Source organism: Schistocerca cancellata, chromosome 4 (assembly GCF_023864275.1).
Source record: "Schistocerca cancellata isolate TAMUIC-IGC-003103 chromosome 4, iqSchCanc2.1, whole genome shotgun sequence".
Classification (NCBI taxonomy): domain Eukaryota; kingdom Metazoa; phylum Arthropoda; class Insecta; order Orthoptera; family Acrididae; genus Schistocerca; species Schistocerca cancellata.
Window position 1 is genome coordinate 739810381 of NC_064629.1, and position 288358 is coordinate 740098738.

General features: G+C 42.5%; 2 protein-coding genes and 1 non-coding gene across 5 annotated transcripts; all 3 read right to left on the reverse strand.

The window, feature by feature from the left end:
* Positions 1 to 5091: 5091 nt before the first annotated feature.
* Positions 5092 to 221220, reverse strand: LOC126183880 (mothers against decapentaplegic homolog 3-like). 3 transcript variants are annotated; one of them, XM_049926184.1, is made up of 7 exons: positions 220491 to 221220; positions 97503 to 97696; positions 66705 to 66908; positions 60302 to 60460; positions 49207 to 49431; positions 43929 to 44073; positions 5092 to 8094 (listed from the first exon to the last, which is right to left on the reverse strand). In XM_049926184.1, exons 1-7 carry the CDS (start codon positions 220685 to 220687, stop codon positions 7971 to 7973), a joined length of 1248 nt encoding a protein of 415 aa, XP_049782141.1. In that variant the 5' UTR covers positions 220688 to 221220; the 3' UTR covers positions 5092 to 7970. The 3 variants fall into 3 exon arrangements, with proteins under 3 accessions (XP_049782141.1, XP_049782140.1, XP_049782142.1); XM_049926183.1 differs by having other exon boundaries at positions 66705 to 66965; positions 220491 to 221216; XM_049926185.1 differs by lacking the exon at positions 220491 to 221220 and adding an exon at positions 219780 to 219936 and having other exon boundaries at positions 66705 to 66965.
* On the reverse strand, positions 181425 to 182634 carry LOC126183881 (uncharacterized). Its single transcript, XM_049926186.1, has 2 exons — positions 182540 to 182634; positions 181425 to 182418 (listed from the first exon to the last, which is right to left on the reverse strand). The coding sequence occupies exons 1-2, from the start codon at positions 182598 to 182600 to the stop codon at positions 182057 to 182059; spliced, it is 423 nt and encodes a 140-aa protein (XP_049782143.1). The 5' UTR covers positions 182601 to 182634; the 3' UTR covers positions 181425 to 182056.
* Trnaa-cgc (transfer RNA alanine (anticodon CGC)) lies at positions 206198 to 206270 on the reverse strand. The gene has a single exon. It is a non-coding gene; the product is annotated as a tRNA-Ala (tRNA).
* Positions 221221 to 288358: the final 67138 nt, after the last annotated feature.

The following is a 288358-nucleotide window of genomic DNA, read 5'->3' on the forward strand; positions in this document are numbered from 1 at the left end:
CTCGCTGAATCAAGTTTTGCGGCAGCTAGCGCCGTTGCAGGAACCCTCGTCCTTGTCGTTTGACGCATTGTGTTCATTGCTGTCTTCATATTATCGCCGCCACACGCATGTTGTGGCGGCTAGGGTCGAGTTCTATCAATGCAAGAAAGAGCCCCATCAGTCTTACCAGGCGTGGGCCGCTACCCTGCACGGTCTTAGTCGCAAGTGTCATTTTGTCACGGAGCAGTCGCGGGAGTCGTATGCCCATGTTATGGTCCGCGACGTCATTGTTCGTTCGGCCCCTGATCGGGAGGTCCGGCAACGGGCCCTGCAGTTAGAAGACCCTTCCCTCGAGGAAGTCCTGTCCATTGCTCAATCGTATGAAGTCTCTCACGCAGCAGGTCAACAGCTAGAGGCGTGGTGCGACGTCGCGGAGGTTCAGGGCGGCGCGGCCGTGTCCACTGTGTCCGGGGTGGACGACGTACGAGCGGTACAATCCGGCCGTTACGGCCGCTCCCGCGCGGCGCGTAAACAGAATTCCGGCCACCGGCCCCTGTTGCCGTCCTGTGCGTCGTGCTATATACATCACGATCGGTCAAAGTGCCCCCAGAGTTGGGCCGTTTGTCGCAAATGTCATAAAAACGGTCACATTGCTAAAGTTTGCCGCTCAGCCTCAAAGGAATCGAAGGAAGCAAGTACAGAGGACATGGACGTTGACATTCAGGAAGTTTCATCGGGCCAGGCTCCCGACGCATCGGCACGCAAACTCTTTATCGAGGTGTCGGTTCGGTCGGGCCGGTTACAACTGCAGGTAGATACGGGCGCGACAGTTTCGTTGTTGAATGCACAAACGTATTCCGACCTTGGATCGCCCCCGTTGGTGCCAGTTTACCGGCGTCTACGCGGTTATGGTAAACAGTTCATTCCCCTCCTGGGTCAATTCACTACCGACGTGACTTACAAATCAGTCACTCGGCCTATTACTTTTATTGTTGTCAGTGATGCGAGCTCCGCTAACCTTTTTGGCCTCGATGCCTTTCAAGCTTTTGGTTTTTCTATCGCTGACACCATACAGTTGGTCTCCGAAGACGTTCCCTATCACTCATTGGAATCTTTGATCTCAGACTTTCCAGATATTTTTGAGGAGGGCCTGGGGCGTGTTTCAGATTTTGAAGCTCACTTCACGTTGAAGGCGTCTGCTCGCCCGCGTTTTCTACGCGCAAGGCAGATCCCCTTGGTTCTCCGCCCTCAGGTAAAGGAAGAGCTCGACCGGCTGACAGCCCTAGGGGTCGTTCTTCCCATTTCTTCCAGTGAGTGGGCTTCGCCCCTCGTTATCGTCAAGAAGCCCTCGGGAAAATTACGCCTTTGTGGCGATTTTAAGGCCACCATTAATTCCCAATTGGTGGTGGACACCTATCCTTTGCCTCGTGCTGATGAATTGTTCTCCGCCGTGGCGGGAGGCCACTATTTTTCGAAAATCGATCTGTCAGAGGCTTATCATCAGATACCACTTGATGAGGACTCCAAACGGCTGGCAGTCGTCAACACCCCGTTTGGCCTTTACCAATACCAGCGGTTGGCTTTTGGGATATCCAGTGCCCCGGCGATATTCCAGCGTTATCTTGAGCATGTCACGTCGACAATCCCTCATTGTATTAATTACCTGGATGACATCATTGTCACGGACCACAGCACGACGGACCACTTGCACAACCTTCGCACCCTCTTTCTCAAATTCAGGTCTGTGGGCTTGCGTTGCAACCTGCATAAGTCAACCTTCTTCCAACCGTCCATTGAGTATGTGGGCTACACCATATCTCGGCACGGCATCCAGCCACTAGGAAGTTTGGTCCACGGTATCGTCAACCTTCCTCGGCCCACTTCGCTGAAGGAGTTACAAGCTTTTTTAGGCAAGATAGCCTATTACCACCGGTTCATTCCCAGGGCTTCCACTATAGCCCACCCCCTGTACTGCCTTCTGCACAAGGGTGTTCCTTTTGGTTGGTCGCCTGCATGCGAGCGAGCTTTCACCTTGTTGAAGGGCCTCCTCACGTCAGCCCCTTGTTTGGCTACTTTTGATCCCCATAAGCCGTTGGTCCTGGCTACGGATGCTTCGCAGTATGGGGTGGGGGCGGTCCTGGCCCATCGCAATGCAGATGGTTCCGAGCAACCACTGGCGTTTGCGTCGAAAACGCTTAGTCCCGCGCAGGCCCATTACTCCCAGGTGGAAAAAGAGGCTTTGGCCATTGTCTACGCTGTTACCAAGTTTCACCCTTTCTTGTATGGCACGAAGTTTCAGTTAATCACTGACCATAAGCCGTTAATATCGTTATTTGGCCCCGCCTCTCAGATTCCGGATAGGGCAGCCCACAGACTACAGCGCTGGGCCTTGTTCCTCTCTAAGTACCATTATGACATTCATTTTCGCCCTACAGGCCAGCATGCCAACGCCGACGCTCTTTCCCGTCTTCCGGTGGGCCCGGACCCTACATTTGATCGAGAGGAGATTATGTGTTTTCATTTGGATGTGGCGTCCCGCCAAGCGGTTGATGGCTTCCCGATCACTAGTTCTCGAGTCGCCAGGGAAACGGCGGCTGACCCGGTTCTCCGGCAAGTAGTTCGCCTCATTCAGCAGGGGTGGTCGTCCTACCCTCCGGGCCGGGCCTCGGACCCTCTTCGTAATTATTTTCTTCTACGAGACCGTCTCTCGGTCTTGGAAGGAGTTCTCCTTCTGGCTACCGATGATACAGCTCCTCGCATGGTTGTTCCTGCAAGTTTACGAAGGGAGGTCCTGAAGTTATTACATGCGGGGCACTGGGGTGTTTCCCGTACTAAAACCTTGGCTCGCAGACATGTGTACTGGCCCGGTATTGACAGAGAAATTGAGCACTTGGTGGCCGCCTGTTCCCAGTGTGCGAGCCAACAAGCATCTCCCAGGGCAGCGTTCTCTTCATGGCCGCCGGCAACCCAGGCGTGGGAACGTGTTCACATCGATTTTGCGGGCCCGTTTCTCAATGGCTTTTGGCTCATTGTCATTGATGCTTATTCCCGATTCCCATATGTGGTTCGCTGCTCCTCAACCACTTCAGAAGTTGCAATCCAGGCACTAGCAAAAATCTTTTCTGTGGAAGGTCTGCCAATCACCCTGGTCTCGGACAATGGACCGCAGTTTCTTTCGCAGACCTTCCAGGATTTTTGTAGGTGCTTCGGTATTCGGCACGTTTGCTCTCCCCCCTTCCATCCACAATCGAATGGGGAAGCTGAGCGCATGGTGCGCACCTTTAAGACGCAGATGAAAAAGTATGTGCACGAATTTCCTGCAGAGGAAGCATTGAAGTTTTTCTTGACGGCATACCGGACGACACCAATGGGAGACCGCAGCCCCGCAGAGCTCCTCCATGGGCGTCAACCTAGGACTCTGCTGCACCTCCTCCAGCCTGGTCCTCGCCAGTCTTCACAAAACGGAGTACCTGGCTTTCCACTGGGTATGTCAGTCTGGGCCCGTGGGTTTGGTCGCAATCCACATTGGATACCGGTGGTGGTCCTGCACCGCCATGGCCGCCGGCTCTTTACCTTGCAGGCGGGGGACCGGGTGGTACGTCGTCACCAAAATCAGCTCCGTCCACGTTCGGGCACCCACCCTCCGACCTCTCGGACACCGGCTTCCCCATTGCCGGCACCTGTATTGGTTTCACAGGGGACGTTACCTCCTCTCCCCGCTGTGACTCTGCCACACTGCGATGGTTCTCAGCCTTGGCAGCCTCCAGTGGCTCCAGCACCGGCATCGCCGTCATTCGCGATGCCCCAGCGAGAGCCGGCCCCCCTAGCCGGCCCGGTTTTGCAGGGGGCTAGTTCCCCTGTGGTCATCCCTTCCCCTTCGTCCCCGCCACTGGGTCTTGCCCCTCCTGAGGTGGAACAGGATCCAGACTTCGACAGCTTGTCGCCTGTGCTGTCCCGGGCTCCGATTGTGGGACGACGGGGGCCTCTTCGTGTGGGACACTTCCAGCCATATTCGAAGGTTCCAGCTCGAGGGTTAGCAGATCCACTCGACTCCGGCCATCCAATGGATGTGGAGGTCATCACTTCTGCCCGACGCTCCACCTTCCGACGCAGTGGATCACAGTGGCTTCACCCCCCGAAGGAGGAGGAGTGTAGTAGCCACCAGAAAGATCGCGGGAGGCGCACATTGGCACGGCGCGTCACGGACGGTAGTTGCCGCCAGTAGAGTCCCGTCCACCAGAGGGCACGCGAGAATTCGGACGCGACCTCTGCCAGCGTAACAACAAGAACAACAACAACAACTCCGGCAGGACAGGCCGTGCGCAGTCAGTCAACATCGGGCATGCCTAGGACACAGTCCCGGTCTACGCTAAGTGAAGTGCGACGTAACGTGAACAGTGTTACTACAATACCAGAACACTACATTAACATGTCTTTCAACTGAGAATTTGCTGGAGCAAAAAGCAAAGATACTGAAGAAATTTGCAAACAACACAATTTTTGGGTCCACTTTTTGAGTGTAATATCACTTATTGATCTTTTCAGTTCTGATATCCTTCTCTGCTGGTTACATAACTTATCTTTAATGTGTACCACATGTGGAAAGATCTCTAGGAAATTGAGTTAGTAGCTAGGGAGTACTCAAGAAACTCTTCAAATGCCACAGATGAAAATTGTTAACAAAGTAAATATCTTATAGGTGCAAAAGCATGACCCTTTCCATAATGTATTTAGATTGCATAAACTTAAATTTTTGTTAAATTTCATATAAAAATGATTATGAAGACTACACATAACAAATAAATGAAACTGATACTGGGATAGTTACAAGATGTGTCAAATATGGCCGGCCTGTGTGGCCGTGCGGTTCTAGGCGCTTCAGTCTGGAACCGTGTGACCGCTACGGTCGCAAGTTCGAATCCTGCCTCGGGCATGGATGTGTGTGATGTCCTTAGGTTAGTTAGGTTTAAGTAATTCTAAGTTTTAGGGGACTGATGACCACAGACGTTAAGTCCCATAGTGCTCAGAGCCATTTGAACCATTTTTGTCAAATATGTTGATCTACAATATAGAATTTCTGAAATGAGAGCTAACAAAGTGGATACATGAAACTTAGTCAATGCAAAATGGTTGTTTATTTTGCATACCTTATACAACAATTTTAGCCAAATATGGTATACACTTGACAGTCTTATTTGATCAATGCAACTTCTGCTTCATACAAGGACTACACTCAAGATTCAAATTATACATGCAGAATGCAATGAATGAACTGCTACATGTACCTTAAGGGATTTTTAAATATAGTCATGGAAAAAAAGGGGTCATATAACAACACAGTATTGAGTCCAGTTCTCTGAGCAGAATACATTCAACTGCAAAATACTTTTTTGTAATATTTCATAATTAGATTCTTTCCCCTACGCCTTAGCTACCATGTCATATTTTAATACCCATTCCAGTGGGAAAGCATTCCAAGGATGGAGGCAGAAATCAGCAAATGGGTACAACATAGCAATGCATTTTACTAGTGTATGTGGGGCTTGGTCTGGGGAAGAGAGATGCCCATGAAGCGTAAGGAAGTGCTGTACAAGACATAATTTACACCCACACTGACATATACACTGAAGTCCTGGACAAGGACAAGAAGAGAAAAGAGTTGAAGTAGAATCCACGACACAGGAATGAAATTCCTAGCAATTATGTTAGGGAAAAATGAAGGGGCAGAGAGATTGAGAACTGCAGATGTTAGGAATGAAATGAAGTGCACAAGCCGAATATTAGAATAGAGAAGAGTAGGTTAAAATGGTTCAGACAGGTAAAGGGAATGGAAGGTGGAAGAATATCAAAAATGAATGCTGGAGGCCAGGAGCAAGATGAATCGACTCAATTGAGACCCAGTTTAAGAAGAAGGAACCTGGATTGGAACAACACTTATACAAGAAGAATGGTGGAAAACCAAGTGAGAGTGGAGAAGTACCATAAATGTGGCAACTCAACTTGATGCTGGATACAAGGGAAATGAAGATGAGAGTCTAGTGTAAAAGTTATGCAATCTTTTCAGCACATCTCCAATAGAGCTGTTTAGGGCATATGCCATTTTTCCAATCAATTAATAATACTGACTTGAGAAATTATAAATGATGACCGCAAATGACTCTGAAAATATTGGTTTTGGCAAACTGAGAACTCAAATGTAATTTAAGTGGCAGAAGGGGACTTGTATGTACATCTTACCTCAATGCATAATAGTGTGACTGTTGTTGGTACTTGATACTGTACTAAAAGGGCCACACTTAAACAGTAATGGAAGACAGTATACAACAGACCAGCCATATTTCAGTGAGTTTTGTTCAACTCACAGCAGACTGAAGTTACTTTCAAAATAAGAATTCTACCTGAATCAACAAAAATGGGAGGATAGAAAGGAAATTAAAGTGCTCCACTATTATGTGAATTAAACAGTTGAAATTTAGTGAACAATAGAAAGAAGAAAAAATTGGAGATGGTGAGTAATGAAGAATATGAAACTAAATTTCAGAGCAGAGCACTCAAAAATAATTATGTCCATTTTGTCATTTTTCTTAATGGTAAAGGATGTTGAGAAGTACTGGTTCATCTGTAAGAAGAATAAGAAAAGAAGAAGAAGAAGAAAGTTTTCAATTAAATTGAGAAGGAAAACAGAAAAATAAACATAAAGAAATACAATGAAGTACACACACATGCATAAGAAAACTGACAGGATTAACTCCATTTGCCATGAGTAATATTCCCTGGCCCTATTAAAAACACATAAAAGTAGGGACGAGATCATCATCTTTGAGTCTTTGAGAATGTAACTAGCTTCTGCTGACTACCTGTCCAGCATCTTTCCAAAACTTGTCACACAATGAGGAAATATCAGCAGAGACGATGTATAAACAACTCTGTAGGAAGCTGCATAGTTTTTGTTTACATTTAATTACAGAATACCATTCCATATGACATGCTTCACAATATTTCACAGCAGAAAAACATACTCTTCTCCAAAAATACAGCACCAGTTAGATGTTGAGTACATTCAGAAAAAGCTTATCTGTATTAAAAGTTACACACTTCTTTAAGTATACACTGTACTTGTTTTTCCATTAGGCAGAAGCATACTTGAAATTATTCATACAGTCTCTCAAATTATTCCTAATATACTTATGTCAAATAAATAGCAAAAATGCAGTAAATAAAATTGTGCAATACAGCACAGAACACTTGCTGAGAACAGTGTGTTCAAGGTATGCAATAAACACATGAAGCAATACATTCAGTACTTATCCCTCCAAGAGTTCTATCAAATACTGATAACAAAGTTAGTTACCTTTAATGTCCATATGTATTAAGCTACTTTTACAGCTTCCTGGACAGCTAATGAGTACTTGTAGTATTTGGTATAAATAGGAAGAAGTAGTACAGTCAACCAACATGAGACACTCAAATATAAAAAATAATTATAACAAAACACAGTGATCTCAAACTCTTAACTCTAAACAAGTAATAATTCCTGAAACAAGCTACATTAAGACACAGCAAAACTTTGCCACTATGAAAAATCAGTCTATCTTTCTATTCTGTTCCATTAACAGTTACACAAGAGTAATGTTTACTATACATGTGCACGAAAGGATAGTATATCTTTGCAGGCTTTAATATAAAATGCCGCACACAAAGATACAAAACAGAGAAATATATATTTACATATTTGCAAAAGCTGAGCACAAAACAGTAAAAACAAAAACAAATTGTTATCTGCATATTTCCTGAAGCAATCATCACTGACAGATAAATTTGACAACAGAATTGGTTTAGCACCTGATGAGAAACAAAACACTTGAGCCTCAAGTACTAAGGAACACAGACAAGTGAAAAGCACAAACAACTACACAGCTCATATGGTAGGATGCAGCACAGATGCTTAAATCTCAGGCTGTCAATGGGCAGACAGTAGCATCTGTTCCTTTTCAGGACATTGAACTGCACGGTAATCGTGGTGACCCCATCTGTGTCAGCACCCTGTCAAGCCATTGCAGTGGTCCATTCAAATGGAGTTCAATCCAGCACGGTGTTGATGTCACTGTTTGGCGTCTGTCAAAATAGTAATTTTATTCTTAAATATGATGTGTGACGATATTGTTAGCATTTCTATGTTTTAAATGTTCTATATATTCTTTACAATGACTCACAATAAATAGTTGCAACAAATGCGAATAGATGCTGAAAAATGTGATGTTCAGCAAGTTTAAGAACAATATTACTGTTTATGAACAACTATGACAAAACACACTAATAAAACACTGAAACTTCAATCATAATTAAACTTAGAAGAAATACAGGGAAAAAAGTCATTGCTTTTTCATTGACAACTCATGTGCAATAGATCCTATCATGAAATATAATCTTCTAAAATGGTTAACATGCCTCGGATTCAAAACGGGATAAAGATTGACAAATTTCATCACTGGGTAATATATCAGTACTGTTCAAAATCAAAATTTTTATTATGGTCCATCATTTGATTAAAAACACAATTATGTATCAGTTTTTAGTTTCCATTACAATAATTTTGAAAATAATTAATGTAGTGCATATTATTTTCAGTATCTTCCATTTTTATAGCCACCTCAACATCTACATCTACACCTTACGATGTGTGGCAGGGGTACTTTTTTACCACAGGCATTTCCTCCACATTCTGTTCCAGTCATCAACAATGTGCAGGAAGAAAGACTGTTGATAAACCTGTGTGTGGTCTCGAATCTCTTTAATTTTGGCTTCTTTCTAAGAGATATACATAGGAGGAGCAATATAATGAATGACTCTTATTGGAACACGCATTCTTGGAATTTTAACAGTCAACCACAGCATGAGGCACAGTGCCCTTCTTGTAGCCTCTGCCACTGTGGTGTTTTTGCATTTATTAAATGAACCTATGATGAAACATGCTATCTTATTTGGATCTTCTCTATTTCCTCTATCAATCCCAATTGATAAGAGTCTCAGACAGATGAGTAATGCTCAAGTATTGGTCAAACAAGGGTCTTGTAAGTCATCTTTGTGCGTGGACAACTTTTCCTGAGGATCCTTCAAATGAATCACAATTTGTCACCCCCTTTCCTACAATTTGTTTTACGCTGTTGTTCCACTTTCAATTGCTCCATAAACATGCTCCCAGATATTTAATGCATGTGACTCCTTCCAGTGATTGTTCAACAATTTTCTAATGATATTATAATGGATCTTTCCACTATTTATGGACAACTTTATTTTATTCAACTTCTTTTTTATTCAACACAATCACTGTAATATTGTCACATACCCATGTACTGCATCATTGCATCAATTGTTCAACAATACCAATAATAATAATAATAATAATAATAACACATACATACATATAGCAACTGTGAAGATATGGGCTGGCAAGAAACTCCCAAACTCCAAGATGGCTGGTCCTATCTGTTACCCCCAAGTCACAAAAAAGGTAACAAAACAGACCCGGGTAACTACAGGGAATATCGCTCCTGATTTTGTGGATAGAACCACTCTCGCTGGAATATTAACAGAATTAAGACTCAACTAAAAACTCAGTAGGTTGGTGCAGGGCACCCAGTACAACACCAAATCCAACATAAAAGTTTAGAGAACAACACTCAGATAGCCTGAAACGTGGCAATTAGCTACAATTTGTTTTATGCTGCTGTTCCACTTCCAACTGCTCCATAAACATATTCCCAGATATTTAATGAAAGTGACTGCTGCCCGTGATTGTTCAGTAATTTTGTAATCATATTATAATGGATCTTTCCACTATTTATGAACAATTTTATTTTATTCTTCTAGTTTTTTATTCAACAGAATCACTGTAATATTGTCACACACCAACATACTGAGTCATTACATCAAGTGTTCAACAAAACCAATAATAATAATAATAATAATAACACACACATACAGACATACATATAGCAACTGTGGAGATATGGTCTGGCAAGAAACTCCCAGATGGCTGGCCTTCCCCCAAGTCACAAAAAAGAAAGCAAAACAGACCCAGGTAACTACAGGGAATATTGCTCCTGGTTTTGTGGATAGAACCACTCTCGCTGGAATATTAAGAGAACTACGACTCAATTAAAGACTCAATTAAAAACTCAATAGGTTGGTGCAGGGCACTCAGTACAACACCAAATCCAAGATAAAAGTTTAGAGAACAATTCTCAGAGAGCTTGAAACATGGCAATGTGCTGTGCACCAATGACCACGCTTCAGATAAGCAATAGTTTTAAGAACTTAATTCAATAGCTAAGAATATGAGGTGGCTTCAGAAAGAAAACTGGTTGTTTTACGGGCAATGAAGCTAAAGTTCTAGCCTTTTTTAACTAAGTGAGTGCCAATTAGAAGGCAGTGGGATGGAACACAGATGGATGGCCACAGCAGAGGTAGTGTGCCGAATGGTTATGATAAGTGCCGAGTCAGGCGCTGTAGGCCAACACAGTGCCTTGCAAGAATGTGAAGGCGGAATGACACAAAAAAGCCATGGGTCACTTAGAAATACGACACAGCATTCACAGGTGGACACCCCTTGGCGATGGAGAAGGTGGACTGTTCCAGCCAGAGGCTGCCGAACGGTAAAAAAAAAAAAAAAAAAAAAAAGTTCATTTGAAAAAACTTTAAATTAGTGCAGAGGGCCAGAGTAAAATTTGCAGAAGAATGTAAGTCAAAAGTGCGTATGCGCAGAAAGCAACAGGGAAAGTATATGGTAAAATGTGTCTGTTTTCAGGGAAGAGATGGTGGCTGATGTCACAAGCAGTTTAGTGGGGGAGAAGGGCACACAACACGCCACTGTTGAGGCCTAGTTGTTCGACCAGGGAGCAATACGGATGGCTGGCAGTTGTGCTCCTGCAAGATTACCAACTGAGCTTTGCTTTTTGGCTAAATCTGAATAAGACCATGACAAAGTAACACTCACATAGGTGGTGAAGTTATTTTGACTGTGAATGAATGTTTATCTTAATATGTGACAATTACTGAGGCATAGATGCAAATAGTTAATAGAGCAAAGCTTACTGCATGCAACAACACAACAGTCATTGAACACGGTAAGTCAGCTGCTGTGCACACTCCTGCTGTTGCAATTCTGTTTTTGTTTTCTGCCGATGACCGTTAGGACCAATTGGTTATGATTATGCTTATTTTTATGTGAGGTATCAAGTGTAAGTAAAGACTGAATTCTGTGCCATCCGGTAACACAAGATCCTGGCCTTGTGCATTAAAAGACCCATGTGGCAGTTGAGTAAATTATATTAACACGACCACAATTAGGATTAGACTGATTGAGATGACAACCAAATGCAATTGGTATCCACAGTAGTCTTAAACCCACTTAGAGAGGCACATCCGCCTGACTGCTATCTGGCTGGATTCTGGTGTGCAAACTATGAATTTGCAATTGGTTTGTAATAAATTGTATCAAAGGACTTTGAGGCCAACTTGTTTCTAGAATATAACTGTTTTTATCAGAGCTGCATTGCATTATTTAGTATCACCAGAATTCCTCCCCAAAACCTTAATTCTACGTATTTGCTAAGTCCAGAATCTGCAGGGTGCCGAATAATGTACGAGTGGCTGAAATGCAGATAAGGGCAGGTGAAATTACAAGTCGAGAAAGTGCGGAGGCTGACTGCTGCCACCGGACAGGTAAGTCACAGAGAGAACCTGCCACGCAACCCTGTAAATCTACTGCTCACCATACCAGACAGTGCAAAGGGTCCAGTGCATTATAAGTTAGTGTTTGTCATTCCGCAGAGGGGATGTTACAAAGTGGTACATAGGCCTAGGGAATGTTACAAGCTTCTCAATCAACAGAGACATAAGGCAAGGAAACGGTATTTCATTTAACTGTCGCCTGGAAAAAACTGTGACAGAATGGACCAGATCTATTAACAAATACCAGATCATGGTTGGAATCAAAGCAGACTACCTAAGGATTCAGTGGCCGACTTTTGCTGATGAACTGGTCTTACTGCCAAACAACATGCAAGAGCCTTTTATGCAAATCCAAGCACTGCATTTAATAGCAGGGAAAACCAGTATCTTGATCAACACTGGAGAGAATGAATTCATTACCAGTATTAAAGACACTCCTAGAAATATCACAGTCAGTGCTGCCAAGCATAGTGAAGGAGATTAAACCATAAAGTACCTTGGGCACTGGATTTCAGTGATATGGTAGCTCTTGAACACACGAAAATAAAGCTTCATAAGGCATGCTATGCTTGCAGAAAAATGTATGACTCGGAACATCTTATGGTGACCAGATTCTGACAAGACTGGGAACAACTCAAGAACCAGTGAAAACTGACTGACTGGCCGAGGGAATCAACAGAGATTTGTCGAGTGTACACAAGACGGCACAACAAAAGAAAGGCACACAATGGAGATGGTACAGTGGAATATCACGTCCAATGAGTACACCAAGATTGAAAACCCAAGATGTAGCGAAATTCAGAACCAAGAACGATGTGCAGCGAGATCAATACAAGAGCGTGGTGAAATAATGACACCAACTTGACTGCTGCGCTGCTGGCTTAATAGAGCAGCCACAAGTGGTGACAAACCGGCAAGACAGGCATGGCTCTGTAGCCAGTGCTGCAATGGGTGCACCAGCATTCTCAGGTTGTAACAGTGCAGTCTCGTGGCTGTCATCGAGGTCTGTGCTTTCTGGCAGGCTCTCGGACTATCTGGGCTGGTATACCAGACATCTACTGAAGAATATAAAAATAAGACACTAAAACATAACAGTCACACCATCAGTTGTCTATGCAGCACAGTGTCTATCTGTAAGCAAGAAGACCTCCAATAAGATTCCTTGAATTACAGGAAAGGAAATTTCTGTGAAAGATAGTGGAATCAAGGATATTACAAGATGGGAAATGATGATGCAAACCAATCATGAACTCTACTAATACCAAGAAAACATCACTGTTGCCATCAGAAGAAGATGACTAGCTTTCCATGGCCACCTGTACAGAATGGACCCCCACTGGCTGTCTTGACAGATCTTCACAGTAAACAACAACGGTAAAGCCACTGGATCCCTGTGGATCAAGCAAATAGAGAAAAATGTTGCAGAACTTCATATCAGGCAAGGCACAGTAACTAACTGAGGTGACTATCATGTAGCTGTTGAGAACCTTCATAACATCCCTTAGACAAGTTAATTGGAATGGAACCAGGACATGGTACATGGAATGCAAGACAGAACTCAGTATGAAAACGAAGGAATACAGGAGCAACAGAAAAACTGAAGGTACTGACCAGGAAACAGCTGCTAAACTGCTAAACTTAACCAAGAACACTTGTCAAGTAGCAGATGACAACAGTACAGCAAAAACACAATCACCATAGTCCACAGGTGGCCCAACCACCAGAGTTTACAATTTTACATTGATACCTGTATGAATAGCAATCTCTGACCAATTTGCATAACTTCTTCAAGGTGCATAATTTTCGTTTATTTGTCTTAGAGTGTATATTAGTTTTTTCGATGTGTACCTTCCAGAAACATCTTGTATGTGGTAAGTCTTTTTAAGTGCAAGTGTCCATGTCATGAATAAATAGTTATAAATTTGTTGTAAAATCATAAGAGTGGTATATAAATGATGCAGCATCATACAGAGTTTACTGTATGATGCTGCAGCCCAACTTCACCATGCAGCTGCCAAGGATAGTAAATAGGGGACATGTTGATAACAGGGTGTAAAGTCTTTCAGAATTTTATTCCCTGTACTCAGATGGACAGTAATTATGCCTCACAGACAGGCACATGAAGTATATGTGCAGGTGTCAGCATTTGAGAGAGGATTTGTGGTTGAGCTCAAAGAAGCCGGTTGGAGGAGTTGGAGAATCGCTCAACATTTGAATAGGAGCAATGCCATTATTCAACGATGTTGGTGGGAATGCGTGAACTGTGGCCAAACACAGTGTCAAGAAGGAAGCAGTTGACCTAGAGAGACGGCAGACTGTGAGGAATCATCAGAGAGGCACTTGGAGCCCTAAATTCACCATTGTCATTGATCTGACATGCAAAAGGTGCTTCAGTGACTACAATGAATATTATTAGGCCACTCACAGAAAGGGGACCAAGCTCACAGCGTCCCTTACACCAACTACCATTGACCTCAGTACACAAACAAACTTGTCTGCAGTGGTGTCTGACACATCGGGCCTGGACCCTCACTGACCGAATTAAAATTTTCTTCAGTGATGTATCCTGCGTAGAACTGAACCCCAATGACCAGCGAAGACATGTCTGGAGATGCCCCAGATAGCAGTCACTTGCCATACAGCCTGAAAACCAGGAGTTATGGCCTGGAGAGCCATTTCATTTCATAGTAGGACCCTTCTGGTTGTCGTCTGCAGCCCTTACAGCACAGTGGTATGTTGACTATATTCTAGGCCCATTTTGTTGACCTTCAAGGCAAGCCATCCTCTGCTTACATTTCAGCAAGATAATGCCTGCTCACCCACAGCGAGAGTTTCTACTGCTTGCCCTCATGCTTGCCAAACCCTACCTTGGCCAACAACTTTGTTGGATCTCTTCCCAACAGAGAGATTTTGGAGCATTATGGGCAGGGCCCTCCAACCAGCTCAGTATTCTGATGATCCAATGTGACAATTACCGAGCGGGGTGGCGCAGTGGTTAGACACTGGACTCGCATTCGGGAGGACGACGGTTCAATCCCGCGTCCGGCCATCCTGATTTAGGTTTTCCGTGACTTCCCTAAATCACTCCAGGCAAATGCCGGGATGGTTCCTCTGAAAGGGCACGGCCGACTTCCTTCCCAATCCTTCCCTAATCCGATGAGACCGATGACCACGCTGTCTGGTCTCCTTCCCCAAACCAACCAACCAACCAACCAATGTGACAATTAAACAGAATTTGGAATTCGGCACGATATCCCTCAGGAGAACATCCAACAACTCTATCAGTCAATGCCAATCTTAATAACTGTTTGCAAAAGGTCCGCAGGTGGACCAACGCATTATGGACTTGCTCAATTTGTGAAGCTCTTTCTCTTGAATAAATCATCCAATTTTTCTGAAATTGTAATCATTTGTTTGTCTGCACTTGTACATCACGTCTACTAATTTATGTCCAATTCAGGTAACTCCTCCTTAGCACATCTTTTTTTTGTCTTTGACTGTATTTATAAAACAGACTTTTTTTCCTGTCTTTCACGTGGAAATTGATACATTAGATAGATGAGTGGAAGGATGACAATAATAACTAGTTGTAAATCAGCATCTTAGCAGCAGATGTTGTTAGTGAATGCTTACTGTACATTTTCAGCATTCTTTATCATAAAAACACACAGAAATAATGTTAAATATAGTTAATTTGCTTAATAATCATTTGAATTTTGTGGAATTTTATAGCACTAGCAATACGGTGTTTTGATTTTTCCCCATTCTACTGACATGGTGAAATGTTGACAACATCCCTGGATGCAGTATTAACTTCACTGAGCTAAGGTGGAGCAGGGAATCAACTATGTTCATGATTGAGGAGACCATCCTAAAGTGTTTGAACAGTAGAATTGAAAATATGTTGCTTCCAAACACGTCCAGCACTTGATCGCTATGCAACTTTCCTCAGCATGAAAGGCGTTAGCTCCCCAAGTTTCTATAGTGAGTATAGCTATCAGATGAAGCCCAGCACTCTCAATTTGAGACCATACTATCATCCCAGCTGACTACTGAATGAGGTGGCACTAAGGTTAACAAACTGGACTTGAATTAAGATGATGCAAAGTTTACAGAAATGTGGCAGCAGCATCTGATTCTGCAACAAGAACGGCATATTCAGAGATAGTTTGAGACACTACAGAAACAGCAGATGGATCAGCTGAAGTGTGTAGCAGAACAGAACAATGTTCCACCAACAGCACTAACACTGTTCATACTTATGTTGTCAGCATCAGTGTTTCCAGAGTTTGATGATATGAAATTATTATTAAGCAAATTAACTATATTTAACATTATTTCTGTGTGTTTTTATGATAAAGAATGCTGAAAATGTACAGTAAGCATTCACTAACAACATCTGCTGCTAAGATGCTGATTTACAACTAGTTATTATTGTCATCCTTCCACTCATCTATCTACTGGGAGATGAAGAAGATTGCACAGGATAGAGTAGCATGGAGAGCTGCATCAAACCAGTCTCAGGACTGATGACCACAACAACAACAACAACATGAGAGTTTCAGTTATTCATTACTGTTAATGCTGTTTCCATAAAAACTAAATACACCACTATAAACTTCATGTGAATAATGAATTTGCATGATACACTACATATGTATGATGCGTTGGTTCAATTAATATATGTGAACTCAAATAGGAGGAAAGATGATGTTCTTTTTGTAGTAAACAACTGCAAAAATTTAGAGAACCAACATTTGAAACTGGCTGCAGAATGATTCTACTGCCGCCAACGTATATAGGACCACAAAGATCAGATAAGATAAATTAGGGTCATATGGAGGCGTGTAAACAGTTGTTTTTCCTGCTTTCTTTGTGAATGGAACAGGAATGGAAGTGATATTGTTGTAGTAGTAGTAGTAGTAGTAGTAGTAGTAGTAGTAGTAGTAGTACAAGATACCCTCTGCCATGCACCATGCTGTGGCTTATGGAGTCTGTACTTAGCTGTAGATGTATAACTAGACTCAAAATGAAAATTGAGGTAAAACATTAATTATTAATAAGAGTGCAACAATTGTAGGTGGGATAGTTCTAGTTTGTTCTGTTTCAGCTTGCCAAAAGCATTAGCTCCAAACCTTCTGCTCAGGAACTAGATGCGCAACTGTATTGCAAATTAAAGATTGCAGAAATTTCCACTGTCAGCTAATATCCTGTTGGTTGGCCAAACGGAATTTATACAACCAGTCCACATTCTTACAACACTGGTTGAAATTTAGTGTAATAGCAACTTCATGAATTTGCATCTCGAAATGAGTGAACAAACAATCTAACAAGATGTCAAATGACAAGCTAAAAAGTTCTACTAGTGCGCATAATTCGTGAACCAACTCAGAAATGGAACGACTAGAAGACAGTAACAAAGCAGATTGTACATGAGTATCAGAAATGCTATTATCCTTGCAATACACCATAAATTAGTGGAGCCACAAAGTTTTTATTTCTTCTCCCTGGATTTTAATACCTACTCCAAATTTTTCTTTGGTTTCCTTTACTGCTTGCTCAATATACAGATTGAATAACATCGGGGAGAGCCTACAAACAACCCTGTCTCACTCCCTTCCCAACCACTGCTTCACTTTCATGCCCCTCGACTCTTATAACTGCCATCTGGTTTCTGTACAAATTGTAAATAGCTTTTCGCTCCCTGTATTTTACCACTGCCACCTTCAGAATTTGAAAGAGAGTATTCCAGCCAACATTGTCAAAAGCTTCCTCTAAGTCTACAAATTCTAGAAAAGTAGGTTTGCCTTTCCTTAATCTAGCTTCTAAGATAAGTTGTAGGGTCAGTATTGCCTCACGTGTTCCCATATTTCTACGGAATCCAAACTGATCTTCCCCGAGGTCGGCTTCTACTAGTTTTTCCATTCGTCTGTAAAGAATTCGCATTAGTATTTTGCAGCTATGACTTATTAAACTGATAGTTCAGTAATTTTCACATCTGTCAACACCTGCTTTCTTTGGGATAGGAATTATTATATTCTTCTTGAAGTCTGAGGGTATTTAGCCTGTCTCATACATCTTGCTCACCGGATGGTAGAGTTTTGTCAGGACTGGCTCTCCCAAGGCTGTCAGTAGTTCTAATGGAGTGTTGTCTACTCCCGGGGCCTTGTTGTGACTTAGGTCTTTCAGTGCTCTGTCAAACTCTTCATGCAGTATCATATCTCCCATTTCATCTTCATCTACATCCTCTTCCATTTCCATAATATTGTCCACAAGTACATCGCCCTTGTATAGACCCTCTATATACTCCTTCCACCTTTCTGCTTTCCCTTCTTTGGTTAGAACTGGGTTTCCACCTGAGCTCTTCATATTCATACAAGTAGTTCTCTTTCCTCCAAAGGTCTCTTTTATTTTCCTGTAGGCAGTATCTTTAATGGCTTTTAATGGTAGATTTTCACTGAGCTAATTAGCATTTTTGAGATTATTGGCACTTATCATTTATCATTAGGCAGCCAGGAATCCAGACTTCACAGTGATACATTTTAATTTTCAGGAAACTAACTAGTTTAAAAGATTATTAGAATTAAAGTTTAGACACTCCTAAAATTACTATTGTCTTGTGTGCCATTATATCCATTTAATTCCCAAGTTTATCATTATACTTTTGTTGCCTTTGTTAATAAATTAAGCCACTAATTAAAAATTTGCATAATTTATCATAATTTCAAATATGGAAACCAAACTTGTAAACAGGTAATTTCTAGTATAGACATACAAAATATTTCCATAACCTTTTGTATTTTTCTAACTACTCATTACGTGAATCAAATTATTGTAGTAAAGTTCATGCTAGAATATGACCATACTAACATCTTTGGGTTGGTATCCACAATTGTGTAGTAAATTTGGTGCCTAGAAAGTGCTCATTTAACCTTTCAATGCATGTTTGTGCTCTATCAGATCAAGGTAAGTAGTGAAAGATATAAAAGTCCATCTGCCATCATATATGGAACAATTAACATTTATGTGTTGTTTAGCTTGTTAATGAAGTGGCTGTGTGAAACTACTGCACCTACAATTTGGTTGTTGCGAGTATGACCAGACTCAAATTCGTAAGTGTTTTGATTTGTGTCACACAGGATATACACTGAAGCACCAAAGAAACTAGTATAGGCATGCTTATTCGATGGGACAAGCATTTCCAAGGTAGTGATGAAGTGCAGATTTTCCTGTATGACCATTTCACAAGTGTACCGTGAATATCAGGAATCTGGTAAAACATCAAATCTCTGACATTGCTGCGGCTGGAAAAAGATCCTGCAAGAATGAGACCAATGACGACTGAAAAGAATCGTTCAGCATGACAGAAGTGCAACCCTTCCACAAATTGCTGCAGATTTCAATGCTGGACCATCAACAACTGTCGGGTGTGAATCAGTCAATGAAACATCATCGATATGGGCTTTTGAAGCCGAAGGCCCAGTCATGTGCCCTTGATGACTGCACGAAACAAAGCTTTACACCTCGTCTGGGCCCGTCAACACCGACACATGACTGTTGATGAGTGGAAGCATGTTGTGTGATCGGACAAGTCTCGTTTCAAATTGTATCAAGTGGATGGACGTGTACGGGTATTTAAGCAACCTCACGAATCCATGGACCCTACATGTCAGCTGGAGTTTGTTCTAGCTGGTGGAGGCTCTGTAGTGGTATGGGGCATGTGCAGCTAGAATGATATGGGACACTTGATATATCTAGATACGACTGACAGGTGACACCTGTCTGATCACCTGCATACATTCATGTCCATCGTGCATTCTGGGGGACTTTGGCAATTCCAGCAGGGCAATGCAACACGAAACACGTCCTGAATTGCTACAGGGTGGGTCCAGGAACACTATTTTGAGTTTAGACACTTCTGCTTGAATCCAAACTCCCCAGACATGAACATAAACAAGCATATCTGGGATGCCTTGAACGTCCTGTTCACAAGAGATCTTACGGATTTATGGACAGCCCTGCAGCATTCATGGTGTCAATTCCCTCCAGCACTACCTCGGACATTAGCAGAGTCCATGCCACGTTGTGTTGCGGCACTTCTGTGTGCTTGCTCGCGGGGGCCCTACACTATATTAGGCAGAGGTACCAGTTTCTTTGGCTCTTCAGTATAACTACTGACTAAAACTGAATGGTGCTGAACTGTCTGTCCTTCTGTAAACTGTGATTTTATGAAAGGAGGAAGTTCATGACAAGAGTCACTGAATGTGTGGGCTAGCCTGATTTTTGTGCTATGTTAACACCACAATTAGGAAGCAGGTCACTGTGCAACTGATGAGTTTAAAGTTAATACATGCATGACCATGTGAAACTAAAAACAGTGATGTTGCATCTGTTATAATTTTAAAAACACATACAAAGTTTTCATCGTGAAGATGACAAATTAGAGGCACTACCAAGAAGATGAGGCTCAATGATATTAATACTAATCACAAAGTCCGATCTTAATTTAAGCTAGGTTCTTCACATAGATAAGTCATTTGAAATTACTTTTGTGACACGTGAATTCAACACTGACTCATCAGTAGCTCAATGTGCACCCAACAGACTTATATATGGCAAATGTGTGTCCTACACACTGTTAAATGACCCTTGGGTAGGCATCCGTGGAGTGTGCGATGAGATGTCAAGGTGACAGTAGATCTGTTCAATCAATTTCTTTATTCCAGACCTCACCCGTAGGACATCAGGAACAGTTTGGTGGAGGTGTCCAGTTGCCTCTCATGCAAAACAGGGGACATGTGGCACTGCTGACAGCGCAAAAACCATTGATGAGCATGGCATCATTAGAATGCTGCTGTCAGTGACATCTGCGACTGTCATGACACCGTGGTGGTGCAGCTGACGATGGCTGTGAATTCCTCCAACAAGCAGGCGGCCCCCTTGTGACTCAGGGGAGGCTTCCCTGTCTTGTGGTCAAATAGTGGACCCCGTGCTGCATCCTGGGATGTCATTCCAGTGTCACATGGTGTATAGGCCATTATACTAAGACAAGACATGAATTATCTAGAACATGAATGGCTGGGTACATATACTCTCCAGACTACATTTGTTTAGGGCTTAATGCACATACTCTTGAACACTTCCATAGCGGTGGCACGTGAGGAAAGGCTTTCTGTCCTTCCACTAGCATACTGCAGCACTGACTGTTGCTATACTGCGCCAAGCTGGCTCTGCTTTGCAATGCCAATCAGCCATGTTTTGCTTTGCAACACAAAACACTCTCACCTGCCTGTGACTGTCTCCATTGCAACTCACTTCCACTCTGATGTCATGGTGTAATGTTTTGGATTATAAACGAAATGTGAAACTTTTGTTTTTCTGTGTATAGAATTAGCTGCAAGCCATCCAACGAACTTTCAGATGACGTGATGTACACTGAGGAAAACGGCAACAGAAAAGGCACAGAAAATATGCTGCAAAGAGCAACAACAATGCTAAAAAACATGCCATATCATTTAAAGAACCCACTGATGATGACGGTATTTGTCACTGAAACTAGTTTGGGGAATAAATAAGTAAACAAATAAAAAAGTGTTTTGCATCAAGGCCAACTCACAATTCCCATATTATTGTTTTTCTATGCAAACACAGACCAAATGGAAGAATTCCAACAATAAAGTTATTGAATCTGTTAATGATGCATCAACTTCATGTTAGTCTCTAAGTTCATGACAGCTCCCTCCTTTGGTGTCCCTTGAGGTTAGTTAAAGCTAAATGGAAGATAACTGAGGGCAGCCAACCCAAGTTAAGTAACTTATATGACTGGTAGCAGAAAGTCTATTAATTTCCTATAGGTTTTTCCCCATACTTTATGTGAGGTGTAAACCATGTTGGAAATAATGTTCTCTTGGGGAAGTTAACGATGTTGCATAGGTTATTAGGGTATCCCCCTTCTGTAGTTGATTAGGTTAAAGGTTTGAACAAGGTATTCAAGTTAATATTGATGTATCTCTTCTGTTTACATCTGTTATCATTCTATAAGCCTAGAAATCCTTACGCGATATGAACTAGAGCCCCTGTGTCTGTTTATTGTGAAAGGTTATATGGGTATTGCTTCCATAATTGTGGTTATGCTATTGCTGCATCCGCCCCTTCAAGTGCTAATACCACTATAGTTCCCACAAGAACTGGCAGAGATTGCCTGTACATAAACTTCCATCCAACCAGTGAACATGTATGTTAATATTACCTTGTGAACTACGTGTGAAAAGTGAGATGGTACCTTGCTCTTTTGCGTTTGAAAGATTATTATATTTGTTCCATAGAGAAAATACCACCCTAGCTCTTTAACCTGATAACCGGCCAGCTAGTGAGTGTTGAGAAGTTTGTTCTTGCCCATGGTAAACCCAGAGATACAGGAACAGTTTTGCAATGACACACTACTGATGAGGCACAATGTACATTCACCTAGTCTGAGAGTGCAACCATGGTGGGTGTTTGTAATTGCATGCCACTACAGTCAATTTTTAAGGCCTCCCCTTTTATTCCTTAGCCTACCACTGTATCTTTTGCTTCTATTCTATTTTTCCTTTTCTGTCACAGAGCAAACAATTGACAACATCATTCCGACAGTACCAGTTCTATCTCTCTATCCTAGTCTACACAATGAGGTATCACTTCTCCCTTGCCACAGCATTCACCTAACTATTCTCCGAGGACCTATGAGATCAGTAGGTATGAACATCATCTTAAACAACTAGCTAGATAGGTGGTCAGTGTTACATTGCATAACTTTAGAGAGAAAACCTCTACGTTCCAGTCCACACTAAGGTTTGCCACGAACTAATCTAAACATCATGACTCACAGCTGTTTCTATCGGTCACTGTCACTGACCGCCCTCCCAGTCAAGTATGTGAAGGTCACTCTGATATGTTACTCCTTGAAAACTGTGACCACATACCATTTTCACTTTTACCGTCAACTCTCCTCCAGAGTGTGCACCTAGCACAATGTGAATAGCGACCACAGAGACCCCTCAGTTGTTCGGGGCATTTATTTGATTTTCATCTTCGTGCCCTGAGCTGTCGCAGTACTTTTCCTCTATATACAGGTACACACACATCTCACATGCACTACTGCCTCAATCGGATGCCATGGCTCCATACACAACAATGCAAACACCTATGTTAACAACGCAGTAAATGTTCTCTTGGTTCTGCACCTTTTTCTGCCCCAATAACAAGTGCTCGTTGTTCTATCTACATCTACATTTATACCCCGCAAGCCACCCAACGGTGTGTGGCGGAGGGCACTTTACGTGCCACTGTCATTACCTCCCTTTCCTGTTCCACTTGCGTATGGTTCACGGGAAGAACGACTGCTGGAAAGCCTCCGTGCGCGCTCGAATCTCTCTAATTTTACATTTGTGATCTCCTCGGGAGGAGTAAGTAGGGGGAAGCAATATATTCGATGCCTCATCCAGAAATGCACCCTCTCGAAACCTGGACACCAAGCTACACCGCGATGCAGAGCGCCTCTCTTGCAGAGTCTGCCACTTGAGTTTGCAAAACATCTCCGTAACGCTATCACGCTTACCAAATAACCCTGTGACAAAACGCGCTGCTCTTCTTTGGATCTTCTCTATCTCCTCTGTCAACCCAACCTGGTACGGATCCCACACTGATGAGCAATACTCAAGTGTAGGTCGAACGAGTGTTTTGTAAGCCACCTCTTTTGTTGATGGACTACATTTTCTAAGGACTCTCCCAATGAATCTCAACCTGGTACCCGCCTTACCAACAATTAATTTTATATGCTCATTCCACTTCAAATTGTTCCGCACGCCTACTCCTAGGTCATTACTGTCAAAGCTATACTGGTTGTTAGTGTGGAAACCTCTCCCTACTGTTTATCAATCACACTTCCTCCACCAACATATTCTCTCACCATATACTTATTTGTCCTTGCCCTACTGAGTACTCGACTGTTTCATGTTATCCTGCACAACAGGATGAACATCATTGTTTCCACATCTTCTGTAATATAAAGCCACAGTGCTTGGCTGAGTTAATATCCACTTGTACCCAACACTGGGTCAAAACTCCAGTCTCTTTGATAACACCACTTTTCCAGTCACTTTGATAACTGCCACTTTTCCAGTCACTGCCTTCCTCTTCCTGTAAGCTCATTATTTTACTGCTGCCTAGCACATGCAATAATGCTCTGCCTGTCTCTGCTCCTATGCCCCGGGCAACACTCACTTAATTGTTGGCTATAACCACTATTACTCTACATTATACAATCTATGTATCGCATGTTGTGAACACAATCATTTTTACACCAGTATCACACTACACCTGTTACAAGTCTACATCGGGCACTGTCCTTTATTGTCAGTTTGCACTGTGTTCTTCACCTCGTGCAAGGGTCGACCCCTACCCCTCGACACGTGACTCTAGAACTTCTTCAGCTTGATTGCTACTTGGGCTGTTGGCAAGACTGACGTGATCATGTCACTTTATACAAGTTACACAAGGCTACCCACTTGCATATGACTTAACAAATACCAACGTAATGTTTCCTGCCATCACTACGTACAGTTTTACCCCTCTTGCAAATTGTGAAAATTATCTACAATACTGCCTTTGTGTCCCTGGATTTGTTACATTACATTAAAACCATCAAGCCTAGGTAGATACTCCCTGGAATGCCTGGTGCTCTACCTCACATGTTAGTGGACACAATGACAAATGCAGGAAAGTAATATGGGAAGGACCTCCTACAATGGCCCATGATCTACTTCATGGTCAAAATGTACTACTGTCACTATCTGAAGTACCCTTCCACAAATTCTCTGTTCAGGCAGTTTCACTGTCGCCATCTCCATACAATTACGTGAGAAATCGTTTATTTTTTTAGAATTTTCAGGCACTTACAAACCATATTTTCGTAAGTTACCAGTTCAAGTATTTTGGAGACATAACTTATTCCATAGGAAATCAGTGTTTGTGGTTCACTGGTCTGCCAAAGAATACATCACTCCTGAATTTCAAGGTATATCAACGCAAATAAATGTGCATTTTTGAGAATTATCAGAAGCTACCATTGACCTTTTCATAATCTACAAGCAATTAGTAGGCAATAGGAGCTTGTGATTTGGTTACTGTAGCAGATATTCAAACTAACATATTGTGTTACATCTAGTTTTCCCTTAAAGAGGAGTAGCCCTATATATTATCTGAATTTATTGTAAATCAACTAAGTTTTCGAGTTCGCTAAGAACTCTAATTAACCTCAAAACATTTTAGGAAACTAGTAATTTTTACCACAGGTTTTTGTGTTGCTTTAATAGATATCTCGTTTTGTGTATTTGCTTCAATTCTTACAGGAAATTAGCAAATTTTTTTCTCAACAGATAATCAGCAGGCTTAATTTAAAGGTATTTGTTCACTGCCTTGTAATAGATTGCACCAGCCAAAATGCAGCCCCACTGTGAATGGCGTTCTTGAACAAAGGACAAGTTGGTTGATGTTCATAAGCAGCTGGAAATATCCCTAGCTACTGTCAAAGAATTGGCAACTGCTGTGAATCGGTGTGTTGCACGAGCTCCCGAGAGTCATGTACCTGTGATACTGGTACCACAGGTACCTCAAGTACTATTCTCTCCTGTGGATCCTGTCTCCACTGCAGGGAGTACAGGATCTGTCATCATTCGTCCACTTCACCGTAAGTGGTGTTTCAATGGTAGATCTGGGCATCCTGTACAGGGTGGACGGGGACCAGGAAGGACTCGGGGTGATCTACCTATCCCCTTAACCAATAAATGTGAGGTGCTGTCTTTCACTGAAACTGGAACTGAGCCAGTGGGACTCACTTCATCTGTTTTGCGGAAACTTGTTTCGTGCAGGAGGCAAACGCAAAATGGTTGGGGTCTAATAATTGTCGGCAGTTCAAACATATGCCGAATGAAGGTACCCCTTAGGGAAGTTGTGGCAAGGAACAGGAAAGGACATCAGCTGCACTCAAATGTGTATGTCTGGGGACCTCATTCAACATAATGGAGAGGCTATTCCAGCAACCCTTAGGAACCAACTGCAGATTTTGCTGCATGTTGGAACGAATGATGTCTGTTATCTGGATTCTGAGGTCATACTTGGGTCATTCCAGAGACTGGCAGAGAAGGTTGGGAAGACCAGCCTGCAGTTTCAACAAAGCTCACAAATTTGTATCATTGTCCCCAGAACTGATTGTGGCCCTTTGGTTCTGAGTCGAGTAGAAAGACTGAACCAGAGACCTTGAAGGTTCTGTGACAACCTAGGCTACAACTTCCTAGAACTGCGCCCTAGGGTTGAGAACTGTAGAGCCTCCATAAATGAATCGGGTGTGCACTACACATCAGAGTACACATAGGGCTTTTAGATTAGGTGACTCTCCATCCAATCCAGATTATGATAGCTGTAGGAAACTCAAAAGTATCAGTGTAAGATTGAAAGAAATGCCTCCCACATGTGAGAGTATTAAAATCCTATTGCTAAAATGCTGAAGCATTTGCAACAAAGTGCCAGAGTTTGAAACTTCATGAAAAACAGTGAAGCTCACATAATACTGCGTACAAAAAGCTGGTTGATACCTGAAATTGACAGCAGTGAGATTTTTGGAAGAATTTAAGCGCACATCAGGACAGGCAAACGGGAAATGGAGGTGGTGTATCTGTAGCAGTAGACAAGAAACTCAAATCCCCTGAGATAGAAATTGAAGCTGCACGTGAGATTGTTTGGGCAAGACTCAGTATGAAGTGCGGGCATAAAATGGTAACTGAATCCTTCTATCGCCCACCAGACTCATCTCCTGATGTAATTGAAAACCTTAGAGAAAACCTAAATTTGCTTGTACATAAGTTCCACAATCATACCGTAATCATCATTGGAGACTCTAAACATCCAACAATTAATTGAGAAAATTAGTTTTGTTAATGGTGGGAGTGACAAGACATCCCGTTTAACTTTACTAACTGCCTTCTCTGGAAAGTACCTACAACAATTAGTTAGGAACCTCACTCCTGATGGAAATATATTGGATTTAATGGGAACAAATAGACCTGACCTCTCTGAGGATGTCAACATTGAAACTAGAATCAGTGACCTTGATCTGACTGAGGCAACAATGATTATCAAAGTACAAAGGACAAATAAAACAAGCATAAAGATATATATGTTTAGTAAACTAGATAACAAATCAGTGGTGTCATATCTCGATGAGAAACTCTAAACATTCAGCACAGGGCAGGAGCACATAGAGGAACTATGGCTCAAGTTCAAAAGAATAGTTGACCATGCACTGGACAGATATGTACCCAGTAGAACAGTTGATAATGAGAGGGAACATCCATGATATAGTCGCTGTTACAAAATTTCTAAAGAAACAGATTATGGCATAATAAGTGTAAAAGGAAGTGTAGAGCCATTCTCGTTGTAGGTAAAGACGGTTAGTGGCACCTAAGTTAGTGTTCAGCCCCCAGTGAATGAGACAAAAACTGAAATGCTTAACTCCATTTCTCAAATGTTCCTTTACATAAGAAAACCCAAGAGAATTGCCCCAATTTAATCCAGTTGTACCACTGAAAACATGAACGAAGTAATTATTAGTGTCAGTGGTCTTGAGCAACAGCTGAAAACATCAAAACTGAACAAAGCTCCAGAACCTGATGGAATACCCATCAGATTCCATACTGAATTTGTGGCTGAGTTAACCCCTCTTCTAACTACAATCTATCATAGATCCCTCGAACAAAAAACTGTGCTCGGTTCTTGGAAAAAAGCACAGACTTATCTACAAGAAGGGCAGTAGAAGTGATCCACAAAATTACCATCCAATATACCTGACATCAATTTATTGTAGAATCTTAGAACATATTCTGAGCTCAAACATAATGACTTATCTCGAACAGAATGACCTCCTCAATGCCAACCAGTGTGGATTCCGAAAACATCAGTCATGTGAAACCCAATTCACACTTTTCTCAGTTTATGTACTGAAAGCTCTGAATGAAGGCAGTCAGGCAGATGCAGTATTTCTTGATTTCTGAACAGCATTTGACTCAGTACCACAACCACACTAACTGTCAACAGTATGATCATATGGGATATCAAGTGAAATTTGTGGCTTGATTGAAGACATTTTGGTAGGGAGGACGCAGTGTGTTACCTCGGATGAAGAGTCATGGTCAGATATGGAAGTAATTTCAGGTGTGCCCCAGAAAGTGTGTTGGGACCCTTGCTATTCATGGTGTATGGGGTGGGGCAAATAAAAGTGGCCTGGACAACAGGTTTCCAGGGTACAAAGAAACACAGGCATCGGGCTCATTTGCTAGGACTCAGAAGCATTTTCTGGTGAACTGCAGCTACATTTTCTGGTGTGTGGGCATGTTTCGGAATGTTTTCCGACTTCTTCAAAATAGAGCCTGTGTGACACCATTTTTGAACTAAGCATTGCATGGTTCTCTTTGCTGCCACTTTCAAACCATTAAATTTGTCAGCAAACAATTTACCACACCATTTCTATTACTTTGCTGTCACATAACTTTCCAAAATGAGCACCTGTTGCTCAACCGTGAGAACTATCATCCCCTTTGCATTGCTCTAATACTGACACAGCCCGTAGTATGGATCACTTGGCTGGCATACATGTGGTGTGCATGTCACTGGGGTGTGGTTATATGCATGCATACATTCACGTCCAATTTTATCCACTCATCTGGGCCACTTGTATTTGTCTCACCCTGTATCTTAATGACCTCGCAGACAATATTAATAGTAACCTCAGACTTTTTGCAGATGATGTAGTTGTCTATAATGAAGAACTATCTGAAAGAAGGTGCATAAATATTCAGTCATATCTTGATAAGTTTTCAAAGTGGTGCAAAGATTGGCAACTTGCTTTAAATGTTCAGAAATGTAAAACTGTGCACTTCACAAAATCAAAAAACGCAGTATCTTATGACTATAATATCAATGAGTCACCACTGGTGGTATAGGTCAACTCATGAAATGGAATGATCACAGTCATGGGTAAAGCAGGGGGTAGACTTACTTCCTACTAAGGAGATTTTTTACAAATCACTCATGCGACTGGTTCTAGAATACTGCTCAAGTGTGTGCAACCTGTACCAAATAGGACTAACAGGGGATATTCAACGTATACAGAGAAGGGCAGCACAAATAGTCACAGGTTTGTTTGATCTGTGGGAGAGGGTCACAGAGATAGAGAAGGAATTGAACTGAAAGACTCTTGAAGACAGGTGTAAACTATCCCGAGAAAGTCGATTAACAGTTTCAAGAACCGGTTTTGAATGATGACTCTCAGAATATATTACAATCCCCTATGTATTGCTCATATAGGGCTCGTGAGGACATGATTAGAACAATTACTGCATGCATAGAGGCATTCAAACAATATTCTTCCCATGCTCCATATGTGAATGAAACTGGAAGAAACCCTAATAACTGGTAAAATAGAATGTACCCTCCGTCTTACAGCTCAAGGTGGTTTGCAGAGTATAGATGTAGATGTAGATATTATGCTACAGTTCTCATGTCACCTCACAGTGCCAGAGTAGAGTCAAGCTTAACAGGATCTTCTTTCTCCACTAATTTTTCCAAGACCACATTCCTATCAATGTTGTGCCACAACAGTGAATAGGAACTGCATGAATCTTGTTAATTCATTAGTGTGTGTCACTCAATAGATGATGATGTACTGCCGCTACAGGCCCCCACACTTTGGCCCCTTCTGGCGCGAGAATATTAACCCTATTGATTTCTGTGGTAACCTGTTTACAGAAACATTACTTTTTACATGTACAACACACTACACACTCTTCTCCAGTGAATTAAAAGCACACTGGAAGCCAAACTTCTTCTGCTATTCTCCTGCCACATCATAATCTCCTTGTAAATGCTATTTTTTATATTTCTGTGCCTATCATTGTACTAATACCTTTTCAATACTGTGTTCTCTCAGAGGTTCTCTTCACCCGATTTAGACAGTGCTGAAGAGATCAGCTTCCACATCATTTTCTGTTGTGAATATCTGTTTCCAGTTTGTCATGTGATGGATAACATGATGGGGTGCGCAATACGTGGGCTGACTCGGCTGAGGTGAAGTAAGCTCAAGCAGGTTATCAAGACTGTTACCTTGGTGTGCCTTCAGATACTCATAATTTCAACTTTCAATTTGTTCGTCATGTTCATAAAGTATTATACTCAGTTATGTCCCCTTACACCAACATTAACACACACATTTTTGTCAATGTATGTGAATTACAAATGATAGAGCTCAGCAATCAGTCATCTTTTTTGCAGGTTTTATTTGGCAAATCTAGATTTCGGCTAGTGCCTAGCCATTATCGATGCTAACAAATACAAGTAGTACATGGTCAGCCATTACTAAAAAAGTTACAACTTGTGGTATAACCTATACAGCCTATACATTAGATTACACACCACTATTTCATAGTATCAATGAATAAGTTCCCAGTTGTTCAGGCATCTGTCACAGTTCTTTCAAGACTACTGTATAATGAAGGTAAACTTTGCAGAGAACACATTGATTGGCTGTATGGGGCCCTCTATAAGAACTATGTAATATATAACGCTCACAGGAAAGCAGTTATGCTCTCTAGTAAAAAAAAATCAAATTTGCATGGGAATAACATAAAATAAAATAAAAGTAAAATCATTTACGTTGCTGTCCGCCTTATTTCCAATTTTAACAGTAAACATACAAAATACAAAAAAATACCAGATTCACTCCTTGTGAGTCAATTGTTTTGTTATTCTTTAAATCACATATGTAATGTCAGATTGCTTAAACGTTTTTAAAAAATACTTACAAGGCACAAGAAGACACATACTATATGCTGCAACAATTAGAATTGATTTAATTTAAATATTTATATCTTTTGCGCTATTTTTCTCTTTATTTAATCATCATGACAGGTATTTTGTTCCTCTTATTTACTGAATAGTTCATAGATGGCACCAAATGTCAGCATGACAGATAGTTGGTGTGATTTGGCACTCTGTTACAGATGAAGAGAGTACATGTCTCTGTGTCACTTCAAACAGATTTTAATTATAGATACAATAAAACCAATGTACTGAATTGCTGTTATTAACATTGTACATGCATCTAAACTAATGTACCATGGAGAAAGTTATGTAAGTTCAATGTTATAACCATTGTACTTGTACACTATTATGTTAATGGCTGCTACATATTTACAAGATGGCAGGAGCTAATTCATCCCCCCTGGGTCAAACCCTTCACCCTTTTCCAGCAACAAGGTTTCAAACAGTTCCAAGAACTGCATGTTTTTCATAATGACCTGATCATTATTCAGGCTGCAGTTGACATTTTTGTGATGACGAAAGAACTCCAGCTCTTCGAGGAGGTCGAGGAACCTGCCTTTCTCACACTTATGCAGGAAACTCACATTAGATGTCAAAGCTGGCAACTCATGTTTCATTGTAAGTAAATGCGCAGCTATACTCAGTTTCTCTGTGGTAACTTTCTGCCCAAAGTGACATGTTCCGCAAACCTCATTTCCAGCCTTCTTTCTGTTTGGCCAACTGAATAGGCCACACAGTTCACACAATCAATTTTATAAACTCCAGATGCATGAAATAGGCCACACAGTCCACACAATCAATTTTATAAACTCCAGAAGCATGAAATACGTTCTTTGTAACTACAGTGTGTTACAGAATACATCCTAAGTTGTTTTTGGTTCCAAAAGACACTGTCACATTGTACTTTCTAAAGACAGTTGCTATCCTTGTACTCATTTTTCCACAGTATGATAAACTAACAAACTTAGTATTTTCTTTAGAGGCCATATTATAGTAAAGTTCATCTTATTTTTGTATTTATTAGCTAAGTTCTTATACATACTACCTACAAAGTCATGTGGATAGTTATTCACTTTTGCCATGTGCCTTATTGTTGCCATATCATCATCGTGTTTGTCTTTCAACAATGGAATTTTCAACAATGGTCAGTGATAGCTTATATGGGTTATATTTTGAACTTGCCAATGTACTTACGATTTTAACCTTCGACACAGTGCTGCATGGTGTTAGGAACACAGTTGATAATATGGTGCATAAAGTACAGGAGGACATCATAATAACATTTTGAGTTTGGAAAATAGGGCAACAGTGATTAATGATGATCGTGTATCAGAGTTTGACTTCTTCTCAAGAGTGTTGAATTTGACTAACACTGGTTTTGATCAGAGTGAAATGAAAACACTTAGTAAGGGTATGAAGTATAATATAAATAAGAAAATGAATCGCAGAGCTATAAAAAGTGATGGTGGTTCATACCAAGTATGCTAGTGACTCACTGAGAGTGCCCAAACTTGATCAGAATAAGATTTGTTTAGTGATTAATAATATCATTACAAACAAGGTACATAATCCTGTCCCCAATACTATAAAGGACAAGAGGGCAGTGGAAGTATCAATTCTAAGCTTTCTGAAAGTGATGCTATAGTAACTAGGGTGGACAAAGGAGGAACAATTGTGATCATTGCAAAAGATGTCTATATTGCTAATACTCTAAAATTCTTTGAAGATAATATTATTAACAAAATTGATAAGTATGTAACATCAAAAGCTCAGAAGAAATTGCTTGATCAGTTAAAAACCTGCAGTGATATAATATTACCAAGGGAAGTACAGAGGCTAAAGTTTATGTACACTCTGGCACCCACACTTACGGCACAAATGAAGGTACCCAAAGATACGCCCGGTGGTGGATGGTAGGAGCAGTCAGTTCTACAAAGTAGCTGGTTTCTTAAAGCTCATTACAAATTCTATAATCAATTTTTCAGTAAAAATATTTTCGACCTTATCAGTAAAATTACAAATACACCAATAACTGAGGAAATGAAATTTGTTTCTCTTTAAATTGTCAACTTATACACAAACATACCTATTGACAAAACTGTGCAGGTAATCCAGTGTAATTTAATGGAACAAAACAAGCTTTATATGATGGAAGTAGACGAATTCATTGGGCTACTTACCATAATTTTAAAATTTAACTATTTTCAATTTAATGGAGACACTTATTCTCAACAAGACAGTCTAAGTATGGGGAGCTCAATATCTGGAATGCTTGCTGATATATTTATCAATTATTTACAAAACAGATTCTTTTCTGAAAATCTTTCATTGGCAGACAAAATTGTATACTATTCCAGCTACGTAGATGACATGCTGCTGTTAATAAAGGGTAACAATGATGTCATCAACATTGTAGTAGGCACATTTGATAATTTGCACCAAATGATTAAATTTACATGTCAGGTTGAAACAAATAGATCTATCACTTTTCTAGATTTATCAATTCGGAATGAAAATGGCAGCACATGCACATATTTGGCGCCTTTCACAAAGAGACTTGTACTGATGGTATTGTGGATTTTGCTTCAAACCCCCCCCCCCCCCCCCCCCCAGTTCAACATAAAAAGGCATTTTTCAATTTTGCTATCGATCAGTTGTTCAAAATTCCATTGTCGAAAGATGAACATGATGATGAAATGGCAACAATAAGGCATATGGCAAAAGTAAATAACTATCCACATGACTTTGTAGGTAGTATATATGACATAGCTAATAAACACAAAATAAGATGACACTTTACAATAATATGGCTTCTAAAGAAAATAATAAATTTGTCAGTTTATCTTACTATGGAAAAATGAGTACAAGGATAGCAACTGTCTTTAGAAAGTACAATGTGACAGTGTCTTTCGGAACCAAAAATAACTTACGCTGTATTTTGCAATATGCTGTAGATACAAAGAACCTATTTCATGCTTCTGGGGTTTATAAAATTGATTACACGGGTTGTGTGGCCTGTTAAGTTGGTCAAACAGAAAGGAGGCTTGAAACTTGGTTTGGGGAACATGTCACATTGGGGAGAAAAGATACCACGGAGAAATTGAGGATGGTTGTTCATTTACTTACAACGAAACAAAAGTTGCCAACTTTGGCGTCTAATGCGAGTTTGTTGCATAAGTGTGAAAAGGGCAGGTTCCTTGGCATTCTAGAAGAGCTGGAGACTTTCGTTATCATAAAAAGTCAACTGCAACATGATTAATGATCAGGTCATTGTGAAAACTACACAGTTTTCAGAATCGTTTGAAAACTTGTTGCTGGGAATCAGGGGGAATGAATTAGCTCCTGCCGTCTTGACAATAGGTGGCAGACATTAACATAATAGTGCACAAGAACGATGGTTATAACATTGAACATACATAACTTTCTCCACAGTATGTTAGTTTAGATGCATGTACATTGTTAATAACAGCAATTCAGAACATTGGTTTTATTGTATCTATAATTAAAATCTGTTTGAAGTGACTCTCTACATCTGTAACAGAATGCCAAATCACACCAACTATCCATCTTGCTGACATTTGGCGCCATCTATGAACTATTCAGTAAATAACAGGAACAACATACCCATCACAATCATTAAATAAAGAGAAAAATAGTACAAAAGATACAAACATTTAAATCAAATCAATTCTAATAGTTGCAGCATATAGCACGTGCCTCCTTGTGCCTTGTAAATATTTTTTAAAAAAGTTTTACCAATCTAAAATCACATGCATGTTTTAAAGCATAACAAAACAACTGACTGGAATTTTTTTATATTTTCTATGTTTACTGTTAAAATTGGAAATAAGTCTGGCAGCAATGTAAATAATTTTACTTGTACTTTATTTTATGTTATTCCCATGCAAATTTGAATTTTTGCTAGAGACCATAACTGCTTCCCTTTGAGTGCTATATATTACACAATTCATATCGAGGGCACCATACAGCCAATCAACGTATTCTCCACAAAGTGTACCTTCATTATACAGTAGTCTTGAAAGAACTGTGACAGATGCCTGAACTACAGGGAACTGACATGCACTGACACTATGAAATAGTGGTATGTAATTTAATGTATATGCTGTACAGGTTATACCACGAGTTTTAACTTTTATAGTATCACTTGACCATGTACTTCTTGTATTTTTTAACACTGAGAGGCATTAGCCGGAATCCAGATTTGCCAAACAAAACCTGCAAAAAAAAGGATGACGTTCCTAATGGAAGGTAACCTAATTTACATGAAACGTGAACAAGTTCCATGAACCCACATGAACCACCTTCTACGTGCATAATTTTGAAACCCCTCCACGATACCAGTAATTCTGGTGGTCTGTTTCCAAAGTCAAGACCTAACTGGATTACAGTATCCTGTTGCAATACCAATGCGCAATTGCTGACTCTTACAGACCAAATGCCTATCCGGTGTGACAATGCTCCCCCCGTCCGCCGCTCGTGGTCTCGCGGTAGCGTTCTCGCTTCCCGAGCACGGGGTCCCGGGTTCGATTCCCGGCGGGGTCAGGGATTTTCACCTGCCTCGAGATGACTGGGTGTTTGTGTTGTCCTCATCATTTCATCATCATCCAGGAAAGTGGCGAAATTGGACTGAGCTAAGATTGGGTAATTGTACGGGCGCTGATAACCACGCAGTTGAGCGCCCCACAAACCAAACATCATCATCATCATCATCGACAATGCTCCCTCCGCTATGCTGACTTGTTTCTTCTCCTATAAAGTCTTTGTGATGTTGTGCCAACCTGCTGTGTTACGTGCATTCTGTTTACTACTGGAGGATCATTGTTAAAGAGTACTTGGTACCCCAGATCAGGCAGATGCCAATTGGTGGAATGAGGCCTCATCTACTATCTAAAACTGTGACACCCTCATCTGTCAATGTGAGGGACTTACACACAGAGGACAACTTCCTTGCTACCACTAAGAAAGTCTGCAGTGTAGCCTCTGAGTTTGCACAACAATAAGAGAAGGCTAGGAACCCTCTGAGCTAGCACAATAAGAGAAGATTAGGAACCTAGTTCAACATGATTTACTGGTCAATTGTAAACAAAGAACTAACTTGACTGCTACTTTAGAAATAATAATGACATTGCAAATTTTATCGTATAGCATCTATGCAACGCAATTACACGTCAGTATGCTACATGCCATAGTACAACCGGGGTCTGCATATATATAGATTTGAGCTCATGTTACTTGCAATCAATATGTTCCTTTCTACTGTGGTTTTGGCCACTTATGCAGTGTAAATTTTTGTTTCCACATGGTATGGGGCTTACGGCAGAGATCAGCCTAATGTGTGCCAGGCTACAACACAAAATATAATTTGACTTGAGATGCAGCAGGTTTCCTTTCATATTTTTAAATAACATGTTTCACTTAATGTCTGGCATGGATTGCGTGATTCTTTCATATTTCATAGTGAAGGCAAAAATATTACATGTTGCTTGACTACAGAAGTAAATAGAGGCTGCCACAAACATTCTTGCTAAAATTGGAATCCCTCAAAGGAAATGGGAAGAATGAATGCAAATTTGGAAGATATGTCCAATAATGTATCGGCAGTAAGTGATTCAGATTGCAGAGAGATGGTGTCCTCACTTGGGTTAGCGGTCAGATTAGCTTCACACAAATCTCATTCAGTGAAGAGCCATTAAATGAAGTGGAAATATAAACACACGAACCAATGACTCATTTACATCACAACCTTATCGCCTACTGCTTCGCACGCATAGACTGTATGGCTTACAAACATTTTTTTGGTTTTCTTTAATGGAATTTTAATGTTGTTTGCAAATTGCCTCACCTTCTAAACTTTTCACGCTAATTAAGGCCATAGAAGCATGATCTTTTCCCAATGTACTTCTGGCCAAAAAGTGATTCTGGTAGCTGGAGTCCAAGGTTTACTTTAATCATGTCTTTTGTATTCTTGCAGTGATTTTTCCATGCCAACTTTCATTCCCTAGCACATATTTCTTTATATGGAGCCAAGAAATGAAATGTAAATTTTCACAGATTTAGCTCTGAAAATGCTTCACAGGGAAATAATTTCATAAAAGTTTTCATTCCCTATTTCTCTCCCTTAGGGTGTTGAATTTCTAAAAACACTGACACACACATCTATTTTTATTTCTAAGTGAGGTGTCAAACACCAATTTTGATAGTGCTATCTTTAAAAATGTTTTAGTAGTTCTTTCAAAAACACTTTTACCTACTATTTCACCCTATTAGTGGTCGAATTTTGTTTCGTTTTGTGATAACTACCAACTGGCAACACTCAGGTGAATTCTGACCACTCAGTTGTTTTTTTTTTTGTGAGGGATCCGCAATCAAAATCAGTCTAAATGTTCCAATCATGAGTCACCATGGAATGAAACTAACCACTCTGCCACAGAATTTATCAGGGAAAAATTTGCCTGAGAAGTAACAAAACAAATAGGAACTTTTTTCACACATTTCATAAGTATTTGTATGATTTCTATGCCGTAATAAGACAGCAGTAAAACTTTCATAGCTGTAAAAGTAGCAATTGTTGCAAAAGGGAACATTTTGTTGAGAAAGGGAACATTTTAGTCAGAAAAACAGAACCTTTTAGTTCTGTTTACAAAACGGTAAAACATTCATCTCCTATGGTATTAGAGCTGCAACAGTGAAATTTCAATTGAAAACCCGTAATTAGGATGTCTAATAACATCATGTAAAACACTGACCGAAATGCTGTTACTTTAGGGGCACATGCATATTCAACGAAATTTAGGCCTGTCCTTAAATTTTCTGCAACTGCCCCAAATGCAAAGAAGTGGAAACTACTTGCAGATGAAAGTACTATACTGAAAATCAACAAATTGACTTATTGTTTTTCATGTTCAACTGTATCAAGGAAAACCTAGTGGTCACACAGAATCTATTTATTTGGTTTCGTTAAGACATTTGATCCTGTTCCAAGCACCCTTTCTCTTCTTCTTCTCTGACATGTGTCCTTAACGTTTTTTCAAATGTTCTTCAAAATATCACTTAAAATGCCATGCAATATAAGTGTGTTAAAAATCATACTATTTAATGATATTTTTTCAGGTTTTTACCAACAGGAGAATCTTACCCACCCGTAGTATTTTCCTTCTGAATCTCTACACAATACGTCAGACGATCCGCGGAAGAAGTACTGTCAGCCAAATGGTAGTTTTCCAACTGTGACAGTGCTAGAAGAGAACACCCTTGTACTTGTGATGCCTTAAATCTAAAGACATTGATGTTGAGAGATTAACTCAGAGAATATTACTTTCTGTGAGTGTCTCATTGCAGTTTTCTTTGGTTAGACATCATGCAGCACACTAGGTAGAGCACCTCAGTCACATGGCTTCCGCCACAGCACTGTACTGTTGACCAGTGCTGCGACGGCGTCCACACCATCTCAAACTCAAAAAGCGCACAGGTGAGCAGGCAGCTCATTTTGCTGGGGGGGGTGGGGGGGGGGGGGGGGTGTTCTCTCACTGCCATAAGCCACTTTCACACCCTGGATGACACACCTTTAGGGGTTGAATGTCCAACAACACTGAAAAACATATTCCTTCATTTACAACAAAGAAGTCAAAAACCAATTTTCATAGATGTAGCTTTCAAAAACTTTAGTAGTTTTTTAACAATGATTTACACTCCTGGAAATGGAAAAAAGAACACATTGACACCGGTGTGTCAGACCCACCATACTTGCTCCGGACACTGCGAGAGGGCTGTACAAGCAATGATCACACGCACGGCACAGCGGACACACCAGGAACCGCGGTGTTGGCCGTCGAATGGCGCTATCTGCACAGCATTTGTGCACCGCCGCCGTCAGTGTCAGCCAGTTTGCCGTGGCATACGGAGCTCCATCGCAGTCTTTAACACTGGTAGCATGCCACGACAGCGTGGACGTGAACCGTATGTGCAGTTGACGGACTTTGAGCGAGGGCGTATAGTGGGCATGCGGGAAGCCGGGTGGACGTACCGCCGAATTGCTCAACACGTGGGGCGTGAGGTCTCCACAGTACATCGATGTTGTCGCCAGTGGTCGGCAGAAGGTGCACGTGCCCGTCGACCTGGGACCGGACCGCAGCGACGCACGGATGCACGCCAAGACCGTAGGATCCTACGCAGTGCCGTAGGGGACCGCACCGCCACTTCCCAGCAAATTAGGGACACTGTTGCTCCTGGGGTATCGGCGAGGACCATTCGCAACCGTCTCCATGAAGCTGGGCTACGGTCCCGCACACCGTTAGGCCGTCTTCCGCTCACGCCCCAACATCGTGCAGCCCGCCTCCAGTGGTGTCGCGACAGGCGTGAATGGAGGGACGAATGGAGACGTGTCGTCTTCAGCGATGAGAGTCGCTTCTGCCTTGGTGCCAATGATGGTCGTATGCGTGTTTGGCGCCGTGCAGGTGAGCGCCACAATCAGGACTGCATACTACCGAGGCACACAGGGCCAACACCCGGCATCATGGTGTGGGCAGTGATCTCCTACACTGGCCGTACACCACTGGTGATCGTCAAGGGGACACTGAATAGTGCACGGTACATCCAAACCGTCATCGAACCCATCGTTCTACCATTCCTAGACCGGCAAGGGAACTTGCTGTTCCAACAGGACAATGCACGTCCGCATGTATCCCGTGCCACCCAACGTGCTCTAGAAGGTGTAAGTCAACTACCCTGGCCAGCAAGATCTCCGGATCTGTCCCCCATTGAGCATGTTTGGGACTGGATGAAGCGTCGTCTCACGCGGTCTGCACGTCCAGCACGAACGCTGGTCCAACTGAGGCGCCAGGTGGAAATGGCATGGCAAGCCGTTCCACAGGACTACATCCAGCATCTCTACGATCGTCTCCATGGGAGAATAGCAGCCTGCATTGCTGCGAAAGGTGGATATACACTGTACTAGTGGCGACATTGTGCATGCTCTGTTGCCTGTGTCTATGTGCCTGTGGTTCTGTCAGTGTGATCATGTGATGTATCTGACCCCAGGAATGTGTCAATAAAGTTTCCCCTTCCTGGGACAATGAATTCACGGTGTTCTTATTTCAATTTCCAGGAGTGTATATTAAAAAAAACTTTTTACCCACTATTTCATCCTCATAGGGGTTAAATTGCCAAAAACACAAAAACACTTGTTTCTTTATTTCTGACCAAGGAACCAAGTACCAATTTTTGTAGGCCTAGCTTCAAAACTGCCTTAACAGCAACACAGTTTCAAAAAAACCTTTCACCTCCATTTCACCCCCACCCCCCCTGCCCCGGGTGGAATTTCAAGATCATCCCATCTGGGAATTTCACATTTATATCCTCAGTGGTTTGGACTAGATGATTACGAGTCAGTCAATCAGGACATTGCCTTTTATATATAGAGATAATACAAAGCATCAATTGAGTAAATCTGAATGTTACCAGTAACACAACAACTGTCAAAAGGTTGGTGATAAAATACTGTTCTATAGAAGAGTTTTTTGACTATATCACTCATCTATGAAAGAGGCTGTTTATAAAATTCTTGTTTGATGAATTCCTGAATAATACTGGACTGTTCCTGAACAGGTGTGACAAAAGTGACAGAAATGATTTAAACCTGATCTGTAGGATTCTTCACAGGTTTGTTTAGTCAGCATATGAGTAAAAGATCATTAGGACCACTAAAAACTGAGCATTATGACAGCTGGATAAAAATGCGAGTGAATCAACAGCAGATTTGTTGAAGGAAATATCCCAGCATTTGTATTATGGTCATTGTTTTAAAGGGAGAGGAATTCAGGATCATATAGGGGCACACGGGCAGACTTCTGTGCCACGCACTATTTATACGTATAATGAATAGGAGGGGAGGTAATCACACTGATATCGTACATACATTTCTACAACTGCTGGAAGAGTTAGGATATAAATACAGAAAGTTTTGTGACAAGTGTTCAGCCAGTGCTCACATTCAATTCAACATAAACTTTCTCTTTTTATCATTTTTGTTTTTATGTCAGTTTGTTGAGGGTGTTGAACCTGGATAACTTAAGTTATTTTTCAAATTTGTTTAGAAAGTAAGTATTTCTACATTCAGTTCACATTTATCTCATATTTAAACAATGACAGGAGAGAACAGACACTCTGTCACCTACAAGATCTAAACTACACACTTTGCTGATTAAGTGACAATTTAAAATATCACTTCTGTGACCTGAACTGCAGCACTGACCTACATTTTAGTCATGTACCAAAAATTTGAAACAAGTAACTCCTGCAATTGATGGTTTTAACAGCTTTTCCCATGTAAAAATTAGCCCTTGAAAACTATGAGTGGTGATAACTTAGAAACTATTACATGATAGAAATCTATTAAATGTATCTTTAATAAGGTCTTGGCCTTTCAAAGTGGAACATGTTTGGTTTAAAACAAAATAAAAATTCCGTTGTAAATGATGGATAACATTTGTTTTTATCTACTTGCCAAATATAAATGAAGAAGTAGCTGAACAAGAATGGCTGCAAATATTACCAATATCAAAACTATAGTATTAATATGGCACACATTGATTGATTAATTCATTTATTTATTTATTTATTTGTATATAATGCAAGTACCTACATAATAAATGGAATGATGACATGTTGTCAGTAAGATATGTGATTGGCTTTCATTCCTTAGAAAGGCACTGGAAACAGATTGGCTATTTTCCCTTTTCCTTGGTGTCTCAAACATGAAATGCAATCAAAAACAACTGTGATTCTGGACATCAGGTTAAAAGTATATTCATAAAGCCACTACTGGAACAATACTCTTACAAGAAATGTAAACATTCATATGAACTGTTTCCCTTCAGCCTGAAGACAGGCTTACATTTTCTCCTGATATATGGACACACTCAAGGGAATGGCTCATTTATATCCTGTGCAAACAGATTTTCTATGTCTCCAAAAAGGTAATCAAATGGGTTTGGATCTTGGTATCTAATAACACTCATCTATGTCAGTACAAGTATTAACATGGGAGACATGAACCACATTTTCATCCAAATATAAAAAAAATCATCTAATGATTCTGGTAACTTCTGCTGCAGGAATATTACATGATTTGCATGGCCATGCAGGACAAGTTCCATTTAAATTGTTAGCAATAATTGCACACCAAATAGTTGTTAGAAGTTGTATGTGATGGTTCTGTTGTTCTGTGAAATTAAGATTTTCTATTAATCAAGTACAAAGCTATACATAGGATGAATTTCGAGGAATAAATTATCAACTAACAGTGGAAGTTGGAACCATCCACTTGTCCTTACCATTCTTGACAGTAATATATATTTTGTTAATTTGATTTAGTTGTATGAATATCTCATGCATTGCACAACTGTTACACAAATTAGCTACTTCCTAATTGAAGCAAGAGACTCTTAATGTTTTATTATTCGCAGTGTAATTTACCAATAATTACTGATGCTTATAGCCTAACTGATTTACCTAGAAATGATTTTTATGAGTAAATCTCCATAATTTGAGAACTTTTACAAACATGTGGAAATGGAATTTGCAGTGAATTGACAGGCTGTTCAGACTAAAATAATATGCCTCATCTGAAAGCCGCGTTCATATTTTCCACATGCTACTCAAGAGTGAAACGACTGAGAAATAGTCTTAACATGGTTCGATGGACACTCCGCCAAACACTTTGAGTGCGAATTGTACAGTAGTCATGTAACTGTAGATGTAGATGTACAACAGTGTTGTTCCTTTATGCAAAAATTTCAAAGCCATATTTTACTTTTAAAGCTTAAACAATGACAAGTCATTACAGTAAATACTTAAGCTGGTAAAAATTGTTAAAAATAGCTTAATTGCAGATTAACTACTGGAAAGCACAGTACAAAACAAAAAGAAAAGGAAAAATAGTCATTCCTCTGGAATGGTGTCACAGAAATAACATTACCCATATATTGCGAAATATATAAACCGTGATGAAATGTTAAATTTCCACCATCCTGAGTCCTTAATGCCTACAGCAGACTCGCACACATTACCCAAGAGTAATTTTGGATATACTGATTTATTTTTAATGTCTCTGGATTGTTAACTGGTCCAGTCATCTTGATTTAGTTTTTTTTCAAATCTCTCTAACATAATGATAAGTGATTTCTGGCAACAGCCCAAGGCCATCATCTGCCCCATTCCATGCCCATTGTTTGTCATTTGAAATTCAGAAGTTACTGTTTTTGTCAATGTTCTTATTGCCGGAATCTTCCTCAGTCCAAAGACTGGTTTGATGCAGTTCTCCACACTTGCAGGTACCAAATTGACAATTCCTTGACGGCTAAGCTCCCTTATTCTCGGCAAGCTGTGACCCAAATTTCTTTTTTTTCCTATTTGATCCAGTAGCTTCTCATTAGTTATTCAATCTACCCCTGTATTCACATCTTACTTACTTTCCTTGTGTTGATTTACTCGATTTAAATATATTTCATTAATGTAATTTCATGCTTCCCAATTGCGTGATTAATTTACAGCACTCCTATGGAACAACAATGTAAAATAAACTTTAAAAAAGAAACTATTTATGCAGCAAAGTAGCTCAACTGTGTGTAGACATTGAGGCTGAATCCAGGATTTTAGACACTGGTATCCCACTAAAAAATTCGAAAGCAGAAGTTACACCAGAAATGCACCTACCAACAGATTCAGTTTATGCTAATACACAAGTCAGGAATAAAAAGCTCCCATTTCCTGGAATAACAATGCCTTCCAACTACAAAATGTGAGCTCGTGGGATGAGGGCATAATTCTTGCTGACATATCCCATAACACCAGCAAAGTCTCACACATATAACAGAGTTCACAAATAAACAACATATAACACTGGCATTTCTATTGCGTGACTAGGCAAGATATTCACAATACATATAAAACTTAAAGGTTTTACTTTACAAACATTATTAGCAAATTATCTTCTTTGCTGGGGCTTTCTCAGTCTTAGATGACTTCACAACTTGCAATATTAACTATCAAAATCTAAGAGAATAATGGAGTTGCACTTCCTACAGTGGAAGGTCTGCAAATTAAATGCGACAGATTTAAGGATTTGCTAATCATTTCTTTTATCAATGAGTGATGCAATATATTATCAAAATAAAGTTGCCTTATCACTGACTTCTGCAAGCAACTGTCACGGCTATTATATCACCACCATTTCTACACATATCCCAGAATTATGAACAACTTAACGTAGATCTGTGAAAAGAACAAACCTGTATTCTGCTCCCCATCCTTTGACAAAACTCATGCGTATAGTGCACATTCGAGTCAGTTGGTAAACTGCCTCAAAGCCCTGGCTCACTGACTGGGAAAGAAGTGCCGCAAATTCTTGATTATTGAAGATCTTCAAGTTGCAACCTAAAAAACACACACATCATTTGTAACTTATTTCATATTGAGAAATATGAATAGTTCAAGTTCAACCATACAAACTGCTCTCTCTATTCACAATCGCCAAATAAGAGCCATGTCACTTATGGGGATAGTCAAAGTTTCAATTATCACCTCAAAAATATAAAGGCAGACAGTTAATTTTTTATTTGCTTGCAGGGACATATCAAAATGCCTGTGTCACAGCAGCGTAGTTGCTGACAGCGGATAAGGTGGAGACTGACAGCACCATTTTGTTTAGCTACAGTACTGTGGCATACGGATTTCAATGCAGATATGTACCAGCAAACTAATCAGTAGCATTACTTTCTTGACAAACAATAAACAAAAATCTCTAAATAGCATCTTTCATTAGGAAATTACTCTATACAATAAATTGCCCAAAAAGAGAACTAAAACAAACTCATTTAAACAGGCAGTTAAAGCATAGCTCTTAAATAATACATACTAGGCAGTGAGGCATTTTGTAGATTACAAGATGTAGGGATCAGTCAATACAGAATGTTTCACGTACGACACAAACACATGCCTGCAGTTCATATACCTCAGCTCTCATGCTATCACCATCAGATGAGGTGGCTCTCAGATTGGCAGCAGCCAGAGTCTATGAATTGCTCCTAGTTCTGTTTATACGTAAGCACAATCTAATCTTGCATCCAATTCATCTACTTCTTTGTCCTCAAAAGAAATGAGTTCATATATGGAAAACCTCGATCTGGCACCGAATGATCATCTGGTGGTGACTCATAGGACATATGCAGACCTGGAGCTGTTTTGCAAGGCTAATGACTGCACGGCTAACCTTGTACTTGTAATGAATAAGTACAAGGTGCTGTTTCCTGCTGATAAGTAGACAGAGCCTGTGACGTCGCCTCTCCTGCTTGTGCAGTGGTTGCCTCTGTCACAATCAGGGTACATATGGAAGGGACAGAAGGTGGTGTCAGTAGTAGGCAGTTTGAATCCTAGGTGATTTGTGGCCTTCTTAGGGAAATAATGTCAGAAGAGGAAACAAATCGAATATACACCCACTGGGTATCCTGGGAGAAACTGAAAATACGACTGCCTCAAATGAAAAATCCAATAATCCATATGCGAAAGCAATAGTCTAGGCCGTCTAGTTAAAAACTGCCTATCTTTTTGAGAGAGCCACCAATGGGAGGATTACTGACACTGATGTTATTACTGGAACAATGGTCACCAAAGGCTAAAAGTCTTCGTTGATCCATTATGGGGTGGGGGTGAGGGGGGGGGGGGGGGGGAGGGGGAATTGGCAAAAAGGTCACTGACAAAGTTAGGAGGGTATTTGTATTTGATCAAACCGATAAGAGTCTTACTGTCAACTTACCTAAAAGACGAGCTGAGACCATTTAGTTTAGAACTGGAAAATGTTGAAAAATTGTGATTAAAGTTGAAAGACGTTATAAACTGCAGTCTGGATGGGTGTGTCAAAGTAAAGTAATAGAAGACAGCAAAGACCCATCTGGGCTTAATGGTATCATTCACAGACTGTTGCTAAAACAGAAATTACTAGACTACCGCTCTAAGGGAGATTGCAGGACTGCTGGCAGAGAAAAATTAATAGCAACTCATGCACCTGTAAGAAGGGTTATACCTGAAGCATAAAAAATTTTCAGTCAGATCCTGGCAAAAAATTTATCAGGAAAAACTAGGAAGTTCTGGTCATTTCCATTCAGTCTTTTATGGTTCCATCTGATGTCGGAAATTGAAAACAGCAGACAGGAACTAGGAATTTTAAATTATATGTTTATAAATGTATTCACTCAAGAGGATACCACTGTACCCATGTCTGATCACCACCGAACCCTCACATGAGCAATATTGATATCAGCACCACAGGTACTGAAAAACAATTGAAACTATTCAAGCACACAAAGCAACAGGTGCTGAAAGAATTTCAGCTACATTTTACATTGAAGACACAATGGAATTAGCTCATTTCCTAGCTCATATTTATCAAGGATCACTCGCACGGCGAATAGGTCCATGTGATTGGAAACCTACACAGGTTATTCTTGTTTGCAGAAGGGCTAATAAATCAAATACACAGAATTATACACCAAGACTTCTAATATCTATCTGTTACAGGATCCTGGAGCATATTCTAAGCTCACACATTATGATGTTCTTGGAGGAAAATAAGCTTCTTTCAAACACTCAGCACAAATTCAGAAAAAACGTCAATAATGTGAAAAAATCTTGCTTTATTCACACACATCTTGCAAACAAGAGACACAGAAGAACAGGTAGACTGCATCTTCCCAGATTTCTGTTGTTCATCAACAATGAACTACATCATCAACTACTAATTGAGATACGAGTGCACAGAACATCTTCACAAACATGTGACCGCCTGGAGGAACTCAGTTCATTATACTGGACAGTGAATTTTCACCAGAAACAGAAGTAATATAGGGTGTGCCCAGAGAAAGCATAATAGGACCTGTATTATTCTCAATACACATACATAATATATAACATAGCATTATGAGTGGTGTAAGAGCCTTCACTGACAATGCTTTTGGTTACAGGAAAGTACCATCGTTGGATGACTGCAAAGAATTGTAAAAAGACATTGGTCAAAATTTTTGCTTGGTGTAATAAATGGCAGCTGTTCTAACTAATGCCTGTAACAAAGTGAATGAACAGTACAGTATCTGAATACAAGATTAATGGTGACAGCCTTGAGCACGTCACATTGTATAAATATTTAGGGCAATACTAAAAAGCAATATGAAATGGGACAATCATGTAAAATCAATATTAAGGCATCCGAATGGAAGACTTAGATTTGTTGGAAGGGTTCTGGGCAAGTGCAGTGCATCTGTAATGGAAATCATATAGAAGATGACAGTGTGACTAATTCTAGAATATCATTCCAGTGTTTGGGGTCCTTATCAAATAGGCACAACATCCAATACTGAATGAACTCTGGGACTTGTTGCTACAAACGTAACAGCTCAGAATACCCCATACAAATGTGTAACAGAAATGGTCAGAGAAAAATGGGGATGCTTTCAAGTAAGACTATGTAGTTCTAACAAAATGTTGGTTGGTAAATTTAGAGAACCTGTATTCAAATATGACTGTGGGACTCATTTACTGCCACCAACATACATCTCACCTAGGGATCATGAGAAATAGATAATAGAGACTATGGTGTGTACAGAGACATTTAGACATTCATTTTTTCCTCATTCAATATGTGAATGGAATAGGAAAGAAAACTGATAATATGGGTATGATGTACCCACTGCCATGCTCTGTTCAGTGGCTTGCAGAGCATTTATGTTGATGTAAATGTGCAAAAATGTTTTGTTACTGTAGTCTGGTATGCTGCATTAAAAACTGAAATATTATGCAACACTGTATGAACATTTACCGAGTTCAAATAACAATACACAATATGCATTTTGATATTGTTCATGGAGGCAAAATAACTTCTTACACAAGAAATAAGTCTTTAAAACATCATAATGCCTTTCTGTCTTGTTTACTTAAGATGCACTTCATTCAAGTGTTGTTTATAAGGATGGTGACATTACTCTAACATCTTATCAAGGAAACAGTGAGAAAAATTTGCTTATTCTTAGTTTTATGCACTCCAGTGTAACGATGAAGCTACAGAAATGAATACTCCAGAAACAGGTGATTTTTATAACACCACCAAATTTGGCATACATGAATTATATCAAATGCCATGCAAATATGGTGCAAGAGCCATGATGAGGCACTGGTCAGTACTTACTCCTATAACATTCTGCATCTGGCTACAATCAATGCTCACCCACTGTACAAAACTGATCTATCAGCAGTACTAAATATTTCACCTCCTGTAACACAGTACTTTTACTTCTAAGAGGTGTAAATCCAACTTGGTATCTGCTGTGGTCTGCCCGTGACATAGTAGCTACTGTATTAGTCCAAGCTTGACTTACGTTAAGAAAATCTTAAATACTAGATCCTGCTCTTCACACTTCAATGCTCGACACTATTAAAACCTGTGTATGACATCACAAAAATAATTACGCTCCATGTTCACAATCACATTTCCGACCCATAGGATAACGGTTTAACTAGCAATCTTCAGCACATGATTCTTCCTGTGTGTGTTTCTTTGAAGTTCTTAGTGAGCAAATAATATTCTTGATTGGCTTCAACTAAGTTTCTATCTGAGCAGAGAGACCATGACACTATTTCAAATAACAATTTTACAATGACGGCAAGCACCCCTCCAACCAATCCCACTTCTTTACATAACACACAATTCTATGTGGCTGGTTTTGCATTCGTGTTCAGTTGTTCTGCTTCCCATGATTGACTTTATCACTGATGATGTTATGGCATGAAATTCCATCTTCAAATCCTTAAAGAGAAATTTAGATGGATTTATCATATCAAATGTTGAGGAAAATACAAAATTTTTTAACTCTCAAATACACAAAATTATATATAACACTAAAAATATATATTACTAGCCTCTTACATTCCATGGTTACAAAGAGGCAAGATAATTTTAGTGCAAACAAAGATCACTTTAGTATGACAGAAAGATAGTGAAAATAATACTGCCAATGTAAATCACCACCACCACCACCACCACCACCACCACCACCAAAATCACAATATTGCTACATTAATATAAAATTTACATATTTGCTACCAACAAAACTTCCAGATATATACCGGTACTATACACACAACATAGTTTGCTATGGAGTAGAGATATTGGTAGAAGACCAGTATCAACTAGTTTCTTCTCAGTGCCAGACTTAGCCAACAATACTGTTTGCAACAGCACTTTATAACAAGATTTCACTTTCACCTATACAGAATCATTTCAATAACATTTACCTCTATGTGTCACCTCTGTTTTCATAGAAATGATGATTCACTTAGTTTCATATGCTACTGCCCTGTGAGAGGCAGACATCATTTACACCCACCTCCGGTGTCTAATGTCTCATGTGCCACATTACACTGTGTGTACAGTAACACATACAAAGACAATAATAATAGTTTTAACATTTCTGTGAATACAGCTATAATTACTTTAGTATAAATATGCTTTACAATTCATACCTGGTGGGATTTTGCATACAGTAGCTGGGTGCCAACCATAGCGCTGATTGCAATTTGGGGACTGCACGAAGATTGAAGAATCACTCAGACATTCAGCAAATACCTCTCCTCCAATGTAATAAAGTCGCACACCCTTGCCAATGTGGCGACGTGTCTGCTCCACCACAGTGTTCCGATTCACATTTGAAAGCAGACCAAGGCAAAATCGCTCCGAATTGCTAGGATCTGCGAAAAAAAAAAAAAAAAAAAACAGAATGTACAACACATACAGCAAAAACCAAATTTTCACACATAAAATTAAATCAAATTAACTTCCATTAGGAATGTGGAATGCACTCAATGACTGTGATATGACTTTCAAATGATGGAGAGCAGAAATCAGTCGTCCTTTCCTTCTAGGCTTTATTAAAGCACATCTGGATTTCAGCTAGTAACTAGCCACTATAAATACAATCTTTCAAAGTTTGAATATGTGCACTAGTACATCAATCCCCTGTTGATTGACGTACTAGGGCATGTATTAAAACTTTCAAAGACTGCATTGCTAATGGCTAGTTACTAGCCAAAATCTAGATGTGCTTTAACAAAACCTGAAAGGAAAGGATGACTGATTACTGTACTCCATCATTTTGAAAAAAAAAAATTAAAGTTAAAAAGAAATTATTTAGTTTACATTTTCATACAATTTGGGGTTAACTTTCTGGTCTAAAACAGATTCTATGCAACTTTTTCCTGCCATAACTGGTTTTTAAGTTTGTTCACAAATTGATCAAAAATTAAAATAAGTTTGTCAGTTTTTCCATAGCCACATAAAAGCTCAAGCATCTATATCTGTAATGAGTGAGTCACTATAAAGGCACATTTCACAAGGTGTAATCCTTGTCTGTGACTACAATGGGCCAATCTGACACGTGCCATCTGTCCGCATGTACACAGTTTGAGTTTGGACTGTAACACAGTTGATGCAGCTCCTGTCACAGCAGCATACCAACAAGCAGTGCCACAATGGTGCAATTCAGATTCTGAATGTAGTGTTGCCATGAGAAGTGTAGCCACAAGAAATAAGAAGGAGTGACAATGAGTCACTTGTCGTATGTAACGCTTTGTGAGTTACTCTTGCATCAACAGTGCCTTTATTATGACTTAAGTTATCCAAATTTAGCTTTAATGCAGTTCAGGAAAATTGGAATCCGATGTTGCCAACAACTGACCATGGCAAATTAGCGGTCGACCACTGAAGAGATGTTGCATGCTCAAGCAGCATCTTTGGGTGTCAATCACGAAGAAGCAATAAGCCACGTCTCCCATAATTAAGAGGTGCCGCTGTTTCCACATCACACTCTTCAAATATCACCGCATGGGACATGGGTGGCCAGTTCTGTTATGTCTACAACTCGTGCCTACAGTTTGTTCCTGATGGCAGTCACGTGTCAGCATTCTACTTCCACTTCTAGAGGTCATGGGTGGCCAGTTCTGTTTTGTCTACAGCTTCTGCCTACGGTTTGGTCCTGAGGGCAGTCACGTGTCAGCATTCTGCTTCCACTTCTAGAGGGCAGTGTCATCATACTTTTACTCAGTCGAGTCTAGTTCAGCATTAAAATGTATGATGTATTGAGTGAGTTCAATGGACACATTCATTGTAGCAATAGTAAACATTGCAGACTTTTAGTTTAACACAGCTGTCTCTTGTGTACCTGAATAGCAAGTCATTTAATAGGATAATTAATTCCACTAGTTTTCACACAGGCAAAGCAGTGCAGAGCTAAAGGTAGGTGTATTCTTTGTGTCAATAAAGTGTTATGTGATTTGACTGTTCATTACCTAACTGTTTCATTTGTTCACTTATATGTGTATTCAAAGCAGAACACAACAGGAATGAGTTATACTGGCAAAAAATACAGTAAACTTAAAGAAAGATAACACACACATCCTATTTTTGAGCTGGTGAGCCTCAAGCAGTTGCAGGTGTAGACAGGGCACAACAAACTTTCAGCAGCAAATTGAAAAGTAAGAATGTAGGGAAATCAGCAAAGAGAAAGAAAGTGGTGTTGTTAGGTAGTTCACACGGAAGAGGTGTTGGCCAACTTTTGCACGATGAATTAGGATCAGAATACCAGGTCACCAACTTTTTTTTTAAACCTAGTGCTGGTCTGGAGCAAGTGGCAGAGGATTTAGGATCACTTTGCAAAGATTTCAGTAAGGAAGACACAGTGGTTATAGTGAGTGGGCCATATAATACTATTGACAGAGATCCTGGGTACAGTATAGTGTGACCTGGCAAAGATTGCATCAGCATCAAAGCATACTAGTGTTGACTTTGTATCTGTTCTTGGGCACCATGGCTGACCTCATTTGAACTCTTCTGTCAAGAGAGTTAATTTGGAGTTAGAACAGCTGCTTATGTCAGGTGCAGGGTGATGTGGTTCCTGCTGATTCTCTCAATAGGTGGGATTATACTAGGCATGGCCTTCACCTCAACAGGAAATGGAAGGTTAAACTGGCAGGGAAAATAGCAGGAAAGTTAAAGGTGGGAGGCACTGTCATGAGTGATAAAATACCAGTGGTTATAGGGTTCAGAAAAGACACTTTTTTAGGGTAAGGAGGACAGAAATAAACCAAATTTTAAGAGAGGTTAGGACTGAGACAAACATTCAGTTTGAGAAAGAAACCAAAAAAACATAATTCTAGCTTATTACATCAGCATAAACAGCTATTGGTTAATAATTTTCAACAGTCAGCAGGTATTTCAACTCTACCTAATTTTAACTCAGTCAATGTGAAATGTCAGCTATGTTTACTGTATCAAAATATTCAAGGACTGAGAAATAAAATTAATGAATTAATTATCTGCATAGATGAATTAGAGTCTTCAAACCCAGCTGACATAATCTGCCTCTCTGAACATCATGTGACCACTGGTATAGAACTTTTAAGTGTTACAGGGTTTAGGTTAACATCTCACTTTTGTCGAGCAGAAATGGAGAAAGGAGGAGTTGCCACATTCATCAGGAACTGTCGTAAATTTAAGAACACAGACATTCATAAATTTTGCTTAGAACAGCATATGGAAGCATGTTCAACAGAAGTAGAATTTCACAAAAAATCCTGCATAATATTAAGCGTATATCGAGCACCTGCAGGTAACTTTAATCTGTTCATAAACCACCTTGAGGCTGTACTGGCCCATTTAACAACCAAAAACAAAGAAAAAGTGGTTGCTGGTGATCCAATGTAGATTTCCTTAAAGACTCTCGCAATAAGAACTTACTTGAGTTAGTAACACTATCATTCAACTTAATTCCCAGTGTAAGGTTCCCCACTAGGGTAGCTAATTGCTCACAAACAGCCATTGATAATATTTTTATAGAAAAGTCCAATGAACAAAATTATATTAAAAAACCAATAGTCAGTGGCCTCTCCGACAATGACATGCCGTTACTTCTGTTAAATGTTAATACTGAACAGGATATAAAATCTGTTAAATCTGAGATGAAGAGAGTAATTAATAAGCCAAAAATTGATTATTTTAGGACACTCCTCAGAGACATTCACTGGACTGATGTTTACAGTGCTCATGGCATGAATGAAAAATATAATACTTTTGGTAATAAAGTGCTTACCTTATTTGAACACTGTTTTCCCCCAAAACTAACCAAGGTTAGAGCAAAGTCTACAAAGGAGCCATGGATTACTCAAGGAATGGAGGTATCTTGTAAAACAAAAAGAATACTGCATCTGTCAATCCAAAACAGTTCTGATGTTGATGCTATAGCACATTACAAGAAATACTGCAAAATATTAAAGACTGTAATACGAGCATCAAAGCAAATATATTACAAGGAAAAGATAGTCATATCAGATAACAAAATAAAGAAATACGGGATATAGTGAAGGAGGAGACCGGTAGAAACAGACATGAAGAGGGACAAATAGCATTGAGAGTAAATGATACATTGATGACGTGTGTATAGTGTTGCAGAACTTTTCAACAAACATTTTATAACTGTTACTGAAAAGATGGGGTTGTCAGGTGCTGTAGATGCTGCTACAGAATACCTCAGACCAGACATTTCAAGTAACTTCCATAATATGAATTTGACCCCCACTACCCCAGCAGAAATAATGTCCATCATAAAATCTTTAAAATCAAAAACATCTAGTGGATATGATGAAATATCAACAAAGTTAATTAAAGAACGTGGTTCTGAGTTACGTAACATATTAAGCTATCTGTGTAACCAGTCGTTTATCAGTGGAATATTTCCTGAATGGTTGAAATATGCTGAAGTTCAGCCACTGTTTCAGAAGGGGGATAAAGAAATAGCATCAAATTTCTGTCCAATTTCACTTTTGCCAGCATTCTCAAAAATTTTAGAAACAGTAATGTACAATCGGCTTTATAACCACCTTATCTGAAATAACATACTGTCACAGTCGCAGTTCAGATTTGTAAAGGGTTCCGATATTGAGAAGGCTATCTACACTTACAGTGAAAATGTGCTTAATTCATTAGACAAAAAATTGCAGGCAACTGGTATATTTTGCGATCTGTCAAAGGCATTTGACTGTGTAAATCACAATATCCTTTTAAGTAAATTAGAATATTATGGTGCAACAGGAAATACTGCAAAATGGTTCAAATCTTGTATCTCTGGCAGGAAACAAAGAGTGTTATTAGGAAACAGACATGTATTAAGCTATCAGGCATCATCCAACTAGGAACTAATTACACTTGGGGTCTCACAAGGTTCCATTTTAGGGCCCTTACTTTTTCTTGTGTGTATCAATGACCTTTCATCAGTAACATTATCAGATGCCAAGTTCGTTTTGTTTGCCGATGATACAAACATTGCAATAAATAGCAAATCAAGTGTAGTCTTAGAAAGATCGGCTAGTAAAATATTTGTGGACATTAATCACTGGTTCCTAGACAATTTTCTGTCACTAAACTTAGAAAAAACACACTCCATGCAGTTCAGAACTTGTAAGGGGTGTCCCACGAGTATATGCCTAACATACAATGACAAGCAGATAGAAGAAGCGGGCAGTGTTAAATTCTTCGGATTACAGCTTAATAATAAATTCAACTGGGAGGAGCACACCACAGAACTGCTGAAGCGTCTTAACAAATCTCTATTTGCAATGCGAATTGTGTCAGACAAAGGGGATATAAAAATGAAAAAGCTGGCATACTATGCTTACTTTCATTCCATAATGTCATGTGGGATTATTTTTTGGGGTAATTCATCAAGCCAAGCTAAAGTTTTCCGGGTACAAAAATGTGCAGTAAGAGTTATAAATAGTGTGAACTCAAGAACATCCTGCAGAAGCCTGCTTAGGGAACTAGGGATATTAACTACTGCTTCCCAATATATTTCTCCTTAATGAAATTTGCCATTAAATATATATCACTTTTTCAAACCAACAGCTCAATTCATGGAATCAATACAATAAATAAGAATAATCTTCACAAGGATTTAAAGTCACTTAATCTTGTACAAAAAGGTGTGCATCATTCAGGAAAACACATTTTCAATAACTTGCCAGCAGCCATAAAAAGCTTAACAACCAATGAAATTCAGTTTAAGAGAAGCCTAAAGGATTTATTGGTGGTCAACTCCTCCTACTCCATTGATGAATTTCTCAGTAGGATCAATAGTTTGTGTGTGTGTGTGTGTGTGTGTGTGTGTGTGTGTGTGTGTCTGTGTGTAAGTACACTATAACTTCTGCACCATTTCAGTGCAGTAATGTGTTCATTGTAAGTAAGTATTGTAGCAGTTCTATTACATGTTTATTACCTCAAAAAAACGTTTTTTATTTTAAATTCAGTGCATCAGTGTTTGTAAAATGATTCTTTTATGTACTGTTCATATAAAAAAAAATGATGATCATTCCACTTGGACCTGTGGAAGGTACATTAGCTTATTTGTTTCAGTTGTAAATATTTGTCATGTATTATTGTTTTTCTGACATGTTCCACAACCTGGAGGGCCTCCTCACTATGGGTGAATTGGAATGAAAGTAAATCTAATCTAATCTAATCTATTTCACAGTATTGTTTTGTTTGTGGCAGTATAAAATGGAAAAGACAAGTATTTTATGAAATTAACTTGCTAAGTAAAACAAGATAGTTAAACTTTCAAATTTGAATAACTGTTTTCAATTATCATAGATAGTACTTGTTTATGTTTAAACTACTTCAAGGTTCCTATGTCTATTACTGTGAAGCTGTCAATGGTGTCAGGGTTAATGGGTTATAGGATTCCATTGAAATTGCAGCAGAAGTGTCAACTTCTTGACCTCAGACTTCTTACCTTTTCTGTTTTCTACACAGTAGAAACAGAGATGAATTTTGAGAAACACCTACATCCTCTTTTGGTTATTTTACCAAAATATAACACAGTTTGTGCAACTTTACCTTACTGACATGCTATTACAGTTGCAATTCCAATGGAATACTGAAAAAGAGTGTTTATTAAAACAGCTCATTGTTGGTATGAAATTCCACATGAACTTTATTCATTTATGTTGTTGCATACCAACACAAATTCTCTTTTCACCAGCTGTTGATTGCCCTTAACATTACATTACTCAAGTGAAAAAACTACAGTTACTTCTGTATTGCTGTAGATTACGAAGGTTTGCACATCAACCATAATGCAAAATACGTGCCACTTTGTATGTTGTTATTTGCCAAAAACTTCCTTCGATATCTTGAACTACTTATGAAATACAATGGATGTTATGGATAGTTCATTCCTGCTATATTGTGGTGAGTGTACATGGGACTGGGTGCATTATTTGCAAATGCATTGTCTCAAGACTGGAGATATATATCTGTCTCCTATCAAGATAATAACAATATGTTGGATATGTTTCATACATAGCAATGTATGACAAGCATGCACCAAACATAAACTCATGGTGATTCCTATTTACCATTGTAAACTAATTCTATTTTGCACTGTGTGTTTCTGTCATGTGGGGCTATAAAATGCAAAAGAATAAATTAAAACAAATGGAAAAAAACATTGTTTGAGGAAATTTGCAAAGCAAGTACCATGTGCACACTGCCGTTCTCCCTATGTAGTAATATGGACACAGTGTAGTAATTCGGAGACATTGGTACTGCCTTGGTAGTGTGGCTCACGTCACAGCACAGCTGAGGGACAGCTGCCAGGCAGATATCACCACAGTTGCAGGTCACAGCCACACCTTGGGAAATGCACATTGAAGTGCATGGTAGAGTCCTTTTTATTGCACCATACGTTTCTTCACAGTAAGAGTAACTGCTTATATGGCTCTATGAAAAATATTTTTAAACTAAATTCATCTTCATCACTTCTACAGAAACAATACCTGAAGAACATTCATATATATTCAGGAGATATTAGGAGTCATTCTTGAAATTTCTGCCAGATACGATTTTTCAGCTTTTCTGTTACATACTCTCACCAGTCATGTCTACTGTTCGTTTGCACTCATATACATCCTAGCTACTTGGAGTATTACAATAGTCAGGCATTTTCAACCATGGTACACTAATAATGTAATCTGTCCTATGTGTGGTGACGTTGCAATTGCCAACTCAGCTATTTATTATAGCACGTTATATGTTTGTTTACATTTCACAGTCTTTCAAACATACTTAAAGACACGTCAAACTTGTAATTTTGTGTCATCATCAATGAATTACAAATAATTCATTTCTGATGCACAATGCACGTCTACAAATGACTTTCGGTGCACAAAATGTGTGCCTACTATGTTTATGAATACTTAGACAAAAGAAATCATTATTGTCATTACGGACCCTAATTGGCAATTATGAGTAGTGTAGTTGTTCCTTGACAACAATATCAGAAAGTTGTACTTAGTAAATCAACCAATGTAGTTTGGAGACATTGTTCTGACTAGGGAGAAATCACATATGGGGTTCCTGAAGGTTCAGTCTTAGGTCCACTATTGTTCTTCATATACACTCCTGGAAATTGAAATAAGAACACCGTGAATTCATTGTCCCAGGAAGGGAAAACTTTATTGACACATTCCTGGGGTCAGATACATCACATGATCACACTGACAGAACCACAGGCACATAGACACAGGCAACAGAGCATGCACAATGTCGCCACTAGTACAGTGTATATCCACCTTTCGCAGCAATGCAGGCTGCTATTCTCCCATGGAGACGATCGTAGAGATGCTGGATGTAATCCTGTGGAACGGCTTGCCATGCCATTTCCACCTGGCGCCTCAGTTGGACCAGCGTTCATGCTGGACGTGAAGACCGCGTGAGACGACGCTTCATCCAGTCCCAAACATGCTCAATGGAGGACAGATCCGGAGATCTTGCTGGCCAGGGTAGTTGACTTACACCTTTTAGAGCACGTTGGGTGGCACGGGATACATGCGGACGTGCATTGTCCTGTTGGAACAGCAAGTTCCCTTGCCGGTCTAGGAATGGTAGAACGATGGGTTCGATGACGGTTTGGATGTACCGTGCACTATTCAGTGTCCCCTCGACGATCACCAGTGGTGTACGGCCAGTGTAGGAGATCGCACCCCACACCATGATGCCGGGTGTTGGCCCTGTGTGCCTCGGTCGTATGCAGTCCTGATTGTGGCGCTCACCTGCACGGCGCCAAACACGCATACAACCATCATTGGCACCAAGGCAGAAGCGACTCTCATCGCTGAAGACGACACGTCTCCATTCGTCCCTCCATTCACGCCTGTCGCGACACCACTGGAGGCGGGCTGCACGATGTTGGGGCGTGAGCGGAAGACGGCCTAACGGTGTGCGGGACCGTAGCCCAGCTTCATGGAGACGGTTGCGAATGGTCCTCGCCGATACCCCAGGAGCAACAGTGTCCCTAATTTGCTGGGAAGTGGCGATGCGGTCCCCTACGGCACTGCGTAGGATCCTACGGTCTTGGCGTGCATCTGTGCGTCGCTGCGGTCCGGTCCCAGGTCGACGGGCACATGCACCTTCCGCCGACCACTGGCGACAACATCGATGTACTGAGGAGACCTCACGCCCCACGTGTTGAGCAATTCGGCGGTACGTCCACCCGGCCTCCCGCATGCCCACTATACGCCCTCGCTCAAAGTCCGTCAACTGCACATACGGTTCACGTCCACACTGTCGCGGCATGCTACCAGTGTTAAAGACTGCGATGGAGCTCCATATGCCACGGCAAACTGGCTGACACTGACGGCGGCGGTGCACAAATGCTGTGCAGCTAGCGCCATTCGACGGCCAACACCGCGGTTCCTGGTGTGTCCGCTGTGCCGTGCGTGTGATCATTGCTTGTACAGCCCTCTCGCAGTGTCCGGAGCACGTATGGTGGGTCTGACACACCGGTGTCAATGTGTTCTTTTTTCCATTTCCAGGAGTGTATGTAAACAATCTTCTGTCTAACATACAACAAGCACAATTAATTCTTTTTGCAGATGAAATTGGAATTGTAATCAATCCAAGCATACATACAGAAACACAAGAAATAGTAAACAATGTTCTCAAAAATATCATTGACTGGTTTTCTGAAAATGGTCTCACCCTCCATTTTAAAAAGAGATAACATTCAGTTCTGCACATCTAGAGGCACTACATCAATGGTAAGTGTAACACACGGTGAGGAAATAATAAATAGGCTGGAAACTTCAAAATTCTTAAGTGTTCCTATTGATGAGGATTTAAACTGGAGAAGGCACATTTTGGAACTCCTAAAACAACTTAGTTCAGCCAAATTTGCACTAAGAACCACTGCAAATCTTGGCAAATGACAAATCAGTAAGTTGACATGTTTTACATATTTCCAGTTAATAATGTCATATGGAATAATGTTCTGGGGTAACACATCTTTAAGAGAGTTTTCATTGCTCAAAAATGTGCTGTTAGAGTAATATGTGGTGCACACCCATGATTATTTTGTAGACACCTGTTTAACCAGTTGGGAATTCTAACTACTACTTCCTTCACAGTATATTTATTCCCTCATGAAGTTTGATGCAAATAATCCACTGCAGAAAAAAAAAGATGTACATAATTACAATACCAGAAGGAAAAATTACATTTATTATGCCACATTAAGGCTGCTTTTAGCATAAAAAGGGTTGCACAATGCTGCAACAAAAATTTTTGATACCTTACCCAGTGATATAAAATGTCTGACAGATACCAAAGTAAAATTTTAGAAAAGCTAAAAATGTTTCTCCTTGCAACTCCTCCTATTCTGTAGAATAATTTTTATTGCTGTAATGTGTAAAAGGTGATGGGTAGAAATGAGAGAGAGAGAGAGAGAGAGAGAGAGAGAGAGTGTTAATAATTCCTACCCCTCTATAAATGTTCAGCATGTAGTCATATTTAAAAATGAAATGTTTGTAAAATGATTCATTCCAAATCATTACAACTCATCATGCAACTGATCAATGGAATATAAAATTAACTATCCAAAGGATAGGCTTGATCTTGTGCATTGGTCATGTTGCACTGATAATAGGCACTCTTTTTACATGACAACATTTCTGAGAGAACCTTCTTCTGTAGGTAGGCATATGACAAACTACAGTCCTTCAGACTCTTTAGTATTTTCTATTACTTGTTTATTGTCATTAAATATTACGTTGCCTGATACATGCAACTCAGAGCAGAAAAGTAACGTTTATATAGACTACAAATCATAAATAATTCTCAGAACTTAACATAATTACACATTTTGCCAAAAGTAAAAGAAGCAATAAATGGAAGAAAAAACTGCAGAAGAAACTGAAGATTTAACCCTAAAGCTTTGGATTTGTAGTCTTGATACTTGGACACACTTAGTCATGGAGTTATTGTTGAAGTGAAAATCTGAGTCACAATAAATTATCTCTGCAATAAGCAGGGGTTAAAATTATATTTCTGCCATGATTACTACATTTGAACTTCTGCAAAAGATACACACAAACAGCTGAAAAACTGAGTCTGTAAAATTAATGTACTGATCATTCAAAACATATCATTTAACAAATTTCCATGTAGGCAGTCACAAGCAAAGTGTTCAGCTATAGACTCACACATTTTCATCTGAGAAAAAGTTTTCACACTCACCTGTGAAACCATCAACTGTAATGGATGGCTGAGATGCATGGAAAGTCTCACCAACACGAGTGTTCAATTCATAGTAACTTATGGAGCACCAGAATGCTGGCTCGCAATACATTACAGGCTGTGCATCAACAGGAGGGGTGGGCGAGAGACGTGGTAAACCTAAAAACATTAATTTCCATAGGGGCTACTAAGCTTAAAAATTAAATGTCTCTAACAAAGTAATGAGAGTGAACACAAAAGATACAGAAATCACAAAAGAACATACTTCACATGAATTAAAGGAAGCCACTCAACAAAAGGTAATGAGATGTCAATAGGTGCACATAAAAGAAAGAAAACATGCTAGCTTTGCAGATATCCTTCGATGAGCTAGAGTAAAAAGTCCTGTCAGAGGCTTATTCTACCCGACCAGGGGCCGGGCCACCTGTGAAAGCAGCCATGTCATATAGCAACTCTGTTGCAAAGGCCACACAGCTTTTTATGTTGGGATGACCACCAACCAGCTCTCCAACAAGATGAATGGCCACCATCAAACTATTGTCAAGAACAAAATTGATCACCTAGTGGCACAACATTCAGCTGAGAACAACATGCTCAATTTCAGTGGCTGCTTCATAACCCAAGCCATCTAAATCCTTCTCCACACCATCAGCTTCCCCGAACTATGCAGATTGGAGTTATACTTACAACACATTCTCTGCTCCCGTAATTGTCCTGGCCTGTCTAAATTAAGCCACCGTTCCAGTACCCTCAACCCAACAGTTTCCTCTTCCTCCATCCGGTCATTTCCTCCCAATTCACATACCCATGTTGTCTTCAGCATGCACCGATTCCCTCTGGCCTCTACAAATGTGCCAGCCCATATACCAGCTGCACCACCTCCTGCTTTCCCCTCCGAGCTGCTAGTGACCCATCCCCACCTACCTCCCTCTTCCTATACCAACCTCACACAACACTACCCACCCCACCTGACACTTCTAACCCCCCCCCCCCCCCCCCCCCAACAATCAGTGCACCTGCTGAAAAACAGCATTGGCAGTTTTAGTCCAGTTGGCATCATGAAGAAGGGACATAGGTGTGTGTGTGTGTTTTTTTTTTTTACTCTAGCTCATCAGAGGATAATACAGCCAGGAGAGCGGTGTGCTGAGCACATGCCCCTACATATCCGCATCCAGTGATGCATATGGGCTGAGGATGATGTGGCAGCTGGTCAGTACTGTTGGGCCTTCATGGCCTGTTCGGACACAGTTTAGTTTAGTTCATCATCATGGGATAACTCTGAAAGCTAGCAAGTTTTCTTTCTTTTGTGTTTGTCTATCAACAAATCAATGCTACTGATTTTTGGTGAGTGGTCTCCTTTAATCTAAAACTATTTACATTTTACAAAAACATTCCTACAACATTCACAGTTCACATGAGTGTTTTATGACTAATCTTGGTGAGGCTACATATTGACATCCATTCCTTCCCTTTTTCATAGTAAATTATCTGTGATTTTTCTTTGTTCTCTAATTGAAAGACACATGTATAGTGTAAATAGTAGCTTTGTAATTAACAATATGAAAAATATTACTAAAAAACAAAAAGAATGGAGAAACGCAGAAGAATTGCTAACATGAACAGTGATTTTAACTTCACATTTTAGTACAGTTTCCAATTATGTAAAAAACTGTTGCAAATGAAGTATACTGAAGTCATGTAATGATAAATATATCAAATGAAGAACATTGAAATCACATAATATCATGAAAAAACTTTTTATAGCCAAAATTGTATTAATTAATTTTTATTATCGATGACTGGTTCTCATATGAGAAACTTCAATCACATAATATCCATTTTTACCAGAAGAATTAATTAAATGATTTATTTATTTTCTCAGTTCCCATGGAACTATCTGAAACAAAGTTACTTAGTTTTGGAATGAGACACTTTATACATAATCCATGGAATAATATGAAGCAAAAGGATCCAAGGAGCTGCAGTGAATCACTGTACAGAATATAACGCATGTACCACAAGGAAGCATTGCAATATGATTTTTTAACTGGGTTTTATCACTCCTGTATTTCAGTTCTACTGGCAGCTTAATGAAAATGGAACATGTAGAATAGTATACTGCTTTCAGTGTAATGGTTAATGGAGTGTCATCAAACTGCAAACTGTGTTTATACCTATTATCCACTCAGTGAGTCTTGTAGTTCCTTTTGAATGGTTCCATACAATAAACCACAAATATCATTTGAGGATGTATGTACAGGATGGCAGAATAAGAATTTTAAAACATGCAAACGATAGACTTTGCAATGTTTTTAAACTATGTTACAGATCATTCTGATTGCCCTTTCCTGGGCTACAAATAAATGTTTTCTATCCAAAATGTGGTCGAAAACTTATTATATGACATAATAGAGTAAAAATAAACAACGATACAGTATTTGGCATACTACTCTCTAGTAAGTAATATGATTACATAATCAGTACAATAAAAGATTAGATTAGATTCACTTTCCATTCTATAGACACAAAAAATGAGATGATTTTTTTCAAATTATCTCAGTTGAGGAGAGATAAAAAGCTTTCTTACAAGTATCACATTTAGAATATTGTACAGACAATTATTCACTATGAGAATAATCTTTGTAACCAGTGACACAGAAATCCAGAAGCTTGCTTACTTTGTAAATATTTTTGCAAGCAGCCATCCAAAGCTCTTACTTATTTAAAAAATGACACCCTGGAAGATAAAAATGCCCCTGTATAGATAATATTCTTTGCTGGTAACTATTTCCAATCATTGGAATCATCATTTAGTCAATATAGTTATTTCTTAAAAGTAAAGTTGCTTGAAGTTAGATACACACACAGACGGTTAGTTTCCCTCACAATTAAGTACGATGTATCAGTTTAAGTCTGCTGTATCCAATATGAGCTCACATGATTGATGTCTGCAGTTAATTTGAATGTAGAACAACCTGAGTTTATGTTATTATATGAACTTTTTGCTGGATATTCATATGCTAACAAATCCACCATGCTCAAGTAATGCAAAATTAGATTCTAGATATGTACCTGACATCAAAGAACTTACTTTTAAGCAATGATGATATTGATAATATTATAACAGGCATATGATGGTCCTAATGAACAAAATTAATTTTCAGTGAATAATATTATCTACATAACAGATTTGAGATGGTTAACGACGGAATTTTTAAAACATATTAAAGAGTTGTACTGCTGTCACGTGACAATATTATTTCTGTAAACAGTACACTGATGCGCAGAATAATAGAGTGAGCATCAATTGTGCAGCAAAGGACAATCGTGATCAACAATTGGGCCCATATCATCACATTACACACAGAAGGTTTGTTAACCAGGGAAGTTGCTGGACATGTACACAGGAGTCAAAGTAATGAGGTGCAGATCTGGAACTGGTTCCAATTGACAGGTAGTGCCGAGGACTTACACCACACAGGCTGTCCACATTTGACAGGTGCACAGGATGACTTACTCAAAGGAACCCTGTGCTGAATGTTCCAGAACTGAATTCTGGCATTTGAAAAGACTACAAGACATCTCATATTGCGTCAAATTGTTAGGAGATGATTGTGTCACAGGAATCTCCACCACCGACAACAGTGGCAACCACCACACCATACACTACAACAACATGGGCTCTGTTACAGATAGGCAAGAAATTGTGCATAATGGACACCCTAGGACTGGCATCGGGCATTGTTACGGATGAACCTCCAATATGTCTTTACTGCGATAATTACAGACGACATACTGGAAACAACTCAGTAATATCAACCACCTCCGACAATGCATCTCACATGTGCAAGATGGTGGTTGTGGACTGATGTTCTGGCACGGCATACATGGGGCCACCGTACACCTCTTGTGTTGCTGAGGGCTGTCTACCTGCTCTATGGTACAAGGATGCGATCTTGCAACCAATAGTGAGACCATATAGCCAACATTTTGGAGACTGTTTGATCTTTATGGACTCAGGTGCTCATTGTGTTGGTCTCGTGAACATGTTCCTTCAGCACGCTAGGATCACCAGACTGGAGTGGCTTGTCAGGTCCACAGATATGAACCAAATTGAACATGTATGGGATTGGCTGAAACAAGATGTTTTGGGACCACTGAAGAGCGGGACAATTCGGATCAGGGCTGAGAGCTGTGCATTCCCCCATTCACACACATCCATGCCCGAGGCAGGATTCGAACCTGCGACCATAGCGGTCACTCGGCTCCAGACTGTAGCGCCTAGAACCGCACGGCCACTCCGGCTGGCGTCACAACTGCAAGAAACTTCTTTTTTATGAGGTTACCAGTTTCAGCCTGTTAAGACCATCTTCAGACTTACAACCACGATGGTAGATGGTGACCACCATCAGGGTCTGTAGATGGTCTAAAAGAGAGCAAAACCGGTGACTTCATAAAAAAAAGAAGTTTCTTGCAGTTGTGACTCTCCATGTTCATTTTTATGTAATAAGAAAACCACTGTACTCCAAGCAATATGTTCTAAAAAATGATTAAATGTCATATCATTTGTGAAAGAGTGAAGTTATAACAGCTAGCACAGTCTCTCAACGCAGTGTGTTACGTCAGAGCGAGTGTGCAGCACAACTACTGCAGAGTGAGACACGAGGGTGAGTGGACATGTGAGCAGTACATATTGTGGAAAATTAGGCCTACGCAAGGCCACGTTGTTAATTGTGAGGCACAAAGGCATAACAAGTGGGGGTCGATTCATGAGGGTCTATGAACATAAAGATCCTGCCCCATAATTGGTCGTAGTTGATCAAAGTGCGCCCGTATTATATGGAGCAACACGAGTACAGTCAAGACAGTGCCTCAATGTAATTATAAGTTCATTTTAGTTTCATTCACATTTTAAACATTGTGAGGCATTACGCAGTGACTATGAGTGAACTTTTAGTTCAATAATATGTGATAATTGTCAAAACTTTAGATTCTCAATCTATTTATTATCCCATGACATTGTCACCTTAATAGGGTCCAAATCCTTTCCTATTATCAATTATTCTAGAGTAATTGTTTAAAGCTAAAGGGACATTTGTAAGAAAGAACAATAACACCAGTTTGTTTCTTGTTGAAAGTATTACTGAGATTAATTATTATAGATGCTGAGCAATTATTAAATACGCCTTAATAAGTTAATTCTTCTGTTCAATAATAATTAGAGGCAAAGTTAATTCTTGCAATCCACATTAGGAGTGAAATAAATTAAATTAACTTCAATTAAAGTGGTCCAGAGCAATTAAAGATTCAAGTAAAGGGGTATATTCATTTTGTACACTTCATTTTGTATTGACTGTCAAACTATTATTTTGTGTTGATTTGATTTGTATTCTGCTGTTGCAATTGTGTTGAAGCTTAACTGTGATTTATACATGAAAGTGAATTCTAAATTAGGTGAGATAGGAAACCCAAAATGAAATTCTTGTGCAAATTTTATGAGTTCTGTGCATGTGAGTAGATGCTATTGTGAGTTTACATAATTATTACAAAAACAAAAATGGGATTCACTACTCAGTACTTTTCAGTACTGAGTGTTCATTACTTATGCCAATTTATCACTTTAGATTTTACTGGCAATTGAAAACCACTGTTTGCATTTCCCATTATTACTTGGCACCATTTTGCGCTGTTGGAACTGTGTTTGTATCTTCTGTTGACACATGCTTGGCTAAATAGATACATAATCACTGTTGTTCTAATTGTCATTTAGGTGGTGAACAGATTGTCCAGTAGAACTGGCAGTTGTTTAATTACTTCTAAATTATTTCATTTAAGTTTTGTTGTGTAATATTCAAATTTCACGATACTCCTTTTTGTTTTGTACTTTAGTGTATGTGACTTGCATTTTTTAAGTATATTAATCACATTTCAAGTAAGCAGGAAGAAAGTGAAGTAACTTGCTTGTAAGGGTAACTTGTTGTCCACTTCTCCCCCAACTGGTAACTGTCTTTGGAAATAATTGCTTTATAAGAATTTCTTGTTACTATTACTCTCATGTGAACACTGTTGATAAATTTACATTAACTGATTAGTAAGAGGGAGATTAAAAGTATCTTAAATCAGAACTTCGTATCCACCCGAAAGCGAACAGAACTCTACTTTTTTTCTTTTTTTTGTGTGTGTGTGGGGGGGGGGGGGGGAGGTGGATGGGGGGGGGCTTTTTTGCACTGTGAAAAAGTATGCATGTTCATAAGCTGTGTTACCAAATTTATGTTATTTTTTATGTGTATTAACAGCTCAATGCTCCCACTGTACTGTGAGATGTTATGTTTGCTCATTTAATTGTTTGTGAGCAATATAACAGATAAGACATATGAAAAAACACGTATTTGTAAATACTCACTCATATTATCACTTCGGTCAATATTGTCACCATCCTCGGACATGTAGCCAGGTGGTGGTGTTTCAGTTGCTGGTAGAGTTGGTGTAGCAGGCAGACCAGGATGTGACGGTGGAGGTGATGGTGTGAACGATGTATTCTCGGGTACTGATGAACACATCTCACCGTGGTCATTTTCTGGACTAGTTACCGACAGTGGTGTAGAAACTGAAAATAATTCATCTGGTGGTGTCGGATGACGTGGTACCAAGATAGCTGGTAGTGCTAAAAAGAGATAATTAGTAATGATTTACTCACAATGCTACTTTAAAAAGATTATTATTGTTATGTGATGATTCTACAATGAACTGTGTAGTGCTGCAAGAAAATTAGTCTTAAACAACTGTTCTTCATGTCTTAGTTATTGTCTTTTTGTTCTTAACATAACACAATAATAATTTACATCATAATATGTTTTATTTCAACCAAAACTATGGTAATATTCATAGAGTATGTGTTACAGCTGAACTGTACTTGTTTTCAGCATGGTAACTGACTTTCTACATAGTGTCATAAGTTTTTTTTCACGTGTAACAACCAGTCACAGTGATGAACAATACACCGTTACCTCAAGATATAAAGGGTTTGAGTGCCTGTAGAAAGTAAAGTCATATGCACACAATAAATCAAAGTTATTCCACTCCCTTCCAAAGAAATCTTAGCTATCATAGGAAGGCTAAAGAAATGTAGCAAGGCAAATTTTAATCATGAATGGCCAATTCTATTGTTTCTCTCTTTTTCTAAGCCACTGGAGGCCTAAGAATCTCCTAACAGAGGTAAGGTGACTGGATCAAATGGAATATCTGTACAATTCTACATTCTAAATACATATTCTGCAAGTCACTATATGGTACATGGCAGAGGGTACCTTATACCATTAATGGTCATTACTGTTGTGACAGTGCCACGACATTTAACAGTGCCGCCACGAGAGTACGCGCAAACGGCGATAGAGGCGCTCTGCAACTCGGCTGAGCGCGGGAGCGCCACCTAGCTACGAACGGCGCCGGCCGCATGTCACGGCACGGTAGTCGAATAAGAGATACTGAGTTGTTATCATGTAACCAGCTATTGTTTCTAAGTGAGTGTGTTTGAATATCCACGCAATTATTGGTGATTAAAGGTTATAACCCCCCCATGAACCATGGACCTTGCCGTTGGTGGGGAGGCTTGCGTGCCTCAGCGATACAGATGGCCGTACCGTAGGTGCAACCACAACGGAGGGGTATCTGTTGAGAGGCCAGACAAACATGTGGTTCCTGAAGAGGGGCAGCAGCCTTTTCAGTAGTTGCAGGGGCAACAGTCTGGATGATTGACTGATCTGGCCTTGTAACATTAACCAAAACGGCCTTGCTGTGCTGGTACTGCGAACGGCTGAAAGCAAGGGGAAACTACAGCCGTAATTTTTCCCGAGGACATGCAGCTCTACTGTATGATTAAATGATGATGGCGTCCTCTTGGGTAAAATATTCCGGAGGTAAAATAGTCCCCCATTCGGATCTCCGGGCGGGGACTACTCAAGAGGACGTCGTTATCAGGAGAAAGAAAACTGGCGTTCTACGGATCGGAGCGTGGAATGTCAGATCACTTAATCGGGCAGGTAGGTTAGAAAATTTAAAAAGGGAGATGGATAGGTTAAAGTTAGATATAGTGGGAATTAGTGAAGTTCGGTGGCAGGAGGAACAAGACTTTTGGTCAGGTGATTACAGGGTTATAAATACAAAATCAAATAGGGGTAATGCAGGAGTAGGTTTAATAATGAATAAAAAATAGGAGTGCGGGTTAGCTACTACAAACAGCATAGTGAACGCATTATTGTGGCCAAGATAGACACAAAGCCCATGCCTACTACAGTAGTACAAGTTTATATGCCAACTAGCTCTGCAGATGATGAAGAAATAGATGAAATGTATGACGAGATAAAAGAAATTATTCAGGTAGTGAAGGGAGACGAAAATTTAATAGTCATGGGTGACTGGAATTCGTCAGTAGGAAAAGGGAGAGAAGGAAACATAGTAGGTGAATATGGATTGGGGGGAAGGAATGAAAGAGGAAGCCGCCTTGTAGAATTTTGCACAGAGCATAACTTAATTATAGCTAACACTTGGTTCAAGAATCATGAAAGGAGGCTGTATACATGGAAGAAGCCTGGAGATACTGACAGGTTTCAGATAGATTACATAATGGTAAGACAGAGATTTAGGAACCAGGTATTAAATTGTAAGACATTTCCTGGGGCAGATGTAGATTCTGACCACAATCTATTGGTTATGAACTGCAGATTGAAACTGAAGAAACTGCAAAAAGGCGGGAATTTAAGGAGATGGGACCTGGATAAACTGAAAGAACCAGAGGTTGTAGAGTGTTTCAGGGAGAGCATTAGGGAAAAATTGTCAGGAATGGGGGAAAGAAATACAGTAGAAGAAGAATGGGTAGCTCTGAGGGATGAAGTGGTGAAGGCAGCAGACGATCAAGTAGGTAAAAAGACGCGGGCTAATAGAAATCCTTGGGTAACAGAAGAAATATTGAATTTAATTGATGAAAGGAGAAAATATAAAAATGCAGTAAATGAAGCAGGCAAAAAGGAATATAAACGTCTCAAAAATGAAATCGACAGGAAGTGCAAAATGGCTAAGCAGGGATGGCTAGAGGACAAATGTAAGGATGTAGAGGCTTGTCTCACTAGGGGTAAGATAGATACTGCCTACAGGAAAATTAAAGAGACCTTTGGAGAAAAGAGAACCACTTGCATGAATATCAAGAGCTCAGATGGCAACCCAGTTCTAAGCAAAGAAGGGAAAGCAGAAAGGTGGAAGGAGTATATAGAGGGTTTATACAAGGGCGATGTACTTGAGAACAATATTATGGAAATGGAAGAGGATGTAGATGAAGATGAAATGGGAGATAAGATACTGCGTGAAGAGTTTGACAGAGCACTGAAAGACCTGAGTCAAAACAAGGCCCCGGGAGTAGACAACATTCCATTAGAACTACTGATGGCCTCAGGAGAGCCAGTCATGACAAAACTCTACCATCTGGTGAGCACGATGTATGAGACAGGCGAAATACCCTCAGACTTTAAGAAGAATATAATAATTCCAATCCCAAAGAAAGCAGGTGTTGACAGATGTGAAAGTTACCGAACTATCAGTTTAATAAGTCACAGCTGCAAAATACTAACGCGAATTCTTTACAGACGAATGGAAAAACTGGTAGAAGCCGACCTCGGGGAAGATCAGTTTGGATTCCGTAGAAATGTTGGAACACGTGAGGCAATACTGACCTTACGACTTATATTGGAAGAAAGATTAAGAAAAGGCAAACCTACATTTCTAGCATTTGTAGACTTAGAGAAAGCTTTTGACAATGTTGACTGGAATACTCTCTTTCAAATTCTGAAGGTGGCAGGGGTAAAATACAGGGAGCGAAAAGCTATTTACAATTTGTACAGAAACCAGATGGCAGTTATAAGAGTCGAGGGGCATGAAAGGGAAGCAGTGGTTGGGAAAGGAGTGAGACAGGGTTGTAGCCTCTCCCCGATGTTATTCAATCTGTATATTGAGCAAGCAGTAAAGGAAACAAAAGAAAAATTCGGAGTAGGTATTAAAATTCATGGGGAAGAAGTAAAAACTTTGAGGTTCGCCGATGACATTGTAATTCTGTCAGAGACAGCAAAGGACTTGGAAGAGCAGTTGAACGGAATGGACAGTGTCTTGAAAGGAGGGTATAAGATGAACATCAACAAAAGCAAAACGAGGATAATGGAATGTAGTCAAATTAGGTCGGGTGATGCTGAGGGAATTAGATTAGGAAATGAGACACTTAAAGTAGTAAAGGAGTTTTGCTATTTAGGGAGTAAAATAACCGATGATGGTCGAAGTAGAGAGGATATAAAATGTAGACTGGCAATGGCAAGGAAAGCGTTTCTCAAGAAGAGAAATTTGTTAACATCGAATATAGATTTAGGTGTCAGGAAGTCGTTTCTGAAAGTATTTGTATGGAGTGTAGCCATGTATGGAAGTGAGACATGGACGATAACTAGTTTGGACAAGAAGAGAATAGAAGCTTTCGAAATGTGGTGCTACAGAAGAATGCTGAAGATAAGGTGGGTAGATCACGTAACTAATGAGGAGGTATTGAATAGGATTGGGGAGAAGAGAAGTTTGTGGCACAACTTGACTAGAAGAAGGGATCGGTTGGTAGGACATGTTCTGAGGCATCGAGGGATCACAAATTTAGCATTGGAGGGCAGCGTGGAGGGTAAAAATCGTAGAGGGAGACCAAGAGATCAATACACTAAGCAGATTCAGAAGGATGTAGGTTGCAGTAGGTACTGGGAGATGAAGAAGCTTGCACAGGATAGAGTAGCATGGAGAGCTGCATCAAACCAGTCTCAGGACTGAAGACCACAACAACAACAACAAAGGTTATAACACTTTTTGACGACGAGGATGGGGCATTTTCACTGCGTTGTGGATTTGTGTGTTCGTGACGGGGCAGGCATGGAACAGCTTATGCAAGCGCTCACTGAACAACAAACACAGTTGACTGCTGCTATTCAGGCGTTGTCGATGTCGCTTACTCATCGTCTGGCTTCCTCTTCTCCACCTCCATTCCCTCCTTACGACGAGGCCGCTGAAGACTGGGAGGATTATGAGAAGCGTTTGCGGCAACACTTCTTGGCTTTCGGCGTTGTCGACGCTCCTATGTGTAAGTCGTTATTTCTATCTTGGATTTCCCCACGGATCTATCAGCTGCTATCTCAGTTAGCCCATCTGCGGGAACCTGCCCCTCTGTCCTTCCAAGAAATGTGACTTATTGTCTAACTATTACCGCAAAAACACCCACGTCGTAACCGCCCGCGTGGCGTTCTACCGGTGTCGTAAACAGCCCCATCAATCTTACCGGACTTGGGCGGCAGAACTACACGGTCTGAGTAGGAAATGTCAGTTTGTCACGGACACTCATCATGAGTATTATGCTGATTCAATGGTTAGGGATGCTATTCTAGGGCTTGCTCCTGATAACGAAGTTCCGCAACGTGCCCTACAACTGCCAAACCCGTCGTTGTCGGAAGTTCTAAGCATCGCTCAATCCTTTGAAGTGTCTCACGCTGCTGGCGCGCAAATAGACGCGTGGTGTGATGTAGGCGCTGTACAGTCAACTTTCGACACGGACAATTTGCCTGTTTCACAGGAGAACGAAGATGTGGCGGCGGTTCACTCGCGTAAACAACGTCGCGTTGGGCCGCAACGCTCGCAGCGACAACAGCAACCACAGAAGCAGGTTTGTTCCGCACTTCCTTCTTGTCCACGTTGTTTCGTACAGCATGACAGGGCCGCGTGTCCAAAACGTTGGGCCTCGTGTAATTCATGTAGGAAAAAAAGGCCACATTGCTTCTGTGTGTCAGTCCCCTAAAGTTCCTGTCGACGAGGAAGAGGCATCGGACATGGATGTTAACTGTGTGCTTTCTCAAACAAATAAGTTGTTTGTTACTGTTCGTGTTCTGGATAAAGACATTCGCATGCAAGTGGACACTGGCTCTGCAGTAACTCTCATTAATTCTCGCACGTATTTGGAGTTGGGCTCCCCTCCCTTGTCTCCAGTTACGCGAAATCTGAGAACTTATAATAAACAGAAAATTCCTATCATTGGCCAGTTTGATGCTTCCACTGCCTAAAAGTCTGTTGTTAGGCCCCTCACGTTTTATGTGGTGGATCATGCGGGCACTGAAAACCTGTTCGGTTATGATGCTTCCCAGGTGTTCGGGTTCTCCGTTGATGTGCACCTCATATCTGAGGATATTCCGTATCAACAGCTGGATGTATTGTTCTGAATTTTCGTCCGTGTTCTCTGCTGGTCTGGGTCGTGCCAAGGATTTTGAAGCCAACATTACTCTTAAACCTACAGCTCGCCCTAAGTTTTTCCGGGCACGCCCTATTCCGGTAGCGTTACGTGCACCTGTCAAGGCTGAGATAGACGGGTTAACAGCTTCAGTGATTCTCCTTCCTGTTACCTCCAGCGAATGGGCATCGCCAATCGTGGTGGTTTCTAAACCAAACGGGAGTCTGCGATTGTGTGGTGATTTTAAAGCCACTGTCAACGCTCAGAGCCTCATTGACACCTATCCTCTTCCCCGTCCTGAGGAGTTATTTACCAAGCTCGTTGGGGGCCAGTTCTTTTCCAAACGTGACTTATTGGAGGCGTACCATCAGTTGCCGTTGGATGCTTCTTCCAAGTAATTTCTCGTCATCAACACTCCTTGTGGGTTGTATCGGTACCAGCGGTTACCATTTGGCGTCGCTAGCGCGCCGGCCATTTTTCAGCTGTTTTTTGAACAGCTCACGGCTTCCGTTACCGGCTGCATAAACTATCTGGATGACATTGTTGTCACGGGGGCCTCCACTGAGGAGCACCTTCGCAATTTGCGTTCACTATTTCGGGTTTTGCATTCAGCTGGGTTGAGGTGCAATCTGGACAAGTCAGTTCTTCCAACCCTCCATTGTGTATCTTGGTTCCACTTGTCCCGTGAGGGTATACGTCCTGTACGTCAGTACGTTGCGGCCATTAACGCTCTACCCCGGCCGTCTACGGTCAAAGAACTTCAGGCGTTTCTAGGCAAGATTGCTTATTATCAAATTCATTCCATCCGCGGCGGCGGTAGCTCATCCTCTGCATCAGCTGTTACAGAAAAAACGTCCCTTTCTGTTGGTCCGACAAGTGTGAGCAGGCTTTTGTCCGCCTGAAGGCTCATTTGCAGTCGGCGCCCTGTCTTGCCACATTCCGTCCGGGTCAGCGCTTGGTTCTGGCGATTGACGCGTCACAGTATGGCCTAGGGGCTGTTCTCGCCCATCGGTATGAGGATGGGTCGGAACGACCCATCGCCTATGCTTCCAAGACCCTCAACGATGCGCAACGGCGTTACTCTCAAATCGAAAAGGAGGCGCTCGCTATCATTTATGCTCTAAAAAAGTTCAGCGTTTTTTGTATGGTTCTAAGTTTCACCTCATCACCGACCACAAGCCGCTGGTCTCTGTTCAGCTCATCGGCGTCGCTTCCGGATAAAGGCAGCTCACCGCCTGCTAACGTTGGGCCTTATACTTGTCTCGTTTTCACTGTGAGATTCACTATCGCCCCACGGCCCAGCATGCCAACGCTGACGCATTGTCGCGATTGCCCCGACCCGGTTTTCGATCGTGATGACCTACTGTTTCCACATTGATGAGGAAGAACGTCGTGCGGTCGAGGGTTTTCCACTTACAGGTTCGCAGGTCGCGTCTGCTACTGCGCGGGACCCGGTCCTGCGTCAGGTGATCGGTTTTGTTCAACGGGGTTGGCCGGACAGGACCCAGGGCCGGGCATCGGATCCCCTTCGCAACTACCATGCCTTGCGCCTTCGTCTGTCTGTTCGTGATGGTGTTGTTCTTCTGGCCACGGATGGCGCATCTCCACGGGTCGCGGTACCAGCCTCTTTGCAAAGATGTTCTCAAACTGTTGCATGGAGGCCATTGGGGTATTTCTCGGACTAAGTCCCTGGCCCGCAGGCACGTTTATTGGCCCAGTATTGATTCGGACATCGCTCACATGGTTGCTGTGTGGTCAGTGTGCTCAACAACTGGCTCCACCTCGTAAAATGCCCTCTCCGTGGCCTGATCCGGCGCAGCCATGGGAACGGGTGCACGCTGACTTTGCCGGCCCCTTCCTCGGTACTTATTGACGCCTTCTCGAAGTTTCCATTTGTTCGATGTCCGTCGCCCACCACCACCACCACTGCGGCGACGACGCTGGCTTTGTCCAAAATCTTTGTGCTAGAAGGTATTCCATCCACGATCGTCACGGACAATGGCCCTCAGTTCTGTTCGCAGGCCTTCCGTCCGCAATCGAATGGGAAGGTCGAGCGCCTTGTCCGCACTTTCAAAAGCCAGATGAAAAAATTCGTTAGTGATTTTTCCACAGATGACGCTCTGCTGCAATTCGAGTTCTTATCGCTTCACGCCTCTGGGTGATCGCAGCCCTGCTGAACTCTTGCATGGCCGCCAACCGCGCACTCTACTGCACCTGCTTCACCCTGTGAGGCCTTGTGCCGTGTCCCCTAGTGCTGAAAAATACTCGGTGGGCGCCGACGTGTGGGCAAAAGGGTATGGATCTCGCCCTAAACGGATTCCAGGGGTGGTCAAAGCTCTTCGCGGCCGCCGGCTTTGTGAAATACGTACGGACGATGGCACGGTTGTTCGCCATTACGACCAGATGCGCCCACGAGTGGTGGCCACGCCGGTGCCACCGCCCCTTCCTTCGCCTCCACCAGCCCGAGAAGCCAGTCCTGTCGCTGCTGCCGATCTACCGTACGTGTTGATGCAGCCGCCGTCGCTACCGTTTCCGAGTACGCCGGAACCGGCCCCCAGTCGCGACGCCGCCTTCTCCGGGACCCATCTCGCTGGAGCACACCCCCAGGTCCACGACATCTACGGATGCTGCTCCGGAGTTTTCACCCATCTCGTCCAGGAGGCACGTTCCACGCACGAGCTTCCGTCCTGGACATTTTCGACCATACTCTCGTCTCTCCGCGGGATCTCCTCGGGGCCTCACAAGAGGCCATGGACGTCTCCGCACTGTCCATGTCTCCAAGGAAGTGAGTGTTTTTTTTTTTTTTTCTTCAAGGGGGGAAAAGTGTTGACAGTGCCAAGACATTTAACAGTGCCGCCACGAGAGTACGCGCAAACGGCGATAGAGGCGCTCCGCAACTCGGCTGAGCGCGGGAGCGCCACCTAGCTACGAACGGCGCCGGCCGCATGTCACGGCACGGCAGTCTAATAAGAGATACTGAGTTGTTGTTATGTAACCAGCTATTGTTGGTGATGAAAGGTTATAACAATTACCTTTCCTGTTCCACTCGCAAATGGAGCAAGGGAAAAATAACTCTATATGCTTCCGTATGAAACCTAATTACTTTAGTCTTCCCTACGTGGTCCCTACACAAGATGTATATTGGTGGCAGTAGAAACGTTTTGCCATCGCTTGTAAATGCTGGTTCTTAAACTTTTCTCAACATCAATGACTGAAAACTGCCCTTTGATTTGTATTTTTATCAGAATATAGTAATGTCATTCTTAGATAGGACTTCTTGCACGCATTACAAGCAGTCATACACAGTGAAAGACCAGACTAAGCTATTTCAACAAGTACACATAATACAGATTGCTCTGGGTGGTTGCTTGTTGTTGAAGACAGTTACTCTGCCATCATCAGTGAGGCGAGTTCCTGTCATCAATCCGGGTGCTCAGTTTAACTATGATGCATTTGTCAATGCCCAAAAGCTACTTAGGCTCAAAAAAGATTGGGGTGATCAAAGAGAACTCTGGATCATTGTCATGAACAGACAACTCATACCCTAAAGGTATGAGTGTAGAACCAGCTGAACCACACTAGGACAGTCAGCTAAATGCCATCGATGTATAATCATGTTCTGGTACCACTATACACAATGCAGTGAAGGAAGCTACTATCGAACTGCCAATAGCATCTGGCCTGACTGAGGAAGAACTGAAGCAAGTGTTAGCCATTCTGCGCCCATTTTCGAATGCTTTCAAATCCAGAGTGGAGAAAACACACAAGTGACCCAGTGTACGAAACCATATCAGTAATGGATACTCTACTGATTAGCCAGTGTTCACACAGTGTTGCTGGATGAACTACAGATAATCTTTTATAAAGTAGAGATGATGCTGCAAGATGACATTATTGAACCTTCTAAGAGTCCTCGGTCCTCTGCTGGGATCCTCGTGAAGGATAAGAATGGCACATGACACTTCTGTTTAAACTGCTGACGACTGAACAAAATCATGAAAGATATATACTGCTAGCCGTACAGCAATGGCATCTTAGACTGCTCGAAAGGAGTAAAGTATTTCTCAGCTACGGACTTATGTTTGCAGTTATGCTATTTAGACGACGGACAACCTGCTCAGACACCTTAAATGGATGATGTCTTTGCTCTCTGGATGATAGTCACTTTTTTCCAGACATTTCAAGATGATCTAAGCTCCTAGACAATCGTGTCGATGTGCATTCAAGACTGCAGGTCTCGACCTCAATCCAAAGGTTTATGCCGCTATATGCCAGCAAGCAGTTAGGATTGGTAGCAATCCCCGTGCCATAAATCAGTCACTTAGCACATGAATGTAGATGCAAGCAGGAGCCATACTGTACCAGACTAGACACAGAATACAGTGATTCATGTTGTGAAGCTCGGCGGAAAACGCACAACTTCGTTTATTAATATTAACTGTTTAAATGTTAGTATAAGACTCCAACTAGACAGTCGACATTATCCACACTAACAGCTTCTTAATCACGATTTCAGTAACTTCGAGATAAAACTCACTTTTTAATTAGAATTTTATTTCATAGAATCGCTGTGAAGGTGGTACAAAACACTAAAGCTAGCTTAGTAGACAATTTAGAATGACCTTTTAAGATGTTTACATAGACAGTCTTTGACTAGTATTCGGGCTGCCAAAATGTAGCATCTCTGTGAGGTAATATTTTATATTTTTCAAATCAAGTCAGCATCAGGAAACGTTTAACTGGCAGTCTCTGTAGTTTTCGGGGCCGGAGGGGACACGGACCTAGACGACAGCCGCTAGGTAAACGGTCGGCAACTGGCAGACAGCGGTGCAGAAAATTGGACAGCCAACAATATTTTTAAAGTGTATTCAAGAAAATTATTTAAAAAATTAATTTTTTGTAGATAACAATACGTTTGAGTGCCACCCTTACCACTTTTAATAGCACTTTACAAGTGAATCATTTCGTTTGAGTTGTTAATGGTTAGCAGGTATATTAAATACAGTCGCTATGCTGTGTAGCACAGGAGGGTGCCCTGGAAAGCACGCTGGCCGGCCGGCCGGCCGTCAGTCTGTTGCGTTGATTCACACAAGTTCTGCACACCCGATGGCAATACAAGAATTTTATTTACTGAAATATGAAATTTTATAAATCGATTTAAGACTCTGGCAACCTCAAAAGCCTCTTTTAATTGAAGCAGGGCCGGCCGCGGTGGTCTAGTGGTTCTAGGCGCGCAGTCTGGAACTGCGGGACTGCTACGGTCGCAGGTTCGAATCCTGCCTCGGGCATGGATGTGTGTGATGTCCTTAGGTTAGTTAGGTTTAAGTAGTTCTAAGTTCTAGGGGACTGATGACCACAGAAGTTAAGTCCCATAGTGCTCAGAGCCATTTGAACCATAGCAGGCATTTTCATTTTAACACAACTTGAACGAAAGCTCAATGCTGCTTCACAAAACTTTAATGTGAAATGATAAATCTTTCGGGCAGGTGTACAGGGCGGCAGCGACCTGCGACATGGAAGTGGCTTCTTTCTGGTGCACAGGTAAGTGCTTTGTGCTGGGTGTCGGTATCTTTATGAAGAACAAATATAAATAAAATAGACAAATGTTGTCGCTACTCCGTCAAGAATTGTTGCAAGCATGTATGGAGCTGTAATTTGTCTTGTAATAACAAGACGTTTATAATTTTTCTTTACATCGATTTCTTTTTTCTTTCTACATTACGTGATACGCCTGGAGTTGTTCAAAGTTTGCCTCATAAGCAATGAAACTGCTGCTTGTGTTAGACGCGTCAATTTAAAGCAACATTAGCCAACCTCTCATCAATTCTATAATTTTCCTCTGGGTAGGGAAGCTCATCAAAAAAATCTCTAGGCACATATGCCTTCTCACAAAAAGAGCACGACCTTACAAAATTGATCTATTGGCGGGCAAGCACGTGTTAGGCGCTTAATAAGCAGCAGAAGCCATTTTATGACACTGCGATAGAAAAAAAGGTTGGAAGTGGCTCCGGCACTTTTCGAAGACAAAAAAAAGGACGTTGTTGACACAAGAATCCACACTGCATGTATATAAAAGTCTAGTCTCAATCAGCTTTGCAAGAATTTTCCTTACTATGCTGGCACCAGCACACCATGCGGCACAGAGATTACGAGAGTATCAATAGAGGCCAACAAGTCTCGCTGGAAATGTGCCACCAACGCCCTCTCAGCCACCAGTATTTAGGATCGCCGCTATGGCCCGGAGGGTCGGTTAGTATAGCCAGTTAGAGCCTGTTACGCCAGTTAGTCTGTACACTGTGGAGTACCAGCATGTCAGAGATGGAGCTGCAGACTTAGCCTCTAGCACAGACACAGTACATGGCGACCTTACAGGGAACATAGTGGACTTCTACTTAAACAGCATTAAGGCTATGTGGACTATGCAGAATAGAGCTTGTACCACAGCACATGGAAACCTAAGTAGCTCTTTCTTTATGAATAAAGAACCAGTTATGTGCAGTTTGTGTTATAGAACGAGGATACCAGCCACCAACATCCTCTCCTTGCTTCCCATGGTGCAGCTCTACAGAAACAAGGTGACATAAAAGTGGCTAAAGAGAATACAACACATACAGTTAACACGTGAGAGTTAGGAAGAAGTCTATACAGAAATAGAAATGAATAGGAAATTCTCCATTTCATGTCTGAGTTTAAACTAAAATTTGAAGAAACATTCCCCAAAGCATTAATTCCTATTGGAACACCCACCAAAAAAATGGTTCAAATGGCTCTGAGCACTATGGGACTTAACATCTGTGGTCATCAGTCCCCTAGAACTTAGAACTACTTAAACCTAACTAACCTAAGGACATCACACACATCCATGCCCGAGGCAGGATTCGAACCTGCGACTGTAGCAGTTAGGCGGTTCCAGACTGAAGCACCTAGAGCCACTTGGCTACACTGGCTGGCTACACCCACCAAAATAAATGGGTTAGTAAAGGAATTAAAAATCTGCTCAAACTTGTAAATACATAAACTCCATTAAAAAGGACAATAGTGATCCAGATTTTTTGCACAACTACAAAAGAATGTACAGGAAGGTACTCAATACTGCAAAAAAAAAAAAAAATAAATAAATAAATCAGCCAATAATTGGTTGATAAATTTCCCAATAATGAAAGTAAAGCTACATGGGCTGTAGTGAAACAGGAACTGTGAAGCAGAGGTGTACAAACACACAAATCAAGAACAAGAAAACTGAGCAAGTAACCCAAAACAACTAGCAAATGATGTGAATACCTACTTTAGCAGCATTGCAACAAAGAGAAAAATTTTGCAAAAGTGTTAATCAACCAACACAGTAGCATATAGCTAACGTGATGGTATTGCTTCCAGTTACTGACGAGGAAGAATGGAATGTTGTAAGGCAATTAAAGAACCAAACCTCTGCAGGTTTACATGAAATTCCAGTGCATGTGCTGAAAAAAAATGCATAAAAGGTACAAACCTCCACGAACAGATATCATCAATGAATCCTTAAAAACTGGTTGCTTACCTGACTATCTGAAGCATGCAAAATTTTTTACAGTTCACAAGAAAGGTGGTGTAGAAAACATTGAGAACTACAGACCATCAGCCCTATTGTCATCCTTTTCCAAAGTGATAGACAATGAAAAACAGGCTTATGAGCTACTTAAGCAAATTCAAATTCCTTTGTAATGACCAGTATGGTTTCAGGCCTCGCAAAGGCACAGAATCCGCAATAGCACAATTCACAAATACATTTTTAGAAGCACTAGATGAGAAGTTACGTAACTGGCCTTTTCCAAGACCTATCTTAGGCATTTGATACAGTTGACCATTATAAAATGTTGCACAAGTTAGAGGTAGTGTTAATCAAACATTGATAGTTGACACATCCTATTATCGACAGTATTTTTAAAAGTTATTGATGTATTAACTATTGATTGTTTTGGGCAGGTATTTCAAATGAAAAATAGCTTTCTAACAATTTTATTGCTTAAAATACAATACTACTAGATATGCATATTTTGTTGTATAAAAAGTACAGTATTTAAAGTCTTGTCCTTTAGTCTGTTGTTTAAAATACAACTGTTGGTTGGGGAAGGAGACCAGACAGCGTGGTCATCGGTCTCATCGGATTAGGGAAGGATGGGGAAGGAAGTTGGCCGTGCCCTTTCAGAGGAACCATGCTGGCATTTGCCTGGAGTGATTTAGGGAAATCACGGAAAACCTAAATCAGGATGGCCGGACGCGGGATTGAACCGTCGTCCTCCCGAATGTGAGTCCAGTGTCTAACCACTGCGCCACCTCGCTCGGTCAACTATGTAAGATACACGTAAGGTGTTTAAATTCTTCTACTTTAGTCTATTGCGTTTTTAAGTAATTGTTTATCTTGCCTTGGAGAAAACCCTCTCTGCAGGAAATGAAGTCGCTGGACACCACAAAAATTTACAGGCCATTACACGGAACATATTAGATTTTGCACAATATTCTAATACACAAGCATGCTTGTCTGTTACAGGTTTTTCAAAATATTGACGTAGGTCCATTATGGAATCACTGACTGGTGTAATGATATCATTATGCTGTTGCTAATTTGGAGGGGGACTATGAACACCCGATTTTAAACTGTTAGATTATCAGCAGACGTATTAGCATTGCTCATGGATGTTTCTGTCTCGGGTATTGGTCTTGGTGTTGTGACGATAGCAGCATACTCTTTCTGAAGTAATTGTGCAGTGAGGTCTGCCTCTTGAAACGTCCTGAAACGAAGTTTTTTTAAACCTAGGATCTAATAATGTCACAATTATATTAAGTCAATGTGTTAAATGGTTTAACTCTTTCATTGCCTGTTTTAATGAAGGAATCCACAAGACTTCCTCCTTCATTAGTTGTTAAGGTGCTTGTGTTAAGAGGTATAATGACCCCCCCCCTGAGATTGTTGCTACGTCAAAAGGTTCCCGAAGATCTATTATCTGTGAGGGTAGGCAGTGCATTTGAACTTTCATTGATCATAATCTCAAGCTCTTCTTTTGAATGTGCAGCATGAGCTGTTCCATAGAGTCGGCGCCTCTTGTATCAGTCTCAGTTACTGACTGACTGCTGTTTTTCGAATACTGCGCAGTTTGTCACTGGCTAGTGTAAAGTTATGAAAGAAAGTCACAGTAGCTTTTGTTCTCAATAAAATTTTGGAAAATGTTTCTGCTTTGAAACAGTCTTGTACTGTTAAGTTGATGCAGTGGGCAAAAAAGGGTGAATGTCGAATCCTTAATATTTAGGCAGCGTTGTCTGCAACCACTACCACTGTCTTATCACGGATATTATATTCTAGTAAGATTTGATTGATGACCTGAAAAAAATGTAATGTTAAAGTAACCTGCCAGTATGTCTGAAATTTTGCATAATGTCAAAATTTTCTTTTTTTTTTTTTTTTTTTTCAATGTCTTGTTATATGAAAAATTACTTTCCTACATAAAAATGTAATCCGCATAAAAACTGGGTCAATATATTACTTGTTGATGTTATGTTGAGCTTCAGTGTCTTAGAATCAAGGGGAAGGCGGGAAGAGGGTCATCATAAGGAATATCGATGCAAGAAGGGAATTGTTTACTGGTCTGCCATGAAATGCTGTTACCTTAGGTGTGCATACTTGCTGACTAACTGCAGTAGATATGGTATAAACTGCACAGGGGAATAAGATTGAAACTGTGTTGAAGAGATGAAGGGTGGCTTCTTCACTCATGTTTTTTTTTTCTCAGTTGACACTAAGTACAAAACGAAAGGGCCATCACTCTACTGCAGTGCTACAGCTGCTACATCGCTGAGATCGGCAGCACTTATTTTACTGCACTCAACAGTGTGTAGCTTGTAGTACTGTTGGGTGTTTTGCCTTTCACTGGGGGAAGCACATGGAGCAGTATAAAGAGCACAATACGGTATCAACGAAGGACAAGGAAAGGTGCGGCAAGAGACAGCAGTGCTGGCACCTTCGCCCGTCATACTGATTCCTATAATATACCCGCGCCGCTCAAAGTTTGCACTTGTCAGAACCTGATAGTGTTTAGTCGGCTTCACTGTAGCAGTGATACAAAAGTTTCCATTACCACAGGAAAGTTCTGATTCAGTTAGTAAGGCCTATATTTACAACTTGCTGTGGTTAGTCCTTTTTGGCAAATATATGCATTAATACCGACGCTGTTTTATAAGTACCGAAAGTTTTAATTCTGTTCTGATTTGCTAACACAATTGAAGAAGTCCATATAAATCACCACAAAAGCAAGTTGTTTATATACTCTGAAGACAGCAAGATAGTAACTGTAATGCCAATGCCAGCTGATTTTGCTATGTTGCATTAAGTGTGGTTCAAGTGCTGTTGGGATTTGTGTTAGTTTCTCACATATTAGTATGCTATCGCACAAACTATCAAGTGAAAACTTCGGGTGCGGAAGATCCAATGTTTTGAGAAAGCACATTAGAGACATCTATGTTCAAATGTGTTGCTTATTTGTAGTAATGAATAAGAAACTATATTAAGCCAGTTGTAACGCAATTATTCACTGATTTGTTACGGTTGGCAGTGTCCATAAACAGAACACAAATGGCACGATGGCTTCAGATTTCTATCGACAAGAGGGCTGAGGGGGAATGGGGGTGGAGAGGGGAGTGGTGAAACTGCCAAGAATTGACTAACACCGACATGTACTGATCACAAGAATGAAACGAAACTCAGCATGGCATTGACGAGCTAAAGAAAGAAACATTTTAAAAATGTTAGTTACATGTGCATAGATTCTGCATTGTGATAACCTGCAGTTTGTTACTTTTAATATGGGTGAAACTAATTTTTCGCCTATAATAAAGTGGCAAGTCTATGTCGGCATGCTTTCATTCACGTTGCTTTTCCACATGTCCGTTGTAAAAGTAAAAAAAAATTACATTTTCTGAGTGCTTTCTCTAATTTATTTTCTCTCTTCCTATAGTTTTGAGATCAGTAAATATTTAAATGTGGTTTTATCTGGCAACTCATATCTGCTGTCTAAGGCATACAGTTTTTTTCAAAATTTGATGGTCGGAAGTTACGTACAGTAGCATACCGATAGCAATCGTTTTTTAATAGACATTCTTTTTTACTTTTGAACTGGCATCATGCAACTGTGTTCTGTTAAAATAGTTTTTTATGGAGCTTCTCGATTCTTTTGGTTGCACCTTTTGCACTTGATCTAGCTCACAAGTTGATCCCTCACCTTTCAATTCTATTACTAATTCGTGGTTCCTAGTTTTTCACCATGCTTTCTTTTTCGTGGTCTCTTAAATTATTGCTATTACCTGATAATGTTCATAACCTTTAATGCAGAAATAATGCCTTACAACCTGACTATTATCCCACTTTCTTGAAAAAATTCCACACAGATGTTTGATTTTTATGGTTCATTTTCAAAATAACAACAAAAACTTATTTATGCAGGTCTTACACGAACGAAATAATCTTGGAAGGGCGGAATTCCTCAGCCAATAGAGACTATCAGTGGTGTGCAGAAAGTACTGATCACTTTGTCAGCACCATTCTGAACACTTCTTCGCCACTGTGCTGTTTGTTTCACAGCTGCTAGTGACAGCAATACAACAGTTGTGGCACTAGTGTTGTGTGATGAATAATCCTGTTGTGTGGCGCTTAAATATTGAAATAAAGTGACAAAGAAGCCATTGTTGGTACACTGAGGTCACATCCTATGATACCTATGGAGCCAGAAGCTTTAGAGTTAGAATTACTCCTCGTGAGGCTAAAAAAATTACTAACCAGGTTGCAGAATGATGTAAACTCGAAAAAATGAAAAAGAAAAGAATAATGGTGAGCTTATTCACCCGCTGCACAAGTTTCAAGCAAGAGGTTACAGCATTAATGGGCAAGAGCTTAAGAAAGATCTACAGGAGTTGAAGCTTTGCAAAAACATTCCTGGACATTCACAGTCAACTCTTGGCAAGAAGAGATTAGGTTTCTCACACATCCACTGAAACATTCACATTCCTCCCGAATTACTTATGAATATACACTCCAATGCTGTGAAAGCAGACAGCATGTAAATAAAACTGTATATTTTAATGATTATGTCCAGCAACCATACAAATAAAATACTTGACACTCAATGGGTTGTGCTTTTACTTTATTCAGTTTTGCGGGAACTGGTATATTCTTGAAGGAACATGCACCGCTAATCGACCATAACATATGCAACCAACATATGAATGATATTTGTGCTTCTGCAAAAGCAGAAGTGACGGAGGGGCATTAGGACTGCAGTGTTTGGTGTTTTCGAATCACTCTACACATCAACAATGTACAACTGAAAACACTTGTAAGCACAATGAGGACTCAGAAACAGAATGTGTGATTAATTAATAATGACAATAAATGTATTTATTTTAAAATGCGCTATACAGTACAATCAGAAACACTTAACAAATCTTTAAAATGTCATTTTTTTCGCTATTACAAATAAGCAAGCTCACACATTTGACGATGAAAATCAGTAATGTACATTCACAAATCTGTTATTTAAGTGTGTCCTTTTTACCATGATCATCTGATCAGTATGAGATACACACAACCATGAGTTGTCATGACTGAAAGACACACAAGAAAATTCCTTCTTTCACCACCCCTCCCCCACAGTGACTAATCTATTAACCACTTAGTTTATAAACAACTTAGACTGGCTAAGGTGCCAGCATATTTGTTGTTGATTAAATACCTTCACACAATCTGCTTTGTCAGCACTCCATGGAGATAATAGCAAACAAAAATTTTTCAGGCGTCAGTTCAAAAAGAATTACATTGTAAATGATATGAATATCAAAAGTTAAACCGGATTACTGATAGTAACGATAGTGCAGATACTATAGATTGATCAACAGTTTATCAATGATTAAGTAACACTAGTTAGAGGCACTAAGAGTAAGACGAGTGGTTAGCAAATAGTTTCATTTATATCTAGAAAACAGAGTACAGTCAGTAGAGATCACACATCTCCAGTGGATCAAAGTACACTCAGAAACACATTGGATCCACAACACATCAGTATTGGGGTCCCTCAAGGATGTCCACTGGGCCCAGTATTGTTTCTGGTATATATATAAATGATTTCCCACAACACATCAGCCATGGAGAGAAGATAGTTTGCTGATGACAGCAACATATTAATCACCAGGAAGACACCAGCACAAATGCTGGAAAATTCTACTGACGTGCTGAGGAATGTCTACAAATGGTTGAAGGAAAACAAAGTAACCCTCAAGATAAAGAAAACAAATACAATATGCTTTAGAATTCATATGAAACAGAGTCCCTTAAACATAAAACTAGATAACTTCTCCATAGATGATGCTCCTACAACAAAATTCTTTGGGTTGCACACTGACAACCAAATGAAAGTGCTATGAAACTCTCGAAAAAGATATCCACAACATGTTACCCACTTATAGTCCTTGCATCCGCATGCACTGATGACTGACTGAGAACTGTATACTTTAGTTATGTTCATTCAGTAATCAGTAATGATATAATTTTGTGGGGAAACAGTGCTCAGAGTTTACAAACAGAATTTAAAATGCAAAAGAGAGCAGTAAGTGGGCCCACTGCAGAGAAATCTTCAAAATGTTAGAAATTCTAACTGTACCTTGTGAATTTATATTCCAAACCATAGTGTATATTAAGAAAAATATGGTAAATTATAGTACAAATAGCAGTTTTCATAACTATAGTACAATAACAAGTCACTGTCTTCACCTAGACAGAAAAAAATCCACATAACTCAAAATAGTTTCTTGTATGAAGGTATAAAAGAGTATAATAAACTACTGCAGAAAATAAAATAAACAGATAACATGTACTGCTTTAGGAAAAATCTTAAATTGTATTTGCAGGAACACTGTTTTTACACTATAAATCAATTCCTTACTAAAAATGAGTGTAAATAACTTTTGTCTCATAGTGTTTAAGAACATGTAACAAAAAACTGTTCAAATATGACTGTACACAAACTGACAATGTCCATACATTTTAAAATGTCTATGTTGTTGTTGTGGTCTTCAGTCCTGAGACTGGTTTGATGCAGCTCTCCATGCTACCTTATCCTGTGCAAGTTGCCTCATCTCCCAGTACTTACTGCAACCTACATCCTTCTGAATCTGCTTAGTGTATTCATCTCTTGGTCTCACTAACCAAAACAGCCTTGCTGTGATGGTACTGCGAATGGCTGAAAGCAAGGGGAAACTACGGCCGTAATTTTTCCCGAGAGCATGCAGCTTTACTGTATGGTTAAATGATGATGGCATCCTAAAATGTCTAAGGATGGCTAAATAAATAAATTGAATGCAAGATTCTAACTGTGGCTTTCCTGAAAGACATTCTGAAATGTTGAAATTCACTGAAGTACCAAGCTACACAGAAATGGGAAATTAATATGTGATCTGATACAAAGCATGTCTTCTTCCCGTCACAAGCTGAATATCTTTGAAAAAGAAATGTAATTCAAGAGTATTTTCACTTTCCAACAATTCTTGAATATAAAAATTTTTTCTGAAACAGACATTTCAGCATTTTCAAATTTTACGTCTGATCTTAGGAAGGAATTTGCAGCAAGATTCCAAGACTTCGCTGAGATAGAGAAGTTATCGCGATTCTTAAAATCGCCTTTTGAAGTTTGTCCAATGGCAGAATGGACTGATGTGGCTGTGAAATTGTTCTGCCAATCAAAGCCTTTCCTCCAAATGGACACAATGGACTTGAAGGAAGACATCTCCTTCAAACATGTCAAACTGTGTCCATCGAAGAATTTAGGAGGAAACATTTTCCAGAAAAATAAGGAAATAGCAAAAAATTTACCTGCTATTGTGTTTGTCTCCACATATGCCTGTGAACTTTGTGTTCTCCAGTGTCTGTTGTACATTGTCTATTTACTGTTGAACTAGCCATAGTGCTGCCTTGATCACCAACCTGCTCCCCCCCCATGTGAACCTAACTTGAAAAAAGTGCCACAAGACTGCAAATGAATTTTCTCCCATTGATTTCTGAATACAGTTATGCCTACCTATAGTTATTCTCTGAGTGAAAATTAAAATAATATTAGTAAGGAACATGAGGTTTGTTTTTTTTTTTTACCTCTATACAAATTTTCAAATGTACCCGGACCCCATCCACGACAGCACAGAGGCCCGAACCTCAGTTGTGTTCCAACCGCTCACTTTGCAATATTGCTACATCTAGGCGCTCTATTTGGTTCAATCTCCAGGCTTGTCATTCTGTCGTGTCATCTTCGTCATTCATTCATCACTTTTGTTGCCTTTCTCTAATTTTCGGTGACTCACTATCAACACCCTTGGTCAGTTGGCCAGTGTATCCCAGTCATATCCAGTTACTATAATTTCTGCTGCCTTTTTAAACTCTTCCACACTCAGTTGATGCAAGTGGCTACGGAACAGCAGCAGAATTGCTTTGAATGGAAACGGAATGAGATGAAGAGGCACACAAAATGATAGTGTCTGTGAGTCATTTGCTACAACCTGCAGACTGTAATTATGGTATTTCAGAATTAGAGGCTTTAGCCATAGTACTCGGTATGCAGAAGCTCGAACTTTACTTGCTAGGTCACAAAGTGATAATATAAAGTGACAGTCTTAAAAACTTGAAAATTAAGGCACGTGAGACTCACAAGGTGCCGAGAAGTGTTGAATTGAGCAAAGAATCGGGAATTCCTTTAATGGAGAAGGATGAAGTACATACTTTCAACATAGCAGTGCGTCAGCAATCGTTGGTTAATATATTAAAAAAACGAGAAACCTGCCTCGATTGCGAAAAAAAGCACCTAGTGTTAACCTACGTTTCGGCGTAGATAACTACACCTTCTTCAGAACAATAAAACCCGCAAGTGCCTAAGAAGACCTTTGTCAATGATTAAAAGAACACCATAGCTATATAATCATAAACGAAAAAAAGGGAAACACAAACAGTACATATGTAAAAAGTCAAAACCACTACTTAACTTAATGGTGTACGCTCCACCTCACACCGGCCTATGTTCAATGGGCCATGACCCGCCAAAAACTGCCAAAAACTGCCAAAAACTGCCAAAAACTGCCAAAATTTATGGCGGGTCATGGCCCATCGAATACAGGCCGGTGTGAAGTGGAGCGTACACCATTAAGTTAAGTAGTGGTTTTGACTTTGTACATATGTACTGTTTGTGTTTTCCTTTTTTTCATTTATAAATGTATAGCTATGGTGTTCTTTTAATCATTGACAAAGGTCTTCTTAGGCACTTGTGGGTTTTATTGTTCTGAAGAAGGTGTAGTTATCTACAGCGAAACCTAGGTTAACACTAGGTGCTTTTTTCGCAATCGAGGTGGGTTTCTAGTTTTTTAATATGAAGCACATACCTTTGCTATGCGTGAAGTCGAACAGGAAACTGCCTCGAAGAAAGTCTTTGAGAACTTAAGGAGAGAGCAAAATGACGACGATAAACTGAAGCTAATGAAAACTCATTTAGGGGATCCCAGTTATCCTAAGGCAGCCCAGTACTATTGCCTGCACAATGGAATTTTTTTTTTCTACAGAAAAAAGTTCAATTCAGCAGAATGGAAGCTATGTCTCCTTCACATAGCACGTTTCCTATTGCTGTGCCAATGAAGTCAACGATGTCACGTAGCACGATTCAGGTGTTGTCATCGATTTTTATGCCTAGAAGGTTTAAATGAAGTAATAATGTCAGATAACGGCCCTCAGTTCACATCCCATGAGTTTGAAACATTTTGTGAATACAATGGCATACTGCATCCAACTAGTGCACCATTCCATCCACAGTCAAACGGTGAAGCAGAATGTTTTGTCAGAACATTCAAGCAGCAGATGGCCAAACTTCGCTCTGACAACACCAGGGATCAAGCCTTGCAACTGTTTCTTGCCTTGTATCACTCGCACCCACAAGATGGAACATCGCCAGCGGAATTGCTTCACAGCCACCACCATCACACATTGCTCCACCCCCCTCAGCATCCAGCATGACATGAAGGCCGCAAGTATCATGTCGTGCCACACGATATTGTCGTCTACAGGGTTTTTAGTGGCAGCAGACAATGGGCGTGAGGAGAGATCATCCATCGACTTGGTGCTTGCATGTATCTTATTTCAGATTCCGATGGTTTGCAGTGCCACCATCAAAATCAACTTCGCCTGTGTCATGTACACGATGATCTTTCAGTCTCTCTTCCCCCCCCGCTAGATTCATGGGTCCAGAGGAGTGTGGCCACAGCAGCTGCCAGACGGTGTTATCACAACATCGCAGGACAACCCCATGGAGACGGGGCCTCTGCCTCCACTCGCCCTACCGATGGAGCTGGAGCCGCCCACACCGCAGCAGTCGCCAACCTCTTCATCAGATTCATGGCAGCAAGAGGTGGATGTGTGCCCCCCCTGCTCATTTTCTGGGGGACATTTTCGCCAGAGTGCAGGCTGGATGGCGGGGTACAGCCAGAAGCTGGACGTCCTCTGCAACCACAACTTCTGGTCCATCAGTGTCCATGCTCCTGCATCCCCCGCCACAGTCACACTCCATACATGATCATGCTCCGTCGCTTTGGAGGGGGGGGAGTAATGTTCTGGCGTGACCACAAGCGCCGGAATGATGATGCAGAATGCAAGAGCAGAGAAGGCGGTGAGGAAACGGCGGCCAATGGTGCGCGGAATTGGACTGCACCGCGCCAAGAGTGACACCTGGAAGAAGGGAATATAAACGACACTACTGCTAGCTTCGGCTGCTCAGATCAGCACTGGATTGCGGACATTAGTTATCAGTGACGTGTGTCAACTTGCCTGAACATTTCACATATCAAGGACTCTAAATTATATTGCATGTCGCCCCTCGTTTGCAATTACTACTTGTAAATCTTCAAAGTTAAGTATTGTCAATTTCTTTATAGACATAAAACTACTAATGTTATTTGTTTGAATTGTTGTATAGCATTCCAAGACTGCAACACCCCGTAGGCACCCTATTAGGGATGAGTGGGCAAGACCCCACGTATAAAGTTTGGCTGAAATCGGTCCTGTGGTTTGGAGGAGATGTGTATTATACATATGTACATCAGTTTTTAGAATATCTGTGGATATCTTGATGTTCTTTACATAGGAGATTTTGCACTGTTATTTGCAACAGGCAGAAGATGTGTTTTGTTGGTGTTGCACATTTACTCGATTTTGACCTAGATAAACTCATGCTGCAGTGTTCATCTTCGGCAAGCAAGTGTAGAAGTTGGCACGGAAACAGTCAAGTAAAAAATCCATGAAACTGACAAGTTTATTTAAAGCCGACTTTGGAATTTGCCATTGTGTGTGATGAGGTATGCAAGATTCATAAGCTGATTCAAAATTCTAGATTCACATAGTTTACTGTTTGCATCGCTTCTGCATAATCTTTCACAGACTGTATTGTGATATATAGTGAAATTTAAAAAATTTGTGAGTGACGCAATAAACCCGTACTGTTTGTTATCATCAACTGTAGAATTAATCTTGTTTGTGTTCTTTTAAAATTTTTGAGAGTAGTGTGTTTATCCTCATTCAAAACAATCATTCTCTAATTTCATAACATAATTACATGAGAAATAGGTTATTTTTTAGAATTTTCAGATGTTTACAAAACTACTTTTTCATAAGTTATCCGTACGAGTGTTTTGGATAACTCATATCGTAGCACGTCAGCATTTGTGGTTCACAGTTACTGCCAAAGAATAGATCTCAAATTTCACTGTATATTAACACAAATAAATGTGCATTTTTGAGAAGTTTCGGAAGTTACTGTTGGCCTGTGCAAAACCTAATTTTTAGTAAATCAGCATTTGTGATTTATTCACTGTAGCAGATATTGTAACAAACATATTGTGTTACATCTAGTTTTCTCTTAAAGAGGAGAACATATTATCTACATTTATTGCAAATCAACTCTATTTTTAACTTTGCTAACAATTAAAGTAAACCTCAGAAAATTTTATGAAACTAGTAACTTTTACCAAAGGTTTTTCTCTTACCTTAATAGAAATCTGATTTTGTGTATTTGCTTCAAGTCTTATGGTGAATTATTAATTTTTAATCAGCAAGCTTAGTTTAAAGTTATTTGTTCACTGTTATGTAATACATTGCACCTGCCAAAATCCAGCCCCACTGTGTACACTGTTCTCGGACTTGGTACGAGTTGGTTGACATTTGTAAGTAGCTGGAAATCACAATGACTACTGTCAAAACATTGTTGGCTGCTGAGAATTGATGTGTTGGAAGAGTTCACGAGAATCGTATATCTGTGGTATGGTACCCAAGGTACCTCAAGTACTATCCTCTGCTGTGGATTCTGCTCCTCTGCAGGAACTACGGAACCTATCATTACTCGCCCACTTGACTGCGAGTGGTGTTTCAATGGTAGATCTAAGTGTCCTGTACAGTGTGGACAGAGACCACGGAGGACTCAGTGTTATTATGATCCCCCCAATGAACACCAATGACCAAGTTGGAGGTGCTGTCTTTCACTGAAACTGAGCCAGTGGGACTCACTTCCACCTGTTTTGGGAAACCTAATTTGTCCAGCGTCAAGAGGTGGCAAACGCAAAAGGGTAGGGATCTATTAATCATCAGCAGTTCAAATGTATGGCAAATGATGGCACCCTTTAGGGAAATGGCAGCAAGAGACAGGAAAGGGCACCACTTGCATTCAGTGTGGATGCCTGGGAGCCTCATTCAACATGTTGAAGAGGCTATTCCAGCAACAATTGAGGAAATATGGTGCAACCAACTGCAGATTGTGGTGCACATCAGAACAAATTATGCCTGTCGTGTGGGCTCCAAGGTCATGCTTGGGTCATTCCAGTGACTGACAGGGAAGGTTGAGAAGGCCAGCCTCACACTTGGAGTTTCAATGAGGCTCACAATTTGCAGCACTGTCCCCAGAACTGATTGTGGCCCCTTGGTTCTGAGTTAACTGGAAGGACAATCAGACACTTTGAAGGTTCTGTGACAAGTTAAGCTGTGACTTCCTGGACTTGCACCATAGGGTTGAGAATTGTAGGGTCCCCATAAATAGATCAAATGTGCTCTACAGATCAGAGGCTGCTACTCAGGTTGCTGACTTCATGCGGGGTACGCACAGGGCTTTTGTATTAGGTGACTCTCCATCTAATCCAGATTATGATAGCTGTAGGAAACCCAGAAGTATCAGTGTATGATCGAAAGAAATGCCTCCCACAGCTTAGAGTATTAAGATCCTAGTGGTCAACTATTGAAGTATTCACAACAAAGTCCCAAAGTTCAAAGTGCTCCTGAAAAGCAGTGAAGCTCACATTATACTTGGTACAGAAAGCTGGTTGAAACCTAAAACTGATAGCAGTGAGAATTTTGGGGACAATTTTAAGTGTATATTGAAGGGATATGCAAATGGGAAATGGAGATGGTGTATTTGTCACAGCAGACAAGAAACCCAAATCCAACATGATAGAAATTGAAGTTACATGTGAGATTGTTCGGATAAGACTCAGTATGAAGTGTGGGCATAAAATGGTTACTGAATATTTCTACTGTCCACCAGAATCATCTTCTGACGTAACCGGAAACTTTAGAGAAAACTTCAGTTCACTTGTAGGTAAGTTCCCCAATCATACTGTAATCATCATTGGAGACTTTATCATCCATCAATCACATGGAGAAATTACAGTTTTGTTAGTGGTGGATGTGATAAGACATCCGTGAAACATTACTAAATGCCCTCTCTGAAAGCAACCTAGAACAGATAGTTCAAAACCCCACTCATGATGGAAATATATTAAATCTAATGACAACAAACAGACCTGACCTCTTTGAGGGTGGGCATATCGAAGCTGGTATCAGTGACCACGAACAGTCTTAGTACAAAGGACAACTAAAATGAGGATAAAGATTTATATGTTTGGTAAACTAGATAAAGAAGCAGTAATATCATATCTCAATGAGAAATTTGAAACTTTTAGCTCAGAACAGAAGCAAGTAGCGGAATTATACATAAAATTTAAAAGAACAGTTGACCATTCACTTGATAGTTATGGACCCTACATGGTATAGAGTCACTTACACAAACTCCCAAAGAAATAGACTACTCAATAATAGATGCAAGGTAAGGTAAAGAGCAGTATATACAGACATGATGAATGAAAAGCATTTGTTTATCAAGAGAGCAATGCATGAGGTTTTCAGTGATGACCACAGCTGAATATTGTCTAATAATCTTTCACAAAACCCAAAGAAATTCTGGTTGTATGCAAAGGCAGTTAGTGGCAACAAAATTAACATTGAGTCACTAAACAGGTGAGACAGGGACTAAAATTGAGGGCAGCAAAGCAAAAGCAGAAATGAAGAACTCGGTTTTCAAATGTTCCTTTACCAAGAAAAACCTACAAGTTTTACCTAAATTTAATTCTTGTACCACTAAAAAGCTGAGTGAAATAGACATTAATGTCAAAGGTGTTGAGAAATAGCAAAATTGTTAAAATTGAACAAAGCCCCAGTGCCTGATGGAATCCTTATCAGATTTTACACTGAATTTGCAACAGAGACAGCCCCTCTTTTAAGTATAATCTATTATAGCTCTCTTGAGCAAAAAACCATGCCCAGGGATTAGAAGAGAGCACAGATCACACTTGTCTACAAAAAGGGTAGCAGAAGCGATCACAAAACTACTGTCCAATATTGGGTTGACACCAATTTGTTGTAGAATCTTAGAACATATTCAGATCTCAAACATAATGAAGTATCTTTAACAGAAAGACTTCCTCCATTTCAAACAGCATTGATTTCAAAAACATTGATATTGTGAAGCCCAACTCACACTTTTCTCACATGACATATTGAAAGCTTTGGATCCAAGCTGACAGGTAGATGCAGTATTTTTTGATTTCCAAAAAGCATCTGATCCAGTACCATACCTAGCTTATTGTCAAAAGTATGGTCTTATGGGGTATCAAATGAAATTAGTGGCTGGATTGAGGACTATTTTGTAGGGAGGACACAGAGTGTTATCTTGGGTAGTCATCGTCAGGTGTAGAAGTAACTGCAGGTGTGCCCCAGGAAAGTGTTTTGGGACGCTAGCTGTACATGTTGTATACCACTGACCTCGCGGACAATATTTATAGTAAGCTCAGAATTTTTGCAGATGATGGAGTTGTCTATTATGAAATACTGTCTGAAAGAAACTGCATAAATATTCAGTCAGATCTTGATAAGATTTCAGAATTGTGTAAAGAGTGGCAATTTGCTTTAAATGTTCAGAAATGTAAAATTGTGCACTTAAAAAAAATGAATAAAAAATAAGTTAATCTGTGATTATAATATCGATGAATCACAGTTGGAACTGCCCAACTCATACAAGTACCTGGGTGTAACAAACACTGTGTACAGATATGAAATGGAATGATCACAAGCCTAAAGCAAGTGGTACACTTTGGGTTATTGGTGCAATGAGTCTAAAACGAAGATAGCTTACAAATCACTCGTGCAACCCAAACTACAATATTGTTCAAGTGTGTGGAACCTGTAACCAAATAGGACTAACAGGGGATACTGAACATATAGAGAGACGGTCAGCAAGAATGGTCAAAGGTTTGTTTGACCTGTGTGAGAGTGTCACAGATATGCTGAAGAAATTGAACTCACAGACTCTTGAAGATAGATGTAGGCCATACCGAGGAAGTCAACTAACGAAGTTTCACGAGTCAGCTTTGAATGATGAATCTAGGAATATACAACGACCCACTACATATTGCTCACATAGTGATGGTGATGACAAGATTAGAGTAATTACAGCATGTACTGAGGCATTTAAACAAGCATTCTTTTAATGCTCCATATGTGAATGAAATGGAAAGAAACCCTAGTAACTGGTACAATGGGATGTGCTCTGTGCCATGCACTTCACAGTGGTTTGCAGAGTATGCATGTAGATGTTGATAGTTGTACTACAAGCATAATACAACAGCATGAAGATGATCTGTATAATACACTTAATTGAAATTGTATGTTATATGTGCATGGTATGTGTTTATGCTACATTTTTATGTTTCATACTAGTTAGAAATATGTTTGACAAAATATTTGTGTGTGTAACTGCACTGGCTTTCATTTATCTTTTTGCTTACACTGTTGCTAATATATTTATGAGGCACTTGATAATAAGAGGAGGTCCTAAAATAGGCCATGGAATTAAATAAATATGTACATGATGCGGCTGAGATGGTTTCAATGAAACTTTGATCTCCTTGTAGATATAACAGCCATAGAACTCTAGAATTAACATGCACAAACGTATGCAAAAAATCTGCATCTACATCTATATGGATACTCTGTAAATCACACTTAAGTGCCTTGCAGAGAGTTCATCGAACCACCTTCACAATAAGTCTCTATTATTTCACTCTTGAACAGTGTGCGGAAAAAATGAACACCTATATCTTTCCATGTGAGCTCTTATTTTCCTTATTTTATTATGAGCCTGATCAGTGTTTCCTTAGTGAAAGGCCTTTTAATATTGCAAACAATATTTTGTGACAAGTTTGTGAAGTTATGAAAACAGGCCAGTACACAGAAGTGAAGCTGTGGTGATGGGTCATGAGACATTCATGGATGGCTCAGCCACTTAGAACACTGCCCGTGATGTCAAGGTTCTGGCTTCAAGTCCTGTTTTTAACTTCATTATCAAGGGAGTGATTTATCAACTTACAAGTGTACAAGGAGGTACCTAAAAAAAGCTGTAATAAGATTGCCATGGGTGGAGCTTGTGTAGTACACATTTCTGCCACTAGGCGTATACAGCACAACTCATTGCCAGTTCAGTGCCACCTCGGTTGTCAACCTGGCTTTTTCTGTTTGTCTGCAGTGATTGTTTTTGCTAGCACTATTTTGTTGTTGTTTCATTCTTTATGATTTCAAGTTTAAGTGAACAACATGCATCTGTAAAATTTTGTTTTCTACTCAACAAAAATGCTGCTGAAACTGTTTTAATGTTGGAAACAGTTTAACAAGATGATCCTAAATACTCTCAAGCATACAAGTGGTTCGCTTGATTTAGAAAAGGTAAAGTGTCGACTTATGAAAAACCTTGTTCTGGATGTCCAACAAGAGCGTAATCATTCAGAGTTTGTTCCCCCAGGTCAGATCATGATTCAAACCTTTTATTCGTGAGTTTTAAGAAGATTGCGCAACAGTGTTCATCAAAAAAGACCCCATTAGTGGTAGACAGTAGAGTGGTTCTTCCACCACGACAACGCACCTGCACACACAGCCATCTCTGTTTGACAGTTTTTGGCTAAAAATGGCATGGCTCCACTGCCCCACACACCTTACTTACCTGACCTGACTCCATTTGATTTTTTTCTTATTTACACACATGAAAAGGGACATGAAAGGACATCGATTTGATAACATTGAAGTAGTAACGAAAAAAATGAGGGAGGAGCTGTCAGCCATATGACGACAGAAAATGTTTCCAACAGTGGAAGCACCGGTGGGACAAATATATTAGTTGTAAAGGAGAATATTTTGAAGGGGATAGGGTTGTTTTGTAAACATTTTGAAAATAGATAGCTTTTCAAAAACAATTCCTGTTTTTTGAGTAGCCCCCTCATATAAAGAAATACCCTTAACATATTTTTGTAAGGGAAAGTTCAGTTTTATTTGACTTTGTAACACAGAACGGAATATGAATGGTATCTGATCACTGAGTTTCAGTTTGTTACCAACTTCTAGAGAATGTTGATAGAACTACCTGTAACAAATCTATCTTTGTGTACATTAATCCATTAGACTAACATGTTTAAAAATTCTTTTACAGTGTTAAAATAAGTTGATATTACCTGGTGTCTCCACTCGCTGATAGTGATAAGGATTAACACAGACCTCATCACGTTTCAAGTTGAAGGCATATTCACACGATTCAATTGCTCTGAGCTCATGATGCGACTGTAACTCCGGCCAGCGCCACAGTCGGCAATAGATAACGTGAGGTAAACCTTTTCTATGTGATACTTGCAGTCTTCCATCCAATGACCTACAACAGTTTCAAAATTACGATATCAATCACTGCATTCCATCAATAAATGAGTATAAATGCAAATTTGCAGAAAAAAATACTATAGAACTTTATCTTCACAGTTTACTATAACGGCATCACATCTGGAACAGTGTATGAATGGCAGGTAACTATTTACCACAGCTAAGTTCTCAAGTTTATCTACATTCTAGGTTCTCATGAAGGTAACTGAAATTGAAAACTTAATAGGAGTTTCATATCATAGCATCTTCTAAGTTTTGAACCTAAATTTGAAGACTGAAGCAACTGCCACTAATTGTTACATATATAATGCAGAATGTAGTAGTTGGGCACCTGGATGTGTATTTCACAGGGGGAGAATATAATGCACATATCTTTTTTTATCATTTTATTTCGTGGATGACTACTACTCATTAACTTTTACAATTGCCAGTTTTTGTTGTGTTCTACCACCATCTTCAAGTCTATAAATAAGAAAACAAAATCAACTACATATAATAATGTAGGAGGAAAATATTAAAAGTGCCCTACCAACATTGCAACAAAAGAAGCATTGTAACACAGAGGCACATGCATTGTCATAAGCCTCTTCTCCATACATTACAATCTTCAATTTTTCGCATCCAAGTTGGTCCAGTTTGTTTCGCTGTTATCGGCCCATCTTCAGTTGGGTTGTCCTCTAGCTGTTTTCTTATTTCAAGAAGTCCACCATGCAATCATTTTGTCCATTTCCATTGTTCCGTCTCACTGAATGCCCTGCCCACCTCAATTTGTGTTTCGTAATGATCACTATCATGTTCTCAACTTCTGTATTTTCTTTTATCCATTTTAAACCCTCTTCTTGTTATGCCCAACATGTATCTATCCATTGCTTGTTGGGAAACACCCAAATTTTTGAACTTTCTGTGCATTTAATGTTGTGTTTCATTTCTGGCAGTATACACTTTCAGTTCAAACTACATTTGTAATTTACTTGTAAATACCACATTCAGTTTCACAAATTAACTTCGAGTCATTTTTACCTTCATGCTTACTCCTTCAAATGTCCATTCGTTTGTTGTTTTCCTAAGCACTGAAATTTGTCAATTGTTTCTATAGTTTTATTATTAGCTCACACTGTTTTCCTATGAGCATACTGATCTTACATTATTTTAGTCATAGTGTAATTAATCGTCAGGCCTAGTGTTCTGCCTGCTCTGCTCTGTTCCACAACCCTTTGCTCAAGTACTTCTGGATACACAGAAAGCAAAACACTGTCATCTGGGAACTGGTGGTGGTTCAAATAACATTTGTTTATGCATGTTCCTTCTTCATCCCAGTTTAATGATTTGAGGATCCCTTCCGAGGTTTCAGAGAATAGCCTTGTTTAACTCCTTTCTTATTTCCAAAATTTTCACTTTCTTGATGTAATCAGATGGAATGTGAAGCCTTGTTATACATATTCTTCAGCACACTGATGAAGCTAGATTTTATTCCTTTGTACTATAGGGTTTCCAGAAGAGACTAACACCGTCATACAGTCTCACAGTACATAACACCGCTTCTTTCTGCAACTCCTTTGACAACCTGCAACCAGTAGACAGTCCATCACATTACATACACTTCCAAAGCCAGCTTCTCCTTGTGCCTGGTTAAAGTTCAAAGTTAATACTATAAGGATTTTTGTAAAAGTCTTGTATACTGCTAACAAAAGATGAAAGGGCATGTAGTTCTTCACATCTTCCATGTTGCCATTTTGCAGATTAGAAAAATTATAGGATTGTTTCATCTATCTGGTATCATTATCTTATACTAACATTCTGTGAATAATTGTGGGAGTTCTGCTTCCATTCTGGAGCTAGTAAGTTTGTTCCTCACTGCATCAGTAACAAGTAGAACACTCACTGTAATACTAGCATATGTCAAAGACTATGCCCAATCTTATCATATACTACACTTCTAAGTCATAGTGAGGTATTTCCTACAGTTGACAATCTTGTGCAAAGATTTTTAATTTTTATATCTTATTTTATTAAACATTCATTTAATATATCCTGGCTCACAGGCATTTGTGTTCCAATCTGATTTAAAATTTGAAGCTCTTCCTGAATTTCTAAATGTTGTGACAGAAGATGCACGAGTCTATGCAGCACTAAGTAGAAGTAAATGTAGCTCAATGGATGACTGGACCTTGCAATTACAACAACATTCTTGCATGTGTGTTTCCGCAAGTCTTGGACACACATTTCCCACCCTTCCTGAAATCATAAGCTCCAGGAAGATAACTGTTTTTTTCTACTAGAGTAATGCGGTGAATAATATTTTTGAGTAGGATGTATTCATTTTCTGCACTAGTGAAATAACACCTCAGTCTCCTTGAAGCAATATGATGAACTCGTCTATATATCACTTATAATACATTAATTTTCCCTTACTTCTTCAAAGAATCTTGTTTCTAATCAATTGATACAATTTTTGCCATCATAACTAATAATTTGCCTCCTGCAATAGATGTGAAGTAATTATACACCAACAGGAAATCGAGCATAACCATATGTTGACGAGCTTTGCAAGTTGTATTCACCTAGGAATTACATTTTTTTTATTGCCTTGATAGCCTCCTTTAGTGAATACTAGTGTACATGGTATTGGTTTACTATGTTTAGTGAGATTAAGATGGCATTGTTTGGGATTTCAATGTTTTTATTTTTATATGCAAAGCTGTCAATATTTTTAATGATTAAATATATTAGATGTGTGAAGCATTCAACCAGTTTTTCCATCCTTAAATTCAGTGCCTAATTTTATGCTGTTCACAACTGCTCTGATGAATTTATCATCCTTGTGCACTTTTACTTGTGCCCACAAATTTCTCTCTGTTGGGAATACAGAAAGTTGGAATTACCCATTTTCTTCTTTGACTCACTGTGGAATTATCTGTAGTCCTTTTTAAACTTTACAAAACATTTTTAAATAATTGTTTTGCAAATATGTTCCTCCTCATAAATAACTAAAACTGCAGTACCATCCTTAACAGCTTTGTTTAAAAAGGAGTTACTCCACATTTTAGTTTAGCCACTGGTTATAAAGTTTTGCTTTCCTATACAGGGTGTTACAAAAAGGTACAGACAAATTTTCAGGAAACATTCCTCACACACAAAGAAAGAAAATATGTTATGTGGACATGTGTCCGGAAACGCTTACTTTCCATGTTAGGGCTCATTTTATTACTTCTCTTCAAATCACATTAATCATGGAATGGAAAAACACAGCAACAGAACGTACCAGCGTGACTTCAAACACTTTGTTACAGGAAATGTTCAAAATGTCCACCATTAGCGAGGGTACATGCATCCACCATCCGTCACATGCAATCCCTGATGCGCTGATGCAGCCCTGGAGAATGGCGTATTGTATCACAGCCATCCACAATATGAGCACGAAGAGTCTCTACATTTGGTACGGTGGTTGCGTAGACAAGAGCTTTCAAATGCCCCCATAAATGAAAGTCAAGAGGGTTGAGGTCAGGAGAGCGTGGAGGCCATGGAATTGGTCCGCCTCTATCAATCCATCAGTCACAGAATCTGTTGTTGAGAAGCGTACGAACACTTCGACTGAAATGTGCAGGCGCTCCATCGTGCATGAACCATATGTTGAGTCGTACTTGTAAAGGCACATGTTCTAGCAGCACAGGTAGAGTATCCCGTATGAAATCATGATAACATGCTCCATTGAGCGTAGGTGGAAGAACATGGGGCCCAATCAAGACATCACCAACCATTCCTGCCCAATCGTTCACAGAAAATCTGTGTTGATGATGTGATTGCACAATTGCGTGCGGATTCTCGTCAGCCCACACATGTTTATTGTGAAAATTTACAATTTGATCACGTTGGAATGAAGCCGCATCCGTAAAGAGAACATTTGCACTGAAATGAGGATTGACGCACTGTTGGATCAAACATTTGCAGAAGTGTACCCGTGGAGGCCAATCAACTGCTGATACTGCCTGCACACACTGTACATGGTACGGAAACAACTGGTTCTCCCGTAGCACTCTCCATACAGTGACGTGGTCAATGTTACCTTGTACAGCAGCAACGCTGACATTAGGGTTATCGTCAACTGCATGAAGAATTGCCTCGCCCATTGCAGGTGTCCTCGTCGTTCTAGGTCTTCTGCAGTCGCGAGTCATAGGCTGGAATGTTCCGTGCTCCCAAAGATGCCGATCAATTGCTTCGAACGTCTTCCTGTCGGGACACCTTTGTTCTGGAAATCTGTCTCAATACAAACGTACCGCGCCACGGCTATTGCCCCGTGCTAATCCATACATCAAATGGGTATCTGCCAACTCCGCATTTGTAAACATTGCACTGACTGCAAAACCACGTTCGTGATGAACACTAACCTGTTGATGCTACGTACTGATGTGCTTGATGCTAGTAGTGTAGAGCAATGAATCGCATGTCAACACAAGCACCGAAGTCAACATTACCTTCCTCCAATTGGGCCAACTGGCGGTGAATCGAGGAAGTACAGTACATACTGACTAAACTAAAATGAGCTCTAACATGGAAATTAAGCGTTTCTGGACACATGTCCACATAATATCTTTTCTTTATTTGTGTGTGAGGAATGTTTCCTGAAAGTTTGGCCGTACCTTTTTGTAACACCCTGTATAAGGTAGTAACTACTTTGACAACCCACACACAATGAAAATATTTTAGAACCTGTAGCCACAGACAGGCTGGATCTTTTCAACAGTGTCAGAACAGAGACAGTGATTAGTAATCGTGATCTCATCATAGTGACAATGGTTACTAAAGTTAATAAATTCATCAAGAAGGGCAGGAGAGTTTTTATGCTGGAAACAGCAGATAAGCAGTTGTTAGCACCCTACTTAGACAATGAATGGACATCATTTGGTTCCAATATGATGGACACAGAAGAATTATGAGCAAAGTTTAAACTGAATGAAAATTGCGATCTGCAGAAGCATGTGCCAAGTAAGTGGATTATGACAGAAAAGAGCCACCATGGTTTAATAACCACATTTCGAAAACACTGAGAAAACAGTGATTGTTGCACTACCCGGTTAAAAAAACAATACATGAATATCGACAGATAAGAGTCAGAAGATATTTGTTTGCATACAAAAAAGACTGACGGCTGGAGCACACAACTTCCACCATCATATGTCAATGAAAGATCTTGCCACAAACCTTAGAGAATTAAGATTGTATGTAAATTTGCTAAGTGGGTCAAGGGCTTCTATTTAGTCACTTGCCACCTATGCTGGTGAGACAGTAGATGACAGCAAAAGGGAAGCTGAAATTTTAAATTTTGTGTTTAAAAAAATCATTCACACAGGAGGATTGTACAGACATCAAATCATTGACTGTTGCACAGACTCCTGTATGGAAGCCATAGTAGTGGGAAGCCCTGAAGAGTTGAAAACAAATTCCTTCTCAGGTCCAGATGGAATCTAAATTAGCTTTTACAAAGAGTACTCACTGCCACTGGCCCCTTACTTAGCTTACATTTATCATGAATCTTTCACTCAGCGCAAGTCCCAAGTGACTGGAAAAAAGCACAGGCGACTTCCATAAATAAGAAGAGTAAAAGAAAAAAATTGTAAAATTACAGACCAATATAACGCTGGTGTGCTGCAGAATTACTGAGCATATTTCAAGTTCAAATATAATAAATTTCCTTGAGACAGGAAAACATCTGTAGACAAATCAACATGAATTTAGAAAGCATCACTCAGGTAAAACCCAGTTTGCCCTTTTCTGACACGACATCCTGGGAATGGTGGATGAAAGGCAACAGGCAGGCTCCATATTCCTACATTTCCAGAAAGTGTTCGACACTGTGCCCAATGACAGACTGTTAACACAGGTCCCAGCATATGGAATAGGTTCTCGATATGCGAGTGGTTTGAAGACTTCTTGAGTAATAGAACCCAGTTCATTGTGTCAGATGGCGAATGTTCATTAACAGACAAGGTTGGTTGGTTGGTTTTAAAGGGACCAAATTACGAGGTCATCCTACATGTATTGAACAAGGAATAATCCTTAGAGGAAGGATACAAACACCAACGGAAGCCAGACTGTAACCAAGATACAATAAAACAGAGAGAAAATCAAGGAGAAGTAAGAAGGGAGTGAGAGGGGCAGGTAAGGTGGGTGAGCCGCTCTGCCCAGAATGCATATGGAGGCAAGACAAATCATTAAAAATGGGAAACATAAAAGAATAAGGAAAACAAAAAGATGGAAAGGGTAGGGGCAAGGCCAGATCACTGAGCAAGGGCTTGCATGAGACACCTGGGTCAGAGCACGCAAGGAGTGCCCCTCCAACCCTTCAGGTGGTCAATGAGGTCACAGTGGTTTACAGAGACAAGTAAAAACCATTTTTTGTGGTTGAAATGTAAAATCCAGTCAGCTGCATTGGCGTTGTCTGCTAGCAGCAGAGATACACGACAGGAAGGTTGAACTATCATCGCAACACAGCCAAGTTTGGGCAGCCTAGTAGGATGTGGGTCACCGTCAGATGGGCACCAATTGGCAGGTTAGGTGGACCATCGTGTCAGAGAATGTGGCCATGGGTCAGCAAAGAGGGGCCAATGCGTAGCTGACAAACAACAGTGGGTTCACTGCGAGAAGCGCAAAGGGGAGACTGCCACGTGGTCGTGGTCGCCTTTACTGCCATCAGTTTGTTTGACAGTCCACAATGGATCATTGTGAGTTCCATACCTACAACAATTGATGGTGTAGAGTCAAGCAAAGGTCCAGTTCCGAGACCCCTATTTCCAAAATCATCACTGTGGTAGTCAACTTTGCCAAGTGGTTGGCATGTTCATTCCCTGAGATCCCAACATGTCCAGGATTCCAAACAAACACAACTGGCCAGCCATCTTGATGGAGGTCAGAAAGAAGATCCTGGGTAGTCGTGACTAATGGGTGACAAGGGTAGCACTGGTCTATAGCCTGAAGGGCGCTCTGGGAGTTGCAGCAGACTAGAAGCAGGTTGCCAGCGAAAGAACAAGCATGGCTGAGGGCTCATTTGATGGCCACCAATTCAGCTGCATCCATCTGGCAGGGAGCGTACTTCATAGCACCTTGTCTGTATGTATGCAAAACCGGTATATCCATTGACTGTTGAACCGTCAGTATATACCACTGCCGAAACTAGAAATGCATCAAGGACAGCCAGGAACAGGTGGCAAAACGCCATGGGGTCAACTGAATCATTCAGTTCAAAGGATAAACTGAGACAGAACTGAGGTCAGGGTACATGCCGTAGGGTCATAAGGCATTGCTACCTGACAACAGGCAACAGTGGGGGAAGTTCAAGTTCAGAGCACAGACACTAGTCCAACCGCACCTGTGACCCCAGTTCTGGGTCTCTGTTGTGGGAGGTGGATCTCCCTAATAGGAAAAAGGATGTGGTCGTTTGGATGCTTTGGGGAGCTGCAAACTTGTGCAGCATAACTGAGTAGCTGTTGTTGGCACCTGATCCTTAGTGGAGGCTATTCACAGGACTAGTCTGAAAGGCTCCTGTTGCAAGTCGGACCCCACAGTGATGTATCGGGTCCAGTGACCATAGTGCTAAGGGCTATGCCAAACCATATGCCAGACTTCCATAATCAAGGGGGGGAGGGGGATAGGATCAGGGCTTTGTAAAGGAACGTAAGGGTAGTGTGGTCTGCACCCCAGCTGGTGTTACTGAGGCTGTGTAGCCCACACCTTTGCTGAAGTTGGTGAAGATGGGGAAGGCATGTCAGGTGGGCATCGAAGACCAGTCCCAAAAAGCAATAAGTGTCCACCACACTGAGTAACTGACCATCAAGGTAAAGTTCTGGTTGTGGATGAACAGTACAACAGCAACAGAAGTGTATGACATGAGTCTTGGCAGCTGAAAACGGAAAGAAGTGGGTGAGGGCCCATGACTGAGCCTTTCGAATGGCACCCTGTGGTTGGCGTTCAGCAACACCCTCACTAGAGGAGCAATAGTGAAAGCAAAAATCGTTGGCATACAAGGAGGGTGATACTGAATACCCCACAGCTGCTAGACTGTTGAAGGCCACTAGAAAGAGCAGGGACACTCAATATACAGCCGTGTGGGACCCCATTCTCTTGCATATGGGGGTACTTTGGGAAACACCAACTTGAACCTGAAAAGTATGGTGCAACAAGACGCTCTGGACAAAAGTCGGAATCTGGCCTCTGAGATCCCACTCATATAAGGTAGTTAGATGTGGTGTCGCTATGTGATGATGTTAGTCTTTTGCAAGTTGACGAAGATAGCAATAAGGTGTTGATGTCGGTCAAAAGCTGTCCGGATAGCAGATTCCAGGAAAATCAAATTAACAGCAGTGGAACAGCTTTGGCGAAAACTTCCCTGGGATGGATCCAGAAAACCCTGAGACGGAAGGAGCCAACACAGCTGCCAGCTCACCATGCACTGAAGCAACTTCCAGAGAACATTTGTAAGGCTGTATAAAATATTCTCGGTATTCTTGCCGCGTCAGTTCTAGATAAAATCTCGAGCTTTCGACGATTACCTCCATCGTCATCGTCAGGAGCTGACTGTCTCCACTGCTGCTATGGTAGCCTCTATATAGCCCGAAGACGGCTTCTGATTGGTCGGCTTCTGATTGGTTGGCGATTACGTGCTGCTGTCGCAGACGGTGTCACTGTGTGCGCCGGTGGCGCCACCGCTTCCGTTTGAACGTAAACCTTGGAAGGAACGTCTCTGCTGCTTCTCTGCATCAAGCGCTCGTTTCCACGCACAGCTCAGATGGTATCCGCTATCGCGGTTAAAGTTCTTTTGGCTCATTCTGATTTCAACAGCCTCCTTAATAACCGAATCCCAGTACGTGGAGGCATGGGACAGAATTTTAGTTTCATCGAACAATATTTTGTGTTTGTTCGTGAGGCTGTGCTCCGCAATTGCCGATTTCTCAAGCTCTCTATTTTTAATGTGGCGTTGGTGTTCTGCGCAGCGTTCGGAAACGGTACGAATAGTCTGACCTATATAATTGCTTCCACACTCACAGGGTATATTATAAACACCGGGGACCCTGAGGTCGAGATTGTCCTTAACAGGGCGCATCATCTCCTTAATTCTCTTAGGAGGACGAAAAATCGGTCTAATGCCACGTCTACGCAGGACTCTTCCTATTTTGCTGGAAATTGCGCCACAAAAAGGAAGAACCGCAATTGGTGTATCATCCTGTGAGGTTGCAGCATTATCACGTTTCCTTCTTTTGGAGAACGCTGCCTTTATATCGCGTGCACTATAGCCGTTCTTTCGGAACACGTTCTTTAGGTGATTAATCTCGAACCTTAAGTGGTCCTCGTCAGAAACAGTTTTGGCTCTATATACCAACGTGTTCAAAACGGCTCTCTTCTGAGCAGGGTGATGGAAACTCTGTGCGTTCAGGTATAAATCGGTATGCGTCGGCTTACGGTATACAGAGTGGCCAAGACGTCCGTCCGTCTGTCGTTGTACTAAAACGTCTAAGAAAGGCAGTCTCCCTTCCTTCTCCATCTCGACAGTGAACTGGATGTTCGAATGGATTCTGTTCATGTGTTCAATGAATTCTTTAAGAGCTTCTTCGCCGTGTGGCCAGATCATAAATGTATCGTCAACGTAACGATAATATCAGGTCTAATATCAGTAGAGAGGAGAGGGAGGGGCTCCGTTTACTTCAGAAGGATGAAGATCTTGTCATATTACCAGCTGACAAAGGAAATGCCACCGTGGTCCTTAATACTACCGAATATCATAGAAAAATGACTTCACTGTTGGAGGACAGTACGTATAAGTGTCTTAAACGGGACCCAACTTTGACGTACAGCAGAAAAACCATGAAGTTACTGAAAAATTCTGGGCTTCCAGACGATATTACAAAAAATCTCAGAGTCCGAGCTCCTCGACCGCCCAGGTTGTACGGACTACCGAAGCTCCATAAGGAGAATGTTCCCATGAGACCTATTGTCAGTGCAATTGGTTCTCCTACTTATAAGCTGGCCAAATACTTAACAAAGTTGATGACTCCTATAGTTGGCCGGTGTGAACATCACATCAAAAACTCCCAGATGTTCATTGAGAAAATCAAAGATATTAGAGTTGGTCCAAATGACATTTTAGTCAGCCTGGATGTGGTGTCGCTGTTCACAAAAGTTCCTGTGGAGGACACTTTGAAAATGCTGGCGGATCTTTTTCCTCCTGAAACTATAAAATTGTTCCGGCACGTGATGACGACCACCTACTTCTTGTATGGTAATAAATTTTATGAAATGACAGACGGTATGGCAATGGGCTCTCCGTTGTCTCCATCACTGGCTAACTTTTTTATGGAGAATTTTGAAGAACGTGCACTAAATTCGGCTCCCCTCCGTCCGTCCTTATTTTATCGTTACGTTGACGATACATTTATGATCTGGCCACACGGCGAAGAAGCTCTTAAAGAATTCATTGAACACATGAACAGAATCCATTCGAACATCCAGTTCACTGTCGAGATGGAGAAGGAAGGGAGACTGCCTTTCTTAGACGTTTTAGTACAACGACAGACGGACGGACGTCTTGGCCACTCTGTATACCGTAAGCCGACGCATACCGATTTATACCTGAACGCACAGAGTTTCCATCACCCTGCTCAGAAGAGAGCCGTTTTGAACACGTTGGTATATAGAGCCAAAACTGTTTCTGACGAGGACCACTTAAGGTTCGAGATTAATCACCTAAAGAACGTGTTCCGAAAGAACGGCTATAGTGCACGCGATATAAAGGCAGCGTTCTCCAAAAGAAGGAAACGTGATAATGCTGCAACCTCACAGGATGATACACCAATTGCGGTTCTTCCTTTTTGTGGCGCAATTTCCAGCAACATAGGAAGAGTAGACGTGGCATTAGACCGATTTTTCGTCCTCCTAAGAGAATTAAGGAGATGATGCGCCCTGTTAAGGACAATCTCGACCTCAGGGTCCCCGGTGTTTATAATATACCCTGTGAGTGTGGAAGCAATTATATAGGTCAGACTATTCGTACCGTTTCCGAACGCTGCGCAGAACACCAACGCCACATTAAAAATAGAGAGCTTGAGAAATCGGCAATTGCGGAGCACAGCCTCACAAACAAACACAAAATATTGTTCGATGAAACTAAAATTCTGTCCCATGCCTCCACGTACTGGGATTCGGTTATTAAGGAGGCTGTTGAAATCAGAATGAGCCAAAAGAACTTTAACCGCGATAGCGGATACCATCTGAGCTGTGCGTGGAAACGAGCGCTTGATGCAGAGAAGCAGCAGAGACGTTCCTTCCAAGGTTTACGTTCAAACGGAAGCGGTGGCGCCACCGGCGCACACAGTGACACCGTCTGCGACAGCAGCACGTAATCGCCAACCAATCAGAAGCCGACCAATCAGAAGCCGTCTTCGGGCTATATAGAGGCTACCATAGCAGCAGTGGAGACAGTCAGCTCCTGACGATGACGATGGAGGTAATCGTCAAAAGCTCGAGATTTTATCTAGAACTGACGCGGCAAGAATACCGAGAATATTTTATACATAAGTGCCGCCGCGAAAAACTTCGTTCTCATTTGTAAGGCTAACTGGCCGATAGCTGTCCATCTCTAGGGGATGCTTACCTGGTTTCAGTACCAGGACAATAATAATGTTCTCGCCACTGAGATGGGAACACGCCCTTGCTCCTGATATGGTTGAAGATGGTAATGAGATGATGCTGACAATCCACTGACAGATGTTTGAGCATTTGGTTATGGATACAGTCTGGCCCTGGGGCTGTATCAGGTCAAAGGGCTAGGGCACTGAAGAATTTCCACTCACTGAATGGAGCATTATAGGGCTCCATGTGGCAAGTAGTCAAAGATAAGTGCAACTGCTCCAACTGCTGTTTAAGGACATGAAAGGTAGGATGATAGTTCTCAGATGCAGAGGCTAGAGCATAATGCAGATCGAAAAGTTCCGTTATGGCGTCTGGGTCAGCGAAAACAGCACCTTTCAAGGAAATACCAAGTACACCTGCTGAGGACAGATATCCACAGAGGCATGTGATCTTCACCCAAACCTGCAAAGGCTGTGTACATGGTCCAATGGTTAAAACATACCGTTCCCAGCATTCTTACTTCCATCGTTTTATTAAGTGACACAATTGAGCATGAAGCCGTTTCAAGGCAATAAGGCACTTGACGGATGGATGCCACCTATGGTGTTGAAGAGCTCACCAGAGATCTCTAATGGCCTCAGCAATTTCCGAGGTCCACCCCAGTACTATCCTGATGGGAAGATCCCGAAGAATAGAGGATCGGTATGTTGGCTCCTGATAGAATGGTTGCTGTTGCAATCTGGACAGCCATGTCAATGCCTCAATGTAGTGGGGAGCTAAGAATGACAATGGAGGTGAAAGCATCCCAGTCAGCATTGTGGAAAGCCCATCTGGGTGTGTGCCCAGGGGAGTGAAACTGAAGAGGGGACTGTAAGATCGTGAAGTGGTCACTACCACACAGGTCATTGTGGACCCTCCAGTGGATGGATGGGAGAAGACCAGGGCTGCAAATGGAAAGATCAATAGCCGAGTAAGTTACACGTGCCACAATAAAGTGTGTGGAGGCACCAGTATTCGAGAGACAAAGGTCAAAATCTGCCAGTAAGTTCTGATGTTATCGCAGCCAGTGATCATGGTTCCACCCCACAAAGGGTTATGACCATTGAAGTCGCCCAGGAAAGATGGAGGGAGCTGAGAATCACTGCAGACAATGCATTGAGACACTCCTCCATCAGGAGGGACGGTAAGATCATGAAATGCCCTAGCCAGAGCAGCCACAGCCTCCAAAGTTGTATGAAGAGGCACAAGTTCGCTATATACAGAGTTCAGAACACAGGTGCAAACTCCACCTGACACCCTATCACAATAGGCACAATTCTTAAAATATGAATATTGTGAATATTCTCACACCCGTACCTGAGATTCTGGACATCTACACTGCACAGACGTCTGCTAGGGTCATCATACTGTAACAGCTGCAGTGGCAGATCGTACAGCTACCACAGCACAGACAAGAGGGCTCCACAGCACAGACAAGAGGGCTTGTGAGTCCAGATGTGTCAACACGAACTGTTGTAAAATGGTTATTAGCAGTGGGACTATGGGCATGCACATCTTTAGCCCGTCTTCCAGTCACCCCACAGACTCGACGTGCACAGCTCGACGGGGGATGTCAGAGGATCACTTGGAAGATGGAAAGGCATGCTGTGGTCCCAACATACTTATTGTAGTCATGACACACTGTCAACTATTTCACGATAATACAAAATGAGCTGCCCTTATTTGGACTTTTTAGATATCCTCCATCAATCCTGTCTGGTAAGGCTCACACGGCACAGCAGTACTCTAGCAGAGAACAGACAAGCGTAGTGCAAGCACTCTTTTTAGTAGGCCTGTTGCATCTTTTAAGCGTTTTGCCAATGTAACGCAGTCTTCTGTATGCTTTTCCCGCAACGCTATCTATGTGACCGTTCCATTTAAGTTGCTTGTAATTGTAATTCCTATGTATTTAGTTTAGATTTGTGTGTTTTATCGTGTATCCAAAATTTAAAGTATTCCTTTTAGTATTCATGTGGATGGCCTCACACTTTTTATCATTTAAGGTCAACTGGCACTTTTCGCACAATACGGATATCTTGTCTAAATCATTTTGTAATTGGTTTTGATCTTCTGATGACTTTACAGAAGGTAAATGACAGCATTATCTGCAAACAATCTAAGAGGGCTGCTCAGATTGCTGTTCCTAATCTTTATAAATGATGTGGGAGACAGAGTGCTTATAACAGTTCCTTGGGGAACGCCAAATATTAATTCTATTTTACTCAATGACTTCCTGTCAATTACTATGGACTGTGGCCTTTCTGACAGGAAATTACGAATCCAGTCGCACAACTGAGACGATATTCCATAGGCACGTAATCCGATTAGAAGTCTCTTGTGAGGAATGGTATCGAAAGCCTCTTGAAAATCTAGAAATATAGAATCAATTTGTGATCCTCTGTCGACAGCACTCATTACTTCGTGAGAATAAGGAACTATTTGTGTTTCATAAGAACAATATTTTCTGAATTCGTACTGACTGTGTGACAACGGATCGTTTTCATCGTGGTAATTCATAATGTTCGAACAACGTGTATGTTCCAAGATCCAACAGCAAATCGACGTCAGTGATATGGATCTGTCATTCATCGGATTACTCCTATTTGCTTTCTTGAATATTGGTGTGACCTGTGCAACTTTTAAGTCCTTAGGTACAGACCTTTCGTTGAACGAGCGTTTGCATATGTTGTTGAAGTAATTGGTATACGATCTGGACCGGAGGACCTGCCTTTATTAAGCGATTTAAGCAGCTTTGCTAAGAATATCTACTTTAAGTTGTCATGTTGACAGGAGTTCTTGACTTGAATTCTAGAATATTTACTTCGTCATCTTTGGAGACAGAATTTCGGAAAACCGTATTTAGTAACTACGCTGTCACTGGTAACATTACGACCGCTGTTGCGCATTGAGAGTATTTACACTGCAGAGCCAAAGAAACTGGTACAACCGCCTAAAATCGTGTAGGGCTCCCGCGGGCACGCAGAAGTGCCGCAACACGACGTGGCATGGACTCGACTAATGTCTGAAGTAGTGCAGGCGGGAATTGACACTATGAATCATAAAGGGCTATCCATAAATCCGTAAGAGTACGAGGGGGTGGAGATCTCTTCTGAACAGCACGTTGCAGGGCATTCCGGTTATGGTCAATAATGTGCATATCTGGCGAGTTTGGTGGCCAGCGGAAGTGTTTAAACACAGAAGAGTGTTCCTGGAGCCACTCTGTAGCAATTCTGGACGTGTGGAGTGTCACACTGCCCTGTTGGAATTGCCGAAGTACGTCGGAATGCACAATGAACAGTAGCTGATCAGACAGGATACTTCCGTACGTGTCACCGGTCAGAGTCGTATCTAGACGTATCAGGAGTCCCATATCACACCAATAACACACGCCCCACACAATTACAGAGCCTCCACCAGCTTGAACAGCCCCCTGCTGACATGCAGGGTCCACGGATTCATGAGCTTGTCTCCATACCCGTACACGTCCATCTGCTCGATAAATTTGAAACGAGACTCGTCTGACAGGCAACATGTTTCCAGTCATCAACAGTCCAATATCGGTGTTGAATGGCTCCAAAAGCACACATCGATGATGTTTTTATTTATTTCTTTTACTTACACGTCAAGTTCCGTAGGACCAAACTGAGGAGCAAATCCCTAAGGACATGGAACGTCTCAGTACATGAAATTACAACATAAAAGAAATAACAGATAAAAATAAAATGATTACGAACCCGAAAAAAACGCAATCAACAATACAACAACAATCAGCTTACTTTTTTCAAGGATCTCCTCGACAGAATAGGAGGAGTGACCTATGAGGAAACTTCAGTTTCGATTAAAAGCGCGTGGATTACTGCTAAGATTTTTGAATTCGAGTGGTAGCTTATTGAAAATGGATGCAGCACTATACTACACACCTTTTTGCACAAGAGTTAAGGAAGTCCAATCCAAATGCAGGTTTGATTTCTGCCGAGTATTAACTGAGTGAAAGCTGCTTATTCTTGGGAATAAGCTAATATGGCTAACAAGAAATGACAGTAAGGAATATGAATATATATATATATATATATATATATATATATATATATTGAGAGGCCAATGTCAAAATACCCAGACTCGTGAACTGGGATCGACCAGGGGTTCGTAAACTTACAACACTTATTGCCCGAACCGCAAGTTTCTGAGCCAAAAATATCCTTTTAGAATGGGATGAGTTACCCCAAAACATAATACCATACGACATAAGCGAATGAAAATAAGCAAAGTAGACTAATTTTCTTGTCTAACGATCACCATCACCCACTTCAGATAACGTTCGAAGAATAAAAATTGCAGCATTAAGTCTTTGAACAAGATCCTGAACGTGGGCTTTCCACGACAGTTTACTATCTATCTGAACACCTAGAAATTTGAACTGTTCAGTTTCCCTAATCATATCCCCATTCTGTGAAATTAAAACGTCAGGTTTTGTTGCACTGTCTGTTAGAAACTGTAAAAACGGAGTCTTACTGTGATTTAGCGTTAGTTTATTTTCTACAAGGCATGGACTTAAGTCATGTACTGCACTATTTCCATCCGAGCCAATGTCTTACACAACATCCTTTACTACCAAGCTAATACTGTCATCAGCAAACAGACATATTTTAGAGTTACCCGTAATACTAAGAGGACATATCATTTATACAAATAAGGAAAAGGCGTGGCCCCAACACTGATCCCTGGGGCACCCCCCCCCCCCCCACTTGACTGTACCCCACTCAGACCTCACATCACAGCCATTCTCTACATCGTTAATAATGACCTTTTGTTGTCTGTTGCTAAAGTAAGAGGTGAACCAATTGTTAGCTACTCCCCTTATTCTGTAATGGTCCAACTTCTGGAGCAATATTTTGTGATCAACACAATCAAACGCCTTAGTTAAATAAATAAAAAATACGCCTATCTTTCGAAACCTTTTGTTTAACCCAACCAGTACCTCACAAAGAAAAAGAGGATATAGCATTTTCAGTTGTTAAGCAACTTCTAAAGCCGAACTGTACTTTTGGTAGCAAAGCGTGTGATATAAAAGGATCAATTATCCTTACATACACAGCCATTTCAATAACTTTAGCAAACACTGATGGCATTGAAATAGGTCTAAAATTGTCTACATTATCCATTTCTCCCTTTTTATAAAGCGGCTTTACTATTGAGTACTTTAATAATCATTCCGGAAACTGACCATTCCTAAAGGAAAAATTACAAATATGGGTAAATACAGGGCTAACATGTGCAGCACAGTACTTTAATATTCTGCTAGGCACTCCATCATATCCATAAGAGTCCTTAGTCTTCAGTGATTTAATTATTGACTCAATCTCCCCTTCGTCTGTATCACAGAGGGTATTTCAGACATCAATCTCGGAAAGGCATTTGCCAAGAAAGTTATATGATTCCCTGTTGCAAATAAATTTTTATTTAATTCACCAGCAATGCTCAGAAAAAGATTGTTAAATACTGTACATATATCTGATTTATCAGCAACAAAAACATTTTTACTATGAATTGATTTTATATCGCCGACCTTGTGCTGCTGACCAGACACTTCCTTCACAACTGACCATATGCTTTTAATTTTATCCTGTGAATTAGCAATTCTACTTTGCATACCACATACTCTTTGCCTTCCTAATGACATTTTTAAGCGCCTTGCAATACTATTTGTAATGGGCTACTGCAGCTTGATTGTGACTACTTCTAACATTTTGATATAATTCCTGCTTTGTTCTACATGATACCCTTATCCCACAAGTAAGGCACCCGAGCTGCCTAAACTACAAGCCACATTTGTTTGAGTACAAAAGTGTTAAAATTTGTGCGTCATGGTCTGAAAGGCCATTTATCCTTTTACTAACAGAATGGCCATTTAGTAATGAAGAATGAATAAAAATACTGCCTATGGCTGGGCTACTGTTCCCCTGCACCCTAGCTGTAAAAAACACAATCTATATCAAATCATATGAATTTAGGAGATCTACCAAAATTCTTTTTCTTGCACCATCGTACACAAAATATACAGGGTGATTCAAAAAGAATACCACAACTTTAGGAATTTAAAACTCTGCAACGACAAAAGGCAGAGCTAAGCACTATCTGTCGGCGAATTAAGGGAGCTATAAAGTTTCATTTAGTTGTACATTTGTTCGCTTGAGGCGCTGTTGACTAGGCGTCAGCGTCAGTTGATGCTAAGATGGCGACCGCTCAACAGAAAGCTTTTTGTGTTATTGAGTACGGCAGAAGTGAATCGACGAGAATCCGCGGGAAACAACTCAGTATGAACGTGACTCGCCTAAGGTGAACGTTTTCTGTGCCATTTCACCCAATAAAGTTTTTGGTCCCTTTTTCTTCGAAGGTGCTACTGTAACTGGACTACAGTATCTGGAGATGTTAGAGAATTGGCTGTTCCCTCAGCTCGAACAAGAAGCACAACAATTCATATTTCAGCAGGATGGAGCGCCACCACATTGGCACTTATCTGTCCGTAACTACCTGAACGTCAACTACCCGAGGCGATGGATCGGCCGCCAGGCAGCCCGTGACAGAGCACTTCATCACTGGCCTCCAAGAAGCCCTGATCTTACCCCCTGCGATTTTTTCTTATGGGGGTATGTTAAGGATATGGTGTTTCGGTCACCTCTTCCAGCCACCATTGATGATTTGAAACAAGAAATAACAGCAGCTATCCAAACTGTTATGCCTGATATGCTACAGAGAGTGTGGAACGAGTTGGAGTATCGGGTTGATATTGCTCGAGTGTCTGGAGGGGGCCATATTGAACATCTCTGAACTTGTTTTTGAGTGAAAAAAAACTTTTTTAAATACTCTTTGTAATGATGTATAACAGAAGGTTATATTATGTTTCTTTCATTAAATACACATTTTTAAAGTTGTGGTATTCTTTTTGAATCACCCTGTATATTGAAGTCACCACATATAACTAATTTCTGGTACTTTCTACAAAGTTTATCAGGAGCCCTCTCTAGCTTGAGCAGAAATGCTCTGAAGTCAGAGTTACAGGACCTATAAACAATAACAATTAGAAGTTAAGTTTCAGTAATTTCAACTGCCCCTGCACAACATTCAAATATCTTCTGAAATTTTCCCGGCGTATTTCTTCTTCTAATAATTTCCGGGTATGCAGCCGGATCCCGTCGACTTTCTGCCACGATATTTCGGCCCAGAGACGTCCGGCCATCATCAGGTGAGTAGTTGTGTACTCACCTGATGATGGCCGGACGTCTCTGGGCCGAAATATCGTGGCAGAATGTCGACGGGATCCGGCTGCATACCCGGAAATTATTAGAAGATTCAAATATCTGTTCAGTGCAGCGCCGTGATACGTCTTTGGACTCAAATGGAATATTGTTTTTACATACATAGCCACTCCCCCACCCCACAATGAACTCCTTGAAAAACAGCCAGCTAATATGCATACTGGTAAAGGAAGCCTCTGAATAGTCAATTTATTTAAGTGGTGCTCCGACATACCAATAATTTCAGAGTCAAAATGTATAAGCAGTTCACTAACTTTATCTCTAATGCCTCTTATATTTTGATGAAATATACTAACTCCTTCTCTACTTGGAATCATGGCGTCCTCTGAAGGCGAGCCCTTAGTCAGAAGGATTTCCTTTGAGCAGATGTACCTATCAGCTGACTTCAGTCTAAAAAAGGTGCAGCTCTAACACCAACTACTACAGGAATTTTTCCATGAGTGATCCCACAACCACCCACTACACTGTCACCTATAAGCTTTGCCAGCTCCCCCTTCCCATACCTATTGTGGTGCAGGCCATGACTAGTGAAACCTAATCTACTTATAGACCCAACTGGGACCACTGAAATGTGACCCATTCCCTCTGCCATCAGTGCCCTCCCTAGCCCCAAGTTAACGGGCCTAGCAGCCGTATTAAGATGACGCCGATCATGATGCTGAAACAGTTGCACGAAATACACATTAGTGCCACCAGTTTGAGTAGCTATCTGTACCAGGTAACCGCCTACATCATATTCCCTGTCCCTATCAAGACTGTTCCCTGCTCCAACCACTATCAGTACCTGAACCTCCTTTGTAAAATTCCTGCATCTCCCCTATGCTGTCAGTCATCTGATCCAACCCTGCACTAGGCTCCACAATGCTGGTGACCTGGTACTTACTCCTCAACACTTCCTGCAACTGCTAGCCCACATTTCCACCATGCGAACAGCCTAGCAGCGGAACCTTCTTTTTGTTTGACTTTGTAACTATCCTAGGCCTCCTAACAGCTGTGGTCTGCTTCATGTTCCCTACATCTGCAACTAGAAAATGCTCCTCTCCACTCAACTGCCCTCCACTAGTTCCGCGCTGAACTGTCACAAGTTGCAACTAATTTTAAACGCACTATAGTTCGGCAGAAACGGAGGCTGTCCCTTAAGAAGGTGTCACGAAAATTTTTTCTGCTTTTTTTTCTAGACATATGTCTTGCTTTTATTTTTGATGAGTTTGTATGTTATGGTATTCAGTCTCGCTGCAACGACCTTTTAGTCACTAATTCCTGCATCCGTCACAATGCTCCTAATTTTCTCGGGATTATTTATTGCTACGAGGTAGAGTATGTTTTTGCAACCACTTACAATTCGTGTGGGCTCCTGAACTAACTGTTCAAAATAATTTTCGGAAAACCATTAAGTACGATTTTGGACGTAGTTTTATGCTTACCACCGACTTGAAATATATATTTTCACCAACATATCGAGGGTACATTGAAGTCACTACGAGGTATGCATGCGACAGCACGGTTACTAATACACTCCTGGAAATTGAAATAAGAACACCGTGAATTCATTGTCCCAGGAAGGGGAAACTTTATTGACACATTCCTGGGGTCAGATACATCACATGATCACACTGACAGAACCACAGGCACATAGACACAGGCAACAGAGCATGCACAATGTCGGCACTAGTACAGTGTATATCCACCTTTCGCAGCAATGCAGGCTGCTATTCTCCCATGGAGACGATCGTAGAGATGCTGGATGTAGTCCTGTGGAACGGCTTGCCATGCCATTTCCACCTGGCGCCTCAGTTGGACCAGCGTTCGTGCTGGACGTGCAGACCGCGTGAGACGACGCTTCATCCAGTCCCAAACACGCTCAATGGGGGACAGATCCGGAGATCTTGCTGGCCAGGGTAGTTGACTTACACCTTCTAGAGCACGTTGAGTGGCACGGGATACATGCGGACGTGCATTGTCCTGTTGGAACAGCAAGTTCCCTTGCCGGTCTAGGAATGGTAGAATGATGGGTTCGATGACGGTTTGGATGTACCGTGCACTATTCAGTGTCCCCTCGACGATCACCAGTGGTGTACGGCCAGTGTATGAGATCGCTCCCCACACCATGATGCCGGGTGTTGGCCCTGTGTGCCTCGGTCGTATGCAGTCCTGATTGTGGCGCTCACCTGCACGGCGCCAAACACGCATACGACCATCATTGGCACCAAGGCAGAAGCGACTCTCATCGCTGAAGACGACACGTCTCCATTCGTCCCTCCATTCACGCCTGTCGCGACACCACTGGAGGCGGGCTGCACGATGTTGGGGCGTGAGCGGAAGACGGCCTAACGGTGTGCGGGACCGTAGCCCAGCTTCATGGAGACGGTTGCGAATGGTCCTCGCCGATACCCCAGGAGCAACAGTGTCCCTAATTTGCTGGGAAGTGGCGGTGCGGTCCCCTACGGCACTGCGTAGGATCCTACGGTCTTGGCGTGCATCCGTGCGTCGCTGCGGTCCGGTCCCAGGTCGACGGGCACGTGCACCTTCCGCCGACCACTGGCGACAACATCGATGTACTGTGGAGACCTCACGCCCCACGTGTTGAGCAATTCGGCGGTACGTCCACCCGGCCTCCCGCATGCCCACTATACGCCCTCGCTCAAAGTCCGTCAACTGCACATACGGTTCACGTCCACGCTGTCGCGGCATGCTACCAGTGTTAAAGACTGCGATGGAGCTCCGTATGCCACGGCAAACTGGCTGACACTGACGGCGGCGGTGCACAAATGCTGCGCAGCTAGCGCCATTCGACGGCCAACACCGCGGTTCCTGGTGAGTCCGCTGTGCCGTGCGTGTGATCATTGCTTGTACAGCCCTCTCGCAGTGTCCGGAGCAAGTATGGTGGGTCTGACACACCGGTGTCAATGTGTTCTTTTTTCCATTTCCTGGAGTGTATGATGTAAAACTAATCACAAAAATAAACTGGAGATTTGTGATACGTTTACTGCAGAAACTGAAGCGCAATTCTGTAGTCTCGTTGTCTACTTTGACAGAAAAAATAATGGAGAGTTAATGAAACTACTGTATATCGACACAGATGTGCGTTTCATTGTTCTTCATTTTTTTTTCCTTTTCTTTTTTTCCCCTTCCTTGGCAGGCTGCGCTGCACTGTCAAGGTAATCCCCACTCTTTGGCTAAATGGCTGCCGGAGGCCAAATAAATAAATTTAAAAAAATCCCTACCCTTCGACAGCTGACAAGCAGGTCAGTAGAAAACGCAGCTGCAGTCAACAGTTGCTCGCCTTTAGCTAGTCTGTGCTGTCTTGTAGAACAATGTCTTCACCCTTTTATAGGTATTGTTTTGACTCTGCAGTAACTCGTCGAGTTTTGAAATACAGATGAACTAGGAGGTTATGGATTCATCCCATAAATAGCGACAGACATTTAGGAGAGTTTTTTTCTTTACATGAAGAACTTAAAAACTCCCGAAAAATTTTATTCATATTACAGAATGAATCATAATACATTTCAGTATGTGCTGCAGAACATTCAAGACAAAATTTCGAAACAGAACATAAATTTTCGCAGAAGTATAACAGCAGAAGAAACATTGTGTATAACGATAAGGTAAGATTCGTTAGTACACACTTTTTGGTTTGCAGTAGAACTTCGTACAGCATTCACTACCCCAATTAATTGTATTCATGCTTTTGTATTTTAAATTTCACAAACGCTACCTCTGAGGGGAAGATAGTTTATGGGACTCCTGATAATCATTAGGAAGTAATTAGCTTCGTCATTTTGGGTAATGTCTTGCTGTGCCTTCAACGAAGAATCGCGGAAATACTCCTTCAGAATTTTCCAACTTTTTTCTTCATGATGCAGCGCTTGGCAGTGGTGATGGTCCATCATGTGGAGCTACTGATGACCTCACAAAATTCTTTTCATTACCTTGTAAGATAGACAGATTGATAGCCGAAGAGTTTTGAGATAATGCCCTTTGGCTCAGTGGTTCTATTTCCACTGATAAGGAACAGTGCATAGCTCTTGGAACTTAGCAAAATCATATGACAGAACAAAGCCCGAGTGGAATTGCATTTTAATATGCTATTCCCTGGATCACATGACCTTATTTTGCCAAGTTACACAAGTTATTCTCTGTAACTGTTTCTCAGGTCTTTGCATTTCGATTTCATTACTTTAATTGAAAGAATATAGAAGGGTGCAAGAAAATGTCTCTTTAATTATTTATTGTTGTATAATTGTGAAATGACATGGACTAAGTAAATATCTACTGTGCAAACAAAACTGTAAAAACTTCGCCCAACACCACACTTGAGTAACACATTTTACGATTTTTTTTCCCTCAGGTATCTGTCCACTGGCATCTCCTTTCATGCACTAGCATCGTCATTCCGATTAGGAGTGTCCACCGTATTAGTGGTGGTGAAAGACGTTTGTATGGCCATATGGGAGTCACTGGCTCCCATTCATTTACCAACGCCAACTGTTTCTCGATTTAAAGAAACTGCCAGTGAAATGCATACGAGGTGGGGATTTCCAAACTGTGTTGGATGTATAGACGGGAATCACATACGTGTCCAGTGTCCTAAACTTTCTGGCAGCATGTTTTACAATTACAAACAGTATTATTCGATTGTACTCCAAGCAGTTGCTGATGCAAATTACAAATTTATAGCTGTAGATGTTGGTGCCTACGGTAAACAGTCTGATGCAGGCGTGTTTAAAGAAAGTATGTTATATAAGAAACTTAATGTTGGTGCCTACGGTAAACAGTCTGATGCAGGCGTGTTTAAAGAAAGTATGTTATATAAGAAACTTACAAATGGGGAGCTGTTATTACCGCCACCAACAAGACTTGAAGGAATGTGTCAGGAACTACCGTACGTCATTTTGGGAGATGAAGCTTACCCCTTATTAGAGAATTTGATGACACCTTTTCCTCGCAGAAATTTGGACAACGAGAAGATTCTATACAATGATATGCATTCCGGAGCAAGAAAAGTTGTTGAATGTGCATTTGGTATAATGACCAATAAATGGAGACTACTGAGGTAGGAAACTGAAACATCCATTTACGTAGCTGATCACATAGTCGACTGCATTTGTCTGCTTCATAATATTGTCATTGACAGAGAAGGATGCAATGTTGAAGCTGAAAAATTTTGTAGCAATGCTTATATGCAGACAGCTGGTGCCACATTCAACAGAAATTCCACATTACTTTCGAAAACTGTCAGCAACACTTTTGTTGAACATTTCGTTAAAAATGCAACTTAAAATAATTAAAAAACCTTTCAAAAATAAATTTTGGAATTGGAAGTACTTAGCTATTTACTGTATTTTTGTGTATCATTTCATTGTAAATAAAACAAATAAAATTATAAAGGAAAATAATTTATATTTGTGTGTACTGTCTGAAACACACTCCTTGGTTACTTCGTTCCATAATCTGGAAACTGCATCATTACTGTCATACAGCCGAATTTCTGATACCAAATTGATGGACACAAGTTAATGTCATGTATATGTTATTCTGTATTCATTAAAGTAAGAACATCGCAAAAAGATGTCACAGACAACAGCTTACAGTAACGTGCCATAGCGTGACTTTACAATGCATTATCATCTGGTAGGGACACATTTCCGTCCCTCAGTGACACTCGTATCTGTCTCCGTTTACAAGTAAACGCGAACTATTCAGTGGAGGCAATACCGCGATCGTTGGCAAGCTATTGTTGTAAATGCATGTAAATACGGTAGATTAAATAAAAGAAATAAAAGTAATTTCGCGTGTATCATTATAATAAACGTAATTTTTCCTCACTGATTGTGAAATGTGAGGTAACATCTTAAAATAAAAGACGTGTGCAGTCACACTTGTGATGAAAGCAGAAGGGAGACGTGTGATGCGCGTACTGTAGAAGCTGTAGTGCTGCTCCACAGGCTCGCGCCTGCGGTCGGCTCGCGCCGGCAATATTAAACACTCGGGATGTCGCCGGCTCGGCTGCGGGAGGCTCACGCCGTGTCGGCGCGGCCCGGCCGCCGGTGTGAACACCGCAATTCAAAACCATGTGTTTGATATCAAAGCGGGCGGCGGCTCGGCCCGGCCCGGCCTGCAGTGTGAACGCAGCCTAACACTACCGCCTCCGAATTTTACTGTTGGCACTACACACGATGGCAGATGACGCTGACCGGGCATTCGCCATACCCACACCCTGCCATCGGATCGCCACATTGTGTACCGTGATTCATCACTCCACACGACGTTTTTCCACTGTTCAATCGTCCAATGTTTACGCTCCTTACATCAAGCGAGGCGTCGTTTGGCATTTACCCGTGTGATTTGTGGCTTATGAGCAGATGCTCGACCATGAAATCCAAGTTTTCTCACGTCTCGCCTAACTGTCATAGTACTCGCAGTGGATCCTGAAGCAGTTTGGAATTCCTGTGTGATGGTCTGGATAGATGTCTGCCTATTACACATTATGACCCTCTTCAAAGGTCGGCGGTCTCTGTCAGTCAACAGACGAGGTCCGCCTGTATGCTTTTGTGCTGTATGTGTCCCTTCACGTTTCCACTTCACTATCACATCGGAAACAGTGGACCTAGTGATGTTTAGGAGTGTGGAAATCTCGCGTACAGATGTATGACACAAGTGACACCCAATCACCTGTCCACGTTCGAAGTCTGTGAGTTCCGTGGAGCGCACCCTGGCAGTAGGTGGCAGCACAATGCACCTAATATGAAAAAAGTATGTTTTTGGGGGTGTCCGGATAATTTTGATCACATAGTGTAACTATTTGCGCTTCAGTGCTTTCTATTAGCACCTGGAGCTTGGTTATTTCACAACACAGCTACAAAAATTTACTACTATAGTAACTATGGTTCTTAGGTCAACCCTATTAAGCAGGACCCGATACTCCTCCATCCTATGGCGCAAGTCGAGGAATCTGCAGCCTAGACGGTCGCAGACGCGTGTGAGTCAGGCACTCCACTCACAGCTGGCTGTGTACCCTTTGCTCTTTATGGCATCTGGAAGAATTCGTTGCACAACTCTGGTGACTCCCCCTGATATGCACACAGAGCGCACACTGTACTTCTTCGCCTCCTTGGTAGCCATATGCCTAAAGAGCCTCATTACACGCATAATGTTGGAGCTCCCAACTACCAATCATCCCACCCTCTGTGACTGCAGTCTAAGAGGCTTCCTCTAAAACGGGAAAAGCAACTTCATTTGGGTCAGGATCTTTAATCTTTATCAGCCACAGATAATGTCTTAAAGAGAGTTAGAGAGATGAGGGGGTGGGGGTGGGGGGGAGGGGGTGCACTACTGGCGGTAGCGTTGCTGATTGGCTGAGAGCTCGCGAGAACGGAAACGACACAGAGTTTTGCACTATCCCCATCACGTCGGTCCCAGTTCTAATCAAGCGACCAATGAAAAGGTCAGAACGGGAAAGCGCTATGTTTCAACAGCGTACATGCAAACTCCAGATTGGAAATAGCTCATTTTTGTTGACCATCTAAAGCACTGCTGCTTCTTTGAAAATTTGCCTACTTATGTACGAAAAATGTTTTCTCTGAAAGTTCAGTGTCTTTTTCGTATTGTTTTATACAGTGAAATCAGATGAACCTGAGCGCGTAGGGAGTGAAATTTGCAGCTTCTAGAATGGTTTCTACCAGAAATGTTTGGTTTACTTTACACTGCACTGGTAGAAACAAGCCCAATATCGTGATTGCTAATCAAATGGACACCAAGTAAACAACATGAAGTGCAGCTATTTCCTACAGGGTGTAAATGCATGTCAGCCTTTTTTTTGTGGTTTTACGGAGCACAACTACAGTGGTCATTAGCGCCAGACTAAATTATGAATGCACTGCGAGGGACAATGTTAAAACACCAATTAAAAAGGACAACACTATAAAAGGCACATTAACAGGCAAGGGATTAAAAGAAAACAGCAAAATCAAATGTCCTTAGACAGGTTTGTCAAGTGGATAAACGAAGAACGCGAGCAGCTGCTCCTGGGTCATCCGCTAAAATTTCATCCAGAGTACATGGCAGGCAAAGATCAATGTGCAGCGTATTAAAATTCGGACGGGACGTTAAAATGTGGCGTACCGTCAGCAATTGCCTTCATGGGCAGAACGGCGCCGGCGCAGCCGTCAGCAGATGGCGGTGGATGAACCGGCAGTGTCTAATCCGTAACCAGGCCAAAACGATCTCCTCCCGCCGAAAAGGGCGTGAAGAGGTCGTCCAAGCCGTGGGGAGAGGTTTCAAGGCCCAAAGCTTGTTTTCAGTAAGTGTAGACCAATCGGCATGCCACAGCGATAAAATGCGCTGCCAAATGACCCTGCTAAAATCAGATGAAGGCACACAACAAGAAGCTGTCCGAGGCTGGAGGACCGCAACCTTGGCCGCGGCATCTACAGCTTCGTTCCCAGGGATACCGACATGGCCAGGAACCCACATAAAGGTAACCGGAGAACCGTCGTCCGCCGGCTGCTGAAGAGAGCGTTGGATCCGGTGCACGAAAGGGCGATCCGGATATGGATCACTGAGGCTCTGGATGGCGCTCAGGGAATCAGAGCAGATGACATAAGCAGAATGTCGGTGGCGGCGGATGTAAAGAACAGCCTGATAGAAGGCAAATAGCTCAGCTGTGAAGACCGAACAATGGCCATGGAGCCGGTATTTGAAACTGTGTGCCCCGAAAATAAAAGAACACCCGACACCGTCATTGGTCTTAGAGCCATCTATATAAATGAAGATCGTATTAATGAACTTCGAACGAAGTTCGACAAACCGCGAGCGGTATACCGAAGCTGGGGTAACCTCCTTTGGGAGCGAGCTGAGGTCAAGGTGAACGCGAGCCTGAGCCTGGAGCCAAGGTGGCGTTTGACTCTCGCCCCCTCTAAAGGTTGCAGGGATTGGAAAATCAAGTTGCTGAAGGAGGCGACGAAAGCGAACTCCAGGGGGTAGCAGGGCAGATACATACAACCCGTATTGACGGTCGAGAGAGTCGTCAAAAAAGGAACGATAGGACGGGTGGTCGGGCATTGATAATAGCCGACAGGCATACCGACAAAGCAGTATATTGCGCCGGTAGGTAAGTGGCAATTCACCGCTTCAGCATGAAGACTGTCGACGGGACTAGCATAGAACGCTCCCATCGCAAGACGTAACCCCCGATGTTATATAGAGTTGAGGCGGCGTAAGATGGACGGCCGTGCAGAGGAGTATACAAAGTTCCCATAATCCAGCTTTGAGCGGACGATCGACCGATATAGGCGAAGTAGGACGGTTCGATCAGCTCCCCACGACGTACCGCCGAGAACACGGAGGACATTTAGGGAACGGGTACAACGGGCATTTGACACATGTGGAGACCAGTTAAGTTTCCTGTCAAATGTAAGACCCAAAAATTTTGTTGCCTCCACGAATCGGAGAGCAACGGGACCGAGATGTAAGGACGTTGGGAGAAACTCTTTGTAGCGCCGGAAGTTAATACAGACCGTCTTCTCGGCAGAAAAACGGAAGCCATTGGCGACACTTCAGGAGTAAAGACGGTCAAGACAACGCTGAAGACAACGCTCCTGGAAACATGTACGCTGCGCGCTGCAGTAGATGGTAAAATCGTCCACGAAAAGGGAGCCTGATACATTAGCGGGGAGGCAATCCATTACTGGATTGATCGCTATGGCGAAGAGGGCGACGCTCAAAACTGATCCCTGTGGCACCCCATTCTCCAGGCGAAAGGCGTCGGACAGGACAGAACCCACACGTATCCTGAACTTTCGATAAATTAAAAATGCACGAATAAAAAAGAGGGAGGCGACCGCGAAGGCCCCATGTATGCATGGTGCGGAGAATGCCCGCCCTCCAACAGGTGTCGTAAGCCTTCTCCATATCAAAGAACACAGCCACTGTCTGGCGCTTCCGCAAAAAGTTATTCATAATGAAGGTCGACAAGGTAACCAGATGATCAACAGCAGAGCGGCGCCTACGAAATCCACATTGTACATTGGTAAGTAGGCATCGAGATTCGAGCAGCCAAACCAAACGAGAGTTAACCATTCGTTCCATCACCTTACAGACACAGCTGGTAAGGGAAATGGGTCGATAACTGGAAGGCAAGTGCTTGTCCTTCCCCGGCTTAGGAATCGAGACAGCAATAGATTCGCGCCAGCATGTGGGAACATGACCCTCAATCCAGATGCGATTATAAGTACGAAGAAGAAAACCTTTACCCGCAGGAGAAAGGTTCTTCAGCATCTGAATATGAATAGAATCAGGCCCCAGAACGAAGGACCGTGACCAGGCAAGTGCACTTTCGAGTTCCCGTATGGTGAATGAGGTATTATAACTTTCATGATTCGAGGGGCAGAAGTTAGGTGGTCTTGCCTCCTCTGCCTGTTTTCGGGAGAGGAAGACAGGGTGTTAATGAGCGGAGCTCGAAACCTCTGCGAAAAATCGGCCGAAGGCATTGGAGACGTCCTCAGGGGCCACAAGGACGTCATTCGCGACTGTCAAGCCAGAAACTGGTGAGTGGACCTTAGTGCCAGATAGCCAGCGCAGGCTACCCCACACAACACAAGAAAAAAAATGGCTCTGAGCACTATGGGACTTAACAGCTGTGGTCATCAGTCACTTAGAACTACTTAAACCTAACTAACCTAAGGACATCACACACATCCATACCCGAGGCAGGATTCGAACCTGCGACCGTAGCAGTCGCGCGGTTCCGGACTGCGCGCCTAGAACCGCGAGACCACCGCGGCCGGCACACAACAGAAGGAGGAGTAAAACTGTTGAAGGAGCTTGTGAAAGCAGCCCATCTGGCTTTCTTGCTGTCTTCAATAACACGACGACACTGCGCACGTAATCGTTTATAATTAACACAATTCGCCATCGTAGGGTGGCGTGACTATCGCAGCTTGCGAAGTTTTTATCCTGAAATGTCGCCCTGGTATAGAAGAGCCCGCAGTCTACTTTGGAGATGTTCCAACTACACTCCTGGAAATTGAAATAAGAACACCGTGAATTCACTGTCCCAGGAAGGGGAAACTTTATTGACACATTCCTGGGGTCAGATACATCACATGATCACACTGACAGAACCACAGGCACATAGACACAGGCAACAGAGCATGCACAATGTCGGCACTAGTACAGTGTATATCCACCTTTCGCAGCAACGCAGGCTGCTATTCTCCCATGGAGACGATCGTAGAGATGCTGGATGTAGTCCTGTGGAACGGCTTGCCATGCCATTTCCACCTGGCGCCTCAGTTGGACCAGCGTTCGTGCTGGACGTGCAGACCGCGTGAGACGACGCTTCATCCAGTCCCAAACATGCTCAATGGGGGACAGATCCGGAGATCTTGCTGGCCAGGGTAGTTGACTTACACCTTCTAGAGCACGTTGGGTGGCACGGGATACATGCGGACGTGCATTGTCCTGTTGGAACAGCAAGTTCCCTTGCCGGTCTAGGAATGGTAGAACGATGGGTTCGATGACGGTTTGGATGTACCGTGCACTATTCAGTGTCCCCTCGACGATCACCAGTGGTGTACGGCCAGTGTATGAGATCGCTCCCCACACCATGATGCCGGGTGTTGGCCCTGTGTGCCTCGGTCGTATGCAGTCCTGATTGTGGCGCTCACCTGCACGGCGCCAAACACGCATACGACCATCATTGGCACCAAGGCAGAAGCGACTCTCATCGCTGAAGACGACACGTCTCCATTCGTCCCTCCATTCACGCCTGTCGCGACACCACTGGAGGCGGGCTGCACGATGTTGGGGCGTGAGCGGAAGACGGCCTAACGGTGTGCGGGACCGTAGCCCAGCTTCATGGAGACGGTTGCGAATGGTCCTCGCCGATACCCCAGGAGCAACAGTGTCCCTAATTTGCTGGGAAGTGGCGGTGCGGTCCCCTACGGCACTGCGTAGGATCCTACGGTCTTGGCGTGCATCCGTGCGTCGCTGCGGTCCGGTCCCAGGTCGACGGGCACGTGCACCTTCCGCCGACCACTGGCGACAACATCGATGTACTGTGGAGACCTCACGCCCCACGTGTTGAGCAATTCGGCGGTACGTCCACCCGGCCTCCCGCTAGCCCACTATACGCCCTCGTTCAAAGTCCGTCAACTGCACATACGGTTCACGTCCACGCTGTCGCGGCATGCTACCAGTGTTAAAGACTGCGATGGAGCTCCGTATGCCACGGCAAACTGGCTGACACTGACGGCGGCGGTGTACAAATGCTGCGCAGCTAGCGCCATTCGACGGCCAACACCGCGGTTCCAGGTGTGTCCGCTGTGCCGTGCGTGTGATCATTGCTTGTACAGCCCTCTCGCAGTGTCCGGAGCAAGTATGGTGGGTCTGACACACCGGTGTCAATGTGTTCTTTTTTCCATTTCCGGGAGTGTAGTTGAGCATGGAGATGGGGTATGATGCAGGAGATGGATAACACAAGGGAAGTGGTCGCTCGAATACGTATCAGAAAGAGCGTACCGCTCAAATCGACGTGCAAGTTGGGTAGTACATATAGAGAGGTCTAAATGGGAATAGGTGTGAGTTGTGTCCGAAAGAAAAGTAGGGGCGCCAGTATTGAGGCAGACAAGATTGTGGTGGATGAAAAGGGCTGCTAACAGGGAGTCTCTCGGGCAGGATGCTGGAGAGCCCCAAAGGGTATGGTGGGCATTGAAGTCTACAGTCAACAAAAATGGTGCAGGTAGCTGAGCAATAATTTGCATCCTGTCTGCCCTAGTAACGGCAGACGACGATGGAGTGTAAACAGTACAAATGGAAAATGTGAACGTGGGGAGAGTAATTCGGACGGCAACTGCCTGCAGATCGGTGTGCAATGTGATGGGATGGTAGTAGTTATCATCCCGGACCAGCAACATAACCCCTCCATGGGCCGGAATACCTGCCACAGGGGGTGGGTCAAAACGCACAGAGGTATAGTGTGCCAAGTCAATACGATCGCATGGGCGTAGCTTCGTTTCCTGGAGAGCTACTGCGAGCGGACAGTGCAAGCGTAGCAGCAGCTTTAAGTCCTCTCGGTTGGAGCGACTGCCGCGAATATTCCAATGAAGAAGTGCCATCGTGAGAAGAAAAAGAAAAAGGAGAAGCAAGAAGGGATCACCTCGAAGGCCGCTGAGGGCCTGGTTTCGAGCAAGCACTGCTGCCGCTATCAATACGCGGAGAGTTATCGTCCATTTTTTCAATAGGTTCGTCGGCCACCATGTTAAGATGGTCGGGAGGGAGAGCGTCCTCCGCCGGTGAACGGCCAGATGTTCGGCTACTAGCGGTGCGGCAAGGCGAAACGGATGACGGCCTGGGGCGGCAACCGCTGGGTGGCGCAGGAGAAGAAACGCGCCGTGGCGGAGGAGGAGAACTTTTCTTCCTATGAGCCTTCTTGTAAGATCGTTTAGTCGAAGTACTGGTCGATGGCTGGGAGGTCGGGGTACGTAAGAAGTCTTCACGGAATGGTTCCCTCTTGAAGGTCACTGCATCTGACTTCTGGGTCTCAGTCTTGGCAGAAGCTGATGAAGCTGTCTTAGGGGTGACGGGAGGAAGAGGAGACGTTGACCGGGCGATCTTAGCACTGGCCGAACGGACGACCGTAGCGCTAAAGGTCAGATCGCATGTCTGCGTCGATACCTCCCTGGTAGGCCGAGGAGAGGCGAGGACGGTACTGTATTTCCCTGCTGGGAGCAGCGTGGGCTTCCTACTAGTAAAAAGCTTGCGAGCAGCCGAGGTGGACACTTTCTCTTTGACCCGAATTTCCTGTATACAGCGTTCATCCTTGTAGATGGGACAGTCGCGAGAGGACGCTGCATGGTCACCCTGACAGTTCACGCGACGAGGAGACGGAAGTGGACAGTCACCCTCATGGGCGTCCCTGCCACAGGTGACGCATTTAGCCGCATTAGAACAAGTCTGGCGGGTGTGGCTAAAACGCTGACACTGGTAGCATCGCGTAGGTGTCGGGACATAGGGGCGAACAGAAATAACCTCATAGCCCGCTTTGATGCGCGACGGCAGCTGAACACTATCAAAGTCAAGAAAAGTGTCCCGGGCGGTACACGGTTATTGTCGACCTTTTTCATGACCCTATGGACAGCCGTTACGCCCTGCTCAGCAAGGAAAGACTGAATCTTCTCGTCAGTCAATCCGTCGAGTGATCTAGTAGATACCACACCACGCGACGAATTCAAAGTGCGGTGAGCCTCCACCCGGACAGGGAACGTGTACAGGAGTGTCGCCCGAATGAGTTTTTGTGCCTGAAAGGCGCTCTCTGTTTCCAACAACAAGGCACCGTTACGCATCCTGGTACAAGACTTGACAGGTCCGGCTATGGCATCTACGCCCTTCTGAATGACGAAAGGGTTGACGGATGAAAAATCCTTTCCGTCCTCAGATCTAGAAACTACGACGAACTTTGGGGCAGGCGGTAGTACTTTTGTCACTGGTGGCTGGTCAAGTTTCCGTTTTTGGGCAGAAGTCGAGAGAGAGAAGAAGAAGAGAAATCCATTGCTTATGAATCCCCTATGATTGACAGCGTCTCCGATGGCGGGCTCCGTCCTTGTGGGGACCCTCTCAGAGGGCGCTCCCGCCTTAGGCAAACGTTTACACCTCAGGTCACACCTCCCGAGAAACGGACGGAGGGCCCAATCGGCATGGTCGGAAGGTGTCAGCTCGGGCAATCACCCCTCCCCGGGCCTGGTCTTTACTAGGGGGTACGCACGGGCCCGGGCGGGGAATTACGCTTTACCCGTCACCGGCTACGCGTGCGAACGTGTGGGACGGCCTTCAGGCACGCACATGGAGGAAAGAAGAATAGGAAAAAAAGGGAGAGAGGGAGAGAAAGGTCAGACTGTCTCAAACGCCGAGGCGGAGACCATAGGGTGTCCAACAACGCAAGGTAAAAAGTAAGGAACACAGTGAGAGAGGGAGAAGGACACAGAAAGGAAACAAACATAGGAAGGAAGGAAGAAACCAGAATAAGCGAAAAACCAAAATGACCACAAATGTAAGTCGCTGAACCGCCCGTCTCCGGACGCAGGCGCAAAGTACCCCCTTGAGGGGGAGGGACTCGCTTTTAGTCGCCTCTTACGACAGGCAGGAATACCTCGGGCCTATTCTTACCTCGGACCCGCAGGGGGAGCCGGCCGTGGTGGACGAGCGGTTCTAGGCGCTACAATCTGGAACCGCGCGATCGCTACGGTCGCAGGTTCGAATCCTGCCTCGGGCATGGATGTGTGTGATGTCCTTAGGTTAGTTAGGTTTAAGTAGTTCTAAGTTCTAGGGGACTGATGACCTCAGAAGTGCTCAGAGCCATTTGATTTTTTTGTAAATGCATAGCACTATATGGAAAACTTGTACTTTCGTCTTCATGTTTGATACAATATTCACACATGGTGTATCTGTCGTACGTCGACGCATTTGTTATATCAAACCTTTCCACATTTTGATTTAGATGTCTGGTTAAAAAATTATTCTGTTATCAAATGCAGGCTTTAGTCACGTAAACTGGACCTCCTAAAGTTTCTTGAACTGAAACCCTTTTTTTACGTTTAAACTGCCTCTGTATTACTACACACATTTATTCTCTTGCAGATTCCAAAAGGGTAACAGTAAGCTTTGATCAAAGAAAGTGGAGTCTGCCTAAAATGACTACAGCTATTGATGTAGTTCAAAAGAGCTGAGTTGGAAGAAGGCTAGTGAGCAGTTTAACGTTGCAAAAACAACTCATATGAGGGTGTCCTACAAGAAGTACAGTACACCTGAAGAAGCAGAAAAAACAAAAGAGCCAGACCAACACTTTTGGGTAAAGATCTTGAAGAGGAGCTGATTTAGTACAGTACTGTCTGGCTATGGAAGCATCTTCCTTCACGCTTACTCGCAATGACTTGTGAAGTACGGCTAGAGAGAAATAACACTGAACACCCTTTCAAAGACGAAATTGTTGGTGAAATGTGGGTAGTTCTTGAACGGCATTAAGACAAACTGCCAGAAATAAATTCTGCAGGAATATCCTATAGTGGGACTCTTTGGTTAAGCAAAGAAAACACACAGCAATTCCTGGTGGATGTTATATTATACCTACTTTGCAACTAGATGATGTTTCTTTCGATTTAATAGGTCTTCAAATTTTGCTTGGTGCTATTCTGATTTAAGCAGCTATTTTTGGAATTAGCTAATTGCAAAATTTTTCAAAATGTTTTTCACAGTAACTTTTCGTTTATCTCCTACTACAAAAATGTAAATGGTGTGTAACATTATAAAGTAAACATTACATGCTTTTGAAATATAATTTTTTGCTCTTTCTAACTGTCAAGTAAAAACGAAATAGATGTCCGCTTTTAGGCACTTTCCTCTCAAAATGTCATTGCTGCTTGTTTATTCACAGCTATTTAAGATGTAGTCTTAGGTTCCTCCCTAACCACACCCACGAAAATCGCGACATAATCGAAAGACAGTCAAATATTTGTGACAAGTAAGAATACAAATACCATTGCTAGTTTCAGAATCCGTTACAAACGCAGAGATGGGAAAAAACTAATAAGTTGGATACAATGAGCCTTTGACCATTCACACACTAAAAAGTTATTGTTCATGTTGGAGTCTCCTGATGACTTACTGTACATGCATCGTTAACTGACATTTAATTATATGAAATCCTACCAACGGTAATATGTTTGTGATAAATCTCCAATGTGCCAAAAACTACTTTTGGTAAGAAAACGAAAATAAACCTGCACACGAGCAAAGTGTATACACGGACAAGGAAAAAAATTTCCGGATTTCCCGGTTAAAAATACCGTTTCTCCCGGGTGAAAACACACTTTTCCATGTTAAATGACAGTAGATTTTCCCTCCGAATTGTAAAATTTATCAATCCCTTGAATGGTTATGTTTTAATACACGGGCATAGACTTTCCCAGCACTTTAAAAAGCGAAACTCAGGGGAAAAAACATGTTTCGGAAAGATCTTTGATGGGCAGCAACATGTACACTGCATATTTTCGTATTACGAAAGTATAAATTCGAATTCCACCAAACACCGCATGTTACCATTGAAATCGAGATTGCGATGCGCTTTTGTACGCCAGTCATAGCTCATGTCACGTGATCTCGCCAGCCGATGACAGCGGATATTCAGACTACAAGACACGTGATGTACTCAGCCAATAGCAACATCATTGTTAAGTAGCACGAATACACAAACAGGAAAAGATAATGTTTTAAATTAATATGCGTAGTGTTGCTTTCACATACTGCAAGAGAAGCTAAGCTTTCATACATAATGTTGATCTTTTTTGTGTGTGTTACACTTTAGGATATATCACACAAATGTGCCAGCAAAACTTTTAGCTGAGTCCAGTAACTTTTCCTCGAAGTTTTCCACAAATAAATTAGTTGCCAGAGAGGAGAGAGGGCATCCCATAGTACTACATTAATTTGTTCATAATAACGACACAGATGTCTGATCTTCTGGGTTCGAAATTCCTCTAAATGGCTCGTCACCAAAGAGTTGATTTTTAATTGAGAGTCAAACGCTCTGAGATTTAAGAAGTTCATTTTACATTCTCGCACATAGTTCAACTTGTGTAAAAGGAAATTTACTCTTAAAGTAACGCTTTTCAAACCACCATTCGCAATATTTTCCCGCGACATGTTAGAAAAGGGTTCGTTCCAGTAGTTGTCAGAGAGTGCCAGATAACTGGCGCCACCGCGCTTGCACAGCTACGATGACGTAGGAAGCCCGTTATGTTCGTACGTGTAAAACATTAAAAGATCTTAAATGATGTCATAAAAGAAACAAGACCACAGAAGATATTCCAAAAGCATCGGAATTTCGTGAACCATACTAAAATGTTCACATTTAAATTACATACTAAAAGTGCACATTCGTATGTCCAGATTCCCAATGAAGTAGGCCTCGACCTGATATTAAGCTTTTCAGTGTGGTTTTCGGGATGTAAATTTTCTTGGAGTAACGGTACTGTATTGTCTAATGTTTGGTTCTTTATTATGGCATAATGCCATACGTGCTAGAAGATGAAAACGTGCACTTTAAATGTAGCGAACAGTTGAAACTAGCCAATAGTGTGGAATGTTTCAAATGCATTGACTGCTTCAGCGGGAAAGATTAATAAAAGCCAAATTTCTTTAGCAAACCGACAAAAATAACCTCATTGTTCTGCAAGGCGATTAATGCTTGACTGTCAGAAAGGTGCTTCAGTCTGGAGCCGCGCGACCGCTACGGTCGCAGGTTCGAATCCTGCCTCGGGCAGGGATGTTTTTGATGTCCTTAGATTAGTTAGGTTTAAGTAGTTCTGAGTTCTAGGGGACTGATGACCTCAGATGTTAAGTCCCATAGTGCTCAGAGCCATATTTTTTTTTGTCAGAAATGTGTAAATAAAATAAAATCTGAAACTAATAACTTATTTTAGCCTTCTGTAATTATGTGAGTGTATTTTAATTCACTCAATAGCTCCCGCCCACAGAAATCCGCTTTGTTTTCATTTGACAAGACAGCAGTAAACGAAGAGGAAACAACAAAATCACTAAATATAAACACTGGTCACGTGGAAACTACACACTTCCCCACTATAACTCACTCTGCTCTGCGCATCAGCTCCGTATCTACGATATTTCCGCACCTGGGCAACCTCCCTCCCCTCCCCCCCCCCCCCCGCCCTCCTCCATCGAGCGTTTGAAATAGGATGCCAAAAATTAAAAAAAAATCAAATACTCAAACACATGTTCATTTGTAGCGCACATAGCTAGAGAATTTGATACATAAAACATATGTGCTCGAGGAAATGTAAGGCTTGTTATTTGGTCTTAAGTATGTCGAAGTGCAGTGCCACGCCTTTTCACACAGCATTCTTCTATCGCACGTCACTGTATTTCGCTCTGTGGAATTGGATGCCATCAAACTATATTCAGGACGGTGGAAATTAAAACGTCCTGTGGTGCCTCTCCCGCTCCCACTCGGCCGGTTTGAAATCCTGCACCTCTTAAAAAACTCGCAATTAATAGTTGATGGGATTATTTTTAATCGGTAGAACAAGAGCTCAGAAAATTTGCGCTTTTTATTGACTATTAGACAATAACTTTCTCTTTTGCTTGATATAAAACTAAACACAAGATACATAAAACCAGTAAACACAGGAGACAAGCAAGACAGAACACATTTCTTCAATCCTTATCTCCTAGCATTTTTTGTCTCTAATCTTGCTTCAGCTTTACATGGTGTGTTTTCCTTTCTGAGAAAGAATCTATTACCTCAACAAAGTTCGTCAAACGTTTTGCTACAAGAAAAATCGAATTGTCGTTGTCTAATAATGCAAAAGCTGTTAATACAAATAGTACTGAAGACTGGTGTGGTTTCTCAAACTGATTACGTCTATTTTGTCACTGTCTGCTAATAAAACAAAATAGGCTTTCTAATATTGCAGCAATTGTAACACACATCAAATAAACCAGGCTGTTTTGGCACAAATGGTCATTTTTATAACACGACAGAATATAATTCACGAAGTACCAATATCAAATGCCTATTAGGCCTACTACAAGGAAAAAGCTTTATGTTAGTTTCACATTTCATTTCATTCATACGCTCCAGTTTCTCAAGCATGAGATCGAAACCTAGTAGTACGAAATTTTTATATAAATTTGGAATCGTCTTATCTTCCATAATTTGTGTGATGTCCCTGTTCCTTCTCCTTCCTCATTCTAACAAACAATCTCGTCATCACTATTTCTGGAACTATTCCTGCCACTGTCAAAACTTATTTGCCGGTTAACTTCACTAACCCTGTCAGATCACCGGTTTAGTTATCGCACGATTATTCTCCGGTTAGGCGTTTTTACATATTTGTACAACGCGTCTTCCGCGCTACTTCCAGAATAGAACTTAAGCGACTGTTAACCGGGGACTGTGCAACTGGCCCTTATTACTGTAGCGATCTGACTAAAAATTTTCTGTCAAAATATCATTTTCTAGAATACACCAAGGAGACAATACGTGATCTTTCTTACCTGTTATTGCTGTTAGTTGTTTATTTCCACTCTTCGCAAACCCAATCAACCACATAATCAGACAGCGATTGGCATTCAACCGTTCGGCTTTACTCGGCTCAGCTCGTATAGCCCCATCCCCTTTTACCAGCGGGAAAGTTTATTTCTAGACACGACGAGGATTCCTCTGACACAGACATCACGCACACTATGCACGCATTCAAAAATCGACTTATGATTCATTCAGAAATCAGCTTAGAATGAGTTCAAAAACCAACAGGGATACGTTTCAAAAAATATGAGTAATCTATAGTCCAACGTGCGCTGGATGCTAGGCGCTTTGTGAAACAAAGTTTTTTCCCTCAAGAATATCTTCTGCCGCCAGAAAGAGCCACTGGCTCCAAAAGCTTGCGTAAGTATAACCTCATTTTATGTGTGTGTTCTCCTGCCGCTGCTTGTTGAACAGTTTTTTTATCTGTCCAATTACATTATATTGTACTAAACTGATTATTTTTGTTGTTATATTAGCCCATGGGGCTATAAGTTTCTTTTGACTGGACGAATTACTAATGACTTCCTCGAAATTTTGTTTTCTTGGATTAGGGGTCTTCAGAGGGTGCCTACTGCACTACAATTTAGAAACAACCTTAAGTTATTGTGTGTGGCACAGAACTTAACAGACGTATCCAAATCTAGTTATGAAAAAGAGTGAAGGATTTTATCTGACACACTTTTACCTTGGTCCATGGGCCAAGATACAACATGACATTTTAAACATTTTTGTTTATTTCATTTGTAGGAAAATGCCGAGAAGTAAACCACGGATAAAGTAGATAGCACTCTCTGAAGCTGTAATGGCTGTTAAATCCAATAAAACTATGGTTGGATCTGCAGCAAAGCAATATGGACTTTCAAGAACTACCTTGACTAGACTTTTATTAAGTATGAAAGGTAATGAAGAAGACATTTGTAGACGTATCCAGTAACGATGTAAAAGGAGTGTTTTCGGACAAACAAGGAATGGAACATATTTCATGCAAGCAACAGGAGTGAAACAGTGACTGACAAAAGGGAAGGCATTGGAATTGCTTATGAATATGCTGTAGTCAATGATCTAAGTGTTCCAGATGCATGGGATAAAAACAAATCCGTAGGTTTAATGTGATTTAGAGGTTTGTGAAAGCGTTTTCCTTCCCTTTTGTTACGAAAACCGGAAGCAACAAGCTTGTCCCGAGCTACGGCCTTTAATTTTGCAAATGTTTTTTAATTTTATAAGCTTTTGGAAACTTATGTCTAGGTCTCATTATCCATGAAGCAAAATTTATAATCTTCGTGACACTGAAAAGTCAACTGTCCATATTGTATCAAAAGTTATGTGTGAGACAGGCACCAAGCAGATTGGTAGCATCACTTCTGGAGAAACAGGGGAGTGGATATTACGATGACAGTTGCTGTAAATGCGATAGGAAATCATGTTGCACCGATACTAATATTCCCACGTGTGCACTTTACGGACCACATGTCATTCGAAGCCCCAGCTGGAACTACCGACGAGAAAATCCATCAGGGAGGTCAAATGAAGAACTCTCTCTAGATTTTTTAAACCATTTCATATCGTGTGAGAAGCCAACTGCCACAGAACCAGTTTTACTGATCCTGGACAAACACGAGACTCGCATTTCTTTGAAGAAAATTGATATATGCAAGGTCAGTGCGGTAGTTTCATTAACACTACAACCATTTGACTGCACAGTGTTTGCACCATATAAACCTTTCTATAATACTGCCATAAATGAGTGGAGGTTGACTAATCTTGGAAACCAGCATCAATTTGAGATATCTCAGGCATTGTTGGAAAGGCATTTAGGAAAGTGTTCACCAAGGAAAATATTGAAAAGAGCTTTAAGGTTGCTATAATTTATCCAACAGACGAGAATATTTTTGGTGCCTTTGAATTCTTACCTGCAAGTATTACCAAGAGACTTTATGATTCTGATGAACCAAAGAAAAACGAAGAAGCTGCCCACACTGCAGTCTCTCAGATAACATCAGAAGATAATAATTTATCTCCCGAAATATTGCTTCCATATCCCAAAGCACAGGGCCACGGAAGAAAACTGGCAGACGAAGAGCTGGAAAATTGTAGAATCCTAACGGATACACCAGAGCGAAATCAAATTGAAAACAAGAAGTCGTCTGGAATTTCCAGACCTATCCTCAGAAGAAGAAAACTGTGAAATAAATTTGAATGATACAAGTGATGGTCTGGAAACTGTAACAACACAATCCTTCGAAATAGAAATTGATTATGATGATTTTGAAAATGGAACAGAACTGAAAGGAGATTATGCTGTGACCTATCTTTCTGTAAAAAAGAACATTTCATGCTGTGTCTCGAGACTCTTAAGTCAATGGTGATGACTATGAAGTTCAGTACCTAAATAAAATTGGGAAAACCAATAAATTCTCTACGCCAGGTACGGAAACCTACAGTCTACCTATGGAAGATGATGTACTGAAGTCTCCACTGTTGGAACATCTCGGAGGCAAAGATCATGGTTGTATTTCCCTATTGATTTCAACACTATGTACGATGTAAAGTGACGCATAAAAGAGTGGTATAATGTATTCCACTACATACTAATTAAATGTATGGTGTTGATCTAACGAAAGACCGTATTTTTTGTATTTTATTGGGCCAAGGTACAACCCATAGTTGTACCTCGGGCCATTTTGCAGGCTGCTTGTGAGAGTGTTGTATCGACTTACAAACTTATAATAAATCTGTTTTCAGAACATTATCTTATTCAGACGGAAGCATATATTAATCTCCAATATTGACCAAGTCCAATAATTGAACCCATTAGGTTATAGAAAAAATAATAAAAATTTGGTTCGACGTAAAACAACTTCTCCTAAATCTTGTTTCCTTCTGTATGTAAGTAACAAAAGTTCAACAACACTGAAATGACACCAGTGAACCCCACATTCCATGGCTGACAGATAATATCCAATTAATGAAACAGCAAAACTGGATATTAATACATTGTTTACAATTTTGCTTCCCATGTAATCCTGAAGTTATTTGGATTAAGCAGTTCTGTTAAGCTCTGGCATGTTGTGGGGGTCTGTAGCTGATGATTCTCTGATGCCATCTGAAGGAGTGGGGTCTGAAGCTATTGTCAAACTCAGTAGGTACTGCCGTACAAAGAGTGGATTAAAAGCGTGATTTGCAATATGTTCACTTGGCGATGTGCATTTGGAACTTAATTTGTAAAGTAAGTTGTAGCCTATGGGGCGATAAGTTGTATTATATGGATACAGTATGAAGGCAGGCAGGACCACTTCATCATATACCTGTTGACAGATACAAACAGGTTATGCAAGTATGCGTTCTCCATCGGTTAATTACTATTTGTAAAGCATGTATGTTGTTGTACAGCAAATTTGCAGAGATCAGAATGTTTTTGTGTAGTTTGCAATTGGTACCGTAACTTTTTAGCATTCTGTAGTAATTACAAGGAACTCTTCCAGTCTTGACATGTCCGTATATCACATGCATTTTACTCACTGGTTGCAACTGTTAGAAAGCTCAGGTTGTCTTCATTATAGATATTTACAGTGCTTACAACGGAAAAAACACGGAAACATCTTCACTACGATAAAAGTAAATGAATACAGCTATACATAAGAGGTGACAGAGTCTAGAGGGGGAGTACCAACTTCGTGATCCGAGGGTCGCGAGTTTAAATCCGGTGGACTACAACTAATTTTTCTTTCTTTTTGATAATTATTTTCCAGATTTTTAATAGTTCACGATTTTGGTTTGTGACAAATCATGCTATATTATATGATTTAGCATGTCTACGGAACCCTAAGTCTCCGCACAGCAGACTGCGAGTCGCATTTGGCTGTATATTGTTGGCTATCACACACCGATAAATCGTTACCGTATGTAACATGAAAAAAAGGGGGACTGGGTTCTCGACTCGTTATCTTGTTTGTCTATATAATGTGGATATTCAGTTACCTGTTTTGAATTACTTTCTGCTGTTTCAGTAGAGAAAGTATTGACATTTTCCCGGTTTTCTGTGGTACAGCTTTCTTGAAAGTACGTACAGAATTACGTTTTTGGCAGTTCTCAGGGTAAGAAAATGTTATATCTACATCTGCATGATTACTGTGCAATTCAAATTAAGTGCGAGGTAGAGGGTTCATGGAACCACCTTCAAGCTATTTCTCTACGGTTCCACTCTCTAACAGCGCGCGAGAAAAACGAACACATATCTTTCTGCGCTAGCTATGTATGGGGGAGCCAACAGAATATTTTCGCATTCGGAGGAGAAAATTAGTGATTGAAATTTCACGACAAGATTGTGCGGCAACGAAAAACGCCTTTGCTTTAACGACTGACACCCTAATTCACGCATCATGTCCATTGCACTGTCTCCTCTATTTCGCGATAATACAAAACGAGATGCTCCTCGTTGAAGTTTTTCGATGTCATCCGTCAGTCCCACCTGAAGTGGATCCCACACCGCACAGCAATACTCAAGAAGAGGGCGCACAAGTATGGTGTACACAGTCTTTAGTCGATCTGTTGCATTTTATAAGTGTTCTACCAATAAATCGCAGCCTTTGGTTTGCTTTACCCACAACATTATCTATGTGATTGTTCCAATTTAAATTATTCGTAACTGTAATCTCTCTTAAGTTGAATTCTGAGCCTTCAGATTTGTTGATTTATTGTGTGACCGAAATTTAGCGAGTTTCTTTTAGTTCTCAAGCGGATAACTTCACACTTTTCATTATTTAGAGTCAATTGCCACTTCTTGCACCATACAGATGTCTTGTCTAAGTCATTTTGTAGTTAGTTTTGATCATCTGCAAACAATCTAAGAGGGCTTCTCAGATTGTTTCCTACGTCGTTTTGTAGATCAGGAACAGAGGAGGGCCTACAACAATCCCTTGGGGAACACCAGATATTACTTCTGTTTTTCTCGATGACTTTCGGTCGATTACTACGAAGTGCGACCTACCTCACAGGAACTCACGAATCCAGTCATCCAGTCGCACAGTTGAGGCGATACTCTATAGACACGCAATTTGATTAGAAGACGCTTGTGAGGAACGGTGTGGAAAGCCTTCTGGAAATCTAAATATACGGAATTAATTTGACAACCCCTGTCGATAGCACTCATTATTTCGTAAGAACGGGGTGCTAGTTGTGTTTCACAAGAACGATTTTTCCTGAATCCGTGCTATTAGTCAATAAATCGTTTGCTTCGGGATAATTCATTATTATATTTTGACTAAAGTTCAGTCTTGATCACACCATTTATGTTTCAATGACATAGGTAACCGGTTTCGGTTATTTTTACGTAACCATCATCAGACCTGTGGATTAATTTTAGGAAATACTAGAAACCAATCTTTAAATAAAATGAAAGTGTCTAATGACGTCAAAATTTAACAAGATAAAATAAAATTAATTATACCCATGGCTCCCTTAGGATGGTAGGCGGAGCTCTCCTCAGCTGCTACGAGTGCTGAGCACGAGCTTAAATATGCACAGGCTCCGCCTACTTCCTGTCACACTACTTCACAACTGCCAATCAGCGTTCATAATATGACGCCATCGTCAAAGTATAAAAATAGGAAATACACTAATAACATAAAATTGATTCATTTAAAATTTCTGATTAACAGATAGTATGTGTTCAGCTTATTTATATTTTAGATAAAAACGGTAAACTACGATGTGTAATAGTTGTGCCCTCTATGGGCAACCTTAATACTATTACAGTGTCAGTTACATCAAAGATGTCAAAGTCCTTGGAGTTGTGGTATATATCGATTATACCGAGTCGCCTACATCACAACTGCATCTTTGTTGGATGTTGCAGAATCGTCTTTAACTGTAGTTTTCATAGCAATATTCTTTATAGCAGTAGGGTAGCAGCCAAGGGTACGTTCCGCATTATGTATGTCTGAATTCATTATGTTCGAACACAGAATATGTTCCGAAACCCTACATTCGAATTCTAGAATATTTACTTCGTCCTCTTTGATGGACGAGTTTTGGAAAACCATGTTTAGTAACTCTGCTTTAGTGGTACTGTAATCAGCGACATAACCATTGTTATCGAGCAGTGAAGGTAGTGATCGCGTCTTGCCGTGACCAGAATCCCTTTGAATTTTCTGCCAGATTTCGAGATACAGTATCGTTTTGGAAACTCGTAAAAGCATCTCGCATTGAAGATCGAGCTAAATTTCGAGTTTCTGTACAATTTCGTGAATCTTGTGGATTTTGCGTTCTTTTAAGTCTGGCATGATTTTTTCGTTGCTTCTGCAAGTGTTCTGACCAGTTTAGTGTACCAGAGGCGATCAGTATCATCGCTTACTACTTTACGTGGTACATATATATATATATATATATATATATATATATATATATATATATATATATATATATATATATATATATATATATATATCTCTTAACTGTGACCGACACAATTTTTCTGAATTCAAACCACACCTGGTCTATGCTCACATAGATCGAAAGGAGTCGAAACTGTCTCTTAAGTAGGTGTATAGCGTATTTTTAACTTTTTTTTTTCAAACAGACGTACTTTGCGTTTATTTTTTGTCGTTTTGGATGTTAACGTGTCGCGCGGGATTAGCAGAGCGGTCTAGGGCGCTGCAGTCATGGACTGTGCGTTCTCGGCGGAGGTTCGAGTCCGCCCTCGGGCATGGGTGTATGTGTGTGTGTGTGTGTGTGTGTGTGTGTGTCCTTAGGATAATTTAGGTTACGTACTGTGTAAGCTTAGGGACTGATGACCTTAGCAGTTAAGTCCCATAAGATTTCACACACATATGAACTTTTTTTTATGTTAACGTATTCAGTCTCGCTTCAACTGTCTTGGGGTCACCAACCCCCGTATCGGTAATGATGCTCTCTATCTGTTCAGAATTATTTGTTCCTAATACGTCAAGTATGTTTTCGCAACCATTTGCACTTCGAGTCGCCTCCTGAACTACCTGTTCGAAATAATTTTCTGAGAAAGCATTCAGTACAAGTTCAGACGACATTTTATGCCTACCGCCGACTTTAAACGTGTATTTTTCCCAGCAGATTGACGTCACCACCAACCAAAATTATATGACCGGGGTACATACACTCCTGGAAATTGAAATAAGAACACCGTGAATTCATTGTCCCAGGAAGGGGAAACTTTATTGACACATTCCTGGGGTCAGATACATCACATGATCACACTGACAGAACCACAGGCACATAGACACAGGCAACAGAGCATGCACAATGTCGGCACTAGTACAGTGTATATCCACCTTTCGCAGCAATGCAGGCTGCTATTCTCCCATGGAGACGATCGTAGAGATGCTGGATGTAGTCCTGTGGAACGGCTTGCCATGCCATTTCCACCTGGCGCCTCAGTTGGACCAGCGTTCGTGCTGGACGTGCAGACCGCGTGAGACGACGCTTCATCCAGTCCCAAACATGCTCAATGGGGGACAGATCCGGAGATCTTGCTGGCCAGGGTAGTTGACTTACACCTTCTAGAGCACGTTGGGTGGCACGGGATACATGCGGACGTGCATTGTCCTGTTGGAACAGCAAGTTCCCCTGCCGGTCTAGGAATGGTAGAACGATGGGTTCGATGACGGTTTGGATGTACCGTGCACTATTCAGTGTCCCCTCGACGATCACCAGTGGTGTACGGCCAGTGTAGGAGATCGCTCCACACACCATGATGCCGGGTGTTGGCCCTGTGTGCCTCGGTCGTATGCAGTCCTGATTGTGGCGCTCACCTGCACGGCGCCAAACACGCATACGACCATCATTGGCACCAAGGCAGAAGCGACTCTCATCGCTGAAGACGACACGTCTCCATTCGTCCCTCCATTCACGCCTGTCGCGACACCACTGGAGGCGGGCTGCACGATGTTGGAGCGTGAGCGGAAGACGGCCTAACGGTGTGCGGGACCGTAGCCCAGCTTCATGGAGACGGTTGCGAATGGTCCTCGCCGATACCCCAGGAGCAACAGTGTCCCTAATTTGCTGGGAAGTGGCGGTGCGGTCCCCTACGGCACTGCGTAGGATCCTACGGTCTTGGCGTGCATCCGTGCGTCGCTGCGGTCCGGTCCCAGGTCGACGGGCACGTGCACCTTCCGCCGACCACTGGCGACAACATCGATGTACTGTGGAGACCTCACGCCCCACGTGTTGAGCAATTCGGCGGTACGTCCACCCGGCCTCCCGCATGCCCACTATACGCCCTCGCTCAAAGTCCGTCAACTGCACATACGGTTCACGTCCACGCTGTCGCGGCATGCTACCAGTGTTAAAGACTGCGATGGAGCTCCGTATGCCACGGCAAACTGGCTGACACTGACGGCGGCGGTGCACAAATGCTGCGCAGCTAGCGCCATTCGACGGCCAACACCGCGGTTCCTGGTGTGTCCGCTGTGCCGTGCGTGTGATCATTGCTTGTACAGCCCTCTCGCAGTGTCCGGAGCAAGTATGGTGGGTCTGACACACCGGTGTCAATGTGTTCTTTTTTCCATTTCCAGGAGTGTATTTGAAATGAGACTCAAATTTTCTTTGAACTGTTCAGCAACTGCTTCATCTGAGTCAGAGGATCGGTAAAACGAACCAATTCTTAATTTATTCTGGTTGTAAAGTATAACATCTATCGATATTAACTGACAGAAACTATCTACTTCAATTTCACTACAAGGTAAACTACTTCTCACAGCAATAAACACTCCACCACAGACTGTATTTAATCTGTCCTTTCTGAACACGATTAGGTCCTTTCGGTCGAACTTACATCCGGCTTTAGCCAGCTTTCTGTACTTATAACAATATGAGCTTCAGTGCTTCCCCACCACAGCTACGACAATTTACAACAATTTCAATTTTTGGTATCTCTACCTTATGGTGTTTATCCTGCGCCCTTTTAGAGTGACATCCTTTCTATAGCTTCCCGAGACACTCTGCGTAAAAAAACGCCTAGTCCCTTACACGCAGTTTCCCACTACCCGTGTAGCCACTTCATGTGTGTAGTGGACTCCTGGGACCCTATTCTACATCGTTCATACCGATCAGTGCAGTAAGTTAGTCTTGATAGTGACATCATTTTAGGTTCTTTATCCGAATATCCTATTCAGTAAGCTTCTGAGACTTGTTACCGAACGGTCCTCCCGCCAATTTTTCGATAACTGTACCGAGAGGTTTTGGATTTCGGTATGACCCTGCCTATCAGTTTGCTGTGGTTTACTTACACCTATAAGTTGTTATTTTAAACATATTGAGCGGTTTTAGCTTTGGATTTAACGATATGAATGATTACAAGTTCAAAAAAAAAGTTTTCGGTCAATCTTCTCTCAAAATACCGGTTATTTTTATGCAATTAAGAGTTTAAAGACCATTAAATATCAAGATACCGGCTCTGCTTACGTATATTACATGAGTGTTAGCTGAAATAACTAGTGACTTTGAGTACACTTTTCCGCAAATAGTTTACGTCTTAATTATCGAAACGCGTTTAAAACTTTTAAGTAGCAATCCAAAGGAATTTTGTGAAGTCTGATAGAGGAAACTTCCAAAATTTCGTACATTTACGGCATACGCCCGTATCATTCGGCAACGAAGTCAGCCTGCGTCTCTCTCGAATGGAATTATACGAAATAAAGCAGCGACAGCATGCGAGTTCCACTAGCGCAGTTGGTAAGGCGACGAACTGCTACGGCAAAGGGCGTAGGTTCGTATACCGCTAGATGCGAAATTCCCCCCCCCCCCCCTCTCGTGTTTGCAACACATTCTGAGACTTCGTTTATCGTCAAAGATAAGCATTTTTCTGAAATATTCGTTGTAATTTGCACGTAAGAGCGCGCTTTCTCAGTAACGAGTATCTCCGATTTGGTGACTTCCACATGTTTAAGAAATTAAAGATGAAATTACTGCGCGTGAAACAACTGACAGTGGCATTTAAACCGCTTCTTGTCACAAATAATTCACCATATTTATTGATTTGTTTTTTTTCGGAATACGTAGCGATTTCCGAGAGTGTGGTCAGACAGGAATCTTAGAGCACAACGTAAATTACTGCGAATGAAACTAGCAGCAATCTTCTTTAGCTTTTCACAAGTGTTTTTCTGCGATCGAACCCTTAACAACAGTAGAGAGAGATGAAAGGTTCCACCGCAATATTTTCAGACTACCACCACATATGAAACATTTTGATTCATCAGATGCATGTTATAAACTGTAACGAACTTCTATAGCTGCATTCGCCACATCTTATCGAAAATGCGATTTTTTTTAAATTTTGTTTTTATGAACCAAATCTTTAATGCATCATATAAGGAAGTAGGCTACTTCATCATTTGGATCTCTAGGAGCGAGCCACAACCACATTATATGCATCTTCTTATTCTTTGACACTCTCTTAAACAATTTTTCGGGTTCGTAGAGATGTATTCTGTCTATGCAACTAATTGAAGGTAGTTTATTCACATACGAGTTTCGCTTCTTTTATTTGTTAAGCATCATCATGGATAAAGGAAGAGAAACGCGTATGGCAATAAACAAACTGGCTTCAATTAGTTGCATAGACGGAACGTACCTCCATGAATTTTGTAGCAACTAAGAAATGGCGGAAAATAGAATAAAATGACGAATTTTTCGGGTGTTTCTATAGATGTATTTATACAATGTGATAGTACACTCCATTCCTAACTGATATTCCGAAACGTAAAATCCAAAACAAGACGTCGACGTGAATGAGAATAAAATGACATAGTGTGACATTTACGACAGTTTCCAGAACGCAGTCAGTACTCTATCGTTATCACACATTCATGGAAGCCTGTGGTCAGCGAAATTTGAACAGTATTACGTACTCTAACCACACTTTTCGGTACAGTGAGGAATAGTAATGCCCGTGTCGGCTGCTAGCCGCTTCGAGTACGTGCCGCTATGGCGCTTGCTTGGCGCGAGGAGAACTGATAACAGCGTTTCGGTTCGCTAGGACCGTTCGGTATCGCTTTCGAAATGCTTACTGAATAATGTTGGGACTCTGTTTCGAAAACAAGACCGTTCGGTGCGCTCGCGTACCGAAACGATCGGCAAAATGGCGGAAAGATACAGAATAGGGTCCCTGGTCTACGAAGTGGAAACCGGAAATCCGCCATCCAATCGAACAAACCGAGAAATCTGCGGCCTACACGGTCGCCGAACCGCCTGTGTCTCTGATTCAGACCCTCCACTCGGCTCTGCACCAAAGGACCACAGTCGGTCCTTTTGACGATGCTGCAGATGGTGAGCTCTGCCTTCATCTCCCAAGCAAGACTGGCAGTTACTACCAATTCAGCTAGCCCGCCGAAACCACATAGAATCTCTTCTGATCCATAACGACCCACATCGTTGGTACCGACACAAGCCACCACCCACAGCTGGCTGCACCATGTGCTCTTAGTGGCGTCTGGAAGGACTCTTTCCATATCTGGAATGACTCCACGTGGTATAAGATCGTCACTCACTCAAAATGCTTTATGTGGTGATGGAAAGAGATAAGAGTTTACTAACTTCAGTGATGAATATCCAGGCACAAAAATCTGAAATAGCATCAAATAAAATTTCTTATTCTTATTCAGCAATTGTCGATGTTTCCAGATCATCGTTAAATACATCTGACATTCGGCAGATCTACACACTGCTTCACGACACCCATTTGCTCACAAATCTATTTAGCCTGCGTAAACACAGACAAATGGCATTTATTTTAAGCAAGTACTGAATACTTAGCTAGAGGATCTTTTGGTCACACACGTCAAACATATACCTCATTTTACTCGTTAGGTGGTTGCATGTCTGTTTACGCCGTTACCTAATTGCATGTCCCGCGCGATGGCTGATGACAGAAACATGCGGCCACTGGCCACTCTCTCTCTCTCTCTAGCTCTCTAGTTTGTCAGATGAACCGGGGAGTAGAGATCAGAAATGCAGGGAGTATGAGTCTAATGTTCGGCTTCCAAGCTTCACAAATCAAGGCGCCGCTGTTTCATCACTGCTGACAGGCTTCATTCCTGCTGTAGTTCGGCGAGTATGATAGGTCTGAGAATTGTGGCACTGCGGTCGCCTCATACTCGTCGACCCGTTGCCTTTTACTGAAGCGTGCAGCGGTGTAAGGCTAGTGGTGCCTTCTTGTTAGTATGGAAGAGGAGTGCACGATCTTGCTGTTTGAAGTAACACAGCTAAGGTGAAATGACCGACTGTCGTTATCAGATGGCCTTTAACGAAGCAGTGTTCTGTGAGACCGTGGACGGTGGAAAATGGATCTGAGCACTATGGGACTCAACTGCTGAGGTCATTAGTCCCCTAGAACTTAGAACTAGTTAAACCTAACTAACCTAAGGACATCACAAACATCCATGCCCGAGGCAGGATTCGAACCTGCGACCGTAGCGGTCTTGCGGTTCCAGACTGCAGCGCCTTTAACCGCACGGCCACTTCGGCCGGCCATCCCGTGGACGGTGCAAGACGAAAATTAATTAATGCGAAGTCCACAATTGCAAATGTGTTCCATTAGAGAAGGAGCGCTATCTGGAGTAAGTTTCATGCTTTAGGCCATGCTTCGGACGAAAAACATACAAAGTTCGTCCAGTGCAAACAAAATGGTTGTATTCTTGTTTATTCCACCTTCACCGAGAGAAAACATGTGCTGCGTAAAATGAAAACTGGGCACAGAACAACTTCACGGTTATACCCCTGCGATAAAAAAGTGCACTAATTCTGCGTTCATTTTTTCGTGGTAGCTTCTGCTAATGGGCTAATAGCGAGTTGTGTGGCTTATCATTCACTTCTGTAATTTGCTTTAATAATTAATCACCATTTGGAGACTGCACTTCATCCTCATGTAATGTTTTCTGGTACTGCCGTTACAGACTCTAAAGGCCTGGAAAGTGTGTGTATATGTTAATGTAATTGTTAGACATTCTCTGAACAGATATTAAATATTAAAATAAATTTACAGGAGTCTTCGAAAAAGTTTTATTTACAAAAATGTGTATACAAAGAGAGTCCGCAGTTATACTTGCGAACTCTCCTTCCCGACCACCTGTACCGCGAAACGTGGCGAGCGTTTGGAAATTGTTTTCTTTATTTTTAGAAGAAGCGTTGTAGCTACTGTTGCGTTCTTTACGTCTGAAAAATACAGAATTCGTTTTGCGGGAGTCGAGACTGATGAGATGCACTTTTATTGTTTTCGCTAACCGCGAAAATGGAGGCGCGTCCCAATTTGTTGTAACATTGGAAAAATATTCTTCGGTGTTTAACAGCGATAATTAATTTTCCTGGGTCATCCTTTGAGAGGAAGTACATATACACTCTTTCAGTGTGACAACGGAAACTTCTCGAAACTCGCTGAATTATACCGAAAGTTCGACGCACCTGTACAGAACAAGGCAAGGGGGAGATGTTCAGAAATGTTCAAATGTGTGTGAAATCTTATGGGACTTAACTGCTAAGGTCATCAGTCCCTAAGCTTACACACTACTTAACCGAAATTACCCTAAGGACAAACACGCACACACCCATGCCCGAGGGAGGACTCGAACCTCCGCCGGGACCAGACGCACAATCCACGACTGCAGCGCCCGAGACCGCTCGGCTAATCCCGCGCGGCAAGGGGTAGAACAAGGGTTATCATTATCTCGGAAATGACACACAGAACGAAATACTTCATCTTACTGGGTAATCTACAACCGACTACATTTTATTAATGATGAAATCTGAAAGGTATTAAAGTATCATTCTGGACTACACTCCAGATATTTCAGAAGCTGAGCAGACAACTATGGTACGCTCTGCACGACTCGAAGGGATATACGATTCCGAATTCGCGAGAATTTCCTGGGATTTCTTCAAATGTCCCATTCTTGAAGCTCTAATTTGACACACGTCGCACTGAAGTTGTTGGAAGATAAAACAAAAAAACGTCGTTTACTGTGAAAGGTCAAGGGTACGACAGTAGGGTGAACATAAATGGAAAGCTTTCTGATATCCATAAAACAATTTTATTTTAGATTTCAACATGAGTGCAACCAACAGGGGGATAGGCAAAATATTGTGAACAGTGGCAGTAAAGGGATGGTTGTAAACGGGTGACTAGGGCCTCCCGTCGGGTAGACCGTTCGCCGGGTGCAAGTCTTTCGATTTGACGCCACTTCAGCGACTTGCGCGTCGATGTAGATGAAATGATGATGATTAGGACAACACAACACCCAGTCCCTGAGCGGAGAAAATCTCCGACCCAGCCGGGAATCGAAGCCGGGCCCTTAGGATTAACAAATTGTCGCGCAGACCACTCAGCTACCGGGGGCGGACATAGGATGGTTGTATTTGATGGTCAACGACGCAGGTAAGGCACGTGTCGCGCTGCACTGTGCGTGTTCAGTACGGACTAGGCATCAGAGCAGGTTATTTGAGTAGTGTACACTTCGTATTTGTATTCAGAAGCTGAGGTCAACGCAATGAAAGACCTAACAGAATTCCAAAGAGGGCAGATTGTGGGGGCCTGATTAGCTGGAGCAATAGTAATCAACACAGCCAACTTACTGAATGTTTCAAGAGCAACTGTTTCAACAGTCATGGCAACCTACACAAAACATGGAAAGACATCATCGTGTCAACGTAATAGTGGGCGGAAATCAAAAATAAATGAAAGAGATCGTCGTACGCTAACACGAATTGAGTAAAAACAACACAAAACTACGGCGGCTAAAGTGACTGCAGAGATTAATAGCCATCTTCAAGATCCCATGTCTCGACATTGTCCGCCGAGAACTCCATAAAGCGAATGTTCATGGACGAGCTGCTATACCGAAATAATTAGTGACGACAACCAAGGCAAAGAAGCGTAAAACATGGTGTCAGGGACATAAATACTGGACGGCTGATCAGTGGAAAAACACATATGGTCCGACGAGTCATCGTTTTCGTTTTCCAACATCGGGACGGGATTACGTGTGGAGAACGCCAAAAGAAGCATACAATCCGGATTGCTTGATTCTAACGATTAAGCATGGAGGTGGAAGTGAGATGGTGTTGGTAGCCATATCATGGTGTTCTGCTGGTCCCATCATTACTCTCAAAGACTGTGTTATAGCCAACGATTATGTGAACATTTTAGGTGATCAGGAGCACCCTATGATTCAAATGTTGTTCCCCAACAATGATGCCATAGTTCAGGACGATAATGCACCCATTCAAACAGCCAGGACAGTAGAATCGTGGTATGAGGAGCATGCAACTGAACTGCAGCGTCTTCATTGGCCAGTACAGATCGAACCCTTGCGGACGGTATTGGAGCACAGACTCCGGAGCAGACTTTCGCCTCCCTCGTCACTACAGGAGTCAGAAGAGGTTCTCATCGAAGAGTAGCATAACAATCTACTGAAGATTATACAATCATTATACGCAAGTATTCCAAGAAGAATCGCAGCTGTATTACGGGCAAATGGGGGTCCAACCCCTTACTAATAAACCATTCCCACGTAAGTACAGGTGTTCACATTAGTTTCCCACCCCCTGGCACGTGCCGTGTAGCAGTAACTTACTGAATCTTGCTGTAAAAGATTCCGCTATGTCTTCCCAATATGCTGTTTCCATGTTTTTGACATGAAGAGCTTCTACGATTTCTTTTCGTCCTCAGTTCGACGTTGGGATGTCTGTACCAATTATCTGCCTCTCCTGACTCTGAAGTAGCTGAGCGATACAAGGTGGGAAAGCACCATCGATGCACTTACTCCCCTGCGGTTTCAAACTGAAGGAGTTTACGTTCACGTATCAGAAGAATTCTATGGCACAACGCTCACGAAGCCACAGCACTTGCGAATCACATAAGGAATTACCCCCTACTTACTTCTTTCATAATCTGGTACGACGCACAGCTTTACATCAGTGTAAGTCCTCCAAAGCTCTGACGTAAATGTTTCTGAGGCCATGGAAATGCTTGAAAGTACGAATGCATATTTTGACAACTGTAGAAGAAAAGTTTGTGTCTTTCTTGACGGATTCCAAAGAAATGGCAAGAGAATTAGAGCTAGAAGATCTAACGTTACTGCAGATAAGTGTTTCCCGGCAGCAAAGCAAGAAATCACGATACTTTACCTACTAAGGAAGGGATGAAACAATAGAGGATCCAATGAAACGCTACGAGACTGAATCCTGCCATTATCTTTTAGACGTACTCACCACATTTTTGGACAAGAGATTCTCTCAGTTGATATTTCATTGCGACCATTTTAATTTTCTGTAAGACATCGGCAGCTGAGGAATACGCCTTCTGATAGCCTGGACAAAAAGTTTAGAAACCTCGCAGCGGTTTTGCAAGACAACGAGTCAAGTGACGCTGATGCGCTGGGGTTGAGGGATGAACTTAAAAATGCTTTCAACGTTGGAGAAACCAGGAATAAGTTCAACAGTAACTTCGAAATTTATAGGAAGACATAATTTTTGCCTCAATGTTAAGATTGCTCTAAGAGTTCTCTGAACACTCCTGGTGACAGCTGCTAGTGGAGAGGGGTTTCCCAAAGCTGAAATAGATAAAAACATTTATCGCATCAACGATGAGCCAAACTCGTTTAAGTGAAGTTGCAACGATGTCTATTGACCACGAGCTTGCAGAGGACTTAAAAATACGCGGATCGAGAGAGAGAGAGAGAGAGAGAGAGAGAGAGAGAGAGAGAGAGAGAGAGAGTTGGCACAAGCGGAAGCCAGGAAGGCTCGATTTCTCTAGTTTTATTTTAAAATGTAGAATTACTTATTTACAGTATTTTTTATTTTGTTTAACGCAAAATAAATTGTTATTGTACACATTCTGTTCAAAGAAAATTAACACGTGATTTTAAATTGTGCTATAATTACAATTTGTTTTCCGCAGAATACATTATCGGTACACAACCGTAAAAAACATTCAATTATGTTAACCGTAAATTCGCATGGTTTATTAAAACTATTTTTAAGAACTAGATTTGTTTAAATCATATGACTTAACTTTTCAAGTCAAGTTTCTACACATATCAAAAGATGGGCAGATTCTAACATTACACAAACTTAAAAAAAGAAAAAAAAAAAAAAAAAAGAAAACAGGAGGGGCGGCAGTTAGGTCTGCAACACGTATCTGCTTCAAATGGAAGTGATGTAAGAAGCACCTCACCTTGCGCCTGCTCAAACTGCTCTCCCCCCTCCTCTTCTCAAACAACTAATGGACAAAAATAATAATTAATGTAGAGTAATGAAATTTTGGGAATACATCTGTCTAGGTAACATATTTAAGTCATTAACATTGCAAGATCACTGGTTAGTGTAAGCGCGAGACAAGCCATTGCGAATTTGAAATGCTGGTACGTTAATAACCGGTGTAACCACCTGACTGTTGAATGCAATCGTGCAAACGTGCATGCATTGTGTTGTACATATGCCGGATGTCAGTTTGGAGTTCCATGACTGTTGCAACTGGTCGGTCAAACAGGGACGTTGAATGCTGTTTGTGGATGACGTCGGAGTTGTCCAATGATGTCCCATATGCGCTCGATTGCATCCTGTTAGAGCAGGCCAAGGCAGCATGTCGACACTCTGAAGAGCATGTTGGGTTACAACAGCGGTATGTGGGCGAGCGTTATCCTGTTGGAAAAATCCTCTGGAATGCCATTCATTCACGAATGGCAGCAGTCGAATCATCAGACTGACAATTTTGCAGTCAGGGTGCGTGCGATAATCACGTGAGTGCTCCTGCTGTCATACGAATTCGCACCCCAAACCCTAACTCGAGGTGTAGGTCCAGTGTGTCTAGCATGCAGACAGGTTGATTGCAGGTCCTAAACTGGCCTCCTCCTAACCAACACACGGCCATCACTGGCACAGCGGTAGAACCAGTTTTCTTCAGAGAACACAATAGACCTACACCCGGCCATCCAATGAAATTTCGCTTGACACAACTTCAAGTCGGAAATGGCGGTAGTTTGGGGTCGGTGGAATGCACGCTAAAGGGCGTCTGGATCGGATCTGTCCTTTAAGTAAACAATTTGTTAACAGTTCGTTGTGTCACTGTGGCACCAACAGCTATTCAAACTGCTGCTGCAAATGCGGTTCGATGCGATGGAGCCATACGCCGAACACGATGGTCTTCCCTCTCGGTAGTGCCACATGAGCGTCCAGAGCCCGGTCTTTTGCAATTGTACACTACTGGCCATTAAAATTGCCACACCAAGAAGAAATGCAGACGATAAACGGGTATTCATTGGACAAATATATTATACTAGATCTGACATGTGATTACATTTTCACTCAATTTCGGTGCATAGATCCTGAGAAATCAGTACCCAGAACAACCACCTCTGACCGTAACAACGGCCTTGATAAACCTGGGCATTGAGTTAAACAGAGCTTGGATGGCGTGTACAGGTACAGCTGCCCATGCAGCTTCAACACGATACCACAGTTCATCAAGAGTTGTGACTGGCGTATTGTGACAAGCCAGTTGCTCGGCCACCATTGACCAGACGTTTTCAGTTGGTGAGAGATCTGGAGAATGTGCTGGCCAGGGCAGCAGTCGAACATTTTCTGTATCCAGAAAGGACCGTACAGGACCTGCAACATGCGGTCGTGCATTATCCTGCTGAAATATAGGTTTTCGCAGGGATCGAATGATGCGTAGAGTCACGGGTCGTAACACATCTGAAATGTAACGTCCACTGTTCAAAGTGCCGTCAATGTGAATAAGAGGTGACAGAGACGTGTAACCAATGGCACCCCATACCATCACGCCGGGTGATACGCCAATATGGCGATGACGAATACACGCTTCCAATGTGCGTTCGCCGCGATGTCGCCAAACACTGATGCGACCAGCATGATGCTGTAAATTGAACCTGGATTCACCCGAAATCATGACGTTTTGCCATTCGTGCATCCAGGTTCGTCGTTGAGTACACCATCGCAGGCGCTCCTTTCTGTGATGCAGCGTCAAGGGTAACCGCAGCCATGGTCTCCGAGCTGATAGTCCATGTTGCTGCAAACGTCGTCGATCTGTTCGTGCAGATGGTTGTCGTCTTGCGAACGTCCCCATCTGTTGACTCAGGGATCGAGACGTGGCTGCACAATCCGTTACAGCCATGCGGATAAGATGTCTGTCATCTCGACTGCAAGTGATACGAGGCCGTTGGGATCCAGCACGGCGTTCCGTATTACCCTCCTGAACCCACCGATTCCATATTCTGCTAACAGTCATTGGATCTCGACCAACGTGAGCAGCAATGTCGCGATACGATAAACCGCAATAGCGATAGGCTACAATCCGACCTTTATCAAAGTCGGAAACGTGATGGTACGCATTTGTCCTCCTTACGCGAGGCATCACAACAACGTTTCACCAGGCAACGCCGGTCAACTGCTGTTTGTGTATGAGAAATTGCTTGGAAACTTTCCTCATGACAGCACGTTGTAGGTGCCGCCACCGGCGCCAACCTTGTGTCAATGCTCTGGAAAGCTAATCATTTGCATATCACAGCATCTTCTTCCTGTCGGTTAAATTTCGCGTCTGTAGCACGTCATCTTCGTGGTGCAGCAATTTTAATGGCCAGTAATGTACATTCCCGTGACCACCGCTGCCACCAATCATGTACCATGGCTCAAAGGCATTCCTGACTAACAACAACTAGCCACGACCAGTCTCAAAGGTAACTATCGCTCACGACGGTTACAGTGTGTATTTAAAGCAAACCTGATTTGCATACTCATAGTGGCACTACTAGCACCATTCTTACGCGATTCGTGCGAAATTTGAATAGACATCTTTCATATGTAGAAACAGGCCTACCGATTTTCGTTTTGTCGCACAAATCCTTCCTGGAGTTGCGATTTTTTTAAAGTGTATTTGTGACTGCGATGAAATAAACAGCCAAATATTTATTTCATTCTTCGTTTTATAATCGATTTCGGGTTTTTATCGTGGGTATCATAGTGCTTCTCTAAGGCTTATATCGCTGATGCCTCATTAACTGATATTTAATGATAAGAGTGACGTGTTTGAGATAAATGCGCAAGACGCTATTATCTTCAAACGGCATACCACAAGTTATAATGAAAAAGCAGCTAAATATGTGAAAATAAATAGCGCGTCGGCCACATCGAGCCACTTCCGTTTGGAGCAGATGCGTGTTATATGCTTAACGTCTTCAGTTTATAGCGAGTATACAGAGCTCATTTCTGGTCTCTACCAGGGAGGTCTTTCGATTTCCCCCGTTTGGGACAATCTCCCACTCGACAACTGGCGAGGAGTCAACCTCAGTGCAGGCAGTAACCGGGTCATCGACAGTAGTGGAACGATCGGGGGATACGTGGGACGTGCTGGACGTCCCTCGGAATCGGATCCCCAAGTCTGGTTTCCCTCAGTGTTGCCCATGGTAACGGCTCAAGCTGCGTGGCCTGGAGATGTGAGCAAAGCGTCACCAACTCAGTCTGCATCCTAACACTGCAATCACAATCTTTATCCGAGATGGCGGAAATCTACACTATAGTTATTAAAACGCTGGACTGTGCGTAGTCAGCACACGAACACGCAAGGAATTAATAAATAAAACTAGTAATCACACAGGTAATTGAAAATATGTCGCTCCTGTTTGGAGCTCGTAAAAATAATTCACAAACGAACGCTGTACTCGACTGTCCTGCTGCAGAAACGGAGGAAACCACCTTACTGTCTAACCGATAATAGTTGGCCTTTCAATTACACTTACATTTTTGCAAACATTATTTATCTGTTATTGCAAATGAAACACGCTTATGTTTATGCTAAAACGAAAAATATCAGCTAAAATTTAAACACATCTGTACTGTCATTCTAATTCCCCTTCTGGTGAAACATGTAATCTGTAAATTAATTTCGCACTTCCTTGGCTTTGGTGGCCAATGGCACATTTGTTTAGGCCCACCTGTCTTTGCGCCATTCTCCTTCTGGACACTTGACATTTTCATGTCGGCATTGAACACACAAAACTGCTATTTCGAGAGAAACGACCAGGAACTTGCAAGTTCGACAAGTACTTACAGCAGGAGGCAAAAAACCGTTTCCACTATCTTGCGGAAGTCGACTTGCTGGGTATGTTTCCACGTCAACAACTTGTGGAAGTACCTTCTGCAAGCGACTCGTCGAAGTTTACTTGCTAGTGGACACACACCTTTAAAATTACTCCATTACGGGCACTGGCGAATGTCACGGATGAAAGCCCAATATCCTTACTGGCGAGGCTTCAACAATGACATAGAGGCCACTGCGTGCAATTGTTCAGCTTGCGCCCGGCAGCAGGTAACGCCACCCCAATATCTCGCCTCCTGGCCCAATCCTTGTTGCCCTTGGGACTGCATTCATTTGGACTTTGTGGAGCCTATTTCTGGGCTCAACGTGGCTAACAGTCATGGACGCCTACTCTAAATATCCTTATGTGGTAAGCATTGCGTCCATCACAACATAAATAACATTAAACACGCCAGTACAATCTAACGGCTTCCTAGAACTATAGTATTAGAGAATAGGCCCCAATTCACGGCTACGGCTTTCGAACAATTCTGCACACCTGATGGTAGAAAATACCTTTCCAGTCCGCCACTTCACCCATCCTCCAACGGCAAAGTGGAATGTATGGTGCGGATGCTGAAGCATCAGGTAATACTAAGTACAGAAAGCTGGTTAAAACAAAAACTGATGGCAGTAAGATTTCTGGGGAAAATTCAAGCATAAATCGAAAAGAAATGCTGATGGTAAATGAGGAAGTATATTTGCGCAATAGATAAGAAACTCAAATGCATCGATGTAGAATGCGAGATTGTCTGGAAAAAAACCAATATCAAGGATAGATTTATAATCAAATCCTATCGATCACCAGACTCCCTACCACATGTAACCAAAAATTTTATAGAAAACGTAAGTTCATTAGTATGGAAGTTCCCTAATATTACTGTCATCACTGGAGGAGACTTTAATCATCCATCACTCAATCGGGAAAATTATAGTTCTGTAGGTAGTGGGCGTGGCAAGACGTCTTGCGAAACATTACTACATGTGTTCCCTGAGAACACCTAAAAGAGATTGTTCGAAAGCCCACTCATGATAGAAATATGACATTCTGCTGCCTAGTCACCTACCATCGGAGTTTAAGAAGGCGAAGATAATTTCTATTTTGAAACCTACAGGAAGAAAGCTACTGCCCATAGCCCTTCTTAGCTGCAGTTACAAGTTATCTGAAAGATTTGAAAGGCATGCCTATAAAATAATAAATAATACTATCCTACAACATATTACCAGGGCATACCTACTGCGAGCAAGTGCTGTCTCTTACAACCTTCATAGAAGCAGAATTGTAAATGAAGCGCAAAACATCAGCATAATTTTCTGATCTCACTGCTGGCTTCGACAGTACGAGGCGGGAAGATGTAATCTATTAACTTTAAATTATACCCTGCACAATCGTGGCGTGACTTGTTAGCAGTATCTTAACTGATCGGAAGTTTCCTGGTAATAACTGGAGGCAACATAAGCAAGGAGAGGAAGCTCAACAATGGATTGACCAAAGAATCAGTTCGCTAACCATTACTGTTTAACTCGTACATATCTGACCTTCCCGAAACTTCATCGAAAATTTCTGCTATACCAACAACTTGGTCCCTGCCATGCAACATAAAGAACTGGAGCAGATGTAAGATATGCTGATCAAAGACTTGTCTATGCTGGCAACTAGTTCAAATTCTGGAGACTCCAACTCAGTGTGAACAAAACATTTTCTTCCATTTATATAAGCATATGGGAAAGTGAAACTGAAAATAAGTTTCAGAGACGGAGTTCATCATCATAATTGGCACCCAAAATATCTAGCCATCATTTTGAACCAAATACTGTTCTCCAAGCAACATCTTCTGAACCTAGCTCAGAAATTGCAGACTCTTAACAGTATCCTCCATAAGTTATGTGGATCTACCTGGAGATCCTCAGCAACCACCCTGTGTTCTTCAGCGTTGGGTTTGGTACACTCAAGTGTTGAATATGGTGCACCTGTCTGGATGAAAAACCATCATACCAAGCTATGTACAGGGTGGTCCACTGATTGCCGGCCGGAGTGGCCGTGCGGTTCTAGGCGCTACAGTCTGGAACCGAGCTACCGCTACGGTCGCAGGTTCGAATCCTGCCTCGGGCATGGATGTGTGTGATGTCCTTAGGTTAGTTAGGTTTAATTAGTTCTAAGTTCTAGGCGACTGATGACCTCAGAAGTTAAGTCACATAGTGCTCAGAGCCATTTGAACCATTTGGTCCACTGATCGTGACCGGGCCAAAAATCTCACGATATAACGGTCAAACGAAAAAACTATAAAGAACGAAACTTGTCTAGCTTGAAGGGGTAAACCAGATGGCGCTATGGTTGGCCCGCTAGATGGCGCTGCCATAGGTCAAACGGATATAAACTACTTTTTTTAAAATAGGAAGCCCGATTTTTTATTACATATTCGTGTAGTACGTAAAGAAATATGAATGTTTCAGTTGGACCACTTTTTTCGCTTTGTGATAGATGGCACTGTAATAGTCACAAACATATGGCTCACGATTTTAGACGAACAGTTGGTAACAGGTAGGTTTTTTAAATTTAAATACAGAACGTAGGTAGGTTCGAACATTTTATTTCGGTTGTTCCAATGTGATCCACGTACCTTTGTGAGCTTATCATTTCTGAGAACGCATACTGTTACAGCGTGATTACTGGTAAATACCACATTAATGCAATAAATGCTCAAAATGATGTCCGTCAACCTCAATGCATTTGGCAATACTTGTAACGACATTCCTCTCAACAGCGAGTAGTTCGCCTTCCGTAATGATCGCACATGCGTTGTCGGTGGATCACGACAGCAAATATCCTTCAACTTTCCCCACAGAAAGAAATCCAGGGACGTCAGATCCGGTGAACACGCGGGACATGGTACGGTGCTTCGACGACCAATCCACCTGTCATGAAATATGCTATTCAATACCGCTTCAACCGCACGCGAGCTATGTGGCGAACATCCATCATGTTGGAAGTACATCGCCATTCTGTCATGCAGTGAAACATCTTGTAGTAACATCGGTAGAACATTACGTAGGAAATCAGCATGCATTGCAACATTTAGATTGTCATCGATAAAATGGGGGCCAATTATTCTTCCTTCCATAATGCCGCACCATACATTAACCCGCCAAGGTCGCTGATGTTCCACTTGTCGCAGCCATCGTGGATTTTCCGTTACCCAATAGTGCATATTATGCCGGTTTACGTTACCGCGGTTGGTGAATGACGCTTCGTCGCTAAATAGAACGCGTGCAAAATATCTGTCATCGTCCCGTAATTTCTCTTGTTCCCAGTGGCAGAACTGTACACGACGTTCAAAGTCGTCGCCGTGCAATTCCTGGTGCACAGAAATATGGCACGGGTGCAATCGATGTTGATGTAGCATTCTCAACACCGACGTTTTTCAGATTCCCGATTCTCGCGCAGTTTGTCTGCTACTGATGTGCGGATTAGCGGCGACAGCAGCTAAAACACCTACTTGGGCATCATCATTTGTTGCAGGTCGTGGTTGACGTTTCACATGTGGCTGAACACTTCCTGTTTCCTTAAATAACGTAACTATCCGGCGAACGGTCCTGACACTTGGATGTCGTCGTCCAGGTTACCGAGCAGCATACATAGCACACGCCCGTTGGGCATTTTGATCACAATAGCCATACATCAACACGATATCGACCTTTTCCGAAATTGGTAAACGGTCAATTTTAACACGGGTATTGTATCACGAAGCAAATACCGTACGCACTGGTGGAATGTTACGTGATACCACGTACTTATACATTTGTGACAATTACAGCGCCATCTATCACAAAGCGAAAAAAGTGGTCCAACTAAAACATTCATATTTCTTTACAAACTGCAAGAATATGTAATAAAAATGGGGGTTCCTATTTAAAAAAAAAAACGCAGTTGATATCCGTTTGACCTATGGCAGCGCCATCTAGCGGGCCAACCATAGCGCCATCTGGTTTCGCCCTTCGAGCTAGACGAGTTTCGTTCTTTGTAGTTTTTTCGTTTGATGTTTATTTCGTGAGATATTTGGCCCGGTCACTATCAATGGACCATACTGTATATAAAGATAGTAACTGTTCTTGAAAGCCGGTCGAAGTGGCCGAGCGGTTCTAGGCGCTACAGTCTGGAACCGCGCGACCGCTAAGGTCGCAGATTCGAATCCTGCCTCGGGCATGGATGTGTGTGATGTCCTTAGGTTAGTTAGGTCTAAGTAGTTCTAAGTTCTAGGGGACTGATGACCTCAGATGTTAAGTCCCATAGTGCTCAGAGCCATTTGAACCATTTTTTTCTTTTTTTTTTTTGTTCTCGGAAGAACAGGTACCATTGATGACCGTGCAGCTTCCCTAGAATAAATTATAACTAATTGAAATCCTCAGCTGCCGACAGGTGTTTTTTATATACACTCCTGGAAATTGAAATAAGAACACCGTGAATTCATTGTCCCAGGAAGGGGAAACTTTATTGACACATTCCTGGGGTCAGATACATCACATGATCACACTGACAGAACCACAGGCACATAGACACAGGCAACAGAGCATGCACAATGTCGCCACTAGTACAGTGTATATCCACCTTTCGCAGCAATGCAGGCTGCTATTCTCCCATGGAGACGATCGTAGAGATGCTGGATGTAGTCCTGTGGAACGGCTTGCCATGCCATTTCCACCTGGCGCCTCAGTTGGACCAGCGTTCGTACTGGACGTGCAGACCGCGTGAGACGACGCTTCATCCAGTCCCAAACATGCTCAATGGGGGACAGATCCGGAGATCTTGCTGGCCAGGGTAGTTGACTTACACCTTCTAGAGCACGTTGGGTGGCACAGGATACATGCGGACGTGCATTGTCCTGTTGGAACAGCAAGTTCCCTTGCCGGTCTAGGAATGGTAGAACGATGGGTTCGATGACGGTTTGGATGTACCGTGCACTATTCAGTGTCCCCTCGACGATCACCAGTGGTGTACGGCTAGTGTAGGAGATCGCTCCCCACACCATGATGCCGGGTGTTGGCCCTGTGTGCCTCAGTCGTATGCAGTCCTGATTGTGGCGCTCACCTGCACGGCGCCAAACACGCATACGACCATTATTGGCACCAAGGCAGAAGCGACTCTCATCGCTGAAGACGACACGTCTCCATTCGTCCCTCCATTCACGCCTGTCGCGACACCACTGGAGGCGGGCTGCACGATGTTGGGGCGTGAGCGGAAGACGGCCTAACGGTGTGCGGGACCGTAGCCCAGCTTCATGGAGACGGTTGCGAATGGTCCTCGCCGATACCCCAGGAGCAACAGTGTCCCTAATTTGCTGGGAAGTGGCGGTGCGGTCCCCTACGGCACTGCGTATGATCCTACGGTCTTGGCGTGCATCCGTGCGTCGCTGCGGTCCGGTCCCAGGTCGACGGGCACGTGCACCTTCCGCCGACCACTGGCGACAACATCGATGTACTGTGGAGACCTCACGCCCCACGTGTTGAGCAATTCGGCGGTACGTCCACCCAGCCTCCCGCATGCCCACTATACGCCCTCGCTCAAAGTCCGTCAACTGCACATACGGTTCACGTCCACGCTGTCGCGGCATGCTACCAGTGTTAAAGACTGCGATGGAGCTCCGTATGCCACGGCAAACTGGCTGACACTGACGGCGGCGGTGCACAAATGCTGCGCAGCTAGCGCCATTCGACGGCCAACACCGCGGTTCCTGGTGTGTCCGCTGTGCCGTGCGTGTGATCATTGCTTGTACAGCCCTCTCACAGTGTCCAGAGCAAGTATGGTGGGTCTGACACACCGGTGTCAATGTGTTCTTTTTTCCATTTCCAGGAGTGTACTTCGATGGGGACAACTGAAAATGTGTGACCCGACCGGGACTCGAACCTGGGATCTCCTGCTTACATGCCAGACGCTCTATCCATCTGAGCTACCGAGGACACAGATGAATAGCGCGAGTGCAGGGACTTATCCCTTGCACGCTTCCCGTGAGGCCCACATTCCCAACTGTCCACAATCCACATACGTAACGTACCTAATAGATATTTGCCCATCCACTCATTACTCGCGCACACTAAGGTGACGATCCCCATAAGAGTTCGGACAACCTGTGCGCATTCGCACAGACGAAGCCCAATGGCTGGGTAGCCTTGAACTATATATATGAAGATAGTAACTATTCTCGGAAGAACAGGTACCATTGATGACCGTGTAGCTTCTCTAGAAGCTGCGTGATGCTTTTGACACGCTTACCAGAGCTTTTAAACCTTTTGAAGAATGGAAAGGTCGGCGAGAAACCGTAACAAATGTGCACCCGCACAATATATTCACACGTGCTAAGCTCCCATGTGGATCTCACCTATCACGTAAGACTTGGGACTGCCCACATCGCATCCGAACGGGCAATGACATGTGCAAAGAAGCAGTTCACAAGTGGAACATGCTGTCAAATGCAGACTGTGACTGTGGAACCCCATGCCAGACTGTACATCACATCGTCAGTGACTGCTGGATTCAAGCATATCACGATAGTGAAGATTTCCTGCTAGCAACATCAGAGTCTATGGAGTGAAGAACTGGACATTCAGTTGTGAAACACACACAACATCATCAAGAGCGCTCTCTCTCTCTCTCTCTCTCTCTCTCTCTCTCTCTCTCTCTCTCTCTCTCTCTGTGTGTGTGTGTGTGTGTGTGTGTGTGTGTGTGTGTGTGTGTGTGTGTGTGTGTGTGGTAGTAGTAGTACAACACCCTTCGTATGGCCCCACTCTCCATTGTTGCCAAATTTATTCAATATGGCGGACCCAAGATTGTGGCGATAGGTATGGCAACGTTGCAATGTAGTCATGGCGGGAAGTTCTAATTTTGGTGGGAAGATAGATCGATTGGGCTACCTCCACTAACCTAACCCCTCCCCTCTCCTAGAAAATGGCGGGAAGTTCAAAATTTGTTGGGGAAAAAGGTCAATTGGGCTACCTCCAAAAACCTAAGTCATCCGACCGCCAATTCCTAGGAATTGGTGGGAAAAGGACTCGGCCTGTGCTGGATAGGATGTGCATAAGTCTTTATTCTGCAGGCAGTCTTTATTTAAAGAAAGAGGCAGTACCTTCATCCAGTGTGATCACCACGAGGTCCAGAGTCCAACTGACCTAGTACACAGTACCGGCACCAGAGGGCACAGTAGCGTGACCAGAGGGCACCATCGTCCCTCCCATGATGTAAACCAAGATGGCGGTCGGGGGGGGAGGGGGTGGACTGGCAGGCCTGTGTTGGGCTGCTGGAGAGAGGAACAAGTGTACTTTATTTATTTAGAGACGAACTTCACGTAGTTTATTACACAGTAAATAGTCTTCAGACCGGCAAACTACTCGTAAACTGTCGAAATAATGCAGTACACTGATGTACAGACACGCAAACTAATCGTAAATCGCCGAAATAATGCAGTACACTGATGTACAGACACGTAAACAACTCGCAAATTGTCGAAAATAATGCATGTATAACGCTCTGCAAACATGCTTGCTAATTGTAAACTGTCGAAATAATGCATTGCACAGCCTACAGACATGCAAACAACTAGTAAATTGCGGTCTAAGGCGCTGCAGTCATGGACTGTGCGGCAGGTCCCGGCGGAGGTTCGAGTCCTCCCTCGGGCATGGGTGTGTGTGTTTGTTCTTACGATACTTTAGGTTAAGTACTGTGTAAGCTTAGGGACTGATGACCTTAGCAGTTAAGTCCCATAAGATCTCACACATTTTGAACTAGTAAATTGTCAAAATAATCCATGTAAAACGCTCTGCAGACAAGCTCACAACGCATAAGCAGCCGAAAATAATGCAGTGCACAAACATTCAGTGCGCGTAAGAAACGCAAAATACCAGCGAACTGTTCCAATGCGTGCACATGCTTTGCAGGACCAGCCGGACGTAAGCCAGCGCCGGAGCGCGAGCCATCGCTCTCACACCGCTGCCGACGGCAGGTGAAAGTCGCGTCTACATTGTGAGTTCTTCGAGTGTTACACTGACATCGTATGTCTATGAAAATAGGCGCCAAGTCACCCTCTGGGCTGCGTGTGCATGTTTACTGTTGTTGGCGCGAAACCTCTCTACCTGTGGATACTGACGTCATAGGTCACGCTATAGAAATATGTTCCAATGCTTCCCAGAATAACATCGACTACTTCTCCCTCGCGATCCTAACGGGACACCCCGTCCATTACTTATCAGTCCCTTCTCGGAATTGGTAAAGTGTCATAGAAATAGTTAACCGTCGCTTTTGTTGTAGCTTTTGTGACATCTCGGGTAGTCTGAATGCAAATTCTTGTCCTAACAGGACCCCTTAACGAAAACAGCCCAGAATAACATCAACTGCTTTCTCCCTTGCGATCCTAACAGTACAGCCTGTCCATTACTTATCAACCCCTCCTAAGAATTGGTAAACTTTCACAGAAATAGTTAACCCTCGTTTTTGTTGTAGCTTTCGTGACGCCTCAGCTTATCTGAAAGGAAATTCCTGTCCTAACAGGAACTGTTAACGAAAATAGCCCAAAATAGCACCGATTGCATTCTTCCTGATGGTCCTAACGAGGCATCATGTGTTACCCTTTCCGGAAATCGTAATATCAAGCTTTCAACATACGTCTCAGAAACAGTAAACAGAGAGAGAGAGCGAGAGCGAGAGAGAGAGAGAGAGAGAGGAGGAGGAGGAGGATATTAGTGTTTAACGTCCCGTCGACAACGAGGTCATTAGAGACGGAGCGCAAGCTCGGGTGAGGGAAGGATGGGGAAGGAAATCGGCCGTGCCCTTTCAAAGGAACCATCCCGGGAGAGAGAGAGAGAGAGAGAGAGAGAGAGAGAGAGAGAGAGGGCGTTTCCAGAAATAGTGATGTTCGATAATAGCTTCTGATTGGCTGAACATTCAAATGAAGCTCTCTCATTGGTCACCTTGGTCTATATGTAAACCCACAACCAACCTCCATTGTCCTCGGTCCACTGCTGACCGCCTTGGTGTGCGTTCCATCGTCTCTGTGTGTGTACTTGTTCTTTTCTCTCCGCAAGATGAAGAGAGGTAGCTGCAGCAACGCTTTAGAGTGTAGCAGCAAGAGGCATAGAGTTCTGGAGACATGATTACCAAGTGATTTCTATTCTGAGTATAAATTTGTGTGTGTGTATGTTAAATTCGCCTTATTAATTCCGTCTTCTTGTTATAGTACAACTCCAGGATTTTGTCTTGGAGTGTGAGGAGAAACAGGAGGGGGCTGGACCGTGGCAGACACTCTTAGTCCAGCCTCCTGTGTTGGGTTCACAGTCAGAATTGGCGTGTGAGTATAATTTTCATTGTAATTTGTTCTTGTATAGCAGAGATTCAAAATTTTCTTATTTAATACTTTTCTTTTGTTCCTCTAGCTCACTTGAAGCAAACTGAGCTGGAGGCAGAGTTGGGGGCTGAAAACATCTATCTACTGCAGCAGCAGCAACGCTACATGGAACAGCCTCCAGCTGTGGATAACCAGCCACAACACTCACGTAATTATAGGAAAAAATATACATGTGTGATCTTTGTGTGTAATTCGACAAGTAAAATAACTAAAATTACGTCTCGTCCTGTTTCAGGAACAGCTCTAGAGGAGTTAAGATTTGTTGGACAGGCCGCTGGAGGCTGCTCAACAGCAGATGCAGGAACAGCCTCCAGTAAATAATGAGATGCCCAAGCAGGATACTTGTAAGCTTAAAAAAAGATTACGTTTGTACGTGTCTCTGGTAGTAGTGTAGAAAGTTTTTTCTGTAACAAATCGGTTTATATATCTTGTTTGTTGATGACTTTTTTGAGGGTGCAGTGGAGTTGGCTGATTAAGTGTTAATGCCCTGGAGCCAGAGCGCAAAAGGGTAATTACTCACTCTGCTTATAACCATGTGATCGTCAGAGTTATTTCTTTCACCGTGCCAGCAGCAGTAAGCAATGTACCTAACTATTATTTAGTTTATCTCTTCTTCTACAGCAGCCGCGTCTCAGCAACCTCAACACGGTGTGACGCGCCCTGTAAGGCGCGCCTCGCCTATAAGGGCACTGCTACTCGCTGCGCGGGAAGCTGCTGCCCCGGTACCCCCGCTTTGGCGTCCGTGGGCCGAGCAACGAACCACCACCACCCCTCAAGTTACCGTGTCAGCTTTACAACAGCATCGGGAGCCATCGCTGCAGCCTGACCCGGTAGCACCGTAACATCCTCCTCCATCGTCGTCGTCGTCGTCGTCATCATCGTATGAGCCATGTTGGAATCGGAGTAAACGTAAGGTATGTGTGCCTCACCGCATACCGATTTGCCCCTCCCCAACACCATCATCAACGGGGTGGATTCAAAACAGCATTAATACTAATATATGTGATCCTGTGGCTGGTGGCAGTTCTATCCCCCGTCCTTTAATTGGAGGATATCAGGTCAGCAATACCATACCGCAGTCAGAATACTCCGTGATTGCAACCGCTTTTGAGGAGCGAAACTCGTTCACGAGGATCGAGAACCCGGCAGGAGGGTACCGCAACCCTGTTGGTTTTCTAAGGGCGTGCCTTCCTGTCATGGAAACAGAGCTCCTCAAGGTAGTCAACGATCCACGATATCCCGCCATTAAATGCAGTGTGGTGCTTTGCATCGAATTATCGCACTGTCCCAAAGTTGAGTCTGGTGTTGAAGAGAGAACTCTTCATTATCTTTGGGGGGGGGGGGGGATGGCGTGATAACGTGGAGCACGTCAATCGCTGAGTGGTTTCGTAAATCCACCTCGAGTGCTATAGTGGCCCGGTTTTCCAAGATGGAAGTCAGAGGGGCAGGTAAAGCACTCAGCCGAATACTACACCCGGACATCCATACACAGGTCTATGAACCGGTGAATCGAGGGTCAAGCTATATCAAGCGTCCAACAGATACAGCTGACAAGAGGCCATGCATTAATGTAGAAAATAGAAACGATCAGGCTTGTATTGTGTGGTCTATCCTGGCTGGCGAAAGAAAGTACGATCGAAGGGACCATCCTGAGCGTCCGAGTACATACCATGTAGGTGGTAATATTCGTGGGTCAAGATCCAGGGCATACCTAAATTTGAGGCGCAGAATACCGGCATATCAGTTCATGTTTATGGAGAAGAAAAGCAAGTCCAATGAGCAACGCATGCATTCTATCGTCGGCCCCCTCCATTTCTAAAAAAAACCATGAGCTGCATGTAAACGTGCTGCTCTTCTCTGAAGGTGATAATTATCACTATGTTTGGATCAAAGACATGTCCTGACTCCTTTCCTCCCAACTATCATCTGATCATTGTGTAAAACATATTTGCTTAAAGTGCCTCAATTATTTCTCCTCAGACGAATTATTAGCAGTGCATCGAGCAAACTGTGCTTCCAAGGACCCGCTACATGTTACTATGCCTACAGAGCAACACAATTTCATGAAGTTCAACAATGCTCACCACCAGGAGCGATGCCTGTTTGTAGTGCACGCTGACTTTGAATGCCTCCTTGCTCCTGTGACCTGTTGTGAATGTGACCCTACAGCTTCACACACCACATTTACAGAAAAACACGTATCATATGGGGCAGCGTACCAAACTGTATCATCATATAATTCCAGTCTTAACCGCTTCAAATCTTATGTCGGGGATCAGTACAAATCTTATGTCGGGGATAATCCTGCAGTTTAGCTGCTCACTGAGACATAAAAATTTTCAGGGGAGGTTAATAAGCTTTACGGCAAGAATGTGCCCATGACCAAATCGAAGGAGAATGAAGATTTGTATAATAACGCGGTTGATTGTTATATTTGTGGACTGTCGTTAGACAGAAAAGCGGAAGGTTCTGGCAGGACCACTGTCATCTTATGGGGAAGTTCCGTGGCGCATTTCGCAAAGCGCGCAATTTAAAGTATCAGCTACCACGACACATGCCCATTTTCTTTTATAATTTAAGTGGGTATGACGCTCACTTTCTAGATGAGCACTTGGCTGATTTCGGTTGGGAGAAAAATCAGGTCAGTGTCCTACCTGAGAGTGTCAAGAAATACATTTCATTCTCCAAATGAATGACGCCAAGAATTACGCTTCACTTCCTTGATACGCTACATTTTATGCAGGTGCCACTCATGAAACTCTACCTCGGGAGGATATGCATATCACTCGAGCTGTATTTCCCGACGAGGAAAAGTTTCAACTTGTGACTAGGAAGAGGGTTTTCCCCATATAAGTATGCAGATAGTATGGGAAACTCAACGAAACCAGGCTACCCCACATAATTGCATTCTCAACTAACCTTACAGGTGATGCCATAATGGATGCAGAGTATCAGCAGGCCGTGAATGTCTGGTGGTAATTCAATACTTCAACTTTAGGAGAGTATGCACGGCAGAAGTGCGCTTGCTTGTGGACGTTTTCGAGAAATTCCAGAGTATACGCATGACCACATATTCTCTGGATCCCGCCTTTTATTATACGGCACCTGGTTTGTCTTGGGACGCAATGTCAAGAAAATGAAGTGCAGCATTGAATTACTGAGCGATCTGTGGGGGACTTTGTTAATGTGTCCATAGGCACGCGAAGGCAAATAACCCACAGATGGGTGACAGGTTCAACGCATCCCTTGAACTTTGTTGCTGTGGAGATGGCGAAGACTGCAGTAGAGTTTACAAAACCTATTTATGTGGGGATGTGCATACTAAACCTGTCCAAACTCTACATGTACTGCTTTCATTATGAGTTTGCGAAAACTCATTTCGCAGATCCTAAATTACCTTACATGGATACAGACAGCTTCATCTATTGGGTGAAGAACTGCGAACCATATGATGTAATGAGGGGCCACGGTAATGAATTAGACATGTCCTCATACACGGCCGATAATCCTTATGGTATTACTCCACAGAACAAGGACGTCCCGGTCTTATGAAGGACGAGACGAATGGATTGTCAATTTTGGAATTTGTGGGTCTACGCTCAAAACTGTATACGTATTGCACATTGGAAGGTGCCACCCAGAGGCAGGCTAAGGGTGTGTGTCATATGGCAGTGAGAGCCCTCTCTATCGAAGACTACTTGTAGTGTCTGTACAATGGTGTTCAAGGTGCTCTATCGCAGCCACCGCACATGGTACAGCAGACCAGTATTTGATCGAGAGGACATAAGGTGTACACTGTGCTGCAGTCTAAAATCAGTCTGTCGCCTCATGATGATAAAAGGGTCATTCGTGATGATGTGGTTGAAACTCTCCCGTACTCACACTACTCACTTGTAGTGAGAGAAGGGGTGGGGGCTCTGAGTTACAGAGAGAGAGAGAGAGAGAGAGAGAGAGAGAGAGAGAGAGAGAGAGAGAGAGAGAGTCTGCAGAGTAGTAGTATGACCGGATAAGAAGAAAAATAACAATATTTGCATTTATATATGCACACCATGTGTGTGAAAGAAAGAAAAATTTAAAAGTATAAAAAAAAGCAAAAACAGAAAAAAGTTATACATTGATGTATTTGTTCATGTACAACTTTTGTGTAGCCTATATATATGAGCTCACAGTAAATCAGAATTGTTATTGTAAAACCTTTGCTATTGGGGACAGTTGAAATTAGATTCTAAGCGTGCGAGGTCCGTTAGAATTATTGTAAAAGCTATGCTACTGGGGCTGTGGAATTTAGTTGTAGTAAAGAAAGTGTCCCCGCATTAGTTTTTAATGTAGATTTATAAACAAAAAATTTCCTACCAATGTTACTGTTGCAGCGAGTAAGTTAAAAGTATTTCTGCATTGGAATAGCAGAGTCAATTTATACCTCAAGAATACTATATTGTGCCTCAAGAATTTTACTGTACCTCAAGAACTATACTGTATGTGCGTGAACTGAATAAACAAAGAAAAAATTATTCACCATACGTCTATGTTGTTGTTGTTATTTACAAAAAGCCCTATCCCCTCTTGCATTATGTATGTATATGTATATAAAGTTAGATATAGTGGGAATTAGTGAAGTTCGGTGGCAGGAGGAACAAGACTTCTGGTCAGGTGAATACAGGGTTATAAATACAAAACCAAATAGGGGTAATGCAGGAGTAGCCAAGATAGATACGAAGCCCACGCCTACCACACTAGTACATGTTTACATGCCAACTAGCTCTGCAGATGACGAAGAGATTGATAAAATGTATGATGAGATAAAAGAAATTATTCAGATAGTGAAGGGAGACAAAAATTTAATAGTCATGTGTGACTGGAACTCAATAGTAGGAAAAGGAAGAGAAGGAAACGTAATAGGTGAATATGGAATGGGGTTAAGGAATGAAAGAGGAAGCCGCCTTGTAGAATTCTGCACAGAGCATAACTTAATCACAGCTAACACTTGGTTCAAGAATCATAAACGAAGGTTGTATACATGGAAGAAGCCTGGAGATACTGGAAGGTCTCAGATAGATTATATAATGGTAGAGATTCAGGAACCAGGTTTTAAATTGTAAGACATCTCCAGGGGCAGATGTGGACTCTGACCACAATCTATTGGTTATGAACTGTAGATTAAAACTGAAGAAACTGCAAAAAGATTGGAATTTGAGAAGATGGGAACTGGATAATCTGAAAGAACCAGAGGTTGTAGACAGCTTCAGGGAGAGCATAAGGGAACAATTGACAAGAATGGGGGAAAGAAATACAGTAGAAGAAGAATGGGTAGCTTTGAGAGATGATATAGTAAAGGTAGCAGAGGATCAAGATGAGGGCTAATATAAATCCTTGGGTAACAGAAGAAATATTGAATTTAATTGATGAAAGAAAATATAAAAACGCAGTAAATGAAGAAGGCAAAAGGGAATACAAACGTCTCAAAAATGAGATCGACAGGAAGTGAAAAATGGCTAAGCAGGCATGGCTAGAGGACAAATGTAAGGATGTAGAGGCGCATATCATATCACTCGGGGTAAGATAGATACTGCCTACAGGAAAATTAAAGAGACCTTAGGAGACAAGAGAACCACTTGCATGAATATCAAGAGCTCAGAAGATGGAAAGCCAGTTCTAAGCAAAGAAGGGAAAGCAGAAAAATGGTTCAAATGGCTCTGAGCACTATGGGACTCAACATCTATGGTCATCAGTCCCTTAGAACTTAGAACTACTTAAACCTAACTAACCTAAGGACAGCACACAACACCCAGTCATCACGAGGCAGAGAAAATCCCTGACCCCGCCGGGAATCGAACCCGGGAACCCGGGCGTGGGAAGCGAGAACGCTACCGCACGACCACGAGCTGCGGACGGAAAGCAGAAAGGTGGAAGGAGTATATAGAGGGTCTATACAAGGGCGATGTTCTTGAGGACAATATTATGGAAATGGAAGAGAATGTAGATGAAGATGAAATAAGAGATATGATACTGTGTGAAGAGTTCGACAGAGCACTGAGTAACCTAAGTCGAAACAAGGCCCTGGGAGTAGACAATATTCCATTAGAACTAATGACAGCCTTGGGAGAGCCAGGCCTAACAAAACCATCTAGTGAGCAAGATGTATGAGACAGGCGAAATACCCTCAGACTTCAAGAAGAATATAATAATTCCAATCCCAAAGAAATCAGGTGTTGACAGATGTGAAAATTACCAAACTATCAGTTTAATAAGCCACAGCTGCAAAATACTAAAACGAATTCTTTACAGACTAATGGAAAAACTAGTAGACGCTGACCTCGGGGAAGATCAGTTTGGATTCCGTAGAAATGTTGGAACACGTGAGGCAATACTGACCTTACGACTTATCTTAGAAAATAGATTAATGCAAGGCAAACCTTTGTTTCTAGCATTTGTAGACTTAAAGAAAGCTTTTGACAATGTTGACTGGAATACTCTCTTTCAAATTCTGAAGGTGGCCGGGGTAAAATACAAGCAGCGAAAGGCTATTTACAATTTGTACAGAAACCAGATGGCAGTTATAAGAGTCGAAGGGCGTGAAAGGGAAGCACTTGTTGGGAAGGGAGTAAGACAGGGTTGTAGTCTATCCCTCATGTTATTCAATCTGTACAATGAGCAAGCAGTAAAGGAAACAAAAGAAAAATTCAGAGTAGGAATTAAAATCCATGGAGAAGAAATAAAAACTTTGAGGTTCACTGATGACATTGCAATTCTGTCAGAGACAGCAAAGGACCTGGAAGAGCAGCTGAACGGAATGGACAGTGTCTTGAAAGGAGGATATAAGATGAACATCAACAAAAGCAAAACGAGGATAATTGAATGTAGTCTAATTAAATCAGGTGATGCTGCCGGAATTAGATTAAAAAGTTAGACGCTTAAAGTAGTAAATGAGTTTTGATATTTGGGGAGAAAAATAACTGATGATGGTCGAAGTACAGAGGATATAAAATGTAGACTGGCAACGGTAAGGAAAGCGTTTCTGAAGAAGAGAAATTTGTTAACATCGAGTATAAATTTAAGTGTCAGGAAGTCATTTCTGAAAGTATTTGTATGGAGTGTAGCCGTGTATGGAAGTGAAAAGTGGATGGTAGAGTTTAGACAAGCAGAGAATAGAAGCTTTCAAAATGCGGTGCTACAGAATAATGCTGAAGATTAGATGCGTAGATCACATAACTAATGAGGAGGTATTGAATAGAATTGGAGAGAAGAGAAATCTGTGGCACAACTTGACTAGAAGAAGGGATCAGTTGGTAGGGCATATTCTGAGACATCAAGGGATGACCAATTTAGTATTGGAGGGCAGCGTGGAGGGTAAAAATCGTAGAGAGAGACCAAGAGATGAATACACTAAGCAGATTCAGAAGGATGTAGGTTGCAGTAGGTACTGGAAAATGAAGAAGCTTGCACAGTATAGAGTAGCATGGAGAGCTGCATCAAACCAGTCTCTGGACTGAAGACGACCCCCCCCCTCCCACACACACACACACACACACACACACACACACACACGTATATAAAGGCTGTGCATGTCTCAAATGACATTAGTTTTGCTGAAAATAAATGCTATTTTGGAAGTGAAGTTTAACATGGAAGTAACAGAATATATAGAATGGTTGCAGGGAATGACGCCTATCATGCAGCACAAATTGGGCTATGTGAGCAGGAGGCATTTGATCGTATCCACTTCCAAAGATATATAGCAGACATGTCTAAAATTGTATGTCTTGTGCTTGAAGAAAACCACAGACATAGCATGTGGTTAAGACTGTACACTGTTGAAGTGAGAACAGGGTTGAAAAATTCATTTATTTCTTATTCAACTTAAAAGTAATTTTACATTTTTATAAGCAGACACAGCAACACTATTTTCAAACATCTTTTTCGTGATTGAATAATTTAAGTGCCGTCACCATATCTTTATAGGGTATGCCAGGATTTTCCCAATGATTCCATGGTAGAAATGTGTTAACCACTTTACACTCTTCCATGTCTTAGCACACTTCACATACTTGAAAGACCTCAGTGGTGCTAGGTTTCCTGAGAATGTCTATTATTCCCACTTCTTGTGTGTACGCGGCGAATGCAACATCTTTCAATATGAACTGTTTACGCTCACCATCATAGAAACCCTGTACGTCTGCAGTGATGTTCAAGCCTTGAAATGCCATTGTGAAATGCTCTAGGTATGATGCAGCACCTGTTTGTTTATAAAGCTCGTTGTACAACACTGGTGAGCAGGCAGTAGTTGAACACACTGTCATGTAGAACTAAAGCATGCACGGCAGTGTGCTTTGGGAAATTTCTCAAAGATTCAAATTCAATTCTCACATCTATAGGCCCAGTCTTAATTATCTCATTCTGTTTCAAGCAGTCTATTACGATGATCGGTGAACGCTCCACGAACTTCTGTGGACTGAGTAGACACCCTCCTCCCTCTCCTTCAGCAATTTCATAGTAAGAAGCAGGAAACCTTGCATACATGTCATATGGGTAGAAGTCTGAATTCACATAGACTTTGGCATTAGTTATCTTGCAATTGTTGAACACTGTGGAATGATTTGCTATATTTCTGCTTCTATCAGTCTGAAATCGAAGTATGATAAATCTAGGTGTCTCTAGCTGTGGGGAGGTCTCAATAGCCATGTTTGTCTGCTAGCAGTCAGTAACATTAGGTACTGGAAAACCTCCCACGAGCAAAATGTCAGTGACAGAAATGTAACAGAATTCGGACTTTTAAAAGCTTCAAACGCTCCTCATCTGATACATTGATGTGGGGCATTCTCCATATTATCTTGCTAATTGTGATCACATTCTCTTCTTGAGCTCCTTTAATGTACGATTTCCTGTTTAGCATTCATAATAATCCGTCTCATGTCCTCAAAATAGCCCATAAGCATTTTTAGATGTACACATGCAGCAAATCACTTGTACTCTGCAACTGTTCTATCCTCCTGATCGTCAATGAACCACCGCACATTTTCTTAACTATGCAAATCTGCGGGTGATGCAGAGACATATGTTTTCAGGGTTGATGTTATGCCGACATTGTGTTTACGGTCAATTTCACATCCACTCAGTTCATAGCTTATCTCTTGGAACAGGAATGCTAAAGCTTTACACATTAGCTTGGATCCCACTGTATCGCTGCCGTCGGTTTTCTTGAATGACCCGTCTAGATATATGAAACTCTTGCATATAAACATCAGTGCGTCTTGGTGCTGGATGACAACGCTAATTTCATCATTCTTTTTAAATGTGGTTGAAGCATAAGGTTAATGAGAGAAGTATTCCTGACATATAATTCTCTCATCATACTCTACTGGAATGGTTATATTGAGTGAGACATCATTCCAAGGTTCCAAGCTAACTGATTTAAGAAACTCTTAGTTTGCACGTGTTATCACTTTGGGGTTCAGTACCGAAGTGACGTGCAGTGGATTGCGTGCACATACGCCCATCCTGCCTTAGATGTAATCGCATAATTATTTCCTCACCGCGAATGTCAACAAGCTGATTACTCTGGTCCACAATACGCAGCTCCAAATAGTCCAATAACTGAGCTGTCACTGGAAAGTATATTGCACTGGCAGGGGTCTCAAGAATCTTATACCCCGTAGCAACTGGGGAGAAGAATCCGTAAATATGAATCAGACTATTATTGAGATAGGAGTTCGTTGCAATGTTACACTTGACTCTGATTGTGCTGACGGAAAATATGTTCAGAGTCTTATCTGACTTGTACAATTTACTTGGATCCTCCTTCAAAACCTGCCCTTTTGTGAAACCCAATAGACACTATTTAACCTTTCTGGTTAAAGTCAATCGTTGCATTTACAGTCCTTATTTCAGATTTAAGTGTATTGATGTTTCCATGTAGCTCAATACATTTTCCAGACCTTTTTAAGACTTCGTTTAAATCATCGATATTGTCTGCATCTGGTTCTGTTTCCACAATGTCTTTCTCACCATTAATATCCAGATGTAGTTTGTTGTTAGTCTCAGTGATATTTTGGATGCTGTTGTAGATCTCCAGTCCAATCAATACAATACTCCATTCACCAATGCTCAAATCAATTGGCGGGAACTAATTTGCATGCAATACAGATGATCGTTCTTTTAATGTCAAGGTGTATGACATTGCATCTGAACCTGAACTGATGAAGGAATGTTTAAACCTCACGCTGCTGCTTCTTTGTAAATTTCAAGAGAAACATGATGCATAGATGTTTACAGGGATACGTATTAACGTCCTGATTACACTGATAGTTATAGAACACAAGTGTTGTGTAGGTGAAGTATCGTTGTAATTCTTCTGGTGGTTGCAGGTCACCAAATGAGTCCAAATAGTAGATGCTTTCTGCATTCTCCATAACATACGATACCCAGTGGGTGCTGGGGCTCCCAGCAACATCTAAATTCACAATGCCACATTCACCTGTTTTCAGCATAGTTTTCAGTACTGTATCCTGCAAAAACACACCATAGAATGTTGAATTTGTTTCTAACACACTTTAGATCAGTATTTGTGAGTGGTCGATCTGGTAGGACCGCAAATGGACTTTTTTTAAATGTATGAATAGACCAAGCCTTTCCCTATACAGTTTCAATAATAGTCCTCTTCCGATGGCTGCGGCTTCCGTCATTTGGTTATGCCTTCTTGCCTCTTCTAACTGCGCCTGGTAGTTTTGCACGTTCTTAACCATTCATGTAATAGCTGCAGCAGCACCAGCGAGAGACCCTACCGTCGAGAGCATGGAGAGGGCTGGGATGAGAAATGGAAGAAAACTGTCAGATGTCATGGTTATTGGTAGAACTCGAGGTGCTTTAACCGATCCTCCTCCTCTTCTTCCCCCGCCTTTCTGCTTAAGTGCGTTTTTAGCTGCATACATCGCTGTCAGGATACAGTTCTTCAAACCGCTCTGCTTCCCGACCTTGTCCTCCTCCTTGTTTAGTGCAAAACGTGCAGAATTCATAACTCTGCTTGAAATTCATCACTCCTACACCCAACTTAATTTTTCCTTGCACGGTTTTATCAACTGCAAATGCTGCGATGCGCTGACCTATACCAATATCCTTTCTTCTCTGTATCGCCTTAGCCTTATCAGCTAAAATCCTATCTGCAATGTGACGATTTGATAGATCTTTATTTGCGGCGTATACAATGTGATGTTCCATACACGCTTCGTCGAGCAGATTAACCCCCTTATCACCTTGTGCCAAGTGTTTCTGAATCTGTGTCCCAAGTCCACAGTAGTTATACCCAGGGATGTGCAATTACACTGGCAGTTTGTCTAGAATACCACCGTCTCCTCTAATGCTTCTCCTAGTACACATGTTATGCTACTACAGTGGTTGTGGACTGTGTGCCCCATTATATAGCAAATCGTTAGCGTCAATCCAACTGTTTTGTGCAGCAGGAAAACCAAGCCATTTGACTAGTGCTTTATTTCCCTGACGTCTTATGACTCTCTCCACAAGAAACACAACCGGTTCTGAGCTTTTCTGCAACTCCTCAGTGTAGAAGCAGCCTGCAATTTCTTCACTTTTACTATCCTTCAATATACAAGTTCTAGGATTCGTTCTTTGCACCTTTGAAACTGGAAATATCTGTGTTGAACAGTTCAGTAGGTATGAATTCTCAAATGCCGTCTTGTGTTTTGAGATAGTTACCAAATCACCTACATTAAATTTCTGTCTGCGTGGATCCAGCATTTTAATGCGATAGTACATCGTATCCATGAGTCCATTATCTCGAACGTCGATTGGTTTCATTTTTATTGTGGTATGTTTGGTTCGATTATACTGAGTAATTATTTCTGGGAGGATATCTGTCCATTTGTATGAGCTGCGAAGGTTAAAACACACCCACATTCGACCTTTTATTGTTCTGTTCAGATGCTGCACGATATTTGCCTTCAGGCGAGTGAATGTTGAGTAGTGATGTATTCCATACCGGTGCATCACGGTCTTGAAATACCTATTCTAAAACTCCCTGCTGTGATCGGTTTGGAAGTTGTCTAGGCATCAATTCGTCCCTGTCTGCAGCAAACGCTCAAAAACATCTGCGACATTTCTACCCGTTTTTGTTTTAACAGGTAATGCCCACGCAAATTTGAAGTATGTATCAATAACCATTAAAATATATTTGAATCCATTATTCTCATGTGAATATACCCTTATATCTACAAGATCAGCTTGCCATAAGGCATCCAAACCTTTAATCATAACATGCCTACGAGGGTATGTTTTGCATACTGGTTTGTGCAGTTCTCAAACTACTGTCTCCATACTCTCTCTCCAAGCTCAGAGATGATTGAAACAGCCTCATTCGAATGAGCTGTATTACCTGCAGAAGCTGATGCCATGAGCACCCATAGTCTATCTACACTCCTGGAAATTAAAATAAGAACACCGTGAATTCATTGTCCCAGGAAGGGGAAACTTTATTGACACATTCCTGGGGCCAGATACATCACATGATCACACTGACAGAGCCACAGGCACATAGACACAGGCAACAGAGCATGCACAATGTCGGCACTAGTACAGTGTATATCCACCTTTCGCAGCAATGCAGGCTGCTATTCTCCCATGGAGACGATCGTAGAGATGCTGGATGTAGTCCTGTGGAACGGCTTGCCATGCCATTTCCACCTGGCGCCTCAGTTGGACCAGCGTTCGTGCTGGACGTGCAGACTGCGTGAGACGACGCTTCATCCAGTCCCAAACATGCTCAATGGGGGACAGATCCGGAGATCTTGCTGGCCAGGGTAGTTGACTTACACCTTCTAGAGCACGTTGGGTGGCACGGGATACATGCGGACGTGCATTGTCCTGTTGGAACAGCAAGTTCCCTTGCCGGTCTAGGAATGGTAGAACGATGGGTTCGATGACGGTTTGGATGTACCGTGCACTATTCAGTGTCCCCTCGACGATCACCAGTGGTGTACGGCCAGTGTAGGAGATCGCTCCCCACACCATGATGCCGGGTGTTGGCCCTGTGTGCCTCGGTCGTATGCAGTCCTGATTGTGGCGCTCACCTGCACGGCGCCAAACACGCATACGACCATCATTGGCACCAAGGCAGAAGCGACTCTCATCGCTGAAGACGACACGTCTCCATTCGTCCCTCCATTCACGCCTGTCGCGACGCCACTGGAGGCGGGCTGCACGATGTTGGGGCGTGAGCGGAAGACGGCCTAACGGTGTGCGGGACCGTAGCCCAGCTTCATAGAGACGGTTGCGAATGGTCCTCGCCGATACCCCAGGAGCAACAGTGTCCCTAATTTGCTGGGAAGTGGCGGTGTGGTCCCCTACGGCACTGCGTATGATCCTACGGTCTTGGCGTGCATCCGTGCGTCGCTGCGGTCCGGTCCCAGGTCGACGGGCACGTGCACCTTCCGCCGACCACTGGCGACAACATCGATGTACTGTGGAGACCTGACGCCCCACGTGTTGAGCAATTCGGCGGTACGTCCACCCGGCCTCCCGCATGCCCACTATACGCCCTCGCTCAAAGTCCGTCAACTGCACATACGGTTCACGTCCACGCTGTCGCGGCATGCTACCAGTGTTAAAGACTGCGATGGAGCTCCGTATGCCACGGCAAACTGGCTGACACTGACGGCGGCGGAGCACAAATGCTGCGCAGCTAGCGCCATTCGACGGCCAGCACCGCGGTTCCTGGTGTGTCCGCTGTGCCGTGCGTGTGATCATTGCTTGTACAGCCCTCTCGCAGTGTCCGGAGCAAGTATGGTGGGTCTGACACACCGGTGTCAATGTGTTCTTTTTTCCATTTCCAGGAGTGTATATTGGCTACACAGAGAAATCATATTTTCCCCACGAAGAGTAACTTCATCATTCATTTTGTGAATAATTGGTGCAACATTGAAAAAATAAGGATATTAATAAGCACAATACTTTGACTATAATGAGAGATATGGACTAAAACACAAACATGGTTTGAGATTGCATATACATACATTATTTATTCAACTATCATACATAGGATGCAGTATTTCAAGAAAATCAACAGACTCTTTCTTTATCTTCTTCTTTGCACCTGAACAGTATTTCCAAACAAAGTTTTTGACATGCAATAAATTCCGCACGTGTCTCCCTCAAGCCAATGGGTGCCTCACAGTACTCAGGTTTTTCACACGTACATTTAATCTGTTGCTCTTTTGATTCAGTTTCTCTTTCAATTCAGCGTTCTTATGCAAACAAAGGCACTGCTTCAAACCATCAACATGTACACTATGCACACACAGGAAGTTTACATCATCACTGTATGCAGAGTCTATGCTCGGCAACCAACGGTTCAACCTCTCCAAAGCAAGATGTAGCACAGTATCCAGATCGTATAACTTCATAACTGAGGCGTGCCTTAGATAATCAAAGTTGTCACCCAATTTCACAGTCATCATACACTACTGTAATAGTGTCACACCAGTAAGGCGAATGTCTTGGAGAGAACGGGTAGGATAATGCTCTGTAGTCATCTGCTGATTGATGCAGCGCTCTGCACGATGTATTTCGTCCCAGTAGAACTCTGGAATGAGCACTTTAACACCCTTCAATGCATTTTCAATTTCTATTCTTGCATGCAAGCCCCAGACCTGATGTGCTTCTATACCAACGTTTACACATTTTGTTCCACTGGGAGTTAAATTGTGTGTGGAACTGAAAAACATGGGTACACTCGATGCCTCCTTATCCACTGCATCTGCACTCTGTGGCTGCACTAGCACAGGGATGTTCTGCTGGGATGGGTCATATGTTGGTGACCAGTACTGTCCTCCATCTTGCTGTTGTTTAGGACCAGCAGCAGCATTTGATGTGTTGGGAGCAAATCATCACACAAACTGATGTGTGGGAAAGACAACCACAGTTCCTTGCCCTGCTCCAGCAAGTGGGCTATGTGCGCTACAGGATCCCACGTTGTCGTTACAGGTTGAGACATGCTGGAGGTTGCTGCTGCCGCAGGTCCAGACGTCGGTGCAGTTCTTGACAACATGGCAGCTGAGGTTGCTACAGGTCTGGACGCGGCAGAGATTGGAATGTTGGCTCTTGACCCTGCAGGCTTGGACGCGTCGACGGCTATTGCTGAACAAAGATGAGGAAGCATTACATACGAACCAAGATGCGAAAATAACCAATAATAATAATAATAATAATAGTAATAATAATGCTAACCACAGAGAAAGATGTGATATGTGATACTTACTTTTCTGTTTCTTCCAGTTCTGCAGGGCTGTGTTGGATTGCAACTGCTGTTGACGCTTCATGGTTCTTCTTCTTCTTCTTCTTCTTCTTCTTCTTCTGCTGCTGCTGGCTGGCTGGCTGAGCAAGAGTGAGGTCCCAGAGCTGCTAACATTACCAGATACTGCCATCTTACTGGCTGAAGTCAAAACGTGACTGGATTGAGGGTTCCTATTGGTTCCCGCCATTTCCCCCACCCCAGACCGCAATCTTGGATTATGTCACGGGAGGGATGACAGCACTCTCTGGTGGTAGTACTGTGTACTTGGTCAGTTGGACTCTGGACCCCACAGTGAACACACTGGATGGAGGTACTGCCTTAAATGGTTTAAATGAAGACTGTTTAAATAAAGACTTATGTCCATCCTATTCAGTAGAGGCCGAGTCCTATTCCCACCAATTCCTATGAAGAGGTGGTGGTCAAATGCCTCAGGTTAGTGGAGGTAGCCCAAGTGACCTATTTTCCTGCCATTTGCTTAGATTTGCAGAGGTAGCCATAGCATGTATCATTGTCCTGATAGAATTTGAACTTCCCGCCATTTTCTTGGGGAAGGGATGGGGTTAGGTTAGTGGAGGTAGCCCAATTGACCTATCTTCCAGCCTAAATTTGAACTTCTCGCCACGACGTCATTGTGACGTTGCCACATCTATCACCGCCATCTTGGATCCACCATCTTGAATAAATTTGGCGACAATGGAGAGTGGAGCCATACGAAGGTTGTTCTACAACTTGTGTGTGCATGTGTGGGGAGGGGGGGAATGCGCAGTTTTGTTGATAATTTTGTGTAGTAGAACACACTAAAAAAAATAATTAGATATAATAGCAACAAACAGATCTGATCTCCTTGAGGACGTCCACACCACATAGAAACGGTATGTGACCACGACAATTGTAGCAACAATGATTACCAAAGTACAAAGAGCAGTTAAAACAAGTAGAAAGATTTATAAGTTCTGCAGACTAGATAACGAGGCAGTACTGTCGTATCTCCATAGGAAACTTAAAAACATTTAGGTCTGGAGAGCCGCATGTAGAACTGTGACTTAGATTTAGAAGAATAGTTGACAGTGCACTTGATAGAGAAACATGAGGTAGAGCAGTTCATAATGGAAAGGGCCTTCCTGGATGGACAGTCACCGTAAAGAAACATAGTCTATGGCACAATATGTGTAAAACAGAGCATAGGGCTATAGATATGGAGATGTTGAATGAAATGCCTTTGGCTGACAAGAGGGAAATGCATGAAACTTTCAGTAACTACAATAGCAGAGTATTACTGAATGACCTCTCAAAAAACCCAAAGAATTCTTGTCATATGTTTAGAATGTTACTTGTACCAAAGTCAGTGTGCAGAAATTCATGAACGAAACAGTATCAGGGCAGTTAGATAGATGCAGTATTTCTTGACTTCCGAAAAGCATTTGACTTAATACCACATTTATGGTTCAAATGGCTCTGAGCTCTATGGGACTTAACATCTGAGGTCATCAGTCCCCTAGAACTTAGAACTACTTAAACCTAACTAACCTAAGGACATCACACAAAAACATGCCCAAGACAGGATTCGAACCTGCGACCGTAGCGGTCGCACGGTTCCGGACTGAAGCGCCTAGAAGCGCTCGGCCACACCGGCTGGCAATACCACACTTATGCTTATTATCAAATGTACAATCGTATACGGTAAACTTTGAACACTAGAGAAATTCCCTTGTTGCAGAGTGTTCTAACACATCACTTTGCTAAGGCGATGAAGAGAAAAGACATTTTAAATCTAGCAACATTTGCAAAGAACAACCCAACATCCTTTATGTTTTTACTACAAGCTTTCTCAGTAACCAAATTTATTTGGTGCCTAACGGTGATGCACTTGGCATATGCCTAAGTACTCTGCATCAGAGACTGTACACCACAATTGTCACTCATTACTGGGGCGCCACTGTATGTGAGAGCAACAAGTTTTTCTTGAACACTAAAAGGTTTCAACTTCTTTTTAGACCCTCACTAAATCCACATGCTGTGCTATCAGTAACATTTTCAAAGTAAAGGAGGTAAAAGTTATGAATTGGACCCCCTTGCATTTTTCTATTTGGTGTGGATGTAAACATTAAGCTTTGGTACCAGTCAATTTGTTACCATAACCATATTTTATGCTTTCACATTCACTGGCTTTACCAAATCACAACCACATTGTCACCTTCAACCTAAACTAGACCTCTGGCTCCAATTCAGATCAGTCTATCATCACAACCCAGATTTCGGGCGGGGGGGAATCTTACAACAGGTTTCTTTTCCTTAATATGCCACAGTATAAAGACACATTGACTTTCACAAGTAATATCTGTTGTTTCGCCTGCTTGTACAGAAACAAAAGTGACAGCGTTAATGTCTTTAATCAGTTCTTTAATGTAAACTTGATACATTCGTTTTGTATAATGTGTGATCTGTATTTACAGACAGAAGTACTAGAACTGTTTTTGTGGTCAGCTAACACACTGTCCTAGAAGAGTTATCAAATCTAAGAAATCACCAAGGTTTGCCGACTCCTGTTTTTCATTGTGAGCCCTCACGAGTTTCACAAAACATTAAGCACTCTACTATTCTGTTCAACATGTGTCCGTTCTTCGTAGCTAACTCCATTATATTTCTGAATTGACATTTTATACTCTGAACCAATCTGAGCACTAATGTTAATGATGCCAAACACTCTTCTTTACAAACATTTTCTAAACATAGTCCATTTTTCTCACATTTCTTAATTCATTCACTTAGATGTTTTAAATTCTTACAGCCAGCTGCTGTCCATAATCCTTCTCCACCAAATAACACTCAATAGAAACAAAATAACTTCCGTTTCTCTTCACAGACTGTTAACCACAGCTTTTTGCCGAAACATGTATTGCAAAAAGTTCTGTTCTTCCCATCAAGTTGAGACATAATGAAATATTTTGGCTGATGAGAGCCTACCTGTGTAGTATCTCTTTCATACTCAATAAATTAATGGGTCTTTTTAGTAAAAAAATCTATTTCATTCATTTTAAAATCACATTAAGAATACTTGAGTACAACCACACTGCTCCAGAATACGGAACACTACTAAGAGGTAAACTCGTTTGCTGTTTGCGACATTTCCCATTGATTAATGGCAGTTGGAGGTGAAAGCAGTGCAGTAAGGCATGTGACAGCAGCTAAAGGTAGGTACTACGGACCCAAGCTGTCTGGCCCCAAACATTCTGTATGGTTGTGGACAGGTGGGCAAGGGCGCAAGAATGGGAATGCAACACAGAAAGCAGGATTCGCTGGGCTGCGGTGAAAGAGGGGTATGCGTGTGCTGGTCCTGAGAGTCCGGAGCTGAGCTATGGAGAGAAGTGAGGTGAGGAAGGGAAGCAGCTAGGTCTCGTCACTGTGCCAGACATCTCAAACGAGTATGAACAACCTGTTTCTGGTGCTCTGTGTTGAGTGGGAAAGGGGAAACAGGTCATCACTGTGGAAGAAAGAGCTGAGGGGAGGGATGAGAGAAGAATAGTACATGCTCGGAAAGGTACAAATTGGACCCAATTTCCTCTAGTCTCTGTCACTCGTACTACACCAAAATCATAGCATACTCAAACTGTTTGATACAATACTGAAAAAATACACAGAATAAAATATTATAATATTTCTCGTGGAGATGGGCCCCTCTAGCTTTTAATAAAGAGTTGCCCCTGATGACAAGACTACTGTGCTCACATCTGTTCCCACCCTTGTAAAAAGCTACAAAGGGATGAATGTTGTTTGTGTGTTCGACCTCAAGATTCATCTTGTACAATAAAGGTGTAATTCACAGCAAAATCACAAATCACCGAGAAGTCACCTTCTATATGCTCATTTTTCAAAGTTTTTCGAAGCTTGATTGTTGATGGCTACAAAGAAATGATATGGAAATGATGTCCCAAACCAGGTTCTCATCTGCTAAAGCCACCAGAATTGCAACTTATGCTGCAGTTCTTGTAATTAATTATGTGAACAAAGGGAGGATGAAGGTATTAGAGAAAATGAGCTTTAAGGTAGGAAATTTCACTCGAGATATCTTGTGAGAAATAGATTTACAGCATCTCTCTGCAGCTAAAAGGCCAGTTGAAGAATTTTTTATATATATATAAGAACAGAAGAGAAGCCTTGAAGGGAAAGAGGATCACGAGTATAAATCTCGGGCCTTCTTAAGTGGTGACATAAGGGAAAAATGTTAGGCTTCAAATTGCATTTCCTTCAAACTATGTTTTTTAACATTTATGTACCTGTTTCCCAGAATCTGCAAAGAATAGAATTATAAAATTTTGTTCACTTATTTCTATGAAGCCAGGAAATGTTATTTCAACAGTAAATTTTGAAATTCTGAGCATATGGTGAGATATGGGACAAGGAGCTTGGAATTTTGCACGTATTTTATATTACGCTTACCGAATTACAACTTTAAAATATTAAAATTCACCTATTTGATACATTCAAAAAACCTCAAGAGAGGAGCTTACTATATGCATAGAGATTAAAGAGAGAAAATTTTGTAAAAATATCTCTAATAGTTTTTGAGAAAAATGTACATATATTATTTTTTTTTAAATAAAATTTTTAAATTTCATAAAAAGTTACATATATTTAACTTGAGGAACTTAACAGTGAACGTGTTAATTTCATGTAAAGTACAAACTAAGAATAAGTTCAAGGATTCTGCAGCAAACTGACGTCAGGGATACTGGTCAGTAATTTTGAGGATCTGTTCTTTTGCCCTTCTTATACACAGGTGTCAACTGCACTTTTTTGCATTGCTAGGGACTTTGCGCTGGGCGAGAGATTTGTGATAAATGCAAGGAATGTAAGGGGACAACACTGTAGAGCTCTCTTTCGAAAACCAAATTGGAAATCCATCCAGACCTGGTGACTTATTTGTTTTCAAACTCCTTCAGTTGTTTCTCTATACCTGCGATGCTTATTACTATGTTGTCCGTGTGGAAGCCTGTTCGATGGTCATATGGTATGTTTGTACGACTCTCCTGTGTGAATGATTTCTCAAACATAAAATTTAAAACTTTGGCTTTCATTGTTATGCCATGGTTGGATGGATTTCACATTAAAACACAATGTGTTGTGGTCGTAGCTACTTTGAGTGTTCAATTCACACACTGGCTCGCTACTGACTGCAGCAAAATTCTGTCTACATATGCTCCTGCACAGTTGTGTAACATCATATGCTTTGAATACCCCTGCGCAATTGGCCATTATTGGTTGCAGTCATCCACTGTTGCTACCACCCCAGGATGGGAGAGTAGTACACATAATCTTCAGCACCAGGATCCAGATGTATATTCAATTTCATGCCCTCTTCCTTCTTATTAAACTTTCTGGGATGTTTAACAATCTCTATAGCATCTCTTTATGGCCTTTCGTGGTACTGCTTATGGCTGCCAGTACCTGAGTCCTATCCAAATGAATGTGGTGGTCACCTGGATGCAAAGCATGTTCCACAACAGCTGATCTGTCAAATCTTCCCCCATCTCAAGTTGCCCTAGTGCTCTTCTACTCGTTTTTTGACCATTCTTTTTATAGTACCCAGACACCTCCCTATAATTGCAAGGAATCTTATAAATTCCTACATTTTTCAGCAGTTTTCGAACATCCCTGGGTAATTTTAGGTGGTCCTGTATCTTTCAGGCGAGTCTGTAGATTACCCTGATGAAGAAAATGTGTACTAGTCTTCCATCACAGGTGGTAGCAATAGTGGACAACAGCAACTGACAACAGCTAATTGTGCTCGGGTATTCAAAGCATGTGACGTCACACCACTGCATGGGAGCACCCGTAAAACAGAATTTTGCTGCAGTCAGTAGTGAGCCAGGGTGTGAACTGGACTCTTAAAGCTACACTCACCCCTTAAAAATGTCCTCTGGAGATGGGAAGGAAATGGGCTTTAACGTGAAAGCCATCCGACCGTGGCATAATAGCGTGGATTATTTTATTAATTGTGACATTTCCAACTCTGAAAGTTTACTTTTTACAATTCAATATAGTTTATCACGGACAGTACAAAAGTAGTGGACCGTCAACATAGTCCTGATGTAAATTATAAAAGATGTCTCACCGTCCACGGTTGAGAGCAGTGGGGACAAAGTGAGGGAGGATCGCCACTTAAAAGATGTCGATGGCTACAAAAAGCAGTGCCCTATCCCTAGTTAAAATTACCTCATCCCTACGACAAGGCCGGGAGGAAGAAGTCCACGCACAGGGAAGAGATTTGTCATCAGGTAATTTATTATCGGGAAGTGCTGACTAATGTGTGCACCTTTAAGGAGCAACACTATGACATAAAATGCTCTGTAGATCGACAAAGGGAACTATGCAAACAGTGGGCCGAAGAAGAGAAACTGCAGCCTTGGCCGCTATATCGACTGCCTCGTTTCCACGGATACCAACGTGCCCTGGGATCCAGAGGAATGCCATAGAGATGCCCCCCCCCCCCCCCCCAAGTCGAGCAAGTGGAGGCAGTCCTGAATCCAGTGGACCAGATGGTGAACGGAATAAAGAGCTTAGAGGTTGAGAAGCGAGCTGAGCGAATCCGAGAATATAATATACTGTATCCACTTATGGCAACAGATGTGTTGGACAACCTGGACAACAGGGTAAAGCTCCACAGTAAAAACCGGGTCGGGAAGCCGAAATCTAATAGGGGTGTCGCCAACAATAAAGGCACTCCCAACAGCAAATGTGGTCTTTGATCCCTCAGTGTAAATAAATGTGCCATCCTCCATTTGTGCACATATAGCAACAAATGCCCGTCGATAAACTATAGGGGGGGTACTAACCTTGTGAAGCTGACAGAGGTCATGGAGAATACAGGTCTGGGGGCGAAGCCAAGGTGGTGCCATATCCCAATTGGTCAAGAAAGATTTAGGAAACTGGAAGGAAGTGGAATGTAGCAGTTGACGGAAGCAGACTCCCGGTGGTAGTAGAGAGGAAGGGTGGCCCGCAAACCCTAAATCCTAGGAAGCGTTGACAAAAAATGCATAGGTCAGATGAGATGGAAGACAGATGACTAGCGTAACAACTCAGTAGGACAGCTCACCGATTGGACAGCGGAGGTTTAGCAGTCTCAGCGTAAAGTCTCTCCACAGGGCTGGTGCACAAGCTCCAGATGCTAAACGCAATCCATGGTCGTGGACAGAGTTGAGACACCAAAGAATCGACAGCCATGCAGAGGAGTAAATTATGCTTCCATAGTCCAATTCGAGTGCACTAACACGTGATATACGGGGACAAGGACCACTCAGCCCACTTCCCAGGAGTTACCAGTCTCAACACAGAGGGTGTTCAGGAGTTGCAGACAGCGAGGCGAAAGATATGAAACGTGGGAAGACCAGCACAGATTTCTGTCAAACTTAAGTCCCAAGAATTTGCCAATGCGTACAAACGGAAGATCGACAGGGCCTAGATGTAGGGAAGCCAGAGGAAACTCCGTACGACCCAAAACATTTACATAGATGGTTTTACTGGGAGAAAACCAGAAGCCGGTTTTGATGCTCCATGAGTGGAGGCGATTGAGACATCCTTGGAGACTTCGTTCAAGAAGGCTGGTCCGTTGAGAGCTTTAGTGGATCGCAAAATCATCGACAAAGAGGGACCTGAGACATTCGGGAAGGAGACAATCCATAATTGGATTTATGGCTATGGCAAACAGTACAACACTCAGCACGGAGCCGTAGGGCACCCCATTTTCTTCGGAGAAAGTATGGGAGAGGGCAGTTTTCACCCACACCTTAAATGTGTGCTCTGTAATAAATTCACGAATGAAAAGGGGTAGCCAACCTTGAAAGCCTCAAGAGAACAGTGTGCGGAGAATGCCTGTCCTCCAACAGGTTCCGTATGCCCTCTCCATATCTAAAAATATTGCTACCGTTTGGCATTTCCTGAGAAAATTGTTGACGAAATAAGTGGAGAGAGCAACGAGATGGTCACCTGCAGAACACTGCTTTCAGAAACTGCATTGGGCAGGTGTTAAAAGGTTTCGAGACTCCAACCACCAGCCTAAACGGCAATTTACCATACACTCCAAAATCTTACATACTCTACTGGTATGAGAGATGGGGCGATAGCTAGAGGGGAGATGTTTGTCCTTACCAGGTTTCGGAAAAGGAATGATGATAGCTTTCCGCAATGTTCTGGGAAAGACACTGTCGGTCCAAATTCGATTATAAAGGAGAAGGATGGTCCTGGGGCGGAAGAGCGTGAGGAAGAGAGTGCGTGTCTTGGAGTTCCCGCATAGAGAAAATGGTATTACAGCTTTCGTGATTCTGAGAGGAGAAAGTAAGAGGTCCCACTTCTGCTGCTCATTTCTTCAGGAGAAAAGCTGGCGGGTAATTTGAAGAGCTCAAAATCTCAGCAAAGTGTTGACCCTATGAGTTAGAAATTGTGACTGAGACCATTAAGGTATCTCGCGCGACAGTTAGCCCAGAGATCAGGGAGAAATTACACATGCTGGATAACCATCAAATTCGACTCCAAACTACAGATGAGGGAGTGAAGGTGTTAAAGGAGCTGGTAAAGAAATCCTAGTTTGCCTTCTTGCTATTGCAGCTGATGCGACGGAATTGTGCACGTAACTGCTTATAGCAGATACAGTTATCCAACTTAAGATGATGGTGGGAAATGTGAAGAACACATCTTCATTCACATATTGCATCAGGGCATGCCTTGTTCCACCAAGGAACTGGGGGGCGCCAGGGCGAAGGGGAGATACAAGGTATTGGATGTTCTGCGGCTGTAAGAATAACTTCCATAACATGAGTGACCTGATCGTCAATGCTAAGACATTGACGGTCATCGAATGTTGCCAGAGAGGAGATAAATGTACAATCAGCTTGGGAAAACTTCCAGTGTCTCGGACGCATATATGGCAGTTGTGGCTGTAATCTAAGGACATATGGAAAATGGTCACTTGAGTGTGTATCAGCAAGAGTGAACCGTTCAAAGTGCCAAGATAGCTGAACAGCACCGACCGAAAGGTCCAAATGAGAGAAGGTTGACATGGAGACAGACAAAAAGGTAGGTTCCCCAGAGTTGAGGCAAACAAGATCCACTTGGAAGAGGTCAATCAAGAGGGAGCCTCGCGGACAAGGATGTGGAGATCCCCAAAGCAGATGTTGGGCATTGAAGTCCCCAACCAGCAAATAGGGAGGGTGGGAGCTGACCAAGGAGATGAGGGAGAACGGCTCTTGCCATTGGTGTGGATGATGGAATGTATATGGTACAAAGACAGGTGTATCCAGAAAGGGAAAGATATACAGTGACAGCTTGGAAGGAACTGTTTAAGGGGATTGGGTGATAATGGATAGTATCAGGGAGAAGAATTATAAGTCCCCATGTGCTGGAGTGCCATAAACAGAGGGGAGATCAAACTGGGTCAAATGCAAATGAGAGAAGACAAAGCGATCATGGGGATGTAGCTTTGTTTCCTGAAGAAAGAAGATGGGCGTGGAGTAGGATCGTAAGAGGATTGACAATTCATTCCAACTGGAGCAAATTCCCCAGATATTCCAATGGATAACCGACATAGGGTGGACAGAAAAGGGAAAAGCTCACCATGGTTGCCATCAATTCAACGACCGCTGAGAGCTGGCGGCCGATGGCATGGAATGGCATTCAGCCAAAGGCAGAAGATCCTGATCCATAGAATGTTCAGGGGCTGCTCCTGCACCAATGATTGGCCGGTTGATCGGCTGCCAGCGGTGCGTCTTTGTGACACGGAAGACAGCCGAGGGCGGCTGCCACTGGGTGGCACTGTAGACGAGACATGCCATGGCGGAGAGGGAGAGGAACTTTGTTTCTTATAAACCTTCTTGCAAACAGGACATTGAGAAGAGGGAGGAGTCTATGGTTGTGAGGTCGGGGTACATAAAAAATCTTTGCAAGTAGGCTCTTTTTTGGAAGTCCGGGCATCTGATTTTGGGGCCTGTGATTTCGCAGGAGCCAATGAATGTTGAGCCTTTGAGTGAGCGGGTGATAGTGTGGAGGTTGAATGGGCGAGCTTTAGGATGGCTGATCTGACGACCATGGTGTTAACGGTGAGATCGCAAGTCTCGGGTGGCTACCTCCTTAGTAGGCCGAGGAGAGGCAAGGACAGTGCTATATTTACCTGCTGGGAGCACAGAGGGCTTTCTACTGGCAAGCAGCTAAGGTAGACACCTTTTCCTTCACTCGGATTTCCTGAATAATTCGTTCATCTTTGAAAATAGGGCAATCTCTAGAGGAAGCAGCATAGTCGCCCACACAGTTGATGCAACAAGGGGATGGAGGTGGACAATCACCCTCACGGGAATCCCTGCCACATGTAAAGCATTTGGCCATATTGGAACACGACTGGCTGGTATCATTAAACCGTGACAATGACAGCAACTTATAGGGTTTGGGATGTAAGGGTGAACTGAAATGATCTAATATCCCGCTTTGATGTTCGATGGAAGTTGAACTCTGTCAAACGTCAAGAAGAAAGTAGGGGTTGGTACCAAGTTCTTGTCAACCCTTTTCAGGACTTGATGTACAGCGATTACGCCCTGGTCAGACAGGTAATTTTGAATATCCTCGTTGGATAATCCATCAAGTGATCATGTATAAACCACCCCCCATGATGAATTTAAAGTACAGTGTGCTTCCACCCGGACAAGTGTTTAGTAGTGTAGTTCGAAGCAATTTATATGCCTGGAGGGCACCGACTGTTTCTAACAACAAGGTACAATTTCGTAACCAGGAACAAGACTTTACAGGACCTGCAATTGTGTCGACACTTTTCTGAATAATGAAAGGATTGACTGTGGAGAAGTCTTGACCTTCGTCAGACTGAGAAACAACTAGCGACTTTGGCAATGATGGAAAAATTGTCCGTGGCTGAGACTCATCTGGCTTTCTCTTGTGGGTAGAAGTTGTAGAAGTAGAGGAAACCATTGCGAAAGTATCCCACATGATTACCGGCATCTCCAATGGTGCGCTCCTTCCTAGTGGGGGCCCTCTCTGTGGGTACTCCCGCCATAGGTGATTGTCCACACCTCAGGTCACACATCCTGAGAAATGGACGGAGGGATCAATCACCAAGTTCGGAAGGTACCATCTCGGGTAATCACCCCTCCCTGGGCCTGGCCTTTAGCAGGGTTATGTACATGTCTTACTTGTCTACCCAGAGCTGGTAATTACTCGTTACCCCATCACTGGCTACACGTGGGAGCGCTTGGGTCCACCTTCAGACACGCACAGGGAGGAAAGAAAGAGAAAGGGAGGAAAAAAGAAAAGGAAAGGTCTCAAATGCCACAGTGGAGAAGGAGGCAAAGAGAAGAATAAAGGAAAGGAGAAGGACAAAGTGGGGACAGACTTTCCAGCATAGAGAGCAAATAAGAGAAACTACATCTTACAGTCATAATCATTGGTTGGTTGGTTTGTTTAAAAGGAGGGGGGGGGGGGGGGGAGGAGGGACCAAACTGCGAGGTCACCGGTTCTTCATTCGCGGTAAAATAATTGCACAAGGGAAAGAAGAAAAGAAAGGAGACGTACAACACAATAACAGGAGAATGGAAGAACCAGAAGAACGACGGAAGGACAACCATGCTACTATGGACGAAACAGGAAAAGAAAACCACAGAGAGAAGCGAGAAACAGGTAGAAAGGATAAAAACAAGAGAGCAGATGACCGTGGCTGGCCGACCACAAGAATAAAAAGGAAAAGCCAGCCACTCTGCGACACATTCAAACATCCAACCTAAAGGCATTAGAGTGGAGAACACAAAGTGACAAAGGACATGTGCGAAAACTTATATAGAATGATAAAACCCACCATCACGTATAAAACATAAAACTAAATTAGCCAATGAGGTGTTAGCAGCTAAAATTTATGGCAACGAGTCAGCATGGCGCAGGAGGTAGGCGTGTGTCACCCAAGCATGGCCAATGAGGAGCCGACAGAGAACCACAGAATCCCTACGAGACGCACATGTTGAGGTCTTCCACACATTCTTAGTCTCCTTAATGGCATGCAGTTTGTTGTGCATATTGAGGTTATGCCATTCTATCTCCCAAAGCCGCAAAACCCTGCGGCATAGTACTGAACGCAGGTCAGTTGCAGAGAAGCTAATCTCCATAAGCGTTTTCCTTATAGCCTGTCAGCAAGTTTCTCGTCTGGGATTCCAACGTGACCCGGGGTCCAGACAAACACCATTGAACGACTGGACCATTCCAGGGTATAGATGGACTCCTGGTTTTTTTTGTTTTTTGTTTTTTTTTGTTTTTGTTTTTTTTTTGGGCGCAAAACTGCTATGGTCATTAGCGCCCGGTCCGTGACTTAGGAAACAGTAAAAAACCGAAAATGGAAATCAGCAGCAATGGGAACAAAAGTCATAAAATTGGAGAAACTAAAAACAGAACGAAGGCTTAAAAATCCTCTACAGAATGTGGTTGGTTGTCCCCAAAAAAACATTCAAATGACTGACGTCATTTCACTGGCACTAATAAATTCGAGAACGCGATCGGCTGAGTGCGTGTCATCTGCTAAAATCGACGATATATCACGCCACAGCTGTAGACGGGAGCGTAACGGATTAAAATAGGGGCACTCAATTAAAAGGTGTCTTACCGTCCACAGCTGAGAGCAGTGGGGACAGAGTGGGGGAGGATCGCCGCTTAAAAGATGTCGATGGCTAAAAAGACAGTGCCCTATCCGGAGTCTAGTTAAAATTACCGCCTCCCGACGACGCGTTCGGGAGGAAGACGTCCAAGCACAAGGAAGAGCTTTCACGACCCGCAATTTATTATTGGGAAGTGTCGACCAATGTGCGTGCCATAAAAGAGTAACACGATGACATAAAACGCTCCGTAGATCGGCGATGGGAATCGATGGAATAGCTGGCCGGAGAAGAGAGACAGCAGCCTTGGCCGCAATATCGGCCGCCTCATTTCCACAGATACCAACATGTCCCGGGAGCCAGAGGAACGCCACCGAGACGCCCTCCAAGTGGAGCAAGCAGTGGACCAGAGGGTGCACAGGGTAAAGAGCTTTGAGACTGAGGAGAGAGCTGAGAGAATCTGAGCAGATAATGTACTGTATCCGCTGATGGCGGCGGATGTAGTGGACAGCCTGGAGAACAGCGTAAAGCTCCGCAGTATAGACCGAACACTGGTCGGGAAGCCGAAAGTGATTTGGGGTGTTGCCAACAACATAGGCACTCCCTACACCTAACGATGTTTTCGAGCCATCGGTGTAAATAAATGTGGCTTCCTTCATTTGTGCACATAGAGCAGCAAATGCCTGACGATAAACAAGTGAAGGGGTACCATCCTTGGGAAATCGACAAAGGTCACGGAGCAGGCAGATCCGGGGACGGAGCCAAGGCGGTGCTGTACCCCAAGTTGTCAAGAAGGTTTTAGGAAAGCGGAAGGAAAGAGAATGGAGCAGTTGACGGAAGCGGACTCCCGGTGGTAGTAGGGAGGAGGGGCGGCCTGCATACCCTACATCAAAGGAGGCGTCGAAAAATATGTCATGGGCTGGATTAGCAGGCATGGAAGACAGATGGCTAGCATAACGACTCAGAAGGACTGCTCGCCGATTGGACAGCGGAGGTTCAGCAGTCTCAGCATAAAGGCTTTCCACAGGGCTGGTGTAAAAAGCTCCAGACACTAAACGTAATCCACGGTGGTGGATAGAGTCGAGACGCCGAAGAATAGACGGCAGAGCAGAGGAGTAGACTATGCTTCCATAGTCCAATTTCGAGCGCACTAAGGCGTGATAGAGGCGGAGAAGGACCACTCGGTCCGCTCCCCAGGACGTACCATTTAGGACACGGAGGGTGTTGAGGGATCGCAGACAGCGAGCCGAAAGATACGAAATGTGGGAGGACCAGCATAGTTTTCCGTCAAACATAAGACCCAAGAATTTAGCGACGTCTGAAAACGGAAGGTTGACAGGTCCTAGATGTAAGGAGGGTGGAAGAAACTCCTTACGTCGCCAAAAATTAACACAAACGGTCTTTCTGGGTGAAAAACGGAAGCCGGTTTCGATGCTCCAAGAGTGGAGGCGATCGAGACATCCTTGAAGACGTCGTTCAAGAAGGCTGGTCCATTGGGAGCTGTAGTAGATCGCAAAATCGTCCACAAAGAGGGAGCCCAAGACATCAGGAAGGAGACAATCCATAATTGGAATGATGGCAATGGCAAACAGTACAACTCTCAGCACGGAGCCCTGGGGTACCACGTTTTCTTGGGAGAAAGTACGGGAGAGAGTAGTGTTCACCCGCACCCTAAATGTGCGCTCTGCCATAAATTCGTGAAGAAAAAGGGGCAGCCGACCTCGAAAGCCCCAAGAGAACAGTGTGCGGAGGATGCCTGTCCTCCAACAGGTATCGTATGCTCTCTCCAGATCAAAAAATATTGCTACTGTTTGGCGTTTCCGAAGAAAATTGTTCATGATGTAAGTGGAGAGAGCAACAAGATGGTCAACTGCAGAACGATGCTTTCGGAATCCGCATTGGGCAGGTGTTAAAAGACTGCGGGATTCCAGCCACCAAGCTAAACGGTAATTCACCATACGCTCCAAAACCTTACAGACACTACTCGTGAGAGAAATGGGGTGATAGCTAGAGGGGAGATGTTTGTCCTTTCCAGGTTTCGGAACAGGAATGACGATAGCTTCCCGCCATCGCCTGGGAAAAGTACTGTCGGTCCAAATTCGATTATAAAGGCGAAGGAGGTAACGCAGACTATGGGTTGATAAATGCAGCAACATTTGGACGTGGATACCATCCGGTCCTGGGGCGGAGGAGCGAGAAGAAGAGAGTGCATAGTGGAGTTCCCGCATGGAGAAAACAGTATTGTAGCTTTCGCGATTTGGAGAGGAGAAAGTAAGAGGTCGCACTTCCGCTGCACGTTTCTTCGGGAGAAACGCTGGCGGGTAATTGGAAGAGCTCGACATCTCAGCAAAGTGCTGACCCAATGAGTTAGAAATTGCGACGGGGTCCACTAATGTATCATGCGCGACAGTGAGCCCAGAGACCGGGCAGAAACTAGGCGCATCTGAGAACCGTCGAAGCCGACTCCAAACTTCCGAGGAGGGAGTGAAGGTGTTAAATGAGCTAATAAAGAATTTCCAGCTTGCCTTCTTGCTATCGCGGATGACACGACGGCATCGCGCACGGAACTGCTTATAGCGGATACAGTTGGCCAAAGTAGGATGGTGGCGGAAAACGCGAAGAGCACGTCGCCGCTCACGTATTGCGTCACGGCATGCCTCGTTCCACCAAGGAACTGGGGGCGCCGGGGCAATTCGGAGGTGCGTGGTATTGAACGTTCCACAGCTATAAGAATAACGTCGGTAATATGTGTGACCTCACCGTCAACGCTGGGAAAGTGACTGTCATCGAATGTCGCTAGAGACGAAAAAAAGTGTTCAATCGGCTTGGGCAAACTTCCAGCGTCGCGGGTGCATACATGGCAGTTGAGGCTGCAGTCTGAGGACACATGGAAAGTGGTCACTCGAGTGTGTGTCATCAAGGGCGAACCATTCGAAGCACCGAGCTAGCGGAACAGTACCGACCGCAAGGTCCAAATGAGATAAATTTGTCGTGGAGGCAGACAAAAATGTAGGGACCCCAGTGTTGAGGCAAACTAGATCCACTTGGTGGAAGACGTCTAGCAATAGTGAGCCACGTGGACAAGGATGTGGAGATCCCCAAAGCGGGTGGTGGGCATTGAAGTCCCCAACCAGCAAATAGGGGGGTGGAAGCTGACCAATAAGATGAAGGAGATCAGCTCGTGCCATTGGTGTGGACGATGGAATGTATAATGTATACAGTACAAAGAGAGAACGTGTATCCAGAAAGGGAAAGACGGACGGCGAAAGCTTGGAAGGAAGTGTTTAAGTGAATTGGGTGATAATGGAGAGTATCATGGAGAAGAATCATGAGTCCTCCATGGGCTGGAGTGCCTTCAACAGAGGAAGACGTCTAGCAATAGTGAGCCACGTGGACAAGGATGTGGAGATCCCCAAAGCGGGTGGTGGGCATTGAAGTCCCCAACCAGCAAATAGGGGGGTGGAAGCTGACCAATAAGATGAAGGAGATCAGCTCGTGCCATTGGTGTGGACGATGGAATGTATAATGTATACAGTACAAAGAGAGAACGTGTATCCAGAAAGGGAAAGACGGACGGCGAAAGCTTGGAAGGAAGTGTTTAAGTGAATTGGGTGATAATGGAGAGTATCATGGAGAAGAATCATGAGTCCTCCATGGGCTGGAGTGCCTTCAACAGAGGGGAGATCATATCGAACGGACTGAAAATGAGGGAGAACAAAGCGGTCGTGGGGACGCAGCTTTGTTTCCTGAAGACAGAAGATGACCGGCGAGTAGGATCGTAAGAAGATCGACAATTCATCCCGATTGGCTCAAATGCCGCGGATATTCCAGTGAGCTCCTGCCACCAGCGATCGGCCGGTTGATCGGCCGCCAGCAGTGCGCCTCAGCGACACAGAAGACGGCCGAGGGCGATTTCCGCCAGGTGGTGCTGTAGATGGGACACGCCTTGGCGGAGAAGGAGATGAACTGGTTTCTTTGTAGCCTTCTTGGAATTATGATGTTTAGATGAAGGAGGAACCGATGGATGTGAAGTTGGGTACGTAAAAAATCTTCATGGGTATGCTCTTTTTTCGAAGTCTTGGTGTCTGACTTTTGGGCTCGAGATTTAGCAGAACCCGATGAAGGGTGAGCCATAGAGTGGGCAGGCGAAAGTGGTGAGGTTGAAAGGTCGATCTTTGTGCTGGCCGATCTGACGACCGTGGCACTAAAGGTGAGGTCGCAAGTCTGCGTGGGCGCCTCCTTTGTTGGCTGAGGAGAAGCAAGGACAGTGCTGTATTTTCCTGTCTGAGGCACGGTGGGCTGTCGACTGGCGAATAATTTTCGAGCCTTTTCGACACCTTTTCCTTCACTCTGATTTCCTGGATGAGCTTTTCGTCCTTAAAAACGGGGCAATCTCGAGAGGAAGCAGCGTGGTCACCCATACAGTTGATGCAGCGAGGGGATGGAGGTGGACAAGCACCCTCATGGGCATCCTTGCCACACGTAACACATTTGGCCGGATTGGAACAGGACTGGCTGGTGTGATTGAACCGCTGACACCGATAGCATCGCGCAGGGTTTGGGACGTAAGGGCAAACGGAAATTATCTCTTAGCCTGCTTTGATTTTCGATGGAAGTTGAACTTTGTCAAACGTCAAGAAGACAGTGCGGGTTGGAATGATGTTCGTGTCAACCCTTTTCATAACTCTATGAACAGCCGTTACGCCCTGGTCAGACAGGTGGTGCTGAATTTCTTCGTCAGACCATCCATCGAGGGAGCGTGTATAAATGACTCCACGCGAGGAATTTTAAGTGCGGTGCACTTCAACCCGGACAGGGAAGGTGTGGAGCAGTGAAGTACGCAGCAATTTTTGTGCCTGGAGGGCACTGACTGTTTCTAACCACAAGGTGCCATTCTGTAATCTGGAACAAGACTTTACAGGACCTGCAATTGCGTCGACACCTTTCTGAATAATGAAAGGGTTGACCGTGGAGAAGTCGTGACCTTCGTCAGACCAAGAAACAACAAGGAACTGTGGCGACGATGGAAGAACCGTCTGTGGCTGAGACTCAGTATACTTACGCTTCTGAGCAGACATAGTGGAAGGTGAGGAAACCATTGCGGAAGAATCCCCCATGATTACCGGCGTCTCCGATGGTGCGCTCCTCCCTTGTGGGGGCCCTCTCTGAGGGCACTCCCGCCTTAGGTGATTGTTCACACACCTCAGGTCACACCTCCCGACAAACGGACGGAGGGACCAATCGGCACTTTCGGAAGGTATCAGCTCGGGTAATCACCCCTCCCTGGGCCTGGCCGTTACCAGGGGGTACGTACGTGTCCTACCTGTCTACCCGGGGCGGGGAATTACGCGTTACTCCGTCACCGGCTACGCACAAAAATGCGTGGGTCGGCCTTCAGACACGCACAGGGAGGAAGAAAGAGAAAGGGAAAGGAAAGAAGAGAGGTCTCAAACGCTGCAGCAGAGAAAAGGGTAAAGAGAAGAGGTAAGGAAAAGAGAAGGACAAAGGAAGGAAGAAGACATACAAGCAAAGAAGGCGAAGAATGCGTTACATTTTCGAGCGTCCGTCTCCGGACGTAGGCACAAACCATACTCCCAGATGGGGAGAAAGGGAAGGAAAGAGCCAGAGCTGAGGGGAGGAGGGGCGAAGATGGGGGATGGGGAAGGATGCGGAAAGGGAAGGTATGCAGCCCGGAAAGGAAGGAAGGCCACATTAGCTCGGGGTCCCGTGCTCGCTACGCACGTATCCACAAAAGAGTTGTGGACCCCCTGGGGGGGGACTCCTGGGTGGTCGCTACCAAAGTGTCATGAGAGTAGCACTGGTTGACAGCTTGTAGGCTGCTCAAGGAGTCGGTACACAGAAGAAACGACTCCCCATGGCATGAACGGATGTGCTCAAGAGCATGAGATATAACCACCAGCTCAGCAGTGAAAATACTGCAGCCATCGAGCAAGGACTGCTGTTCAATATGTCCACCATGGACATACACGAAGCCAACGTGATCATCAGACATCGAGCCATTGGTGTAAACCACTTCATGGCCTCGGTACATGTCAAGAATCAAGAGGAAGTGGAAGCGGAGAGCTGCGGGGTTAACCGAGTCCTTAGTGCCATGTGAAAGGTCCAGAGGAAGCTGTGGCCTAGGTGCACACCATGGAGGTGTACGTGAATGGACCTCAAGTATACGTGGTAAAGGCAAAGACTCTAGTTTGGAAAGAAGGGATCGGACACGAACTGCAATTTGAAGCCCTGACCTGGGCTGCGGATGTGGGAGATGAACTGCCGTGGGTGAGAAAAGGAGACGGTAATTCGGATGTGTAGGAGACCTATGAACATGTGCAATGTAACTGGCCAGCAGTTCTGTATGCCTAACCTGCAATGGAGGGACTCCAGCCACCACCAGGATGCTGGTCACCGGACTCGTCCTAAAAGCTCCTGTCACTAGGAGAACGCCACAGTGGTGCACTGGGTCGAGTACATGCAATGCTGAGGACACCATCGAACCATAAACCACACTCCCATAGTCAAGACAGCATTGAACAAGGGCTCTGTAGAGCTGCACCAGTGTAGAGCGATCTGCAGTCATGTTGGTGTTGCTCAGGCAGTGGAGGGCATTGATGTGCTGCCAGCACTTCTGCTTAAGCTGACGAAGATGAGGAAGCCAAGTCAATCAGGTGTTGAAAACCAGTCCTAAGAATCGATATGTCTCCACTACAGTGAGTGGATCATCAATAAGGTAAAGTTCTGGTTCTGGATGAATGGTGCGATGCCGACACAAATGCATGACACACAACTTCGCGGCTGAAAACTGGAAACCATGGGCTAGAGCCCATGACTGCGCCTTTTAGATGGCTCCCTGTAGGCACTGCTCAGCAACACCAGTACTGGTCGAGCAGTACAAAATGCAGAAGTCATCTGTATATGGAGAAGGGGAGACGGCCGGCCCTACAGCTGCTGGTAGACCATTAATGACCACTAAAAATAGAGATACACTCAATACAGAGCCCTGCAGGACCCCATTCTCCTGTATATGGGGGGAGGGGGGGGGGGGGGGAACTATGGGAGGCACCAACTAGGACATGGAAAGTACGAAGCCACAGGAAAGTTTGGACAAAAATCAGGAGCGGGCCTCAGACTCGCCACTCGTATAATGTGGCAAGGATATGACGTTGCCAGGTCATGTCATACGCTTTTCGTAAATCAAAAAAGACGGCAACCAGGTGTTGGAGTCTGGAAAAGGCTTTCGGATGGCAGACTCGAGGGACACAAGATTATCAGTGGTAGAGTGATCCTGGCGGAAGCCGCTCTGACATGGAGCCAGTAGGCCATGTGACTCCAGGTCCAAACCCAACCACCAACACACTATATGTTCCAGCAGCTTACAAAGAATGTTGGTGAGGCTGATGGGATGATAGCTATCCCCATCAAGCGGGTTTTTACCGGGTTTGAGCACTGGAATGATGGCGCTCCTGCGATTGCGACGAAAGACGCCATCGCACCAGATGCGGTTGAAGACGACAAGGAGATGTCACTTGTAGGCAGATGAGAGATATTTAATCATCTGACTCTGGATCCGATCTTGTCCAAGATCTGTGTCGTGGCAATGTGCAGGGGCACTGAGGAGCTCCCACTCTGTAAATGGGGCATTATAGGATTCACTGTGGAGTGTAGTGAGCGAGAGGACTTTCCATTCCAGTCGCTGTTTGAGAGTGCGAAAGGCTGGGGGGTAATTCTCCGATGTCGAGGCTCAAGCATAGTGGTCAGCAAAGTGCTTGGCAACCGCGACTGTGTCTGTAGAAAACATGCCATTTGTGTTAACACCAGGAACACCTGTTGGGTCTGGTACCCAAAAACACATTTGATCCTTGCCCAACACTACTGTTTCCGTCGTTTGATAAGTTGGCGAACACGGGCACAGAGCCGCTTAAAGACTATGAGGTGCTCCAGGGAACGGTGCCGCTTATGCTGCTGTAGAGCTCGCTGATGCTCCTTAATTGCCTAAGCAACTTCCAGCGACCACAAAGAGACTGCCTAACTCAGGGAGTACCCTAAAGAGCAAGGGATTGCATTTTCTGTCACAGACAGGATTGTTGTAGTCACCTGCTCAACCATCACATCAAGGGGGGAGATTCAACAGTGACAGCAGAGGTGAAAGTTTCCCAGTCCGCCTTGTTCAAAGCCCATCTGGGCAGGTGTCCGTGTGCCTGATGCCGGGGCAGTGACAGGAAGATGGGGATTGGTCACCACCACACAGGTCGTCATGTGCTCTCCAGTGGATAGATGGGAGAAGTTCTGGGCTGCAAATTGATAAATCAATGGCCGAGTAACTTCCATGAGCCACACTGAAATGTGTTGCGGCCCCAGTATTTAAGAAGCAGAGGTCGAGCTGAGACAGTAAAGTTTCGACATCTCTGCCTCGACCAGTAAGCACGGTGCCACCCCACAAAGGGTTATGGGCATTAAAATCTCCCAAAAGTAGGAAAGGTTTAGGGAGTTCATCAATCAGTGCAGTTAATACATTCAGGGGTACTGCACCATCTGGAGGAAGATATACAATGCAGACAGTTATTTCCTGTGTCATTCTTATTCTGACAGCCACAGCTTCAAGAGTGGTTTGAAGAGGCGGTGGAAAAAACCGTCGCAATTCCACTGGAGGATTATGTGACAGTGAGACTGAGAAGGCATGAAACACTAAATGAGGCAGTTTACACCTGACGGTCACCTGCTGCCACCGACTTATTGCCTGAGCAGTCTATATCCATTGTGTCTGAGGGTCCAGCGAGATTTAGGTCCTCAGTGGACGCCAGAATCTCCACCTCATTACCAGACGCGGAGCTTGTAGGTAGCAGTGGTGTGGGTGCCACCGCAATTCCCTTGGTCTTTGGGATCTTCTTTTTGGATTTCTCTCACTGCTCCTTGGGTTTCCCTGGCTGGGAGGACTTCACTGATTCAGTCTCCAGGACTGAGGATAAGAGTGGAGCCATACAACCAGCTGCTTTTTGGGCTCTTCAGCCCCTGATGGGTGTCGTCTTTCCCACTAGCAGAAACCTTGGAAGGGATGGAACCAAGGCACCCCTTCATGGCGAGAGGAGCCGAAGAAGAGTTACGCTCTCTGGCTCAGAAGTGGGGACTGATATCCCTGATGGTTGGGGCGGTGCAGGAGTAACAGGGAGGGAAGTGCCCCCTACCATCAAGGGGGAAGGTGTAGTCTTCTGGTTCTGAGAGGTGACAGGAATGCAAGGAACTGATGGGGCTACAATTGTTCTCGAGCGTTGGCATAAGAGAAGGTCAAAGCCACAGGATGTAGGTGCTAAAATTTCCTCTTAGCCTCAGTGTAGGTCAGTTGGTTCAGGTTCTTTCTGGAGAATCCTGCAGTCTGGCGAGCAAGGTGAACGATGCTCTCCGCAGTTGACACAGGTGGGAGGTGGGGCACTTGCAGTATTGGGATGTGATGGACATCTACATTCTCGACATGTGATGCTGGGAGTACAGCGGGAACATATGGTCAACTTCCAGCACTTAAAGCACCGCACTGGGGGAGGGATGTATGGATTGACATAACAGCAGTAAACAATGAACTTGACCTTCTTGGACAATGTGTCACCCTCGAAGGTCAAGATGAAGGTACCGGTGGCAACCTGATTATCCCTTGGAATCCGATGGGCACGCTGCACGAAATGAACACCTCACCACTCGAAATTGGTGGGCAGCTCGTTGTCAGACTGCAAAAGAAGGTCCCAGTGGAACATAATACCATGGACCATATTTAAGCTCTTATGGGGCGTGATGGTAACAGAAACATTCCCCAACTTGTCATAAGCGAGTAATGCCCGTGACTGGGCAGGGGAAGCTGTTTTTATCAAGACTGACGCAGAGCGCATTTTGGACAAGCACTCCATCTCCCCTAACTTGTCCTCCAAATGCTCCACAAAAAATTGATGCTTCATGGACATGAAAGATTTCCATCAACTCTCGTACATAAAAGGTACCAGGGTGAATAAGCTTCACTGCCATCCTTAGCCGGGCATTGCTCCCATGGTGTGGCTAGGGAGGGGAACGATTTGGGGTCATATTTCTTAGCAATGAAGTTAGACTTTGCCCGCTCAGAGACTGCTGGCGGCAGACCACCAGCAAGAGATGACGTACTACACTTTATAGCGTGTCATCCACCCTGATGCTACCCACTCTGGCCAGGGGCCCTCCAACGGGCACCACTCAGCCTCAGCAAAGGCTACCTAGCAGGATGGGCATTGCCAGGAGTCCTGATGCCCCAGGGCGATGGGCAACTACTCCGTGGCATACCTAGGGAGTTAGTGGCGCAGGCATCAGCAGAGCGATCCCTGTGATGTCAGGGGGCTACAACCAACAGGGTACATGGCAGCCCCACCGCAACGGACTGGCTACCATGCTGGATGTGAGGTGCTAAGAAGTATATGGTCATCGTCAGCGCAGAAAGCGACACTGCATAGTGCATGGTGGAAAAAGCACACAGGAAGGTGTCGTCGCCCAAGAGATGGAGAATGAGTGGGACTGCAATGTGACGAAGAGAAAGTGGGCTAAAGATCTCAATGCACGATGGACATGATGCACCATGTAAGGCGACCTTCCCCAGTTGGCTTGCTCTTTGGGAAAATTTAGAAGGGTGGAGGTCAAACAAACCCAACAGGGGACCATCACATAAAGGCCAAAACGTGCGAGACTCCTTTTAGTCGCCTCTTATGACAGGCAGGAATACCTCGGGCATTTTGTAACACATGGACCTGCAAGGGGATAGGGGCGGGGTGGCGAGGCGGGGGGGGGGGGGGGGGGGAGGGGAAGGGGGGGAGGAGGAGATTGGTGTTTAACGTCCCGTCGACAACGAGGTCATTAGACACGGAGCGCAAGCTCGGGTGAGGGAAGGATGGGGAAGGAAATCGGCCGTGCCCTTTCAAAGGAACCATCCCGGCATTTGTCTGAAGCGATTTAGGGAAATCACGGAAAACCTAAATCAGGATGGCCGGAGACGGGATTGAACCGTCGTCCTCCCGAATGCGAGTCCAGTGTGCTAACCACTGCACCACCTCGCTCGGTTTACAGGGGGAGGGATAGGGAGGGATGTGGAAAAGGAAGGCATGCAGCCTGGAAAGGAAAGAGAGCGGCACTAGTTCAGGGTCCTGTGTTCATCACACACATATCCACAAAAGAGTTGTGGACCCCTGGGAGGGATCTATTTGATGCATACATTAATCAGTTTTTCATTTTATTTATTTATATTCTTTTTTATTTCAGAAAAATGTATAATTTCCATTATGGCAGAGAGAAGCTCCGACCCTAATGTTTGGATAAAGTGGCCAGAGGAATATGATACAGGAGAACAACTTCTCAACTGTGATAATAACATTAGTGACTGTGATAGCGAAAATCTACTATTAGAAAATCATAGCTCTCAGACAGAATAGGGGCAAGTGAATGATAAGAGAAAGGTGAGGATACTGATTTAAAGGAATTCATAGGAATTGAAGGAACCACTAATTGGAGTAAAAAAAATCTGAAAATGCGATCTCATAATATAATAAGTTACTTACCAAGACTGAAAGACAAAGCTAATGACGTTAAAACAAAAATAACATACACTGTGACTATTTGTTGATGATGGAATAATCAATATTCAGAAAATGAAGAATAATTTCTCCAGACACACAAATGCTAATCTGACACTTGAAATTGAAATTATCGCCCTGATTCAATTCATTTTTCTTACCGGTTCTTGCTGTTTTAGCAGTACAAGTGCTAAAACGTGCGGGATAACTCCAAAGGATGTGGAATAGAAGTTTGCTACTTAACAATGAGAGAAAAGAGATCTCGTTTTCTGATGTGATGTCTCTTCTTTGGTAACTACAGCACAAGACAGACAGCAGACGGAAGAAAATAGATACTCTGGCTCTAATTCGTAAATTATGAAACAATTTATAAAGAATTTTCAGCACAATTTCACACCAAGGGAATGCCTCACAGTTGATGAACAATGCTTTCTTATAGGGAGAAGTGTTCCTTCTGGCAGCTTATTCCAAGCAAACCTCCCAAATACAACGTAAAAGTATCCGCACTTATGGATTGTAAAACAATTAAATAATAGAAAAACAATTAAAATTGTTCAAAAGAGTAAAGGCCACTGGACTTGATGGGATACGAGTTCGATTTTACATAGAGTATGCAAAGGAACTTGCCCCCCCTTCTTGCAACGGTGTACCGCAGGTCTCTAGAAGAGCGTAGCATTCCAAAGGATTGGAAAAGGGCACAGGTAATCCCCGTTTTCAAGAAGGGACGTCGAACAGATGTGGAGAACTATAGACCTCTATCTCTAATGTCGATCAGTTGTAGAATTTTGGAACACATATTGTGTTCGAGTATAATGGCTTTTCTGGAGACTAGAAATCTACTCTGTAGGAATCAACATGGGTTTCGAAAAAGACGATCGTGTGAAACCCAGCTCACGCTATTCGTCCATGAGACTCAGAGGGCCATAGACACGGGTTCCCAGGTAGATGCCGTATTTCTCGACTTCAGCAAGGCATTCGATACAGTTCCCCACAGTCGTTTAATGAAAAAAGTAAGAGCATATGGACTATCAGACTAATTGTGTGATTGGATTGAAGAGTTCCTAGATAACAGAACGCAGCATGTCATTCTCAATGGAGAGAAGTCTTCCGAAGTAAGAGTGTCGTAGGACCGTTGCTATTCACAATATACATTAATGACCTTGTGGATAACATCGGAAGTTCAGTGACGCTTTTTGTGGATGATGCTGTAGTATATCGAGAGGTTGTAACAATTGAAAATTGTACTGAAATGCAGGAGGATCTGCAACGAATTGACGCATGGTGCAGGGAGTGGCAATTGAATCTCAATGTAGACAAGTGTAATGTGCTGCGAATACATGGAAAGAAAGATCCTTTATCATTTAGCTACAATATAGCAGGTCAGCAACTGGAAGCAGTTAATTCCATAAATTATCTGGGAGTAGGCATTAGGAGTGATTTAAAATGTAATGATCATATAAAGTCGATCGTCGGTAAAGCAGATGCCAGACTGAGATTCATTGGAAGAATCCTAAGGAAATGCAATCCGAAAACAAAGGAAGTAGGTTACAGTACACTTGTTCGCCCACTGCTTGAATATTGCTCACCAGTGTGGAATCCGTACCATATATGGTTGATAGATGAGATAGAGAAGATCCAACGGAGAGCAGCGCGCTTCATTACAGGATCATTTAGTAATCGCAAAAGCGTTACGGAGATGATACATAAACTCCAGTGGAAGACTCTGCAGGAGAGATGCTCAGCAGCTTGGTATGGGCTTTTGTTGAAGTTTCGAGAACATACCTTCACCAAGGAATCAAACAGTATATTGCTCCGTCCTACGTACATCTCGCGAAGAGACCATGAGGATAAAATCAGAGAGATTAGAGTCCACACAGCCCACAACAATCTTTCTTTCCACGAATAATACAAGACTGGAATAGAAGGGAGAACCGATAGAGGTACTCAAAGTACCCTCCCCCACACGCTGTCAGGTGGCTTGCGGAGTTTGGATGTAGATGTAGATGTAAAATGACGTACTCAATCAATTTTGAGTGTATTGTGGAAAACAGGAATCTGGACGTAATTTAGTCAGCAATGCCACAAAAGATGATGTCCTTCACCCTGAAAAACCAATTTATGGCTCTAATAGGAATATTACTAGTGATAACTGGTTTTCCAGCATTCTTCGTGTGAAAGCATTATTTTGAAAAATATATACATGGTAAAGCAAAATTCATGCACTCAGGCTTCGCAGTGCGACTCCTCACATGCCAGCGATAAAAAAAATCTCGCTCAAAAAATTTCGTCTGGCAGGTACATCCGGCAGAAAAAGGACGTTAAAGAGTGGCAATCTGGCAACACTATAACCACATGTAGGGTAACTACCTCTGCCCACAGATGTTAGTACTGCTGTACAATTGGTGCAGTGGATAGAGTTTTGGATTAGCATGCTGGAAGTCGATGGCTCGATTCTGGGTTGAGGCATATGTTTTTTATTTGGTAAATGTAGTCCAGGTGGTACAGTATCTGGCACCTTAATCGTCAACAGTGATTGCAGTGGGTCCTCTAGAAAACATTTTCACTTCCTACAATCATAGAAATGGAAGATTGGTCAGCTTTGAAAGAAGTCCTTTCCACGTCGTGGGCATAAACTTATTCACACCACTTCATCTACTATGTAGATGCGAAACCTGTTTTCTTTGTACCCTCCTTCAATTGTCCCACAGATTAGTACCAACAATTATTATTCTTGCCTCGTTCAGGTCCATTATGTTTTGCTAGGGCCTTACGTTACCAGTGGGATTTGCAACATGCTTTGCGAATAATGTCCAAACTCTGTTACTATTTGTGTGTGTTATCACCATGGTCCCTCTAATTACGCCTTTCAGCACTGAGTCAGGTAACTGCATGTTGTTTAGTATGTATCTCAATGGATTATGATTATTGTTTTTATTACTCTATTGATGGGATTGTGGAAACATCCTGTCTGTTACCATTAGGGAAACAGCGTAATTCGAAACCGAACATTTCACAGTTAGCGGTGTCGGGATGAATCATTCAGAACAATATCTGTCAAGGGGTAAAGCGCATTATGTGGAACAGCACACAGAACTGATGGCGTGTTTATACTGTATTCACTGTGCACCAGACAGGGACTAGTTGCGAGCAGAGTAACACGTTCATAACAGAATCCAATGGTTCCAACAACAACAGGAAGCCAACGATGACTACGTGAACACCGTAATTTGGTCAGATGAAGCATTCACTCACGAGGGTGTCTTCAATATGTACAATGCCCACCACTGGTGTGTTGTTAACTCTCACAACGTCACCTGCGACCGTGAATATCACGTTCGCTTTGCTATCAACGTCTGGGCCGTAATATTGGGCAACTGGTGTTAGGGCCCCTACATGTTGCCTGACCGGTTGACTGCACAAAGATATCCTGCATTTTTCTAAAACTATCAGCCCAATGCGCTGGAAGATATTCCACTACACATTCAGCAGAGGACACAGTTCCAACACGATGGTGCACCTCTGCACTCTGTAATTAATGTGTGACCGTATTTGGACAGAACATTTCCAGAGAAATTGCTTGGACATGGAGGTCCAGTTGCATGGCTACCGTGTTCACCTGACCTAAATCCCCTGGATTTCTTCCCGTGGGGACACCTGAAGGAGCACATGTACTCTACTCTGCTGATGACTGTGGAGGAATTGGTAGCACGTGTTTGTGCTGCTCTTGTTACTTTGCAGCTTTGCTGCAAAAGGTCTAGAGCTGTATGATCTGGCAGATTGTGCAATGTTTGAAAGTGCAGGGAGGTCGCTTTGAGCATCTGTTGTTCCGAGGACAATGTATTCTGTTGTGAAGGTCATACTGTCATTAAAATGGGACATTATTATTGTCACTCACTGCTAATGTGCGACATCTGAGCGCTCACATTACATGTAGTATAAATTACAAGTAGATGGTGTGTTATTGTACTGTGCTGTCTGTTTTTAGCATCTCGAAATTGATATTGTTTTTGTAGTTATCCTGTCCTATGACAGATCATTTGTTTCAACTGTCTATTTCTTATTTGTCTAACAAAGAATTTGTTATGTCCAGCATTACAAAATGTAAATGAAGGATACATGTTACCTAAGAAACAGTGTACATTACAGTATGAAATATCAGAATGAAATTAGCAAATTAAAAAATGCAGTGTAACCCGGGATCGAACCCTAGACCTCCTGCATGCGAACCTAAAACTTTATCCACTGTGCCAATTGTACAGCACAACTAATTCCTGCTGACAGAGGTAGTTACCATACATGTGGGTACAGTGTTGCCAGATTGCCACTCTTTAACATACTTTTTCTGCCAGATGTACTCGCCACACAAAATTTTGAGAGAGAAATTTTGTTATTGCTAAATAAATAAATAAATGTCATGTGACTAGGGCCTCCCATCGGGTAGACCGTTCGCCGGAAGCAAATATTTCGATTTGACGCCACTTCGGCTACTTGCGCATCGATAGGGATGAAATAATGATGATTAGGGCAACACAACAGCCAGTCCCTAAGCGGAGAAAATCTCCGACCCAGCCAGGAATCGAACCTGGGCCATTAGGATTGACATCCTGTCAGGCTGTCCACTCAGCTACCGGGGGCGGACTTTTTATAGCTGGTATGGGAGGAGTCGTGCTGGGAAGTCCAAGTGCGCGAATTTTGTTTCACCCTGTATATAAGAGGGAACTGCCAAAAGATTTCCTCCACTTCAGTTTTTGGTCTTCAAAAAAGTAAGACTCCGCAAACCCAAAAGAAGAACAAATCCTTTCAGCTTCATTTTCACATGCGGGAATAGTGCAAAGTTACAGGGACCAAGTTCTGGACTGTAAGGAGGGTGTTCACGAAGTTTCATTCCTCTACCCTTCAAATATTTGGCGTACACTTTGGCGTGGTGAGCTGAAGCGTCATCACGATGAAGGAACCAAGTGTCCATTCTTGACTTCAGTCACAGGTTCTTCAAAGATTGGATGACTTTGGGCAGGCACTGCTCAGTGTATCACTCAGCTGTGACTGTGTTCTGTGTGTCCAAAACAACATGTTCCTTAATTCCGTTCAATTTGAAAAAAAAAAAAAAAAAAAAAAAAAAAAAAAAAAAAAAAAAAAAAAAAAAAAAAAAAAAAAAACAGTTATCATTTTCTTCTTTACTGATCGTGATTTTCTGGCAGTTATTGGCTGTGTTGTCACCTTCAAAGACCCAAGCTTTTTTTTTTAGTCTTAGTCAGCACATCATAATAGTACAGCCAAGTCTCATCACCTGTCATGATGTTATACACATACTGAAGAGTGTCCTCTAGAAAACTTCTTTAACATCCCTCGGCACCAAGTCACATGTCAGCACCCAGAGACAACAAAGTTTCTTTACTTGCAAATGACCACACAGAATAGAACAAATTGCTAGTGCATTTAGTCCTAAGGTATCCTCCATCTGCTTAGAGGTCACTTGCCTGTGTTCATCTAGCATTTTCCTCACAGCATCAACATATTCCTCTGTAACTGATGATTGTGGCCTTCCTGTCCTCTCGGTATCCTCCAGAGTGAAAGTTCCTCTTTGGAATTCTGTGTACCACATGAATATAGTTGTACAATATGGAAACACATCATCGAGTGCAAGTGTCATTTCTTCAAAGCACTGGTCTACGTTCAGACCGTTCGCAAAGTTGTACCGCTAAACTGCCCGAATCTCACTTCGTGCTGACGATGCCATAAAAAGCACTTCATACCCTACTAGTGAACGACTGCGCTTACAGACTTGGCACAGCAGCTACAATGCAAGTATGAAATATTCTCTGAGCACAACAGCAATTAGCTTCCTGCGACTTATAATTGCATCCTATTGCAAAACTTTCCTAGTACCCTTTGTATTTATGGGAATTGTATAAACACCCTGATCTCCCCCTCCCCCCCTCCCTCCCACTGTCCATCTCCTCTTCTCCCCCCTTTCACCACCCATCTCCTCGCATCTCTCTCTCTCTGAGCTTGAGCCTTGTTTACTGTTACTGCACGTGAAACCTTGATTGGGAAATAATGAACTCACTTAAAATGAATGGGTAAATTGGTAGGGATTATTAACCCTCCAGTGGTCGTGCCTAAAAAGTTACATGATAGGTCATGTCCGTGACAATAGTCATCCATTGAGTTTTTCCAATGTTATATGACTACAATCTATTATCTTTATACTGTTGTACTACTGCCATAATATGTAATTTAAAAAAAGCAAATTATATCTTAAAAAGCTTCACTGTTAAACAAATATTAATCTTAGTTTGTATAAAAATGAGTACAGATATGAAACATAAAATATTAGTAAAACATAAATTTGATGATATACCAGTTGAATTTTACAAAATTAATAAATGAAAATACAATCTCTTGAAACAGTCATTCCACACATTGAAACAATGAGCTTAGCATATCCACTTTAGACAGTTTGAGCAAGACCTCCTTGCATTTTTGCTTTTCACTTGGCCACAGAACTGGCATCTTCCCCTAGAACCTACAGGCCAGTGTTCAGGTTGACTGAATTTTAGTACATCTGTCTCGAGTATAAGGGTACCGCTTTTCCTAATTTCAACTGTCACCTTAAAATGTTTGATGTGCCTTTGAATCTGGGATGAAACCAGCTCTCATCGAAATGATTGTGTAAAATTATCTTGTTTGAATGTTTTATAGCCACTATTCATTAAGTATATGCACAATGCATCTTATCCCAGACAAGTTCAGAAGATCAAAGAAAATAACGGCATACCATCTCCATCACCAAAGAATAGTGTACGCAGAGCTGTTCCACTACACCATCACCAACTTTTGTCTGGTTGTAAAAAGCGGCTATTTTGGGTTTCCTTATATCTCCAGTAGATGCATCAATTGAATCATCCTCGACCATTGAAGATATCAAAATCACGGATTTGTCCTTTCAAACAATGGAAAATCCAGGATGGAAGGTAACAGTATTGTGAAAAGGGAAGTTGCCACTCACCAAATAGCGGAGATGCTGAGTGGCAAATAGGTGCAAAAAAAAAAAAAAAAAGACTGTCACAAATATAGCTTTCAGTGGTTTCAGACGATGGAGAGGTGTATTCAACGTGGCAGAAATTACTTCGAAAAAATTAAATAGGTAAAGTTGTATTGCAAAACTTCCCCGATACCCTTTGTATTTAGTAATCGTGATGCATTGCTGGGTTCATTACTATAAAGTACTGTTCTAATCTCCTGTTTTGTTGATTGGTTGAGAGACCTATCTTGAGGCTGAAAAGATGATATTTGGGGAAGTTCTCCTATTAAGTCTGCACTACATAGCCAGGTACAAGTACCGTAAGCACATGTGGAGATGTACAACGAGAAGGTGAAGGGTACTATAGTGCCATCTTAGATAAAAGCAACATAAGTGAACAATATGTAGAGACTGATGTGTTCCATCATGTTCTATGTAGTATATATGCATTAATGTAACAAAAATGGCTGTCAAAACACTACAAGTACAACATTTTCCGTTTACAAAACAACAGAAATATAACCTAATTTAACACAACAGTTGCAGATAATACAGTGTATGTAGAATGAAGTCTATGTTATTATGTTGGCGGAGGCAGATATGGGTATACCACAATAATTCCACACATTACAAATGCTCAAGACGTACACAATGCGAGAGTCTACATAATTCTAAGAGATTGTCAAAAAATTTATTTATTAACACAAGGCGCAGATATCTGTTAAGTGAAAAAAATATGGAGAGGTTATATAATATTAATTTATTCAGTCTTATCGTAAAAAAAGTAAAACCACTGAGGGACCTATTCTGAACTTAAGAAGATCCCATCTGAGAAAGTTGTGTTATGAAGTTGTGTTTGCAGCTTGATGTCTATGTTAATACCCTGTAATCTAAGTATAATAATATGTGGCCCATTATCCATACGATATTATTCACTCTTATTATTACAATGTCTGTTCTTTCAGACATGCACACACATTGGTGGCTATCTGCAGCTGTAGTAATATTATGGAATTTAGCTGCAATTGCAAATAATTTTGACATCACCTGTATCAGGCATGCAGATAATTCCTTTTGGTGATACATAAAAAATTGTGCTGGCACAAATGTTCATGTCCAAGGAATGATTTCCACACTTAATACAGCCGATATCAAAAATATTCACAACTGGGAAGAAATTTTGTACTATTCACTCTGTTATACTGCACAATGAAATGGTGTACAGTGTATATACATATTGTAACTGCAATTATTGAGTCGTGTGTATTCAAAACTGTCTAGTATATACTGTGACTGGTTTATTTCCACTACTTTACTCAATTTTATCTTGCCATTTAGAATTGTAAACATGACTATGACAAAGCATTTTGCTCTATTAACTGATGTAGACACTGGTTTCTATTACATGGCATGCACTCTTACTACTATTTTGGAACAATTAATTTTATCTGTTCTTCATTTTATGAACACTGGTCTGTAGCCTTCTGCATAAGTATGTTTCATTCAGTCGGTATATTAGTTCTGTAAATATTAGCAGTTCCTGTTTACTGTAATGTAATCACGTATCTTGACACGCTGCTAACAAATGATCAGGGAAGTGAATATTATATTCAAATGTTCTACTTTTTTATGTTATACTTTTTGACACAGTCCACACCCACAAGAATGATCTCATTTTTGGGTCTACAGAATGAGAACTGAATGTAATCTAATTTCTCTTCAGATCTGAAGATGGCCCTACAACTGGCTGAAACCAGTAATCTATCCTTCCTTGTGATCCTGGGAAAGAAAAAGTTTTCCAAAAGAAGACCACAGCACTATATTTAAGAACTTACTCGTCAAAGAATTTTACAAATTTGTGACCTAAAGTACCATAATTAACAGAAACACTGCTACTCTATTAAAAACAAGTTTATTTTCTTAATATGTTATTCAGCTGTTTTTCAAGTAATGTAACGACTTCCCGCCTCCAAAGCTGATGTCGCGAATACACACTCATGCCGTGGCACTCGACTCTGATGTACGCCAGTGAGAATCCCAGTGGTGGAAATTTTCACTGCCAGTGTTTGGCCAGCAATGGAGGATGGACAGTGCGTAAGGTTCTCAACAAAAATTCTCTGTGTCACTGTCCAGGATATCATCTACATCTACATACACACTCCACAATCCTCTGTCTGATGCATGGTAGAAGGTATTTTGTACCACCACCAGTCATTTCCTTTCCTGTTCTGCTCGCAAATGGAGGGAAGGAAAAACCATTGTCTATATGCCTCCATAAGAGCGCTAATTTCTCTTACATTTGGGGTCTTTACATTGGTGGCAGTAGATTTGTTATGCAGTCAGCTTCAATGTCAGTTATCTAAATTTTCTGAATAGTGCCTCACAACACAAGCATCATTGTCCCTGCTTCCATGTGATTTTACAAAGCATTGATCGAATCTACAAGTAACAAATCTAGCAGCACCCCTCTAAATTGCTTTAATGCCTTCCTTTAATGCAACCTGGTGTGGATTCCGCACACTAGAGCAGTACCTGAGAATGGGTAGCACTAGCGTTCTATACGTGGTCCTTATGTAGATGAGCTGCACTTTCCTAAAATTCTCTCAATAAACTGAAGTCAACCATTCACTTTCCCTATAACTGTCCTGGTATGCCCATTCCCTTTCCTATGCCCAGATATTTAATCGACATGACTGTGTCATGCAGCACACAGAATTTATTTGTATTAACATACATTTCCCTACATTTAGAGCACACTGCCATTCTTCACTGCTAATAGTGTGGACTTAAACAAAATGTATTTTCTAAGGTTAGGTTGAATTTGGTGTGAACCATTTTAAACCTGATCAGTTATTGTCTTTGGTAGCATGTTGTTGTTGTTGTTGGCATAGTCCTCAGTCCTAAGACTGTTCTGATGTGGCTCTCCACATCATTAATCTCTCCTGTGCAAGTCTCTTCATTTCGTGCACCTGCTGCAGCGTATACCGATTTGCAACTGCTTGCTGTATTCAAGCTTCGGATTCCATCTACATTTTTTTAAAAACTCCATCCTGTCTTCTAGTGACAAACTGGTGATCCCTTGATGCCTCAGGATGTTCTATGAATAATCCCCTTCCTTCAGTCAAGCTGTGCCATAACTTTCTTTTCTTTCCAAGTTGATTCAATATGTCCTCATTAGTTATCCAGTCTTGCAGTAGAAAAGAAACATAAAACAAACACCTCATGTTGTTGTTGTTTTGGCAGTGGTGGTAATACAGATAGCACGATCATAATTGTTGGAGAACACAGTTTCTTTGACAACATCCTGACAAAGATCAAAAGGTTATAGTTGGTAGCTTGAATTTTTATCGTAATTTGATGTGGCAAGGATATGGAGGCCATTTTACATACACATCAGTGTTTTCACTTATATTTCTACATTCTTATTAACCTCTGTTAGGGAATTGAAAATTGACCATCTGCTCGTACCTGACAAGAATTCAAAGAAGGGGTTATCAGCAGCTGTGGTTTTTGTAAACAATCATTGTAATGTAGCATGAATAATCTATGGAGGAAACAGAAAAATCTGATTGCAGAGTGAACAGTGTCACAGATCTCATGATTTACAATTCAGCATGGAACTGATACCGAACTCCACAAAAAGACAGGTGCAGATAAAAAGTATGTTTCCTTACGTTTGACTATGGCTGACCCTATCCATTGCTCTAGATCTATCCTAATATAGAAACACTGAAGTTCAAAATAGGTACAAGGATCTAACCTTTGAAGGATCATTCCAATTTAGAGGCACAAAAATTCAATAGATAAAGCACTGTGTGAAACTCCTAACACAGAGACCATAATGTTACAATTTCTGTGTAAAATCACAATCGAACTAATATGCAACATAAGTTTATGTTTCATATCACTCGCTAACCATCACACTGTGCAGACAATACCACAATTGACAGAATCTTGCATAGGTTATGACATAGCTCAATAGACAGATCAGGCTTTTAAAAACATTTAATTGTGATTTTTTATTAATTGTATTAGAGCCAATCCACAAGAAATGAACATGATTGGCAACACCCAAAGAGAAAAGAAATTCTTGTTAACAGTATTGTTTGACAAGTATGTCCACCTCGTAACAAATATAGTGTGCCCAGTCTGTGATAAGCTATTGTTGATTTTTGAGGAATACAGATCTGAGTCACTTACACTTAAACAAAGAGAACATTCTTATTTATAAACATATATTAATACAGTAGTCTACTTTTCAAACAGTTTTAAAAATTCCACAAGCATTCCTATATGTAGTTGTCTCAACTTGTCTCACCAATTTAACTTGTTTCACCATGCATCATTTAGAGTTCCTACAGAAAAACTTCAATTGCCACTTTTATAACACAAGAAGCAAAACTTAGTTATAGTGCTTCCCACTCAATAACAAAATTATTAGAAAAAAAACTAAGCAGATATCAAATCATATAACTATATCCGAAAAGACCTGATTTCCATTAGATCAACGAAAGAAATGAATGTTACATCGAAAAATACTTTATTTATACCATTGCTTGCTAGGCCCCAGATTTTTCAATAGACTTCTGAAAGCTGCTCATTCTGTTCCCTACAGTACATTTAAAATTATTTTTGCAGTGTTTTACGAAGAAAGCATACTACCCGCTAAAAGTGTATGAGAAATCACATTTAAGTGACAAAGTTCTGACTAATTACTGTTGTAGTAAGTTGTAACAAATAGTTGGTTAAAAAGTTTCTGCATACATAATTGTCACATTATCAGTAGTAATGTGTCACTGATGTCAATATTATGAAATTTTACATGCCTTATGTATCTTAGCATTATATGTAAACATTTACACCGATATCATGTAAAATGTTCAAAGATGAATAAACTCTATAAAGAATTTCTAGAAACAAAGTTCCAATGCTTTAAATCCATATAATTTGTTTGTGTATATGTAACTTAAGCATAGCTATTTATGGTCTGCATGCTGTAGCCCACAAACCAGAATTCATATGACTACAAACATTTTAATTTTTTAGACATTACAAATTGTAACTTTGTTATGTTTGTTCATTTTGTAAATAGCTGATCTCTCCCTGATAGTTATGTTTATTTTGCAATGATACATCTTCCACATCCCATACAAACTGTACAAAAATGTACTGATATACTCAATAGGATGAATAAATAATCAATCAATTCAAAAACTCCACACTGAAATTGACATATATGAGCAATAATGGGACTCTTTACTGGACCAATTTATTTTAGTATTACACTTTGAAATGTCTTCCAGATTACAGGACCACATTTACGGAAAACATCAGAGCCACAAATGCCCCCTTTTATAAAATAAATTGCAACATCTCTCAGTTTTTAAACAACAAATAATATGAAATTCACTAACACAAAACATTTAGAAATAAATAGAGTAATATAGCAGCATGCCAGTATAACAAGATTTGTGATGCATAACACTTGTATGCAAAAACTCAATACTGGTTTATGAATTTATGGAACCTTTGTTGCATCTGTACTATAAACACTTCTTTACGATGCACAAGACACAAAGGTCCTACACTATTATACAGTAGATATTCCTTCATCCTTCCAAACATGGAAAATCTGTCTTAATAAAGATATTGTTCAAGCTTAAACAAACAATTTTTGTTGTGTTACCACAGTTTTGATTATTTGTTTGATTTTAAGAACCACAATAACAGAATTAATTTCTTATTGATCACTATATCCCTTTCCAATACCAATGCAGTACATGTAGGTGACACAATTAATGTATAAAGCATGAATATTTCTTTTTGGAGCCTCTCTAAACACAGTGTTTAATGTAATCAATGAAACATGCTATCTTCCATTTCAAAATAACACAACATATGATCAGTTTTTAGTATCTCATATCAGATTTTTAAACCAAAATTCAAAACCTTCATTAGTACATTATGCTTACCTAATTTCTAGCATACATCCTATGACACTTCCCTCGTGGTAATTACAATCCGTTAGTGACAACTGTACATGTGTTTGAATGATACAATAGACAGTTTACTCAAATACATACACGTTATACTATCTGTATGGATGGCATGCTCTTCTGTTCTTTACTTGGATCTATTAATATACAAGGATATTTTCGGTAGTAGAGTTATTGAGTACAATTGTCAAAGAACATTTTAGAGAGATCTTTGTTACAGCATGATAATATAGTGCACAAGTTCCAAGTAGTAACACTAATATAAACTGTATTGTGTTCAACTGCAAAATAAAACAAAATGAATAATTTATTTATTTTCTTTTACAATGTCGTCCAAACAACGAGTTTTATGAGCGTAAGGGTGGAGAGGGCTTACAGCAACCAGTGAATTTTGTAAATACACTTCACAGTCCACAAATAACATGGACCTTTAAAGTAGTCTGAGAGGCAGATAGCTTAGAGATTTACTATCTACAAGCGATCAAATAGTACCTTCAAAGAGGCGACGAATGAGTTAAAAAGCCGCGTTTTACTTCAGAAAGATTGTTTGCCATTTATAAACAAATGACGAGAAAAGTACCGAAAACATAAAATTTCTCAACTGCGTCACGAATGCTGAAGACTTCACAAGCTATATGTTGTTTGTAAGTCATATTCTGTAACTGAAACTTTCTCGGCTACACTTACCTAGGGATGGTGATGCATCTGGTATTGATGTCTTGTGTTGTAATTGCTTTCTCGAGTTCTTCCAATCCTCCTGTCTTTTTCAGTTTCTTCACTAAACTTTTCACTGCTTTCTCGCTCCACTTATCCTCGCCTTCCCCTTTCTTCCACCCTAATAATCTTTTCACAATTGGAGGTGTAAACGGGAGCATAGACGTCATAGTCACACTCGGTCCTGGTGTCGGAATTCCAAACTTGTGTTTCTAATCAACACCGCGGAACAAATGTCATCAGGCATATCCTGCATTCACGTTATTTTATGAAACATTTTTGCATAAAATAAATGCATTACTGTCACACAGACTAAATTCGACAAGTGATTTATTTATAGTGCGTAAGAGATACAACAAAAACGACTTGTGAACGCGACCGTCGAAAAAAAGAAGAAAAAAAACAACAGTCTTTCGCAGCACTGGTTCTTTTTCCAGCAACACGCATCTACCTTCTCAACACACGAAAATATACACTACAGCCTACACCTTCTACCTTAGCTTACTAACAGACGATTGGCAGCAAAACATACAGCCAACATTGACAAACTGAAAATGGCCCTAATTGTTTTTGCATAAACACGAACTTTCACTGTGACAGACAGTACGGTACTTCGGTTATATGATCCATATTTAAAAATACATTGTGATTAAAGTTCCTCGTAAAGAAAGAAGTTTTCACATACACATTTAGAAATGCGTTATGAGTCATGTTATGCACCTTGAGAGACGTATGACAAATCATTGTTGCCTCGCTTTGCGGTTATCGCGATCCATTGACTACGAAAACAAGACCTACTTAGTGGCTATAAAACGTTATCAAAAATATACGGTTGAATGTTGTGAATAATTCTTCACTGAACAGCTCCAAAACTCTCGGAGCAGTATCCGCAAAGGATAGTTTAAGTACACAACTGTAGCTTCGGCTACACCCTAAGTAAAAGATATGAATATTAAGATCTATCTGTGTTTTAGTCTTATTCTCTTATGTGCATACGCAGACAGGTATAGAGGACTTCTGATGCCGACGGAGAAAAAAATATCCTCCCCCACCCCCCATCCGACTAGAAATACAGGTATTTCTTAAAGTCTGCCTAACATTCGGACATATTTTTTGTTTGTGCAATACTTAACCACCACTACCATTAACTATAAAGTCAGATTATGAGAAACCTGTACCACAATCAAAAGAAGACTGTGATCATCCGTTCTTCTTTCATATAAACATACAGTCAGTGAGAAATAAACTGTATGAACTTGAACTAGTTTTAGAAGACTTGCTCTGTGATATTCTGTGCCTAAATGACTACTGACTTAAAGCACATGGATTCATGATGTACATTCCTGTTGGCTTTAAATTTTTAACTGCTTGTTTTAGATCAGTTATGGAAAATGGAGGAGTGTCAATACTAATGAAAAGTGGTCTCAAACATACAGTTAAGATAATAGACCTCAAGGATTTAGTACATGAAGGAGAAATTGAAATTGCTGCTGTTCCCTTCCCCAAAAGCAAGATTGTTGTAGTATCTATGCAAAACTGGTGCCAATGTTATTGCCAAACATGTAGATAATCTCTTTATGTACTTCCTTAGATATAAGAATCATAAAATTTTAATATTTGGTGACATTAATATAGATGTGATGGTGCGAAATTCTAAAAGTAGAATACTGCTAGATACCCTCAAGTCATACTGTTACAATTGCCTTAACTGTAAGCCTACCAGGCAGAACGCCTGGCCAGCCAGAGTGGCCGAGCGCTTCTGGGCGCTACAGTCTGGAACCGCGCGACCGCTACAGTCGCAGGTTCGAATGCTGCCTCGGGCATGGATGTGTGTGATGTCCTTAGGTTAGTTAGGTTTGAGTAGTTCTAAGTTCTAGGGGACTGATGACCTCAGAAGTTAAGTCCCATAGTGCTCAGAGCCAGAACGCCTGTACAGATAATTTTGTATCAAACATTGACAAAGATGATGTAGTCTTAAATGTTGTTAAAACAGTGCCCTCCAACCATTTTTTGAATTTTCATAAAGTTGATGGAGTTCAAAACAAATCACGCTCGACCAATAGGACCCCAGACAGTTAAACCATTCCAAACCTGTCGTTTTAGTCAAAGAGAGCGCAGTGGAAATTGGAAAGCTGTCTCAATTCCTAAAATTTCCTTATGAAGTTGATGCATTGCAAGAATGGACTGATGTGGCTGCTAAGTTGTTCAGCATTTCAAAGTCTTCAGTTCAAGTGGAGATAATTGACTTCCATGAAGATATTTCTTTGCAAATGTATGAAACTGTATCCACTGAAGAATTTTGGGATAAAAATGTTTCTGAAAAATATGAAAATTGTAAGAAAGTAGCTATCAATCTGGCCACTATGTTTGGTTCGACATATATATGCGAATCGTCGTTCTTGAAAACGAATTTTTCGAAGAACACATATCTGTGAAGGTTGACGGATGACCACCTCGAAGGCATACTTTGCAATTTGCTGTACCCCTCATACATCAAACTTTAAAAAATGGCTCAAGACCATCGATGTAATTTCTCACATTGAATATATTACAATATTAACTGAGAACTACTTGTTTTACCCTTTTTTTGGAAACTAACTCGACTTGAAAACACAATAAAAACAGTACCTTTTAATTATTAGTTTTTTTCTGGACCTCCATAAAAAATTTTACACCGAATCTGTACCTCACGGAAAACTACTTGCCGACCCCTGATATAGGTGTTTGTTCTTTCCGCACACTATGCAAGATTGGAATAATAGAGGGTTGTGAAGGTGGTTCGATGAACCCTCTGCCAGACACTTCAATGCGATATGCAGAGTAACCATGTAGATGTAGGTGTAGATGATTGCTTATTAATCCTTTTTATGATACAACTGAATTTATGAATATAAAATCACAGTTTGGGTTTCAGGAGTGTTGCTCTAATGAGAATGCCATTTATACTTTCTCTCCCTAGATTTTACAAGCATTAAATAATAAAATAGTGCCAGCTGGTATTTTCTGCGACTTCTCTAAGACATTTGACTGTGTGAATCACAGTATTCTCCCAGATAAGTAGACGTTTTATGCAACTGATGGTACAGCCAACCAATTGATAATGTCATATCTAACCAAAAGAAAGCAGAAAGTTGTACTTAGTAATTCAAGCAATATAGTTTTGGGGCATAATTCTGACTAGGGAGAAATCACATATGGGGTTCTCCAAAGCTCAATCTTAGATCCACTACTGTTCCTCATATATTAAATCATCTTCAGTCTAGTACACAAGAAGCAGAAGTAGTTCTTTTTACAAATGACACTCGTATTTTAATCAATCCTAGCATACATACAGAAACAGAAGCAATGGTAAACAAAGTTCTTAGAAATATCATTGACTGGTTTTCTGAAAATGGTCTCACTCTCAATTATAAAAAAGACACAAAATATTCAGTTCTATACATCTACAGGCACTACACCAATGACAAGTGTAACACATGGTGAGGAGTTAATAAATAGGGTGGAAACTTAAAAATTCTTTGGGTCCATATCTATGAGAATTTAAAATTAGAAAAACACATTTTGGAACTCCGAAAACAACTTAGTTAAGACACCATTGTGCTTAGATTCATTGTAAATCTTGGGGAGAGACAAATCAGTAAGTTTTATTGAATAGGTGGATTTTTTGTTTATTTTTGGAAGACTTGGGGGTAACAATATTCAATCTCGCTACGACAAATCTGTGTTCACTAATCCCTGTATCCGTTTGGATGCTAGTTATTAACTTAGGATTATTTGTTGCTAAGAGATCAAGTGTCTTTTCACAACCATTTACTATTCGTGTGGGCTAATGAACTAAGTGCTCGAAATAATTTTCAGAGAATGCATTTAGCACAATTTCGGATGAAGTTTTATGTGTACCTCCAGAATTAAACATGTATTTTCGCCAGAATATCGAGGGTGAATTAAAGTCACCACCAACTATAATACAATGGCTCGGGTATGAGTTTCAAATCAAACTCAAGTTTCTTTTGAACCTTTCAGCAACTGTAACATCTGAATTGGAAGGTCAGTAAAAGGATCCAATCATTATTTTATTCTGGTTGCCAACAACGATCTCTGCCCATACTAACACAGGAGCTATCTACTTCAATTCCGCGACAAGATAAACTACTTCTAACAGCAACAAACACGCCACCACCAACCGTGTTTAGCCTCTCCTTTCGGAACACCGTTAGGTTCTTCGTAAAAATTTCGGCTGAGCTTATCTCCGGCTTTAGTAAGCTTTCAGTGCCTATAATGATTTGAACATCAGTGCTTTCTATTAGCTCTTGTAGCTCTGGTACTTTCACAACACAGCTATGACAATTTACAACTGTTATACCGATGGTTCCTGTATCTACGTTCTTCCTGTGTTTGGCCTGCACACTTTGTGACTGAAGCCCATCTTGTGTTTTCCCGAGGCCCTCTAACCTAGAAAAAACGCCCAGTCCACGCCACACAGCCCCTGCTATCCTTGTAGCCGCTTCCTTCGTATAGTGGATACCTGACCTATTCAGCGGAACCCAAAACCCAACCACCCTTTGAGGAATATGCAGCCTACACAGTGTCGCAGAATCGTCTGAGCTTCTGGTTCAGACCCTCCACTCGGTTCTGTACCAGAGGTCTACAATCAGTCCTGTCGACTATGCTGCAAATGATCAGCTCTGCTTTCATCTTGCAAGCAAGACTGGCAGCCTTTAATACTTCTGTTAGCCACTCGAAACCAGATAGAATCTCTTCCGATCCAAAGTGAAACACATCATTGGTACCAACATGATAAACCACCTGCAGTTGGCTGCACCCTGTGCTCTTCATGGCATCTGGGAGGACCCGTTCATCTGGAATGACTCCACACGGTATGCACACGGAGTGCACATTGGTTTTCTTTCCCATATTGGCAGCCATGTCCCTAAGGGGCCCCATAACACACCTAACGTTGGAGCTCCCAATTATCAATAATCCCACCCTCTGTGATTGTCCAGATCTTGCAGGCTGAGAGGTTTCCTCTGAAACAGGACAGGCGACAGCATCTGGCTCAGTGACAGTGTGAGCCACAGACAGCACCTGGAACCTGTTTGTCAGACAAACAGGGAAGGCCTTATGTGCGGCTGCCTGGGAAGTCTTTCGCCGCCTGCTATGACCCTGGGCGACCTCCCACTCGACCACAGGTGAGGGGTGAACCTCAGTGCAAGCAGTAACTGGGCTGGCCACTGGTAAGGACCGATCGAAGGACTCAGACATGCTGGATGTTTGTTGGATCCCCACGGCTGGCCCACAACAGTGGTGCCTATCCACTACAGCCTGAAGCTGTGTAACCAAAGCCATCACTGCCTGCAGTTGAGAGCGAAGTGTCACCAACTCGGCTCGCATCCGCACACAACAGTCACAGTCTCTGTCCATACTAAAGACCGTGGAAAACTAAACTAGGCAGATAAACAGACTATCGGCACGTGCCGCTCAACTCTTCTGTAAATCCTGATGAAAACGCAGGAACTGTGTCTAATAAATTAGATTAATACGCAGAGATTAAAAAAACTAACTACCGAAGCACTCAGATGAAACTAAATAAGTCGTCCCTGATTAGAAACTTTTAATGTCACAAAATCGGTTTACTTTCCGATGCAAACGAAACGCGAGAACTATGACTATTAGATATTAAATAAACACCAAGAACTCAAGAAACTAAACTATGAAAGCATACAGATGATATAAAATTCGCTAATGCTTAGGAACTCGTAAAAGTCACAAAATCGGTTAGTTCCCTGTTGCTGTTACTGCGGCCGGCTACTGTTTCCTGACTGATTGGCTGTTTAACACGTTTAATGACTTACTTCTGAAGCTAGTTAGTTGAGCTGACTGAGCGGAAAATGGAAATTTATGAAATATTCTTAAGCTATTAATTAGATTGGAATTTCATGTTCTTGCCAGCCTGTGCCAAGTGTAATATTTCTGGCTTATTCAGCCATCATATTAGGCTCCAGGAAGCTATTCCCAGGGCAGTGGAGATGCAAGAAGCATAGAGATGACGCAATGTGGGATGAGGTACCGGTGATAGATGTTAGGTTCGGTACCATTCCCGTGAGAAAGACCGCCTGCATGATGCTGCTGCTCTGTGATTGGCCGCTGTGTTCGGCAGTAGGGCGTCACAACGTTAAACTTTAGTTGCTATTATTAATTAAACCTGTCATCCAAATTACTTCATTTTTTTAAATACACATCTCTCAACAGCCAGCTATCAATCAGTCATTTCAAAATTATTAAAATCAAAGTATTACTAAAACAAAAGACTGACGATATTACTGCCGATGCACTTCGGTGGCGTTCGGGTCACGCCTTGCTGGCTTGGCGCGCGAAGTGTCTCGGGCAGTCCAGCTCTCCAATTCTGACCGTTCCAGTAGACAGACAGGTTGTCTGTTATAGCAGTATTTGTTTCATGCAATTTTATTTACCACAGTGCCGACCGTCGCTAGGTACAGACATGTTGTCTGTAATAGTAGTATTTGATTCATGTAATTTTATTCTCCAGTTCTGACGGTTCCAGTAGACAGACATGTTGTCTGTGGCAGGATGTATTTCATGTTATTTTAGCCAGATATAATGACTTTGGAAAGATATGTTCAATATGTTGTGATCAAGAACAGTTTCTCGTGTCTATATCAATAAAAACGCGAGTGGCATCCCAAATGAGTTATAGTTTATTCGTAGCAGCAGTTCCTTGCGAAGTTAATTTCAGCCTCAAGAAAAAGAATCCACGACCTGCGTACTGTTTTCTGCGCTGGGGACATCATCATCATGAAAACATCAGGTTAGTGAAGTGTACAAGAACTTATGTATTCCACACAGGGCAGTGGAAACAACTAGGCACCTGACGTGTACTGCATGCACAGTACAAATGTGCTCAGTGACATGTCATCTGCAGTAATGCAGAGGAAGTAAAGAAGGTTGAAAGTATTAACACTATTTCAGTTTTATTCCTTTTTTCTTGCCGTACAAGGTGAATCTAATTTTATTTTGCATCGAGTGGTGCATGTTTTTCCCCATTTCGAAATTCGCTATATCGTTTTTTACATACAGTGCTGAGACGTAGATGTGGAGATTAATTTCTGTTAATATTTTGAGCTGTATGAAAAGTGGCGAGCAGGGCTCTAATCTATCAGCATTGCTCATTGCCCATACCACCTTCTTTTAAATTGTTTAAATTTCGCTGACGTGAGGAGAATATCCTTATATCGGCAGTCCATACTCTATATGTGACTGAAATAGTCCAAAATAAATAACTTTCAAATATTATTTTGTTACTACACCTCACAGTTTCCACATTAAATAAGTAACTCGAGATAGTTGCACATAGGTATGCTTTATGTGTGTTCTCCAACTTAACTTTGAGTCTACACCAATTCTAAGAATTTCAACTCCTTTCATCTCTACCTCTTTTGACAATCCTAACATAATCATCTGGTTGTTAACACGGATCAGGAAACTACATACCCCCATGACCCACATAGAGGCATGATATTTGTTGGCAGGAAAATATGTGTCCTCTGGGTACAGAAACATTCACGTTTCGATCACATCCAGTGGGACTCGAATGTAGCTGGCAGCCGTTTGCTCCACAAATCGCATGATGTCATGTGAAGAGCCACAGGGCATACGGTGGTCATTAGTATCAAGTTGTTGGCAGAGGAGACCAAGATGACAATCTGACAAACTGATGTTGTGCAGTCGCTGTTTCGTGGCAAGTTTCCTGTTGACCGTGTGGTACCACATTACTCACACATCCATAGGGAGGAAGGGCTGGTGGATGGTACTCCACACTACAGGGCAACAAAAAGGAGGATATTTGATCTCCAGAACTTTACAGGGAACACGGGACAATAGTAGGCTGTAAAAATCCTTGTTTCTGGGTGGACACTTGTCTGGGAGCCTGGTATGTGCATAACTGTTATCTACAAAAAAGGCCAAAAAGTGATAAAGAGGAGGTGTGATGTTGCCAACAGACACTGGTTGTGAGGCAGGCGCAAGTAAGAGAACCTCAAGCATACTGAGTGGTAGGGACGTGCCCCATCTAGCCCACTGTTTTCTCATAGTACTCATACAAGGCCACATCTCGCATCCAGACGTCGATGAGTCCGAGGTCACCATCCCATGCAGTGTAAGAGTATTATAACGAACTTTAAACATGTAACCAGACATAAGATAATAGCCCCAGCTTGCGCCTAATCACCGCTGATAGAGAGAGCACTTGGGGTGCAGTGGAGCAATTTTGATGCCACTTAACGATTAAGGATCTCAGTGCACTAAAGTGTGTCCTGGTGATGCAGGAGTTTCTGCTGGTCGTTGTTGCAGGTGATGTGTAACAGGCAAAACAGAAATTCGTCACAGCTGTGTATGTGATAGGGGGGTAAAGATAATGCCCTGGTAATGGAATGTTGTCACGAGTGGCAGGGGTGCCACTTCACCTTCCTGGAGGGCTGGTCAGATGTACATTGCAGAAGATTTGGCCACGTTAATGGGACTGACTGCAGCAACCCTGTAATATGTAATCAATTCGAGGACTGCTAGTATCTTGGAGCCAGAGAGGATGATGAGGAGAAGGTCGTTAGCATATACCCGGCAGCGAAAGTTGGGATGGTGAATGGTGAGTCCGGAGACAACGGTCGACAGGCCCTCAACGAGGGGCTCTATGGCAATAGTATCCAGGAGGGTAGAGAGGGGAAACCTTTGCCAAATTGAGTGGCTGATGGGTACTGAACCTGCCAAATGTCTATTGACTTGGACTCGTGCACTGGCACCACTGCAAAGGTGCTGGAGGATCTCGATGAACAGAGGTGGGATGCCTATGCGGGCTGCTATCAAAAATAGAGAACAGTGGCGTACTTTATGGAAGGCGCTATAGAAATCTGTAGCGACGACAACTGCCCGGAGTCTGCAAGTCGCCGTCATCGCAATTAAGTCGCAGTATTCGCCTATGGCAGTCTGTATGTCAACCTGTCCCCCAGACGTCGTTTGCTCCAGGGAGAGGACGCGAGGAAGTATCGTCCAGAGACACATTGTCAGTAAGTGGGTGAAGATGTTGTATCTGCATTGAGTAGGGTGAGCGTTTGTGACTGTCGAACATGGGCTGGTTTGTGGACTGGAATGATGATGCCTCAACAAAAGCAGATGGGATTGCTTGGTCAGATGGCATCAGTTCTTCTAACATAGTCATCCATGAGATTGCTGTGAGCCACCAGAAATCTCAGTAAAACTCAGTCCATAAGCCTCCAGTGCCGCGTAATCTGTTCACTGCAGTCTTATCGATTTCTTCGTCGACATCACCTCACGTGACCACTACTGTTAAACTATTCGGAGCACGTGACGTAATGCAGGATGGAGCCATCTGCACTGGCGTCAGTATCTTCTTCCCTGTAAATACGCAGGTAGTGTGCACTGAACGCGCTAACAATGTCATTATGTTTGGCCACGTGCTGATCGCGAGGCATGTCAATGAGGTGTCTACGACGTCGTTTGTCGGACACTACATGATACGTAAATGGAATTTCCAATCCTGCCTGGTCATTGAGTCACATCCATATCACCACCTCCTGTAATTTGCAGTGTGCCAGAGCAATTATTCTCGTCTTAGTTCTGTGCGGTTCCATCTGCTTGTCTGGGGTTGGCGGCTAGGTATCCAGATCTCAGAGGATCGAACAGTAGAAGTTCAGGGTGTTGTGACGCCATTTGCTCACGTCCTTTGCGTATCTCATCAGTGCTCTCCGGATCGCCGTTAGTTGGGAAGGCATCGACTGCCCAAGGTGCAGTGATTTTCTGGTGACAAGTCAGGTCGGGCAGGTGAGAGGTATTCAGTTTACACAGCCCACGGCTGTACCATAGAGGCTGGGCTGGAAGCAGAGCCATGCAGATCTAAGGGCAATGGTCGGCAAAAGCCAGCGGTTGGCGTTTGGAGTCTCTGAAACATATCCTGTTTAGACGGCTTACAGAATGGCTTGTAAGAAAAGTATGGCCATAAAAGTCGCCATGTTGCACTTCATCTACATCTACATCTACATTGACAATCAGCAAGCCACCTTACGGTGCGTGGCGGAGGGTACCCTGTACCATTACTAATCATTTCCTTCCCTGTTCCATTTGAAAAACTGTTGTCTATATGCCTCCATATGAGCCCTAATTTCTCGAATCTTATCTTCATGGCCCTTAGGTGCAATATATGTTGGAGGCAGCTGAATCGTGAGGCAGTCAGCTTCAAATGCCGGTTCTCTAAATTTTCCCAATAGTGTTTCTCGAAAAGAATGTCACCCTCACTCCTGTGATACCCATTGGAGTTCCTGAAGCATCTCTATAACACTTACATGTTGTTCCAACCTACCGGTAACAAATCCAGCAGCCTGCCTCTGATTTGCTTCAGTGTCTCTCTTCAATCCAACCTAATGCAGATCCCAAACACTCGAGCCATACTCAAGAACAGATCGCACCATCATCCTAAATGTGGTCTCCATTACAGGTGAACCACTCTCTCCTAAAATTCTCTCAATAAACCGAAGTCGACTATTCGCCTTTCCTATCGCAGTTCTCACAAGCTCGTTTAATTTCATACTGCTTTGCAACATTATGGCCAGACTGCAGCTTCTCGAAGATGATAGTTTAAGGAAAGATAAACCAACATTTGTAGCCTTTGTAGACTTAGAGAAAGCTTTTGACAATGTTGACTGGAACACTTTCTTTCACATTATAGAGGTGGCAGGTGTAAAATACAGACAGTGAACGGCTATTTTCAATTTGTACTGAAAGCAGATGGCAGTTATAAGAATCGATGGTCATGAAAGGGAAGCAGTGGTTGACAAGGGAGTGAGACAGGGTTGTAGCCTATCCCCGATGTTATTCAATCGGTATGTACATCTACATCTACGTGTATACTATGCTATTCACAGTAAAGTGCATGGCGGAGGGTTCAATGAACCACCTTCAAGCTGTCTCTCTACCGTTCCACTCTCGAACGGCGCGCTGGAAAAATGAGCACTTAAATTTTTCTGTGCGAGCCCTGATTTCTCTTATTTTATCGTGATGATCATTTATCCCTATGTAGATGGGTGTCAACAGAATGTTTTCGCAATCGGAGGAGAAATTTGGTGATTGAAATTTCATGGGAAGATCCTGTCGCAACGAAAACCGCCTTTTTCTTAATGATTGCCACTTGAATTCAAGTATCATGACTGTGGGACTATCTTCCCTATTTCGTGATAATACAAAACGGGCCGCTCTTGTTTGTACTTTTTCGATGTCATCCGTCATTCCCACCTGATGCGGATCCCACACCACAGAGCAATACTCCAGAATAGGGAGGCCAAGCGTAGCGTGGTGTAAGCAGTCTCTTTAGTAGACCTGTTGCACCTTCTAAGTGTTCTGCCAATGAATCGCAGCCTGGCCTGTCAGCTGGTACAGCTAGCCTGCAGTGACGTGGCCAGCTGCAGTTCACACGTATAAGGGGACGAGCAGAGGAGCAATACAGCTTCGAATGTCATTTAATTTTTAAGCAGGATGAAATAATACACTGCAGATCTCCCACTATACGCTCCTTAGACGACTAGACGAAACCCGCAACACGTTATTTTTTTTTTTTAGCTAACCTAGTATTGTAATTAAAAACAAGAATGATGAAAATTCATCTGCATAAGCTGTGTGCAGCGTAACAGAGAACTGAAGGATTTCACCATATAGGTAACTATTGAAGCCACTGAAGGCATTACTTACAGTCAGTCGTCTGGTAATCTCTTAGCTCCTTCCTTATCCGAATCCGAGAAATACATGTCAGTTCTGGAAGTGCAACCTGCTACGTTGATAACAAGCCTATCAACAACAGAATCCACGAAGCCAACCAGGCGCAGCGTTTTCTCTTTTTCTTTTATGACGAGCCGTTCTATATCCCGCCAGCGTTCGGCAGTGGCGTGTGGAAAAAATGAGTGCGTTAGGCTAAATTTACACTGCCCGCGATGCGATGCGACGCCGAGCCGAGCGGAGCGATGAGGCGCTGAAATCGCGTGACAATAGGCGGGCTTGGTTTAACAGTGGCAACAGAGCGGTGCCCGTTTAGACAGCAGGCTGGGCCGAGCGATGTGATGTGGTGCGATGCGATATGCGATGATTCCGCTGTAGTCGCAACCGAGTTTGCGTTTCGCGCGAGTGTTTGGAGAGATTGCTTGTTCGCGCTTGCGTCTGGAGTAATTGCTTGTTTGCGATGGACATCAATGGCCCCCACACAATTCACAAAATTCCAGTTGGCATACATGTGTTTTGCAGCGGTTTGAAGCAGTGGTATAGTAGGAGAAGGCAGGTGTACAGGGCTCAGAATTTCACATATTGTGGCGCACGTTTCATGCACACATTGTGCGACTGTAGTTAGACCCATCCGAAACGACTGTGACAGTGCATGGAAAGACATCCCAATCGACAAATATCTGAAAAAGAATGAAATGAGCGTAATTGAAGGATGTGTAGGATCTCCGTAGGATTTGCAGTTAATGTGCTAAGGACAAAAAATGTATTAAGTATACAGTGTACTCAATTATTTACGCATATTTTCACGTCTATATTTTCAGGCGAGGTACTGAAGAACAAATGGAAGAACCTACGTGATATTTTTCGCTCTGAACTCAAAAAAACTCGTGCTGAACGTTCCGGAGACTCAGGTGTCATGCCGCCTTTCCAATCCAATTGGCCGTGGTACGAGCTAATGACCTTCCTGACTGACATAATGACGCCACGGAAGACGAAGGCTAATGTTCATCACAGCAAAAGAACAGCATCGCAACACGACGACGCACACGACGACGTACCATTTTCACCAGCTCTTACAGAGAGAGAGAGAGGGAGAGAGTGTGTGTTTCACCTGATGAAACCAACCAAACCAGCTCTTCATGACTGTAAGTTCAGAGGGTAGCGTTTCGATGCCTTCTCCCTCACCCACCCTACACACAAACCAAAACAGGAGATCCAAGAAATCGACAAACTCTGAGTTGCTAAATATAGAGAAGCAAAAGTTGAAGCTAATTGAGCAACAAATGTCGAAATCAGAAACGCAAGATGACAGCTATCATTTTGTAGTGAGTTTGCTGCCAGCAATGCGAAAATTATCACCGGCAGCTCAGTTGAGAGCCGGGACAAAAATTCAGCAGGTTCTTTTGGAAGAATTGGAACAATCAACCACTTCCACTGCACATTCGTTGATGTCACCCTATGCACCTGAAAATCCAGTTGAAATCGTAATTGCTGGAAATCCGCAAAATGAAATAGTCATTTCTGAAATTCAACCTGATGACATTGTTATTTCAAGCCACCAAGATTCTGAAAACTTTGATACTTAAGTGAGTGAACTGTGATGTATTTTACTTCTCATTATCAGCTACGTCAAAATTTATTAAAAGAAAGTTGGAATCTATAACAATTTGTAAAATTTTCATGATAAAATGATTGCTGTAAACTTAATATGGTGTACTTACCTGATGGTGATCATAACTTTCTCTTCAGGGGTAATAGCCATTCTGAAATTTGTGTTTTGCTTCTGTAATCTATTTGAAGCAGACGACACTATATAATCAAATGTCTCTGTACTCATTCTGAAATAATTCCAAAATTTATCCTCATCTTTTCTCAAGTCACTGTAGAAATAATGAAATTCTCCTAAAGCCCTCCTCTCCTTGTTGATTTCATACACCCATTCACGACTGCGTTGAATTCTCAGAGCACTGTTTTCTAATAAAAAAGAATTTACTGGGTCGAGGAAAAACGACATCGTGCAGAGACTGCTCAATTGCTGGCCAGATCGCGCGCGCTGTATCGTGTGCAATGTCAACGCTCCTTCGCATTGCATCGCTTTGGCCATTATGCCTCGCATCGCGTCGCGTCGCGTCGCATCGCATCACAGGCAGTGTAAACGTACACTTACACTCCTGGAAATTGAAATAAGAACACCGTGAATTCATTGTCCCAGGAAGGGGAAACTTTATTGACACATTCCTGGGGTCAGATACATCACATGATCACACTGACAGAACCACAGGCACATAGACACAGACAACAGAGCATGCACAATGTCGGCACTAGTACAGTGTATATCCACCTTTCGCAGCAATGCAGGCTGCTATTCTCCCATGGAGACGATCGTAGAGATGCTGAATGTAGTCCTGTGGAACGGCTTGCCATGCCATTTCCACCTGGCGCCTCAGTTGGACCAGCGTTCGTGCTGGACGTGCAGACCGCGTGAGACGACGCTTCATCCAGTCCCAAACATGCTCAATGGGGGACAGATCCGGAGATCTTGCTGGCCAGGGTAGTTGACTTACACCTTCTAGAGCACGTTGGGTGGCACGGGATACATGCGGACGTGCATTGTCCTGTTGGAACAGCAAGTTCCCTTGCCGGTCTAGGAATGGTAGAACGATGGGTTCGATGACGGTTTGGATGTACCGTGCACTATTCAGTGTCCCCTCGACGATCACCAGTGGTGTACGGCCAGTGTAGGAGATCGCTCCCCACACCATGATGCCGGGTGTTGGCCCTGTGTGCCTCGGTCGTATGCAGTCCTGATTGTGGCGCTCACCTGCGCGGCGCCAAACACGCATACGACCATCATTGGCACCAAGGCAGAAGCGACTCTCATCGCTGAAGACGACACGTCTCCATTCGTCCCTCCATTCACGCCTGTCGCGACACCACTGGAGGCGGGCTGCACGATGTTGGGGCGTGAGCGGAAGACGGCCTAACGGTGTGCGGGACCGTAGCCCAGCTTCATGGAGACGGTTGCGAATGGTCCTCGCCGATACCCCAGGAGCAACAGTGTCCCTAATTTGCTGGGAAGTGGCGGTGCGGTCCCCTACGACACTGCGTAGGATCCTACGGTCTTGGCGTGCATCCGTGCGTCGCTGCGGTCCGGTCCCAGGTCGACGGGCACGTGCACCTTCCGCCGACCACTGGCGACGACATCGATGTACTGTGGAGACCTGACGCCCCACGTGTTGAGCAATTCGGCGATACGTCCACCCGGCCTCCCGCATGCCCACTATACGCCCTCGCTCAAAGTCCGTCAACTGCACATACGGTTCACGTCCACGCTGTCGCGGCATGCTACTAGTGTTAAAGACTGCGATGGAGCTCCGTATGTCACGGCAAACTGGCTGACACTGACGGCGGCGGTGCACAAATGCTGCGCAGCTTGCGCCATTCGACGGCCAACACCGCGGTTCCTGGTGTGTCCGCTGTGCCGTGCGTGTGATCATTGCTTGTACAGCCCTCTCGCAGTGTCCGGAGCAAGTATGGTGGGTCTGACACACCGGTGTCAATGTGTTCTTTTTTCCATTTCCAGGAGTGTAGTTCCGCTACGCCCGACAGCTTAACAGTCTTTGTTACTTCTCAGACCAAACCCCACAGCTTGGCTCCAGATCAGTTCTGTTGGGTTCATACTCTAATGGCACAGTAGCAAATGTAAAATGCAGCATTTGTACGCTGTGCTCGATGCAGTGAAAATGATCTTATCTTCTCGTTTCTATGATACTTACCTACCTCTGTGGTAAAAAACGATGGACATAGTCCAAATGAAGGGGATTTAGTTTTTAATTTTTGCTTAAAAATTAAATTGTTATGGATTCTTAATTTAAACAACTTTAACGAACAGTTTTTCATAAAATATCGATAATTAAGAATTTGTATTTGAAATGGAAACAGGAATTTCGTGTCCAATATGTAATTAGAAACAATAAGAAATGTATTATTCATAAAAAAATGATGATGTGTTTTGTAATTACGAGATGTAGATATTTCAGACTGAACGAGAAAAGAATGGATACTTGGGAGATGTAAACCAATGCACGAATAGCCGCATTTAGTTCCATTCCTTTATGCTACCAACTACGCTACATGTTCAACGTGGGTTTGTGTGTCGACTGCATTATATACAACGCTGGGAAAACTTCAAAGCCGATTATCTCCGTAAATTTATGAAAAACATTAAGAACAGCTATTTCTCGGCCCTTTTTAATCGTGTTCCACGCGCATGTTTCACTACGGAGCAGAAAACAGCCTCAGACATTCTCATAAAGCACACTAACAGCGCGACAACCAGAGCACAACGCTGCAGAGGCTGTGAGTGTACACGATTTTTGAAATAAAAACTACCTAGCTAAAGCGTGATTAAGAAAAACGTTGATGGCGTTAATACATTTGAATATCTTAAAGTTTCATCTAACGTAACTTAGTAATAACATATCTAATACATCAGTAGGACCCACTTCCAAGAGCGTAAAAACACCAGTGTACGTGTCCTACGGCTTCTGACCAGTCATCGCGTTTGTGTTTGTTTACATCAGGTTTATTCTTATGATTAACGGATTATATAAATGTATGAGTTAGGTACTTACTTGAAATGAGACTCAAGTTTTCTTTGAACTGTTCAGCAACTATATCCTCTGAGTCAGGGGGTAGGTAAATCGATCCAATCAATAGTTTAGTCCGATTGTCAAGTATAACCTCTACCCATACTATTTCGCAGGAACTATCTACTTCAATTTCACTACACAGCAAACTACTTCTGACAGCAATAAATACTCCACCACCAACTGTATTTAATCTATCCTTTCTGAACACTGTTGGATCGTTTGAATAAATTTTGGCTGGACTTATTTCCGGCTATAGCCAACTTTCTGTACCTAAAACTATTTGAGCTTGAGTGCTTTCTCTTAGGACTTGTAGCTCTGGATCTACCCCAACACAGCTACGACAATTTACAACTACAATATCGACCGTTTCTATAACTAACTTACTGTGTTTTACCTGTCCCCTTTCAGATGGACGCCCTTTCTGTGGTTACCTGAGACCCTCTAATCTGAAACCTCCCAGTCCCTTCCACACAGTCCCCACTACCCATGTAGCCACTTCCTGTGTATAGTGGACTCCTTAATTATTAACTGGAACCCGGAAACCCACCACCCGATGGCCCAAGTCAAGGAATCTGCAGCCTACACGGTGACAGAACCACCCGAGTCTATGATTCAGACCTTCCACTCGGCTCTGCACCAAAGGGCCACAGTCGGTTCTATCGACAATGCTTCAGATGGTGAGCTCTGCCTTAATCTCGTAAGCAAGACTGTCAGTCCTTACCATTTCCGCTGGCTGCCCAAAACTAGAGAGAATCTCCTCCGATTCAAAGTGACACATGTCATTGGTACTGACATAAGCCACCACCTGCAGTTGGCTGCACCCTGTACTCTTCATTGCATCCAGAAGTACCATTTCCACATCCAGAATAACTCCCCCTGGTATGCACATGGATTGCACACTGGCTTCCTTCCCCTTCTGACAGCCATGTTCCTAAGGGGCCCAATTATGCATCTAATGTTGGAGCTCCCAACTACCAGCAAACCCACCCTCTGTAAATGCCCAAACCATGCGGGCTTAGAAGCTTCCTCTGGAACAGGGTGGACGACTGCATCCCCCATATCTTGTTCGTCAAACAAACCGGGGAGGCCCTATATTCGGCCCCTTGGAAAGTTTTTCGCTGCCTGCCAGACTTTAGAACGATCTCCCACTCGACCACGGGTGAGGGGTCAGCCTCAATGCAGGCAGTACCTGGGGTGGCCACAGCAGTGGACTGACTGAGGGACATGTGGGATGTGCTTGACGTCCCTCACATCGCCACAGTGATGCTCTTTGGAAGCAGCCTCAAGCTGTGTGACGGAAGCCAACACAGCCTGGAGCTGTGAGCGAAGGGTCGCCAACTCACATCTGTACACGGCAATCACAGTCCTATCCATTACTGCAGTCGCTCCTGTTTGAAGCTTGTAAAAATATGTAACAAACAAACGGTGTACTCAGCTTATTAGCAGCAGGAGCACGAGGTGCTCTGTCTCTGATGGTCTATCCGACACTGAGCTATACTAACCAAAACAAATAAAAGCCTGTACGAGTAAGCAGTAAAGGAAACAAAAGAAAAAAACTGGAGTAGGAATTAAAGTCCAGGGATAAAAAACAAAATCTTTGACATTTGCCAATGACATTGTTATTCTGTCAGAGACAGCAAAGGACCTGAAAGAGCAGTTGAATGGAATGGACAGTATCTTGAAAGGAGGATATAAGATGAACATCAACAAAAGCAAAACGATGATAATTGAATGTAGTCGAACTAAATCTGGTGATGCTGAGGAAATTAGATTAGGACATGAGACATTTAAAATAGTAGATGGGTTTTGCTGTTTGGGATGCAGAATAACTAATGATGGCCCAAGTAGGGAGGATGTAAAATGTAGACTGGCACTGGCAAGAAAAGCGTTTCTGAAGAAGAGAGATTTGTTAACATTGAATACAGATTTAAGTGTCAGGAAGTCCTTTCTGAAAGTATTTTTGTGGATTGTAGCCATGTATGAAAGCGAAACAGGGACGATAAACAGTTTAGACAAGAAGAGAATAGAAGCTTTTGAGATGTGGTGCTACAGAAGAATGCTGAAGATTAGACAGGAAGATGATGTAGCTAATGAAGAGGTACTGGACAGAAATTGGGAGAAGAGGAATTTGTCGTACAACCTAACTATAAGAGGGGATCGATTGGTGTGACATATTTTGAAGCATCAAGGTATCACCAATTTAGTACTAGAGGGAAGTGTGGGGGGTGGGGGTAAAAATCGTAGGGGGAGACCAAGAGATGGATACAGTAAGCAGATTCAGATGGACGTAGGTTGCAGTAGTTACCTGGAGAGGGAGAGGCTTGCACAGGATAGAGTAGCATGGAGAGCTGCATCAAACCAGTCTTTGATCCACAACAACAACTACATTAAAACGTCTTGACTGTGGTATCACACTAGTAATACTGTATCCAAACATTACAAGTTTGTTCTTCTTACTCATCTGAATTAACTTACAATTTTCCACATTTGGAGCTAGCTGGCATTCATCACACCAACTTGAAATTTTGTCTACATCATCTAGTGTCCTCCTAAAGTCGCTCAACTTCGACAGCTTACCGTACATCATAGTATCATCGGCAAACCACCACAGATGGTCGTCCCTGTACGCCAAATCATTTATGTATGTAGAGAAGAAGAGAGGTACTATCACACTTCTCTGGGGAGCTCCTGATGATACCCTCGTCTCTGATGAACATTGGCTGTCGAGGACAACGTACTGTGTTCTATTACTTAAGAAGTTGTTAACCTGCTCTCATATCTGTGAACTTATTCCATATGCTCCTTTCTTTGTTAACTGCCTGCAATGGGGTACTGTGTCAAATGCCTTCTGGAAATCTAGAAATAGGGAATCTGCCTGTTGCCCTTCTTCCATGGCGCTGTGGAGCAGGAAATCCTGCATCATTATATGTAGTTCCTGGCATGTAGTATAGTAGGCTACTATCTTTCAGGTGCAGAACGCAGTTAAAAATCACCTCCCAGATATTAGTGTTTATATCGCCCTAAGAACAGGGGGTGATGTTCTCTAGAATCAAACTGGGCCCATTCATGGCGGTGGTTGGTGCCTGGTGAGGTGTAGATGTTAATGAAGTGTGTCACCATGGTAGTGATTGCCATACACTGAGCTGATGGAAGGAAGGTGGAATTGGTGACAGGAATCCCTTCGTAGACATATACGGGCATTCCAAGGCCCATGGGATCACCTGCAGAAGGATGAGCACTACAGCCATTGATATCTGGGACACGGGCCATGTGAACTTCCTGGAGCAGGGCGAAATGAATCTCAGGAGCCCAGAACATATCCTGCATAAGGTGGATTTTCACCTGTGATCCGATGTTGTTGATGTTGATTGTTGCTATCTGATAGGCCTGGTGGCAGGCTGCTGGAGATTCAGCCACTGTGGCTTCAGCAGAAAGATGTGGGTATCTCAGTGGAAAGTCATCCCTCTCACCCCTGGGGGGTTCAACGGATAGTATGATTAGTGGAGCAGCTCCGACGACACAGGGTCTCATAATGGATCCTGCTCCTTGATCTCCTCTTTGTGCCAGGCACTGCTGTATCGTCCATTTTGTCCTCCAAAGATGGAGTAGTTGTCTGTGATGTAGTTTTGGCAGTGTTAAGTCCGTTAAATAGAGCAGCATCCTCATGGTGTTGTGGGACAACAGACGCAGCAAAATCGGTATATGTCACCGCATTCACATTGTCTCCTTCAATGGTGGCTGTTTTGTGGGCATCATATCATATGCTGGCATAGGCCTGCGTGGTCTACGGTCACTGCCCTGATATTTCTGTCATCATGACGGAACCAGAGCCCCTGTCGGTCTTGCATATGATGTCTTCATAGACCCTGTCATTATCGATTTTAAATAGACCATGTTGTTTACAATCTGCAAGTGTATTGCTATGACGTCGATCGCCAAGATCTTGACTTCATGTCGCAGAAAATGCTCTACCTCAAGTGGCTTGGATTTTACAAAGTCGTTGCAGAAAGTAAACTGGAGTGCATATTTGCAGTAACTGTTTGCCATGTATTGTAGACGCTAAGCCAGCATTTAAGCAATGGAGCTCTCACTCCACATATAGAAACACTGCAGTGTGTCCACACTGCTGCCCTGTCTAAAGCAGACTCACCATTGGGCCACAGTGGCACTCCGGTCATCATAGCTGCACAGATTACCCTAGTACATCTCACTCCTTGATGCAAATTCCAATTCATACCTCAGCCCATTACCATTCCTCTTCTAAGAGGCTAAGGCCCTCTGTATGCTCTCTGACATTTTCATAGCACCTTATCAATGGGCAAAATGTGGTCAATCATGCCTGTACCTAAGGTATACGTCATTTATTATTCATATATAGTTTATGGTCCTGAGAGATACTGAGTCTCACCTTTACCTACAACAATGATACATCCTGAAGCAATGAATTAATATTTGTTCCAGTGATAGAGTTTACACCCATGTCATGTACTTACGAGGCAGATGTGCTACCCATTAGGCCATAGTACGACTCCAACTATTATAGCTGTAGGAGTTACCCTAGTACATCCTCTTCCTTGACACAGATTTCAATTCGTACGTCAGTCCATTGCGATTCCTCTTCTAAACTCGCATCAGTATTACTGAGGCTCTCTGATATTAGGCAAAATGGGTTTATCCTACCTGTACCTGAAGCATAGGTGATATATTAATCCTATATAGTTCATGGTCCTGAGGTATATTGAATATTGAGTCTCACCTTTATCTAAGGTGTATCAGAGAGCCTTGGCAATACTGTTGTGATTTGAGAAGGGGAATAGCAATGGGATGAATCATGAATGGGAATTAATATCAGGGAGGGAGACATGCTAGTGCTATATATCAACCATATATGATTAATAAATCAAACTTAATTAGTTCGAAAGGTATTGTTAATTGTTGTTGTTGTTGTTGTTGTTGTTGTGGTCTTCAGTCCTGAGACTGGTTTGATGCAGCTCTCCATGCCATACAGTAAAGCTGCATACCCTCGGGAAAAATTACGGCTGTATTTTCCCTTTGCTTTCAGCCGTTCGCAGTACCAAAACAGCAAGGCCGTTTTGGTTAGTGTTACAGGGCCAGATCAGTCAACCATCCAGACTGTTGCCCCTGCAACTAAATATACAATCTGGTTCCAATTGTCATAAACCTACAATTCCAACTGAGTACTCCATATTTTAATAGATGCCACTTGTGATAAATAATATGCAAACAAAATATAGAGACAGATGATAAAAGATGAGCAGTCAAACCTGTAGAATTTATAAACTATTTTAAATTAACAAATTTCATTAATACTAGAGAGCAAATCTTTATAAGGCCAACACTGGTACCAAATCTATCAATCTTCTCTGATTCTGCCCTCAGGCCTGCTTTAGTTTTCATTCATTCTGATCTTAGTATTCATTTAGTGTAGTTTCAGTCTAGCTTACTAACCCAGCCTCGGGAACCATTTGTGTTGCTTTGCTGATCGTTTAATTCAGGCTGAGAGAACATATCTTATAGTTACGACCAGTATATATGAAAATGTAAGAGCGTTGGTTCAGTTGAATAATATTTGTGACTTTAGTAACAGTTCTGTACCTTTGTTACTTAACTGCATGTGCAGCAACTGATGATCATTTCTTTTGTACTGTGTGGAATTTTACCTTCTGAAGAGATAAGAACTATGAGGCTCTGAACGTTTCCATACTAACTACCTGTTTGTGAACATTATTAGAGATTATAAGAAACCTAGTCAACACTGGTAGGGTGAGCCAGCTGGTGATCCAGCAAAGCTGTGCAGCTACTGAAGACTTATACGAAAATACGTAGGTTTAGTTAAGTGGCATTTTGTATGCACAGGTAATGACACCTTCTTGTTTTGGGCACGGTGTTCCAGTTCAAGAAATTTTAAATATGAATGACAAGGTGACATAGAGCAGACGAAAGTATGAGGATACTTTTACACCCTGACACTGTATTTGTGAACTTATGGGTGATAAAACAATAGACAGTAAAGCGTTAAAACTGTATAAGCGTCAAAACGTTACGTAGAGCAGAATGCAAACAAGATTTTGTGCAGTGAAGTGACATACACAGTGATTAGAGCACATGAACATTGTGGTTGCATTGTGACTAACTGAAATGCAATGGGAAAAGAACAGAACACAAGAACATAGTAGTGGCATCTTGAGTATCAGACTGGCATGCAATGAGAAACGTGTGGACCAATGGAACAGCAGAAGGTTGTCACTATTTTCCTCAGCCATCAGCCAACCCACCCAGAGTGTCCAAGGGTGAACTTCATGGCAGTGCAATACGGCAGATAGGAGCAGTAGTGGCAGATGACAGCTGCTTTCATTGGCAGTAATCAACGACAGCTGCAGATAACAACAGGACTCAGCCAAGGTAAAAGAATTTATATTATAATGTGATTTAATAAAACTGACAGAATGGGAGTATGGAGGGTGATGGTTATATGGCCAAAAGTACTGAAACTTTAATGGCTGTAGTTCGTGATTTAAATGCGAATATGAAGGCTCAAAACAATGAACTAATCCAGATTAATAACCAGTTTAGTGTAAACGATGAGGATATTGTAAAAGGTTGTGAAGAAAAATTGAAGACCAAAGCCATGGAATGTCTGGATGCACACACAGTCCAGTTACGAACATCACCTATTCCATCAAAGGCAGGACTGGAGTCTGGTCATGAACATCATCTATCCCATCAAAGGCAGGGCTTCCTGTGAAAACAGTCATGTCATGTACCAGCTAAGCTGCAACCACTATGCTGCATTCTATGTTGGCATGACAACCAACAAGTTGTCTGTCCGCGTGAGTGGCCACCAACAAACTGTGGCCAAGAAACAAGTGGACCACGCTGTGGCTAGACACACTGCCAAACATGATATCCTTCATTTCAATGACTGCTTCACAGCCTGTGCCATATGAATCTTTCCCACCAACACCAGCTCTTCTGCATTGGACAGGTGGGAACCTTCCCTGCAATGCATCCTATGTTCCCGTAACCCTCCTGGCCTTAACCTTCATTAGTTACTGTCCTCACCTATCCAGCCCCTTCCCTGTTCCCATTCCAGCACTACACAGCCATCATTCCACTAAAACACCCAATCTCTTTTTATTTCTCTCCTTTTTCGCCATCCCCCCTCCCCACCTCACCCCTGCCCACCATCTATCCTGCAGCACTTCACTGTTCGTCACCCCCACCATACTATCCCTCCCCCTCCCTGCCCCAGCCTCCTCTTGCATTGTGGTTTCAGTTGCCTGAGACTGCAGCTGTGTGTGTGAGATGCGTTTGCGTGAGTGTGTGTGCGCGCGCGCGTGTGTGTATATGTGTACCTACTGTCGAAGAAGGCCTTAATGGCCGAAAGCTATAATTTTGTTGTGCCTATCTGCGACTCAGCATCTTTGCCCTGTGGTGAGTAGCAACTTTCCTTCTTATAATATTATTTTTCCATTAAATAATCCTTTAAAAGTTTTTGGAATGTCTTTTTGCTCACATTGTCCTGCAAACTCTTTGGAAGACACTTTATGAGTTTGCCACCTGAGTATTGACGACATTTTTCAGCAACTCTCAGTCAGTGTTGTATGCTACTCAGCTGGCCTGTATTTCTTGTTTCATATGTATGCACGCCTGCATTTCTTTCGAGTAGTGCATTTCCTTTTATTAATGTTATTACTCTTTTGTATATGTATAGAGATGGAAATGGCAGTATTTTTAGACTATGGAAAACAGTTTTGCATGAGTCTCTTTGTTTCTTGTTCTATTTCTGATTTCAGATCTGCAACCAGTTTCTGTTTCCACATACTGCTTTCTGTTGCTGATGTATGATGTTATCCACTTTGCTGCATGTCCACGAATACCATAGCTTTCAAGTTTTTCAATAAGTGTAGTATGGGTGATTGTGTCAAATGCTTTGGACAAATCCAGAAACATAGCAGACATATTACCTGTCTGAAGGAAAAATGTGTGAAACACATTTGCAGATGGTGAAGCTGAATGCAATTATGCAAAAAGGTATTATTAATAATTGGTTTATGTTAAAGAAGGAGGTGTTTCCGGAAAGTGAAAAGTTTAAAAGTTTTATTGTGTCTTGCAATGGAACTGAAAGTGTTTTGAAGATTAATGATAATTATGCACAGAATAATGCAAAAATTATTATTTATGTATGAAGGGGGTCAGATTTGTCATGAACCTACCAGTATGCAGGGCATCTACCCCATTTTAATGGATACAACAAATGGCGATTTTTCCCTCTCCAGCTGGATGATGCCTTCCTTCCTTTCCTGTTCGCTTTTCCTTGTCTACTGTTCTGTCTAGTTGACAAGTGCAGTCAATTGTCTTCTACAGTCCTTAAGTAATTATGTCGATTAATTTAATTTTGTTGCTCTATAAACAGTGTCATTCTCTGAATTATTATTTTGAGAAGTGGTAGAATGGAAGATTGTGTTATACTGGAAATGTTTATTCTGATTACTCAAAACAGTGTAATGATTAAAACTGTGAATGCAGATAGTAAAACTGTATGTTCAAAAAATATTTCTTGTAAGCCTTTGGGGGTAAAAATATAAATTAAAAATATAGTTAAACAATCACTCGCTTACATAGTCTTGTAAGCCATCAGTTTTGCAAATGGCAGTAGTTGTAATAAGTTATGTCATATGAGGGATTCAGTGTCAATTCTAAGAATATGGAAAAGTTATTAAAGTCATCAGTGTGCTATCTGAAATGAAATAGAGTTGCTTGTTGAAACATGTTGTTTTTAAAGTTTTTCGTAATAATGGTTTGCCTGAACATTAACATTATTGAGTGTTAAAATGATCGGTGAATTATCAATTTTGCAGTACTGGAGTTTTGTTTGTTAAGTAATGGTGTCAGTGGATTGTAACTATGGAATGCTTTTCTTTTAAATTAATTTGATGACTAATGAAGACAAATAAGGGGATTAATTAATAATAATAAGAGCTTTCATGATAATGATGTCAAAAAAGACGTCAAAAAGTAATGTGAAACTTGACAAATGAAGAGAGATAATTGTTAGTGAATGCACTAGGGACTCTGGTTTTGTTGTACTCAATTTTTTGTATGAATGCACTTCAGTTATTTACATTTATTAAAAGGAAGCTATGGAAAGAAATATGTTAATGGCACAATCAAAATCTGAGTAAGTACATATACAAGTAACATCTGTATAGTTCAAGTTAACCAAATGTTCTTCTTTATAGAGTTATAGCATTCATATGGAAATATTTAACATTTTGGCATACAAACAGTAATGCTTTTAAGAATATAAAATGAAGTAATTAATATTTAACATCTAGTGAAGTTTTGTACCGCTGTTAAGTAATTCTCTGAAAATAAAAGTATTCTTATGTCTCTTTACCATGTCAGTGTTAAGTAACAAAGTTTTTGTACTAGTAGTTTTGAAGAGTCATGAATTATGCTAATGAATCTCAAATAATTGACTTTAAGGTAAAGGTAAACCTGATACAGAAAAATAAGAGAGGTGGCAAAATCTGAAACATGCTTTGTTTTGATCTTGTTGCGAGACTGTTAGTCTCAGTGGGGGCTTCCATCTGATCTGTATGACACATCCCCCTAGTATGATAAACACATCCAACAAAATAAACTTCTTTGATTATTTTATAGTTAGAGTTAGATATAATGTTTATGTTCAATATCTACTTGTATTTTACCTGGGATAGACTATTTATTTTCTCGTGTATTTACTGTTACTATTGTGCATATACAGATTTGTGTATTAAGTATCCATTGGTGATTTAGCAAAGAAGAAATACAGAGCAGATGAACCACACAGTGGTGACAGAGCAAGACTTTATTTATATTGCCATCTATTTATGATTAGTATTGTGCATATATGTAATTGTGTATTAAGTATCCATTGGTGAGTTTGTATAGCTAAAGTATAGAGCAAATGAACACCATAGTGGTGATGGTGTAAGAAGTTATTTTGTTAACATATTTATGATTATTCTTGTGCTCGGATGTTTTGTATATTAAGTATACAGTAAGGTTTGTACGTCTGAGGTGGTGTGTGTGGGAGACGTGTCGCCATGGGGGGAAGGGGAATGGTGTTGTAGGCAGTGTGGCCACAAAAGCAAGTCTACAGTGACGCCTTCTACTGTCGCTGGAGTGGCGGCAAGCGTTGGACATGTGGCTGGTCAGACGGCCTCCCTTTTGGCCCCACAACTCATTCATATGATTAAGCGAAGTGCAGGCAGTCTTCCTGAGTAATAACGTAACCTGTGGCCTCACAAATAAGCGGTTAAAAGTAGAGTTGATCCATCGGATTTCGTCATCATATGAGCATCAGTTGCTGGTAAAGTTTGCATGTTCGATGACACATTTTACACTCACACATTGCGTTTGGTTCATGATATGACGCGTTGTTGTAAATAAGGTGGCGAGAACAATGGACTGACATTCTGGCGATCAAGTCTCATCTCGAAGTTTACCTATGTCCGTGTTGAGCCAGCCATGGCGCCTGTGCTGTAAGATTCTAAAGGTACGTCGTCCCTTTTTCCCTTCAATGTTTTTTGCAGGCTTTCTGAAGCACTTGTGTTGGGTAGTATCAGATTTGTCCATAGGTCTTCAGTGAGGAAGGGTTCCCTCGCCAGCAGATGTACAAGGCTGGATCGTGTTGTTTTGACACAACAATTGCTTTCTTTATATACATTGCCTTTATTCTTTCTAGTGCCATTAGATTTTTCACTGTGAGACGTGATCCGATGATTTCTATGCAGCCGGTCGCAGTGGCCGTGCGGTTCTAGGCGCTTCAGTCCAGAGCCGCGCTGCTGCTACGGTCGCAGGTTCGAATCCTGCCTCGGGCATGGGTATGTGTGATTTTCTTAGGTTAGTTAGGTTTAAGTAGTTCTAAGTTCTAGGGGACTGATGACCACAGCAGTTGAGTCCCATAGTGCTCAGAGCCATTTGAACCATATCTATGCAGTATGTCAGTGCTGGAGAGATTTTGGCTCTGAAAAGTGCCATTGTTGTAACTCTTCAGGCTCTCCCGGCGATCTAATGACATCTTCGGTTCTCGGGTGTTGTGCCGGATATCAGCGTCGTACTATCAGCGTCGTACTTGCGCGATATTTCGGTAACGTAGCTCGAAACCTTCATCAGGTGAGACCTGAGACTGCTCCTCGAGTGGACCTGGTCCAGTATTTATGTCTGTGTCCTTCCCCCTTCGCCATCAGTTGTAGGTGTTCCCTCTGTTGTCCGCACCCGATTGCTGCGACTTTCTGGAACGTTGGCGTTCGTTTTCCGTCAGCTGCGGTTCTGGGTGTTCCCTCTGTGGTGCGGATCCGCTCCTGGACGTACCTTCTTCGGTCGGTCGCTCCTGGCACTCTGTCTGGTGATCGTTTTCCATAGTCGTGCCTTCCATTCTTCTATTCATGGAGTGCTGCAGCTGCCCCCGTTGCTCCTTTAACAATTCCAGAGCAGGAGCCCAGGCTCTACTTAGCTGGTACCCCATGTCGCAGTTGCTGAGATTGTCAGTCACCAATATTTTAATCGATTCCCTTACAACACTGTCCCAAAATCTGGGTGTCTGTGCCAGAATCTCCGTTTCCACGTAATACATGGCATGATCTAGTTCTAGACAGTGTTCAGCAATGGCTGATTCGTCACCTCTCTTAATAAGGTGTGCCTCTGATGTTCTTTGCACGTAATATGCTAGGTATATTATAAATGCCTGGTTTCCGTAACCCCAAGTCGTATTTAACACTCCCCACCAGTACCCTGATCTTGCTGGATGGACAGAAAAGACACTTGATATAATGTTTACGGAGGATCTTACTGATTCTGGCAGAAAAATAACCAGCATAGGGCAGATACGCCACCTTCTTTGCTTCATATTGCTCTGCTTCTGGAACCCGTGGTGTAGTGGCTGGTTGGTTCAAATGGCTCTAAACACTATGGGACTTAACATCTGAGGTCATCAGTACCCTAGGCTTAGAACTACTGAAACCTAACTAACCTAAGGACGTCACACACATCCATGCCCGAGGCAGGATTTGAACCTGCGACTGTAGCATGGCTGGTTGGAGTGCCCTCTCAGTTTGTTTGGTCGTGTATCCATTTTTGCAGAACAAGGTTTTTAGATGCTCTATTTCTGTCGGTGGACTCTCTCGGTCTGACAGAGAGTATGCTCTGTGGAGCAATATCTTAAATACCCCACAGGGTGGTGACAGCTGCTGGCCTGCAGATATAAATCAGTGTGTGTGGGTTTTCGATACACTCTGTGGCCAACTGATCCATCTGCCTTCCTTTTGTCTAGCATATCCAGAAACGGCAGCTGGCCATTCTTCTCCAATTCTATGGTGAACTTGATATTTGGATGACATGAGTTAAGATGTTCAAGAAACTCATTGAGCCTGTCCTTCCCATGAGGCCAGATCACAGAGGTGTCATCCGCATACCTGAAGATGCATGTGGGTTTATATCTGGCTGTCTCTAATGCCGTCTCCTACAATCTCTTCGTAAACATGTCGGCAGCCACAGGAGACAGTGGGCTGCCCATAGCTACAAGCATATCCAGAAACGGCAGCTGGCCATTCTTCTCCAAATCTATGGTGAACTTGATATTTGGATGACATGAGTTAAGATGTTCAAGAAACTCATTGAGCCTGTCCTTCCCATGAGGCCAGATCACAGAGGTGTCATCCGCATACCTGAAGAAGCATGTGGGTTTATATCTGGCTGTCTCTAATGCCGTCTCCTACAATCTCTTCGTAAACATGTCGGCAACCACAGGAGGCAGTGGGCTGCCCATAGCTACACCTTCAGTTTGCTCATAATGTTGAACGTGCCTCCTGGTCTTTAATGGAGTGTGCCAGGAGGAATGTCTCATCTTTTTTTTAGGTTCTTTGGGGAAGGAGACCAGACAGCGAGTCTCGTCGGTTTTTAGGGAAGGACGGGGAAGGAAGTCGACCGTGCCCTTTCAAAGGAAGCATCCCGACATTTGCCTGGAGCGATTTAGGGAAATCACGGAAAACCTAAATGAGGATGTCCGGACGCGGGATTGAACCGTCGTCCTCCCGAATGCGAGTCCAGTGGCCTCATCTTGCCTATCTGGAAAGTTTGACTGCATGTGTAAGAAAGCACAGCAGATGGAGGAGACTCGCACTGTGACGAATCTAAGTGGCACACAGTTTGATGACACAACCATAAGGGTATTCAGCAAGGGTCTCAACTTCGCAACGACCCCTATTAATGCGCCCATTTTAGGTTTCATCAGTACAGTAGAGCAAGTTGCAGCTACACTTCCACCTAATGTGGCAGAGGACATCCGCTGAGAGATTTGCAGGGCTATCACCAACGCCAGGCCGCCAAAATCCAACTTCACAAATGAGGAGAGGCTTGCACTCAAGCAGCTCTGGGAACACAACAGTACTGTAGTAATGCCAGCAGACAAAGGGAACTCTACAGTCATTTTGCAATGGATGGAATATGGTGAGAAAGTACACCAACTTCTGAGGGACCTTGCATACAGAAATTTGGAGTGTGACCCCACTGACACCGCGGACAAGAAGACCAGGGCTCTCCTGAAGGAAACAGTGCTGCCTGATAAGATCATCAGACAACTACAGGCAAAAGCACCAGTACCACGTAGACTATGTGGTCTGACTAAAATACACAAGGAGGGCGTGCTTCTACTCTCAATTTTCAGTAATATTGGGGCACTTTCATATGCAACAGCCAAGTACTTGAAAAATCTGCTGTCTCCATATATGGGGAAATGTGTTCGTCACATCCAAAACTCAGACTTCCTGCAATGCCTCAAGCAACTTCACATCATATATTCAGATATCATGCTCAGTTTTGACGTGGTGTCGCTGTTCACTAGGGTACCACTGAAAGACTCACTAGAACTGATTGCAGAGAAATCTGAAGGCGCTATGTTGGACCTGTTCGGCCATACGCTGACATTCACGTATTTCATGTATGGGAACCAATATTATGAGCAAACTGAAGGTGTAGCTATGGGCAGCCAACTGTCTCCTATGGTTGCTGACATGTTTATGAAGAGATTGGAGGAGTCGGCATTAGAGACAGCGAGATATAAATCCACATGCTTCTTCAGGTATGCGGATGACACCTCCATGATCTGGCCTCATGGGAAGGACAGGCTCAATGAGTTTCTTGAACATCTTAACTCATGTCATCCAAATATCAAGTTCACCATAGAATTGGAGAAAAATGGCCAGCTGCCGTTTCTGGATATACTAGACAAAAGGAAGCAGATGGATCAGTTGGCCACAGAGTGTATCGAAAACCCACACACACTGATTTATATCTGCAGGCCAGCAGCTGTCACCACCCTGTGGGGTACTTAAGATATTGCTCCACAGAGCATGTTCCCTGTCAGACCGAGAGAGTCTACCGACAAAAATAGAGCATCTTAAAACCTTTGTCTGCAAAAATGGATACACGACCAAACAAATTGAGAGGGCACTCCAACCAGCCACTACAGCACAGGTTCCAGAAGCAGAGCAATATGATGCAAAGAAGGTGGCGTATATGCCCTATACTGGTTCTGTTTCTACCAGAATCAGTAGGATCCTCCATGAACATAATATCGAGCATGTTTTCTGTCCATCCAGCAAGATTGGGGGACTGGTGGGGTGTGTTAAATACGACTTGGGGTTACGGAAACCAGGGATTTATAATATACCTTGGATATTATGCGCAAAGAACATTAGAGGCACCTCTTATTAAGAGAGGTGACGAATCAGCCATTGCTAAACACTGTCTAGAACTAGATCATGATGAAACCGAGATTCTAGCACGGACACGCAGAATTTGGTACAGTATTGCAAGGTAATCCATTGAGATTAAAAGTGACTGACAATCTCATCAACTGCGACATGGGGTAAGCATAGCCTGGACTATGGAAAACGATCACCAGACAGAGTGCCAGAAGCAGTGGGCCGAACAGAGGAAACACCCAGAACAGAACGACAACGTGGCAGAAGATCGCAGCGATCGGGCGCGGACCGCAAAGGGAACGCCTGCAACTGCTGGTGGAGGGGGAAGGCCACAGACATAAATACTGGACCAGGCCAACTAGAGGAGCCACATACTAATGAAACAGCCAGGCATGGAAGACATCCTAACGACAAGAACACGACCAACCAGACGTCCCAAGTTCAAATACGCCAAACCAGCACGTACAGTAGTCTATAACACCAGTGGAGAATTCCCGGACATTGCCCTCACTATAGAACTCCTAAACCGAGAAATCCCAATCCACCCTCACCTGTACCAAAGACAGAACAATTAATAACACCAAACACACACCACAGAGAACCCATCATCACATTCCAACCACACACACAAGCCGGCGAGCGCATGCACCCACACCCACCCACATACCTTACTAGCATTAAGTTAATTATAGGAAATAGGTTGTAAGCACCATGAGAGGATGCAGGTGGCAAATATAAAAAAGAGGGACAACGCAAAATTCAAATGCAAAAGGCACCACTGCCAAATGTAAGGTATGCAAACTACCCTCAAAAACCACAACAATTGTATGCTCTGACATGATAAAAAAATGATGTAGATGTCAGCAATAGCCACCACTACTCCCAAACTATTTTACTACCATAACTCTGTTATTCTAGTACATTAATTCTAACTTTACCTTATAATCACTCTTAATTTTAATGTGTATCAGTAATTGCTCAATCAGAAAAAATAAACAACGCAAGACTTAAGTCCCCAAAAGACACACCTACCTCAAAGTTCCGTAGTAGTTGTTGTTGTTGTTGTCTTTAGTCCGCCCGCATCTCGTGGTCGTGCGGTAGCGTTCTCGCTTCCCACGCCCGGGTTCCCGGGTTCGATTCCCGGCGGGGTCAGGGATTTTCTCTACCTCGTGATGGCTGGGTGTTGTGTGCTGTCCTTAGGTTAGTTAGGTTTAAGTAGTTCTAAGTTCTAGGGGACTTATGACCACAGCAGTTGAGTGCCATAGTGCTCAGAGCCATTTGAACCATTTTTTAGTCCTGAGGCTGGTTTGAGGCAGCTCTCCGTGCTACTCTATCCTGTGCAAGCTTCTTCATCTCCCAGTACTTAGTGCAACCTACATCCTTCTGAATCTGCTTAGTGTATTCATCTCTTGGTCTCCCTCTACGATTTTTACCCTTCACGCTGCCCTCCAATGCTAAATTTGTGATCCCTTGATGCCTCAGAACATGTCCTACTAACCGGTCCCTCCTTCTTGTCAAGTTGTGCCACAAACTCCTCTTCTCCCCAATTCTGTTCAATGCCTCCTGATTAGTTATGTGATCTACCCATCTAATCTTCAGCATTCTTCTGTAGCACCACATTTCGAAAGCTTCTATTCTCTTCTTGTCCAAACTATTTATCGTCCATGTTTCACTTCCATACATGGCTACACTCCATACAAATACTTTCAGAAACGACTTCCTGGCATTCAAATCTATACTCGATGTTAACAAATTTCTCTCCTTCAGAAACGCTTTCCTTGCCATTGCCAGTCTACATTTTATATCCTCGACCATCATCAGTTATTTTGCTCTCCAAATAGCAAAACTCCTTTACTACTTTAAGTGTCTCATTTCCTAATCTAATTCCCTCAGCATCACCCGACTTAATTCGACTACATTCCATTATCCACGTATTGCTTTTGTTGATGTTCATCTTATATCCTCCTTTCAAGACACTGTCCATACCGTTCAACTGCTCTTCCAAGTCCTTTGCTGTCTCTGACAGAATTACAATGTCATCGGCGAACCTCAACGTCTTTATTTCTTCTCCATGGACTTTAATAAAATGGTTCAAATGGCTCTGAGCACTATGGCACTCAACATCTTAGGTCATAACTCCCCTAGAACTTAGAACTACTTAAACCTAACTAACCTAAGGACATCACACCCACCCATGCCCGAGGCAGGATTCGAACCTGCGACCGTAGCAGTCCCGCGGTTCCAGACTGCAGCGCCAGAACCGCTAGACCACCGCGGCCGGCAGGACTTTAATACCTACTCAAAATTTTTCTTTTGTTTCCTTTACTACTTGCTCAATATACAGATTGAATAACATCGGGGACAGGCTACAACACTGTCTTACTCCCTTCCCAACCGCTGCTTCCCTTTCATGCCCCTCGACTCTTATAACTGCCATCTGGTTTCTGTACAAATTGTAAATGGCCTTTCGCTCCCTGTATTTTACCCCTGCCACCTTTAGAATTTGAAAGAGAGTATTCCAGTCAACATTGTCAAAAGCTTTCTATAAGTCTACAAATGCTAGAAATGTAGGTTTGCCTTTCCTTAATCTATTTTCTAAGATAAGTCGTAGGGTCAGTATTGCCTCACGTGTTCCAACATTTCTGCGGAATCCAAACTGATCTTCGCCGAGGTCGGCTTCTACCAGTTTTTCCATTCGTCTGTAAAGAATACGCGTTAGTATTTTGCAGCTGTGACTTATTAAACTGATAGTTCTGCAATTTTCGCATCTGTCAACACCTGCTTTCTTTGGGATTGGAATTATTATATTCTTCTTGAAGTCTGAGGGTATTTCGCCTGTCTCATACATCTTGCTCACAAGATGGTAGAGTTTTGTCAGGACTGGCTCTCCCAAGGACGTCAGTAGTTCCAATGGAAAGTTGTCTACTGCCGGGGCCTTGTTTCGACTCAGGTCTTTCAGCGCTCTGTCAAACTCTTCACGCAGTATCGTATCTCCCATTAGATCCTCATCTACATCCTCTTCCATTTCCATAATATTGTCCTCAAGTACATCGCCCTTGTATAGACCCTCCACATACTCCTTTCACCTTTCTGCTTTCCCTTCTTTGCTTAGAACTGTGTTTCCATCTGAGCTCTTGATATGCATATAAGTGGCTCTCCTTTCTCCAAAGGTCTCTTTAATTTTCCTGTAGGCAGTATCTATCTTACCCCTCGTGAGATAAGCCTCTACATCCTTACATTTGTCCTCTAGCCATGCCTGCTTAGCCATTTTACACTTCCTGTCGATCTCATTTTTGAGACGTTTGTATTCCCTTTTGCCTGCTTCATTTACTGCGTTTTTATATTTTCTCTTTTCATCAATTAAATTCAATATTTCTTCTGTTACCCAAGGAGTTCTACTAGCCCTCGTCTTTTTACCTACTTGATCCTCTGCTGCCTTCACTACTTCATCCCTCAGACCTACCCATTCTTCTTCTACTGTATTTCTTTCCCCCATTCCTGTCAATTGTTCCCTTATGCTCTCCCTGAAACTCTGTACAACCTCTGGTTCTTTCAGTTTATTCAGGTCCCATTTCCTTAAATTCCCACCTTTTTGCAGTTTCTTCAGTTTTAATCTACAGTTCATAACCAATAGATTTTGGTCAGAGTCCACATCTGCCCCTGGAGATGTCTTACAATTTAAAACCTGGTTCCTAAATCTCTGTCTTACCATTACATAATCTATCTGATACCTTCTAGTATCTCCAGGATTCTTCCATGTATACAACCTTCTTTTATGATTCTTGAACCAAGTGTTAGCTATGATTAAGTTATGCTCTGCGCAAAATTCTACCAGACGGCTTCCTCTTTCATTTCTCTCCCCCAATCCATATTCACCCGCTAATGTTTCCTTCTCTCCCTTTTCCTACTCTCGAATTCCAGTCACCCATGACTATTAAATTTTCGTCTCCCTTCACTACCTGAATAATTTCTTTTATCTCATCATACATTTCATCAATTTCTTCATCATCTGCAGAGCTGGTTGGCATATAAACTTGTACTACTGTAGTAGGCATTTGCTTCGTGTCTATCTTGGCCACAATAATGCGTTCACTATGCTGTTTGTAGTAGCTTACCCGCACTCCTATTTTTTTATTCATTATTAAACCTACTCCTTCATTACCCCTATTTGATTTTGTATTTATAACCCTGTATTCACCTGACCAAAAGTCTTGTTCCTCCTGCCACCGAACTTCACTAATTCCCACTATATCTAACTTCAACCTATCCATTTCCCTTTTTAAATTTTCTAACCTACCTGCCCGATTAAGGGATCTGACATTCCACGCTCCGATCCGTAGAACGCCAGTTTTCTTTCTCCAGATAACGACGTCCTCTTGAGTAGTCCCCGCCCGGAGATCCGAATGGGGGACTATTTTACCTCCGGAATATTTTACGCTGGCCGGAGTGGCCAAGCGGTTAAAGGCGGTACAGTCAGGAACCGCGCGACTGTTACAGTCGCAGGTTCGAATCCTGTCTCGGGCATGGATGTGTGTGATGTCCTTAGGTTAGTTAGGTTTAAGTAGTTCTAAGTTCTAGGGGACTGATGACCATAGCAGTTAAGTTCCATAGCGCTCAGAGCCATTTGAACCATTTTTGAATATTTTACCCAAGAGGACGCCATCATCATTTAACCATACAGTAAAGCTGCATGCCCTAGGGAAAAATTACGGCTGTAGTTTCCCGTTGCTTTCAGCCGTTCGCAGTACCAGCACAGCAAGGCCGTTTTGGTTGGTGTTGCACGGCCAGATCAAAATGGTTCAAATGGCTCTGAGAACTATGGGACTAAACATCTGTGGTCATCAGTCCCCTAGAACTTAGAACTACTTAAACCTAACTAACCTAAGGACATGACAGACATCTATGCCCAAGGCAGGATTCGAACCTGCGACCGTAGCGGTCACGCGGTTCCAAACTGACGCGCTTAGAACCGCACGGCCACACCGGCCGGCACGGCCAGATCAGTCAATCATCCAGACTGTTGCCCCTGCAACTACTGAAAAGGCTGCTACCCCTCTTCAGGAATCACACGTTTGTCTGACCTCTCAACAGATACCCCTCCGTTGTGGTTGCACCTACGGTACGGCCATCTTTATCGCTGAGGCACGCAAGTCTCCCCACCAACGGCAAGGTCCATGGTTCATGGGGGTAGGGTTCCGTAGTTACAGTATGCAATATGCTATGTTTGTATTAAATTTACTATCTATTATCCTAAACAAATTAATGTAACTTTCAACTAATACAATCACTGTTTTCCTTTTCCTCCTCTTATTTCTCTCGTGGTCGTGCGGTAGGGTTCTCGCTTCCCACGCCCGGGTTCCCGGGTTCGATTCCCGGCGGGGTCAGGGATTTTCTCTGCCTTTTGATGGCTGGGTGTTGTGTGATGTCCTTAGGTTAGTTAGGTTTAAGTAGTTCTAAGTTCTAGGGGACTGATGACCTAAGATGTTAAGTCCCATAGTGCTGCGGAAATATCGTGCAAGTACGACACAGATATCCAGCAAGGTACCCAACAACCCAAAACGTCAGTGCCATTGTTGACTCTAGGCTGATGGATCTAATGCACTTTGTTTCATGGACAGCCATTATTGCTTGCGTTGGTTTCTCTGTTACATGTTTTGTAAAACATCTTGCGCTTGTGTGTATTGTGACCCATAGCCATTTGAAGTCTGGTACAATTTTCAGTTTTCTCTCCTGTATGAAGATTTCAGCTGATACAAATTTTCTTTCTCGATTTCTGAGCACAAGCATTTCTGTTTTGCCCCATTTATTTTGAAGCCGTATACGACACTCTAATCTTTCATATCGTTTATTGCTCCTTGCAGCTTTTCAATGTCCTTTGAGCCTATTACAATATTGTCTACGTATGCATACGAGATTACACCCTCCCTATGGGGTATTCTTACAGTTTCTTTCATTGTGAAGATACATAATAGAAGATTCAGTGGGCCACTCTCAAGTACTCCATTTGATTGTTATATAGGTTCTGATAGAGAGAGGATGGATGACATTCTTATTTAGTTCCATCACAATATTACACTTATGATTTGTGTCTGTATGTTGTTTTCGCCGCGCGGGATTAGCCGAGCGGTCTAGGCGCATCAGTCATGGACTGTGTGGCTGGTCCCGGTGGAGGTTCGAGTCCTCCCTCGGGCATGGTTGTGTGTATTTGTCCTTAGGATGATTCAGGTAAAGCAGTGTGTAAGCTTAGGGACTGATGACCTTAGCAGTTAAGTCCCATAAGATTTCACACACAGTTGAATATTTTGTTGTTTTCACTTAGGGTTTCCTCTAGCTTTTTGTCACTAGCTTTCTGTTTATGAAGACAAAGGCTTTTGTGAAATCTATAAATATTACACAAAACTAATCTCTTTTCAAGGGCTCCCCATACACTCTTTAGCAGGAGTTCTCGTACAGTCAGAGTCGATCGTCCTTTCCTGAATTCCATTTGGCATTTGGGTAGGTGTTCGTCGATTTTTTGGTTTATTTTTTCCATTATTATTTTTGTGAATACTTGGAAAGGTAAGTTTTCTAGGGCTATGCCTCTCTATTTGCTAGGGTCCTTGGCGTCTCCTTTCCCTATATATAGCCCTTTTATTACTATCTCCACTGTTCTGGAATGGAAGGTGTTTCTATGCACTTATTGTAGAGATTTGTCCACATTGGCGTTAGTATTTGGGCAGTATCTTTTAGATATTCGCTATACAATCTGTTAGGGCCTGCAGCTCTTTCGTTCTAATACTATTAATGGCATTTTTGACCTTTTATGTAGTCAACGGTGCCCGTTCTTTAGTTGTTTGTGGTTTTTCTCCTGTCTGCCCTTTGGTCTGCTTTTTGGTCTCTCCTTGTTCAGTATTGTATCGAAGTGCATCTCCCATTCTTTAATATTGATGTAATGTGTTTTGGCTTCTTTTCTGGGGCATCGTGGTTTCCTCCTCTAGTTTCTTTCCTTTTTTCTCAGAATGTTCTTTCGTTTGCTTTAAGAGTTTTCTTATATCGTCGGCGTATGGGCTGACAAATGTAGGGTTATCTGTGCACCGTTTTAGTTGGTGTTGGCTTCCTAGCACATCTTTTCTTAACCTGTAACACTCTGTCTCGAATCATTTGCTCCTGCTACTGGCGGCCTGTCTTGGGAGTTCTCCTATCACTTCTGTTAAATCCTCTAATTGCGAATTATCTATTAGCACTTCGATTTGTTTTATATCGTCTGATTTTGCTCGCACTTTCCAGATGTCTATTGCTCTAGAAAGTGCTAGTTATTCCTTTTCTTGCGCTTTTCGACGTTTTCCGTAGATATTTATTTCTAGAGAAACATGTTCCCGAAGTTGTGGGATCCTGCCCACTCGTCTCTTATAGGGCGCCTAGGAAGGTGTCTTCTCGGATAACTAGACAACATACAAGCAAATCATATTAATTGAGTTTATTACAATAAATTGAATTGACAGTACTTAACTTTGAGGCAATTGACGACATGCATATAATCAATGTCCTTCGAATCATGCAAGCTAATCACACAAGTTCATAAGTCACTGCTATCGTTCATGTCACTGCTCGTGTTTTCGTCCGGCTCTTCTAGTGCGGGTATACTAATTCCTATCTTCTAGCGCGGCCGCGGCTAGGCGTCGTGTCGCTTTTATTCTCTTCATGTAGATGGCACTCCAGTCGTGGTGTAATCCTAGTCAGCGTACTATTGGCTGACGTTGTCTCACAGCCCTCTCTGCTCTTGCGTTCTTGATCTTCGTATCGACGCTTGTCGTTACGCCGGAACATTCTTCCCCCCAAAGCTACAGACCGTCGTCGTGTAGTAGCGCGATAAGGGCGGGGGAGGCCGGAGGGTGGACACTGCGCTGGACTGGAAGCTTTTCCTGCAGGGGATGTCCCCCAGAAAACGACCAGAAGGGTATGCGTCCACCGCCGGAGGCCAAGTACCAGATGTGGAAGGCGACGACTGCTGCGGTGTGGGCGGGTCCAGCTCCATCGGTAGGACGAGAGGAGGCGAATGCTCCGTCTCCATGGGGTCGTCCCGTGGGGTCGTGATGACAACCTCTGGCAGCTGCTGTGGCCACGCTGTCCTCTTTATCCGTGAATCTGGAGGAAGAGACACTGAAATATCATCGTGCACGTGACAGTGGCGAAGCTGATTGTGATGGCACTGCATCCCGTCTGGACCTGAAATAAGATACATGCAAGCGCCAAGTCGACGCTCGATCTTTCCTCGCGACCACCGTCTGCCGCCGCTAAAAACCCTGTAAAAGACAATATCATGCGGCGCGAAGCGATAGTTGCGGCTTTCCTTCGGCGCTAGATGCTGAGGCGGGTGGAGCAGTGTCCGATGGCAGCGGCAGCGAAGCAATTCAGCCGGCGATGGTCCATCTCGGGGGTGCGAGCGATAGGAGGAGAGAAACAGTTGTAATGATTGATCCCTGGTGTGGGTGGAACGAAATTTGGCCATCTGTTACTTGAATGTTCCGATAAAACTTCCGTTTTGCGGGTTGACTGTGGATGGAACGAAGCACTAGTTAGATGCTGTGTGCCATTGCATTCACAGAATGTTTCAAATTCATTTGCCATGAACTGAGGTCCGTTGTCTGACACTATGACTTCAGGTGAACCTTCGAGGCAACACATAGAGAACAACACCGAAATTGTGCTAGGTGACGTTGTCGAGTCCAATGGCATAGCAAAAGGAAGCTTGCTATATGAGTCAACCACCATCAACCAACGAGTGTTCCAAAAAGGGGACCCTATGTGCACGCGTTGCCATGGTGACTGAAACTTAAGCCAAGCAGAGAATTTTTGTGGCGGAGCGGACTGATTTCCCGCACTGTGAAGTCATCTGTTCTCTTTGGGTGTCCATGCCCTACCAAGTGCGGTGTCGACGCGCTAACTGTTTCCTACGAACAATTCCCCAGTGTCTTTGGTGAAGTAACTGCAACACTTATTTTTGCAAAGCTTTAGGGATCAACACACGTGACTTTCCACTGTCATTTTGAACAAGAATCACACCTTTCTATATAGCGAGGCCATGCCGACGGGCAAAGTACCAGCGCACTACAGAGTTCGTTATGCTATGCAGGGAGTGAGGCCTAGATGTGAGAATGTATTTTAGAAAAATGTTCAAATCTGAATCAGCTTCCGTGGCCTGAGCAATTATCCTATAGTTCAGAGGAAAAGACTGAAGGAATTCAGAATCCTGAGCATCGATGTGACAACAAGATGCAGCAGAAGCGTCAAAGCCTGTATCAGGGCCAATCGGAAAACGTGAGAGTGCGTCCGCATTACTATGTTGAGCTGCCTGACGATACACAATCTTTTACTAGTATTGAGACAACAACAAAGCCCATCTTTGCAATTTTTGGGCAGTTCATAAAGGAACCGGTTTCGTCGGATGGAACAAAAATGGCTCTGAGCACTATGCGACTTAACTGCTGAGGTCATCAGTCGCCTAGAACTTAGAACTAATTAAACCTAACTAACCTGAGGACATCACACACATCCATGCCCGAGGCAGGATTCGAACCTGCGACCGTAGCGGTCACGCGGTTCCAAACTGAAGCGCTAGAACCGCAAGGCCACACCGGCCGGCTCGGATGGAACAAGAACTGCAAAGGTTTGCGATCTGTTACAAAGTAGAATTTTCTGCCATACTGATAGTGGTGAAATTTGGTGACACCATACACAATAGCAAGCTTCTTTCTCAAAGTATGAATAGTTACATTGAGCTTTAGACAACACTTTTGATGCGAAAGCGATAGGCCTGTCTCTACCACCAATTTTGTGCGAAAGCACTGCACCGATTCCATAAGAGGGAGTGTGAACATGCAATACAACTGGTTTGTCAGGATCAAAGTGAAATAGGCATCTATCACTGAGCAATGCATCTTTAAGTTTTTGAAAAGCTACTTGGCACTCATCTGTCCAAACAAATGAGACATCGTTGCGACGCAAGCGATGCAATGGAACCGCTATTTCCGCAGCATTCTTTATGAACCGAATATAATAGTTCATTTTCCCTAAGACGTACTGCAATTCTGTGACAATGCAAGGAACTGGCAAATCTCGTATGGCTAACAAATGCGACTGAAGAGGTTGTACACCTTGACTGTTTATGACATGACCAAGATACTGCAACTCAGATTTAGAAGAATGACACTTGTCCAGTCTACGCTTTAATCCTGCATCAGATAACACACGAAAGAAAAAACGCAAATTTGCAATACGTTCTTCAGGTGTACGACCTGCCACTATAATATCGTCCAAATAGTTTAAACAGTCTGGCACTTCCGCAGTCAGGTGTTCCAAATACCATTGGAAAATGGCGGGTGCGGAAGCACTGCCGAGGCAAACACAAATACTGAAACAAGCCCAAATGAATATTTACTACACACACTGTTTGAGTTTCTTCATAGAGCGGTATTTGAAGATACGCTTCGCGCAAATCAGTTTTTGAAAAATAGCGTCCAGTGCCTAATCTGTTCATGAGATCCTCTGGACGTGGCAATGGATAAGTATCAATGACTGTTTGTGGGTTGACTGTAGACTTACAGTCAACACAGAGGCGAATGCGACCTGAAGGTTTGGGGAGCAAAACTAATGGAATTGCCCATTGACTAGCTTGTATGGGCGCAATAGCTCCGCTATCTTGCAATTCTATAAGTTCAGCCGCGACTTTGTCCCGTAATGCAGTGGGAAGTTTTGGCCCGGGAAAATTTCGGCTGAACATTGTCTTTGAGAGTAATATGTGCAACAAAATTGTTAGCCTCGCCCAAACCTTCAGAAAAGAGTTCCGAGAATCCTTTTAGCAAGCTAGCGACACTGCCTTTTGCATGGAATGCAGACACTGACAACACATTGTCCTGAATGTTAAAGCTAAACAAATCAAATGAATCAAGAGCAAATATGTTCGCACAATTGTGTGATTGTAGCACCGTAAAAGTCACAGTTCGCGTATGGAAGCGATACATGGTAGGCAAAGTACTTTTTCCAAGAACAGGATGTCCTGTCCATTATAAGCCATCAGTTGCGTGCTAGTTTCAGACAGGTGTGGAGAGCCTAACAGTTCATGTGTGTGACAGATGCACCCGCGTTCAACTGTAATTTACCACGTTTCCCACAAATAAGCAATTGAACAAAAAGTTTGTTTGTCTGGAGTATCACTGAAGAAACTGCATGCTTGCAAGTTTTGCTAATGCCTGTTGCAGACTTGGAATATACTGCATTAGTGACATGGGCCTTGTGACTAGACTTTTGTGAGTGGGCCGAATTCTTATGTTAGTTCCATTGCAAACATACAGATTGTGCATGTCCTTTCCTACCACAAGCGTTACACTGAGCTTGTTGGGAGGGACAGTCTTTGCATTTGTGCCGTGAATAACACTGAAGGCAAGACTTAATTCTTTTCGCCAGTGTATCCACCTGTTTTAGAGAACTGCTTACACAGTGTGAATTGTTGTTTACTCGGCGTGGTGAGCGCAAGCCGCCGCTGAATGGGCCAATCGCAAACAAGGGACTCCACCCGACGAATAGCTGGCTGCTCATATTTATCGGCTGACAGGGCACCTGAATTGTACTGATCTAGTATTTGCACTACCTGCTGAAATGATGGATTGGGCTGTTTCAAAATTTGTTGTCTGAGTTGGACATCAGGTACACTGTACACAATTGCAAAAACAATGGTTCAAATGGCTCTGAGCACTATGGGACTTAACATCTGAGGTCATCAATCCCCTAGACTTAGAACTACTTAAACCTAACTAACCCAAGGACATCACACACATCCATGCCCGAGGCAGGATTCGATCCTGCGACAGTAGCAGCAGCGCGGTTCCGGACTGAAGCGCCTAGAACCCCTTGGCCACAACGACCGGCACACAATTGCATCATGCAACATAAAATTTGAATATAAAGCACTGCAAGCACATTTGAATTTGCATTTCCTTTTCATACCCTGCAAATAATAAGTATGTTCTGAGTTTTTTTTCTTTTTTTTCGATACCTAGCTGCTACCACACCGGCCGTGGTGGCCGTGCGGTTCTAGGCGCTACAGTCTGGAACCGCGGGACCGCTACGGTCGCAGGTTCGAATCCTGCCTCGGGCATGGATGTGTATGATGTCCTTAGGTTAGTTAGGTTTAAGTAGTTCTAAGTCCTAGGGGACTGATGACCTAAGCAGTTAAGTCCCATAGTGCTCAGAGCCATTTGAACCTTTTTTTTTTTTTGCGTTAGCAAATAACTTCTGAGTTAATCAGAAGACTGCATTTTCTACTGTGAATAATAGATAGGGAAGTTCCACAGTTCCTGGTACATTGCGGGCTAGTATGTGGGCTTCGAATTTTTGTAACCACTCGAGTCATTCCTCTTCTTGTTCACGAAACTAGCGAAAAGGCAGTATTGCTGCAGGTGTTGCTGTAGGTGGTGCTTGTTCCATCGGGTGCAGAGTGTTGGCCAGTAGCTTCTGCACCATGTTGAGCAGGGTAGAGATTTGCTGTGCCTCGAACTGACATCTGAATTACCTGTGTTGCATCTGAAACTGGCGGCTGTGGCGCCTGAGAGGGGGCGGGATAGGTGGGGTGGGTATTTTGGAAGAGACAAATGTATCAAACAAACAAGGAAAGCAAGAAAAATAAGTACACAAGCAAAGAAAATTTCTGCAAAGGCCGGCCGCGGTGGTCTAGCGGTTCTAGGCGCTCAGTCCGGAACCGCACGACTGCTACGGTCGCAGGTTCGAATCCTGCCTCGGGCATGGATGTGTGTGATGTCCTTAGGTTAGTTAGGTTTAAATAGTTCTAAGTTCTAGGGGACTGATGACCACAGATGTTAAGTCCCATAGTGCTCAGAGCCATTTGATCCATTTTTTCTGCAAAGCCCATCTGCAAACACTGATTAGCAAAAGAGACTGTTAAGCCAAGTAAACGCCCCTGCAAAGAAAAGACAAGAGAGAATTAAAGCGCCAGCAAAACATAAACGAAAATTCCATGGCCACGAGGCGCGGGTCTGTTTGTAAACCCTCGTCGCCAGTGTCGGGTCCTGCCCACTCGTCTCTCGTAGTGTGCCTAGGAAGCTGTTTTCTTGGATAGCTAGACAACGTACAAGCAAATCATGTTAATTGAGTTTATTACAATTAATGGAATTGACAATACTTAACTTTCAAGCAATTGACGACACGCAAATAATCTGTGTTTTTCGAAATATACAATTTCCGTGTAAGCTAATCACACAAGTTCATAAGTTAATGTCACTGCTCGTCTTCTAGTCCGGCTCTTCTAGTGTGGCTCTTCCTGTGAAGGTCTACTAGTGCCTCTCTTCTAGTACGGTCGTGACTGGGCGGAATGTTGTTTTTATTCTCTTCATGTAGATGCCGCTCCAGTCGTGGCGTCTTCCTAGTCAGTGTCTGACGTCATTTCACAGCCCTCTCTGCTCATGTGTTCTTGATCTTCGTGCCGGCGCTTGTTGTTACGCTGGAACAGAAGTTGTGTGTGATCTGCAGTCCAGAGAGGAGTCATATTGCCCCTGGTGTAGTTTTACATTTCAGTGTCTATTGTGCTTTTGCCATTGTGGGAAATATATGTGGGTATGTTGGAATTGTTTAATAGGATAAAGCTTTCTTCCTGTTACTTTTCCACTATTACTTTCACTTTGCAGTTTTATATAACCATTCTGCAATACAAATCTCTGGCAATAATCAGCGGTTTAATATACTCTGGGTGATCAGCTGGCCTGTTTAATCTATTACACTGAAGCGCCAAAGAAACTGTTATAGGCGTGCGTATTCATATACAGAGATATGTCAACAGGCAGAATACAGCACTGTGGTCAGCAACACCAATATAAGTCAACACGTGTCTGGCGCAGTTGTTATAATGGTTACTACTGTTACAATGGCAGATTATCAAGATTTAAGTAAGTTCGAATATCGTGTTATATATAGTTGGTGCATGAGCGATGGGACACAGCATCTCCGAGGTAGTGATGAAGTGGGGATTCTCCTATATGACCATTTCACGAGTGTACCATGAATATCAGGAATCCGGTAAAATATCAGGTCTCTGACATCGCTGCGGCCAGAAAGAGATCCAGCAAGAATGGGACCGACGACGACTGAAGAGAATCGTTCAACGTAACAGAAGTGCAATCCTTCCGCAAATTGTTGCAGATTTCAATGCTGGGTCATCAGTGAGTGTCAGTGTGCGAACCATTCAATGAAACATCACTGATATGGGCTTTCGGAACTGAACGCTCAGTCGTGTACCCTTGATGACTGCACAACGCAAAGCTTTACACCTCGTCTTGGCCCGTCAACACTGACATTTGACTGTTAATGACTGGAAACATTTTGCCTGGTCAGATGAGTGTCGTTTCAAATTGTATCGAGCAGATGGACGTGTACGGGTATGGTGACATCCCCATGAATCCATGAACCCTGCATGTGAGCAGGGGACTGTTCAAGCTGGTGGAGGCTCTTTGGCGTGTGTAGTTGGAATGATACAGGATGGCTGGCAGCTTTTCGAGGAGCTCTTTGCGGTGTGGGGGAGTAGCCATGTATGTGAAAAACGGCATCCCATTTGAGTCAATTGATGTTTCAAAGTACTGCACTGAAAAGGTGTTTGAATGTTGTGCAGGTGTGGTTAAATTTAATGGAGCTAAACTTCTACCTGTTGTTATTTATAGATCCCCAGACTCCGATTTCACAACATTTTTGCTAAAGCTAGAGGAGGTTCTTGGTTCACTTTATAGGAAATACAAAAAGTTAGTTATACTGGTATGTGGTGACTTCAATATTAATTGTATAAGTGATTGTGCAAGGAAGAGAATTCTGGTAGACCTCCTTAATTCATATAATCTTATGCAAACCGTATTCGTTCCAACGAGAGTGCAAGGGAACAGTAGAACAACCATAGACAACATTTTTGTTCATTCCTCATTACTAGAAGGGCATTCTGTTAGCAAAAAGGTGAATGGCCTTTCAGATCATGATGCACAAATTTTAACTCTAAAAGATTTTTGTGCTGCGGCACGTGTTAAATATAGTCATCAGCTGTTTAGGAAAGCTGATCCAGTTGCTGTAGAGACCTTTGTAAACCTTATCAAGGAACAAGAGTGGCAAGATGTTTATTGCGCTGATACAGTAGACGATAAATATAATGCTTTTCTCAAGACTTTTCTCGTGCTCTTTCAAAGTTGCTTTCCATTAGAACGTTCAAAACAGGGTACTAGCACAAACAGGTAGCCTGGGTGGCTGACTAGAGGGATAAGAATATCTTGTAGAACAAAGTGGCAATTATATCAAAACGTTAGAAACAGTCAAAATCTAAATGCAGCAGCCCATTACAAACAGTATTGTAAGGTGCTTAAAAATGTTATTAGGAAGGCAAAAAGTATGTGGTATGCAGATAAACCATATGGTCAGTCGTAAAGGAAGTGGCTGGTCTGCAGAGACAGGTCGAGGATATAGAATCAGTGTGTAGTGGGAATGTCGGTGTTACTGATAAGTCGCATATATGTACAGTATTTAATAATCACTTTCTGAATATAGCAGGTGAACTAAATAGAAACCTAGTCCCAACAGGGAATCATATAGCGCTCTTAGAAAAAAGTGTTCCGAGACTGTTACCTGAAATGCTCCTCCATGATACTGACAAGAGGGAGATTGGGTTCATAAGTAAATCACTAAAGACCAAGAACTCTCATGGATATGACGGGGTATCTAGCAGATACTGAAGTATTGTTCTATGTATGTTAGCCCAGTACTTAGCCATATCTGTAACTTTTCCCTTAGGAGTGGTCGGTTTCCTGACGGACTAAAGTACTCGGTAGTGGAGCCAGTTTATAAAAAGGGAGACATTGATAATGTTGACAATTTTAGACCTATTTCTATGTCATCGGCGTTTGCTAAAGTTATCGAGAAGGTCACTGGAGCATTTAAATTCACATAATTTGCTGTCAACTGTTCAGTTTGGTTTGAGAAATGGTTTGACAACTTAAAATGCTGTATTCTCTTTTCTCTGTGAGGTTTTGGACGGATTAAATAAAAGGTTGAGAACGCTAGGTGTTTTCTTTGATTTAACGAAGGCTATTGACTGTGTTGACCACAAAATATTACTGCAGAAGTTGGACCATTATGGAGTAAGGGGAGTAGCTTACAATTGGTTCGCCTCTTACTTTAAGAACAGAAAGCAGAAGGTAATTCTCTGCAATATTGAGAGTGGTAGTGATGTTCAGTCCCAATGGGGCACTGTTAAGTGGGGCATTCCCCAAGGGTCAGTGCTGGGGCCATTGCTGTTTCTTATTTATATTAATGATATGCCTTCTAGTATTACAGGTGATTCAAAAATATTTCTGTTTGCTGATGACACCAGCTTGATAGTGAAGGATCTTGTGTGTAATATTGAAATAGTATCAAATAATGTAGTTCATGAGATAAGTTCATGGCTTGTGGATAATAATTTGATGCTAAATCACAGTAAGACTCAGTTTTTACAGTTTCTAACTCACAATTCAACAAGAACCGATGTTTTGATCAGACAGAATGGGCATATTATAAGCGAGATGGAACAGTTCAAATTCCTAGGCGTTCGGATAGATAGTAAGCTGTTGTGGAAAGCCCATGTTCAGGATCTTGTTCAGAAACTAAATGCTGCTTTATTTACCATTAGAACAGTATCTGAAATAAGTGACACTTCAACACGAAAAGTAGTCTACTTTGCATATTTTCATACGCTTATGTCTTATGGTATTACTTTTTGGGGTATTTCTTCTGATTCAAAAAGGGCATTTTTGGCTCAAAAACGGGCTGTTAGAGCTATATGTGGTGTAAGTTCGAGAACCTCTTGTCGATCCCTATTCAATAGTCTGGGAATTCTGATATTGCCCTCACAGTATATATTTTCTTTAATGTCGTTTGTTGTTAGCAATATTAGCCTATTCCCAAGAGTTAGCAGCTTTCACTCAGTTAATACTAGGCAGAAATCCAATCTGCATGTGGAATGCACTTCCTTGACTCTTGTGCAGAAAGGGGTGCAGTATTCTGCTGCATCCATTTTCAATAAGCTACCACAAGAACTCAAAAATCTTAGCAGTAGCCCAAACACTTTAAAGTCTAAACTGAAGAGTTTCCTCATGGCTCACTCCTTCTATTCTGTCGAGGAGCTCCTGGAAGAGCTAAAAAATTAAGCAAATTCCAGTGTTACATTGTTGATTTTCTTTATTTAAACTTACGACTTGTCACCTGAATATGTTTTTTTATATTTCATTTTATCTGTTTCTAATATCGTGTTATAATTTCATGTATTGACTCGTTCCATGACCATGGAGACGTCTCCTTAATTTGGTCCCACAGAACAATAAATAAATAAATAAATGTGGGACCCCTGATACGTCTACATACGACTCTGGCAGGTGATGTGTACGTAAGCATCCTTTATGATCACCTGTATCCATTCATGTACAGTGTGCATTCTGATGGACTTGGGCAGTTCCAGCAGGACAATGTGACACCCAGCATAATTGTTACAGAATGGCTCCAGGAACACTCTTCTGAGTGTAGACACTTCCGCTGGCCACCAGGCTTCCCATACATGAACATTATTGCGCATATCTGGGATGCCTTGTAAAGTGTGCTTCAGAAGAAATCTCCACCCCCTCGTACTCTTACCAATTTATGGACAGCCCTGCAGGATTCATGGTGTCAGTTCCCTCCAACACTACTTCAGACATTTGTAGAGTCCATGCCACGTTGTGTTACGGCACTTCTGCGTGCTCGTGGGGACCCTACACGATATTAGGCCGGTGTACTAGTTCTTTTGCCTCTTCATTGTATATCAACAGCTGTTTAGTTCAGTTGGAAATATGCTGATATTATAGTAATGTGTTTTTTTTCAATCAGGAGTGTATGTTGCAGTTCAGTAGTTGTAGTCATTGGTGCTGATTTCGGTTTATGGGGACAGTTATTCCAACCATGGGTGTTCCACTGTCGCCTTGTTTTGCTTGGAGATAAGTGCAGTAAAATTACAGGTGTTGCCAGTTTTCGGTTAAAAATGTTTGTGTATGGATTGCTGTGTCATATCCCTGTAGAAATTCTCTTGGAGCCATATTCACTACACTTTTTAGACCTTCTACACTCTATAAGAGGATCTTTAAGATTCCTACTGATTCTACTTCTTTGCATCTTTTAGGCAGTGTTCTTGTCCCTTAGTGAAGGGACAACCCTCCCTGTTCTCGAAAAGAACAGGGAAAGCCAAAGTGTCTGACAGTGATTTCTGTTGGCCAGAATTCAGCTTTATTCACACAATTCTAAGTATGAAAGGGAATGCCTAATTTAAAGGATTTAGTATTGTTGTTCACGGAACGAGATTTTCACTCTGCAGTGGAGTGTGCGCTGATATGAAACTTCCTGGCAGATTAAAACTGTGTGCCCGACCGAGACTCGAACTCGGGACCTTTGCCTTTCACGGGCTAGTGCTCTACCATCTGAGTTCGAGTCTCGGTCGGGCACACAGTCTTAATCTGCCAGGAAGTTTCGTATTGTTGTTGTTTGCCAGTTTTGCACCTTTTACGTTTTCTTTGATTCCCTTCCAATTGAAAAACTGTTTTGTTGAATCTTGTGCTATCTCAGGTTTCAGCCGTCCTACGTAGAGCCGGGCCCTCTTATCTGCAGCTTTTAGATTTCTGTCTTGTTGTCCAGCAGCAGTCAATGTCTCTTGTTGCTTCACTGGTCTCCTCTCCCTTCTACAAATTGCTTTAATCCAATGTTCTGCGTTTGCATTTGTTTCCATTTCTTGATTTTGTGACATATTTCGTGTTGTAGGTGTTTTATCTTCGCTTGTGTAAAACGTATTTTCTGTGTCCCTCTTGTATGGGATTCAGTCTATGTTGTGGTTTTGCAGTTTGGCGTCTTTTGTCTTGTATTTTAAATTCCTTCCTTTATCAAAATCTTTACACTGTTAGTGAAATCTTCCATGATAAGACATATATTTCGCATATTTTTCAGTAATTTTTGCCTCTAATATTGCATCATGGTCAAGAGACTGGCTCTCATAGTTATAGATTGTTCCAATAGGTGTCGGTATGTGACGATTGCCACTCTCAGTGTCTTGTATTGGATCAACTGGTAGCGCCACTTGTCCCACAACTCTGCAGTCCTCTCCATCTGTTTGTGGGCTACTAACCTCACTTTCCAAGACGGCATTGTCTTTATTTTTAGCGTTTTACGTGCTCACAACCAGTTTTTTAACATTGGAACATTCTCTAAAGGTACTCATCATTTTTAAGATGTCATCTTTCATCTTTTTCTTGAAGTAGCCTCCGAATTCCATCAAATTTATCAACTTTGTAGAGCACAGCATCCTGTGGGTTACAGTCCCACACCTTCCAAATCGGAATATTTAGGCCGCCTGTGGATGGCGAAACAGAAGCTTTGGAAGACCCCGTGCTGTCTGCTGCTGTCTGTAGCCACTGCTGCTCTGTCCATCCGTCCACCGCCCGAGACTCGGCGTGGCTGTCGCTCGGTGCTCACCACCGCCGCTGCTGCCCGGAGCTCGCCGCCCGGTGCTCGCCGCCGCTGCCGCTCAGTACTCGCCGCCACTGTTGCTCAGTGCTCGCCGCTGTGGCTCAGTGTTCACCTCTGCCGCTGCCGCTGCCGCCCGGTGCTCGCTACCGCCACTGCTGTCACTCAGTGTTCACCAAGGCCATTTCCGCTGTCCGGTGTCCGCTGGCGCTGCTGTCAGTGCTGGTGCCCGCCGCTCGCCGCCACTGCCGCTTACTGCTGTTGCCGCTCAATGCTCACCAACGCCGCCGCTCAGTGCTCGTCACCGCCGCTGCTGACACCGCTGCACTGCCGCCGACGCCGCTGCACCACCGCCCTGCAGTGCTCACCACCCCCGCCTAGCGCTCGCCGCTGCCGCGCCATCTTTGTTCTCCTTCCCTATTTTGGTCAGAGCTGTCGCCCTTAGACCGCATAGTCCACCATGGACACTCCCACCTGCACCACCACCACCATTATCCTATACACCTTCCCTTCCCCTGCCCCCACCATTATCTCCCGGAGCACCTCCTCTGGGCTTCCCCCATCTACTCCACCTCCCCTCCTCACAGCCTCTTTCCATTCTGTCTCTTCCCCACTCCTGTATCTCCACCTGTATACTGCTCTTGCTCCTGCTCCTCCTCCGCCTGCTCCTGTCCCCCCCCTCCTGCTGCTACCACCCATTGGGATAACTTTCTTCCACTACTCACTCAACCTGCTATGACCGCCCCTGCTTCTCCCGCCTGTGTCACTGTCTGCTGCGCCATAGTTGCCACCACAGAGCACCCACCCTCCCATCCAGGTGCCTCCACCTCATACAATTGGCCTACCTCCTGCCACCTCCCAATCCCACCAATTCCTCATTCCTCCTCCCAGGCCACCCCCACCAAAAAAACCCCAAACGCTCAAGTGCTGACCTCACTCCCTCCTCCAAAATACCACTGCCCCTCTTCCTTCTGATCCCCCTATGGACACCACTACTCCTCCAGCTCTTGCCCTGCATACGTTCGTCCTTTCCAACTCTAATCCTAAATTCCTTGATGCCCGCACCCTCACCCTTGAAATCTGCAAGTATATCCCTAATGCCACCATTGCTCATCTTATCCCCCACATAGACTCTGTCATCACCAAATTCTATTCCCCTCTCCCTCATTCCACACTGATCTTTGGAAACTTCCCCACATTGCTTTTGGCCCACATGTGTCTCTCACACCTTTCCTTACCTCCTCCTCTTCCCATCAGCCCCAACACCCTGGTTGTCCGCCAACCCTCATCGCTGAGATGACGAAACTCAGCCATATGTTCATGGAGGCAGAAGTGTTTGCAGAATTGAATGCCCACCTCACCCTGTAAATCCGCTCTGCCTGATGTGTCTGTCACAACTCTGCTCCTACCTTATTGATGTGTGTGTTCACAGAGTCTGCCTCCTCCATCGATCACCTCCTAACTCAGGGAGCCCCGATTTTCAACCATCACCACACCATTGACCCCTCCCATTCTCCTCCTCAATCCTACCATTCCCAATGTTGTCTCCTCTGCAATGACCACCTCACCCAAAACTGCAAAAAACACCCACCTGCCCCTACTGTAAATCCTCCCACTTCCTCAAACAGTGTCCTAACATCGCCTCTCCTCCTCCCTGCAACACCTGCCACGAACCTGACCCCATATAGCCCTCTGAATACAAGGCCAAACCCCCTCCCACCAACCCCAAGCTCACAGTCCCTGTTTGCCCCATCTATCAGCCCATCCACTCCAGCAATTCCCTCCACTCTCTCCCTACAGCCAAAGACATCATCAGGTTTCTGATCATCGTCCTATGGAATATCTACTCCTTTCAACGCCCCCACACCCTTCAGCAGATCTCCCTAGCCACCTGCTCTGTCTTCCATTTGAATACCTACGCCACATACTCCAAAAACCAGGCCCACTTCACCTTCACCCACCTAGATACCTTCACTTAAGCCTATTTCCTCCTCCCTCTGCTCCCTCCCCCCCCCCACCCCCTGGCGCACCAATAGTATGTCTCCTATACCTAAACATTCGCTCCCTCCCTGCCAATGAATACCCTTCCATGCATAATCTGTTCAAGCACCAGGTCGACTCCTTCAGCCTTAGCGAAACCTTCCTCCAACCTCACCATGTTGTCTGCACCTCTCCTCACCTCCTTCACATCAGCAACAAACCCCTTCCCCTGCGTGAGATGGGGTTGCTATTGGCCACCACAAGCATATCTCTGTCTGGCCACAGCCCCTGCTCAATGACCCAACCAAACACCTTATCCTCATCGCCTTTTTTCCCTCCCACACCAACACCTGTGCCACTATCTATGTCCATCACACAGCCCCTCTCCCCTACGACTTCATCTCCCATGTTGACCACGTCTTCTCCACCTGTGTGCTTGTTGCAGACCTGAGCATCCACAGACGTGACCATGACACCCTTCAGCGGTGGCATCAGTTCCTCTCCACCCTCCATGGTGACCTTGTTCCCCTCCCACAGCACAGCCATCCCAAAAGTATCTCCACCCTGGATGTCGTCCTCACTTCTCCCAGCCCCTTTGGTCGTATTGCCGCAGACATCCTCAACTACATTGGTAGCGATTATTTCCCAGTCCTTCTCACCATTTCCTCAGCCCATTACCCCCCCCCTCCTGCCCACCGCCCTGCTGCCCCTCCGAAGTCCATCTATGACTACCACTGCGCCGATTCGGATGCCTACCAGGAATTCATTGCCTCACAGGTCGAAAGCCACCCACTTACCTTTCACCATCCCGCTGTCATCAACCGTACCTCGTCCTTTCTCCAGAAGACCATGACTAATGCCGTTAAGGCCCACATTCCTACCAAACATATCCCCTTTCACCTTCCCACTCTTCCTCCACAGGCTGTCCTTCTTCTCTGTAAACCCCGCAGGCTGTACTGCTCCTTCCTCCGCAACCATGACTGGTATACACTCCTCCACCACCAGCAATTTCAATGCCACATATGAAACCCCCTAACAGCAAAGAAACGCCAGGTATGGCGCCAGACATGTGCACGCCTCAATTCCGCTTCCCCGTCAACTCCTCAACTGATTGGTCTGCCTTCCACCACCTTAGTGGTAACTGTCCCACCCCGCATTACTCCCTTCTCCACGACAATCGCCCCTTCCCTGACTACCTCAGTAAGACTAACCATTTTGCTTCCATCCACTCCGAGCTCATCTCCATTACTGACAATCCCCAATTTGATTACTCCCCCTTCCCCAAAGTCCTTGAACTCTCCAATACCTCTGTCCCACCACTCACCACCAGTTTCCAGTACTTGGATCATCTACCCCGTCAGACATAAACACTCCCATTACCACACACGACATCAAACTCATCCTCCGCTCCAAATGCAACACCACACCTGGTTGCAACATTGTCACCTCCCACCACCTCAAGGAATCCAACTCTTTCTTCTGGCTGTCCTTCCTACCCTGTATAATGACCTTCTCTCCACCGGCTTTTACCCTGACCTATGGAAGACTACCCATGCCTTGTTGTTCCCTAAATCCAACAAATCCCCCTCTGATACCTCTTCCTATGGTCCTATCTACCTCACCTCCATGTTCAGTAAAGTCTCTGAGTCTGTCCTCTCCTGCCATATTCATCACCACCTTAACCATCACCACCGAGCGGGGTGGCGCAGTGGTTAGACACTGGACTCGCATTCGGGAGGACGACGGTTCAATCCCGCGTCCGGCCATCCTGATTTAGGTTTTCCGTCATTTCCCTAAATCACTCCAGGCAAATGCCGGGATGGTTCCTCTGAAAGGGCACGGCCGACTTCCTTCCCAATCCTTCCCTAATCCGATGAGACCGATGACCACGCTGTCTGGTCTCCTTCCCCAAACCAACCAACCAACCTTAACCATCACCACCTCCTCCACTTTACCCAGTATGGCTTCTGGCCTCCCTTCTCAGCTGACGACCAGCTCCTTAACATTACCAATCTTCTTTCCCTCCAACTTAACTCCCTTTGAGCCGCTATCTTTGCTGAAACCAGATGTTTGTGGTGGTCATCACACATTGATTTCGAAAATAGGTGGTGGTAACTTTAATGTGTCGGGACTGTGTATATTAGAATCCCCTTCATTTTAATGCCAGTGGTCCTCATTTATCTCGTAACACTTTGTAACGTTACAACAGTACTATCTTACCGCTCATAAGCCACTGATACAGACTATCTTTCTGCTTTTGTAACAGTACTGGATATGTATTTGTCATTACTCATGTTTTGTTGTGACTGATCCTTCGTCTTTTGTGGTATGAGGGCACTGCAACACATATTAATCTACATTGTGTAATTTTGTTGTTTATAAACACCTTTTCATTTCGCAAAACGCGGTGAGCACTATGTTCCTAACCCCATAGGCGTTCATTTGTTCCCGAGAGAGTTTGGCACCGAATTTGAATTTTGTGTGTCTGTGTGTGTATGTGCCATTTTTGTGCGTGTGTGTTGTTGCACTGTTATGTTGTGACTGATCCTTCGTCGTTTGTGGTCTGAGGGCACTGCAACACATATTAATCTACATTGTGTAATTTCGTTGTTTATAAACGCCTTTTCATTTCGCAAAACGCGGTTCATTTGTTCCCGAGAGAGTTTGGCACCGTATTTGAATTTTGTGTGTCTGTGTGTGTATGTGCCATTTTGTTTTGTGTGTGTGTTGTTGCACTCTTGTGTCTTGGATGTGTCATTGTTTGAATGTTGTGTTGATCCGTGTTTTGTAAGGTTTTGTGTGTGTGTGTTGTGCGTTCATTTCTTTTCTGTTTACAAATTTGTTGATCTAATTTATCTGTCATAAGGGCTTGTAACCATTTACCTCAGCTATCTGCTTTACTGTATTTAGCTCCTGCATGTAATTCTGTTTGCTTACAGGTGTTCTGTTCAATCCGTGGAGCGTGAATCTGAAACTTGATTGCTTCTGTGCCACGTTTTTTGTATGTTGAGGTCCAGAAAATTTAGTGTTGTCTGTCTCCGTTTCTAACGTGACGTGAATTTTTGGGTGGAACTTGCTTATTTGACTGTATATCTGTTCCATATGTGTGTGTGGTTTATCAGTCAGACATATTATGTCATCGACATAGTGGTACTGGTATAAGACATTGTATTTTTTGGTCATATTAGTGTGAAGATCTGACCTCAATGTTGTTTAAGAATATGTTGGTTAGGAGGCCACTAATTGGTGATCCCATTGGCTGACCTTCATGTTGTGAACAAAATTCTTTGTTGGACATAAAGTAAGATGGCGGCCATAGAAGATGTACGATTTGTGAGCTGTGCGAGAAATATAGTGCAGTTTACGAAAATATGTGTGTGCCGTATCATATCTTAAACAAAAACACTAGAAGAAAAGAACAAGGAAATCCTTGTTTAAGTAAAAGTGACAGTGACCAAATCTCAAAATGCGGACCTTTGCACAAAAGCAAAGGCGAAATACTTCGTGAAATAAATACAAAACAAAAAATTATTTACATCATGTGTGATGATATTATAAAATTACGACAAGACTTGAAATATTTATAGTCACGCAACAGTGCAAATATGACGCATGTAATGTCAAACAAGAGCTATGCCGAGTCTGTTAGGCCTAAACAATTCACTCGTGGCCTGTCGTTGTGGTCGAGCGGTTCTAGCCGCTTCAGTATGAAACCGCGCGACCGCTAGGGTGGCAAATTCGAATCCTGCCTCGGGCATGGATGTGTGTGATGTCCTTAGGTTAGTTAGGTTCAAGTAGTTCTAAGTTCTAGGGGACTGATGACCTCAGATGTTAAGTCGCATAGTGCTCAGAGCCGTTTGAACCATTCACTCGTGGAAAACAAAGTGAAAAAAAATTCGAAGTGCCATTAAAAAACATTTTCAGTGTTTTAGAAACAGACGAAAGACCAGAAGAATTATATGTAAATCAAAACACAACTAAAAGTGCGTCTATAATTGCGATGAAGAATGTAGGAACGAAATTTTCCAAAGTAAACATACATTCGGATAGCCATGAGCGTGGACTCGCAAAAATTTTACGTCATGGACATGGTACAAACGCATCTAGTTACGTGAAACCAGGGGCACCTATGCATGAAATTACAAAAAACATAAAAGCCGGAAGTTCATCAAATGCAAATGAATGCAAAAATGAATTATCGAGTGCCGTCGAAAACTTAAAGGAAATACTGGATACCAGTTAGAGTAAAATAATGATCATCACTGGAATTCCGCATAGACACGATCTCATAAACGATTCGTGTGTAAATAAAGAAATCATGAAAGCCAACAAACAGTTCAAGGACATATGTAAAATGTATGAAAACGCTCAGTTTCTAACTGTTAACTTCCTAGAGAGAGAGAGAGAGAGAGAGAGAGAGAGAGAGAGAGAGAGAGAGAGAGGGAGAGAATTTTACAAGGCATTGTATGCAGTTAAACGGAAATGGAAAGAGACATTTCAGCTCTAAAATTATGGAGACATTGATGGCAACAGCAGAACCAAGATTACCATGCCAGCAAAAAATAACAGTACAACAACCACCACCAAGTACAGCAGTGAAACCATAAAAAACTACAGCAACAAAAAACCACTATCAATATCAGAAACAAAACCCCCATCATCAGCTGATACAGCACAGCCCACACCAGTGGCAGAAAAACCAGCACCGACTGAAGCAAGACAATCTTCATCAGATGTGGCAAGAACTACAGATACAGCAGCATCATCTCAATCATCAACAGAACTACCATCATCAGGGACATGAACAGAGCCACTATCACAAGTAGTGGTAGCATCAGCATTGCCAAAATCAGGACTATCATCATCACATAAACAAGCAACATGCAAAGAAGCAACAACAGAAGAATCAACAACATCAACAGAAGAAACAACAGCAGAAGAATCAACAGGAGCCACTCATAACAAGAGAAAAACTTCACCACTAGGCCATCTTAAGGATTTTTTGGTAGAAACTGGGAGGAAAAAAACATTGATATAAGCAATCTAAAAAAGTTGTGTCTGGCCGGTTTAGAGTAGATAATTTTGATGACATCACATCTATAATAGCAAATAATAATCTTATTATGCATTTGAGTATTGGAGGTTTATTAAGTAATCTTATCAGTAAGCTTCATGACTTATAAGTATTTCTAGAGAGAACAAAATTTTCTGTAAAGGTTATTTGCTAAAGTGAACATTGGCTTGGAGATGAACATATAAATTTATTGAACAAACTTACAGATTATGAAGTAGCAGCTAGATTCTGTAGAGACAATGGGTATGGTGGTTAATGTATTCTTGTCCATTCATCTGTAAAATACCAAATTAAGCAAAATTTCAATAATTTAAATGAATAATGTACATCTGAAAGTCGTTACATAGAATGTAAGGACTATAACATGTTGATATTCAGCATATATAGTACCCCTGGTTACTCAATCTCCTGCAGTTTTCTGGTCAAACTTAAAAATTTACTCAATGAACTCAAAACTGAAAAGTTATGTAAAAAATTTGTTGTTTGTGCTGATTTTAATATAGATGTGAGAAAAAATGACAAATTTGCCTTTAAGGTGAAGGAGCTGATGTGTACACATGGTTTTATTCTAAATTTTGTAGAAATGACAAGGGTAAGTGCTTTGTCAGCATCCAATATAGATAACATTGCTAGTACCTTAAGCTACAGAATAGCAGAAAAATGTATAGTAAACTTATGGATCTCAGACCACAGTTCTCTATTAGTGCCATTACCCTGTGTTAGCTCAAAGCACACAAATAAGAAAATCAAAAATTTTAGAGAAGAAAATATAGAAATGTTCGTCAATGAAATCAGCCTCGCCTCACGGCCATTTACTGCTAAGTCCTCAGTAAATGAAAATTTCAATAACTTTCTGGAAGGCTTCTTGATGGTTTCAATGAATGCTTTCCTTTTATAACTATAAAAAATGACACATGTAAGAAGGGTTCATGGGTAACAAAGGGCATTCAGATTTCAAGCATGAGGAAAAGAGAACTTCATATGGAGGCGAAAGTCAATCGAGACACAGAATTCTAAAATTATGTAAGACAATATAAGAAAATCTTTGATAAAGTTGTCAGACAGGCCAAAAAATTGGCGAATAATAATTACATTTCAAATGCTAAAAATAGCTCTAAAGCAATATGGAGCATTGTAATGAATGAAATAGGTATAAAAAAAGGCAGACAACAGAAACTTGAACTGGTGGTTGAAGGTGAGACTGTTCAGGACCCTACATAAATCTGTGAAGCGTTTAACAGCCGCTTCATAAATCCATGTTAAACTGATGAACTTTCACCACCAAACGTGTACCCTGTTTCCAGTTTATGTAACCCCACTAAATTTAAATTCACCCATATATTCTGTTCTGAAGTAGCTGTTATCATAAAGTCCTTGAAGAACTGAAATTCAGTTGGCTGTGATGAAATTCCCACAAAAATAATAAAGGCAGTCACCCTCAGTAACACACATCCTCTGTCCCTTATAATGAATCATTATTTTAAGGAAGGATTTTTTCCAATAGACTAAAGTATGCTGAAATACGACCTATTTACAAAAAGGCAGACACAATGAAGTGAGTAATTACCGACCAATCTCATTGTTATCAATATTTTCCAAAATATTTGAAAGAACTGCATGTAACCAGATAGTCAACTATTATAATCTGAATATCGTTGTCCAGAAAAATCAGCATGGTTTCCAAAGAGGACACTGCACTGTGCAGCTATTAATGAACTTATTACAAAAATTAGTAGTAGTCTAGATAAAAATATGAATGTATCCGGCATCTTTTGTGACCTAAATAAAGCCTTTGACACAGTAGATCACAAACTAATACTTTTCAAGGTACAAGCATATCGTTTTAGTGAAAATTCGCTGAGATGGATGTCATCTTACCCATTAAAAAGGAAAAAAAATAGTAATAGATGAAACTGGTAAGAGATTCTTCTCAAGCTGGGAAAAGACAGAACAAGGTGTGCCACAAGGATCTATCCTTGGGTCAATATTGTTCTTGTATCATATAAATGACCTGCCAACTAACATAAAATCAGACACTATTCTTTATGTGGATTACGCTATAGCAATAGTCTATTGCAAGAAAAGTGAAAATTTAATTACTCGTCTTCAGTAGTCTCTGGCTGAAATTGAGGCCTGGGTGAGAAATAATGGAATGACATTAAATCTAACAAAGACACAAATCATTCACTTTACCAAAAAACAAGCTGTACAGGAGATACTAGAAATATGAGATGAGGACCATCGCCTTGCCACCACAAACTGTACCAAATTTCTAGGTGTAATGCTGAATAAGAATTTATCATTGACAGACCATGTAGATGCCATGTGCCACCATCTAAATAATCTAATATTTACAATTAATGTTATAAGGAGTATAATAGAAACAACAGTCAAAAAAGTTGTATATCATGCATATTTTGTATCTGTGATTAGATATGGTATAATTTTTTAGGAATCAGAGAAAACAAACTTACAAAGAGTCTTTAGGCTACAGAAAAAAGTCATTGAAGCCATGGCAGGTGCAGAAAAAAGACAATCGTGCAGATCTCTGCTGAAGGTCCTTTATCTTATGACTGTTCCTGGCCTTTATATCTACGAGACATTAAGTTTTCTAAATAAAACCCACGACTTTCTGAGGATAACCTGTTTAAGCATGATTATGAAACAAGAAACAAATATCAGTATAAGTTACCAACTCATAGACTAAAACTGCTGGAGAGGACACCTTACTATATGGGTATAACCCTGGGAAATAAAATCTGTGAAAAATTTAAAAACTATGAATGAGAATAATTTGTACCTCCATTAAAAATATCTAGGAAGTAAATAATATTACAGTGTAGAAGAATCTATGACTAACTGTCACAAATAACTGTGCCTGATGTTACATTTTATTCCGTCATGCTACAAAAGTACTTTAAGTAAATACTTATTCCTAATTTTACTTTATTGCAAACATAATTCTTTTAAATCATTTTTGGTACTTAAAATCAGAAAATACCTGTAATTATTCTGTATACTTACAATTAGAAAGTAGATAAAGTTTCTACTCTATTCTAAATTTGTGCTGTTATGGTCTTGAGTATTATTGCTACTTCACTAATACGTGGGTCTGGTGTGTCTCCTTGTTGCTTTAGACATTGTATGGTGATGCTGACTGTGTCATTTATTGGCATACTAGTGCACTCTGATGTGACAGCAAATTATATGAGGTTTTCTGTGTCTGGTATGTCTATGTACCTATTCTCTACTAGTTCCATAGAGTTTTCTAGGTTCCTGTTTTTTCATAGGTGTATATTTTCTTTAGTAATGTTTGCATAGAGGCAGAACCTAAATCCTATAATTTAACTATGAACATTGAAAGAAAGACAATAGCTGAAGATCCAAAAGATGAATATTTTGTCGCCAAGCCAGCCATTACCCAGGAAGCTCTGCAATAAAAACAGGAACACCTTAATGAAACTTTAGAAGACAACCCTCAACATACAGTACGTACTATGAAAGTCTTTTACCCACAAGCGCTTCAAATAGCTCTAGACATGGCAGGCTAATCCTTTCGATTGGTGAAAGTCTTGTCTTTTCTATATAATATACCAATAGTGATAAGTATCGCAGGTTTACAATCGACGATAAATGGTAGTGCAGTATGCCCTTCGGAAGCATCTCAGAAGATGTGTAATGAGTTGATTGTCAGGCATAAAGTTTTAAAGTTTTCAGGAGATTTATAAATTATTTCTGCTGAATACCAGGTGTAGAAATATGAAACCGGAATTTCCCTACAGATGGTGCTACCCGTTAGTGCAGGGTCTGTGAGACCGCGTCTGCAGCGCGATCTTCTTCCTGTAACTGCGGACGACGAAAGTCAACACATAGTAACTCAAGTTCTATGCATCGATATCTGATTCAAACCCGTAAGCATGTCGAGTATTGTTCCTACGATCTACGATTTGCGGACAGCATTAGTTTTCTGTTATCATATGGAGAAAACTGCTGCAGAATCGCATCGAATGATTGTCGAAGCTTTTGGAGAATAACCTCTTGGGAAAACACAGTGTTTTGAGTGGTTCAAAAAGTCAAAAGTGGTGATTTTGACGTGAGAAACGACGAGGTCGGGAAACCAACAAAGAATTGCAGGCCTCATTAGGTGAAGATGATACTCAAACTCAACAGAAACTCGCGGAACAATTGAATGTGACGCAGAAAGCCGTTTCTCTTCGGCTGAAAGCTATGGGAAAGGTGCAGAAAGTGGGAAAATGGGTTCCGCATGAACAGAATGAAAGATAGCAAGCAACTCGAAAGACCACTTGTGAAATGCTGCTCGCCAGGTACAAAAGAAAGTCGTTTCTCCATCGAATAGTGACAAGTGATGAAAAATGTATTCATCTCTTGGTCTCCCTCTACGATTTTTACCCTCCACGCTGCCCTCCAATGCTAAACTGGTGATTCCTTGATACCTCAGAACATGTCCTACCAACCGATCCCTTGTTCTAGTCAAGTTGTGCCACAAATTTCTCTTCTCCCCAATTCTATTCAATATCTCCTCATTAGTTATGTGATCTACCCATCTAATCTTCAACATTCTTCTGTAGCACCACATTTCGAAAGCTTCTATTCTCTTCTTGTCCAAACTATTTATCGTCCATGTTTCACTTCCATACAAATACTTTCAGAAATGACTTCCTGACACTTAAATTTATACTCGATGTTAACAAATTTCTCTTGTTCAGAAACGCTTTCCTTGCCATAACATACTGGACGCGAAATTCCTTTTTTCATTTCAAATACAAATTCTTAATTATCAATTTTTTTATGAAAGACTGTTCCTAAAAGTTGTTTAAATTTAAAAAAAAACATAACAATTTAATTTTTAAGGCAAAGATGAAAGACAAATCCTCTTTATTTGGACTATGTCAATCGTTTTATAACACTGAGGTTGATAAGTATATTAGAAACATGAAAAATAATCATTTTCACAGCATCGAACACACCGTAGAAATGCTGCATTTTTACATTTTCTGCTGTACCATTACAATATGAACCCAACAGAACTGATCTGAAGCCAAGGTGCGGGATATGGCCGAAACGCACGCAGCTTTTTCACACGTCACTGCCGAACACTGGCGGGGATATAGAACGGCTCGTCATAAAAGAAGAAGAGAAAATGCTAAGCCTGGTTGACTTCGTGGATTCTGTTGTTGACTGGCTCGTTATCCACGTAGCAGGTGACACGTCCAGAATTGAAATGTATACCTCGGATTTGGATAAGGAAAGAGCTAAGAGATTACCTTCAGTGGCTTCAACTATACGCCGAAATCCTTGAATACTGTCTTACGTAACACACGGCTTATGCAGAAAAATTGCCCTATGGTTACGTCAGGAATTTTCACCATTCTTGTTTTTAGTTACAATAGTACGTTAGCTATAAACGATAACGTGTTGTGTTTTTCGTCTAGTCGTATAAGGAGCGTATTGTGAGAAATTTGCAGTGTATTATTTCATGGTGCTTAAAAATTAAATGACATTCGAAGCTGTATTGCTCCTCTGTTTGTCTCGTTTTACCTGTGAACTGCAGCTGGCCACGTCACTGCTGGCTAGCTGTATCAGCTGACCAGCCAATGCTAAGTTAAAAGCGCCGGTGTAGATGTTGTCCCGTATTATCGCTAAGTCGATGTGCAAAATAACGCGCAGCACAAAGCGTACCCTTATTATCGTACTTGACAGTACTCACGTCAGCTTGGCTGCAGTCCCACGTGAAACTGAAATCCAATGAGATTCCAGCAAACTTGGAAGAGTACTCAGTGCAATGTTTACATCAGGTTTATTCTTATGATGAACGGAGTATAGCAGTGCAACGTCACTATAACGCGTCTGTGCGTAGAACACAAGTATTGCACCATAATTAAGAATGAAATTAAAAGTTGTCAACATATGCTTCAGTGTAATAATGTTTAAACTGTCAAGTATCAGATTGATTAGCTTAACATTTTACCTTAATACATCGTTTTAAGACAAAAACAAGTGGCGTTAATAATAAAGCTTGGAAGCCAGAAATTGGTCGTAATGTGCAGATGTATGTCAAAATTAACTGGTACAAGTATCAACGTGATTAAAGCAGTATTTTGGTCAGAATCGATGTTTTTTTAAAAAAATTGAAAGCTCTGAATATTAGACTTAGAAATGAGAAAATTTGTATGACGCTTCAGTTCAACATAAAATAATAACTACGTGACTCCCATTAGGCTACCGATAATAGTTTTGTAGTAATTTACGGAAAACTAAATTTGGAACAAAAACGTCCTTATTTGAAGTAGATTAAGCATCTGTTATATTAATGATAGAAAGTTTTGGTTACAGCACGTGATGGAATCTATCAAATAATACAGCTATAACAAGTTTTCGGATCTTTTGTTAATAGCAACCAATACAAGGTTTCTTAAGGGGAGACGGAAGGCAAGTGGGCTTCAAGAATTCGATTTTTAGATTTTAGCATATTTGAAATGCCTGGCCTTTCCTGCGTGAAACAGTTTTTGTTTTATATAAATACGACAATTTTTTCGTGAGATACGATGGTTTTTCTTACGCTCTGTGCAGTCTGGCATTTAAATGCCACACCTTCCGTTTTTCACCATGCGGAGATAATGCACAGCATTCTTTTACTCCTTGTATGTTATTTCAAGCTTCCATTGTTTTATCGCTTCAATGTTTCCTACCCTATATCTACTATCGATACTCGTTTTTCCTATCGTGTTTGTTATTGTGTTCGAGCGTTAATGGTTATACTTAGTGAATTTTGTTGTGAGTGAAGTATGTGTTGATTTGTATTTTCTTTGGTTCCTTATGTTTTCATAAAAATGCCGCGAATAAAGAAATTCTCGGCTAAATTAAAATTCAGAGGAAATAAATACGTAAAGGTAAATGAGGTTAGTGGGTCAAAGGACCTAAGAATGTTAAACATAAAGAAAATCAGCATATCAAGAAAAAACTGCAGTGTCTTCAAGGCATTTCCTCCCAGTGAGCTTGTAGAGATAAACATTCGTTTGGAAATATTATGGTGAACCATAGCATGCTCTGTGATTTCATTTCCAAAAGTACTGTGCGCAGAATATGTGGTAGTGACGTATCTTTGGGTGAGAATCAGCGTCTTCATGAAGGGATTGTGTCAAACCTGACATTGAGTTGCGTAAAATGTGATGCAGTTGCTACAACAATGACATCAAAAATACAAATAACAATTTATATGAGAACAATATAAGGCTAGTTTATGATCTCAGCTCTATTGGTAAAAGGATGGAGGCAGGCAAACTCTTATGTGCATTACTTGAGATTCCAAATCCTCGTGCAAAATTTATGACTTACAATAATGTTATTGGTACTGCTGATGCTGAAGTTTGTAACATCTCAACGAAGGAAGCAGCTGAAGAAGCACTCAAGGAAAGCGATGACAGTGAAAGTGGTGATATTTGTATATTTTTGATGGCAACTGGCAGAAACGTGGAAAATAGCATCTACCTGGGAGCCTGTATCTAATATTTTGTGGGTCTCATGAACAAATAAAGCGAGTTGGGTCTCACACGATTGCTGTTTCCGGAATCCATGTTGATTCCTACAGAGTAGATTCTGGGTTTCCAAAAACGACATGACACTCGAGCAAAAAACATGTTCCAAAGTTCTACAACAGATCGATGTCAGAGATATAGGTCTATAGTTTTGCGCATCTGCTCGACGACCCTTCTTGAAGACTGGGACTACCTGTGCTCTTTTCCAATCATTTGGAACCTTCCGTTCCTCTAGAGACTTGCGGTACACGGCTGTTAGAAGGGGGGCAAGTTCTTTCGCGTACTCTGTGTAGAATCGATTTGGTATGCCGTCAGGTCCAGTGGACTTTCCTCTGTTGAGTGATTCCAGTTGCTTTTCTGTTCCTTGGACACTTATTTCGATGCCAGCCATTTTTTCGTTTGTGCGTGGATTTAGAGAAGGAACTGCAGTGCGGTCTTCCTCTGTGAAACAGCTTTGGAAAAAGGTGTTTAGTATTTCAGCTTTACGCGTGTCATCCTCTGTTTCAATGCCATCATCATCCCGGAGTGTCTGGATATGCTGTTCGAGCCACTTACTGATTTAACGTAAGACCAGAACTTCCTAGGATTTTCTGTCAAGTCGGTACATAGAATTTTACTTTCGAATTCACTGAACGCTTCACGCATAGCCCTCCTTACGCTTACTTTGACATCATTTAGCTTCTGTTTGTCTGAGAGGTTTTGGCTGCGTTTAAACTTGAAGTGAAGCTCTCTTTGCTTTCGCAGTAGTTTCCTAACTTTGTTGTTGAATCACGGTGGGTTTTTCCCGCCCCTCACAGTTTTACTCGGCACGTACCTGTCTAAAACGCATTTTACGATTGCCTTGAACTTTTTCCATAAACACTCAACATTGTCAGTGTCGGAACAGAAATTTTCGTTTTGATCTGTTAGGTAGTCTGAAATCTGCCTTCTATTACTTTTGCTAAACAGATAAACCTTCCTCCCTTTTTTTTATATTCCTATTAACTTCCATATTCAGAGATGCTGCAACGTCCTTATGATCACTGATTCCCTGTTCTGCACTTACAGAGTCGAAAAGTTCGGGTCTGTTTGTTATCAGTATGTCCAAGATGTTATCTCCACGAGTCGGTTCTCTGTTTAATTGCTCGAGGTAATTTTCGGATAGTGCACTCAGTATAATGTCACTCGATGCTCTGTCCCTACCACCCGTCCTAAACATCTGAGTGTCCCAGTTTATATCTGGTAAATTGAAATCTCCACCTAAGACTATAACATGCTGAGAAAATTTATGTGAAATGTATTCCAAATTTTCTCTCAGTTGTTCTGCCACTAATGCTGCTGAGTCGGGAGGTCGGTAAAAGGAGCCAATTATTAACCTAGCTCGGTTGTTGAGTGTAACCTCCACCCATAATAATTCACAGGAACTATCCACTTCTACTTCACTACAGGATAAACTACTACTAACAGCGACAAACACGCCACCACCGGTCGCATGCAATCTATCCTTTCTAAACACCGCCTGTGCCTTTGTAAAAATTTCGGCAGAATTTATCTCTGGCTTCAGCCAGCTTACTGTACCTATAACGATTTCAGCTTCGGTGCTTTCTATCAGCGCTTGAAGTTCCGGTACTTTACCAACGCAGCTTCGATAGTTTACAATTACAATACCGATTGCTGCTTGGTCCCCGCATTTCCTGACTTTGGCCCGCACCCTTTGAGGCTGTTGCCCTTTCTGTACTTGCCCAAGGCCATCGAACCTAAAAAACCGCCCAGTCCACGCCACACAACCCCTGCTACCCGTGTATCCGCTTGCTGCGTGTAGTGGACTCCTGACCTATCCAGCGGAACCCAAAACCCCACCACCCTATGGCGCAAGTCAAGGAATCTGCAGCCCACACGGTCGCAGAACCGTCTCAGCCTCTGATTCAGACCCTCCACTCGGCTCTGTACCAAAGATCCGCAGTCAGTCCTGTAGACGATGCTGCAGATGGTGAGCTCTGCTTTCATCCCGCTAGCGAGACTGCCAGTCTTCACTAAATCAGATAGCCACCGGAAGCCAGAGAGGATTTCCTCCGATCCATAGCGACACACATCATTGGTGCCGACATGAGCGACCACCTGCAGATGGGTGCACCCTGTACCCTTCATGGCATCCGGAAGGACCCTTTCCACATCTGGAATGACTCCCCGCGGTATGCACACGGAGTGCACATTGGTTTTCTTCCCCTGTTCTCGCTGTAGTTAGTCAGTCATGGTGAGGGCCGAAGTGAAGTTGACATCTGGCGGCGAACGGATGACTCCTGCGAGCTGGAACAGACTTTTGGAATCGTCACCTATGAAGATTGAACATTCAGACACGGACCACGTCCGCCCTCAGATCCGAACTGCTTCCTGATGGCTTCTGTCTGTTGCTGCCTGCGCTCCACTATTTATATCCGGCAGGAGGACTTTTTTACCCTCGGTGGTAGCTTTTTGCTATTACTCCTGCAGTATATTGTAG

Coding starts and splice junctions, on each gene's coding strand:
- LOC126183881 (XM_049926186.1), bottom strand. CDS start 182,600: ATGAAGCGTCAACAGCAGTTGCAATCCAACACAGCCCTGCAGAACTGG. Junction 182,419..182,539: donor GAACTGGAAGAAACAGAAAA/GTAAGTATCACA, acceptor ATCTTTGTTCAG/CAATAGCCGTCGACGCGTCC.
- LOC126183880 (XM_049926183.1), bottom strand. CDS start 220,687: ATGACGTCTATGCTCCCGTTTACACCTCCAATTGTGAAAAGATTATTA. Junction 60,461..66,704: donor TGACCGAAGTGATAATATGA/GTGAGTATTTAC, acceptor TAATGTTTTTAG/GTTTACCACGTCTCTCGCCC. Junction 44,074..49,206: donor TGTATGCAAAATCCCACCAG/GTATGAATTGTA, acceptor TGTGTTTTTTAG/GTTGCAACTTGAAGATCTTC.